Source organism: Saimiri boliviensis, chromosome 2 (genome assembly GCF_048565385.1).
Source record: "Saimiri boliviensis isolate mSaiBol1 chromosome 2, mSaiBol1.pri, whole genome shotgun sequence".
Taxonomy (NCBI): Eukaryota; Metazoa; Chordata; class Mammalia; order Primates; family Cebidae; genus Saimiri; species Saimiri boliviensis.
This window is the reverse complement of record NC_133450.1, coordinates 29102300-29386980: the sequence shown is the minus strand read 5'-3', so window position 1 is coordinate 29386980 and position 284681 is coordinate 29102300. Positions and strand designations below refer to the sequence as shown.

At 49.3% G+C, this 284681-nt stretch overlaps 5 protein-coding genes, 1 non-coding gene and 1 pseudogene across 12 annotated transcripts; 3 read left to right on the top strand and 4 right to left on the bottom strand.

The window, feature by feature from the left end:
• Positions 1–15880: 15880 nt before the first annotated feature.
• Positions 15881–26998, top strand: VRTN (vertebrae development associated). Its single transcript, XM_003924539.3, has 2 exons — positions 15881–16047; positions 23796–26998. Exon 2 carries the CDS (start codon positions 23797–23799, stop codon positions 25897–25899), a length of 2103 nt encoding a protein of 700 aa, XP_003924588.1. The 5' UTR covers positions 15881–16047; position 23796; the 3' UTR covers positions 25900–26998.
• Positions 26999–68291: 41293 nt separating this feature from the next.
• On the bottom strand, positions 68292–88649 carry SYNDIG1L (synapse differentiation inducing 1 like). The gene is made up of 4 exons (XM_003924540.3): positions 88498–88649; positions 71993–72469; positions 70225–70365; positions 68292–70069 (listed from the first exon to the last, which is right to left on the bottom strand). Exons 2-4 carry the CDS (start codon positions 72407–72409, stop codon positions 69911–69913), a joined length of 717 nt encoding a protein of 238 aa, XP_003924589.1. The 5' UTR covers positions 72410–72469; positions 88498–88649; the 3' UTR covers positions 68292–69910.
• Positions 88650–135293: 46644 nt separating this feature from the next.
• NPC2 (NPC intracellular cholesterol transporter 2) lies at positions 135294–149672 on the bottom strand. The gene is made up of 5 exons (XM_003924543.3): positions 149353–149672; positions 142457–142564; positions 140580–140752; positions 136042–136119; positions 135294–135633 (listed from the first exon to the last, which is right to left on the bottom strand). Exons 1-5 carry the CDS (start codon positions 149432–149434, stop codon positions 135610–135612), a joined length of 465 nt encoding a protein of 154 aa, XP_003924592.1. The 5' UTR covers positions 149435–149672; the 3' UTR covers positions 135294–135609.
• On the top strand, positions 138667–139297 carry LOC101039988 (ras-related protein Rap-1A pseudogene; annotated as a pseudogene).
• Positions 149673–149883: 211 nt separating the features above from the next.
• Positions 149884–156444, top strand: ISCA2 (iron-sulfur cluster assembly 2). Of its 3 annotated transcripts, none has more exons than XM_010335282.2 (4): positions 149886–150002; positions 150204–150306; positions 150429–150558; positions 150978–151129. In XM_010335282.2, exons 1-4 carry the CDS (start codon positions 149932–149934, stop codon positions 151034–151036), a joined length of 363 nt encoding a protein of 120 aa, XP_010333584.1. In that variant the 5' UTR covers positions 149886–149931; the 3' UTR covers positions 151037–151129. The 3 variants fall into 3 exon arrangements, with proteins under 3 accessions (XP_010333585.1, XP_010333584.1, XP_003924591.1); XM_003924542.4 differs by having other exon boundaries at positions 149888–150002; positions 150429–150544; positions 150978–156444; XM_010335283.3 differs by lacking the exon at positions 150429–150558 and having other exon boundaries at positions 149884–150002; positions 150978–156444.
• Positions 156283–273641, bottom strand: LTBP2 (latent transforming growth factor beta binding protein 2). Of its 5 annotated transcripts, none has more exons than XM_074392977.1 (35): positions 273461–273641; positions 262381–262451; positions 242880–243126; positions 212768–212958; positions 210137–210307; positions 209439–209645; positions 208330–208616; positions 207153–207255; positions 192787–192861; positions 189545–189667; positions 185965–186129; positions 185500–185715; positions 184357–184376; positions 183117–183156; positions 181882–181983; positions 179633–179761; positions 178742–178870; positions 173598–173717; positions 167833–167952; positions 166739–166861; positions 166375–166500; positions 165872–165997; positions 165472–165594; positions 165247–165372; positions 164682–164804; positions 163414–163539; positions 162770–162913; positions 161715–161906; positions 161511–161594; positions 160413–160541; positions 159964–160101; positions 159714–159881; positions 159149–159430; positions 157977–158126; positions 156283–157563 (listed from the first exon to the last, which is right to left on the bottom strand). In XM_074392977.1, exons 1-35 carry the CDS (start codon positions 273535–273537, stop codon positions 157418–157420), a joined length of 4899 nt encoding a protein of 1632 aa, XP_074249078.1. In that variant the 5' UTR covers positions 273538–273641; the 3' UTR covers positions 156283–157417. The 5 variants fall into 5 exon arrangements, with proteins under 5 accessions (XP_074249078.1, XP_039325390.2, XP_010333587.3 ...); XM_039469456.2 differs by lacking the exon at positions 273461–273641 and adding an exon at positions 270168–270717; XM_010335285.3 differs by lacking the exons at positions 164682–164804; positions 273461–273641 and adding an exon at positions 270168–270717.
• On the bottom strand, positions 160799–160933 carry LOC120364170 (small nucleolar RNA SNORA48). Its single transcript, XR_005579512.1, has one exon. It is a non-coding gene; the product is annotated as a small nucleolar RNA SNORA48 (small nucleolar RNA).
• Positions 273642–284681: the final 11040 nt, after the last annotated feature.

Here is a 284681-nt window from a genome sequence, read left to right as displayed (position 1 = left end):
AAAAGGCGCCCTGAGTCTGGGGCCCCTTCTCTGGACTCCTGCCAGCTCCAGGGAGTGCTAGACAGCTGGAGCCTTGCTCCACACCACACCATTTACATCTTTTACAGCCTTCCCACCCCATGCTCCTCTTTCTCCACTCATGGCCATGGCCACAGGCCCACGGGACCGGACCCCAGGACGCTCCTCCTGGTTCCCTGGAGGTTGAGGGGAGTTGCCGTGACACAGATAGGCACGGCTATGGGATATGGGTGTACAGTGCACATCCTAGAATCCAGGGCTGAGGTGTGGATCCTTTGACTAGGACAATACAGCCCACCCACCAAGCAGCAGCAACAGGAAGCTCTTTGCTTGTCACTTTGCGCTCCTGATTCCGGGCCCCACAGGTGGCTGTCCTGTAGGATTTGGGATCCTCTTTCCTAGGTGGTTCCCTATCACCTTGGATTAGCTATCCTGGTGGTTTTATCCACTGATAAATACAGTATTTATTGAGCACCTATTGTGTGCTTGGGACAATGCTAGGTGCTTTGCATCTGTTCCCTCATTTAATCCTCACAACAGCCCAAGGTGAAATATATATAGATCCAGAGGCTCACCCCAGGGGTCCTTGGGTCAGCTGGTCCACAGCAGTGACAGGATGTGAATCTGGGTCTTCCCCATCTGCCACCTTGAGTAGGAATCTGAGGACCAACTGGATAATTCTTTCTTTCTCTCTCCCCTCTCCTCTCTCTCTTTCTCTCTTTCTTTCTTTTGGTCTCTCTATGTTGCCCAGGCTGGAGTGTGGTGGCTATTCATGGGTACGATCCCACTACTGATCAGCACAGGAGTTTTGACCTGCTCCATTTCCGACCTGGGCAGGTTCACCCCTCCTTAGGCGACCTGGTCGTCCCCCGCTCCCGGAAGGTTACCATATTGATGCTGAACTTAGTGTGGACACCTGATCAGCATAGCACACTACAGCCCAGAGCTCCCAAACTCAAGCAATTTTCCCACCCCAACCTCCCCGTAGCTGGGACTACAGGCATGCACCACAGCGCCCGGCTTCTTCCCTCAAACTTTCTTGCACAATTCCGCGGTCTGTGCTATTTACCTGTTTACCGACTGTCTCCCAAATCATAGGAGCCATCAAATAGTCCTGCCCTTTCCTGATCCACAGGGATGGCCCCACCCAGGCTCCCCTTCCTCCCAGGCAGCCTCCTAGAGAAGTCCACATTTTGTTTCAAATGCCTGTTGGGCAGGGCAGGCCAGGAGAAGGGGTAGTTATGTCCTCGTTTGGTGAGAAGCCTTCTCGAGACACAGGCCTGGCTTTGGCTTGCTGTTCTGCAATTCCTTCTTCCTCTCTTGCAAGACTTGCCCTTGTGGACTGGGCCTAGTTTCAGACAACATGAGCACTGGTTGGTTTTTTCTCAAATTGTTTTTTGAGTCGTAATCTCTGTCACCTAGGTGCCAGGCTGGAGTGCCGTGAGCGCTATCTCAGCTCACTGCAACCTACGCCTCCTGGGTTCAAGCGATTCTCCTGCCTCAGCCTCCCAAGTAGCTGGGATTACAAGTGCTTGCCACCATGCCCAGCTAATTTTTTTTTTGTATTTTTAGTAGAGATGGGGTTGCACTATGTTGGCCAGGCTGGTTTTGAACTCCTGATCTCAAGTGATCCACCTGCCTCAGCCTCCCAAAGTGTGGGATTCCAGGTGTGAGCCACCGTGCCCAACCTGGAATGCATTTTTGAAATCTCCCCAGGTGTTTCCCATGGGCAGCCACGTTCAGAAACACTTTTCTTTTCTTTTCTTTCTTTTTTTTTTTTTTTTGAGACGGAGTTTCGCTCTTGTTACCCAGCCTGGAGTGCAATGGCACAATCTCAGCTCACCGCAACCTCCGCCTCCTGGGTTCAGGCAATTCTCCTGTCTCAGCCTCCTGAATACCTGGGATTACAGGCATGCACCACCATGCCCAGCTAATTTTTTGTATTTTTAGTAGAGACGGGGTTTCACCTTGTTGACCAAGGTTGGTCTCGATCTCTTGACCTTGTGATCCACCCGCCTCGGTCTCCCAAAGTGCTGGGATTACAGGCTTGAGCCACCGCGCCCGGCTCAGAAACACTTTTCTAAAGAAACAGAAGGAAGGAAAGGTGGATTCGGAAAGGAAAGTGAGGTGATATTCTGTTTGTTCTACATGAAAACTAAACAGATACTACTTGCCCTGTTCTTTCTGGGGGAAAAGAAAATAAAGGGCCCAGGATGGACTTGAATTACTACTAGACTTATATAAGCATTGAGTTAGTTGAAGTATAGCTCTTAGCCATATCAAACTTTCTGACTATACCTGAGGTGTTCTAGAAGTTGATCACTTGACTTTAGCAGATCAAGTCTGCAAGAGCAGAAAGAAGGGAAAGAGCCCATATTGTTGCTTCATTCTGCAGGGCAAGAACCATCTCCTCATTGGTAAGACAGGAGCATGAATCAGACACAAATCTGGGCCAGGTATAGTAGCTCAAGCCTGTAATCCCAGTACTTTGGGAGGCCGAGGCGGGCAGATCACCTGAGGTCAGTGGTTCGAGACCAGTCTGGCGAACATGGTGAAACCCTGTCTCTATTAAAAAACACAAAAAATTAGCCAGGCGTGGTAGTAGATGCCTGTAGTCCCAGCTACTCGGGAGGCTGAGGCAGAATTGCTTGAACCTGGGAGGTGGAGGTTGCAGTGAGCTGATATTGTGCCACTGCACTCTAGCCTGGTGACAAAGTGAGATTTCATCTCCAAAATAATAATAATAATAATAAGAAGAAGAAGAAAAGAAAAAAGACATTAGTTGGGTGTGGTGGCACATGCCTATAATCTCAAGTATTCAGGAGGCTGAGGTGGGAGGATCACTTGAACCCGGGAGATCAAGGCTGCAGTGAGCCAAGATCATGCCACTGTGTTCCAGCCTGCGACAGAGTGAGACCCTGTCTCTCAAAAAAGGAAAAAAGAAAAGCAAGGGTAAGGAAATCATTGAATAAGAGGGACTAACAACAGTAAAACAATAGAAATAACATTTGCGTGTTCACTATACGTTCACTGCATTGTTCTAGTTGCTTTACATGCATCACCTTATTTAATCTTTCATAATGATGCTAGGAGGTTTCAACAGTTACAATCGCCATTTCACAGATGAGGAAACTGAGGCACAGAGTGGTTAAGCAACTTGCCCAAATTCACACAAGTAGTAAGTAGCTCACCCAGGCAACGTGGTTCCAGAAGCTATGCTCTTTACCACAGACCTCACAATGTGAATGTTAGGTGTTCTATACATACATCTAGTTTGTGGTTTGGCTTTGAGGTTCCTAGAAGCCAAAGGCAAGAAGGAAAGGTATTAATGATAGAAGTTCATTAAAAACAATAAACTGCTGGGTGCAGTGGCTCATGCCTGTGATATCAGAACTTTGGGAGGTTGAGGCAGGCGGATTGCTTGAGCTCAAGAGTTCGAGACCAGCCTGGATAACACGGTAGAACTCTATCCCTAACAAAAATACAAAAATTAGCCAGGCATGGGGGTGCATGCTGGTAGTCCCAGCTACTCGGGAGGCTGAGGCAGGAGAATCACTTGAACCTGGGAGGTGGAGTTTGCAGTGAACTGACATCATGCTACTGCACTCCAGCCTGGCAACAGAGCAGGAAAAAAACAACTGTAAGCGGATAAATGGGAAGCCATGTAGCAGACATGTCCAATAACCCTCAGTAGAGGTCCAAAGCATGACACAGAAAAAGCAATTCAGTGACAGTAGGTCTAGAGGAGTCAACATCATGTGGTCCAGGTGCATACCTCTCTGATTGACTAGTTTGATCTAATCTCAATTTTAAAATATGACTAATATTAATTGAGCCTTTTGTGCATGATAGTCACTGTACTAAATGCCTGACTTGTATTTCTTCATTTAATACTCATCACAGTCCTGTAAGGAACTTATACCATTTTTTAATTTTATTTTTGAGACGGAGTCTCACTCTGTCACCCAACCTGGAGTGCAGTGGTGTGATCTCAGCTTACCACAACCTCCACCTCTCGGGTTCAACTGATTCTCCTGCCTCAGCTTCCTGAGTAGCTGGGATTACAGGCATGCACCACCACGGCCAGCTAATTTTTGCATTTTTAGTAGAGATGGGGTTTCACCATATTGGCCAGGTTGGTCTCAAACTCCTAAATTTGTGATTCGCCCTCTTAGCCTTCCCGAAGTGCTGCGATTACAGGCGTGAGCCATCTAGGCTGGCCCCCTCTTGGTAATTCTTTCTGCTAAGTTATTTTCCCCTAGATGACTCTAGAAGACTGACCTTTTTCTTTCTCTCCTCTCTTCTTACCCCTTTGGCTTTAGATCTTATCTAGATGCTAACAACTCCCACACTTACTTCACTCTTAGCTGGAACATTTTGTAATTTTCTGTATTTTGAATTCACTTTGAATTGGGTTTATGCCTATTTAGAACATACTGTCCTTGAAGAATGTATTTTTGTATTTGCTTATTATTATTTTTTCTTAATTTCATCTTGAATTGTATGTATTTGCTGGTATAATGAAAAGAAACTCTGGGTCGGGGCAGTGGCCCACGTTTGTCATCCCAGCACTTTAAGAGACTGAGGTGGGTGGATCACTTGAGGTCAGGAGTTTGAGACCAGCCTGGCCAACACTGTGAACACCCATCTCTACTAAAAATTAAAAAATTAGCTGGGCATGGCAGTGCATGCCTGTAGTCCCAGCTACTTGGGAGACTGAGGCAGGAGAATTGCTTGAGGGAGGCCAAGGTTACAGTGAGGCGAGATCATGCTACTTTACTCCAGCCTGGGTGACAGAGTGAGACCCTGTCTCAAAAAAAAAGGTAACAACAACAAAAAAGAAACCGGAAGGAGGCTGGGCGCGGTGGCTCACGCCTGTAATCCCAGTACTTTGGGAGGCCGAGGCGGGCGGATCACAAGGTCAAGAGATCGAGACCATCCTGGTCAACATGGTGAAACCCCGTCTCTACTAAAAATACAGAAAATGAGCTGGGCATGGTGGCACATGCCTGTAATCCCAGCTACTCAGGAGGCTGAGGCAGGAGAATTGCCTGAACCCAGGAGGCGGAGGTTGCGGTGAGCCGAGATCGTGCCATTGCACTCCAGCCTGGGTAACAAGAGCGAAACTCCGTCTCGGAAAAAAAAAAAAAAAAAAAAAAAGGCCGGGCGCGGTGGCTCAAGCCTGTAATCCCAGCACTTTGGGAGGCCGAGGCGGGTGGATCACAAGGTCGAGAGATCGAGACCAACCTGGTCAACATGGTGAAACCCCGTCTCTACTAAAAATACAAAAAATTAGCTGGGCATGGTGGCGCGTGCCTGTAATCCCAGCTACTCAGGAGGCTGAGGCAGGAGAATTGCCTGAACCCAGGAGGTGGAGGTTGCGGTGAGCCGAGATCGCGCCATTGCACTCCAGCCTGGGTAACAAGAGCGAAACTCCGTCTCAAAAAAAAAAAAAAAAAAAAAAAAAAAAAAGAAACCGGAAGGAAAGTAATAAGGGTGGTTGCCTGTGTGCTGTGTGTAGTAATAGGGGATGAAAGGAACTGGGAATAAACTAACCAAGACCAAAGATACCAGGCCTGAGAGGAAGAACAGGGCGATTGGGAGACCTTGAGTTTGACCTCGTGGTCTTGTTTCCTCTTCATGGATGATATAGAGAGGACCAAGGAAGGACAACAAACTTGGAGGGAGAGGACCACAAGCCCTCGAAACTGTTTCAGGGCCAGCTGTTCCCCTCGCCGGTACTTGTGCCTGTTTCCTAGGGGTGGGAGAAGGGCTGAGTTATTGACAGGCCTTCTTCCCTCACCAGGTAAGTTTCCTGAGGACAGCTGCTCTGTGAAGCCCATCGCCCCAAGGGCACCTATCAAAGACCCTGCAAACAAGCAGATGACAATCTACGTAGCCAATGACATTGCCCACCCCAGGTACAGGGGCTGCCTGCTTTTCCCCGAAGTGGGAGCCTGGCTTGCAGGTAAGTGTCCTTCCCACTTGCACCTCTAAAGTGATGCTTCACGCCTCAAAAAAAAAAATTTAATCCTTTTTATTGTAAAAGTTATTAAACACACCCAGAATGAAAAATGGTATAATGAACCACTCAGAATACACAGCATCATAAACTCCTGATCCGAAAATGATCACATTGTGCCATATATATTCTTTTTTTCTGATTAAAAAAAAAATCAAATCCCTGATATCATTTTATTCCTAAATTCTCAAATGTATATCTAAAAGTTTAGAACATTTTCATATGCAACCATCACACTGTTCTCACTCCTAACAAATTTAACATTAATTCCTTCTTATACTCGAATATCCAATCTATATTCACACTTACCACTAAGTGCAATGTCTTTAAATTCATGAATAATGTTAGATTGGAGTTGAAAATGAAACCAGAGAAGCCAGCACCAGCCTGACAGCCCCCTTAGCACAGAGCTCTGAGAAACGCCGGTACCCAAGAAATACGAAATACTTGTTCCTTTTTGATAGCAAGGCATGGCAGCTCTCACTATGAGCTCTTACCACTAAGAACTTGCTCTGCACCCTGCAGTGCCGAGCGGAACACTGCATTCACTCTTTGTGTGTCTTCCACAGAGCTGAGTATAATGCCTACACAGAGTAGATGTTTAACAAATTGTCATCTGTTTTTGTTTTAGAAACAGAATCTTGCTCTGTTGCCCAGGCTGGAGGGGAGTGACAGTCACAGCTCACTGAAGCCTCAAAATCCTGGGTGGTAGCCATCCTCCTGCTTCAGCCTCCAGAGTAGCTGGGACTAGAGCTGTTCAGCACCACATTCAGCTATTTATTTTTCTTTTTTTTTTGAGACGGAGTTTCGCTCTTGTTACCCAGGCTGGAGTGCAATGGCGTGATCTCGGCTCACCACAACCTCCGCCTCCTGGGTTCAAACAATTCTCCTGGCTCAGCCTCCTTAGTAGCTGGGACTACAGGCACGTGCCACCATGCCCAGCTATTTTTTTTTTTGTATTTTTAGTAGAGATGGGGTTTCACCATGTTGACCAGGATGGTCTCGATCTCTTGACCTTGTGATCCACCCGCCTTGGCCTCCCAAAGTGCTGGGATTATAGTGAGCCACTGCGCCTGGCCCTATTTTTTATTTTTGAGACCAAGTCTCACTGTTGCTCAGGCTGGAGTGCAGTGGCATGATGTCAGCTCACTGCAACCTCTGCTTCCTGGGTGCAAGCAATTCTCATGTCTCAGCCTGCCACCTAGCTGGGACTATAGGCATGAGCCATCACATCCAGCTAATTTTTGGATTTTTAGTAGAGATGAGGTTTCACCATGTTGGCCAGGCTGGTCTTGAACTTCTGACCTCAGGTGATCTGCCCGACTTGGCCTCCCAAAGTGCTGAGATTACAGGAGTAAGCCACCATGCCCGGCCATTATTTTTCTTTCTTTTTTTTTTTTTTGAGGCGGAGTTTCGCTCGTTACCCAGGCTGGAGTGCAATGGCGCGATCTTGGCTCGCTGCAACCTCCGCCTCCCGGGTTCAGGCAATTCTCCTGCCTCAGCCTCCTTAGTAGCTGGGATCACAGGCACGCGCCGCCACGCCCAGCTAATGTTTTGTATTTTTAGTAGAGATGGGGTTTCACCTTGTTGACCAGGATGGTCTCGATCTCTTGACCTCGTGATCCACCCACCTCGGCCTCCCAAAGTGCTGGGATTACAGGCTTGAGCCACCGCGCCCGGCCCTTTTCTTTTTTTTGAGACAAAGTCTTACTACGGTACCCAGGTTGACTTTGAACCTCTGGCCTCAAGTGATCGTCCTGCCTCAGCCTCCCAAGTAGCTAGGATTACTAGTCTGAGCAACTAATTGTAATTTGAATTGATAATCATATTTCCTTGATATTATCTCCTCAGGGCCAAGAAGTGATACGGCTGTTTTATCAGATCGTTTCATTGGCCTTGTAAAGTAGATATCACTCTCCCCATTTCACAGATGAGGAAACTAAGAGTCAAACTTGTTTAAAGTTCCAAAACTAGGAAATAGGGAAGCTAAGACTCAATTCTGCTTGCTGACTCCAGAATCTGAATGATCATCTATCTCTTGGTAATTACTAAGGAACTCTGGTAGGGGAGTAAAGGTCTCAGTCTTGGCTAGAGGCAAAGAGAGGCCAGAGGAGAAAGGTGGAAGAGGGGGATAGACAAAGGAAGGAGAAAGAAAGAACAAAGAAAAAGAAATCAGGGTGGGCATGATGGCTCATTTATGTAATCTTAACACTTTGGGGGCCAAGGCAGCCGGAGGATGGCTTGAACACAGTTCTAGACCAGCCTGGGAAAAACAGTGAGATACCGTATCTACAAAACATAAAAAAAAAGATTCACTGGTTATGGTGGTGTGTGCCTGTAGTCCCAGCTACTTGGGAGGCTGAGGTGGGAGGATCACTTGAGCCCAGGATTTTGAGGCTGCAGTGAGCTAAGATTGCACCACTGCATTCCAGCCTGGGTAATAGAGCAAGACCTGTCTTAACAAAAGAAAATAAAAGAAGCTGGGAGAGATGATGTCATGAAAGTAAGACTAGCAGCAATTAAATTTAAGGCCTTTGTGTATAGTGAATACAATAGGTATTTGTTGTGTTGTAGACTGAATGAGAAGTCTTTTTTTTTTATTTTGAGATGGAGTCTCACTCTGTTGCCCAGGCTGGAGTGCAGTGGTGTGATCTTGGCTCACTGCAACCTCTGCCTTTTGGGTTCAAGCAATTCTCCTGCCTCAGCCTTCCGAATAGCTGGGAATACAGGTGTGCGCCACCACACCTGGCTACTTTTTGTATTTTTAGTAGACACGAGGTTTCACCATATTGGTCAGGCTGGTCTTGAACTCCTGGCCTCAGGTGATCTGCCCAGCTTGGTCTCCCAAAGTGCTGGGATTACAGACGTGAGCCACCACACTTGGCCAATGAGAAGACTTTTGAGCTTTAGCCCTCATACTCTAAAGTCTAGAGTTCAGTCTGTAGACATCATTGTATTCCTGGGGCTAGCCTGCAACCTGGCACATAGTAAGAGCTCAAATATCTGTTGAATGAATGAATGAATAAATGCACAAGTGAATAAATAAATGATTGAATGAATGATGGGTTACATAACATTTTTTTTTTTTTTTTGAGATAGAGTCTCCTTCTGTCACCCAGGATGGAGTGCAGTGGCTCAATCTCAGCTCACTGCAGCCTCCGTCTCCCGCGTTCAAGCAATTCTCCTGCCTCAGCCTCCAGTGTAGCTGGGACTAGAGGTGCACATTGCCACACCAGGCTTCTATCTATCTATCTATCTATCTATTTTTTGTCCGCCCGCCCCCTATTTTTTATATTTTTAATAGAGACAGGGTTTCACCATGTCGGCCAGGATGGTCTTGATCTCCTGACCTCATGATCTGCCTGTCTTGCCTCCCAAAGTGCTGGGTAAGCCACTGAGCCCGGCCGAAACAACACATTTAATAAGTCATTAAGTGAATGAATTAATTGATGGGGCAGACGGATTAATTCTTTAAATCTCTGTAGAAACAACGTGAGTAGGGAAGAGAGTAACTTAATAGCAGCACTGTTTACTGAACATTTTATTATTAGACCTGTGCTAAGAATTTCACAAGCAGTTTTTCCATTTAATCCACACAGCAACCTCTCTGAGGTTGTTACCATCATTTTCTAAGTGGGAAATTAGATCTTGGGAGGCCAGGTAATTTGCTCCATGTCCCACAAGGCAGAGCTGGAATATTGACCCTATCGTACTCCAAAGTTTAGACTCTTCACCACCCAATCAATGCCCTACTCAACATAGGACTTGCTTTTGGTAGCTGATAAAGTTCAGGTAAACTACCACTTATACAACCCCTGAAAAGCTGTACATTTAAAAATAAACATGGTTAATTACTTCTCTCATTATTTAAAGGACGCTTTTCTGTTGCATGTCTCTTATTTACTATTACTATTTTTTTGAGACAGAGTTTTGCTCTTGTCGCTCAGGCTGGAGTGCAATGGCACCTTCTTGGCTCACTGCAATCTCCCCTCCTGGTTCAAGTGATTCTCCTGTCTCAGCCTTCCAAGTAGCTTGGATTACAGGCACCCAGCACCATGCCCAGCTAATTTTTATATTTTTAGTAGAGATGGGCTTTCACTGTGTTGGCCAGGCTGGTCTCGAACTCCTGACCTCAGGTGATCCACCTGCCTCAGCCTCCCAAAGTGCTGGGATTACAGGTGTGAGCCACTGCACCTGGCCGCATGACTTTTTATAAGTGAAGGATTAGCCTCAACTCCTCTGCTTCTGAAATCTGAATTTTGTTCAAAGCAAGGTGAATATTAACTAAAGATGTGTATTTGTGGAAGCTGGTTTAGTTATTTCTGGGAATCTGGGATTTTGGTGTTTGAACCTTAACAACCAAGCTCTTGATTTTATGACATCTCATCTTGACAGATGAAATAAAAGTAACTTAAAATTCACCAAATCCAAAATCCATTAAAGAAAAGACAGATACGTTATTCCAGGAGTTGGAAATCAGCCTGGGTGTGGTATGCTCCTCAGGAGGCAGAGGCAGAAGAATCCTTTAAGCTCAGGAGTTTGAGGCTGCAGTGAGCTGTGGTTACACTACTGTACTCCAGTCTGGGTGACAGAGCAAGGCCCCAATTCAAAAAAAAGACAAGACAGATTTGTACTACATCTGGTTAGGCTGTGGTTCAAAGTCCAACTATGGACCATAAATTCAGAAAAAATATTTCTAATTCCTGTCATAGACCAAGGGCTGTGTTAATATATCCTACATTTATTTCTGAGGGCTTGTGCAAAATAAAACTATTTATATATGTATGCACACATGTGTATGTACACGTGAATGTATATATGTATATGTGTGTGCATATATGTGTACATACATGCATACTGTACAAAGCTCTGACAAATCAATCAGAAAAAGGGCTACATGGTTGGGTGCAGTGGCTCATGCCTATACTTCCAGAACTTTGGGAGGCCAAGGTGGGTGGAATCACTTGAGGTCAGGAGTTCGAGGCCAGCCTGGCCAACATGGTGCAACCTCATCTCTAATAAAAATACAAAGAAAAAATTAGCTGGGCTTGGTGGCATTCACCTGTAATCCCAGCTACTTGGGAAGCTGAGGTGGGAGAATCCCTTGAACCTGAAGGTGGAGGTTGCAGTGAGTCGAGATCACACCACTGTACTCCAGCCTGGGTGACAGAGTAAGACTCTGTCTCAAAAAAAAAAAAGAGAAAGGGCTATAATCCAATATAAAAATGGGCAAAGTATATTCAGAGGAAAAAAACACAAATGGCTTTTTTTCTTTCCTTGAGACAGGGTCTCACTCTCACCCAGGCTGGACTGGTAGTATGTATGATCACAGCTCACTACAACCTCAAACTCCTGGGCTCAACAGATCCTCCTGCCTCAGCCTCCCAAGTAGCTGGGACTATCGGTACATGCCACCACACCTGGCTAATTTTTTCCTTTTTCCTTTTGTGGAGACAGGGTCTCACTGTGTTGTCCAGGCTGGTTTTGAACTCCTGGGCTCAAGTGATCCTCCTGCCTTGACCTCCCAAAGTTCTGGGATTACAGGTGTGAACCATTACGCCAGTCTAAAAGGCTCTTACATATATGAAAAATGCTCTTTTATCATAATTTTAAAATGTAAATTAAAACTATGCTGAGAAAAAAACAAAAAGAATTATAATGAGGGAATAATTTTTCACCTATTAGATTAGCAAAGATCATAAAACACTTTTTTTTTTTTTTTAGGCGGAGTTTCGCTCTTGTTACCCAGGCTGGAGTGCAATGGCGCGATCTCGGCTCACCGCAACCTCCGCCTCCTGGGCTCACGCAATTCTCCTGCCTCAGCCTCCGGAGTAGCTGGGATTACAGGCACGCGCCACCACGCCCAGCTAGTTTTTTGTATTTTCAGTAGAGACGGGGTTTCACCATGTTGACCAGGATGGTCTCGATCTCTCGACCTCGTGATCCACCCGCCTCGGCCTCCCAAAGTGCTGGGATTACAGGCTTGAGCCACCGCGCCCGGCCTATAAAACACTTTTTGATAACACATACTGACAGGGTGGGGAAATTGTAATCTCATACTGTTTTTGGGAAAGTAAGTTGGTACAAGTTTTTTTGGAGACAGAGTCTTGCTCTGTGGCCCAGGCTGGAGTGCAATGGTGTGACCTTGCCTTGCTGCAACCTCCACCTCCCAGGTTCAAGCGATTCTCCTGCCTCAGTCTCCTGAGTAGCTGGGATTACTTACAGGTGCCCACCACCACACTGAGCTAATTTATATATTTTTAGTAGAGACAGGATTTCACAATGTTGGCTAGCCTGATCCGAAACTCCTGACCTCAGGTGATCCACCTGCCTCAGCCTCTCAAAGTGCTGAGATTACAGAGTGAGCCACCACACCCAGCTGGCATAGTATAAATTCTAAGTATGGACATTTGCAAGATCTATATACTACTACACATGTAATTTGAAGGTACGGCTATACTTGTGTATGTGCAAAATTATGCATGTACAAGCTTACCCATCATAGCATGGTTTAATTAGTAAAAGATGGAAATTACCTTAGCATTCATCAGTAGAAGACTAGATCCATAAATCACGCCCATGCATAAAATGGAGTTCAAGCTGTGTCTAGATCCCTGCTAATATAGAAGCCACATGTGGCTGTGGAGTATTTGAAATATGGCTAATCCCAATTGAGATGTGCTTTAAGTGTAAAATACACACCAAATTTTGAAGACCTGGTATAAAATAGGAGTGTAAAACCTCATTAATAATTTTTTATTCCCGTCAAAATGATTTTTTTTTTTTTTTTTTTGAGACGGAGTTTTGCTCTCTTTGCCCAGGCTGGAGTGCCATAGCATGATCTCGGCTCACTACAACCTCCACCTCCCAGGTTTAAGTGATTCTCCTGCCTTAGCCTCCTGAGTACCTGGGATTACAGGCATGTACCACCATGCCCAGCTAATTTTGTATTTTTAGTAGAGACAGGGTTTCATCATGTTGGCCAGGCTGGTTTCAAACTCCTGACCTCAGGTGAGCCAAGATTGTGCCACTGCACTCCAGCATGGGTGACAAAGCGAGACTCTCTCTCTTAAAAAAAAAAAAAAAAAAAAAGATGGAAATGGGTTGAGCATGGTGGCTCATGCCTGTAATCCCAGCACTTTGGGAGGCCAAGGCAGGAGGACCACTTGAGCTCAGGAGTTCAAGACCAGTTTGGGCAACATAGGGAGACCCTGTTTCTACAAAAAAATATAAAAATATTATATGGGTGTGGTGGCATGTGCTTGGTCCCAGCTCCTCGGGAGGCTGAGGTGGCAGGATAACTTGAGCTCAGAGTTGAGGCTGAAATGAGCTATGATCTCGCCACTTCACCCCAGCCTGGGCAACAGAGTGAAATCCTGTGTCAAATAAAAGGAAGAAAAAAAAAAAAAGATGAAAATGCATAGCAAAAGGACTGGCAGATGGATGTAGTAAGGGAAATGTGTTAGGTACAGAAAAAGAACTTGCTTACCTACTCTTTTTTTTTTGAGAGGGAGTTTCGCTCTTGTTACCCAGGCTGGAGTGCAATGGCATGATCTCGGCTCACCGCAACCTCCGCCTCCTGGGCTCAGGCAATTCTCCTGCCTCAGCCTCCTGAGTAGCTGGGATTACAGGCACGTGCCACCATGCCCAGCTAATTTTTTGCACTTTTAGTAGAGACGGGGTTTCACCATGTTGACCAGGATGGTCTCGATCTCTTGACCTCGTGATCCATCCGCCTCGGCCTCCCAAAGTGCTGGGATTACAGGCTTGAGCCACCGCGCCCGGCTTTTTCTTTTTTTGATACAGGATCTCACTTTGTCACTCAGGCTGGAGTGTAGTGGTGTGATGGTGTGTTCATAGCTCACTGCAGCTTCCACCTTCTGGACACAAGCGATCCTCTGGCCCCAGCCTTTCGAGTAGCTGGGACTGTAGGCATGCACCACCACGCCTGGCCATTTTATTCCGTATTATTTGAATCTGTATTTATTCTGTATTATTTTGTAAAGGGAATGCTTAACTTATGTAAATCTAAGGTAAAAGAGCTGGATTAGAACAAAATACACTGAGATGTTAACAATAACTGTCTTTAGACAATGAGATTATAGGTAGTTTTCTACCTTTTACTTTACTTTCAAAAAATTTCCCAATTATTCTATAAATAACACTCTTACTTTTGTAATGGAAAAGCCTACAAATCTTTTTGTTTTTTCACTTTCTTTTAAAAAAACACTTCGAAAGATTCCATTAGCCTTTAAAAAATTTTAAAATTATCTTCATTGCTTTTTAAAACGATAGCAAGTAATGCAGGCTTTTTAAGTAAAATGTCAAACAGCACAGAAAGACCATAGTGTGGAAAAAAAAAGGTATTTCATAATTCCATCTCCTATGAGATAATCACTATCCTCCAAAATTTTAAAAATACAGCATATTTATATTAAGAATTTAAAAATAATTTCAAATTAACTGGAAAGGCCAAGAACTAGAATACACTTTCTTTGTCCCAAGCAAGAGTTCTAAATGTTTTAAATTTATCATTTAATGGAATTTACCTAATGACTCTCTGGGGTGGATGTTATACCCCATTAACCACAAAGTCAGGCTGGGAGGGCTTGAACAATTTGCCTAAGGTCACACTCAGTTAGGGGCAGGGTTGGCATTCAAACCCAAGTCCAAGACAGGGCATCAGGCCACTGCCATCACGGTGGTTGGGGCGGGTGTGATTAGGACCCAGGAATGGGACTTGGGTTCAAGTGTGGTGGCCCTTCTTCCAGTGCCCCTAGGAAAGGGTGTTTAGTGAAGGATTTTTGCCTTTGGTGGTAAGTGTGGAGCTGTGATTGAGAGAGAAGGTGATAATAGTGGAGCTGGGGCGTACGGATACTTGGGGGCATTTTACAGTCCCGTTGCCAGGGGAAAGGGCACGGAGGAGCAGTGGGTGAAATTGGAAAGCAGCAGCTAGCTACAGCACTCCAAAGGGTTAAAGCCAGGCTGGAAAGCCCCTGGGGGGAAGCTGCCACCAAGGCTGCAATCCTGAGGCCTTCACCTCCCCCATCAGCAGGAGCTGGACTGGTTCCTCCTGGGATTATTTGAGGCCCCTGGGCCCTAGGTAAACCGTGTCGGAGGAACGAAGAAGCTGCAGGTACTGCATGCCCCTACCTTTTTGTGGGGCTCAGTAAGTTAGGTGCCCTGGGATAGGCCCCCTGGCTCCTGACAGATGCAGCTCTGGCCCAGGCTTGCTTTGGGAACGAGAGGTGTTGAACCCCAACTCTGGGGGATGTACAGAGAATGCGGGGGTGGGGATGTAGCCTTTAGAGAAAGTGGGGCCTTCCTGGATGGGAAGAGTGCCTGCACCATGATGGGGTGGTGAGTAGCTCTCCAGCCTGCGTGGTTCTCCCTGTCTTCCAGGACCAGGGTTGGTGGGAGCTGACTCAGGAAGAGATGCATTTTGAGGGTTCACAGCGCCTCAAGGTATTTCTCTAGGTAATCATCCATAACTAGTTTCTGGGCCCCAGCCTTGCTCTCATCCACCTCCCCTGAAAGCCTGGCCAGACTTTCTTCCCCTCGGTCTTTCAATCCGAACCTTCTCCTCCCCTTCTCTCCCCTCCCCCCAAACTCTTTAGAAATCAACTTTCTTTCAAGTTTTCTCTGGGCAGTTTGGGGTCTGTTTCAGAGCTGCGTCAGTGCGCTTTAACACCCCCAGCTGGGGAGAGTGGATGACAATAGCTGCTATCACTTTACCATTGGAAGTGACCCCCGAATTTGCACTTCTTTCATCTTGGTACAGAGCACTTGAGGGTGGGCGATTTCCTGGGGGGAGTGGCTTAAGCCGCTTCCCCACCGGCCAGTTGGCTGTAGACGGTCCATGCTCAATGGTCCTCTACAGATATGAAACTGGTTCTGGAGTGAGACGAGCTCAGCTGGGGACGCTGCCCCGCAGGGTGACTTAAATGTCCCAGGCTGGAAGGTGGAGTGAGAAGTGGATGCCCCCAGGGCTCTGGGTCACCCTCCAGGTCAGTAAACCAGTGAGTTTCCTCGAAACTAGGAAGGGTGGGGGTACCCCGCACAGCATAGAGGCTCTAGCGGGGTCAGAGATGACCTTGGGATCCTACTGGGCCCAGGTCAAGGAGTGACCCCGTGAAGATGCTGTGTGATGTGTGTATGTATGTGTGTGTGTATGCAGAGGGAGAGGACGCATTGTTTCAAGTTCTCTTTCTCCCCACCCCCACCTCCACCTCCAGCCTGTCCCCACCCCCACCCGTCTGCCTATCTCCCTTCCCCACCCTACACAATAATCTGGCCTCTGTCCCACCCTAGGTTCCCGGAGCTTCTCAGGTTGGATCCCTCGTCCTTGTATCCCCGGACCTGCCAGCTCCCTCTTTTGCCACCCACTGCCTCCTGGCACCCCAAGGGGCAACTAGGAGTCTGTGCTGCTTCCCTCTGTGGGCTGCACTCTCCCTCCCTTCCAAACACGTGGTCCTGTAGAGCAACTGAACTGGGCTGGATTGACTTGGTGGCCTCAGGCCGACCCTTGTGACCTAAGGTGCCGCCGCTACCCTTGGTGGTGGGAATTTCCTTGGGAAGCCGCAGCCCAAAGGCTTGGCTGCCACCAGCCAACCCTGGCAGCCGCCCTTGCCCGGCTGGGCCTCTAGGCCACCGGGGAGGGAGCCAAGATGGCTGGCGCTCCCTTAAGCCCTGGCAGGGCGCAGGCTGTGCAGTTGGGCTGGTGTGGCCTGGGGCAGGGAGGGAAGGGCCGAGAGGCATGGAGTGAGGCCAGGTGAGGAGTCCGCCATCCAGGGGAGAATCAAACCCAGAGCCTTACTGCGGGCTGAGACCTGTGTGGCCCATGTGCGGGTTGACTGTAGAGAACACAGTGCTTGCTTTGGGAGGGAGAGGAAGAAAAGGGAGGGGTGAAAACACGGGATCCATGGTAAGCTAGAGCCCTGGATGAGGCTGGTGGGGAAGGAGTTTGTTCTGAAGACCAGGCCAGCATCGTAAGAGCAGATCTCTTGCCCTCCCATCCCTTGACCTACCCAAAGCCCTGACTCGCTCCTAAAACACAGGGAACAAGAGGCCAGGGCTGGGTTCTGACACCCTATCTGCTTGAAATAAAGAATGGGAGAGTGGGGAGGCTGACCTTGGTGAAGACGAGGCTGTGAGTGCCCTGCAGGGTAGCCTGTGGCCATTCATTCATTCCTTGACTCCAGAGACTTTCCTGGTGCTAAGATCCTGGCTGGATGCATTTACCCTCTCCCTTCCAATCTCAAGCAAGAGGAGAGGATCGCCTGTGCAATCCGAGGGCGCTTTGCCACCTTGGTTTCATACCTCTTCAGATCGCTTCCGAGAGTTGTGGAGGCCAGCTGGGCAAAGTCCATAGATTAGCTATCACTTTTTGCACCTCCTTCCCTGAATGCACCTGGCAACTGGCCTGTCTGCTTTGCATTGCACTTCGAGGAAGAGAGCCATTGCCAAAAAGACTGTTGCACCTGAACCCCATCGTCAATTGTCTACTTAAGAGTGATAGGCTTCCCCGTGCAGCCCCGGCCCTTTCCGCACGGCCTTGTTCTCTGTCGGGCCAATCCATCTGGGTTGGGGGTGAGTGTGGCGCTGCTTTTTCTTAAGCTTTTGTGGAAGCCAGAAGCCGGGTATCACCTACTTGTACCTCCTACCTCTTTGGCGAAGAGGCAGGAATGAGATTGGGTGGAGCCGGGTGGAACTGGGACTGGGACTGGGGCGGGTAGCTAGGGTGGGACGAGTAGGGTGGGGACGGGTGGGGACTGTGCAAGAGGAAGTGTGGCATATCTAGATGTTGTGTTGGAAGCTATCTGGACACTGCTCCATGAATTCAGGCAAGTCGACTTTACCTTTCTGGACCTCAATTTCCTTATCTGTAAAATGGCCAAGTTTATCTCAAAGTTCCCCAAATCCGTGTGTTTCTGGATCCACTGCATGATGAGAATTTTGGGTGATGGAATTATAGTGGTTAGAAGGGCAGTTTGAGAGTCAATCTGCTTAGACTTTGCAGTTTTTGAAAGCTGTGTGGTCTTGAGAACGTTGCTTAATTTAAACCCCGAGCCTCCAGGTGTGAACTGGACTAGGGATCCTGTAGATAGCAAAGGTGTGATGGAATTGTAGTTCACATGGAGGGAAGGTGAGAACCACATATAAACAAAATTACCTCTGAAAAGCTTGAAATCCAAATGCTTAAGGGTGAAAAGCTGGCAGATACTTGTTAACACTTGGGAGAACCTCATGCTTCGCTCAGGAAATTGGCTAATTATGTGTAAGGGTATTAAAAATCATCCACACATCTTAAATTTATTGTTCCCTCTTGTTTTTCCTGAGATTTTGGTTGAATTACCTAGTTAAATGCACATAGGAAGCAGTCAGTAAATGGTGGCTATTTTCCTAATTTTGTTTACAAAGTAGCTAGCAGAGCACTCATTTGTATGCAGCCGTAAAATAGCATTCAACAAGTAACATCATGCAAGAAAAACACAAACTCAACGTCTTGCTTGTTGACATGATTGTCTGCCAAAATGAAAAAGCTGGTCTTTGTGTACACAGTTTGTTCTTCAGGGTTCGTTTTTAATTTTATTTTTTTCAAGGCTCTGTATGCTCTGACAGGTTCATTTTTGGAAAATTGTATAATATAAGTGCTCTGTTTACTAAGGACTGATACGGTTTATCTCCTGAATCCAAAGAAAAGTAATAATTTTCTTTTTACAGTAAGTATAAAAGGCATAAAAGTCGACAGAGTAATAAAAGCCAACTTCTAGAGTTAAATAATATGGTACAAATAGTAATATGGTGAGAGATTATACCAGATTTATTATAATATACACATTTTTAAAGAGATTTACAGTGTAGACATTTTATCCAAAGGTGATTCTGATTACCAATTTTAATTTTTTTCATTTTAATTTTATCTTTTTTGGAGTGCAGTGGTGTAATCTCAGCCCTCCGAGGCTCAGACTATCTTCCTACCTCGGCCTTCTGAGTAGCTGGGACTACAGGCACGTGCTACTATGCCAGGCTAATTCTCCGCCACCCCCACAGAGATGGGGTTATGTTATGTTGCCCAGGCTGGTCTCAAACTCCTGGGGCTCAAGCTATCCACCCACCTCAGCTTCCCAAAGTTCTGGGATTACAGATGTGAGCCACCACGCCTGGCCTGATTCCCAATTTTTTTTTTTTTTTTTTTTTTTTTTTTTTGAGACAGTTTCGCACTTGTTACCCAGGCTGGAGTGCAATAGCGCGATCTTGGCTCACTGCAACCTCTGCCTCCTGGGTTCAAGCAATTCTCCTGCCTCAGCCTCCTAAGTAGCTGGGATTACAGGCACGTGCCACCATGCCCAGCTAATGTTTTGTTTTTTTGTTTTGTTTTTTTTTTTTTTTGAGACGGAGTTTTTGCTCTTGTTACCCAGGCTGGAGTGCAATGGCGCGATCTCGGCTCACCGCAACCTCCGCCTCCTGGGTTCAGGCAATTCTCCTGCCTCAGCCTCCTGAGTAGCTGGGATTACAGGCACGTGCCACCATGCCCAGCTAATTTTTTTGTATTTTTAGTAGAGACGGGGTTTCACCATGTTGACCAGGATGGTCTCGATCTCTTGACCTCGTGATCCACCCGCCTCGGCCTCCCAAAGTGCTGGGATTACAGGCTTGAGCCACCGCGCCCAGCCAATTTTTTGTATTTTTAGTAGAGACGGGGTTTCACCATGTTGACCAGGATGGTCTTGATCTCTTGACCTCGTGATCCATCCGCCCCGGCCTCCCACAGTGCTGGGATTACAGGCTTGAGCCACCGCGCCTGGCCCTGATTCCCAATTTTTAAACAACTTTCCTTCTTCGATTATCAAGTAAAATTCTGGCAGGTGTTCCTTCAGTAGTTTTACTTTTTTTTTTTTTTTAATTTTACTAAGGTACAATTTGCATTCATACGTTTCTTTCAATGTAGCTTTTTTTTTGGTTTTGTTTTTTTGGGGGGCAGTCTCCTCTGTTGCTCAGGCTGAGGTACAGTGGCGTGATCATAGCTCCCTGCAACCTCAAACTGCTCAAATGATTTTCCTGCCCCAGCCTCCCAAAGTGCTGGGATTACAGGTGTGTGCCACCATGCCTAGCCTTAAGAGTACAGTTTGATAAGCTGAAAAAAATGTATATGCCCAAACACCAGTTTTAAATCTAAGGCTTATCTAAAGCAATTGATTAAACTCTGAGAACAAGTTCAATCTGTGAACAAGATCTGAGAAACTAGAAAGGATAATGGTCTCTCTCCTAATTTAAAAACAGTGTCTATGAAGGAATACCACACTGCTTTGTAACTGAATAAAAATATAACAGTAACCAAGATGATTAGTTTTGTGTTAAAAGGTGGTTAAGGGTTTAAACAGGAGATGAATCTCAGACCCTAAAGAGCATCTGGGGCCAGGCATGGTGGCTCTTGCCTGTAATCCCAGCACTTTGGGAGGCAAAGGTGGGTGGATCACCTGAGGTCAGGAGTTTGAAACCATGAGACGACCCTGGTGGACATGGTAAAACCCTGTCTCTACTAAAAATACAAAAATTAACTGTTCATGGTGGCATGTGCCTACAGTTCTAGTTACTTGGGAGGCTGAGGCAGGAGAATCACTTGAACCCTGGGGGTGGAGGTTGCAGTGAGCAGCCCCTGCACTCCAGCCTGGGTGATAGAGTGAGACTAAGTCTCAAAAAAGTGAACAAAACAAAAGCATTTGGTTTCAACTAGCTTGTATTGTGACCTTGGGCAAATTAGGCTAACTTCAGTTGCTTCAGTTTCCTCACCTGTAAGTTGGGGATAATGGTAGTACTTACCTTAGAGTATTAGTGTCAAGATTAGGACAGTGCATGACAAATAGTAAATGCTTAGTAAATGCTCAGTAAATCCTAACTATTAGGTCTTTGTGAAGTGAATAGATAGTCGCTGCCCCTTTGAAAAGGCTGTCTTTGTTCTATCGCAGCACTTCTCCAACTTTCTGGTTTCAGGACTCCTGTATGCTCTGAAGATCCTGAACACCTTTTGTCCATATAGGTCATATCTACCAGTGTATATGGTATACAAATTTTTTTTTCTTTTTCTTTTTTAAATTGTATATACTTTCCTATCTCCAATATGACAGTATTGTATACAAGATTAAAACTGATATATATATTTTTAAAGCCTGTCATACAGTAACAAATAATCATTTTTGTGAAAGGTGACATTTCCAGAACAAAAAAACCTGCTTCTTTCTTTCTTTCCTTTCTTTCTTTCTCACTCTGTTGCCTAGACTGGAGTGCAGTGGTGCGATCTCAGCTCACGGCAACCTCCACCTCCTGGGTTCAAGTGATTCTCTTGCCTCCTCCTGAGTAGCTGGGATTACAGGTGTGCACCACCACACTCAGCTAATTTTTTGTATTTTTTTTTTTTTTTTTTTGAGACGGAGTTTCGCTCTTATTACCCAGGCTGGAGTGCAATGGCGCGATCTCGGCTTACCGCAACCTCCGCCTCCTGGGTTCAGGCAATTCTCCTGCCTCAGCCTCCTGAGTAGCTGGGATTACAGGCACGCACCACCACGCCCAGCTAGTTTTTTGTATTTTTAGTAGAGACGGGGTTTCACCATGTTGACCAGGATGGTCTTCATCTCTCGACCTCGTGATCCACCCGCCTCGGCCTCCCAAAGTGCTGGGATTACAGGCTTGAGCCACCGCGCCCGGCCTAATTTTTTGTATTTTTAGTAGAGATGGTATTTCATCATGTTGCCCAGGCTGGTCTGGAACTCTTGACCTCAGGTGATCCACCTGCCTCAGCCTCCCAAAGTGCAGGGATTACAGGCGTCGCCTGACTAGACTATCTTCTTTTAAACCAGATTCTATAGAGATGTGGAAAATGTTAAATAATGCCCTAGAGCATATTATTCTACCTTGTTACATTTTCCCACATCTCCAGAGTATCTGGTTTAAAAGAAGATCGGTATTTTCTCATATCTGTTTCTATGTTCAATTTGTTTTGGTGGAAGCATCTGAAGAAAATCTAACTTCATTGATACGTAGATGGAAAAAGGAGTATTTTGATCACTTTTTCAGTGGATTTTTTGGATACTACACCAAAACTTGACAAATAGTAGTTTCTCAAAGCTTAGGTATAATGTGGAATTTGAAACTGTATCCATGAACTTTTTGTACCTTGTTATATTAAAATCCATGGGTCTCTCTCGCTCTCTCTCTTTTTTTTTTTTTTTTTTTTTTTTTTGAGACAGAGTCTTGGGGCCGGGCGCGGTGGCTCAAGCCTGTAATCCCAGCACTTTGGGAGGCCGAGGCGGGTGGATCACGAGGTCAAGAGATCGAGACCATCCTGGTCCACATGGTGAAACCCCGTCTCTACTAAAACATACAAAAAATTAGCTGGGCATGGTGGCGCGTGCCTGTAATCCCAGCTACTCAGGAGGCTGAGGCAGGAGAATTGCCTGAACCCAGGAGGCGGAGGTTGTGGTGAGCCAAGATCGCGCCATTGCACTCCAGCCTGGGTAACAAGAGTGAAACTCTGTTTCACAAAAAAAAAAAAAAAAAAAAGAGAGTCTTGCTCTGCCAACCAGGCTGGAGTGCAGTGGTGCCATCTCAGCTCACTGCAACCTTCACCTCCCAAGTTCAAGCAATTACAGGCATGTTCCACCACACCCAGCTAATTTTTGTATTTTTAGTAGAGATGGGGTTTCACCATGTTGGCCAGGCTGGTCACAATCTCCTGACCTTGTGATCTGCCTGCCTCAGCCTCCCAAAGTGTTGGGATTACAGGCATGAGCCGTTGCACCTGGTCTTTTTATACTTTGAATGATTCTTCTACAGTGCATGATTTTGTAACAGCACCCATTGGTTATTTGGGATGATCTCTACTCACTGCAACCTCTGCCTCCCAGGTTCAAGTGATTCTCGTGCCTCAGCCTCCTGAGTAGCTGAGATTACAGGTGTGTGTCATCATTCCTGGCTAACTTTTTTTTTTTTTTGTATTTTTAGTAGTGATGGGGTTTCACCATGTTGGCCAGACTAGTCTCAAACCTCCTGACCTTAAATGATCTGCCCGCCTCAGCCTCCCAAAGTGTTGGGATTATAGGCAGGCATGAGCCACTGTACCTGGCCTCCTTTTTTTTTTTTTTTTTTTTTTGGAGATATAGTCTTATTCATATCACCCAGGCTGGAGTGCAGTGGTGGCAGTCATTGCTCACTGCAGCCTCAGATTCCCGGGCTCAGATGATCCTCCTGCCTTGGCCTCCCAAAGTAGCCGGGACTATAGGCACATGCCACCATGCCTGGCCACCACACCTGGCTAATTTTTGTATTTTTAGTAGAGACAGAGTTTTACCATGTTGGCCAGGCTGGTCTCAAACTTTTGACTTTAAGTTATCCGCCTGCCTCAGCCTCCCAAAGTGCTGGGATTACAGTGTGAGCCACCGTGCCCGACTTATAAAGCAGATTTTAAAACACCATGCCCATTCAATAGAAAATGAACAGAAGCATAGAGAAGTTAAGCGACTTGCCCAAGGTGACCAAGCTTATGTCGGAGCCAGGATTCAAAGCCAGGTTCCAGAGATCACACTTTTCCTCAGTACCATTCAGTGATGAACCTCCCATCTATTCTGGGAGGATAGAAGCAGATAAACATTACCTTTTGGGAGAAAGTGCAGGAGTGGGCAGGGCACTGTTGCCATTCGTCACGTGGGCACTTTGAGCTAACTTGTGCCCTCTACCCCTCTATCCTTTGCCCTGGCAGGATGACTTCTCGGAACCAGCTGGTACAGCGGGTGCTGCAGGAGCTGCAGGAGGCAGTGGAGTGCGAAGGCCTGGAGGGCCTGGTCGGTGCTGCCCTCGAGGCCAAGCGGGTCCTGTCTTCCTTTACTCTCCCCACCTACCGGGAGGCAGGCCCTAGCCCCCAGGTGCTAGAAGTGGACTCGGTGGCCCTGAGTCTGTATCCGGACGATGCTCCCCGGAACATGCTGCCGCTGGTGTGCAAGGGCGAGGGCAGCCTGCTGTTCGAGGCGGCCAGCATGCTGCTGTGGGGTGACGCGGGCCTCAGCCTGGAGCTGCGCGCCCGCACGGTGGTGGAGATGCTGCTGCACAGACACTACTACCTCCAGGGCATGATCGACTCCAAAGTCATGCTGCAGGCCGTGCGCTATTCCCTGTGCTCCGAGGAGTCCCCTGAGATGACCAGCCTGCCCCCCGCCACGCTGGAGGCCATCTTCGATGCTGACGTTAAGGCCTCCTGCTTTCCGAGCAGCTTCTCCAACGTGTGGCACTTGTACGCTCTCGCGTCCGTCCTCCAGCGCAACATCTACTCCATCTACCCCATGCGCAACCTCAAGATCCGGCCCTACTTCAACCGCGTCATCCGGCCCCGGCGCTGTGACCACGTGCCCTCCACGCTGCACATCATGTGGGCCGGCCAGCCGCTCACCAGCCACTTCTTCCGCCACCACTACTTTGCCCCGGTGGTGGGGCTGGAAGAGGTGGAGGCGGAAGGTGCTCCTGGCGTGGCCCCAGCTCTTCCAGCCCTGGCTCCTCTGCCATCGCCGGCCAAGACCCTGGAGCTCCTCAACCGTGAACCTGGCCTCAGCTACTCTCATCTCTGTGAGCGCTACAGCGTCACCAAGAGCACCTTCTACCGCTGGCGGCGCCAGTCGCAGGAGCACCGGCAGAAGGTGGCTGCCCGCTTCTCTGCCAAGCACTTCCTACAGGACAGCTTCCACCGCGGGGGCGTTGTGCCGCTCCAGCAGTTCCTCCAGCAGTTCCCCGAGATCTCCCGCTCCACTTACTATGCCTGGAAGCATGAGCTGCTGGGCTCTGGCACCTGCCCGGCCCTGCCCCCCAGCGAGGTGCTGGCCGTGGAGGAGCTAGAGAAGCCAGAGGAGCAGGTGGCCGAGGAGCTGGAGTGCTCCGCGCTGGCGGTGTCCAGCCCTGGAGTGGTCTTAATGCAGCGAGCCAAGTTGTACCTGGAGCATTGCATCTCCCTGAACACGCTGGTGCCCTATCGCTGCTTCAAACGCAGTTTCCCGGGCATCTCACGGTCCACCTATTACAATTGGCGGCGAAAGGCCCTCCGGAGGAACCCCAGCTTCAAGCCAGCACCAGCCCTCTCAGCTGCCGGAACTCCGCAGCCAGCATCTGTTGGGGATGGGGCTATAATCCCTTGGAAGGGTGAGGCAGAAGTGGGGGTAGGAAAAGCCACGGGTGAGGAGGCTCCCACCCCCAGGGAGCTCCTGCCACTAAGGATGCCCCTGTCCCGTTGGCAGAGGCGTCTGCGCAGGGCTGCCCGCAGGCAGGTGCTGAGTGGGCATCTCCCCTTTTGCCGCTTCCGCCTCCGCTACCCCAGCCTGTCACCTTCTGCCTTTTGGGTCTGGAAGAGTCTTGCCCGGGGTTGGCCCAGAGGCCTGTCCAAACTCCAGGTGCCAGCTCCCACCTTGGGCAAAGGAGGGCAGGAAGCTGAGGAGAAGCAGGAGAAAGAGGCTGGCAGGGATGTGACAGCTGTGATGGCCCCATCCGTGGGGGCTGCTTCTGAAGATGCAGAGGGAGGGCCTTCCAGAGAGGGGGCCCCACAAGAGGGGGCCCTAGCCCAAGGCCAGCCCCACAGTGGGCCCCTGTCGAGCCAAGCTGTGGTGGCAGCAGCGGATGGCAGGGATGGCCGGATGCTGGTGATGGACATGATTGCCACCACTAAGTTCAAAGCCCAGGCCAAGCTGTTCTTGCAGAAGCGCTTCCAGTCCAAGAGCTTCCCCTCCTACAAGGAGTTCAGCGCACTCTTCCCCTTCACTGCCCGTTCCACCTACTATATGTGGAAGCGAGCACTCTATGATGGCCTTACCCTGGTGGATGGCTGATGGGGAGGTACAAAAAGGGCTAGGGGGAAGGGGGACCAGTTTGGAGAGGGTCAGGGACCTGACCTGACCCCAGGTTTGACCAGGATGTCCTTTGCTCTGGGTCCCACAGTGTCTACTCTGAGTCCAAGGGCATATGTGTGTTATTTTCTGGCTCCAGGACAGAGAGAGTGCCAGAAATCAGCCATCTGGTCTCTGGTAGAAAGCTGTGGGACCAGAGATGTTCTCTTTTGTTTGCTGGTCATATTTTTATTGTTGTGATTTAGTTTTTGGTTTCATTTGAGTGGATTGGCTGGCCCCCGTGCTAGAGTTGGAAGCTGTATCATGTCAGGGGGTTCAGAGGGGGGTTGGCTAGCTAGAGCTGCTTTCAGCTTTACCTGGGGACAAAAGGAGCATTATAGTAGCATGGTCATTGGTCCCACTGGGTGGAAAGTGTATCTTCAGTTTCTTTTGGGGCTTGGCATCCTCTTTACTCAGATGTTTCCCAAAGGAACATTAAACTCAAATATGGGTCAGGTGTGGTGGCTTATGCCTGTAATCCTAGCACTTTGGGAGGCCAAGGCAGGAGGATCACTTGAGGCCCAGGAGTTTGACATCAGCCTGGGCAATGTATCAAGACCCCATCTCTTAAAAAAAATAGAAAATTAAATGTGGAGCTGATCAGCAGCTTGTGCCTGGCATCTCGGGGAGAAGGTGCCAGGTTCAACGTGAGCAGCAGCAGGGATGTACTGGAAGAATCATGGCGGGCCTCTAAGGGATGGCGCTGAGGCACTGGAGATCACTGAGGGAGGGGCTGCCTGTCCACTGCAAGGAGTGTGGTACCGGGTGGGGCAAAGCTGGGAGGAGATGCAGGCTCTGTGTGGGGGATATGGATGGCCCAGAGTCTCTGCTTGTGGGTGCTTGATCCACCTCTGGGATGCTGCAGTCCTCTGCCAGCCTGGCCGTCTCTTGGGGATTCCACCTTCTGCTGAGCCTCTCCTTGGAGCCTGAGCCCCATCTTCAATGAGGGATCACAAACCAGCCAGGCGGGTGGGAGACTAAATTTGCTACCTCCAAGAGTAAAGTTGGAAAACCGAAGAAATAAAGTGATGTATTGCCCACAGTGCTTGGTGTCTGGTATTTGTTTTCCCAGGATGTGATGGCCCATTCCCATGCTCCTCTTTGATTTAAGGGGACAAGAGTGACCTCTCTCTCTTGATGGGACACACTCTGGTCTAGGGCTTGGGGATGAAGAGAGTTATTCTGGGGACTGAATTGGATGTAGAAGTGACCTTGGGTGCTTTTCCAGCTGAGGGGTGGGGCTCTGGCTACCCGGAGAGGCCCTCCCTCCCATGGGAGAAACCTGGCATGCGAGATGTCTGCTGGGGAAGAGGCTACTTCCACCACAGATTGGCTTGACAGGGGCCCACTGTGGGGCTGGCTCTGGGCCATGGAGGCCAGAGGAGCACCTGGAGCCAAGTCTGTGCCAGGGATTTTTTTTTTTTTTTTTTTTTGAGATGGAGTTCCACTCTTGTTACCCAGGCTGGAGTGCAATGGCGCAATCTCGGCTCACCGCAACCTCCGCCTCCTGGGTTCAGGCAATTCTCCTGCCTCAGCCTCCTGAGTAGCTGGGATTACAGGCACACGCCACCATGCCCAGCTAATTTTTTGTATTTTTTTTAGTAGAGACGGGGTTTCACCATGTTGACCAGGATGGTCTCGATCTCTTGACCTCGTGATCCACCCGCCTCGGCCTCCCAAAGTGCTGGGATTACAGGCTTGAGCCACCGCGCCTGGCTGGTCTCGATCTTTTGACCTCGTGGTCTACCCGCCTCGGCCTCCCAAAGTGCTGGGATTACAGGGTTTTTTTTTTTTTTTTTTTTTTTTATGACAAAGTTTCGCTCTTGTTGCCCAGGCTGGAGCACAGTGGCAGAATCTCAGCTCACCTCAACCTCTGCCTCACAGGTTCAAGCGATTCTCCTGCCTTGGCCTCCCAAGTAGCTGGGATTATTTTTGTATTTTTAGCAGAGATGGGGTTTCCCCATATTGGTCAGGCTGGTCTTGAACTCCCGACCTCAGGTGAGCCACCCGCCTCAGCCTCCCAAAGTGCTGGCATTACAGGTGTGACCACCACGCCTGGCGTATGCCAGGGATTCTATTCAGCCCTTGCAATGTGCTCAGGCAGGTAGGCCCCGTCACAGATAAGGACAGAGCCTTAGCTGTGTGACTAATTAGCATGCTGCCTCTGTTTGCTGGGACAAGGGTGAGGGCACCTTGCTGTAACGGGAGCTTTAAGCCCAGGCCTTTGCCTGTTTGGGGAGGGAGTTCCCTTAGGCCCTTCTGTTTAGGCTTCCTGCAGTGGCTGTCCCTGTGCTCCTGGGGAGTCATTCTTGCCTCTGCTTTTTATTCACCCCTCATCCAGTCCATCAGCAAGTCCTATTGATGCTGACTCCAAATGATACCCAGAACCCTCTTTCCACTCTACTGCCATTGTCTCTCCTGGCCCACATGACAGCTTCCTACCCCATCTCCCTGCTTCCCTGCCTCCACTCTTGTCCCTATACAACCCATTGTTTTTATTTTTATTTTTATTTTATTTATTTATTTATTTTTTGAGATGGAGTTTCACTCTTGTTACCCAGGCTGGAGTGCAATGGCGCGATCTCGGCTCACTGCAACCTCCGCCTCCTGGGTTCAGGCAATTCTCCTGCCTCAGCCTCCTGAGTAGCTGGGATTACAGGCACGCGCCACCATGCCCAGCTAATTTTTAGTATTTTTAGTAGAGACGGGGTTTCACCATGTTGACCAGGATGGTCTCGATCTCTTGACCTCGTGATCCACCCACCTCGGCCTCCCAAAGTGCTGGGATTACAGGCTTGAGCCACCAAGCCCGGCTTTTATTTTTGTTTTTGAGACAGAATCTCATTCTGTCGCCCAGGCTGGAGTGCAGTGGCATGATCTCAGCTCACTGCATTGTACAACTGCTGGGTTCAAGCAATTCTCATGCCTCAGCCACCCAAGTAGGTGTGATTACAGGCACATGCCACCATACCCGGCTAATTTTTGTCTTAGACAAGACGGGGTTTCACTGTGTTGTCCAGGCTGGTCTCAAACTCCTGGCCTCAAGAGATCTGCCTGTCTCGACCTCTCAAAGTGCTGGGATTACAGATACGAGAGACCATGCCTGGCTCCCATACAACCCAGTTTCCATAGGACAACCAGATTATGAGATCAGATTTTCACTTTCCTACCTAAAATGTGTCTGTGGCTTCCCTTTGCTCCTAGCATTCCTTTTGCTGCTTTATAAAGCCCAGATAATCTGCCTCCTCAACCCTCTGCCTCATGCTCCATGCTGGCCCTAACCCATCACACTACAGCCGTACCAGCTGCCTCTGGTTTTGAACACTTGTTTCTCCTCTAAGGGCCCTTGCATTTGCTTCTATGGCCTAGAATGCTTTTCCCTGTCAACATTTACATGGCTGACTTCTCACCGTTCAGATCTCTGAGAGTCACCATCACACCACGCCACCCCTCTTTTTTTTTTGAGACGGAGTTTCACTCTTGTCTAGGCTGGAGTGCAATAGAGTGATCTTGTCTCACTGTAACCTCCGCCTCCCGGGTTCAAGCAATTCTCCTGCCTCGGCCTCCTGAGTAGCTGGGATTACAGGCATGTGCCACCATACCTGGCTAATTTTTGTATTTTTAGTAGAGATGGGGTTTCTCCATGTTGGTCAGGCTGGTCTCGTGACATCAGGTGATCCGCCCATCTTGGCCTCCCAAAGTTCTGGGATTACAGGCGCGAGCCCCTGTGCTCGGCCCCATACCATCCTTTTAATTCTCATGGTGTTTACTCCCATCTGATATTTCTCTTGTTTATTTGCTTATTTGATTATTGCCCATCTCTCCCAGCAGAACGTAAGCGCCTTGAAAATCGGGGCTTTGTCCTGACTTGCTCACACCACTATGGTCCCAGCAGGTAGATTTGTTCCTAGCATTATAGGTTCTAAAATGTGTGGAAAGAAGGAATGAGTGAAATAAGGTCTTTATCCCTTTCCTGCCACTCTCCTTTGGGATTTGGTTTTATCGAACCTAATCAATCCCACTTCCTATGTATTTCTCGTGGACCATTTTTCTGCATCCTCACAGCTATACCAGCATCTGTTCCTCATCTTTGATACTGGAACAGTTTTTTTTTTAAATTTATATTTTAATTTTTTGAGATGGAGTCTCGTATTGTTGCCGAGGCTGGAGTGCAGTGGCATGATCATGGCTCACTGCAACCTCCACCTCCCACGTAGCTGGGATTACAGGTGCCTGCCACAATGCCCAGCTAATTTTTTGTATTTTTAGTAGAGACAGGGTTTCACTATGTTGGACAGGCTGGTCTTGAAACCTGACTTTGTGATCCACCCACCTCGGCCTCCCAAAGTGCTGGAATTACAGGCATGAGCCACCGTGCCTGGTCACTTGAACAGTTTTCAAACTGACTCTGCCTCCACTCAGACTATCCTAGTTCTTCCTGACAGAGGCCAGGATGATCCTACTGAAGGTCTGACTCACTGCTGGTTTTTCCATTGCCCTCAGCACAAAATCCTAACTCTGTATTGAGGCCCACCTGATTCTGGCCCCTACTTTCCTCTCTGGCTTATTTCTCCCCACCAACCCCTCATTCAGACTGACCTTTTCCCTTGCATGCCTTCTCCCTCCCACAAGTGGCATTTTTGAGGCTCTGGATTGAGCCCTTGGGTCTTAACTGAAGCCCCACCACCAATGTAACCATTCAGCATTTATTTGGTGGAGGGGTTAGACCAGGCATGTTCCCATCTGGCCTGCAGTAGCCACGTATAGCCAGCAGATGGCAATCGGGCGCAGCAACAGACAAAAGCCTCTGCGTGGGTTCCCAATAGTCAGGCGGGTCTATCTGATTTCCTAACCCCCTGCATACCGCCTTACTGCTTTGGCAATCAGAGAGTGGCAGCAACTTCCTGAGAACTACCCCTGTTGGGGTTTTGGATTCTCCTGTTTCTTCTTTTGCCTGCACTCTCAAACCAGAGCAAATCCTCTGATGCGTGGAGCAATATCTCACAATGGGGTCTAAAAACCACCTGGATTGCAGTCTCTGTGGGAGCCTATTAGGAGTGTGGATTGCAGGGCCCCATTCAAACCTGCTGATTCCAACCTTAGACACTGGAGAGGCAGTATATGCACATGGATGAGTCACACAACCTTGCTGTGGCTCACTTTTTCCATCTGTAAGATGGGATTACAGTAATGGCTGTAAGATAGTACCCTGCACATAGTGAGTGTTAGAACGCCTGGGAGTCTGACTCCTGTATTCCAGGAGGGAGTCAGTACCCAAGCATACTCTTGCTCAAGGTTACCCTCCAGGTTAAAGACACTCCTGTCCCAGGACTGAAAGGTGTTTTTTGCAGAGGCCAGCACTGAGCCCTGAACTCACAGGCAGAAATTTTAGCTTCTGTTGAAAGAAAGATAAAAAATGACATATCAATACTTACTGATTTGAAAAGCTTTCACAAGTATGGATAAATTATTCTTGTGTAGAAAAGCCGTTTCCTTTCTATTCTGCTTTGAAAGGCAGGGATACCCAAATAGTGACTGTATTTGCTAAGAATACTTCATGCTGATTTTTGAAATCAACATCTCTTGAATTTGTTTGTATTTTTCTTCACCATTTTCTGTCTTTGATGCAGTGTAGAAATTCCAGCGAAACAAACAATGTGTGAATAAAGGAAGAAAACAATGTGAGGTTAACTTTGCCTCTTCTTTCAACATTCTGTGTAGCCATAATGTAACAGCTGCTTCTAACAATCTTCTTTTTTCTCTTTTTTTTTTGAGAAGAGTTTCGCTTTTGTTGCCCAGGCTGGAGCGCAGTGGCATGATCTTGGCTCACTGCAACCTGTTACTTCTGGGTTCAAGTGATTCTCCTGCCTCAGCCTCCTGGGTAGCTGGGATTACAGGTGTGCACCATCACACCTGGCTAATTTTGTATTTTTAGTAGAGTTGGGGTTTTACCTTGTTGGTCTGGCTGGCCTCAAACTCCTGACCTCAGGTGATCCACCTGCCTTGGCCTCCCAAAGTGCTGGGATTACAGGTGTGAGCCACTGTGCCCAGCCTGCTAACAATCTTTTTATTTATTTATTTATTAAAGATGGCCAGGCTGGTCTTGAACTTCTGACCTCAGGTGATCCACCCACCTCGGCCTCCCAAAGTGCTAGGATTACAGGCGTGAGCCACCGCGCCCAGCCAACAATCTTAAATATAAAAGTTTCACCCTCCTAAAAAATCCAGTGAAACACTGAATAATTTAAAAAAATTATCTCTACATTTATCCCCTGGAGGAAGAGGTCTCACATTTTGGTGGAGATCAACATAAAGCTACTCCCCAAATGTTTCTCTGAAGTCCAGCACTCAGGGCCCAGGACATTGCTGTTGGCTTCCGGGCTCTGAGCAGCCACCTCATATCCCATCTGTATGTCCCACCATTGCCTCAATCTCACTGCCTGCCAATCTGGGTTCATCCCCTGATTCCCCTCACACACTCTTGTCTGAGTATTTTTCACCCTGGTTTCTGCAGCATCAGGTTCTTAGTTGAACTGGCCAGAAAGCTGAACATTATCCTAGAATGTTCTCTCTCCCATACCTCCATCCCAGCAAGACCCTAGAAACGTCGTGGGTTTCTGCTGGGCGTGGTGGCTTACACTTGTAATCCCAGCACTTTGGGAGACCGAGGTGGGTGGATCATCTGAGGTCAGGAGTTCAAGACCAGCCTGACCAACATGGAGAAATCCTGTCTCTACTAAAAATACAAAATTAGCTAGGTGTAGTGGCACATGCCTGAAATCCCAGCTATTTGGGAGGCTGAAGCAAGAGAATCACTTGAACCCGGGAGGTGGAGGTTGTGGTGAGCCGAGAGCACTCTAGCCGGGGCGACAAGAGCGAAACTCAGTCTTTTTTTTTTTTTTTTTTTTTTTTGAGACGGAGTTTCACTCTTGTTACCCAGGCTGGAGTGCAATGGTACGATCTCAGCTCACCACAACCTCCGCCTCCTGGGTTCAGGCAATTCTCCTGCCTCAGCCTCCTGAGTAGCTGGGATTACAGGCACGCGCCACCACGCCCAGCTAATTTTTTTTGTATTTTTAGTAGAGACGGGGTTTCACCATGTTGACCAGGATGGTCTCGATCTCTCGACCTCGTGATCCACCCGCCTCGGCCTCCCAAAGTGCTGGGATTACAGGCTTGAGCCACCGCGCCCGGCCGAAACTCAGTCTTAAAAAAAAAAAAAAAAGAAAAGAAACATGGCACGTTTCACGAGGTTGCACACTGCTGGGTAATCATAGGGAAGAGAATTCCGTTGGTCCAGCCCATTCCTGTCCCATCCTTTCCCCTGAGTACAGCTTTCATCCCAGGCCATACTTGAAGCTCCTGGACAGCCCAAGTTTTGACCAAGGGCTGTGTTGGCCCTGCTCACAAGGGAACTGGCAGATGTAATAGATTCCTATCTAGCAGCCTCTGAGAGGCTGAGCTCTGTGCTGTGAGCTGAGGAGACAGGCCATTCGTATTCAACTCTTGTCTTCGCAAAGGCCTCAGTTTGCAACAGCTGTGATGTGACACAGAGTGATAGAGGCTTCCATATGGAATGGGCAAAAAGTGCAGCAGACTCACTGGAAGCCTGTGCTGGCTGAGCTGTGTCTGGTACCTCGTGGCCTGTTCTCTGAGAATGAACCAGTTCTTCTCTGAGAAGTGTCGGCTGCCTGGGAGTCTCTGGGAAATGCCTCAATTGCCCCTCTTGTGACCCTAGTCACTGATTGTAAAAGACTCGTTCCATTTTGGTGGCTGTCACAGGAGGATGGGAAGCTAGGGGACAGGATTTCTGCCACCAGGCAGTGGTCAGGATGGGGCTGCAAGGCTGAGCAGCAAAGCCCCAAGAGTGTGTGCAGGGGAGCCTGCTCCCGCCCCGGGGCTGTCTGTGCACTTTCATTGACCTGACGTCTCACCAGAACCTTCTAGTGTGGTTGCTCCTCCCCAACCCCAGCTAGCCACACCCAGGTTACCTGTAGGGTGTCACTTGTAGGTTCCTAAGTGTTCCCATTGCTAGTTTATCTCATGGAAGAAGAGGAGGGAAGGTTTTAGATGAGAAGCAGCAGAAAGTAGGTTTAATGGTATAAAAATTTTTCCACGTGGCTGGGCGCGGTGGCTCATACCTGTAATCTCAGCGCTTTGGGAGGCCAAGGCAGGTGGATCACAAGGTCAGGAGTTTGAGAGCACCCTGGCCAATATGGCAAAACCCTGTCTCTACTAAAAATACAAAAATTAGCCGGGCATGGTAGTGGACACCGGTAGTCCCAGCTGCTCGGGAGGCTGAGGGAGAAAAATCATTTTAACCCAGGAGGTGGAGGTTGCAGTGAGTTGAGATCTCGCCATTGTACTCCAGCCTGGGCGACAGAGCGAGACTTGGGTCTCAAAAAAAAAAAAAAAAAAAAAAAAAAAAAAAAGTGCCATGAAAAATGATTTTGAAAATAGCATGAAATCCACTTAATTCTAGGAGGTCCTCTTTGCCAGGCAGAGAGAGCTGGGGGGACAGAGATAGGAGGGCAGCCAGGAGGAGACTGGGCAAGCAGCTGCTCATCTATCACCCTCTGCCTGTGGAGACCACAGAGTTGGCAGAAGGCAGGAAGGCCACAGGGGTCCTCACCAATGCCTCACCCTGCTCCAGACTGCAGCTCCCAGGGCCAGGAGGAGGAGAGGTGCAGGCTGTGGGGCCAGGGAGGTATTTGGGAAGCATCCAGGCTGCTTGGCTTCAGGTTCCCTTTCCGTCACCTGCCTCCCCATCCCTCGAAACCCATCCTGGCTCAGAGGGGTGCCTCTGAAGTGTTACAGCCTACGGGTGTTGACAGTCAAGATCAGTTTTTAGGCTCCTTAACTGGGCAGAGTTCTCTATTGTCACTTACGTTAGAATTGGGAGGCTGGGCTGGGCACGGTGGCTCGTGCCTGTAATCCGAGCACGTTGGGAGGCTGAGGGGGGCAGATCACCTGAGGTTAGGAGTTTGAGACCAGCCCGGCCAATATGATGAGACCCCCCCCCCCCTACTAAAAATACAAAAATTAGTTGGGTGTGGTGGCGGGTGCCTGAAATCCCAGTTACTTGAGAGGCTGAGGCAGGAGAATCGTTTGAACCTGGGAGGCGGAGATTGCAGTGAGCCAAGACTGGACCACTGCACTCCAGACTGGACAACAGAGGGAGACTCCATCTCAAAAAAAAAAAAAAAAAAAAAAAAAAAATTGGGGCACAGTGGCTCATGCTTGTAATTTTAGTGCTGAGGCAGGCAGGAAGATCACTTAGTGCTGAGGCTGAGATAGGACGATTACGTGAGGCCAGGAGTTCAAGGCTGCAGTGAATTATATTTGAGCCACTGCACTCTAGCCTGTGTTACAGAATGAGATCTTGTGTCTAAAAAGAAGAAGAAGAAGGAAAAAAAAGCCCAGGCGTGGTGGCTCACACCTGTAATCCCAGCACTTTGGGAGGCCGAGGCGAGTGGATCATGAAGTCAGGAGTTCAAGACCAGCCTGGCCAATATGGTAAAATGCCATCTCTACTAAAAATACGAAAATTAGCTGGGAGTGGTGGTGCGCACCTGTAATCCCAGTTACTCGGGAGGCTGAGGCAGGAGAATCGCTTGAACCTGGGAGACAGAAGTTGCAGTGATCAGAGATCATGCCACTTCACTCCAGCTTGGGCCACAGAGCGAGATTCCATATCAAACAAAAACAAAAACAAAAAAGAAAGCAGCAACAAAAAAAGAAAAAGCAAAAAAGAATTGGGGCACAACAAAGGGGCCTAACTGGGTTGCATGGCAGTATCCAGGACAGGGGCCGATGGCTGCTGGGTCCACTGATCCTCAGAGCTCATCTTCATGGAGACGGAGGGAGCCAGGTATCTTTGACATGTTTGTTGTTTAAATAGAGACAGACAGAAAGAGCTAGGGGGACAGAGATAGGATGGCAGCCTCGCTGTGTTGCCCCGGGCTCCTCTCAAACCCCTGGGCCCAAGCAATCCTTCTGCCTCAGCCTCCCAAAGTGCTGGGATTACAGGCATTAGCCACCACGCCCAGACTCTTTGACATGTTTGATACTTTATTCATTCTATCCCCCACGTTTGTTGAGGTCTGGGGGTGAGGGAGAGGAAGGTTACAAAGCTTGGTAAGACCTAGGCCCCCTGGAATTGTTTATAAACATTTAACTACGTAGCTGGTTCTCAGTCCTAGGTTCAAGGACTCTTGGGGTCCAGTAAGTGTAGTTTGTAATTTGATGTCTTCATTCAGAATTTTAGGTGACAATCATAATTCACTTTATTAGAGATAAAGACAGACCCTTTTACAATGACACTTTGCCATTGCAAGACACATATGCAATAAGACTTTGATCTTTAAAGTCAGTTTTTCTCCAGCCGGATTCCTGGAGGAAGAGAGACCCTGTTATGGGAGGAAACAGGGAGACAATGGTGCTGTGGGGGAAAAAGTCTCAGTGCTGGCTGGGCGAGGTGGCTCACACCTGTAATCCCAGCACTTTGGGAGTCGAGGTGGGTGGATCACCTGAGGTCAGGATTTTGAGATCAGCCTAGCCAACATGGCAAAACCCTGTCTCTACTAAAAAATACAAAAATCAGCTGGGCGTGGTAGCGGGTGCCTGTAATCCCAGCTACTCGGGAGGCTTGCACCCAGGAGGCAGAGGTTGTGGTGAGCCAAGACCATGCTGTTGCACTCCAGCCTGGGCAATAAGAGCAAAACTCCATTTGAAAAAAAAAAAAGTCGCTGGGCACGGTGGCTCAAGCCTGTAATCCCAGCACTTTGGGAGGCCGAGGTGGGTGGATCACGAGGTCAAGAGATCGAGACCATCCTGGTCAACATGGTGAAACCCCGTCTCTACTAAAAATACAAAACATTAGCTGAGCATGGTGGCGCGTGCCTGTAATCCCGGCTACTCAGGAGGCTGAGGCAGGAGAATTGCCTGAACCCAGGAGGCGGAGGTTGCGGTGAGCCGAGATCGCGCCATTGCACTCCAGCCTGGGTAACAAGAGCGAAACTCCGTCTCAAAAAAAAAAAAAAAAAAAAAAAAAGTCTAATTACTTAGCTGGGTGTGTGGTGCATGCCTATAGTCCCAGCTACTTACTGGGAGGTGGGGGCTGAGGTGGGAGGATCACTTGAACCCTGGAGATCGCATTCCTGCTCTACAGTCTGGGCAACAGAGTGAGAACCTGTCACCAAAAAAAAAAAAAAAAGTAGCAGTGAATGACTGGAGAAGGTGGGGAGAAGAAACAGGCCTATATCCTGGAAAAACCCCATGAGAGTAGGATCTTGATACAGCCATTTGGCCCCTGCACTCTGAGGTCCAAAACCATTTAAAATGTTAGCATCTGGCCAAGCGTGGTGTCTCATGTCTGTAGTCCCAACAGTTTGGGAGGCCAAGGTAGGAGTATGTCTTGAGTCCAGGACTTTGAAACCAGCCTGAGCAACATGGTGAAACCCCATCTTCACAAAAAAAATTAGCCAGGTATGGTGGCATGCGCCTTTAGTACCAGCTACTCAGGAGGCTGAGGTGGAAGGATCACTCAAGCCTGGGAGGTTGAGGCTGCAGTCAGCCTTAATTGTGCCACTGTACTCCAGCCTGGGTGACAAAGTGAGAGTGAGACCTTAATTCAAAAAAGTAAATAAATAAACAAATGTTAGCTTTCTTTTTTTTTTTTTTTTTTGAGACGGAGTTTCGCTCTTGTTACCCAGGCTGGAGTGCAATGGCGCGATCTCGGCTCACCGCAACCTCCGCCTCCTGGGCTCAGGCAATTCTCCTGCCTCAGCCTCCTGAGTAGCTGGGATTACAGGCATGCGCCACCATGCCCAGCTAATTTTTTTTTTTTTATTTTTAGGAGAGACGGGGTTTCACCATGTTCACTAGGATGGTCTCGATCTCTTTTTTTTTTTTTTTTTTTTTTTTTTTTTGAGACGGAGTTTCGCTCTTGTTACCCAGGCTGGAGTGCAATGGCGTGATCTCGGCTCACCGCAACCTCCGCCTCCTGGGTTCAGGCAATTCTCCTGCCTCAGCCTCCTGAGTAGCTGGGATTACAGGCACACGCCACCATGCCCAGCTAATTTTTTGTATTTTTAGTAGAGACGGGGTTTCACCATGTTGACCAGGATAGTCTCAATCTCTTGACCTCGTGATCCACCTGCCTCGGCCTCCCAAAGTGCTGGGATTACAGGCTTGAGCCACCACGCCCAGCCTGTCTCGATCTCTTGACCTCGTGATCCACTCGCCTTGGCCTCCCAAAGTGCTGGGATTACAGGCTTGAGCCACCGCGCCTGGCCTTAATGTTAGCTTTCTTAAAATTGCCATGTCATGCTGGTAGCTTGGAATTGGCTAGGATGGAGTATTTATACCAACTGGCCAGACATACTGGAACCCGACCCTACTCCTCCTTATGTCTTTATGTAGTTGGCTCTTGCCAGTCCTTCAATTCAAAAAATGGTGGTACATGCCTGTAATCCCAGCTACTTGGAAGGCTGAGGCAGGAGAATCTCTTGAATCCAGGAGGCAGAGGTTGCAGTGAGCTCGGATCACACCATTGCACTCCAGCCTGGGCAGCAAGAGCTGGTCTTGAACTCCTGACCTCAGGCGATCCATCTGCCTAGCCCTCCCAAAGTACTGGGATTACAAGGGTGAACCACTGCGCTTGGCCACACCTAGCTACTTTAAAAAACTTTTTTTGTAGAGACAGGAGTCTCCATTTGTTGCCCAGGCTGCTCTTGAACTCTTGGGCCCATGCAGTCTTCCTGCCTCAGCCTCCCAAAGTGCTGGGATTACAGGTATGAGCCACCACACCTGGCCAAGATATTTCTAAACATCTCTAGACTCTGCCTACTTCTCTGCATTTCCACCATCACATGTTACACTGCAGTATACTCCCAGCCAATCTTCCCCACATACATTCTAGCCCCTTCTAATCTGTTCTTCACGTTGCAACCAGGGAGGCACTTTTGAAACATAAATCTAAAGTTACTTCCCTTGCTTCAAATCCTTCAATGCCATTCCTTTTTTCTTAGTAAAATAATGTCAAAATAGTCAGTTTGCAATGGGAAAACCTGGCAGATGCCAATGAAACGAAGTGATTGAGGTTAACAATGCCAGTATTAAGATAAATTCTGTGCAATTTTTACCAGAAATGTACAACCTTGATCTAATCCTGAGAAAATGTCAGAGAAGCAAAGAGCCCAAGATGATCTAAATCGTAACTGACCAGTACTCTTTTTTTTTTTTTTGAGACGGAGTTTCGCTCTTGTTGCCCAGGCTGGAGTGCAATGGCGCGATCTCGGCTCACTGCAACCTCCGCCTCCTGGGTTCAGGCAATTCTCCTGCCTCAGCCTCCTGAGTAGCTGGGATTACAGGCACATGCCACCATGCCCAGCTAATTTTTAGTATTTTTAGTAGAGACGGGGTTTCACCATGTTGACCAGGATGGTCTCGATCTCTTGACCTCGTGATCCACCCGCCTCGGCCTCCCAAAGTGCTGGGATTACAGGCTTGAGCCACCGCGCCCAGCCGACCAGTACTCTTAAAATATGCCAAGGCCATGAGGCAAACCTGAGGAACTGACATAGCTTGGAGGAGATGAGGGAGACAGCAGCTAAATGCAATGTGGACTCTGGATTGGATCCTGTACCAGGAAGAAGACATTGGGGAAAAGCCGGTGAAATGTGACTAAGCGCGGTAGTTCGGTTAGTAACGTTGTACTGTTATTTTCCTGGTTCTGATTATTTTATGATACTTCTGTGAGTTTTAACATGAGGAGAAGTTGTGTAAGGATACATGGGCATTCTCTACTGTTTTTGCAACTTTTCTATAGGTTTAAATGTTTTCAAAATTATTTTACTTTATTATTTTATTTATTTATTTTTTGAGATGGAGTCTTGCTCTGTTTTCCAGGCTGGAGCGCAGTTGTGTGATCTCAGTCTCCCAGGTTCCAGGGATTCTCCTGCCTCAGCCTCCTGAGCAGCTGGGATTACAGGTGTGTACCACCATGCTCAGCTAATGTTTTTGTATTTTTAGTGGAGACGGTTTTATCATATTGGCCAGGCTGGTCTCAAACTCCTGAACTCAGGTGATCCGCCTGCCTCAGCCTCCCAAAGTGCTGAGATTACAGGTGTGAGCCACTGTGCCTGGCCTTTTTTTTTTTTTTTTTTTGTATTTTTTGTAGAGATGAGGTTTCACCATATTGACCAGGCTGGTCTCTAACTCTTGACCTCAAGTGATCCACCTGCCTCAGCCTCCCAAAGTGCTGGGATTATAGGCATGAGCCACCGCACCTGGCCTTATTTCAAAATAAAAGGTTAAAAACATAATCCTTGACATGGCCTTGAAGACTTGGTATTTTCTAACCCCTGCCTGCCCCTCTGCCCCGCAGTCTCCAATCACTCCCCCTGTTCTGGAGCTGTACTACCCTTCCTTACAGTCTGGCCTCTCAGAGTGAACCCTCAGAGGTCAACCAAGCGCCTCTTCTAGGATGCCTGCCTGCCTGCCTTTCTTCCTTCCTTTCTTCTTTCTTTCCTTCCTTCCTTCCTTCCATCCCTCCCTCCCTCCTTCCTTCTGTCCTTTTTTTCCTTCTTCCTTCCAGGACTCCCTCCCTCCCTCCCTTCCTTCAGGACTCCCTTCCTTCCTTCCTTTCTTCCTTTCTTCATAGGTCAAGCCTTGTCATTACAGGTTCTCATAGTTCTCCATCAGAGCCCTCCATGAAGTTATCATCATCGCTGTAAGGCAGTGGTTCTTAGCCTTGGCTGAATATTAGAATCACCTGTAGAAGCCGGGCGCGGTGGCTCAAGCCTGTAATCCCAGCACTTTGGGAGGCTGAGGCGGGTGGATCACGAGGTTGAGAGATCGAGACCATCCTGGTCAACATGGTGAAACCCCGTCTCTACTAAAGATACAAAAAATTAGCTGGGCATGGTGGCGCGTGCCTGTAATCCCAGCTACTCAAGAGGCTGAGGCAGGAGAATTGCCTGAGCCCAGGAGGCGGAGGTTGCGGTGAGCCGAGATCGTGCCATTGCACTCCAGCCTGGGTAACAAGAGCGAAACTCCGTCTCAAAAAAAAAAAAAAAAAAAAAAAAAGAATCACCTGTAGAATGTTAAAAACTTCTGGTGCCAGCCAGGCACTTTGGGAGGCCAAGGTGGGCGGATCGCGAAGTCAGGAGTTTGAGACCAGCCTGGCCAACATAGGGAAACCCTATCTCTACTAAAAATACAAAAAATTAGCTAGGCATGGTGGCAGGTGCCGGTAATCCTAGCTACTTGGGAGGCTGAGGCAGTAGAATCACCTGAACCTGGGAGGCAAAGGTTGCAGTGAGCCAAGATTGTGCCATTGCACTCCAGCCTGGGCAACAGAGCAAGATTCTGTCTCAAAAACAAAACAAAACAAAACAAAATAGAACAAAACAAAATCTTCTGGTACCTCAGATGGGAGGGTGAATTGGTTACACTCACGCTGGAAAATTGTCTGGCAATATCTATTAAAGATATTTTAGTAGATGAACATATACATCCCCTATGACCTCAGAATCTATTCCTAAATACAGTTATGTGCCATGTAATGTTTCTATCAATGACAGCTCATTTACACAACAGTGACCCCATAACATTATAATTGAGCTGAAACATTCCTATCTTTTGGTGATGTGGCAGTGGTCTTAAAGTCCTTGTAGGCCAGGTGCGGTGGCTCATGCCTGTAATCCCAGCACTCTGGGAGGCTGAGGTGGGTGGATCACCTGAGGCCAGGAGTTCCAGATCAGACTGACCAACAGGGTGAAAGCCCATCTCTACTAAAAATACAAAAAATAAAAATAAAAATACAAAAAAAAATTAGCTGGGCATGGTGGCGGGCGCCTGTAATCCCAGGTACTTGGGAGACTGAGGCAGGTGGATCACGAGGTCAGGAGTTGGAGACTAGCCGGGCCAACACAGTGAAACCCCATCTCTACTAAAAATACAAAAAAAAATTAGCCAGGCATGGTGGTGGGTGTCTGTAATTCTAGTAACTCGGGAGGCTGAGGCAGGAGAATTGCTTGAATCCAGGAGGCAGTGGTTGCAGTGAGCCAAGATCATGCTACTGCACTCCAGCCGGGGCAACAGAGCGAGACTCCACTTAAAAAAAAAAAAAAGAAAGAAAGAAAGAAAAGAAAGAGAGAAAGAAAATGATGGTAACAGCCCCAGAGAGGTTCCTGTGAGGATTAAATGGAAACATTGCTTGTGAAATTCTTAGCACAGGTCTAATAATAAAATGCTCAGTAAACAGTGCTGCTATTCAGTTATTCTCTTCCCTACTTACCGTCTTTCTACAGAGATTTAAAGGATTCACCCATCTGTCCCATCAGTTAATTCATTCACTAAATGACTTGTTAAATAATTTTTTATTTCGGCTGGGTGTGGTGGCTCACGCCTGTAATCCCAGCACTTTGGGAGGCTGAGGTGGGTGGCTCATGAGGTCAGCAGATCAAGACCATCCTGGCCAACATGGTGAAACCCCATCTCTACTAAAAATATAAAAATTAGCCAGCATGGCAATGTGCGCCTGTAGTCCCAGCTACTTGGGAGGCTGAGGCAGGAGAACTGCTTGAACCCAGGAGGCGGAGGCTACAGGGAGGTGAGATTGTGCCACTGCACTCCAGCCTGGGCAACAGAGCAAGGCTCCGTCTCATTCGTTTACCAGATATTTGAGCTCTTACTGTGTGCGATGTTCCAGACTAGCCCCAGGAATACAATGATGTTTACAGACTGAACTCTAGATTTTAGCATGTGAGTGCTGAAGCTCAAAAGGCTTCTCATTGACTGGGTGTGGTGGCTTACGCCTGTAATTCCAGCACTTTGGGAGGCTGAGATGGGCAGACTGCCTGAGGTCAGGAGTTCAAGACCAGCCTGACCAATATGGCGAAACCCCGTGTCTACTAAAAATACAAAAATTAGCCAGGTGTGGTGGCTTACACCTGTATTTCCAGCTATTCAGAAAGCTGAGGCAAGAGAATTGATTGAACCTGAGAGGCAGAGGGTGCAGTGAGCCGAGATCGCATCACTGCACTCCAGCTTGGGCAGCAGAGTGAGACTCCACCCCCCAAAAAAAAAAAAAAAGCCTTCTCATTTATTCTACAATATAACAAACACCTGTTGTATTCATTATACACAAAGGCCTTAAATCTAATTGCTGCTAGTCTTACTTTCATGACATCATCTCTCCTAGCTTCTTTTATTTTCTCTTTTTGAGACAGGGTCTTGTTCTGTCACCCAGGCTGGAATGCAGTGGTGCAATCTTAGCTCACTGCAGCTTCAAAATCCTGAGTTTCAGTGATCTTCCCACCTCAACCTCCCAACTAGCTACAGGCACATGAGCCACCAAGCTCAGTGAACTTTTTTCTTTTTCTTTTTTTTGAGATGAAGTCTTGCTCTGTCGCCCAGGCTGGAATGCAATGGCGCAGTCGTGGCTCACTACAACCTCTGCCTCCTGGGTTCAACCGATTCTCTTGGCTCAGCTTCCCGAGTATCTGGGATTACAGGTGCTCGCCACCATGCCTGGCTAATTTTTGTATTTTTAGTAGAGACGGGGTTTCACCATGTTGGCCAGGCTGGTCTTGAACTCCTGACCTTGTGATCCACCCTCCTCAACCTCCCAAAGTGCTAGGATTATAGGCGTGAGCCACTGCGCCTGGCAGATATTTTTTTTCTTGTGTTTTTTTTTTTTTTTTTTTTTTTTTTTTTTTTGTGAGACGGACTTTCGCTCTTGTTACCCAGGCTGGAGTGCAATGGCGCGATCTCGGCTCACCACAACCTCTGCCCCCTGGGTTCAGGCAATTCTCCTGCCTCAGCCTCCTGAGTAGCTGGGATTACAGGCAAGCGCCGCCATGCCCAGCTAATTTTTTGTATTTTTAGTAGAGAAGGGGTTTCACCATGTTGACCAGGATGGTCTCGATCTCTTGACCTCGTGATCCACCCGCCTCGGCGTCCCAAAGTGCTGGAATTACAGGCTTGAGCCACCGCGCCCGGCTTTTCTTGTGTTTTATAGAGACGATGGCTCACTGTTTTTCCCAGGCTGGTCTTGAACTCCTGAGCTCAAGTGATCTGCCTGCCTTTGTCTCCCAAAGTGTTGGGATTACAGGTGTGAGCCACTGGCCCTGGCCTGATTTTTATTTTTAGATACAGTGTCTTGCTTTGTCTCCCAGGCTGGAGCACAGTGGTGCAATCATAGCTCACTGCAGCCTCGAACTCCTGGGCTCAAGTGATCCTCCTGCTTCAGCCTTCTTGTTATTTTAGAGTATACCCCACATACAGCTTGCGTTTACTGCATCTCCAGATTGCACAATTTTCTCTGTGTTTGATTTTATCTTGTATTGTTTTGATTGATAGCCCCTAAACATACAAAATTCATAGCTAATGTTGTCAAGAAGAGGCCCCATCGAATGATTGACCTAGAAGCAAAATTAAAAGTGAATGACTGGGTTCGGTAGCTCATGTCTGTAATCCCAGCACTTTGGGAGGCCGAGGCGGGCAGATCACAAGGTCAGGTGTTTGAGACCAGCCTGGCCAACATAGTGAAACCCCATCTCTACTAGAAGTACAAAAAATTAGCTGGGCGTGATGGCACCTGTAATCCCAGGTACTCCGGAGGCTGAGGCAGGAAAATTGCTTGAACCTGGAAGGTGGAGGTTGCAGTGAGCTGAGATTGCACCACTGCACCCCAGCCCAGGCAACTGTGCAAGACTCCATCTCAAAAACAAAAAGTGATTAAGGACTATGAAGGTGGCAAATTAGCGATGGCTATTGCTTGCCAGGCAAGCAGGTCCATTTCACCATAGCTGTGATTTTGAAGAACAAAGTGATGAAAACTGTTAAAGGATCTGCTTCATTGGAGGCAGTGAAAAGCACAAAACTGAGGGAAGGGTCTAAATCTGATCTGGATACATTTCTAGTGACCTGGATTGAAGACCAGACACAGAAGCATATCCCTCTCAGCCCCATGACAATTACTGACAAAGCGAAAAGTTTGTGATGTTGAAAGGAAAGACTGGATCCAACGACACTGTTGAATTTCCTGCCAGCTCAGGGTGGCTTAAACTATTCAGGAATCGTTATTCATTACATAATGTGAAAGTGAGTGGTGAGTCTGTAAGTGCTGATGTGAAGGCAGCTGAAGAATTTTTGGAAACTCTAGATAAGCTGATTGTGAGGAAAATTACTTGCAGGAGCAAATCTTTAATATGGATGAAACCTTCTATTCTGAAAATGGATGCCTGAAAGTACTTTCATTTATAAAGAGGCCAAGTTAATGCCAGGTTTCAAGGCTTTTAAGGACAGAGTAACAGTCTGGTTTGAGAGCAATGTTGCAGGTTACAAACTGAACCCGTTGTGATCTGGACCAGTGAGAACTCCAGGGCCTTACAGCTTATCAGTAAATGTATGCTGAGGCCTGGCAAGGTGGCCCACACTGTATGTAATCCCAGTACTTTGAAAGGCCAAGGCAGAAGGAGCTCTTGAGCCTAGGAGTTCAAGGCTGCAGTGAGCAATGATCAGGCCACTGAATTCCAGCCTGGGTGACAGAGTGAGATCCTGCCTTTTTTTTTTTTTTTTTTGAGACAGTCTTGATCTGTTGCCCAGGCTGGAGTGCAATGGCATAATCTTGGCTCACTGCAGCCTTTGCCTCCAGGGTTCAAGCAATTCTCCTGCCTCAGCTTCCCGAGTAGCTGGGATTACAGGTGCCTGCCACCACACCCAGCTGATTTTTGTTGTTGTATTTTTTTTCATTTCGTTGGTAGAAATGAGTTTTACCATTTCTGGCTAGGCTGGTCTCAAACTTCCAACATCAGGTGATCCGCCCACCTCGGTCTCCCAAAGTGCTGGGATTACAGGTGTGAGCCACCATGCCCAGCCCGAGATCCTGTCTTTTAAAAAACAAATGATTCTAAGCCTAACCCTCATCCTCACTCTCACCCACACCCTAACCCTAACTTCAACCCTAACCTTCACCCTCACCCTATCCCAAAAACAAAAACAAAAACAAAAACAAAAACAAAACCCAAAAACCCCAAACCAAAACAAACAAACAAAAAAGCACACACTGCCAGGAGCAATAAGAAGTCATGTGTGACCCAGTTCCGCTTCCAAGGTGTGCTCCTGAATTGCTGTGCCAGTACAATGGAGAAGTATTGTTTGGAGAAGAACATACCTTCCAAGATTTTGCTTATTGTTGCTAATGCTCCCACATATCTGCCTTTTATTGGTGATCTTCATCCCAGTATTAAAGTGGTGTTTCTGCCTCCTAATACCACTCTTTGATCCAACCAATGAATCAAGGAGCTGTAACAGCTTTTAATGTCTACTACTGTATTAGTCTGTTTTCACACTGCTGATAAAGACATACCTGAGTCTGGGTAATTTATAAAGAAAAATAGGTTTAATGGACTCACAGTTCCACGTGGCTGGGGAGGCCTCACAATCGTGGTGGAAGATGAAAATCACATTTTACATGACAAGAGACAAGTCTAAAATATATAAAAAAAAAAATATATATATATATATATATATATATATATATATATATATATATTTATTTTTGAGATGAAGTTTCACTCTGTTGCCCCAGCTGAAGTGTAGTGGCATAATCTCAGCTCACTACAGTCTCTACCTGGGTTCAAGCGGTTCTGCCTCAGCCTCCTGGTAGCTGGGATTACAAGTGCCTGCCACCACACCTGGCTAATTTTTGTATTTTTAGTAGAGACGGGGTTTCACTGTGTTGGCCAGGCTAGTCTTGAACTCCTGGCCTCAAGTGATCTGCTTGCCTTGGCCTCCCAAAGTGCTGGGATTACAGGCAGTGCGCCCAGTCCAAAAAATAATTTTAAATAGAAAAAAAAATGGCTGGGATGGTGGCTCACGCCTGTAATCCCAACACATTGGGAAGTCGAGGTGGGCAAATCATGAGGTCAGGAGTTTGAGACCAGCCTGGCCAATATAGTGAAACCCCATCTCTACTAAAAATACAAAAAATCAGCTGGGTGTAGTGGCGGGCACCTGTAATCCCAGCTACTGGTGAGGCTGAGGCAGAAGAATTGCTTGAACCTGGGAGGCGGAGGCTGCAGTGAGCCGAGATTGTGCTACTGCACTCCAGCCTGGGTGACAGAGCGAGACTCCGTCTCTATTAAGTGGAAGACATAATTAACAGCGCCTTGGCCGGGCGCGGTGGCTCAAGCCTGTAATCCCAGCACTTTGGGAGGCCGAGGCGGGTGGATCACGAGATCAAGAGATCGAGACCATCCTGGTCAACATGGTAAAACCCCGTCTCTACTAAAAAAAAAAAAAAAAAAAAAAAAAATACAAAAAATTAGCTGGGCATGGTGGCGCGTGCCTGTAATCCCAGCTACTCAGGAGGCTGAAGCAGGAGAATTGCCTGAACCCAGGAGGCGGAGGTTGCGGTGAGCAGAGATCGCGCCATTGCACTCCAGCCTGGGTAACGAGAGCGAAACTCCGTCTCAAAAAAAAAAAAACAACAAAAAACAAAAAACAAAACAGCGCCTGGAGGAGGGAGGCAGCTTCTGAATGAAGAGGAGGAGGAAGAATTCCTGAGAGGAAAATCCTGCTTAGAGTCAAAAACACCCAGAACAAAGGGAAGGAGATAACTGGCTCTTGGGTAACAGGGGTGAGCGGGCCAAGGATGAGGCCAGAGCGGGTGTGAAGGGCTGGTGAGGAATTTCGGCCACGTCCTGCAGGCCACAGTGAGCTGTGTGGTAGGTGTAACCTGGGGTGGCCCTCGGGGGCTCTGACCCACCCTGAAGTTGTGTATAACATTGTGCGTGCTGGCGTGCATTTTCCTCAGGGAGGGTCCTCCGCTGCCATCATTCTCAAAGGGGTTCGGGGCCCCAAGAGGGTAAGGGGTCAGTTGTTAGCTAAGCGGGTTATTGCTGCTCTCTCCAGGCCCCCTGGGCTCCCCTCCTCTTCACCACTCAGTTCTAGTGGGACTCGGCTCCGCTTCTCAGCATCGTGCTGCTTCCAGGCCATCTTTGCTCCCTGGGCCACCTGTCCTCCACCTGCCTTTATCCCACGCTCCCTGCCCAGGGCTTCCAGGAGCCGCCCTGCAGTCCTTACCACCCGGGCCACCTCTGCATCGGTCACGGGTTGTTTGGCTCCCATGTGAGAGTCTGTTGTTCTTTCCATGGCCTCCCCCTGGTAATTGGCTGCAGTCTTTTTTTTTTTGAGACGGAGTTTCGCTCTTGTTACCCAGGCTGGAGTGCAATGGCGCAATCTCGGCTCACCGCAACCTCCGCCTCCTGGGTTCAGGCAATTCTCCTACCTCAACCTCCTGAGTAGCTGGGATTACAGGCACGCACCACCATGCCCAGCTACTTTTTTGTATTTTTAGTAGAGACGGGGTTTCACCATGTTGACCAGGATGGTCTCGATCTCTTAACCTTGTGATCCACCTGCCTCGGCCTCCCAAAGTGCTGGGATTACAGGCTTGAGCCACCGCGCCCGGCTGGCTGCAGTCTTGTTCCACCCCTCCTCTCTCCTGAAGCAGCGATCAGATGTCACCATTGAGTGATGAGCAATGTCCCAAATGCCCAATCCGATGTCACTTCAGTATACCTCCACCTCCTCCTCGTTCTCTGAAAAGCTCCCCTCTCTTGGCCTCCATGACATTACACCTGCTTATCTGGAATCTCCTACCACTAACCCTGCTTTTCTGTTTCTCTTTCTGGCTTTTCTGTGCTTTTCCTTTCCTTTAAAATGGTGAGTTTTAAAAAAAAATAGGTGTCAAGCTACAAAGTCAAGAGAAATGTGGAAAGAAAGGAAAAGAGGTTTGAGATCCAAGATGGCTGATAACTAGCAGCTCGGGATTGTAGCTCCCACTGAAAGCGCAAAGAAGGAGAGGACGCCACACCTTCACATGAATTCTTGTTGCTTACGCACCAGGAGATTCCCAGCGGAGGAGCCCCACGGGTCGCCAGCGCGACTCTTGTGACCGGCGAGGCGGTTTTGCTGGCGCCTCGGAGCGTCGGTTCTCGGTGCAGAGTTGGAAAAGCACCCTCAATCTTAACGCCGCTGATTTAGTCGGTGCAGTGGGTTGCTCAGATTTCGGCGCTGAGAATCAGTAAGTCGGACGTCCACTCAGAAACCCAATTACAAAGACGGTGATTATAAAGACTACAGATGGATGAATCTACAACGAAGGGAAGAAAACGGTCAAAAAAGGCTGAGAATACCCAAGATCAGAACGCCTCTTCCTCAGCAGGGGATCCCAATTCCTCATCAGCAACGAAACAAGGCTTGATGGAGAACGAGTGGGTTCCAATTACAGAAGCAGGCTTCAAAACGTGGATAATAAGAAACTTCAGTGAATTAAAAGAACTTGTTATAACACAATCTAAAGAAACTAAGAACTTTGAAAAAAGGTTTGACGAAATGTCAACAAGAATACAAAATTTAGAGAGGAAAATAAGTGAATTGATGGAGCTGAAAAACACAATACGAGAACTACGTGAAGTATGCACAAGTTTTAACAGCCGAATTGATCAAGCAGAAGAAAGGATATCAGAGGTCGAAGATCAACTCATTGAAATAAAACAAGAAGACAAGACGAGAGAAAAAAGGATAAAAAGGAACGAGCAAAGTCTCCAAGAAATATGGGACTATGTGAAAAGACCTAATCTACGCTTGATAGGTGTACCTGAATGTGACGAAGAGAATGAATCCAAGCTTGAAAATACGCTTCAGGACATTATTCAGGAGAATTTTCCCAGCCTAGTAAGGCAGGATAATATTCAACTCCAGGTAATACAGAGAACACCACAGAGATATTCCTTAAGAAGAGCAACTCCAAGGCACATAATCGTCAGATTCACCAGGGTTGAAATGAAGGAGAAAATACTAAGGGCAGCCAGAGAGAAAGGTCAGGTTACCCACAAAGGGAAGCCTATCAGACTCACAGCAGATCTCTCGGCGGAAACCCTACAAGCCAGAAGAGAGTGGGGGCCAATATTCAACAACCTTAAAGAAAAGAACTTTCAACCCAGAATATCACATCCAGCCAAGCTAAGCTTCACATGCGAAGGAAAAATAAAGTTTTTTGTGAATAAGCAAGCACTCAGAGATTTCATCACCACCAGGCCTGCTTTGCAAGAGCTTCTGAAAGAACCACTACACATATGAAAGGAACAAACAGTATCAGCCTTTCTAAAAAAATTATCAAAAAGAGCATCAATATAATGAAGAATTTATATCAACTAATGGACAAAATAGCCAGCTAATGACAGTATTAAACTCACATATATTATTATTAATTCCAAATTTAAATTGACTAAATCCCCCAATCCAAAGACAGGCAATTTGAATAAAAAACTAAAACCCATCAGTATGCAGCATTCAGATCCATCTCACATTCAAGGATACACAAAGACTCTAAACAAGGGATGGAGAAAGATTTACCAACCAAACAGAGAGCTAAAATAAATAAATAAAAAATAGAAGTTACAATTAAGCAACAAAGATCAAAAGAAGCAAAGAAGGACATTACATAATGATAAAAGGATCAATGCAACAACAAGAAGAGCTAAAGATCCTAAATATATACGCACCCAATACAGGAATACCTAGACATACAGGACTTATAAAGAGACTTAGACTCCCACATAATAATAGTGGGAGACTTCAACATTAATATTAGACAGATCAATGAGACAGAAAATTAACAACGATATTCAGGTCTTGAACTCAGATCTGGAACAAGTAAATGTAATTAACATTTATAGAACTCTCCACTTTAAATATACAAAATATACACTCTCATCAGTACCACATCATATCAATTTAGAGGTTTAAATGAAATCTTGGTTGGCTCCTTGTTTGTTATTCTCTTCCCTCATTTTCTTTCATGTCACCATTATTGAGGACAATTGTAGGCATACCTATATTTAGACTGCATTCTAGCCTGGGCAATAAAGCAATACCCCCATCCTCTCTCCCTCTTCCTCTTTCTCTTTCTTCCTCTTCTTTATATATAAAAAAAAAAAAAAAAAAAAAAAAAAAAAAAAAAAAAAAAAAAAAAAGAATAGGCTCTAATAGAGGTCTCAGTTGGAAGGACACTGATGTAGTTTAGATATTTGTCCCCACCCAAATCTCATGCTGAGTTGTAATCCCCAATGCTGGAAGTCGGGTCTGGTGAAAGGTATTTGGATCATGGGGGTGGATCCCTCATGGCTTGGTGTTCTCTTCACAATAGTGAGTTCTTGGGAGATACAGTCATTTAAAAGTGTGTTGAACTTTCCCCCTCCCCCCAACACACTCTCTCTTTCTTGCTCCTGCTTGTGCTATGCAAAGTGCCTGCTCCTGCTTCACCTGCCATGAATAGAAGTTCCCTGAGGCCTCTCCAGAAGCAGATGCAAGAAAAAAAAAAAAAAAATAGATTACCTGGGCCAGCGCCTCACTTTGCAGATGTAGAAACTGGGGCTCAGGGAGGGGCCTAGGGCCACGAGGCCAGTCTGGGACACGGTGGGACAGGCAGCCTGGACACTTGGCCTATCAGCACTGCCCCCCCCCCCAACCTCTCCAGCCACCGCTGCTTCCCTGGGGTACCGTTTCTCCTACGCCATAAATCCCTTTCAGTATGCGCTGCGTCACCCTACAGTATGGTCCAGAGAGTAACTCTGGGAAAAAAAAAAAAAAGAAAGGAAAAGAAAAAAAAAAAGGATAATACATGCATATGGGAAAAAACAAAAGAACAGAACAAAAGAGCATATAGTGAAAGCCACTTCTTCCTTTCCTGATTTCCTCTCTCTCTCTCTCTCTCTCTCTTTCTCTCTCTCTCTCTTCCCCCCACCGCCCCCCACCCAGATGGAGTCTTGCTCTGTCTCCCAGGCTGGAGTGCTCAGCTCACTGCAACATTTGCCTCTTGGGTTCAAGTGATTCTCCTGCCTCAGCCTCCTGAGTAGTTGGGATGACAGATGTGTGCCACCACATCCAGCTAATTTCTGTATTTTTAATAGAGATAGGGTTTCTCCATGTTGGTCAGGCTGGTCTCGAACTCCTGACCTCGGGTGATCCGCCCTCCTCGGCCTCCCAGAGTGCTGGGATTACAGGCATGAGCCACCTTGCCCAGCCCCTTTCCTGATTTTCAGTGACCCGAAATCTCTGCCTGGGGTGGGCCACTGTTGTTACCATCCTCTGGAGTCCTTCCAGAACTGTACTGTCTAATATGGTGGATGTGACTACGCAGCACGTGAAATGTGGCGAGTTTGGATTGAGATGTGTCATAAGTGTAAAATATACACAGATTTCAAATACTTGGTACAAAAATATAGATACAATATTAATAATTTTAAAATATTGATTAAACGTTCAAACAATAATATTTTGGAAATATTAAGTAAAGTTAAGTAAAATATATTAATTTCCCTATTTTGTTTTATTCTTTAGTGAGAATACTGGAAAATTTAAAATGACATAATTACATACATAGCTTACATTTGTGGCTTACGTTATGATTTTATTGGACAGCACTGTTCTAGAGCTAGTATTTGCAGTTTTTTGTTTGTTTGTTTGTTTGTTTGTTTGTTTTTTGAGAGGGAGTCTCTGTTGCCAGGGCTGGAATGCAATGGCGCGATCTCGGCTCACTGTAACCTCTGCCTCCTGGGCTCAAGCAATTCTCCTACCTCAGCCTCCTGAGTAGTTGAGACTGTAGGCTCGTGCCATTACACCCGGCCAATTTTTGTGTTTTTAGTAGAGACGAGGTTTCACCATATTGGTCAGGCTGGTCTTAAACTCCTGACCTCGTGATCCACCCACCTCGGCCTCCCAAAGTGCTGGGATTACAGGCGTGACCACCATGGCTAGTGCATTCGTTAAGTGTATATATATGTATTCCTTGGACAAAAACCACACAAACAGGATAGCACACAGACTTCTGTAAATTTCTTTTTGCACTCAATTGTTTGTCTCAGAGATTGCATCATGTTTTGCATATTGAAGCCTGCTTCATTCTTTTTAATGTTTGCATAGCACTCCATTCCATGACTATACCAGCATTTATGTAGCCAGCCCTCTACTGATGAGCATGGCTGTTTCCAATCTTTTTTTTTTTAGACAGAGTCACCAAGGCTGGAGTGTAGTGATGTGATCTCGGTTCACTGCAGCCTCGACCTCCCAGGCGTGAGCAATCCTTTCATTTCACCCTCCTGAGTAGTTGGGATTACAGGCACACGCCACCATGCCTGGCTAATTTTTGTATTTGTTGTAGAGATGAGGTCTTGCTGTGTTGCCCAGGCTGGTCTCAAACTCCTGAGCTCAAGTGATCCTACCACCTTGGGTTCCTAAAACACTGGGTTTATAGGCATGTGCCATCTCGCCAGACCTGTTTCCAATCTTTCTTTTTTTTTTTTTTTGAGATGGAGTCTTGCTCTGTCACTAGACTGGAGTGCAGTGGCATGATCTTGGCTCATTGCAACTTCGCCTCCTGGGTTCAAGTGATTCTTGTGCCTCAGTCTCCCAAGTAGCTAGGATTATAGGCATGCACCACCACACCCAGCTAATTTTTGTATTTTTAGTAGAGACTGGGTTTTGTCATGTTGGTCAGGATGGTCTCGATCTCCTGACCTCATGATCCACCTGCTTCAGCCTCCTGAAGTGCTGGAATTACAGGTATGAGCCACAACACTCAGCCTCCAATCTTTGAATGCTGCCATAACACAAGGCTTCAGTGAGACTTTTTGAGCCTACATCTTTGGGCAAATGGACAAGGGTATCTATAGAATGACTTCCTAAAAATTGATTCATCACAAATACCTGTTCTTAGAATACTGTTGAAGGCTTATTGGCTTATCTCTTTGTGTCCTGCAGTGCCCAGGATAGTGAACCACGGATTGTTTATTGAACTAAAATCTCAGACTTAGAGAAGTTCTGAGCTGGAAAGGTCCTCAGAGTTCTCAGTTGTGTATTTCTCATTTTCTGAACTCTCATGGGTCTAGGTTGGGCATATGCTAGGCACAGGGATTCACAGATGAACAGATGGGATTCTGCCTTTGAGGAGCTCATAGTAGAATAAGGAGAGAGGCATGCAAACAAGTTATTGAAATCAGCAGGTACTTTAATGAGGGTATATATGAAACATAGTAGGGATATTTTATAGACAATGAAACTAAAGCTCATGTGCCAGTGACTGCTGTGTGGCTCTCTCTCTCTCTTTAGAATATACGCTTTTAGGACTTTTTTTTTTCATGAGACAGGGTCTTGCTCTTTCATCCAGGGTGGAGTGCAGTGGCGCAAACACAACGTGCTGCAGCCTCAACCTCCTCATCTCAAGGGATCCTCCCACCTCAGCCTCCCAAGTAGCTGGAACTACAGGCACACGCCACCACACCTGGCTATTTTTAAATTTTTTGTAGAGACAAGATCTCACCACATTGCCCAGGCTGGTCTCGAACTCCCAGGCTCAAGTGATCCTCCTGCCTCAGCCTCCCAAAGTGCTAGGATTACAGGTGTGAGTGACCATGCCCAGCTAGACTTTCAGGAAGTTAGGTTCTATCCTATCTGTTTTACATCCTTCATGAGCCTGAGCTCCCTTTCTTCTTCAGTCAGTATACAGTAGTTGTGGTGATGTCACCGGCACTGAGCTTTGCATTTTCACCTGATCTCATGTAAGCGTCCCAGCAACCCTGTGAAGCAGGTTGTTTTCACCTGAATCAGTGCATACTCCACCTTCGCCAACCACTGAGCTCTACTGCCTTTCCTCGGGGCTTTTGTCTGCTCCACCCACCTGGTCCCTGGTCAGCATGGCTGCTTGACAAGGTGTGACTAAGACACCAGCTGAGCACCAGGTGGTTACATTTCATTCTCTGAATCCCAGGCTGGGCTCAGTTGCGAAATCTACCACTTTACACCACGTGACCTCGAGCAGCTGCCGCATCTACAGAATGGTCATGACAGTCCCCATCTCAGAGGGCCTGAGGGTGAGGAATGAAGGAGATAAAGTGCTTACAAGGCTGAGAACGGTGGGCCACTCTGAGCCGCCCACAGAGGAAGCTGTGCTGGTGGGGCTGGCCACATTTATTTTATGCAGAGTCATAGAATCAGGTCCTGAGACCTACAAGCCCTTCTCTGCTTCTGTGATTCCTATTTTATAAGCTCTGATCTACCAAACACATCTTAGCCAAACAAAATGTAGTCAGGTTTTAGATGAACACATAGGGCATAGTCAGAACAAATTTTTCTTTTTTTTTTTTCTTTTTCTTTTTTTTTTTTTGAGACGGAGTTTCGCTCTTGTTACCCAGGCTGGAGTGCAATGGCACGATCTCGGCTCACCGCAACCTCCGCCTCCTGGGTTCAAGCAATTCTCCTGCCTCAGCCTCCTGAGTAGCTGGGATTACAGGCACGCGCCACCATGCCCAGCTAATTTTTTGTATTTTTAGTAGAGACGGGGTTTCACTATGGTGACCAGGATGGTCTCGATCTCTTGACCTCGTGATCCACCCGCCTCGGCCTCCCAAAGTGCTAGGATTACAGGCGTGAGCCACTGCGCCCGGCAGAACAAATTTTTCAAATTTGTTTAGACAAAATAAATTTTATGGTCTTATCACAGATTTGGGAAAAGCTTGTGAAAATAGCTCATGGCGTTCATGGATGAATGGATACACGAATAGTGGTTTATCCAGACCATGGAATATTGTTCAGCCATAAAAAGGAATGAAAGGCGGATGCATGCTACAACGTGGATGAACTTCAGAAACCTTATGCAAGGGGAAAGAAGCCAGACGTAAAAGGCCATGTATTGCATTTTTCCATTTATATGAAATATTCATAATAGGTAAATCCATAGAGACAGGACTCAGATTGGTGGTTTCCAAGGGCTTGGGCATGCGTGGGAATGGGGAGCACCTGCTTGCTGACTGCAGGGTTTTTTTGCGGGGGGGGGGGTAATGACAGTGTTTTGAAACTAGATGGAGGTGGTAGTTGCACTACACTGTATATGAACTAAACACCACTGAAGTATTCACTTTATGTTATGAAAATTTTACTTTAATTTAAAAAATAGTTCTAATGCAAGACACCTGAAAAAAAAAAAAAGTTCATGGACGCCCCTGCCCCCATTCTCCTTTTGATTACCCTTAGGGACCCTGATTAAGATCCTGGTTAGAAAGCACCAATCTTTTCACATTATGAGTGGGAGGCCAAAACCCTGGGAGGTGGATGGAGGGGCCCTCCAGGGGGTCACAGAGCTGCTTCCAGCGGGTCTCATTCATTGAAGAGATCTTTACTGGGAACCCATGTGCCCATCCCTGTTCTAGCCATGAATAAGACCCAGGAGCCTCTTTCTTGTGGAGTTTGCATTCCAAACAAGGGAAGGCTGACCCACAGACAGGTAAGCAAATGTCAAGAAGGAAGGGAGCCATGAATAAAATTGAAGCAGGTCAGGGGATAGGAGCAGGGCGGTTACTTAAGACAGGCCTGTCTGGGATGGCCTGGAAGAGGTGATGTTTGGGTGAGCAATGCAGATTTGGCAGATGCTGGGAGAAGGCTGTTTCTGGAGGAAGGACCAGGAGCAGCCAGAGCCGAAGCCCAGGCAGGAGCATGCTTGGTGTGCGCAAGGACCAGCAAGGAGGCTGTCCCCGCTTGCTTTACTTCTGCAGAAAAGAGATGCTTTGTTGGGAGTCTGGGCAGAGCCTGGGCAGGGCCTAGGAACTGGCTGGTGGAAGGGGGAGAGGGCAGCTCCCCATCCTACTCGGGCTGGTCCCTGGGTGGGGAGCTCTGAGGCATCCCAGGCAGACTCCTGGGAGCAGGGGTGAGTAGGGCAGGGAGTGTTCCAGCAGCGCCAGGTCCAGCAGCTCTGCCAGGATGAGGATCCTTAATTGGCTTCTCGGCATGTGGAATCCGTCACATGCCGCCCCTGGGACATGGTGCAGCTGGAGAAGGCTGCTCATCACCCCTCTACCTGCAGGCTGTGGGAGTGTGAAAAGGGGATTTGGAGCTGGCAAGGGGACTGGAGGGGGCTTTGAGTTAAGGGGGCAGCTGTGCTGGTGAGTAATGAGATGTTTCCCTGCTCACATAACCAGACACAGCTCCCGCCTAGGTTGAGGTAAAGAAGAAAGTGAGGAATTATTTCAGGTAGGAGTGGAAGCTGGTCCCTACACCCGAGTTTATTCCCCACTTTCAGACTCATCCTTGCTGGAAGATGGGGTTTAAGAAGCAGACTTAATTTATCTGGAGACTGAAGACCTCGCAATAAATTCTAAGGCTCTCCACTTCCTTGCTAGTTGGGCAATTTAACTTACCTTTCTAAGCCTCAGTTTTATGGTCTATAAAATGTGGGCTAATTGAAAAGGGAATGAGCACAGTAGTTGGCATCCGGTCATACGGTGGCACTTTAGAATCCAGGTCCAAAACTCTGGAGTCTCCTTTCATTGCCTGCTCGTGGTTTATCCACTGGGAACCTCTGGCTCCAACACATGTCCCACAGCTACCCTGAGCAGCACACAGTTCTCCTGCATGGGTAGGGTGGCAGGTGGCCTGTCTCAGAGATGCTCAATCGTGAGAACAGACCTGGCCAGGCTGGGAGAAGAGGGCTTCCCAGAGGAAGTGACTTTAGAACCAAGACAGGAAGGATGAAAGGAGCTAATTAGTCCAAGAAGAAAAGGAAAAGTATTTCAGGCAGAGAAAGTTGCATATGCAAAGACTCTGCAGGTGTGAATCCTGAAGGAAGGCAGACATGGTGGGGTGCAGAGAGCTGGGGGAGTGCGGTGTGAAGTTGCAGGGGCTCATAAGCAGATTAAAGAGTTTTTGTTTGTTTTATTTTTTCAGGCGGAGTTTTGCTCTTGTTGCCCAGGCTGGGAGTGCAATGGCAAGATCTCGGCTCACTGCAACCTCCGCCTCTCAGGTTCAAGTGATTCTCCTGCCTCAGCCTCCTGAGTAGTCGGGATTACAGGCATGCACCACCACGTTACAGGCATTTACCACCACATCTGGTTAATTTTGTATTTTTAATAGAGATGGGGTTTCTCCATGTTGGCCAAGCTGGTCTCAAACTCCCGATCTCAGGTGATCTGCCTGTCTTGACCTCCCAAAGTGCTGAGATTATAGGCGTGAGCCACCACGCCCAGCCAAGAGTTTGGTTTTTATCTAAGAGAAATAGATGTCCTTTGAAAGCTTTAATCAAGGGAGGATGACTTGACCAAATTTGCCTTCAGGAAAGTTCACTTTAGTTAAAAAGAGGCCAGGGAGAAGGCAGGGAGGACATTTCAGAGGCTTGCTTTTTTTTTTTCTCCCCGCATTAAAATCATCTTTGAAAAGAGACCGGACATATTTATAGTAGTATTAGAATATTCTAAAAATGTAAAAAGTTAAATGTGTGTAACTTCAAACACATTTCAGCATTCTCAACATACAAAAAATAACAAAGCATTACAAATGTTGTTTAAATACAGACGGTTCTTGAACTTTCATTAAGGCGACGGCTCTTGCTTTGCTGATAATGAACAGTTCTACATTTTGTTTAAAAACAGTTTTCTGCTGGGCGTGGTGGTTCATGCCTGTAATCCTAGCACTTTTAGATGCTGGGGTGAGCAGTTGAGCCCAGGAGTTTGAGACCAGCCTGGGCAACAAGATGAAACCCTGTCTTTACAAAAAATACAAAAATTAGCCTGGTGTGGTGGCAGGTGCCTCAAGAGACTGAGGCAGGAGGATCACCTGAGGCCAGGAGGCTGAGGCTGCAGTGAGGGGAGGTTGTGGCACTGTACTCCAGCCTGGGTGACAGAGTCAGACCCTGTCTCAAAAAACAAAAAAAGTTAAAAATTACCACACTTAACTAAAACAAACAAACAAACAAAACCCCCAAACACTTCTCATGTTGGCTGATCCCTCTTTGTCCATAGCTAAGAATGGCAGCAAAATGCTATGTCACTATACACAGAAACAAGACAACTTGAAGCTAAATGGGTGCCTTTCAGAGTCAACAGATCCAGCCTCACAGTGCACACCCTCTGGAACAGAGCACAGAACTCTTACCTGCCTCCTCCCCACTTTCACCTGGGATGCCATAAAGACCACCCTTGTGAGTCAGGCACAGTGGCTCACACCTGTAATCCCAGCACTTTGGGGGGCCGAGACGGGTAGATCACCTGAGGTCAGGAGTTCAAGACCAGCCTGATCAACATAGAGAAACCCCGTCTCTACTAAAAATACAAAATTAGCTGAGCATAGTGGTGCATGCCTGTAATCCCAGCTACTTGGGAGGCTGAGGCAGGAGAATTGCTTGAACCTGGGAGGCTGAGGTTGCGATGAGCCAGGATGGTGCAACAAGAATGAAACTCAGTCTCAAAAGAAAAAAAAGGGGAGGGGGGTTCTTCCCCTATAGCTTCAGTGCCAAGCAAGGAGCTGTTAACAGTCTGACTCGGTTGTTTTCTTCTTCTTCTTTTTTTTTTTTTTGAGACGGAGTTTCGCTCTTGTTACCCAGGCTGGAGTGCAATGGCACGATCTCGGCTCACCGCAGCCTCCGCTTCCTGGGTTCAGGCAATTCTCCTGCCTCAGCCTTCTGAGTAGCTGGGATTACAGGCACGTGCCACCATGCCCAGCTAATTTTTTGTATTTTTAGTAGAGACGGGGTTTCACCATGTTCACCAGGATGGTCTCGATCTCTCGACCTCGTGATCCACCCGCCTCGGCCTCCCAAAGTGCTGGGATTACAGGCTTGAGCCACCGCGCCCGGCCTGTTTTCTTCTTTTTACAAACCATAGATATATACAATTGATAACTCAGGATTTCTAGTCAATAACCAGATCATTAACACCACCTTACAAATAAAAAAAAAAAATTCCAGAAACATCTTTAAATGCCTTGTCACTCCGACAGCAAAGCACACAGAATGGGAACACAATAATGCCTTTTCAGTTTAAAAATGTTTGAAAATACATCTAACTTTGATAGCATTTCAGAGTGCTCCAGACACCATGGCTACGTCATGTATACCACCAACAATTTCTAGAACACTTTGAGAGGCTACAGTATGATTGTGCTCAAATTTTGTAATTAAATCTGATGAGGGAAACAGACACTATTTATAAGAGATGTGCCAATTACAGCACTCCCCTACTCTTAAGGTAGGGGTGTCCAATCTTTTGGCTTCCCTGGGCCAGGGTGGAAGAATTGCCTTGGGCCACACATGAAATACGCTAATACTAACGGTAGCTGATGAGCTAAACACACACATGCACACGTGTGCACACACACACACACACACACCTCTCATAATGTTTTTTTTTTTTTTTTTTTGAGACGGAGTTTCGCTCTTGTTACCCAGGCTGGAGTGCAATGGCGCGATCTCGGTTCACCGCAACCTCTGCCTCCTGGGTTTAGTCAAGTCTCCTGCCTCAGCCTCTTGAGTAGCTGGGATTACAGGCACTCACCACCATGCCCAGCTAACTTTTTGTATTTTTAGTAGAGACGGGGTTTCACCATGTTGACTGGGATGGTCTCGAACTCTCGACCTCGTGATCCACCCGCCTCGGCCTCCCAAAGTGCTGGGATTACAGGCTTGAGCCATGGCGCCCAGCGCCTCTCATAGTGTTTTAAGAAAGTTTATGAATTTGTGTTGGGCAGCATTCAAAGATGTCCTGGCCTGTGTAGGCCATGGGTTGGACAAGCTTACTCTAAGGTATTCACAAGGAAAAAGATAAACTTAAAAAAAAATTTCTCTCCAGGTGTGGTGGCTCACGCCTGTAATTCCAGCGCTTCAGGACTTTGGGAGGCTGAGGTGGGCAGATCACTTGAGATCAGGAATTTGAGACCAGCCTGGACAACATGGCAAAACCCCATCTTTACTGAAAATACAAAAATTAGCTGGGTGTGGTGACATGCTCCTTCAGTCCTAGCTACCTGGGAGGCTGAAGCATGAGAATTACTTGAACCCTGGAGGCAGAGGTTGCAGTCAGCAGAGATTGTGCCACTGTACTCCAGCCTGGAAGACAGCGATATTCTGTCTCAAAACAATCACATAGCATGCAATTTACCATCTTACCCCTTTTGAGTGTATGGTTCAGTACAATTAAGTACACGCATGTTGTTTTGCAACTGATCTCCAGAACTTTCTCACTTTTCAAAGCTGAAACTCTGTCCATTAAACAAATTCCAGTTTTTCCCTCCTCCAGTTCCTGGCAATCGCCATTCTTCTTTCCCTTTCTAGGAATGTGACTACTTGAGGTACCTCACATAAATGGAATCATCCAGTATTTGTTCTTTGGGGGGTGGCTTATTTCACTTAGCATGATGTCCTCAAAGTTCATCTATGTTGCATCATGTGACAGGTCATTTAGGAGGTTTCACAGGAGTCTGAGTAAGAGCTGATGGGGGCTTCAAGACAGAGAAATAGAGTCAGGGAGATGGGGGGGCACAGTAGAGTCATAGGACTTGGTAAAGGATGGGAAGATGCTCCTGCCTCTGGCCTTGGCCTTCAGGGAGAGCTGTGGTCAGGCCAGTGGTACCCAGATTTGTGGGCTCCTTTGGACAATGAGGTTGGGGGTGACCTAGGGGCTAAATTGGGTGCAGAGGAAACAAAGGAAGAATCTCTTCTCTATCCTTAGCCCACAGCCTTGGGGGAGACCAGAGGAGGAGCTGCTCTGGCTTCTTTGTTCCCCTTGATTATTCTTCCTACAGAGCACAGAGCTTGCAGCACTAGAAGAGTGGGTTTTTGTTTTTTTTTTTTAATTTTGAGATGGAGTCTTGCTCTGTCGCCAGGCTGGAGTGCAGTGGTGCAATCTCAGCTCACTGCAACCTCCGCCTCCCTGGTTCAAGCAATTCTCCTGCCTCAGCCTCCTGAGTAGCTGGGACTACAGGTGCATGCCACCATGCCTGGCTAATTTTTTGTAGTTTTAGTAAAGACAGGGTTTCACTATGTTGGCCAGGCTGATCTTGAACTCCTAATGATTCGCCCACCTTGGCCTCCCAAAGTGTTGGGATTACAGGTGTGAGCCACTGCGCCTGGCCCAGAAGGATGGTCTTTATGGCATCCCAGATGAAAGTGGGGAGGAGGTGGGTAAGAGTTTTGTGCTCTGTTCCTGTGTAGATACCACCAGGCTGGGCACCTCACAGGCCCATACTGCTGTATCTGGTCTCTTTGATCATCCTTGGAATTGTAAAGTCCTTGTCACATAGAGACTTCCTGCTCCCATCTCCCCTAAGATGTGGATGATTCTCCAGTTGAAGAGGAACGTAAAGTGGAAATAACCTTGCCTCGACTCCCTCCAGCTTAGAGGCAAGTCATTTCTTTCCCAGTGATGTTAACAGTGAACAGGAATCGAGTGTCTGTTGAAGGCAGGCCCCACGCCAGACCTAGGATGCCCAGAGCAAACACGAGCTCCACCCTCAGACAAGCAGACATGTAGATGTGGCCGCCATGTCCATCTGAGCAGGTGTACTGGGGCTCACGAAACGGGGTGGCTAGTTCTACCTGGTGTTGGGGCCAGGGTGAGCTGACGAGAAGATGAGGTTTTCCTGAGACATGTCTTGGAAAATTATTTTTATCAGTTTGGAGGAAAAGAATTTCAGGATGTGGAGGCAGATAAGAGAATTACAGGCAGGGGGAACAGCCTGAGCAAAGGCAGTGAGATAGGAAACAGGCCTGTGCCTTTAGCCTGCTGCCAGCAGACTTCTGCCCAGACACCAGCAGGGGCCGGGGCGATCCAGACTTTTTTTTTTGAGATGGAGTCCTGCTCTGTTGTCTGGCTGGACTGCAGTGGCACAATCTCGGCTCACTGCAACCTCCACCTCCCAGGTTCAAGCAATTCTCCTGCCTCAGCCTCCCAAGTAGCTGGCACTACAGTCGAGCGACACCATGCCCAGCTAAGTTTTATATTTTTGTAGAGATGGGGGTTTCATCATGTTGGCCAGGATGGTCTCGATCTTTCGACCTCGTAATCTGCCCTCCTCAGCTTCCCAAAGTGCTGGGCCACCGTGCCCGGCTGGACTTTGGATTTAATCTGTGGCTGTGGAAGAGATGGGGCTGAGGCAGGTGATGCACTTCCGGCAGGGAAGCCATTTAAGATGGTGGTCAGCTGGAGATAATTTTAAAGAAATTCCATATAGCATTTACAAGACAATGTTGCAGGAGCCGTACAAGTACGAATTCATGTAATATTCACAGTAATCCTAACGGGGTTGCTCACCATCGTGATCCCCATTTTCCAGATGGTAAAACACCAAAGAGCGGCTTACCCGAAGTTGCATGGAGGCTGGAGATGGGATGTGAACTGGGCGTTGGGCTCTCCTCTTCTCTGCTCTCAACCACTGGGCTGTGCTCTGGGCCAGCCAGCTCTGACTGCAAGTGTTAGGGACAGGGCTGGAGAAGGTTAAGGAGGGAAAATGGCTTCAGGGAAGGAGGCAGTGGGTGAGGGTGGAGCCACAACAGCCTCCCGGAGGCCACGACACCGTTCACTGATCTGTGGAACTGGGAAAGGCCTTGTGGTCCTCAGTCTTCCTGTCTGTGAAGTGGCGACAAGCCTCAGTGGCAGAAAGACTTGTGTAGGGTCCCTGGTGCACCCAGGGTGCTCTGTCAATGCAGCCTGGCCCGGCTGCCTCACTGGTGCAGACACACTCACTGCCCCCTTTGTCCTCTTCTGGCTGCCTCTGAAGGATCCTGCCCTCTGGGAGTTTCTTTCTTTGTCATTTCCTGGAGGAGCTAGAACCGGCTTTGGAACATGCCTGGCTCTTTAGTGGAAGAGAGGTAAAAGCAGTTCAAGGCATGTGGGTTGAAAGTATTTGGAAATGCAGATGGGCCGCACGAGCACCTTTTATTTTTGTTCAGAACATCTGAGTCTCCCCGTGGGGACTCCCCCGCCCAGAGTAGCGCCTCCCTGCATGGCAGAGAGGATGAGAGAGCACCCGGGGGCTGCCAGGCGCTCAGGGCAGGCAAAAGCAAGGCTGTCACTCTCCTGCCCCACCCCTACCAAGCCACCAAAAATAGAAGGGCCAAGGTGTCAGCCCCAGGGAGGGGCCAGCCGGGGAAGCCTTTGAAGCCGGGAAACAGCCGGGAAGGACGGCTGAGAGAAGCAAGTTTGTTAATATTCATTGGGCGGCAGCAGCAGTTGTCCCCGGGTTTTCTGTTTCCAAGGCGAGCAGACATCACCAGCCTAGCTCAGCAACACCAGAGCCTGCGAGTTAAGGCTTGGGCTTGGCTCGTGACTTGCTGTGTGACACTGGGCAACTGGAAACCCTCTCTGGGCCTCAGTTGTCTCATCTGTAGCATGAGGGATGGTGAGTAGGTCACCTCCCGGGTTCCCTCCTGCTGCAGCGTTCCAGGACTCAGACCTTTGGCCACTGACCCCTGCCCTACCTTCTGAGTGTGGCTCAGGCCTGGGGCTCACGGATTGTGCTCAGCCCTCACCTCTGGGAGGCAGCAGGGTGAAGGGGCACATTGATGAGTGGGGCATATGCCCAGGGGCAACATCAGAGCCATTTCACCACCAGGGCAGTCTGGCAGGGACAGATACATTAGGGGGAGGGGGCCCACTGTGTCAGCTGTTAACCCTTCAGTTCCTGGAGCAGGGAGGTCTGAAGTTCTGGGGAGGGGTCAGGGAGGCAGAAGAGGGAAACATTGGGAGGGTTTAGGGCTGGCCTGTTTATCAACTACTGTGGAAGTATTTCACCGTTCTCACAATCCCTGCGGCTGTGTCCGTGCACCTGCTGTCTATCAGCCCTGCGAATGGGGAGGGAGAGATGGAGAAGGCTGCTGGGGTTCTGCGAGTGGCTTTCTACTCCTTCCCACCCTCTGAAAAATTCCTTTCACTCAGAGTGGGGCCAGGTCACTGCTACCCCTTGGTCCAGGCCCCAGGGCCCCTGGCCTGACACGCTTAGGACGCCCCTTCTTCCCCAGAGCTGGGATACAGTGAAGGGAGGCTCTCCTCCCACTATTTTGCCCACAGATCCCATGGCTCCACCTGCCCAGCAGTTGCCCTGGACCACAGGCCACGTGGCCTCAGTTCCTGGCTCCTCTGCGGCTGCCCCCTCTGCCATCTGCCCATCCCCGAACAGGGCCCATTGAGCCAACTTCCCTTATATTCCAGGTCCCCTGGGTGAGGCCCTTTTCCATCCATTCCTACCTGGCCCGTAGGGGAGAAAGTTGAGATGGGGTTGGAGGTGGGGGCAGCCAGAGCAAGTCTAATATCAGGGCAGCTGCAGGGCGCGGGGCTGGGTTCTTGGTGCAGGCCCCCCACTCTGCCGGCTGCCCCGACATCCCTGTGCAGCAATTCCAGTTTCTATTTTGAACAGTTTGGGTTGGTTGCTTCTCTGCCTTCCTGCTGGGTGTTTATAGTGAGGAAAATAATTGGTAATATTTGCACAGATGTGCTGGCACTGCAGCTCGTCACAGGCACCTTTACCCAGGGGACCCTCCCTGCTCCCAGCCTGTCTCTGCCAGCCTGAGGAGCCAGCCTGAAGGGGAGTAGCTGAAGCCCCTATGCCTCCCAGGGGCCTCAGGCAGCCAGACGAAGGCAGAGCTGGGAAGCAGGAGGCCTCAAGTGCCCCAGGCGTGCCAGAGGCGGCCCTCAGCCAGAAGGGGGTGGGTGGGTGTCTGTGCTCCAGGGACTGATCAGGACGAGCCGAGGCCACATGAGGGAAGCCCCCAGGGCCTCATTTCTGATTCCATTTTCTCCTGCAGAGCCTGAATTTGCAAGTGAGGGTAGGGGTGGGGTGAAAAGGAGAGAGGCAGGTCCAGGGTTGAAAATAGAAAATTGTGGCCAGGCGCAGTGGCTCATGCCTGTAATCCCAGCACTTTGGGAGGCCAAGGCAGGTGGATCACTTGAGGTCAGGAGTTCGAGACCAGCCTGACCAACATGGTGAAACCCCGTCTCTACTCAAAATGCAAAATTAGCTGGGTATGGTGGCACACACCTATAATCCCAGCTACTCGGGAGGCTGAGGCAGGAGAATCACAGGAACCCGGGAGTCGGAGGTTGCGGTGAGCCAAGATCACACCATTGCACTCCAGCCTGGGTGACAAGAGCAAAACTCTGTCTCAAAAAAAAAAAAAGTAGAAAATTGTTTGGTTTCTCTTTCCCCTTCTAAAGTCCTGGAACAGCATTTCAGAGGGCTGGGAAGGAGGTGGGAATTGTATGGGCGGTGAGGCTGCCTGCTTGGCCCAAAGGCCTGGACCAGGGTGCATGCTGCCTAGTGCCCTTTCCGTGGTCCCAGCCAGGCAGGTGATGGGTGGGACCACAGCGCAGGCAGGACCAGGTGACACTCCTCAGCCACCATGCCTCTTCTTCCTCCTCCTTTTTAAAAAATTATATATATATATATATGTATATTTTAAGACAGGATCTCAGCAGGGGGCAGTGGCTAGCGCCTGTAATCCCAGCACTTTGGGAGGTCAAGGCAGGTGGATTGCCTGAGCTCAGGAGTTCGCGACCAGCCTAGGCAACACAGTAAAAACCCATCTCTTAAAAAAAAAAAAAATTAAAAGATAAATAAAAATAAAAAAGACAGGATCTCACTCTGTTGCCTAGGCAGGAGTGCAGTGGTGTGGTCATGGTTCACTGCAGCCTCGACCTCCCAGGCTCAAACAATCCTCCTACCTCAGCCTCCCATATAGTAGTGGGACCACAGGCATGCACCATCATTCCCATCACGCCTAGCTGGTTTTTAAATTTTTTTTTGTGGAGATGAGGGTCTCACTATGTTGCCCAGGCTGGTCTTGAACTGGACTCAAGCAACCCTCCTGCCTCAGCCTCCCAAAGTCCAGAGATTACAGGTGTGAGCTTCCTTCTTCATCTCTTGTATGTGCACATGGTGCATGTGTGGGTGTGTGTGTGTGTGCATACAGTTTTCGTGCATGTGTGGGTTGTGCCTGTGTATATGTCCATGTGTGTGCACGAAGGATGGCATGTTTGCGTGGCCGTGCCTATGTGTATGCATGTGTGTGGGGACATGCATATGCAAGTATGTGCACATATATGGAACATGTACATGTGCCTATGAATGTGCATGTTGTATGCCTGAAACAAGGGTTCGACTGTAGGCAGTTTATTGGGAGATGGTCCCAGGAAGCACAGCTGGGGAGAGAAGGAGGCAGGGTGAGGGAGTCAGCCAATGAAGGGCATGTATCAAGCAGAGTGCTGCTGCGGGAAACTGAGCTCAGTCCCACTGGGGAGCCCAGGGAAACCACGTAGAACACGACGGAAGCAGCCTTCAGTGTGAAGAGGTGAATGCAGAGGGGATCTAGGTGGCACCAGATCCCCTGCTGGGTAGGTGGGTGTGGTGGACATGGTGATAAGCCTCCCAGGGCCCCTTCAGGAAGGATGGACAGCTTTCCAGCTGCTGCAGTTCCTGGCAGCAAACAGTCTTGGGGGCAAATCTTTTCGGGTTGTCTCAGCTGAAGAACGGTGCCTTGCCTGAGGTCACATCCTCTTTCTGGGTGGCCCACATCTAATGACTGGTCAATGAGGGAGTAGAAAGGCCTCAGCCTTCACCCCAATTTGGGTCAAATCTGGCTCCCCTGTGGGTTCAGGACTGCATCGCAGCCTGACCACTCCCTCTGCCCAGATCTGCCCCCCTCTCCACCCTTCTACAAACGTTATCCCAAGAGAAGCCCCTCATAGCCATCCCACAAGCTCATCTCCTTCTTGGGTGCGCAGCCCATGCAGCATGTGTGTGTGCATACACGCACAGCTGTGTCCTAGAAGTAGGTGCACACATGGATATGGGATGTGCATAACCCGCCTCCCCCAAGGCCCTTCATGCAAGTGACCTAGAGTCCAGGCCAGTCCCTGTGCTGGCCCAGGCAGGCTCCTGGGGTCTCAGGTCCAAGAGGATATTGGAGATTTGGGCTGAGCTGGGGTGTGAGGCAAGCAGAGATGGCTTCCTCTCCACATTGCCTGGGAGCAGCTCCTGGGATGGAAGATATGGCAAACCCAAGAGCAGGCGGCAGGGGTGTGGACTCCTTGGCCCCTCATACCCTAGATCCACCTTTGGTAGCTCCAGGCAGCTCCATGGAGCCTCAGTCACTGTGGCTCACATCTCTTTCTCCCTGACCTCCAAGGCTCTTGAGCCTAGAATGGCTTTTTTTTTTTTTTTTTTTTTTTTTTTTTTTTCCAGCATAGATCTTGCTTTGGCTTGCCAAGAGCAAGCCAAATGCAGGCCATCACCCTATAGCCAGGATACTCCAAGCAAAGAAGTCCTGGGACGGTGCACTCTGGCCACTGCTCCTCCTAAGGCCCATACGTGGGCTTGTCCTCTCTGGAGGCTGCCAGGGGTCAGAGCAGCAGACAGTAATGAGGTCAGTCTTGGAGAAGAATGGGATTCAGGCAAAGGTGGGGCAGGTAGCACAGCAAGAGACCTCGAGGGCACCAGGTGTTACAGAAATGTTTATTACAAGGATAAATCAGTACAATAATGAGACCTTAAAACTGCTGTGATGCAGGAGTAGAGGGCTGGGCAGTGCCCAAGGCAGGGGAGGACAGCGGGGCAAGGGAGGGTCAGTGGTGGAGCCACAGCCCTGGGCTCTGGATGGGGCACGGGAATGACCAGGTTCTCACATCATGCACAGCAGGGGCCTGTAGCGAGTCCAGACCGGCCTGCCCTCCCAGTGCGCTGCCCCGCTGCCTGCCTGGATATCTCTAAAATTCTGGGTGTGCCCTAGTGCCTGAGGGTGTTGAGAGTGGCTCTGAACAGGGTTATCAGTGAAGATGCCCCGGGGTAACCAGTTACCCACCACTGATCCCCTAGCATTCAGAGATGGGAAAACATCATCGGTCTTTGAGAGGCAGGCCTGACGTTCCTCCTTGAATTGGCAGAACCCTTAGAATGGCTGCAGCTTGGCTCCAGCCCGGATGTTCCAGGAAGAATCCAAACAGCCTGGAAGCTCCCCATGGAAGGCTCCTACCACATCCCTGCCCACAAATACGAAGAGTTATATGAACAAATCCCTTAGATGAATTCTATTCATCCTAGGCTTTGTTCAAGGGACACCTCCTCCAGGAAGCTTTCCTAAGCACTGCTGACTACTCAGCAGGCCATTCCTTCCCTGAGCCCCTTCCCTTATCTATATTCACTACTCCCTAGGATCTCTCCTTGCTGCATTTTCTGCAGGGCTGGACCTAGGGCCCTGCATTCATGGCTGGTGAGCTGATGGCACTCTCTGGGTCTAGTCTATTTGTGATGGCACCAGCTCATGGCCCCCAGGCAAAGCCCAGAAAAGAATGATGGGGGCGGGAAGTGGGGGTACAGTAGGAAGACTCATGTAGTCCAGCAATATTGCGGGACCCTCTAGTCTCCATCATTGCAACTGCCTTTTGCACCCGCATAAAGAAGCTCCAAGAACCTGGCCTTGGTTCAGAGCTTATATACCGAGGCTCCTCTTCCCCATCTCGTCCGCAGTGCCTTACAAGCCCACAGGGCAGATCAGCACCCTCTAGAATCAGAAACAGCAAGAGGCCCCCTTGCCCCCATCTATTTCCTTCCTAGCCTGCTGAGGTCTGGGCATGATGGGGCCAAGTGGAGTCGGGGGAAGCTCAGGCTGTCCCCAGGCGAAGATCCCTATGGACCGAAAGGATTGGAACAAGTCCCTTTGTTCCCTGGGCACCCTTCTTCCTCCCTGTAACCTCCTGCTCTTGCTCTATGGGGAGGTTGGCAGGGTGGGCGGTGGGCTGGCTGCATGGCAGGAGATCCTCTAGGGAATGGGCAGAATGGACTGAGCAAGGCCCTGCTGGGATGGCCTGGTGGGCAGTCCTGCCTTCTGCTTCCCATCTGCAGCCTGGGTTAGACAGTGGTGCCCCGGGCCCTGCTCTGGGGCTGGGAGCACTGGGCAAGCAGAAGTGAAGACGGAGCTCTGCAGGCTGCAGAATGGGGGTGCCCCCCTCAGCAAGTCACTCTCACAGGATCATCTTCGGGGGCCGGGCCTTTCCACAGGGTCTGCAACCCCAAGCCCCACTGCTGCCTCAGGTGGGCAGGGGAGTCAGGATGCAGGCCCTACTGGCTACTAGCCATGGCCATTCTGGGACATGTAAGCTGCCAGAGCCACCACCACGGCCACGTAGAGACCAGCCCCCACGGCGATGGCGAGTGTGGCTAGGAAGAGGGCCCGGCGGGAGGTGGTGCTGGCCAGGCGGAAGTCCCCTTTGGAGATGGCCTTGCTGGTCTAGAGGAAGAGAGATGCTGATGAACAGAGTGTCCTCACACCCAGCAAAACAGCCCAGCCTGCCAGGCCCCTGACCCCATCCCGCAGCCAGGATGCCAAGCCCTCCAGTAGAGGGACGCGTCAGAGAAGAAACCCTGGGTCCCAGGTTCTCTTACCCCCTGGGAAAAGTAGAAGGCAGCAATGCCCAGTGGCCAGAAGCAGCAGAGCATGGAGAAGAGAGTAAGGCCCAGGTGGTCCCTGGGAGGCAGCGTGAGGAAGTTGTCTTCACTTTCACTCTCTGTTGAAGTGGCATCGCTCTGCAAAACAGTGGGGTTTGGTGACCAGGCCCAGGATCAGCCCAGCCCCATCAGGCTGGCAAGAGGTTTTAAAAAAGGCAATGTGCCGGGCGCAGTGGCTCAAGCCTGTGGTCCCAGCACTTTGGGAGGCCGAGGCGGGCGGATCACGAGGTCAAGAGATCGAGACCATCCTGGTCAACATGGTGAAACCCCGTCTCTACTAAAATACAAAAAATCAGCTGGGCTTGGTGGTGCGTGCCTGTAATCCCAGCTACTCAGGAGGCTGAGGCAGGAGAATTGCCTGAACCCAGGAGGCGGAGGTTGCAGTGAGCCGAGATCGTGCCATTGCACTCCAGCCTGGGTAAACAAGAGCGAAACTCCGTCTCAAAAAAAAAAAAAAAAAAAAAAAGGCAATGCCCAGTGGACAGTGACATGGAACAACAGGCAGTCTCTTCTGCTGCAGGTCGGGGTGTAGGCTGGCCTTGGCACTCTCTATGAAAAGCCTTGACAACAGCACAACAATTCCACTTTTAGGAATTTATCACAAGGAAAGAAGGCAAGTATTTATGTCCAGGGTTGTTCATCATAGGACAGCAACTGTGAAAGATTGGAAACACTCTCATCGGCCAGGAGCAGTGGCTCATGCCTGTAATCACAGCGCTTTGGGAAGCTGAGGTGGGTGGATCACCTGAGGTCAGGAGTTCGAGACCAGCCTGGCCAACATGATGAAAGCCCCTCTCTACTAAAAATGCAAAAATTAGTGGGGCGTGGTGGTGGGTGCCTATAATCCCAGCTACTTGGGAGGCTGAGGCAGGAGAAATCAAATGAACCTGGGAGGTGGAGGGTGCAGTGAGCCGAGATCGTGCCACTGCACTCCAGCTTAGGCAACAGAGTGAGACCCTGTCTCAAAAGAAAAAAAAAGAAACATTCTCAATGACCAATGACCAGGAAACTGTGTTAATAAATGATGGAAGAACTCACAACGGAAGACCATGTAAACATTAAAAATCACCTTGCGGGAAAACATTAAATTACGTGGAGCAATACTAAAATATGTTGCTTAGAGAAATACAATCAGATTATAAAACTGTACGGCAAGATTTCTTCTGGGGAGTGGGCTGGGGACAAAATGTGAATAAGAGACACAAGCATCTACCAAAATGTTATTTTTGAGTGCAATGAGTTTGAATTATTTATATAATTAAGAGAACAAGAACAACAAGTGCTATTGAACAACGAAATAGTCAACTCAAGCTACTGTTTCCTCAAAGCATGGGCTGCACGTGTATCCCAAGTCCTTTTCTTTGGTAGCATACAGATTCCTGGGCCCCAGCCCAGGGCTATTAAATCTCAGTATCTGGCGATGGGGCTCTGGGAACTTGCATTGTAGTTATTTATTTATTTTTATTTTTATTGTTTTGAGTCAGGGTCTTGCTCTATCACCCAGGCTAAAATGCAGTGGTGCAATCATGGCTCACTGCAGCCTCAATTTCCCGGGCTCAAGCCATCCTCCCACTTCAGCCTCCCACATAGCTGGGACCACAGGCACACGCCACCATGCCTGGCTAATTAAAAAAATTTTTTTGTAGAGTTGGGGTCTCCCTAAGTGACTCAGGCTGGAAGCTGCATTTTAACCTCATGCACTCACCTCCTCTTCGTCCTGGTCGTCCTCCTGGCCCCGCAGCTCCTCTTGTACCCCATAGGACACAGTCTGGATGGTGACATTCTCTGCAGCTTGACCAGGTCCGGTGGGCTGCTCTGTGGGCCCCTCCTGCGGTTCCCTGTCCTCTGTGAAGCTGGTCTCACAGCTGCCTGGCCTGGGCTCCTTGACCTTGTCTCTCCCCAGGAGGCAGCTGGGCCGATACCAGGCCTCCACAGCCAGCTGCAAGGACCCTGGGTCCAGGAGCTGATGGGCTCTAGCAGGGCCAGCGCCGCCTAGGAGGTAGGAGTAGAGCTTTTCCTGGCAGGACCAGCTGGGTGGGGCCTCTGGGTAGGGATAGGGGCCATGGAGGTGGGCAGGGTTCCTGGGCAGCAGCGGGTTCTGTAGTTCACTCAGACTCTCCATGGTTCTGGGGGCAGCTGCTGGGGACGGGAGCCTGGGCCAGCCGAGCAGTCCTCAGAGAGCCTGTCGGAAAGGCAAGACAGATAAGCACTGAGGCCAGGGCACTAGAGGCAGGACCTAAAGTGGTGAAGAGCATGGGCCCTGCTGTCTGACTTGGCTCAAACCCTGCCTTTGTCCTTTGCAAGATGCGGGACCTGGAACTGGCTACTTCACTTCTCACAGCCTCTGCTTCTTTGTTTGTGGATTGGGGCTGGCAGTGGTGCTTACCCCACACAATTGGCTTAGACACTTGTCTGTTCAACACATATTTATTGAGCATCAGCTATATGCCAGGCACTGTTCCGGATGTTTGGGATACCATGGTGAGAAAGATGAGAAGCAGGGAAGGGAGCAGATGCATGCTTTGTCTTCACAAAGCTTCCAGTGTGGTGGAGACAAGCGTAAAATCACGTCTCTGACCTGAAGAAGTACAGCAGGTCCATGTAAGCATGGACGGAGCTGACACAGAGACCCAGGGAAGGCCTTGGAGCTGAGATTGGAAGAGTGTGGGTCAACGAGGTGAAGGGGATAGGGACACGTTTCATGCAGAGGGAAGAATGTGTGCAAAGAGCTGGTGGTTGGATACAGGGTGGTAGGCATGAGAGCCTAGAAGAAGGCAGGTGTGGTGCAGGGCACAGGGAGGTGTGAGATGGGGTGTGAGGGCCAGACCGTGCAGCCCTACTGGAGTCTAAGCGGGGGTGATAGGGTGGGATCTGGGTCCTGAAGCCTTCCCCATGGCTGTGTGTGGGGAATGGGTGGAGAGGGCTAGACCGACTGACCCCGTTAGGGGGCCTTTGCTATGGCTGCAGGCAAGCAAAGATAACTGGGGCTCCATGGTGGTGTAGATGGAGGAAAGGGAACGGATCCTAGGAAATATTGACAGGACTCAGTGGCAGGTGGGATTTGGGGTTGAGAGAGGATTCATTCCAGGGTCGAATGGGGGTATGCTGAGCCCAGAGCTCGGCGCACGGCCTGTGCTCGCAGCTGTCAGCTCTTACTGAGGGAGGATGCTTGCCCCAGCAAGTCTTAGAGGAATGTACCTTGGTAACCTCCCCCTAAGGTGATCTGGGACTTTGAGAAGTTCCCACAGGATCTAAAGTGGGGCCTGCTGGGTGCTGAGGTCTGGACCCGCACATCCCAGCTGGGAGTATGGAAACACCCAGGACTTCCTGTAGCACCTGGGAAGCCACAGACCTCCACACATGCTGGGGTGTGGCAGGTGCAAGTGCAGTATGGAGAGCAGGGAGGGGCAGGCTAGGGGCTCTGGGGCCTCCTGCTGTCCCCTCCTTGGCCTGTCATGAAGCTGGTGATGGGGCTGTGTCTTGCCTGGATTTCTAATCTGAAGATTGCAGATTCAGTCCTGGCCTTGATGCCTTGGGCAGACGTTGGTGCCCTCTGAGTTTCCTTATCTGTAAAACGTGGATGGTAATAGGGATTACCATCCACACATCCCCACAAAGTTGTTTTGTGGAGCCAAAGAGATGGCTGGGATGAGAATGTGTTGTAGATTTTGAGGGCATGTGACCACTGTAAGCCGTATGGGTTTGGAAGTCAGGTACACTGGGATTCCATGCCTGGTCCACTCTCTATTAGCTTTCTGATGTGGCCCCTCAATTTCCCCAATGAGTGACTGCATGCAATGGCCACTGATGTCAATCAATTATAGCACTAACATTCCATGATCCTGTGCCCCTAAGGAGCTCCACAGAAGTGAAGTCTCACCCTCTTCCCCCTTTTGAGGGCTGGGGGTAGGTGAACACATGCAGAGCTTAGTGAGAGGCACAGTCATCTCCTTCCCTACCATAGTCCCCCTGAGCAAGTTGAGGAAGGCAAAGAAAAGCAAGACATCAGTTTTCCAGATGGGCAGCAGAGCCACGGATTCACCTCCAGATTCCTGACTGCCCTGGTACTGCCCCAGTCCCGGCCCTGCCCCTCCACCTCTGCCCATCTTGCCCACCCTCTGAGAGTGGAAGACATGAGCCCCAAAGGTCCTCCAGCCTCTTTCCCAGCTGACTGTAATGTATGTCCCTTCCACCTGCAGCCTCGAGTCAGGCACACTGTACTGTGCTGTCACCATCCAGGCAGGCTGAGGTATGCAGGGGCCTTGGGGTCCGCAGAGCAGATGACTAAATTCGACTCGCCCCTGCCCTTCACTTTGCCTCACCAGGAGGACTGCCCTCATGTCTGATCTCTCCAGGAGGGATGGGAAGATACCTGAAGACCATAGGGCCATTTGGAGGGCACTTGTTCAAAGCTGGCAAGGGCAGCTGAATCCCAGTTCATCCCCCTCTTCCCCCATCACTGCTCCTGTCAGACTCTTGTGGTCAAAGTACACCCAGCTGAGCCGCCACAATCCCAGCCACATCAGTCTTTCTCGGCTTTCCTCCTCCCTTGCACTCGGATGGTGCCTTTGAGCAGGGCTCCTCGGCACTTCCTGCACAAAGATATATGGTCCTGGCTTTACACAATCTGAAAAACTGGAAGCCACTTAAACGTCCAGCAATTGGAGACAAGTTAAATAAATTATGGTGCACAATATGGCGGTATGAGGCCTTTGAACAGATTTACAAAGAGTAATGACGTGAGAAAATGCTCATTGCAGATTCGATGAGAGAGAAGAAAAGAAAATGGTAAGTGCATGTAATCTCAACTCCGCCAAAATGTCAAGAGTGATTATCTCCAGGGGTGGGAGCACAGGTGCTTTTCATTTTCTTTCTTATACTCTGTTTTTTTTTCTGTTTTCCACATTTTTTTTTTTTTTTTTTTTTTACAATGAGCATGTACTACTTTTAAACCAGAAAAAAAATTAAGTGCATAGATTTCTTCTGAGCCAAATTATCTAAAATCAGTTCCAAACCTCCTTAGGCTGAGGGGTTCTTTCTAGGTTTGGAGGCTGAGCACAGCATTAAAGCCTGCTCCCACATACACTCACAAACACACACTCACACCCACACACACACCTCTGCTTCCATAAAGCAACCCGAGTTAGCAGCAGCTGCACCTGCTCACAGTCCAGCTGAGGGTCACGGTTCTCCATACAGCTCATGCTCACCCCATATCCTACTAGGCCCACATGGGGAGTTCAAAGACATGATCCTGGAGGTCCAGCACAGAGTTCTGACCAGGAGGAAGGAGTGGCAGGTCCCCAGACACAGCCTTCCTGCCCTTGGCTTGGCCTGGCCTTTCAGCCTGTTTGTTCCTTGGGTCTGTCTCTCCCTGTTCATTGGAGTAAGGGACCAGCACTCAGAGCAGAGCAATTATCATCGCCACTGTTGTGACTTGGTCTTCCTGGATGGTGCGTGCCTTCCAGACCCTGTGGTTACCGGAGTACCTGTGGGCGAGTGTGCCCGTGTGTGTGTGTATGCATGCGTGTGTGTACTCTGTTCCAGAGAAAAGATATGAGAGGGTCTGGAATTCTGAAGCTAAGATTGCTTCAAATTGTGCAATTGGGGCTGTGTGTCTGGGACCCACAAGAGGAGGGGGTAGAAGGTGACCCTGACACCACAGCACCCAGATTGTCCTTTTCTGAGCTGAGAACTTAGCTGGGCTGGAAAGTTTCCCACTCCCTGATTTGAGGATGGAGCGCACACTGCCACCTTCTAGGTCAGGGGCAGGAATCCGCTGGAGTCCAATTACAGCCTCCTGCTGAGTCCAATTGCACTAGAGTCCAATCATGCAGTGTGACATTGGTTCACTTATCTGTCAAATGTATGAGAGATTTAGGAGGAGTTGATTTTTAACAACTCAGCTCAATATGACCCTGGATTTTATTGGGAGAAGAAGAATAACTACACTTATTGAGCCTTTTACCGTGTGCCGGGAACTGTTCTAAATGCTCGTGTTGAATTGATATTCCTAGTGGGAGAATAAGAACAGGAGAGAGGGTTTCTTTTTTCAGCTGGGGCAAACTAAGTCATGTCATGCTAAACTACCAATAATAGCTAGAAAAGCAATGTGTGTGGGGTGGGGAATATGAAGGCTTCAAGGATTCACCAAGGGAGTAAGAACTGGAGGGTCAGAATGCCAAGATCCCAGAGGACAGAGAAACACAGGGAGGCCAGCCTGGCAGCTGGCACCGCATTCCCTTTGAGGCCTTTCCTGATTCCTAAGGAGCAGCTTAGAGGCTGCCCTTCCAGAAGCCTCAGGGCTGGGGGAGAAAAATGGGAAGTCAGGGCCTGTTAGGAGGAGAGCCCCCAGTAGACATCCTGGTTTTCAATTTGGACCTTGTTAAGGCTACACACCGGAAGTTGGAGAAAACCAGAAACAAACCAGCCCTCGCAGCACTGAAACCAGGCTTTGAATCAGCTCCACTCCTCTTTGGATGAAGGCTATCCGCACACAGCCCAGCTGCCTGCCAGAAGTGAAAGTTGTCTCAGGGCTGTGCTTCTCAAACTTCAGCATGTCTCGGCATCACAGGGAAGATTTGTTAAACCTGGACTGCTGGATTTTACCTTCATGGTTTATGATTCTGGGGTGGGGCCTAGGGATTTGCATTTCTAACAAGTTCCCAGGTAATATTGATGCTGCTGGTTGAGGGACCCACACTTGAAGAGCCACTGCTCTGATAGTCACTGAAAAATGAGTAAAAAAATGTATAACCACTATGGGGAATATTAAAGAATAAAAATATGGCCAGGCACGGTGGCTCACACCTGTAATCCAAGCACTTTGGAGGCCAAGGCGGGCGGATCACCTGAGGTAGGGAGTTCAAGACCAGCCTGACCAACATGGTGAAACTCCATCTTTAAAAAATAAATAAATAAAAATAAAAATACTTTTTTCTTTGAGACAGGGTCTTGCTCTGTTTCCCAGACTGGAGTGCAGTACCATGATCCCAGCTCACTGCAGCCTCGACTTCCTGGGCTCAAGTGATTCTCCTATCTCAACCTCCCAGGTAGCTGGGACTACAGGCATGTACCACCACGCCCAGCTAATTTTTTGTATTCTTTATAGAGACAGGGTTTTGCCATGTTTCCCAGGCTGTTCTCGAATTTCTGGGCTCAAGTAGCCCTCCCACCTTGGCCTTCCAAAGTAGAATTAGAGATGTGAGCCACTGCACCTGGCCGAAATAATAAAAACACTTGATTTATCCAAAAGAAGGCAAGAAAAAAATAGAAAAAGTAGCCAGGTGTGGTGGTTCATGCCTGTAATCTTAACACTTTGGAAGGCCGAGGTGGGTGGATCACCTGAGGTCCGGAGTTCAAGACCAGCCTGGCCATCATGGTGAAACCCCATCTTTAAAAAAGAAAAAAAATAGAAAAGGAATAGGTGAGACAAATAGGAAATAAATAGTTGAGATGTTAGGCTTATAACCAACTATATCAGCAATTACAATGAATGTAAATGGAATAAAATTGTCCATAAAAAGACAAAGACAGTCATATAGTGTTTTATTCTACTTACATGAAATACTAGGGGGAGAGAAGGGCATTGTTTGGGAAGGGGCCCGAGGACTTCTAGGAATGTCAGAATTGCCAGATATGATGGCTCACACCTGTAATCCCAGCACTTTGGGAGGCTGAGGTGGGTGGATCATGAGGTCAGGAGATTAAGACCATCCTGGCCAACATGGTGATACCACATCTCTACTAAAATACAAAAAAAGAATTAGCCAGGTGTAGTGGTACGAGCCTGTAGTCCCAGCTACCTGGGAGGCTGAGGCAGGGGAAACACTTGAACCTAGGAGATGGAGATTGCAGTGAGCCAAGATTGCGCCATTGCACTCCAGCCTGGGCTACTGAGACTCTGTCTCAGAAAAAAAAAAAAAAAAAAAAAAAAAAAAAAGGAATGTCAGAACTGTTGAACTGTTCTCTTTTTCACTGTATCTATTTTATTTTAGAATTTTTAATTTATCGATTCCTTTATATATTTTTTCCACATGTTCTAATGTTCTATCTTTTGGTTGTGGTAGTGATTATAAGATTGTATATATTTCACAAAACGAATTTAATTGAATTGTACACTTAAAATTTCGTAAATTTTGTCATGTATATTATATCTCAAGGGTGAATTTAAAAAGACAAAGAGTCTAGGTGTGGTAGCTTACACCTGTAATCTTAGCATTTTGGGAGGCCGAGGTAGGTGGATCACTCGAGCCTAGGAGTTCAAGACAAGCCGTTGCAACACAGTGAAACCCCATCTCTACAAAAAATTAAAAAACCAGTCAGGCATGGTGGTGCACACCTGTAGTCCCAGTTACTTGGGAGGCTAAGGTGGGAGGATTGCTTGAGGCCAGGAGGTTCAAGGCTGCAGTGAGCCATGATTGCGCCACTGTACTCCAGCCTGGGCAACAGAGCAAGACGTTGTCTCCTAACAAAACAAAACAAACAAAAAGGATAGACTGGATTTAAAAAAATATGCTGCAAATAAGCACTAATGAAACTGAAATGTGAAAATCCAAAAAGGTTAGAGTAAAAGAATGGAATAATAATAATAACACCCCATGCTTGCTAAGTTCTTACTGTGCTCCAGGCACCATTCTAAATGCCATGTATCATGTCATTTAATCCTTAGAGTAGCCCTTTGAAGTCTATGTCATCATCATCTCCATTTTACAGGTAAAGACACTGAGGCATAAGAAAGTTGTAGGTACCCACAGCACACAACTGGTGAGTGGGGAGCTGGATATGAACCTCAGAAGTCTGACATCAGAGTCATGGTACCCTAATGCCACTATGTATCAGCTACCACTATTGGGTGCTCGTTTTGTTCTGAACACCATACCAAGTGCTTCAAATGGGTTATCTCATTTAATCCATCCTCTTTTTTTTTTTTTGAGATGGAGTTTCGCTCTTGTTACCCAGGCTGGAGTACAATGGCGCGATCTTGGCTCACCGCAACCTCCGCCACCTGGGTTCAGGCAATTCTCCTGCCTCAGCCTCCTGAGTAGCTGGGATTACAGGCACGCGCCACCATGCCCAGCTAATGTTTTGTATTTTTAGTATAGACGGGGTTTCACCACGTTGACCAGGATGGTCTCGATCTCTCGACCTCGTGATCCGCCCGCCTCAGCCTCCCAAAGTGCTGGGATTACAGGCTTGAGCCACCGCGCCCGGCTAATCCATCCTCTTTTAACGTGTGGGAAAGCTGGGGCTTAGAGAAATTAAGTCGGTTTTCTGAGATCACACAGCTAGACAGTGGCAGAGCTCCGTTTGACCCAAGTCTATCTGACCAGAGTGTGTACTTCTAGCCACTAAACAGACGCGGGGATGGGAGGACAGAGGTCCTGGCAAATGAGATAAAAGGGCTGGCCTGAACGGGGCCATGTTCTGCAGGATTTGCTGTAGGGCTGAGACCTCGAGGGGGTTTGCTGTGTGCACTGCCTGGTGGGCTCTGACCTGATTGGAGGGAGGCATCGTGGACACTGTTAAGAGAGGCCGAAAGGACAGGGTGATGTGTGTGACCAGGAGTTAACTTACACCCTAGGATAGAGTCAGCTTTTATCAGAACCCTGTAAAATGGTAACAGCTGCTATTTATTGCATCCTCCCAAGAGGTGTTCCAGGTATTTTATCTCAAAACTTTACAACAACAAACCGGTTGAAGCCGGTTATTATTGTTTCCCATTGTTTAGATGAAGAAACCGAGGCTCAGAACTTGCCCAAGATTAAACAGTGACAGAGACTGGATTTGACCCAGGTTTGATTTAGTCCAAAGCCTGGGCTCTGACTTACCACTCCTTTCAGGCATATCTGTATATGGAGGGTTGTGATAAGTGGTAGGGGTGACAGTGGTGAGAGTTGATCTTGAATGGGTTAAAACCAGAGTCCTCAGTGACAGGAATGAGAAGTGGAAGCGTTAAAAAAAGATTAAGATTAAGCTATTGTTGCTGCCATGCAGGCAGTCAGTGGGGTACCTGGGGGTATGTGGCTCCTAGCGCTGCATTAAAAATCTTAAAAAAAAAAAAAAAAGATTAAGAGATTTAGGGTGATTTGGCAGCCCAGGGGTGCTACCTAGATAACCCCAAGGTCTGGATTCAAATAAATACCGAGACTTTGTGAAGAAGTTGAGATACTGACCACAATCTCTCCGTGCAACAAGAGAGATTGCTTTTAAACTGAGAGATAAAAGCCAGAACTTCCTAAGTGGGGAGAAGATTAAATGTAAATGATTAAAATCCAGGGAAAAGGTGAAATCTTTAAGAACAGGCGCTAGACCATCCTCTAATCAGATCATATATAAACTGTTCTGTAAACTGTGAAGTGTTGTGACTCTGGTGGCTGTTTGTTGATGGCTTGGCGCTGGATTTGAAGATTTCTGGCTGGTGATAAGCGAGAGAGCCACCAAGCCAGCTTGGAGTCATTAGCTGCAGCTTGCTGCATTTGAGAATAAAGGGAGAAAGAGCCAGGGGTGGGGAGGGGGGCAAGGTTGGCAGAGTCAAAGAAAATGGAGAACTTAGCTTTCTTTGTTTCAGTTTGCCTCCTCAGCAAGCCTAACACAATTGATTATCCTTTCTCTCGCCTCTGTCTCCAACTGCTCCTAATTCCTGATCCTTCCTAACAGCGCTTAAATGTATTGTAGTCTCCCTCGCTTAAAAAATAAAATCATTGCCGGGCACAGTAGCTCATGCCTGTAATCCCAGCACTTTGGGAGGCTGAGATGGGTGGATCACGAGGTCAGGAGATAGAGATCATTCTGGCCAACATGTTGAAACCCTGCCTTTACTAAAAATACAACAATTAGCTGGGTGTGGTGGCACGTGCCTATAATCCCAGCTACTCAGGAGGCTGAGGCAGGAAAATCACTTGAACCAGGGAGTCGGAGGTTGCAGCGAGATGAGAACGAGCCACTGCACTCCAGCCTGGCGATAGAGCTAGACTCTGTCTCAAAATACATACACACACGCACACATACATACATACATACATACAATCATTGTGATGATTGTAAAACCTGGCTGCAAATAATTTGACTCTCTTCCTAGGAAGAGTTAGAGGCCTATGCCCCTCCTCCATAATCTGGGTGGGCTTGCAACTGCTTCAACCACAGAGCACAGCAAAAGTGATGCTATGTGACTTCTGAGGCCAAGCCATAAAAGGCCATCTTTCACCTTGCTCACTGGAACACTCGTTCCTGGAATCTTCAGCCATTCTGTAAGTAGTTGGATGACTCTGAGCCCGCCATGCTGGAAAGGTGATATGTGTATAGATGCTCCTGTCCATGGAACCTGCTGAACCCAGCCTCCTCGTCATCCCCAAGATACCTGACATTGTGAATGAAGCCATTCTGGGTTCTTTAAACCAGCTCATCTGTCACCAGGTGACCTCTGTTAATGCCATACAGAGTGGAATGATCACATAGCTAAACCCTGCCGGCATTTCTGACCCTCCAACGTGGTGAAGTACAATAAAATGTCCGTTGTTTTAAGCCACTAGGTTTTGGGGTAGTTAGGCAGCAACAGATCACTGGCACATCCTTCCCCAGTGCCATTCCCCCTTTCAACTCCTGTCCCCGTCTCTCCTTCACTTCCCATCTCCGTTTCTCAGAAGCTCTACTCACTTCAGGATGCTCTAGCTCTCAGCTCAAAGGTCACTTCCTTAGAGAGGGATCCCAACATCCTCAGTCTAGATTTTGCCTCCCTGGTTATCTGCTCTTCACGGCTCCATGCTCCTTGCCTCAAAGTGCTTATCACAGTCCCTATTTATATATGTGTGATTCATTCATTAGTGTCTTTCTCCTTCACCAGACTGTGAGCTCCAGCGGGGTGGAAACGGTCTGTCTTGCTCATTCCTGCATCCCCTTGCGTGGCATATACTATGCACTCAATAGACAGTGGATCTCATGAATGAATGAGTGAATTAGTGAATGGGTGAGCTAGGTGTACTGAGACTCTCTGGGAATAAAATACTTTCCAGGATTTGGGTAGATGAAACACATCTGGCTGAGGCACATTTGGTTCTGCACAATAACCATTTCTCGAACAATTACTTCAGGCCAGTTATTGGGTTGCAAAAATAAACCAGGAGTGGCACCTGCTGTAAGGAAGGGTGGGAAACATAGACTAGCAAATACAAAGTTTCAGTAGATGGAGTAAGTTGTGTTAGCAGCACACAGAATGCTATGGGTGCATTGATAGGGGACCTCTACCTTGGGATGGCAGCGAAGTTGATGGTGAGAACTGGAAAATACAGTTTTCTCTACTAAAAATACAAAATTACCCAGGCATGGTGGCATGCGCCTGTAATCCAAGCTACTTGGAGGCTGAGAAAGGAGAATCACTTGAACCCAGGAGGCAGAGGTTACAGTGAGCTCATGCCACCCCACTCCAGCCTGTGTGACAGAGCAAGACGCTGTATCAAAAAAAAAAAAAAAAAAAAAAATCCTCTGAAACATCGGCAGAGGTTCACAAACAAACAAGCAAAAACAGAAATGAAGGCAGAAGAAGAGGATGAGGACCTGAAACTGATCTGTAGCAGAATTGAATAAGAGGAAGAGTCAGATCTAAAGGGTAGCTAGGAGGCTAAATGAACAGGAATCTGCAGTTCGCTAGAAGTGAGGAAGAGGAAAATGATAAAAGTGACTTCCAGGTTTCTGATTTTGTCAACAAAATAGAAGGCCATGCAACCACTTGAGACAGAAAACCTAGGGAGAGGCTGCTGGTAGCCTGAGCACAAATGACCACCTCTTTTGCTTCTTAAGTTTCTGTTTAAATGTCAGGATGTGTATATTTTAAAAGAATAAAATCATAATAAATGTGGAAAACAAGGATTACATCAGTAGGCCAGGAATTCCTGGAGATAAAGGGCAGATGAGATTCCTTGGTGAAGAAATCAGTGTAGAGAAACCTGTAGCCCCAAACACTGGAGGTAAGAACAACTTCTATTCAGAAGAAAGGCCTATTGGGGAAACAAACTTATCCAAGTTCAGAGGAAATTCATAGCAGCTGCCTGTTCTAGTCAATGCCTTCCTTCATTCCTAAGTATAAATGGACAACAAAAGATAATGAAAAAACAGCTACCGGAAAATGAAAGAGAAGGATTAAATAATTGAATAGAACAAGTGACTCAACAGATCCCAAATCATTCAAGTTACAGAAAAATACTTTGAAAAAACTGTTGAATTCATACCCTCAGGCAGATATAAGAGAACACTGCATCTATAAAACAAGAACATACTGCTATGAAAAAGGAGCAATTTAAGAACATGAGCATTTTGGAAATAATCGCCAAAATTTTCAAAAATTCAATGAAAAGACTGGATAATAGAATAGACATAGATAAAGTTAAAAAACCTTTCAATGTAAAGGAAAAAGTTAGTGAAATTCTCTAAGAAATAGAGCAAAAAGACAGAATGATGAAACATGTAAAAGACAGGTAAGAGACATGGAGAGCCCCAGGAGGTCTGATATCAATCTAATAGGAGTTTCAGAAAGATCCAACAGAAAGACTAGAAGAGAAAAATAATAATTAAAGAAGCAGAGGCCAGGAGCAGTGGCTCATGCCTATAGTCCCAGCACTTTGGGAGGCCAAGGTGAGTGGATCACCTGAGGTCAAGAATTCAAGACCAGCCTGCCCAACATGGTAAAACCTTGTCTCTACTAAAAATACAAAAAAAAATTAGGTGGGTGTGGTGGCGCACACCTGTAGTCCCAGCTACTTGGGGAGGCTGAGGCAGGAGAATCGCTTGAACCCGGGAGGCAGAGGTTGCAGTTGCAGTGAGCCAAGATGGCTCCACTGCACTCCAGCCTTGGAGACAGAGGGAGACTCCATCCCAGAGGGAACCCAGAAAAGACAATACAACGGGATGTATTCTTGGCTCCCATGGGAGGTTTCTTAGTTTCTGTATTCCAGGGAGAATCAATTGCCCCCTTTTTACCCCCTGCCACCCTGGGCTCCCATGGGCTGGACTGGCCTCTCCTTCAAAGCATAATCCACCTGCCTGGGAGATGGGCTTGTGGCTGACAAGGGTGAAAATTGCTGACAGGATTAGGATGGTAGCTCTGCTACTCAGATTAGTCCATTTTCAGGTGGAAATCAAAAATTTTTTTCTCACTGAAACAACCTGTCTCTCTACTGAAGCAGCTCATTCCCAACCATTTAGAAGCAAACAGCACATCTAATGGCGGAAGATAACACACCTAATGGAGTGTTTCAGCCTCGGGCCCCACTCCCTGCTTGGTTTGCTTGCCAGGTGATGGGGGCGGGGGGCAGCTGCAGGGAGGAAGGAGGAGAGAGAATAAGGGGGGAGTTAAGAGAAATGAGGGGGGTGAAGATTGGTCTTTAGTGTCACCTGGCTTGCAGCAGAGGGGACCTTGACCCATACGGGATGCCAGCTGAGTTCCTGAGAAGGGAAAAGAATTGGAAAATGCAGAACGTTTAGAGAACTGGGATGTTCTTTCTCCCAGAGTGAAGGCTGTTCCTCCTGCTTCTGTCTCCCTGGAGTGGTGTACTTTGGAGCTGGAAGCCCCTCTAGGGTGCACAGAAGAATTGGCTTTTGGACTTGAAGGTAACTAATGATTAGAAATATCTCTGAATATTCTCTGCTTTTGCCATTTTGTGTGTATCATGCAGGGGAAGAGACCTGTATGTGTGTATTTCAATGTTTTACTCTCTCTTCACACACAAACACACACACACACACACACACACACACACACACACACTTCTTTTTTTTCCTTTTTCTTCCTTTTTTTTTTAAGACAGAGTCTCCCTCTGTCACTCAGGCTGGAGTGCAATGGCATGGTCTCGGCTCACTGCAGCCTCCGCCTCCCAGGCTGAAGCGATTCGTGCCTCAGCCTCCCGAGTAGTTGGGATTACATGACTGGCTACTTTTTGTATTTTTAGTAGAGATGGGATTTCGCCATGTTGGTCAGGCTGGTCTCGAACTCTTGACCTCAAGTAATCCAGCCACCTTGGCCTCCCAAAGTGCTGGAATTACAGAGTGAGCCGCCGCACCGGGCCACACAATTTCTTTCTTTCTTTTTTTTTTTTTGAGACGGAGTTTCGCTCTTGTTACCCAGGCTGGAGTGCAATGGCACGATCTCGGCTCACTGCAACCTCCACCTCCTGGATTCAGGCAATTCTCCTGCCTCAGCCTCCTGAGTAGCTGGGATTATAGGCACGCACCACCATGCCCAACTAATTTTTTGTATTTTTAGTAGAGACAGGGTTTCACCATGTTGACCAGGATGATCTCAATCTCTTGACCTCGTGATCCACCCGCCTCGGCCTCCCAAAGTGCTGGCTTGAGCCACCGCGCCCGGCCCACACAATTTCTTAATGACCATGTTGCGTTTATTCTTCCTCTTTCTCAGTTCTGCCAACCCCTGCCCCCAAGATCACCCAATCATGTGCCATGTACCAGGGTTGATCCCTTCTTTCCTTTGAGATCTTGTAGAGGGGCCAGGAATAAAAGCCTCAGCAAGGAGGGAACGAGGGGAACACAAGAAGCAGCCAATGGGTCGTTTTCCCTGGTCAAGAGAGGAGCCAGATGTCATCTGCCTGGGTGACCAGAGATAACCCATGCCCTGACAGCTCTGGGAGTGGGGTGTCCACCCAAACAGCTGCAGAATGAATGTCAGTGTATTGTCCTCACCCCAGTAGCAGGCCAGCTCCCCCGCAGATCAGCCTTGCAGAAAAGAAAGCACCTCGCTAGCTTGCTGTTGCTGCTGCCGCCGCCACTTTATTATGAGGGTTAGTGACTGTCCATTAACTCCTGAGAGCTGATTCTTGCCAGTGCTGCACCAACAGCTGGGAGCCAGAAAGCGATGACGTGAGGAGGGGGGACTTGTCCCCCACCCTAGCTAGACACTCACAGAGTAATTCGGGGAGGTCACCGGCATGGCTTACTCAGCTCTACCAAAATGCCAATTAGCTAAGGTTTTTCTGAGCTTTGGCTGGGCCTGCCACAGTTGAGAGAAATTATTATCAGAGAAACTCATTTTGTTATGTATATGTATCACACATATAAATTCTCTGTAGGGATGGATCTTTCCTGCCTGTGCCCTCCTCTGGTCTTCCTAGGAGGGAGATCACAGCCAGGCAGGTCCGTGGTAGGAGATGGCCAAGGGTGGGGTCCCTGGTCCTTACTCACAAGAGATGGTGTTGGTGGTGGCGGCAGGGATGATGGGGTGGTGGTTCCCCGCCTCTTGGTTTGGAGGCAGGAGCCCCTCTCAGCTCAGTCACTCTGAGTCACACTCATGGCTTTCCCAGAGAAACAAAAAGAGAGGGGGTTCTTAAGGAAACATCAGAAATATAAATGGCTTTTTCTGGTTCCTATTGCTCCCTTTCACTTAATTCATAAAATCCAGTTCATTACTAAAAGGTTGTTAAGTTGTCAAACCATGTTGATAAAGCTGACATCCTGTATTCAAGCAGAACTGAGGGGTTTATGGGCTTAGGACAGCCTCAGAGAGCCCTACAGAATATCAGGGCTTGAAATCTTAAGTCATCTAGCCCAACTCTCTTCTTTTACAGATGAGAAAAATGAACCCCCAGAGGAGAATGGACCTGCCTTAGATAGAGGCAGATCTGTGACCAAAACACAGGGCTTCTGACCTCTGGTTAAGTGCTTTTATTCTGATACATTTTAACATTTCATTCCCTCATTTTACACCCGATTACTGAGTCCTTACTATCTTCCTAGTGCTGTTGGGGAGGGGGTTGTGGAGGGAGGCAAAGAGATGAAAACAACACAGTTCCTGCCTTCAAGAAGCTGTTTCCCTGGATCCGTGGTTCTTAGGGAGAAAAAATTAAAACCTGTGAGTCAGACTCTCACCTTGTATTATCTCCTATAGGTGATGGTGGAAGAGGAGAAGAAGGCAGGGCACACTTTTGTCTCCTAAAGATTTTTAAGTTAGGTTTCACTGATTCTGGGACCCCAGGGCAGCCAGGGACAAAGGGAGAAATGGCCAGGTTGGAAGAAGAGGGGGTAGGGGTGACAATAATCAGGTCATTGCCAGCAGGCCTGGCTAGGGGTTGGGAACAGTGACAGCAGTTCACACTGATATGGAGATGTACAGGTGGCAAGCCTCCAATCAGGTGCATTGTTTTTCAGTGGGTTCCAAGACAGTTCCCTGAGGTGGGCAGAGCAGTGACCTTATTCCCACTCTAGGGGTGAGGATAATGAGGTTGAGAGAGCTTCAGGAACTAGCCAAAGCCAGTAAACTGCCAGCATCCAGCCAGGAACTCCTACTCTAGTGCTCTTTCTATCCCTGGGGGTGGGGAAGTTGTGCTGGGTTACAGGGTGGGGGTAAAGCAGTAGAAAGCAGTGGTCAGCCACAAGTATAGGCCAAGTCTTTCTCCATGCAGTTTTATTTTGATCGATGCATTCTGCTAGTCATAGAGAACTCTGCTCTGAAGAACTAGAAGCACTTTGCAGGCCAGAATGAGCTCATTCAGCACACTCTTGCCAGAATGAGAGAGAACTCCAAATGGAGGCTCTGTCTAGGGTCGCCAGCACATAATAGAAAACAGGACCCAGGTTCCCCGACTCTTTGCCCTCATGCGCCAAGAGATGCGATGCAAATCTGGCCTGCTTCTCTGAGAGTCAAGAGTGTCAGAGGAAAAAAAAATACTGAGATATCTTCCAGGATCTTCTTCCTTCCCTGAAGAAATGGGTTAATCCATCCTAAGGGGCCTTGGCCCAAGAGCCATTTCCAGGGCAGAGAAATCTCAGAGCAGGGGGTACCACAGCCACTCCAGTCACCCTGGTGAACAGGTTTGGGTGCGAGAAAAGGGCAGCTTAGTGAAGCCTGCTCAGATTTTCTTGGTGTCGCAAAACCTTGGTGGGGACTGGGGTACCAGGGAGTCTGAGGCTCTAATCAGTATTTCTTGCGGCCAGTAGGCAGGGTGTCTAGGAGCTGCCTGAGGTCAGGGTCAAGGCCTGGTGTTGTGGGGTCATGGTGCCCAGGAACCTGTCTCAGGGCCCTCCTAGCACCCTCAGCCTGAGGGGTGAGGGGTAGGGATGGACGAGGTGGGAGACTCTGCGGAGCGCAAGGTGCGGCCAGCAGAGTCAGATCCCCCAGCCCTGAGAGGGCTCCCGTGCCCTCCCCAGCTCACTCCCGGCTCCGCGCCTAGCTCTGCGCTCCAGCTGCACCCCAAGACCGCCCCTTACCTGTCCCGCCGCGGACGGTTCCGCCTCCTCCGCGGGGCTCGGGGGCTCGGCATGGGCCAGTGAGCGACGGCGCCCCCGCCTCGCGGTCGCGGTCGCGGTTGCAGTGGAACTCCCGAGAGGGCTCCCCAGCTCCCGGCCCCGCGTCCCAGAGCCGCCGCCGCTTCAGCACCGCGGACAGCTCCCGCCGGCCGCCCGCCGCCGCCGCCCGCCCCGCCCCGCGCGGTCCCGGGAGCCCCACATCCTGGCCGGGCCCCGCCGCCGCCGCCGCCGCCGCCGCGCAGCCCTCCGCCCGGCCCGAGGCGGCTCTGCGCCGACTTGGGAGAGCAGCGAGGAGGATCCCCCTCCTCCCCGCTTCCCGCCGCCGCTGCCTCCCTCTAGCTTCTGTGCTCCGTGCTCGCTTCCACGATCCGGAATCAGCCCACCAGGCACTCCGGACCCGGCTCCGGGGCGGGGCGGGGCGGGAAGTCGGGGGAGCCCAGAGGAGGCGGCGAAGCGAGGGGCGCGCAGCTGGAACCCGCATACCCGCTTCCTGGAGCCGAGCCCTCTTTCCCAGCCTTCTCTTCCCTCCTCCCGCGCACCCCAGAGCGATGGGAGGCCCTTGGGCTTCTTGAAGCATTTTGGAGCTCCTAGGCTCCCAAGCCAGCCCTGAGTTTTTAACATTGATCTGTCCTAAAAAGAAAAACAAACAGCATTTATTGAGCACCTACTATATAGCAGACATCACGCCGGCTAATGTGTTTCATCAACATACGCTCATTTAATTTTCTTAACAACTCTATTAGGCAATATAATCCCCTCCCCTACTTTCCCCTTCCCTGCCCAGTCCCCACACCCAACCCCCTCCAATTTTGCAGACGAGGACGCTGGGCTCACAGGGATGAAATCTCTCATGATTTAGAGACACAGTGCTGTGCTGGGAAGTGCACAGGTTTTAAATCCCATGGACCTAAATTTTGGTCCTAATTTTGCACTTGCTGTATAACCTTGAACAAATTGCTTAACCTCTTAAAGCCTCAGGTTTCTCATGGATAAAATGAGGAGTCATATGAGGACAAAATGAAATGACACATGTGACACATTGGCACTCGGGCCCTCAGTGAGTGAGTGTTCCCCTGAGTTTTCCCAGCAAGAGTCCTGAGATCTGAATGCAGGCCTTTTGGCTGCTTTGTCTTCACCCCGTGCTGCTCTTTACCTCCACCTCAGTTTTCTTCTTTCTTTCTTTCTTTCTTTCTTTTTTTTTTTCTTTTAGCATGGGGATGCTCTATCTTGAGTGTTACCAGTAGATGAGCCTATTCTTCAAGCCTTCGCGAGGTCTTGAGTCTCACCAAAGTCCCAAGAGGTCAGGAGGAGAGAGTATTCTCATTTTCTGAAGGTAAGTGTAGGTCTGCAAAGTAAACCCTAGAGCAGGCTGCAGCTGGGGCTGGAAGGCACAAAGAACCAGGGTCGGGCAGCGGGATTCCATTAGCATCCATTAGCCTCCTAGCACCTAGCTGAGGATGCTACAGCACAAGGCATGGTGGGCTCCAGGACCGCCTCACTCCCACAGGATGTGGGCATCAGGCACAGTTCGGCATAGCTCCTGGAGTGCAGAGTAGGAGTCAGGAGGAAGTCCACATCGTGGGACTTGGTTCTTCTTCCCTTCAAGGCAGGACAGAGAACTCCCTCATCCTGTGGTCCGTCTCAGGGCTGGCATTGATGTTTAACTTGTTGGGTGCTAAATATATTATTGTTCTTCCTGCCCCTGCCTCATTAGTGGATAATGCATTAATAAGCCCCCTGAGGCCAGGAAGGCTTTCGGACCACTCCTCTGAGGCCCACACAGCATCTTCACGGACACCCTCCTCAACACACAAGACATACAGATACACACGAGACATTGTCTTTGGTGTCTGGGCACCCTCCTGTGTCTTTGCTGTCTCTGGCCTTCCTCTCACAGGGGCTTATGGCCCCCTACTCGGCCTTGGCCTCCCTCTGCTTCTCCCCTCCCTACCCTGGCTTTGCTCCATGCCTGGGCTGCATACCGAAATACTAATTGAAAGGATAATAAAAAAGCCAGTGAAGCAAAAGCCGCATATAAATTCTAAATACTAATGTTGATAATTATACACTGCTGCCTGGAGGGAAAATTCAAAGAGAGGCTGTTGGTGTTGTGTCAAGGGCCCTGGCCTGGTGCCAGGAGACCCAGGTTCTAGTCTTGCCTTTGTCATTAATTGGCTGTGTGACCTTAGGCAGTCACCTCATCTTCCTGGGCCTTTGCTTTCTTAGAATTCAGTAGCTTTGAAGAAACTGTAAGTGCAGTCAGTAATGTTTGATGCTTGTGACAGAGAACAGTGGGTAATGCAGTGATCAGAATTTCTTCAGGGAAATTCTTTACCTCTCACCAGGTATACGGGTGGCTCAGGGACTGAAGAATCTATAACCATGCAAAGTTTCCATTCTTTTTCCATTCCCTCTCTTAATCCCTCCCTTCCTTTTTCCATCAAGCATTTCCTGCTTTGTAATGAAAATCAACCCCTCTGTTAGACACCACGAATGGAAAGTATAAACTATTATCCAGGCTTTTGAAGGAGCTGCGGTGGAGGGTGATGAGATCAATAGACATGTCGGCCAGCAATTTCAACACATAAATGCTGTCATGGAGTAAGTGAAGAGTGCCAGAGAAGGAAACAGCTTGCCCTGCGTGGGAAAGTCCCAGGAGACTTCCTGGAGAAGGTCTGAGTTTTATTAAAGGAGGAGACAGTCACCAGGCAGGCCATGGGAGGAGGGGATTGTTGGTAGGAAGGCCGGAGTGAAGAGCAGAGCCTGGAGAACTGACGAGGAAGCTCCACTAGAGCCCAGGCAAGAGGTGGTGAGAACTTGAGCAACGCAGAGTCAGCAGGATGGGAGTAGGGAAGGGATTTAAGACACTGCTGGGTGAGAACAGAGAGGAGATTGGTTGTGGGGAAGAGAGCAAGGCCTCAAGGGTAACGCTGGGAACTCCTGCTTCTGGGAAGCTGATGCTTTTTACCAGAGGGCATCAGGAGGGGAGCTAACTGCTTATCCCGGGTAATGCTGCTGAGTGCTATAGCCCTTCAGTTTCTAGGTACTGTCGCTCTCTCTCTTTAAAGTTTTATTTTCCCTTTGGTTCCTAGAAATTTTTATTTATTTTTTATTTTTTTGAGATGGAGTCTTGCTCTGTTGCCTAGGTGGAGTGCAGTGGCGTGGTCTCGGCTCACCATAACCTCCGCTTCCTGGGTTCCAGTGATTCTCCCACTTCAGCCTTCGAATAGCTGGCATTACAGGGCCTACCACCATGCTTGGCTAATTTTTTTTTGTACTTTGAGTAGAGTCAGGGTTTCACCATGTTGGTCAGGCTGGTTTCGAACTCCTGACCATGTGATCCGCCAGCCTCAGCCTCCTAATGGGTTGGGATTACAGGCTTGAGCCACTGCACTCAGCCTTGGTTCCTAGAAAATTTTCTTAAGCCAAAAAGTCTCCTCCCATCTTACCTTGATTATCTTAATGGAAAAGGAAAAGGCTCAGGCTTGGGTCAGGAGAGCTGAGTGGGGCAGGGCAGCCCTGGAAGCTCACCCGGAGGCAGCAGGCATCCTTGCTGGGACCAGGGTGAGGACCACAGGTAAGGGACAGAGTAGGCACTGGCTGAAAACCTGGAAGGAGATGCCCTCGGGTCCTCTTCTCCTCCCACCTCTCTGACATTCCGCAAGTGAAATCCAACACAGGAGGGTTCTGTTTTAGTTGGAGTCAGCTCCAGATGCTAATCTCTTCCCACCTGGGGACTTCCCTTCGTTAGCTTTTTCATGCAGAATCTCTTAGTTCTTTTTACAAGGGGTTGATTGCCTCACAGTGTTCCCAGGGGAATGTAAATCAGCACCAAGCATAGAGAGATCTGCCCCACTACTACTTCAATAGGCCATGCATTGGAAGAGATGCTCCCTATAATAAGAGGACAGGCGAGCCCCACCCCTGGCCTAGTGACCCCTCTACCTCGGAGTTGAGCTCATGCCCAAGGCCATATGGCTGTGACCCACAAAGCCCTGGCTAAAGGAGGATTGTCCTGCAAAGGACAGGGACAGGTGGGCCTTTGGACTGCCCATTAGCCAAATCCTGCTCTCATGGATATGGCTCCAGAATGACATAGTTCCAAGGAAGGGTGCATATATGGCTGTAAGCAAATAGCAGAAATAAATTCTTGACTCTTAATGCAAGCGAGAACCCTGGAAACCCTCAATGCTTCTGAGTCAGGCCCTTTGGTTAGAGGCAGACCCCCAGCAGTGGAATCTAGAGTTGTCTGTCTTTTAAACTTCCCGTCTGGGGGGCTTTGGAAGTACATTACCACAGCTGCTCACTTCTCCCCATAGGAGATTGCAAAACTGAAGATCAAGCCATTTCTTTAGAAACACACTGATTCATGCCAAGGAAAGAAGATGATGAGAGTTCTAAGCACCAGTCCCGCTCAATTCTCTGCTCTCCTGCTAGGCACAAACTCACTTAAGCCTGGGGAGGAGAGTGGGTGAGTTACTGCAAATTTGAGAGGCAGGACCAGAGCATGAGGTGGAGGAACCCAGCCACCACAGACTACACAGCTCTGAACTCCGGCAGCTGTAACTCTGGCATCCACAGGCTGCTCGGGCATGGGAGCATTTGCACCCTGGCAGAGAAACCTGCACTCTTGGCACTTTCCCACTTTGCTGGAGCAAGGATGAGTGAGTGTGTATGTGTGAGAGGTTGGGAGTGCTGGGGTGGGGCTTATCAACAGTGGCAAGCAGATGGCAGGCAGCGTTTTTTCACCTAATATGGTGACAAAATGAAAATGAGTGGAAGAATAAGCATTCCTTTTTTTTTTTTTTTTTTTTTTTTTTGAGTCAGAGTCTCACTCTGTTACCTAGGCTGGAGTGCAATGGCGTGATCTCACTGCAACCTCTGCCCCCTGGGTTCAAGCAATTCTCCCGCCTCAGCCTCCTGAGTAGCTGGGATTATAGGTGCCTGCCACCATGTCCAGCTAAGTTTTGTGTTTTTAGTAGAGACAAGGTTTCATCAGGTTGGCCAGGCTGATCTCAAACTCCTGACCTCATGATCTACTTGCCTCGGCCTCCCAAAGTGTTGGGATTATAGGCGTGAACTGCCATGCCAGGCTATTTAATTTTATTCTTATAAACATGTATCATTCCCAGTTTATGCATGAGGAAAACTAGAAGCTAAGTAACCAGAGAAGCTAAGTAACTTCCAACTTGGAAAAAATAGAGATCAATACCAAGCCAAAAGAAAAAAACAAAATCGATGCATGATCTTGCCTTCTTCCTGGCCTTGAAGCAAGAGTCAGTGTGATGAGGCTGGTGGATTTGCAGGAGGAGGCTTTCTTTGCCTTCACCCTGAACTGGGGCAGTGCAGAATGGGCTCCAAGCTCCTACAAAGCCCTGACTGGAACCCTTTAAAGAGCTAAGGTCTAGGACTCAGGACTGCTCCCATCTTTGTGCATGTGTATATTTGTGTGTGTGTCTGTGTGTAAGGTAGGGTGTGTTTGCCCCAAGAATGGCTTTCTGAGCTAGGAAAGGAGAGCCTTTCTCTCTCTGTGTAAAGGGAAGAACTTTCCCTGTGTCTTCCTGAGGGTCTGGGGCAGCAGGGCACTGGAAGGCAAAAGGTTATTGGTATTAAGAAAACATCCCTGGAGAAGCCGGAGAACTTGTTATGCTCTTTGGTCCAGGACATGAAAAAAGAGTCCATTTTGAGTGCCTGTTTTGTATTAAACATTTTCATCTTTTAATCCTCAAAATAATTCAATAAAGTTGTTTTTAATCAAGGCTCATGGGAGTTAAATTAATATACTAGATTCATACACTCAACAAATGACTAGCAAGATTTACAGCCAGGTCTGTGTGACGCCAAAGCTGGTATTTTCCCCACTCTTTACCCCAGCAACCTTACTCATCTGCATCATTGTCCAAGGAATTGTGACATTTAATGAGACAGCAGAAAAAGAAACAAGAGGAAACAACCTGAAAACGTATAAGGAGACTCTCTGGACATGCGTGCCCCTCGGGTGGAATTGGAAAGAGGCAAAGCCCCGAATTCTCTGCTGGGTCAGGAACCTGTACTTGCCAAACTCAAAGGCTGAGCCCCTTACTATGCTTTGTTCATTTCTCTTTTGTTTGATTTTAATTTTTCTGATGTTCCCTTTGAAGATAGCAGCCTAATTCAGCTGGGTTAACAGGACCCAAAAGGAAATGGGTGAGGGAGGGAGAAGCACTGGGAATACCACCCTGGGGGCCAGCAGGGTCTGCAAGCAGAGGGGAAAGTGAAAAAAAATGCCCAGGGAGAGGGGAAAACACTCAGGCTACTGCCTCCCTTTTGCCAGAACAGCCGCTCCCAAGGATTCTCCTCTTCTTGTGCCTTGGAAGAGGTGTGTGTGTATGTGTGTGTGAGAGAGGCAGTACATTTAAAAAATGTACTATCTCAATGAATTATCTATTAAATCTATGATGTAAATATTTACTATAAAATATAGTTTATATTGATTCTTAAAAAATTTAATAGGTGCCATGTGCTGTTCAGATGCTCTATACATTGTTTCATTTTGTCTTAACAATACTTCATTTCGTTGGTGCTAGAAGAACAATCATTGCAGGAATCTCTAACCCCTGCCTGAGGAGATGCTGTGGAGGGCTGGTGGAATGAGCAGGATTCTTCGCATCGGCACATCTAGGTTCAAATTATGGTAGATTTGCCAATACATGTTTGCTCTTTTTTTGGAAAGCAATTTGGTACCATGTATCAAAGGACAGAGTAAGTTCACTACCGGGAAACCATCCTAAGGCAGTATTAACAGGTAACATTTTTTGAGTAACTACTACATGTGAGGCACTGCTTTAGGTAAATAGTCTGATTTAATTCTTTTTTGAGACAGACTCTCACTCTGTAGCCCAAGCTGGAGTGCAGTGGCATGACCTTGGCACACTGCAACCTCCGCCTTCCCAGGTTCAAGCAATTCTTGTGCTTCAGCCTCTCGAGTAGCTGGGACTACAGATGTGTGCCACCATGCCTGGCTAATTTTTTGTAATTTAGTAGAGATGGGGTTTCACCATGTTGCCCAGGGTGGTCTTGAACTCCTGAACTCAGGTGATCTGCCCACCTCGGCCTCTCAAAGTGCTGGGATTACAGGCATGAGACACTGTGCCTGGCAATCTGATTTAATTCTAACAACCTCATAAGGTAGGTACTATTATCATCCCTATACGCAGATGTGAAAACTGGGACACATAATTTACCCAAGGTTTTATGGCTTGTAAGGACAGAGTCCAGATTCCAATCCAGGCAGCCTGGCTTCAAGGCCTCACTCTTAATCTTAATACCATACTAACTGTGTAAGCTTTGCACACAAAACTAGCCATCATAATATTAATTATCTCTACAGAAAAGCTGGAACATACATAAATGTTCAAAAAAACAGAGCAATGAGTAAACAAATTTAAATAATATTTTAAAAGAGTTTGCAATATCATAGGAGAAATGCTTATGTTATAAAATGAAGTGGACAAAACCAGGTTACAAAATTGCACACATAATATAACCACAAGTATGCCAAAAAGCCCATAAAAATCCTAGGAGGAATTAAAACAAAATGCTATTAAGGGTTTTCCCTTGATGGAAGTAACTATGGTTCATTTAAACGTTCTTCTTTATTCTGCTTTTGTATTTTCTAACTCTCTGCAATATATATACACTACCTTAAAATTATGTTAGAGCTTAAATAAAAATAAATATCCATTTATTTGAGTGAATGATTGCTACACTGGGTACCCTTTGAAGACTCATCCTCTCTCTCAAAATCTTAACTCCCAGCAGGAACAGTGGTGGGGTTGGGGAGTGACCTCTACCCCTGGGCTGCCTTGGTGGGAGAATAATAGTAAATGAGGTCACATTTCTAAAGGATTACGTTCTCCTTACAGCCCTAGTGATCCTCACAGAAAAAAGGAAGGCAAATAAAAAGCAGCGGGGAAGACGCAGGGAGCAGGAAACACAATGGCAGTGGAGAGAGACGAGGCAGAGGAGACGACTTGGGGAGGAAAGGGGAAGAGATCAAGGAAAGCAGGAACATCCAGAAGGGTCAGGAAACTGGGAGGGGAAAGTGAATGAGTGATGAGGATGATAAAGAGGGTGCAGAGGGGGGCGGGGGAGAGAGAGAGAGAGAGCGAGCGAGCGAGAGAGAGAGAGAGAGAGAGAGAGAGAGAGAGAGAGATTGTGTGTGTGTGTGCGTGTGTGTGTCTACATAGCAAACTGGTAAGGGATTTAATTAATTTCATCCTGCTAAGCTGCAATGTTTTCCCCCCAATGTTACAGAAAACCTTTTATTCAGTTAAATGCTGAAAATCTAGGGGAAACCTTTAAACCTTTAACTGGGTTTGCAACTTGAATCTCTCTCCCTGCCTGGCCATCCCCCCCATCCTCTAGGCTCCAGCCAAGAGGACCTCTCTGGACCGTAGCCATTGCAATCTTCCAGGGACAATCAGGCCTATCCCTGCTTCAATTCAATCAGCCAATGCTGGGAGCTTTGGTACCAATAGACAAGCATCAGGACATAAACAGAATTAAAGCTCAGCTCTTCCAAAGAACAGTGTACAAAGGCTGCTTAAGGCTTCCAGTTTGCAAATGAAAGCATTAAAAAAAATCATGGAACAATGTAAGATCTTCAAGGATCATCTGTAGAATTCAACCAAAGAGAAAGAAATGAGTCCCAGAGAGGAGTTGGTCAGGGCCAACAGCTGGTCGGCAGGGGAGTCTGGGCTTTGTGATTCCTTACCCAGTAGAATGATAGCTTCTGATAGGAATGATGTTTTGTGTTTCTAAAGCACTTGCTGTGAATCTGACTACTTTTCTTTTTACCTTCACAATATGCATTGGGGTAGGTAACCCAGTCATAAGTCCTACTTTTGTAGGTAGAAAAGGAGCAGCTCAGACAAGTTATGGAATTCTCACAGCATCACTGAGCTGACGATGGCTGGAACTGGGGCTCAAACTAAATCTTCCTGGGAACATGTACAGGGGACTTTTTGCTGGGACACACCCTCCAGAGGAACTTTCAGCCATGGAAAGTCAGGGTCAATGTTGATTTCTGCAGTTTGCTAGAGCCCTCAGGTCAAGGTTCCTCCTTGGTGCAGCGCAGCAAGCGTTAGAGGTATAGAGTGAGGGTGTCCATGTTTCTACCATTATTTTCTGGTTTCTACTGTAAAATCCTCTACTTGGCTACCATTCTGATAGCGTGAGGCCTCAAACCCATTAGCACTGAGAACCACTGAGAGAGCATTTACTATATATAGAAAACAGGGTAGGTTCTGGGGATACAAAGAGATACGAGATTTGCTCTGGTCAGCAAAGACAGGATTATTTTAGCTGTGGAATAAGGACAAATACATACATGCACAAAGAGATGTCAAGTCTGGGTTCTCCACAGTGTACTGCCTTTACATGTGTCATTCTGCTTCCTTGAAATCCCTTACCCCACTCATTTTTTTTTTTGAGACAGTGTCTTGCTCTGTTACCCAAGCTGGAGTGCAGAGGCACGATCATAGCTCACTGCAGCCTTGACCTCCTGGCCTTAGGCAATCATCCTGCCTCAGCCTCTCAAAGTGCTGAAATTATAGGCATGTGCCACCATACCTGGCTAATTTATTTATTTATTATTTATTTTTTGTAGGGACAGGGTCTCACTTTGTTTCCCAGGCTGGTCTCCAACTCCTGGCTTCAAGTGATCCTCCTGTCTCAGCCTCCCAAAGTGCTGGGATTACAGGTATAAGCCACCACAACCCACCCACCATTAAAAGCTCAGCTCAGGGGTTTCCTCCTTGGTGTCTTTTCTCTGACTCCTCAGCCTGGGCTGGATGCCCCCTCTCTGGCTTCCTGGTAATAGCTTGTATTTTCCCTCCCATAGCACTCAGAGCACTGTATCTTTACATCTTACTTGTCCCTTCTTCACTTGACTCTGAGTTTCTGGGAGGCGGATGGGGCTGTATTTCTATCCCTTGTACCTAGCTTAGGGCTGATGTAAGTAAACACTTAATAGATATTTGCTGAATGAAGAAAAGCAACCATTCTGCTTCTAGTGCCTCCAGTATATAAACTCTAAGGCCCTTGTAGCTCTGATGTCCTGGGACCTCATGCTGGCCATTTGAAGCATGGATTTCAGTGACAGAGAACTCAATTCATTGAGGCAGGGCATGACTTGATCTAGTAGTAAACAACCTCGCAGTAGCCCCTCTTTTCCTCCTCAAGTACCTAATGATAAATCGATCATGAACAACAGTGGGGACTTGTGGCTTGCTTCACATCTCTTTTGTTAGAATGACCAGGGCCAGCCAGGCGCGGTGGCTCACGCCTGTAATCCCAGCACTTTGGGAGGCCGAGGCAAGAGGATCATGAGTTCAAGAGATCAAGATCATTCTAGCCAACATGGTGAAACCCTGTCTCTACTAAAAATACAAAAGTTAGCTGGGTGTGGTGGTGCGCACCCATAGTCCCAGCTACTCAGGAAGCTGAGGCAGGAAAATCACTTGAACCTGGGAGGTGGAGGTTGCAGTGAGCTGAGATCGCACCAGCCACTGCACTCTAGCCTGGTGACAGAGTGAGACTCCGTCTCAAAAAAAAAAAAAAAAAAAAAAAAGAATGACCAGAGCTGGGAGAAGTCCAGCAGAAATAGGCTGTCCATTTCTAACAAGGTCTTACTCATGTACCTGGTTGCTAAGCACGTGAGGCTGGGAAAAGTCAGTGGCTAGACAACATGGAACATGCAAGAAAGGAAACTAGCTAGAAGTATTTGCAGATTAGAATGGCAAGGAAACTTGATGGAAACAAACATTCAAAGTACCTGCCAGGCTTTTAATAATGTCAGAGAAGAGCCTGGAACCAGCTGGAGGATAAAGATAAGAAACACATTTATTTCCCCTGCCTGGACAACATTGACTATACCCCAACTCTCACCCCTATACCTTGTGTTTTACTATTAGAAAACAATTGGTCGCATTTCTCAGGAAAGCTTCGTGTGTCAATCTCTCTTAAATAAGGAAAACTGAGTCCAAGATGTTTTAGCAAATTTGTTGGGCAGCCGCTCACGGGCTGTTTTGCTGTCCATGGTGCTGACAGCCCGATAGGGCCTCAAAACTTCTGGGTCTTTAGCTGGGTTCTTCTGCCTGCACAGATGACCCTGTGATAAATGATAGAAAGAAGTTGGGATGTGGGCAAGGAAAACTCAAAGTCCTGTCTAGAAATATAGGTTCACAATCTATCATCTGAAACCCTCGGCCACAGATGTTTTCCTGAATTCAGATTTTTTCAGATTTTAGCAAGGAAATACTGTGCACCTATTGTATGTTATATCAAACCCTTAGTGAGGTCTGGGGCAGCACCGCATTACCAGGCACATCGATATCTCTCCAGTAAATTGTATGACTAGTCATCGTAAGTGTGATCAATAAAGATGTTAAATAATCTTATGGTGGTCCAGGTCAGGGTCTTCCTCTGAATGAGTTCTCTTTAGACTTACAACAACAACAACAACAACAACAACAACAAAAACAATAACTTTTGGTTTCAGAGTGTTTTGAATTTCAGAATTTGGGTTAAGGAATTGTGAGCTTACAGTGGCTCCAACCCCACCTTAAGTAAACTGACCTGTAAAATTTCTTGTGGTTGATCAAACTTTCTAAGCTTGTAAATTTCCCGGAAGGGGGTTGGAGGCAGGGGATGGATGGGAATGCAACTAAAGCTTGGACCATCTATTTCTCAAACTCACTGCATCCCCAGAGGCTCACAGGCATAACTTTCTCCTCAGGTCAAACAGCTAATAATTATTGAGGAATAGCTACAGATCCTGGAAGTCTCATGGCTGACACACAGACCGAAAAAATTAAAAGGCCATGAGCCCTTTTTTTCTAGCCAGAAGCCTGACTGTCCCTTGACCCTGGGCAATCTTACATTTCCTAACAGCCAACCATGAAGCATAATTGGAATTCCTGTAATGGGGGAAGAATGTTCTGTTATCAGTGCCTAAAAACGGCTGCTAGTGCTAGTACCGCTCACTACCTGCCACGTGCTATACAAAGTGCTTGACAGGCATTAGCTCCCTTATCCTTATCACTGCTTCATAAGGCAGTGTTATTCCATTTCACAGGTGAGGAAACTGAGGTTCAGAGGATAAACAACACACCTTAAGTCATAAAACTGGTAAATGGGAGAGATGGGGATTTGAACTCTGATCAGTCTGTCTGCAGCACCTGCATTGCTTCTCTCTTACCTTCACAGTCTCACTGTCAGGGCTGTTGGCCTGAGTGTGAACAGGGGATCCAATTGCTGCTAGTCCTGGGTCATTTTAGTTTGTGGTGGGTTTTTAGTTAAGTATGCTGTGAAATTATATATATATATATATATATATATATATATATATATATATATATATATATATTTATATTTACAATATATTTTTCAACTTAAAAAGTTATACAAGTCATAATTGCTTATTAGGTGGAGAAGTCAAGGCTATAAGGTGCTTCCCACTTATGGCCTCCCCAAGCCCACTTCCAGCTGATTAACTACATATCATATATCCTTCCAGAAGTTCATGTGTACTTTCAGTACAACAGGAGATTATACATAGTCTATCATGGCTTTAATTTTGGCCTTAATAATGTATCTCTTCATATCTAAACATACAGAATACCTCATGCTTGTTTTTATTATACTAAAATTTTTTTAAAAGACATGATAAATGCACCAGGCAAACAGCAGTGAAAGGGATGTATTTTTAATTACTACCTTACAGCATGCAGGCACAGCTGTTTGTTTTTGAGGAAGCACAGCACGGTGGTTAAGAGCCTAAAGCATTTGGAAATAAGTCCCCAGTCTGTCCCTCAGGGACTTTGTAATTTTGGATAAATATCCATCTCTCTGAACCTCAGTTTTTTGTCTGTAAAGTGGTGCCAATCATGGAACTTCCCTTATGGAGTTGTATAAACAAGAAAAGATAAAGCAGTTAATGGGTTTAGTACGGTGCCTGCCGTTCAAGGGAGGAGGGGGAGCAAAGCAAGTTATTATGGTCAAATCAGAAGCAGCCACATGCCTACTGCTAGAACAGATATATAAGAATCCTCCTAAATTTGCTTTTAAGATAGGATTTAGTTGATAACCTTGAGTTCTGTTTTAATTTTAGTCATGGAGGCTGGGCGCGGTGGCTCACGCCTGTAATCCCAGCACTTTGGGAGGCCGAGGCGGGTGGATCACAAGGTCAAGAGATCGAGACCATCCTGGTCAACATGGTGAAACCCCGTCTCTACTAAAAATACAAAAAATTAGCTGGGCATGGTGGCACGTGCCTGTAATCCCAGCTACTCAGGAGGCTGAGGCAGGAGAATTGCCTGAACCCAGGAGGCGGATGTTGCAGTGAGCCAAGATCACGCCATTGCACTTCAGCCTGGGTAACAAGAGCGAAACTCTGTCTCAAAAAAAAAAAAAAAAAAAAAAAAAAAAAAACTTTAGTCATGGAAAGTAGGAATAGGTGGATCCAGGGATCTCTTGCTCTCCTGCCCACCCTACTCACCAATTACAAATGAACCACCGCAAAAAAGTTTGGAAGCACTGCTCTCGGCAGATTGAACCTTGGACCTTGGACACTGAGCTCCTGTCCTGGGAGTGGAGGCAGGGTGGGTATATAGAATTCAGGGTGCAAAGCGTTGAGTTTGGAGCTAGAAGTTCTTTTTATTTTTCTTTTTGAGACAATGTTTCGCTCTTGTTGCCCAGGCTAGAATGTAATGGCACGATCTTGGCTCACTGCAATCTCTGCCTCCTAGATTCGATTGATTCTCCTGCCTCAGCCCCCCGAGTAGCTGGAATCACAGGTGTGCACCACTATGCCCAGGGAATTTTGTATTTTTAGGGGTTTCACCATGTTGGTCAGGCTGGTCTTGAACTCCTGACCTCATGTGATCCACCTGCCTCATCCTCCCAAAGTGCTGGGATGACAGGTGTGAGCCACCATGCTGGGCCCTCCCAAAATTAAACAAACACCTGTGGATTACACCACCTAGTTTAAATTGCCTTTTTTTTTTTTGAGACAGACTTTTGCTCTTACTGCCAGACTGGTGTGCAATGGCATGATTTCGGTTCACCTCCACCTCCCAGGTTCAAGTGGTTTTCCTGCTTTAGCCTCCCAAGTAGCTGGAACTACTGGCAGGCATCGTCATGTCCAGCTAGTTTTGTGTATATATATATATATATATATATATATATATATATATATATATATATTAGAGATGGGGTTTTTCCATGTTGGTCAGGTTGGTCTTGAATTCCCAACCTCAGATGATCCACCCTCCCCGGCCTCCCAAAGTTCTGGGATTACAGGCATGAGCCATCACGACTGGCCTGGAGCTAGAAGTTCTATTCCTAAATCTGTCACCACCTCACTGTGTGACTTGGATAGATAGTTTTTCACCAGAGCATTTCTAAATCCCGTCCAGCTCCAGGATTCTAGGATTTATTAAAATTTTTTTTTGATTTGTATATATATATACATGTACACACACACACACACACACACACACACACACACACACTTAGAGGCAGGGTTTTGCTTTGTTGCCCAGGCTGCAGTGCAGTGCCACCTTCTTAGCTCACTGTAGCCTCAAATTCCTGGGCTCAAGTGATCCTCCTGCCTCAGCCTTCCCAAGCAGCTAAGACTACAGGTGAGTGCCACCATGCTTGGCCAATTACTTTTTAAACTTTTTTTGTAGAGACGGGGTCTCAGTATGTTTCTCAGACTGGTCTTGAACTTCTGGCCTTAAGTAATCCTCTCTCCTCAGCCTCCTAAAGTACTGGGATTACAGGTGTGAGTCACTGTGCCTGGCTGATTCTAAGTTTTTTTCTGATTTTCAAGATTCTACTTTATAAAAAAAAATTTCCAAGACTAGGCAGATGTAGCTGCAGGGAACTGGTGTCCCTAGAAGTAGGTCTGGTTTTGGTGCTTGGTCCACTTGGAAAAGCAGAGTGCTGCTTAAGCATTGCAGGGTCTAGAATCAGAAAAGCAAGTTCAGATTTTGACTCAGTCACTTCTTAGCTGGGCAAATGACTTAACCTCTCTGAACCTTAATTTCCTCATGATGTAACATGGGGTTAATAATAGTACCTTTCTTTAAAATAGTCCTTTTTTTTTTTTTGATCCATTCATTCTACAAATATTTGTTGGATGTTCACCGTGAGCCAGGCACCGTGATAGGCATTGTCACACAATTATGAAAAAAACAAAATGAACTTAACAGCCTAGTGCAGAGCACAAACAATACCTGAATAATAATATTAACAAAATTAAGATGGGAACTGTGACAAGAGCTACCACGAATGGTAATATGGTCTTACAGGAACTATTTCGGAGGAGCCTGATATACTGTTTTCCTGGGAAGGTGACACTTGCCTTGAGCACTGAAGAATGAGGATAGCTAACTAGATAAAAGGAGAAACAGGATGTACAAAAATTCTGTAGTAAAAGATAAGAAAGAAGGCTGGTGAGATGGGAAGAGAATAACAGAAAACATGTGACAAAGTGATGGTGGAGAGATAAACAGGGTCTAGGCCATGTTTTGTTTTTATTCTAAAAGCAGGAGGCCACTGAGGGTTTAAGCAGGAGGCTGATATTATCAGATTTGCTTTTAGAAGAGATCTCTAGCTAACAATAGATTTTGGAAAAGGTGGTAAAATGAGTTTAGGCGCAATAGCTAGGAGACCACTAGCATGTTTCAGGTGAAATAAGATGGTAGTCTAGAATGGGTTAGGAATGGAAGAAGTTGGAGGTGGACAGATTAGGAGATAAAACTAACAGGACTTTGTAGGAGATTAGATGGGTTGGAGTGGGAGATTGTAAGAGAGGAAATTGTCCTGGAGGATGCCTAGGTTTCTGGTTTGAGTAATTGGATGGCTGATGGCCCCATTTGCTAAAAGAGGGACCCTCAGAGGAGCAGCAGGTATGGGGAATGAGCCTGAGTGACTTTGGACCTGTCGACTTACGGTGCCTCTGAGACATTCAGGTTGAGTTGTACAACAGGCAGCTGGATTGTGGGTTTGAACTGGAGATACAAATGTGGGGAAAATTAGCACAGACAGTAATCAATGCTATACATATGCATGAGGTGCCTCAGGAATTAAGCACAGTGTAAAGAGTGGGCAGGGCTTGAGTCTCAACCTCTGGGAAATACAACATTTAATTACTGGTTGAGAAGAATGAACCTGAAAAGAAGACAAGGGGAGGGAGAGCTAAAACCAAGCCAAGAAATGCTGGGTCACAGAAGTGAAGGAAAGAGTAATTCGTGAAAGAGGGAGTGCTCAGTGATGTGGAACTGTGATAAAAGGTCAAGTAAAATGAGGACTGAAAGACGCTCAGCACTTTTAACAACACAGAAATCACTGGTGACCTTAGCGAGAGCTGTGGATGAGGAGTGACAGGGCGGACGCCAAGGTTAAGGAGACAGTGAGAAGAGAGGAAATGACCACAGTATAGAGCTCCTCTCCACAACTGTGAAGGAGAAGAGAAAGACCAGGCAGTATCCAGAGAGCCTTGAGAGGCTTAAAGAACACATGTGCATAATATACTTAGGTTGGTGCTTTACCCAGAGGAAACTGGTACTGAGTGTGTTTGACTTAGAGAAAATAACATGAATTCTTTGTAAGACCTGAGTACCTGATTTTAGTGCTTCCATATGAGAAGCACTAAAGAGAAAATATATGAATTCTTTCAAAGACTCGGGTACCTGACTTTAGCGCTTCTCACTAAAGAGGAAATAATATGGATTATTTGATTCATTAAAATCAGACCAGGTATCTGATTTTAGTGAATTCATATGACATTAATGAGGCTTACCTTCTAGGAAGGGAGACCTGGAGGATGGCTGAGAAGGGACGAGTTTGAAGCTACTTTCTTCAGGAATCACATGGTCTTGGGGTAAAGAAGGATAGGCTGGCCAATAATTGTTGTTAGGTTAGGAGTGAGGGGTGGGGAGGGATGATTTCCCTAGGAAGATCCAAACCTCCAGGGAATCTCTGAGCATATTTCAGTTACAATTCATGAAGTATTCATCGATGACTTCAACTCACAGATCTCTCTCAACTCCTGTAGCTCTTAGAGCCCGTGTAATTTAGTAATTATTTATTTGAGACTTTAACTAATAAACAAAGCAGATAAAATGATATTTATCTGAAGGAATTTAATTTTATTATTATTTTTTTAAGATGGAGTCTCTCTTGTTTCCCAGGCTGGAGTGCAATGGCACAATCTCTGTTCACTGCAACCTCTACCTCCTAGCTTCAAGAGATTTTCCTGCCTCAGCCCCCCAGGTAGTTTGGATTACAGGCGTGCACCACCACACCTGGCTAATTTTGTATTTTTAGCAGAGACGGGGTTGCATCATGTTGGTCAGGCTGGTCTTGAACTCCCGACATTGTGATCTGCCTACCTTGGCCCCCAAAGTGCTGGGATTTTAGGCGTGAGCCACTGTGTCCAGCCCGTATGTTGTTTAAAGAGATACATTCAAAACATAAAATATGAGGCTAGGCACAGTGGCTCCTGCTTGTGATTCCAGCGCTTTGGGAGGCCAAGGCAGGAGGATAGCTTGAGCTAAGGAGTTTGGGACCAGCATGGGCAACATATTCAGACCCTGTCTCTATTAAAATTTTTTTTATACCTTAAAAAAAACAAAAACAAAAACATACACTAGGCAAATGCTAACCAAAAACATCTGTTACAACTGTATTAATAACAGTTAAAGTCAACTGTAAGGTACAAAATAAGCAAAATCATAGATAAAGGAAGTTTCTGCATAATGAAAAAGTTTAATTCACTAGTCAAACAATAATATCAAAGACTGGAAACTTACATGTTTCTAGCAACATAGCCTCAAAAAAATTACAAAATTGGCTGGATGAGGTAGCAGTTTGGGAGGCTGAGGTGGGTGGATCACTTGAGGTCAGGAGTTTGAGACCAGCCTGGCCAATATGGTGAAATCCCATCTCTAATAAAAATACAAAAACTAGCTGGGTGTGGTGGTGCAGGCCTATAATCCCAGCTACTTGAGAGGCTGAGGCAGGAGAATTGCTTGAACCTGGGAGGTGGAGGTTGTGGTGAGCTGCAATGACATTGATGAACTGAAACCTCATACACTATCGGTGGGAATATAAAGTGGCTGATATGGTTTGGCTGTATTCCCACCCAAATCTAATCTTGAATTGTAACTCCCACAATTCCCATGTGTCATGGGAGGAACCTCGTGGGAGATGATTGAATTATGGGAGTGAGTCTTTCCTTCGTGATAGTGTGTGAGTTCTCATGAGATCTGATGGTTTTATAAAGAGGGGTTCCCCTGCACTAGCTCTCTCTTTGCCCGCTGCCGTCCATGTAAGATGTGACTTGCTCCTCCTTGACTTCCATCATGATCGTGAGGCCTCCCCAGCCATGCAGAACTGAAGTTTATTAAAACTCTTTTGTAAATTGCCCAGTCTTGGGTATGTTTTTATTAACAGCGTGAAAACGGACTAATATTGTGGCACAAACACTTCGGAAAACAGTTTGTTCATTTCTCAAAAGTTAAACATAAACTTGCCACATAATCTAGCCATTCCACTCCTAAGTATTTACCCATGGGAAAAGAAAAGCACGAATCTGTACAAAGACTTGTATATGAATATTCAAAGCAGCTCTATTTCTCATGGCCAAAAACTAGAACAATCCAAATATTCATCAACTGATGAACAGATGAATAAAATATGATATATCCATAGAATGGAATACTACTCGCAACAAAATAGAACAAAATATTGATATATGTAACATGGATGAATTTCAGAATAATTGTTCTGAGTTCAAGAGCCAGACCAGAGAAATGTGCATACAGTGTTACTCCATTTCTATAAAATTCTAGAAAATGCAACTAATCTATAAGTGACACAAAAAAGACCAGTTGTTGGCCAGGCACACTGTAATCCCAGTGCTTTGGGAGGCCAAGGTGGGTGGATCACCTGAGGTCAGGAGTTCAAGATCAGCTTGACCAACATGGAGAAACCTCGTCTCTACTAAAAATATAAAAATGATCTGGGTGTGGTGGCGCATGCCTGTAATCCCAGCTACTTGGGAGGCTGAGGTAGGAGAATCACTTGAACCTAGGAGGCAGAGGTTGCAGTGAGCCAAGATTGTGCTGTTGTACTCCAACCTGGGCAATAGAGTGACTCCATCTCAAAAAAAAAAAAAAAAAAAAAAATCAATTAGTTGTTGTTTGGGCAGGGAGAGGAGTAAGGTGAGGAACAGGGAAAAACAGGAGGGAGAGTTTTCAAAGGAGCATGAGGAAATTTTTGTGAGTGATAAATGTCTTTGTTATTATGGTGATAGTATGGGTATATAGATACATAAGTCAAAACTTAGCACATTGTACACCTTAATATATGAAACTTATTGTATGTCAATGATACCTTAACAAAGCTGTTTTTAAAAAAAAAGTTAGGGAAAAAAAGAACTAAATAAAAATACAGGCTCGGGGCAGTGGCTCACGCCTGTAATCCTAGCGCTTTGGGAAGCCAAGGTGGGCAGATCACTTGTGGTCAGAAGTTCGGGACCAGCCAGGCCAACATGGTGAAACCCCATCTCTACAAACAAACAAACAAACAAAAAATAGAATTAGTCAGGCATAGTGGTGCATGCCTGTAATTCCAGCTACTTGGGAGGCTGATGCAGGAGAATTGCTTGAACCCGGGGAGGCAGAGGTTGCAGTGAACTGAGATTGTGCCACTGCACTCTAGCCTGGACGACAGAGTGAGGATCTGTCTCCAAAAAAAGAACTGAATAAAAATACAAAGAAAGAAGGAAATAAGAAAGATCAAGTCAGCAGAAGTTAATGAAATAAATGAAGTAGATTGTCCAAGGTCGCACCCATAGAGAATGGTAGAACTGGCCCAAATTCAGATTTTTCTGACCTTAAAACCTGTGTTCTTTACATAAGTTAAATATCTTCACAGTTTTCCAAATTTCAGTTGTCAGGTATTATCACCTTCATGATTTTTGTCCTCTCAAGTACTACCTACTACTGTTTACTTCATATGTTTCTTTAAATTAGCTCACTTTTAAAACTTAACCTCATCTTAGGCAATAACAGCTGTGAAATCAAGGATTTGGTAAGCAGTTAGAATGTTCTTAACACACATTAGGAAATAAATACATATCAATTCAAAGGAAAACAAATTCCCCCATTGTGAGGGTTAATTGTATGTGTCAACCTGGCTAGCTTATAGTTAATCAAACACTAATTGAGGTGTTGCCATGAAGATATTTGATAGATGTGGTTAGCAGTTGTCTGTGACTGTAAGTCTACAGTTGCCTTTCAGTGAAGGAGATTATTCTTGATAACGTGGGTGAGCCTTATCCAATCTGCTAGAAAGCCTTAAAAGCAAAACTGAGGTTTCCCTGAGAAAGAAGAAATTCCGCCTCGAGACTGCAGTGTTAGCTCCTGCCTGAGAGTTTCCAGCCTGCAGGCCTGTCCTGGAGATTTCAGTCCTGGAGATTTGAGACTTGCAGGCTTCACAGCTGTGTGAACGAATTCCTTGAGATAAATCTCTTTCCATTCTCATTATTTTTTGTGGTCTGCCTAGAAGGGCCTGAAGGAACCAGGGGAGGCCGGCCTGGCTGAGAACACCTTTCACATCCCACATCCCTGTACCGCCTTGGGTTCCGCAGGCCTCACCTGGCTCCACTGTTGCCTGGAGCTGTGCCTGGCTGGAGCAGAATATGCCAGTACACTTCTTTCTTCCCCAGTCTGTTTTATGAGACAGAGTCTTGCTCTGTTGCCCAGGCTAGAGTTCAGTGGCACAATCTTGGCTCACCGCAACCTCCTCCTCCTAAATTCAAGAGATTCTCACCTCCTGATTTCAAGGGATTCTCCTGCCTCATCCGCCTAAGTAGCTGGAACAGGTGCCCACCACCATGCCTGGCTAATTTTTGTATTTTTAGTAGACAAGATTTCACCATGTTGGCCACGTTGGTCTCAAACTCCTAACCTCAGGTGATCTGCCTGCCTTGGCTTCCCAAAGTGCTGGGATTAACAGGCATGAGCCACTGTGCTCTGCCCCTTCTTTGCCAATCCGACCTGGCTTCTAAGCTTTCCTGCTCACTCTTCAGGCTCTCATCCTTTCCCTTCCAGACTCCTAAGACCTTCTTATTTTTTTTTTTTTTTTTTTGAGAAGGAGTTTCACTCTTGTTACCCAGGCTGGAGTGCAATGGCACGAGCTCGGCTCACCGCAACCTCCGCCTCCTGGGTTCAGGCAATTCTCCTGCCTCAGCCTCCTGAGTAGCTAGGATTACAGGCACGCGCTACCATGCCCAGCTAATTTTTTTGTATTTTTAGTAGAGACGGGGTTTTACCATGATGACCAGGATAGTCTCGATCTCTTGAGCTCGTGATCCACCTGCCTCGGCCTCCCAAAGTGCTGGGATTACAGGCTTGAGCCACCGCGCCCTGCCTTCCTAAGACCTTCTTTACCTGCAGCTCTGACCCCACTCCTGGGGGCCCCTCCGTCCAACTGTGCTGTTTTCCCTCCAGGGTTGGTGGCTGAATGGTGTTCCTCTTTCTCCGGAGAGAGAGATGAGATTCCTTTCAGTGGATCCCCTGGCTGCCCCCAGCCACGGATGGACTTGCTCCCCAGATGTCCATCTCCTGCTAGGATCTGGGCTCTGTCCATTACTGTGAGTGTCAGGGAATTTAGGCTGCAAGAAGAGAGGGGACTGAGGCCACTGAGGCCAGGGGACAGCCTCATACCCTACAATACAGGCTGTGTCTCCTCTTCTCTTTCCTCTGTACCACCTGAGAAAATCCCGTATGATAAAACGGTGGCAACTGCCATGGAGACAAAAGACTGCTCTGTGATGCTCTCCCAGTATCTCAGAATCTTCTCTTGAGCCCCTGCTATGTGCAAGACACTGGAATTACAAAGGCAAATAAAGTATAGTCCTTTCCCTTAAGGAATTTCTAATCAAACAAAATGCTGAATTTCTTACAGAACCAAGGAGAAAGGAGGGCAAGAGTAGAGTAGGAAAAAAATCCCTTTTTTTTTTTTTTTTTTTTGAGATGGAGTATTGCTGCTCTATTGCCTAGGCTGGAATGCAGTGGTGTGATCTAGACTCGTGGCAGCCTCCTGGGTTCAAGTGATTTTTGTGCCTCAGCCTCCCAAGTAGTGAGACTACGGGGGTGTGCCACTATTACGCTGGCTAATTCTTATATCTTTTGTAGAGATGGAGTTTCGGCATGTTGGCCAGGCTGGTCTTGAGTTCCTGGCCTCAACTGATCCACCTGCCCCAGCCTCTCAAAGTATTGGGATTACAGGTGTGAGCCACTGTGCCTGGCCCCTGCTATTATTAATACCTATTATGTAGCAGGTAAGATGCCATCTTCTGCTTTTTTTTTTTTTCCAGAGACGGAGTTTCACCATGTTGGCCAGGATGGTTTTGATCTTTTGACCTCATGATCCACCCACCTTGGTCTCCCAAAGTGCTGGGATTACAGGTGTGAGCCACCACGCCCGGGCTTTTTTTTTTTTTTTTTTTTTTTTTTTTTTTTTAATTCACCTGGGTGCAGGTGGGCTAAGGCCGAAAAGACCATTAGCCAGCAAGATGCCACTTTCTAATCTGATTACAACACCGCATACGAGAGGCGCTGTTGTCTCCATTAGATAGATGTGGAAACCAAGACAAACAGGTTAAGTAACTTCCCCAAGGTTATCCAGGTATTAAGGGACAAAGTCAGGATTTGAGCCCAGGTCTTCAGACTCCAAATCCAATGCTCTCTCTGGGAGTGTAATGGTTATATCACCCAGCTCTCTTTACAAGACTGAGCCAAGGAAAGAGTGAGGGCCTGGCTTCTTGTCTTGCCCTTGCTGCCAGAAGCTGTGTGCCATCAGAGGGTCTCATCCCCTCTCTGGGTGTTGGTTTTCTTACATAAAAAGTGAAGGAGGTAGGTAGATCATAATAAAGATCCTTTGATGGGCACAGTGGCTCATGCCTATAATCCCAGCACTTTGGGAGGCTGAGGCAGGTGGATCACCTGAGGTCAGGAGTTTGACACCAGCCTAACTAACATGGTGAAACCCCATCTCTACTAAATACAAAAAGATTAACCAGGTGTGGTGGTGCATGCCTGTAATCTCAGCTACTTGGGAGGCTGGCCAAAACAGTGAAACCCGTCTTTATTAAAAATACAAAAAATTAGCCGGGCACAGTGGTGGGCACCTGTAATTCCAGCTACTTGGGAAGCTAAGGCAGGAGAATCACTTGAACCTAGGAGGTGGAGGTTGCAGTGGGCCGAGATTGTGCCATTGCACTCCAGTCTGGCAACAAGAGTGAAACTCCATCTAAGAAAGAAAATACATAAAATAAGGGGCCGGGCGTGGTGGCTCAAGCCTGTAATCCCAGCACTTTGGGAGGCCGAGGCGGGTGGATCATGAGGTCGAGAGATCGAGACCATCCTGGTCAACATGGTGAAACCCCGTCTCTACTAAAAACACAAAAAAGTAGCTGGGCATGGTGGCACTTGCCTGTAATCCCAGCTACTCAGGAGGCTGAGGCAGGAGAATTGCTTGAACCCAGGAGGCGGAGGTTGCGGTGAGCCGAGATCGCGCCATTGCACTCCAGCCTGGGTAACAAGAAGGAAACTCCGTCTCAAAAAAAAAAAAAAAGAAAATACATAAAAATAAAATAAAGACCCTTTTCAATTCTCTGACTTTTAAATTTCCATTTCCTTTTCCCAATGAGCTATAAATTCATTTTACTTCCATCTTATAAGAGGGGTCACTGGAGCTCGGGGTTGAGGGTCATGTAGCCAATTTCATGCCAAGTTGGGGCTGGAAACCACAGTCTAGGAGCCTGGTGTGTTGTCCATCAGTCAGGGCTGGGTGTATGCAATAGGACTTCCCAGTGGGGCCACCTTGGGTTTCAGCGGCAGGATTCTAGAAGCAAGAGCTGTGCCTCCGCAGGAGCCACGGAGGGAAGTAACTCAGTTCACGGAATCAGGGTACATGGGAGGAGGAGGCAGCCTAGAACTAGTCACAGTGAAGCCTTCCCAGGCAGTTCGCACTTTTGAAAATGGCCCTGAGAGAGATGCTATCAGGAGGCGTATTTAATGGGTTTTGGAAATTGGCTAATTTTGTCGCAACCGTCTGAGTGTTATCCGATGCATGCTAAGCATCTGGGGCCAGCATGTCCAAGGTCTTCAAAAAGATTTGACAACTGGGAAGGCTGGGCAGAGTAGCTAGTGGTTTCTAGCACCCAAGGGACCCCAGGCGACCTCAGAAAACCAGGCCAGGTGCTGGGTCGATGCCCTCTCCTGCTCCACAAGGAGTCACCCTGCCTGCTTCCTCCATCCCTCTCCGTCCCTCACCTGGGTCCTCGCTCCCTGGCCTCCTTTCCTGCAGCCCCTGCCTCCGTACTCCCCCAGCCAGCCCTGGGCTGAGCTCCCTCTCCCCTAGCAGGCACCCTCTCCCATGCGTTGGGTCAATATGCCATCAATATCCTGCACCAAGGAGAAACAACAGCTCCTTGCACGCCTGATTCACCAAGAACCACTCTCCCAGCCCCCCTCCCTGGGCCTCCTGCAACCCCCCTCTGTCCTCTGGGGCCACGTTTCCTCCTCCAGAGACGCTGCCATCCATCAGCTCTCTGCCTCACTGGTCACATTTACTTTGTCTGGCTGTCTTCAGCTTGGTTGTTTATTTTCTTCCTCTCCCTGCTTCCTACTCCCTTTTTCTCCACTAACTAGGGATTTCTGTAGGTTGCTTCTCAGGATTGTCCTATAGAAGGGGGGCAGCAAAGAGGCCCAAAGCCATATGCTCCATTTCCCCTCCCCAGGGGACTCTTGCCTCTCTCCAAAGCTTATTAGGATCATTGGAAAGGGGTCTGGTGTTTCCTGCAGAAGCAGGTGATGTAATTTAAAGGGCTGGAGATTTGGAATTAAAAGCCTTGAGTTTTGGAGCTGCAGAGGTTTGATCACAACTTACTACAGCCTCAATCTCGTGGACTCAAGTGATCCACGCACCCCAGCCTCCTGAGTAGCTGGGACTACAGCCACGTGCCACCATGCCCAGCTAATTTTTTAAATTTTTTGTACAGTTGAGGTTTCACTGTGTTGCCCAAGTTGCTCTCGAATGCCTGGGCTCAAGTGATCCTCCCACCTCGACCTCCCAAAGCGCTGGGATTGCAGGGGAGTCCCTGTGCTCGGCTTGGAACAATTTCTGAGAGAAACTTGGGTAGGTCTATTAACCCCTTTAAACCTCAGTTTTTTTTCATTTATAAGATGGAACTGTGAGGACTAAGAAAATCATAACTATTAGTTACTGAGTCTATTCTGCATGTCAGACTCAGTGCCAGGCCCTTTCAAATAGGATTACCCCTAAGCAACTTTGTGAGTGTGCTTTGCAGGTTAGAAAGTACTGTGCAGGTGGCTCACGCCTCTAATCCTAGCACTTTGGTCTGTAATCCCAGCACTTTGGGAGGCTGAGGTGGGTGGATCACCTGAGGTCAGGAGTTCAAAACCAGCCTAGTCAACATGGTGAAACCCTGTCTCTACTAAAAAAATACAAAAATTAGCTGGGTGTGGTGGCAGGCACCTGTAATCCCAGCTACTCGGGAGGCTGGGGCAGAAGAGTTGCTCGAACCTGGGAGGCAGAGGTTGCGGTGAGCCGAGATCGCACCATTGCACTCCAGCCTGGGTAACAAGAGCGAAACTCCGTCTCAAAAAAAAAAAAAAAAAAAAAAAACAAACCCAGGCTAACGCCTTCAGTTATATTAGGCCCTTTCCCTTTCCACCTGCCCGAAAACCTCATTCAATTGATTTTCCATGCCCTTCTCTTTAATTTTCTACTTTCCCGTCTACTGGCTTCTTCTCATTAGCATTTAAACATGTTTGAGATTCACTCTTTAAAAACAAACCAAAAATCCTCTCCCTTGTCCTCACATCCTTATCTCAGTCCCCCTGCCTTCATTCTCTCTATTGTTTGTGTAACAAATTACCCCAAAATTTAGCAGCTTAAAACAACATACATAAAACAATAAACAAGGCTGGGTGCAGTGGCTCACGCCTGTAATCTCAGCACTTTGGGAGGCTCAAATGGGCAAGATCGCTTGAGCTCAGGAGTTCAAGGCCAGCCTGGGCAATGTGGCAAAACCCTATCTCAACAAAAAATACAAAAAAAAATGTAGTTGGTCTTGGTGGCACATGCCTGTAGTCCAGCTCCCAGTCAGCATGCAAGTACAAAGGTAAACTTGGAAGGCTGAGACAGGAGGATTGCTGAGCCTGGAAGATCAAGGCTGCAGTGAGCCATAGTCAAATCACTGAGCTCCAGCCTGGGTAACAGAGTGAGACCATGTCTCAAAAGATAAAAATAAAAATAAAAAAATAAAAACCACACACAAAAATTCGGGGAGTCAGGTATCAGGGAGTAGCTAGGCAAGATGGCTCAGGTCTCTTTCATGAGCCCGCAGTTAAGATGGGACTGGAGTTTCCTGAAGGTTTGACTGGGGCTGGAAGATCTGTTTCCAACATGGTTCACTCATATGGCTATTGGCAGAAAGCCTCAATTCCTCGCCACCTGGGCCTTATCACATGCAGCAAGCTTCCTCCAGAGTGACGGATCAGACCGAACGAGGCTAAAATGGAAGCTACAATGTATTTTATACAGATGATCCCTGACTTACTATGGTTCTACTTAAGATTTTTCAACTTTACAATGGTGCAAAAATACTATACACTAAGTAGAAACCATACTTTGAATTGTAAATTTTGATATTTTCCTAGGCTGGCAATTCGGCATGATACTCTCTTGTGATGCGGGGTAGTGGCAGTAAGTGCCAGCTCCCAGTCAGCATGCAAGCACAAAGGTAAACAGTCAATACTTGGCCAGGCACAATGGCTCACACCTGTAATCCCAGCACTTTGGAAGGCTCAGGCTTGTGGATCACTTGAGGCCGGGAGTTTGAAAGCCGCCTGAGCAACATGGAAAAACCCTGTCTCTATTAAAAATACAAAAATTATCCAGGTGCGGTGGCACACGCCTGTAATCCCAGCTACTCAGGTGGCTGAGGCACCAGAATTGCTTGAACCTGGGAGGTGGAGGTTGCAGTGAGCCAAGTTTGCACCACTGCACTCCAGCCTGGGTGACAGAGCAAGACTCTGTCTCAAAAACAAAACAAAACAAAACAAAAAACAACCAATAGTCTGGTGTGGTGTGTTACAGGATGATTTTGTCCAACTGGAGGCTAACATAAGTGTTCTGAGTATGCTTAAAGCAGGCTAGTAGCCACCAGGTGCAGTGGCTTACTCCTTTAATCCCAACACTTTGGGAGGCTGAGGTGGGTGGATCACTTGAGGTCAGGAGTTTGAGACCAGCCTGGCCAACATAGTGAAACATTGTCTCTACTAAGATACAAAAATTAGCCAGTTGCAGTGGTGCATTTCTGTAGTCCCAACTATTTGGGAGGCTGGGGCATGAGAATCGCTTGAACTCAGGAGGCAGAGGTTGCAGTGAGTCATGATCACACCACCACATTCCAGCCTGAATGACAGAGTAAGATTCCATTAAAAAAAAAAAAAAATCAGCTGGGCTAAGCTATGTTGTTTGGTAAGTGAAGTTTGTTAAATGCTCAGGCTGGAGTGCAGTGGCATGATCAGGGCTCACTGTAGCCTCGAACTCCTGCCTCAGCTTCCCAAGTAGTTGGGACTATAGGTGTGTGCCACCATGCCTGGCTAATTTTTGCATTTTTAAAATAGAGACAGGGTCTTACTATGTTGCCCAGGCTAGTCTCAAACTCCTGAACTCAAGCAATCCTCCCACCTCAGCCTCCCAAAGTGCTGGGATTATAGGTATGAGCCATTATGCCCAATCTAAATACATTTTTAACTTATGGTATTTTCCCCTTACGATGGGTTAATTGGGATGTAACCCCCTCGTGAGTCAAGGAGCAACTGTACTTGAATCTTGGGAGTGACAGTCCATCCCTTCTGCTGTGTCCTACTGGGCACACAGACCAACTCCAATACGATGTGGGAGGGAACAGACAAGGCCGAGGATACCAAGATGTTGGATCACGGGGGGCATGTGGAGGCTGGTAACCATGTCTTCCTTCACAGCCAGACTTCTTGAGAAAGTCATGCACAGTGCCTGCCTCCACATTTTGCTCTCACCCCTTCACTCAGACTGCTCTCCCTGGGTCTCCAATGACTTCCTTGTTTTGAAATCCGATGGCCACTTCTCAGTCCTTATCGCATGTGGCTTCCCTGCAACGCTCCACATTGGGCACTCCCGCCCTAGCCAAACACTTCTCCCTTGGCTCCCGTGCTATCACGGGCTCCTGGGGTTCCTTTGCCTTTTGCCCCTCCATGGCTGTAGTCACAAGCTTCTCTTTACTATCTGTCCATCCCTGAGGGCTTGGAGCGTAGTCACAAGCTTCTTCTCTTTACATCTGTCCATCCCTGAAGGGGTGGAGCAGCTCAGGGTTCCGCAGAGTGTCCCTTTTTTGCCAAGGGTGGACAAGGCCGGCATGATCTGACCTCTGCGAACTTTGTCTCCTGCCACTCCTGCACACCAGATTCTCCATGCCAACCCCATGGACTGTCCCATGGTTCCTGCCCTTTTCCCACTGTCGTCAGGTCAGATGGGCACTTTGGGGCTACTCTTTGTCCAGTTTTGGATTCCTCAGCTAAAGGATGAGGGCAGAGGCCTTAAGAGGAAGTAAGGATACAGCTGTAATTAACAAGGAAAGCAACTGAGATCCATCAGCCTCAGATGGAGAAGCCTAAGGGGCGATTTGATTATGGCTTTCAAGCCTAAGGAGGCCCTTTGCCTGGAGAAATATGACCGACTGCCCTGTCTCCTCTAAAGACCAAATAGAAAAAGGTTAAGTTTTAGTCATGACAGAAATGACAGATCCAGGTTAGGGAAGAGAAACATTAAATGCCAGGAATTAGCTAGAGCAACGTGCAATCTGATCAGCCTACTTTAAAAAGTAGGCTAGGTTTTTGCACATCTGAGATGATTGTTGAGCAGACTGAACTAAGGGTAGGCTAGTGAATCAGGTAACTCACCAACCCCCAGAATCTACACTGCTGTATGAGCAGCAAGTCTGAGGTAGAGCTGGACTCAGAGTCCAATCCCTTGTCCATTTCCAGCCGTGGGGTCTGCAGGTTGGGTTTGTTCTGGCCTGTAGGGTCAGAGCAGTCTAGCTATTGCTGCTTGGTTATACCTGTCCTGAAAGAGTCCAGAGGGTAGGGTTGTGGGTAGGGAGTGAGAAAGGGTGTACATTGTTTTTGTTTGTTTGTTTTTTTGAGACAGAGTTTCACTCTTGTTGCCTAGGCTGGAGTATAATGGCATGATCTCGGATCACTGCACTCTCTGCCTCCCAGGTTCAAGTGATCCTCCTGCCTCAGCCTCCTGAGTAGCTGGGATTACAGGCTCACAGCACCACATCCAGCTTATTTTTTATTTTTTAGTAGAGCTGGAGTTTCTCCATGTTGGCCAGGCTGGTCTCGAACTCCTGACTTCAGGTGATCTACCTGCCTCAGCCTCCCAAAGTGCTGGGATTACAGGTGTGAGTCATCGTGCCCGGCCTGGTGTAGGCTGATATTTAGAAGAGTGGCATAATCAGGGAAAATAGCTTAGTTAAGGAACTGGTTGGCACATCACCTCCTTCGGGAAACCCTCTCTGATGCTTCCATGCTGTCTTAGGGATCCTCCTGTGTGCTCCCACAACACCCTGTGCTACCTTGGTCCCTACATGAATCCTATGGTATTGAGATGATCTAAGGATTTCAGTCTCTTCTCACCAAACCATGAGCTCTTTGATGGCAAGAACTAAGTTTTGTTGACGGCTGTGTGGGGTCTGACACAGGGTATAGACCAGGCGTCCCCAAACTATGGCCCGCGGGCTGCCATGTGGCCCCTGAGGCCATTTATCCGGCCCCCCGCTGCAGTTCAGGAAGGGGCACCTCTTTCATTGGTAGTCAGTGAGAGGAGCACAGTATGTGGCGGCCCTCCAACGGTCTGAGGGACAGTGAACTGGCCCCCTGTGTAAAAAGTTTGGGGATGCCTGGTATAGACTGTGGAAGTGCTGGGTAAATGGGTCTTGACTAACTGACCTAGGGAACAAATGCATTGGCCAGGGAGACTCTGTACTACATTGTCCCCAGAGGTAGCTTCAAAATAACCCAGCAGAAAGTTCTGGCTTTCTGGAACCACACATTTCAATGGGACGACCGAAGAGATGACCCCAGGAAATCTGGGCTCCAGTCCCCGCTCAGCCACTTATTAGCAGTATGGCCTTATTAGCATGTAACAATCCCCTCCCTGTGCCTCGGTATCCTCTGTTACCACATAGGGCCCATGGTCCCATGGACGCACAAAGTTGTCTTGAAAATGGAATGAGATCATGGGTGTGCAGGCGGTGAGACACATCTTGAGAAAGGTCTTTAAGACTTATACAGAGGTAAGGAGTTATTAATAGCCTCATTATTATTCTTACCCAGAATGCCCATGGCAAAGCAGCATGTGGCAGCCCCAGCCCCCGCACCCCACCCTTCCATACTATTTCTGTACCTGGAAAGCAGGTTCTTGGAGGGATCGTCCCTGCGTGGGGAAGAGGGTGAATGTCGGGCAGACCTGCCTCCACTGGCACTCCAGCCTGCTCCACCCTAGACAATCTCCCCAAACTCTGTGAGTCAGGAAGCATGGCCGACCCTGGCCCACCGCCCATCTGGAGGGCTTCAGGTGACATCTGTCTTTGTTACTTCATTTGGTGCGGTAGTGGTGCTGCTGAGGTGCTGAGCGGAGCCCCTAGAGCGATCAGCACACCTCTCATCACTTGGGCTAAATCCTGGGGCAGCCTGTCTTACCAGGGACCTCTGATCCACCTTCAGACCCACTTGATTCAGAGTTGAGTTAGGCCCAGGCACGAAAGGAAGCAGCTTTCATACCTGTTGCGTGTTTCTTTTCTTTTCTTTTTTTTTTTTTTGAGACGGAGTTTCGCTCTTGTTACCCAGGCTGGAGTGCAATGGCGCGATCTCGGCTCACCGCAACCTCTGCCTCCTGGGTTCAGGCAATTCTCCTGCCTCAGCCTCCTGAGTAGCTGGGATTACAGGCACGCACCACCACGCCCAGCTAATTTTTTTGTATGTTTAGTAGAGACGGGGTTTCACCTTGTTGACCAAGATGGTCTCGATCTCTTGACCTTGTGATCCACGCACCTCAGCCTCCCAAAGTGCTGGGATTACAGGCTCGAGCCACCGCGCCCGGCCCCTGTTGCGTGTTTCTAAGTGAGTGGCTCAAGTCGGCTTATCCTACCTCTCCTCCCACTTTTCTTCCAACGGCCCCTCCAGGCCTGGAGAGTGGAGAGCTCTGGGCAGGAGTCAGCACAGATCCAGGTGTTTCTCCTCCCCAACACCTCTCACTTCCTTGCCATGAGAGTGCGATGCTTGTGAACATCAGTTGGCACACAGCAGGGAGCAGCTATCAGAAAATCAGATAGGTGGGTGGGTGATGGGTGACCTCATCCTCCGTAAAGTCCTAAAGGCAACATCCAGGTTCTGACAGCCATCAGAATCCCCCAGGTATAAGCCCCAGGACTCCCAGGTGAGGGCCTGACTTCCACAATCCTAGGCCTCATCTTTTAGCTTCCCCTAGCCCTCACCCTAACCCATGAACATCAGCATAAGGGCAGAACAGATCCGTAGAAGTGGGGTCTTTACTGGCTTTGGGAATAATCAAAGCCCTAGGGTTAGCAGAGCAGTGGGTACAGAGAAGAAAAAGCCAGCAGAATCAATCCACGAGCCAGGGAAGGCTGGGCTTGGAGTGAGCTGTCAGACCAAGCTCCACCAGGCTGGTCCAGGGATCCCTCTCCACAGGAGGAAGGCCAGCAGCAACTATTGCCAGTCTCATGGGAATAGTCCATTATCAGAAAAAGGCAGCCTGACTGCTTTGAGGAGGTCTCCTACTCAGCTTAGCTCCCCCTCCCCACTCGGCCAGCCAGGTCTGTGCGCTGCTGACTTAAAACGCTGCCCTCAATTCTATCTTTAGCTCTGGCTGCTGGGAGCCTGAGTGACAGGCAGGGTGGGGGCTTGTGCTTGGGGTGGGAAAAATTTGCAGCTACCAGGTTTGCTGAGAAGGTGGCATTGACTGCAAGGAGCAGGGCTCATGTCATAATCACAGAATCATCTGCGGCCAGTGCAATGGAAAGCACAGAGCTCCACTGATACTGGTTGGTGGGTGGGTGGATGGATGGATGGATGGATGGGGGGATGGATAAATGGATGGACGGAGGGATGGATGGATGGATGAACGGAGGGATGGATGGATGGATGGAGGGATGGATGGATGGATGGATGGATAAATGGATGCATCAATGCATGGATGGAGCAGTGGCCCCCGGGAAAGAATGAGAACAGAGCCAATTGGTCCATTGACTAAGGCATGGACCCTGAAGGAACTCTGCATGATATTAGGTAAATAACTTCCCCTCCTGGCCTCAGTTTCTTCATTTGTAAGAGAGGACTAGGCTGGGCACGGTGGCTCAAGCCTGTAATCCCAGCACTTTGGGAGGCCGAGGCGGGTGGATCACGAGGTCGAGAGATCAAGACCATCCTGGTCAACATGGTGAAACCCCGTCTCTATTAAAAATACAAAAAAAAATTAGCTGGGCATGGTGGCTCGTGCCTGTAATCCCAGCTACTCAGGAGGCTGAGGCAGGATAATTGCCTGGACCCAGGAGGCGGAGATTGTGGTGAGCCGAGATCGCGCCATTGCTCTCCAGCCTGGGTAACAAGAGCGAAACTCCGCCTCAAAAAAAAAAAAAAAAGATGGATATGAAAATCCCTCATCTGAGCAATAAAACGCTGGCAGGCTCCCATCTAGCCAATAATTTTTTCCATAAGAAAAAGTGAAGGGCCCAAGAAAGGATGAGGAGGGGCTGGGGAAAGCCCTGGCAGGGCAACAGGAGCATGGATTGAAAGGAGCTGATGGTGGGTGTGGCCCAAATCCTCAGCCAGGCCCAGTGGGGAGGTGAACAGAACTGACTGGAGCTGGAGAGGAGACTCCAGGCAGACACAGTTCAGAGGAAAGTGCCAGGAGAGGGAAGTGGAGTCAGATCCACCCATCCCCTGTCCATCCTAAGGTGGCAGGACCCCACAGCACAGCAGGGCCTTTGTTTGAAGTCCCAAGGTCGGGGAGATCTAGTGGCCTAGCATCCTGGGGATCTGGATGCCAGCTTACAGTGCAGATCTGTGGAGCCAAGGGAAAGAGGCCATTGGCAAGGCGAGAAGGCCCAATGTGGAGAGGGAAGCCGGGCTCACCAGACTCCTTGTTCTTTCTCTTGGCCTGACCTATGAAAGGAATGGGGTGTGACTGGGCCTTGGGCAAGTCACTTTAGCTCCATGTGCCTCCATTCCCTTCCTTGTTAGATGGAGACTCTGCTTCCATCACAAAGAGCCAACCCTTGACTCTGCCTCCATCACAAAGATATTCTTATCCAATCCAATGACAGATGTGAAGGTTTTTCACTTGAAATAATAGAACTGCCTCACGGGTACTACTCATGGCCAGAAGGCTGGGGTCTAGCGGCCAGTTCTCTGCTACTTTTTTTTTTTTTTGACACAGAGTTTTGCTCTTGTCACCCAGGCTGGAGTGCAATGGCACAATCTTGGCTCACCACAACCTTTGCCGCCTCCCATGTTCGAGCAATTCTCCTGCCTCAAACTCCCGAGTAGCTTGGATTACAGGCATGCGCCACCATGCCCGGCTAATTTTGCATTTTTAGTAGAGATGGGGTTTCTCCATGTTGGTCAGGCTGGTCTCAAACTCCTGACCTCGGATAATCTGCCTGCCTTGGCCTCCCAAAGTGCTGGGATTACAGGTGTGAGCCACCGCGCCGGGCCAACTCTGCTAATTTTGAGCTCTGCTTCTAGCTCTTGTCTTTTGCTCTTGACTCACGCCTGGGAAGGGCAGGGCCTCTGTCTCTCCCTCCTTTGACCTTCCCCTCCACCTCCCTACCTTCCTTCTCAGGGACATTCTCCTCCCACTCCTTTTTTCCCTCGACCTTTATCCTGGCCACCCTCTGGCACTGAACTCTCAACAAGGCAAAAGTTCCCGTGCGGACCCTGTGCTGCAGCCTCTCAGGCCCAGCTCTTCCTCCACACACTGCGGTGGGATCATGATCACCCTACTTGGAAACCTGCCGCTGTGTGCTCAGGTATGCATCACACAGCATGCCCGAGTCCTCATCGAGGACTTGTGCGGGTCACTCACTTCCCACTGACCCAACCCCCCAACGCACCAGCACTGTAGGACATGGCCTTTCTGTAGATAGTCAGCTTTCTACCTCCTCCTGCTTCCAAACCATCACCTCACTCACCACCCTCAGTGTCCTCCCGTTCTCTCTGCTACATCAAGTAAATAGCCTTTGAATAATTGTCTTATCTCCTTCCCTCCAGGAAACTTTCCCCAAAACAACCTCACTGGTATTTTGTCTTTGCATGGGCACCTTCTAGACTATGTGACAGGATTGGTATCTCTGCAGTGTGAAGTGTGTGTCTGTGCGTGCTGTCAAGGCCCTTGGGGGTCATCCTTCCCAAAGGGGCCATACTCACTGGCTCCCTGTGGTGAGGCCAGTATGGGCAGCAGACCAACTGCAGCCTGATTTGTAGGAAGAGGACCAGGTCAGGTTTGGTGTCTAGAAGATGGCAGTACAGGACCCAGTGCCGAGGCTGCAGTAACCTTTATGACAGTGACACATCCCAGAGCCTTTTCATGAAAATGTGGCCACATGGCATTCTCCTCTAACCCTAGACTGCAGCACTCATCACCTGAAATTGCAGACGAGGTACAGACGTTGTCATCTGCCGCCTGAAGAGTGGTTTGGATTGTTTGTGTTCCCCGCTCATTGCCGAGAGATAAAAGCTCAGGGGCTACTTATGCTCACAGACTGGGCTCAGCACACAGTCCTGACCTATTTTGTGGCTTTAAATTCAGAGATGCCAAGAACACTGTGTTTTTGCTGCTAAGTCTGGCAACTTAACCCACAGTAACCTTTAGGTGCTTTCCAACCCTGCAATTTCTTTGCTTATTGTTCTGGGTGGAAAATGGAAAACCCTCTCTGCCAGCAATTAATTTACAGAAATAAACAAGATTTCTGCTTTTCGTGACAAAGACAGTCCCTGAATGCCAATCTTAGGGCTGCCAGATTGCAATTTCAAGTGGGTGCAGCCAACATGGTTAGAACTTGCAGGTGATTTATGGAGAAGGTGATGAGAGAAGGAGAAAACGCAGTCAGGAGGAGGCGGAGAAACGCAGCCAGGAGGAGGCGGAGAAAAGGGCTCCTACGAGGAGCCCCTGTACTCGTCTCTAACTTCTCTGGCAACAAGTCTCTGTGCCCTTTGACCTTCTACCTTCCCCGTTTTTTTTTAAATTGCCGATGATTCTTGTTTTTTCACTCAGTTCTATTTGGCTTTTTTCCAGCCCTTTCCTAACATGGTGCAGCCTAGTGGCCCCTGCTTCCAAGCCACATCCCTGCCTGATGGCATCTCAAAAGCATTTTTCAGGCCAGGCGCAGTGGCTCACGCCTGTAATCTCGGCACTTTGGGAGGCTGAGGCAGGCGGATCACCTGAGGTCTGGAGTTCAAGACCAGCCCGACCAACATGGAGAAACCCTGTCTCTACAAAACTACAAAATTAGCTGGGCATCATGGTGCATGCCTGTAATCCCAGCTACTCTGGAGGCTGAGGCAGGAGAATTGCTTGAACCTGGGAGGCGGAGGTTGCAGTGAGCCAAGATTGTGCCACTGCACTCCACCCTGGGTAAAAAGAGTAAAACTCTTTTTCAAAAAAACAAAAAAAAAAAAAAAAAAAAAAAAAAGGAAAAGAAAAGAGGAAAAAGAAAAAGCATTTGTTACTCAGAACCCTTGGCTTTCTACATTTCACTTGTGGGAGGGTCTGGTCCCTTCTTTAAGAACTGTTAAATTTAAGAGCTGCTACTGGGATAGTTGACTGGAAACTCTAGAAACGACATCCAGAATACAGAAGCAAACTCACTCCTTCTCCTTCCCTGGATACTGAATGAATAAGGACACGATGCATTGGAAATGAAGGGGGCAGGCATAGAGCTGAGACACAGAGTTGCTGAGAAGCTGGAAGGATTTGCTCAGGTGGGAAGAGTGGGGCGAGTTTGGGGGTGGAGATTCTGAGTGGCACCAGCCCAGTACCATTAGAGATTATGTTGGAGGAGTTAAAAGCAGTGATTAAGTCTGAGAACATTGTCTCCTCCATCTCCATCTCAGCCCCTGCTGAAAATCAATCCTTGTAATCACTACTCCTATCACCGCTGCTGCTCTCCAAGGCTCAGCTCAATAGTTTGTTAGGTGGATTCTGAGAGAAGAGAAAGGACCCAGTGGTCTTCCTCAGACACCTGCTTTTCAACATCCTGCTTCCTACTGCCTGCCTCTAAGAACTTCACTCTTTCAGGCTTTGCAATTTGGATGCTTATCTTTCCCAAGACTTTATCGGCTCTGATCTCAGGGATTCCCTGGGCTGGACAGTGAGCAAGTATTTGTTGTGCATGGTTTCAAGATGCCTAGTGTTAAAAACGGACACAGCCGCATCTTCAAGGAGCTCACAGTTGCTCCTGGAGTCAAGATAAACACAGATAACAATGGAAACCTGCAGAGGAACTAGAGAATAATTTCCTTTAGGCGATCGCTGGAAGCAAAATGTTTTTCATAGTTTCTGCTTTCATCTTCTCTGGGTACCTCCCCATTGCCCACTCTTGACTCCATCCTGGAGTAGTTTGGACACAACACCCTGCAGAGCTTGGTCCTCTTGATCCTCTGCAGAGAGAGGTGGAAGTGGTTCCATCTCTCTCTGGAGGAGTGGCTAGCAGAGGAATCTTGATAACAGGTCGGGTACGGTGGCTCATACCTGTAACCCAACACTTTGGGAGGCTGAAGGGGGTGGATCACTTGAGCCCAGGAGTTCAAGACCAGCCTGAGCAACACAGAAAAACTCCAGGGCTATAAAAAAATACAAAAATTTAGAGCCGGGCGCGGTGGCTCAAGCCTGTAATCCCAGCACTTTGGGAGGCTGAGGCAGGTGGATCACGAGGTCGAGAGATCGAGACCATCCCTGTCAACATGGTGAAACCCCGTCTCTACTAAAAATACAAAAAAGTAGCTGGGCATGGTGGCGCATGCCTGTAATCCCAGATACTCAGGAGGCTAAGGCAGGAGAATTGCCTGAACCCAGGAGGCGGAGGTTGCGGTGAGCCGAGATCGCGCCATTGCACTCCAGCCTGGGTGACAAGAGCGAAACTCCGTCTCAAAAAAAAAAAAAAAAAAAAAAAAAAAAAAAAAAAAAAAAATTATCTGGGTGTGGTGGCGCATGCTTGAAGTCTCAGCTACTTGGGGGACTGAGGCGGAGGATGGTTTTAGCCTGGGAAGTCGAGGCTGCAGTGAGCTGTGTTTGCACCACTGCACTCCAGCCTCAGTGACAACATGAGACCTTATCAAAAAAAAAAAAAAAAAAAAAAAATCACCTCACCATTTACATTTTTTTAGACCCTATCGAAAAAAACCAAACCAAACCAAAACAAAAACCCCTCACCATTTACCGACCAGACTAAGAACGAGTTGTTTGCTATGGATTCAATTCAGCACCTAATGTGCAACCATAGTGCAGCCAGGGCATTGTGCTAGGTCTTAGCAGGAGTGGTGGGTGGTACAAAAATGAGCAAGAAAAGTTCTGTGTCTAAAGAGCGTGTCCTCCATGCGTTTCTAATATTATTTGATTTCCAAAACTTCAATTAATACAGGATCTTTTGGAGGTACTCATGGTTCTGTGAATCTCTTCCTGACCTAGCACCGAAGTCATAGCATTAACGTCTTTAAAATCTCAGATGAATTTTTGCAATCATATGAAATGTATTATCTACTCTATATGGGTATTGGTTTCGATATAAAATGATCCTCCTCTTCCCTAACCTCACGCTCTTTAAGTTCTACTTATAACATAGAAGCAGCAGGAAAATGGACTAATTGTATCCCATCTTTTGTATCCCTGGCATACTGTCTTACACCCAAGGAATCCAAGTGCCCCTGAGAATCAGGATTATACTCAATACCTATTTATTGATTGCAAAACCCAGAGAGGTGTTTAGACAGCAGGGGCTTGGAATTCTCCTTCTCTCCCTCTACCCACCTCTTTCCCACCTTCCCCCTCTCCTCCTTGAAGCCTTCTGGTCTGGGACGCCTCTCTACTGGCTTTCTTCTTCCTGCGCATTTCATAGAGGGGCCTCCTGTGTGGTTCTGGTCCCTGTTTTTACATTTTTTTTTTTTTTGAGACGGAGTTTCGCTCTTGTTACCCAGGCTGGAGTGCAATGGCGCAATCTCGGCTCACCGCAACCTCCGCCTCCTGGGTTCAGGCAATTCTCCTGCCTCAGCCTCCTGAGTAGCTGGGATTACAGGCACGAGCCACCATGCCCAGCTAATTTTTTGTATTTTTAGTAGAGATGGGGTTTCACCGTGTTGACCAGGATGGTCTCGATCTCTTAACCTCGTGATCCACCCGCCTCGGCCTCCCAAAGTGCTGGGATTACAGGCTTGAGCCACCGCGCCCGGCCCCTGTTTTTGCATTTGACATTGTTTTGGTTTTGAACACAGAACCATTTAGGCGCAAGGCAAATGGTGGCCCAACAAAGATAATTAATCATTCCATTAATTAATTCTCTCAAAAACCACATATAGGTCATGTGCTCCTTGGATGAATAGCTGTGCTGGACAGTGGGAATACAGTAATGAACAAAATAGAAATGTTATCTCTCCCAGTGATCCCTTCAAGGGACTGGGAAAGCCAGACATGGGTTGAATAATTATGCCAGTATAATTTTGAATTATGCCATGAAGGGAGAGAATAGAGTGCTATGAAAATGTATAGCAAAGCGCTGAATCTGATCTGGAGGAGGTGGTCAGGAAGGCTTCCTGGAGGAAGAGACATTGCAGGAGAAATTAGGATGAGTAGGAATTAACTAAATGAAAAGGGATTGGGGGGCAGCGTTTCAGGCAGTGGAGCAGCATGTGTGAGAGTCCCGTGGCTGGAGGAAGGGATTTGAGGAACTGAAAGGAGACCGATGTTGCTGGAGCATAGAGAAAGAAGAAGTGGTGTAACATGGGCTGGAGAGTCAGAGGAAGGGGGCAGAATTCTAAAATCCAAATAGATCATGATAGCTAAGTATACAGTAGGGTCAGGACATAGCCAAGTATGCTAACTCAGTTTCAGGGTAAATTAAGTAGGAGGAACTTTAAATAAAACCAAATTCACCAAATTCACCATAAAAAATACTCCAGACTGGGCGTGGTGGCTCATATCTGTAATCTCAGCATTTGGGAGGCCAAGGCAGGTGGATCACTTGAGGTCAGGAGTTCGAGACCAGCCTGGCCAATATAATGATACCCTGTCTCTACTGAAATGCAAAAATTAGCCAGGCGTGGTGGCACGGGCTGCACACCTGTAATTTTAGCTCCTCTCGAGGCTGAGGCAGGAGAATTGCTTGAACTTGGAAGGCGGAGGTTGCAGTGAGACAAGATCACACCACTGCACTCCAGCCTGGGCGACAGAGTGAGACTCTCTTTTTTTTTTTTTTTTTTTTGAGACGGAGTTTCGCTCTTGTCACCCAGGCTGGAGTGCAATGGCGCGATCTCGGCTCACCGCAACCTCCGCCTCCCGGGTTCAGGCAATTCTCCTGCCTCAGCCTCCTGAGTAGCTGGGATTACAGGCACGTGCCACCATGCCCAGCTAATTTTTTTGTATTTTTAGTAGAGACGGGGTTTCACCATGTTGACCAGGATGGTCTCGATCTCTTGACCTCATGATCCACCCGCCTCAGCCTCCCAAAGTGCTGGGATTACAGGCTTGAGCCACCGCGCCCGGCGAGACTCTCTTGTCAAAAAAGAAATACTAAAAAAAAAATCTCAGAAGATATGTTTGCTGAATGAATGGTGAATAAATAAAGACCTAGTACATGGTTATATGTCTCCATTTCCAGCCACGTTCTAAGCAGAAGCCTGACCTGGCTCTGCCTCTTCCAAAGCAAATCACCCCAGTACTCTTCCTTTCTGTTGTCATGGCCTTCTGTACATGTGACTGTCATGAATTTGTCCCACTGGATTGAGGGATGGTTTGCTGCTACCTTCTCCCATTAGACTCTAAGCTCCTTGAAGGGAAGGACCATGCCTTACTCATTTCTTCATTCTCAGTGCCCAGTATAGTGCCTGGCACATAATAGGTATTGGTTGAAGGAATGCATACTGTTCTGCCCATATAAATTCAACTACACTTTGATCAGGATAATACAAGAGTACAGCTGCCCAAGCTGCCTATACCCTCAGAACTAGCAGCACATATTTCAGGAGAGCTAGCTGCATTGCAGGCATGTTTTATAGTCAAAGAAAGGCATTCACTGAGTCAGTCTCAACCTCGTTCTTCTGGTGACCAAATCCGGGACCTTGTTTTCCTTGTGAGATTTTCTGTGGGTGTGCCCAGACAGCTCATCAAGCCAATGGGATCTAAGTAGGAAAATCCACAGGATTAACTGCTAGTCCTCTGCACTAGCCTATGATATTAATATTCTTGGTACAAATAGCCTTTGTATTTCCAAGCTACACATGCACATCCATTTTCCTTTTGTCTATACAACACCTCTACAAGGTATTTAACTGAAAGAGGTTAAATGGTTGCTCCACGGTCCCATGGCAGGCCAGTCAGGCCTGGAGGCTTTTTCTCCTACATTTCCCTGCTTTACTCCTTACCCCAGAACTTTCTCTGTTACCCACCTTGAAAGGAGTTGGTTCTCAGTGGCCACTGTCTGGGAGGTACTCTGTGTACCTCTTTGGGCCTTGTTCCTGCTGAGTCAAGCCTTGGCAAACTCTGATGGGAAGCTGAGGGGGTCAGCCAGGGACTGCAGAGATTGGGTTATGGGGAGAGAGAGTTGCATAAGCCAGACTGCCTTCTCTTTCTCCCAGAGGCAACCTGATGCAACTTGCAGCTACAGAGCCACCTTTGTGGCTTCTTGCTTCAGCGGGAGTGATCAGGAGGGAGAGGCTGGCTAAACTAAAGACAGACAACAGCCAGAAGGGGAGGGGGAGCCATTTCCGACTGAGCCCAGGGCCAGGGAGCCTTCAGGCTGGAGGCAAGCTGGTGTTGTCAATGAGTCCTAGAGACAGATGACAGCTGGCTTCTGGATGTGAGCCCTGGCCCTGCTCTAGAGCTGCCCACTCAGGGTGGGGCAATGCTGTGGCGTTCTTCAGGAGAATGAAGTCTAGCCAACTGTTACTCTCCTCTCCCCTTTGGAGACAAGGCTGCTATAGTGTTAAATGGCCTCATCCAAAACCTACAGAAAAATGACATTTTTCCCTATTAAAAAAAATTCATTAAACTATTGCTGAGTTCTAGGCATTTATTGAAAGATGAAAGGGCAGTCTCTATTCTTTTTTTTTTTTTTTTTTTTTTTGAGACGGAGTTTCGCTCTTGTTACCCCAGGCTGGAGTGCAATGGCGCGATCTCGGCTCACCGCAACCTCCTCCTCCTGGGTTCAGGCAATTCTCCTGCCTCAGCCTCCTGAGTAGCTGGGATTACAGGCACACGCCACCATGCCCAGCTAATTTTTTGTATTTTTAGTAGAGACGGGGTTTCACCGTGTTGACCGGGATGGTCTCGATCTCTTGACCTCGTGATCCACCTGCCTCGGCCTCCCAAAGTGCTGGGATTACAGGCTGAGCCACCGCGCCCGGCCTGGCAGTCTCTATTCTTAAGATGTTTACAGTCTAGTAGGAAGGTAAGCAGACACACAAAAATCAGATGAAAAAGAAGGTGGTTAAGTGTCTTCAAAAGAGAGGGTTAGAATCTGACTCAATGAAGGGAAACAGGACTGTGGCATCAGTCTTAAAACGCACCTGGAATTAAATTTGGAAGACAAATGCGTGGCAAAAGCCTATGATTCTAGGCCACTGCACAGTTTCCATGGCTGCAACCTTCCTTTTTTATCTAGGATGGTAATAATAATACTAACGACCTTTCTCAGGTGCTTATTATGCATCAGGCACTGCACTGAGCATTTCGCATCCCCCACCTCATGTCATCATTAGAACCACCCGAGGTGGATATATTCTTATCATCCTATTTTACAGCTGAGGAAATTAAGGCCTTAAGAGGTTAAGAAACATATTCAAAGTCAAGCAGCTGGAAAAAGTTGGAGACGAGATATAAACTCAGCTTGTATTTAAAAATTTAAACGTCGTACAAATCTATAAACGATTACTGCTTCCAAAAGTGAAAACCTCCCCACAGATTCTGGGGAAATGCTCAATTGTCCTGTTGAGCAGTCCAAGTTCTGCTGGCATCTCTCTCTTTCTTTCTCTCTCTTTTTTCTCTGATGCCAGGCTATTAGACTCTGAAGCTCCTGGAAGGGGCTGAGACTAACAATTCCAAGCAGGAAAAAGGCAAGATTAGGATTAAAAAAAAAAAAAAAATCAGCATCACACATGTCAGAATTCTGGAGAACCGAGTGGAAGTCCCCTGGGCCAAACATATCCGAAATGGTCTCTAAATCAAATGTCTTGGCCTTCATCTCCAACCTAAGGCCTTCTGGAGTTCAGAGATTTTCCCCGCCCTCACAGTTATGAGTAACTAGAAAGCAATTAATTAGTCTGTGTCCATTTGCCAGTGGTTCTTCAACTTCCTTTCAGTGTCTCAATGCATCATAAGCTGTTAGTCCTGAGAGAGGCTTTAGCGATTAGTCCAATCCCTTCCATTTGTACATTACACATTAACAGTGGATGGAAGAGCTCCTAGGATGTTTTCTCTTGTTTTAGTAAAAAATCATCTTCCCACCAAACACTAATGTAAAAGTTACTTTGATTGCAAAACAGAAAAGAATCTTACAACCATTTTGTGTGTACACTGAGTATTTATGAAATCTCATCTTGCCTGTGTTGATCCATTTGCAGTATCCCCTTTTGTGGCAGAGGTATATGGATGGTTTAGGGTGTAGCGGGCAGAGCAATGCATTTCTCCAGTGCCGAGAAGAGAGTCTGCTGCCGCCGCTGCCGCCGGCCTGCTCTCTGCTTTTTGATCTGGCACACCCAGCGGCTCTGCCATGTTCAAGGCCAGCAGCCATCCATTTGTCTGCCAGGCTCCTTCTTGGCCTTACCCACTGGCAGTCAGAGCTAAGCTGATCTTTCTGCCTGCTGGCTGCTTATCTGGGACGTATGATTTGTGGAGGAGGGCCTGCCAGAGGGGAGCCAAGTCTTCCCTTCTCTGAGCCCCTACAGGTGAGGGGAGCAGCACTGACATGCCAGGTCTGCTCCAGAATCTCAGGCCCTTATTCTCCCTTTGGAACTGCAAACACCTGTGCTCTGTGGCTAGCATTGGGCAGTGAGCAGAGAACAGGCAGGGGAATGCCTGCAGAAAGTAGAAGAGGTCACTGTTCTTCTGTCCCCGTTGTGAGGAGCTGGCCAGACCCACTCACCCACATTGCCCACCCTCTTCCAGGACCCTCAAGCCACCTATTCAGGCCATGTCCTGGGCTCCACCTTCCCCTCCACCCCTTTTTAGGAACCAAACCCCTGGTTTAGAGAGCCTGGTAGGTTCCCATAGCAATGGGCCTTTTAGCTGTTTCCATGGCAACCAACACCCAGACCATTTAGTTGCTAGTCAACTGACAGCTGTAAGTGAATCCGATTCAGTTTAGAATCTAGGGATAGGCTGAGGGATTCTCTTCAGAAAAAGACACAACCACCCAAAATGACTCAAATCCTTTAAAGACTTTCAGGCAACATCTGTGGAGATCCAGAGCCTTGGGTCACACAACCCTGTCTCCCCGACAACCCTATTCCCAACACACACACACACACACACACACCCTCAACTGACTGTCCCAGGCCTTTAAATAATGTGTACCCCAACCTCTATTTCCTGTTCTGTCTCTTCCTTGGGAAAGACACTTGTTTAATGTGACTCTCACTTTGGGGACTTTCTTAGACATAACTGCTTTTTCTGTGTTAATGCTTTCCCTGTGTACTGTGACCCTGTCCTTGTACCGACCCAGTCATTTAACCCTTGCTTTTTGCATTATCTGAAGTGAATAGCTCATCCCAGATCATCTTCTCTTAGTTGACCTCACCTATTTCAAGTCACCCTTCCTATGTCTGGAGGGTGTTCTCAGAGAACGAGCTGTTCTTATCTACCTTTCCAAAGCATAATCAAGATCACTCTGTTTCTTTCTGAAAGATTTTGTGTTAAAAACAAAAAACATCCTATTCCTTTTTTAAAAAGTCAACTAAGATTTTAAAACTAAACATGCAGGATTTAAAATTACTCCATGCTTGTTGCTTTTTATTAGGACGAAGATTTGACTGAATACCAGTCTTCACATTTAACCTTCTCCTGAACTGGAGATATGAAGTGTTGGGTTCCCTCTATTCTATAAGCAGGGGTACCCCCTCATTATTTTAACGATTGAAGTCTGGGATTTATTTGTCCTGGAATTCATGTAAGAGCTGGGTCTGAGCCTCCAAGGCCTGCTCCATGGACTAGAAAAGCATGAGACTGTCATTGGAAAGAGGATGACCTTTTTGATATACCTAAGATTCAGTGCTTCTCATGTTTTAATGACTCAGGGGGGCGTCTGTGAACTGTCTGTAGAAGACGACCTTTCAAACTTAATCCCCCCGAGGGAGCCCTACCTAGCTCACGGCTGCAGGCTCCATGTAGCCTCGAGATGGCTGGCAAACAGTCACAACCTGTTTTCTTCCCCTTTTGCTCTGACAGAAGGATATATGCTAGCTGAAATGCTTTTTAATTTTGATTTCCAAAATATCTATGTATACTCTTTGTCTTTAGTGCTTCCCCACCCTTTTCATTATCATTCCTTAAAGGAGTTTTTGTAGACCTTTTAATACTAATCAACAACCACATCAAATTTTAATGCCACATATATAATATGTATCTGTTTATGTATTATGTCTACTCCTGCTTTACACATAAAAAGAGTAAGATTTTGTCCCTAAGAACAAATTTTCACAAATAATGCATGGTATAAATAATGAAAGATATGATATTAAAACATTGTTTTATATTTGAAGAATAAGTGGAGGAAAGAAAAATATATTTTAGATTTTTCTGTGACTTAGATATGTGAAGTATTTCCAAAGTAGTTTAACACTCAACTAGTCAGTTGTATCAAATTAATTTTCCCTGAAGTAGGCACTGTTCCTAGCTACAGGCAAGTACTCATTTTGCACGGTAGTGTGGGTCCTGTCTTCTTTTAACACGAGGGCAGAGGAGTGTACAGACAGGGCAGGTTGCTGTTAACTTCAAAGGAGCTACATGGCATGAGAAATCTTCTGGGAATAAGGAGATGGTGGACACATGATTAATTGAGCTTTTCTAGGACTCTCAGAAAGTTTCTGTGCACAGAGGATAGCCTCGTCCTTCTGAGGAGACATCACATTTCAGATGGAAGCTTCTGATTTTCCTGCTATTTCTAGACAAAGAACAATGTCTGTCTCCTAGAGTGACAGCTAACATTTAGAGTATATATTATATGCCAGGGTCATTCTAAGTGTGTTACATGCCTCATCTAATTTAGTCTTCACAGCCCTATTATTATTAGTCCTTTTTAACAGATAAGGAAACTGACACACAGAGAGATGAAGTGATTTCAAGATCACACTGGTAGTCCTGTTAATTGGTGGCATGAGGATTCAACCAAACGCAGTACGAGGACAGAGGCTGTACAACAGTTAACAGCCCAAGAATTTCCACAATTCTGAATCACCTAAAGTCTAGTATGGGAGACAGGGTGGACTGTCACTCTAGACTCACTGTGACGGGATATACAAGATCGTAGCTAAAAAGTACAGTGGTTGTTTGGCTCTTGGCATGAACTAGGAAAGCTTAGCTGTTGATAACCTTATTCCTGATCCATCACTGTCCCCTGGTGGTTTCCCTGGGAAACTCACAGGCCAAAGAAATACAAGGGTCTAGTAAAAATTAGTGGGATAAAAATAACTGGATCAAATCAATTATTTGCTCACAAGCACTTTGTATGAATGTTCCTTCCTTTTGCCCTGACCTAATAATAGATGACCTAAGATCCAAGTTATTCAACTCAATTGCAAATGGGGTTGTAATCCCTGGCTATCTAAGAGCTGACTGCTAGTATACCGACTCAAAATAGATGGAAAAATATATACCTATGATTGTACTTGTACTTTAAGGGTAGGAAACTCCAAGACTTAATGTAGCCACTACTTGCTACAACTTCATATTTCATCTTTAAGCTTGTATGCTTTCTTCATGGCAGAGGGTTCCCAAAAGATCACCATGCCTCATCCTAACCTGTAATCCCTAACCCCACTACTCTCCTACCTGCCCTCCCCACCAAATTCAGTTCCTTCAACCTTTCAGGCACTATTATTCAACCAGGTGATGTTTACGTTCACTGCTTCTTTCAAGCGCTTGGTAGTATAAGACTGTGTAAAATAAAGCAAAACAAGGCCATTTCATATAAAACAGATATGGTCTTACTGGGCAAAAAGGAGGGAAAAAAAGTTTCTGAAAAAGTCACATCTTCAGTGCACTCTGGGACCATGGAACTGGGAGACTGACTTCCATGGTTCTAGCAGGACGTACTCTGAAAGAGCAGAAGACCACAGCCCACATGCAGAAGACAAGACAAACGAGTTTTTATTTATTCAAGGGTACACTTCCAGGTGTAGAAAGAGGCCACATGTTAAAAAAAAGAAAATTAAACATCTGTTAACCAAGTGCTACATTTAATGAAAACCACCTAAGATAGAAAAAGAAACATAAGACAGCCCCTGACAACCAGCCATCCAGAGCTGAGTTTCTCCCACAGAGCACCTCCTCTTCAACGAAATCACTGGATACCATTGGAGAGCAGGTCACTGTTGTTGAAGCAGCAGAGCTGAAGGTGCTGTCAAGAGTCAGCAGACTCGTTGGCCAGATGCACTGAACTCAATGAGGCACTTGATGAGTAACCTGTGGATGTAATGTTCCAGCTCAATGGAAGCGTTTTGGAACCTTTCCTCCATTGTGAGGGCAATAACCCTAGGGCAAGTTATTAGACATCCCTAAGCAACCTCCCTCAGGTCCTGTCTGGCTGGACCTTCCTTATTCTAATAGCAAAAACCAACGAAGACAGTTAAATCAATCCCTATAGTCCCACTCTCTCTTCTTTCCTTCAACCTTTTTTACAAAGGATATTACAAAGGCAACAGTTCTGAGCTCTCAGGAAATAGGGTCTTTGACGCTTTTACAGGCTGAGAGACATAAAACAGCAGTCTTGAAATTCCTTTCACCTTAGGCACTGATTTAGTTTCAGGTGTGATTTATCCTCCAATTCTTTCCTCCCTCCACCCATGCCCTCTCAACCCCAGAGAGACATACGATCTGTACTGGGATTTCCCAGCAGAAGAGACTTTGGTTTGCATCATCCTGAAGTTGCCATTCCACCACCAGTTTTATCTGGAGAAAGAGAAAAATAATTGAGAAAAATGAAAATAGGACTTGACCTCTATCCATAATTGGCTTAACTATAAATCCTAGATGTAGTAGCAAACTTCCTAACTCCTCATACTTTTTTTCTTAAATCATGAAGGCTGCTTAGCATGGAGGCACAGCCTACGGCCTTAAGAGACTGAACGAAATTATACTTACAATTTGATGCTAGCAGTACCATATACTAACTCGGTTAATTTATCAAATGTAATTTCGAAAGCATTCTTTTCTTAGATCAATGGCACATAAATGAAGTGATATAGTTTGGATATTTGTCCCTTTGAAATTTCATGTTGAAATGTGACCTCCAATGTTGGAGGTGGGCCTAGTGGGAGGTATTGGATCATGGAGGCGAATCCCTCCATGAATGGCTTAGCACCATCCCCTTGGCGATGAGTGAGTTCTCACTTAGTTCACACGAGATCTAGCTGTTTAAAAGAATCTGGGACCTCCCTCTTTTCTTTGTTGCTCCAGTGCTGGCCATGCAACACGCTGGCTCCGCTTTGCCTTCTGTCATAACAGCAGGCTTCCTGAGGCCTCACCAGAAGCAGATGCTGGCACTATGCTTCATGTACAGCTTGCAGAACCACAAGCTGATCAAACCTCTTTTCTTTGTAAGTTACCCACTCTTAGGTATTCCTTGATAGCAGTGCAAATGAACTAACACATGAAGGCTTACATGAATAATTTTGCATTTAAGCAATTTCTCATTTTTTTTTTTCTTTTTTTTTTTTTTTTTTGGTGAGACGGAGTTTCCCTCTTGTTACCCAGGCTGGAGTGCAATGGCGCGATCTCGGCTCACTGCAGCCTCTGCCTCCTGGGTTCAGGCAATTCTCCTGCCTCAGCCTCCCGAGTAGTTGGGATTACAGGTACGCGCCACCATGCCCAGCTAATTTTTTTTTTTTTTTTAATTTTTAATAGAGACGGGGTTTCACCGTGTTGACCAGGATGGTCCCAATCTCTTGACCTCATGATCCACCCGCCTCGGCCTCCCAAAGTGCTGGGATTACAGGCTTGAGCCACTGCGCCCGGCCAATTTCTCATGTATTTGGCAATCTGATCCAGCTTTTCTCCAATGTACCCATGAAGAGCAGAGAGTAAAAAAAAAATTAGATTCTTAGGTATAAGGAAACTTTCTTGTTAGCTAGAAATGGGAATGTCAAAGCACAAAGGATGGCTCAGAGAAGTCTGTAGCTGTATGAATCGTTTTAAGGATGACAAACCTTTGTAGCAATATACTTTCAGTTAACGCCCTTAAACTGCTTTGAATAATGTACTCTATCAGAAATTCCTGCCTTGACTTGTTACATTCATACCATGTGAGCCGTCCCTTCCAATTCTTAATAACTCACTGACACTCTGCAGGTCCTTTCTTATGTGGACATTAGCTTACTTATCACTAGTTACTACTTCTCTTTTATACTGTAACGTTTCTTCACAATGGAACATTTGAGTGGCAATGATCCTCAAGTTCTTGAAACTTGTGAGTTTTTCCAGACTAGTATATATTAACTGCTGCTTCATTTAGTGCTTAAAGAGTTTGAACTGTTTTTCAGATTAAATGTAGTTCATTTAACAGACAATAATTACCATATATTAAGTATCTACTACATATCAGGCTCTGACTAGTCACTGCATACGTAACTGAGGTTCAAACATGCCCATGGTTATATGGGTACTCTGCAAATTCATCTATAAATCTGTCCCTCACCTCTAAGGCCTCCAACATCCCTTCAGCAGAGACACCCTATATTTGAGGCTCTTTAGAATGTCCTTTAATTACTTACCTTTCCTAGAAAATAAATGGCCAGATATTGCTCCTAACTTCTAGTTGATTTCCTTTCAAGAAATGTGGCTCTTTTTCTTCACGGAAAAAGGCTTTATTTCCTCTATTCTTACCAAAATTCATATCTTTAATACAGGTCCACTCCAGCAGGATCTACCTTACAAGTGCTTGGTAGAAAAAGAGGTAGATACAGCAGGGGTGGGTCGGAAGTGAAGGTGGGGATTGGAGGGGAGGAAGGAGGGTGGAAAAAGCTACCGCTCTGCCATGGAGCTACCAAACTGCTGCTCTGTTGTTTTGTTAAGAGATTAATGGAGAAACCAGGATTTTCTAATGACAATGTTAAGATAATTTGGATCTTTAACTGTTTGGTACCTGGCTAAAATCTTTTAACATTGTACAAGCTTTGGAGTTATAAGACCCAGCTCAAAACCTGGGCTGTACTACTTCTTTGTGGAGTGGACTCTGTTCATATTGCATGACCTCAGAGGCTCCAATTTCTTCAGCTGTAAAATAGAGATAAAATAATCTCTACATAGGATGGTCATGAGAACCAAATGAAATATGGTATATAAAAATGGCATCGGCTGTTACTGTAGAGCTGGAGCAGGAGCCACAGTGGAGAGCAGGGGAAGGAACATGGGGAGGAGGAGAAGGGGAAGGAGGAGGGGGAGGAGGAGGGGGAGAAGTGGGAGTGGGAGGGGAGGAGAAGGCGGCGGCGGCACCCAGACTGGGGGATCGTCATTATTTAAACAGACCACATCATGCATGAGTACAAGGTAGTGGTCCTTGGTTCAGGAGGCATTGGGAAGTCTGCTCTGATGGTTCAGTTTGTTCAGGGAATTTTTGTGGAAAAATATGACCCAACGATAGAAGATCCCTACAGAAAGCAAGTTGAAATTGATTGCCAACAGTGTACGCTTAAAATCCTAGATACTGCAGGGACAGAGCAATTCACGGTAATGAGGGATTTGTATATGAAGAATGCCCTAGGTTTTGCAGTATCATATTCTATTACAGCTCAGTCCACATTTAATGACTTACAGGGAACAGATTTTACTGGTTAGGGACACAGAAGATGTTCCAATGATTTTTGTTGGCAATAAATGTGACCTGGAAGATAAGCGAGTAGTTGGCAAAGAACAGGGTCAGAATTTAGCAAGACGGTGGTGTAACTGTGCCATTTTAGGATCTTCTGCAAAGTCAAAGATCAATGTTAATGAGATAGTTTATGACCTAGTCAGACAGATAAATAGAAAAACACCAATGGAAAAGAAGAAGCTTAAAAAGAAATCACGCCTGCTGCTCTAGGCCCATAGTCAGCAGCAGCTCTCAGCCAGGTTGCAGGAATGGAGAACTATTGCCTAACTGGAAAATGCCAGCACTCCAGACTTCAAAAAATACATCTGAAGAGGCTTCTCCTATTTTATATATTATGGGAAAAATTTAGATCTTATATTGGTTTGCACAAGTTCCCTGGAGAAAAAAAATTGCTCTGTGTACATCTCTTGGAAAATAAGACATGATAGATATGAAAATATACTTGGCTCTAATATGATTATGCAAAAGAGCATGGATGCATTTCAAATGTTAGATATTTGCTACTATAGTCAGATGATTTCATATTGACGTTTTTATCATGATTCCTCCCTATCAAGCATGATAATGTTGAACCATTATACTTTATATCTATAATGATATTGATTAGGATGTCCCCTCAAACTCATTGCAGCAGATAACTTTTTTGAGTCACTGACTTCATTTTATATTTTAAAAATTATGGAATGTCGGCCACGCGCAGTGGCTCACGCCTATAATCTCAGCACTTTGGGAGGCTGAGGTGGGCAAATCACGAGGTCAGGAGTTCAAGACCAGCCTGGCCAACATGGTGAAACCCCAACTCTACTAAAAATACAAAAATTAGCTGGGTATGGTGGCATGTGCCTGTAATCCCAGCTACTCCTAAGGCTGAGGCAGGAGAATTGCTTAAACCAGAACCAGAAAGGCAGAGACTGCAGTGAGCCGAGATTTCGCCACTGCACTCCAGCCTGGGATACAGAGTGAGACTCTGTTTCAAAAAAAAAAAAAAAAAAATTATGGAATATTATCTGTCATTATATTCTAATTAAAATTGTGCATAATGCTTTGGAGAAATGGGGTCTCTTACAGGGAAAAAAAAACCCTGAGATAACAGTTCTATGGCTTTCAAAGCTAAAATATACAATATACTAAACCAACTCTAATATTGCTTCTTGTGTTTTAATGACAGATTAAATTACAGCTGTTATGGATGATTAAATTTTAGTACATTTTTGAAAAAAAAAAATGGCATCATTATGCCCAGGCATAATGGGTCCCCATGGGAGAAGCCACCCTCCCTTCCACCTGGCTCGGAGCAGGATGAGGTGTGGGAGCAGCTGATGCATGGGAGGCCATCAGGTCATAGTGAAAGAATGAAGAGACACAGAGAAAAACATCTGCCCTACCTCCTGACACCTAACGCTCCCAGCTATTTCCTGTCTCTCAGGCTTCCGCTTCTTTATCATAGAGATAAGGAGCCCTTTACCCTGTCTCTGCTTCTTGCCCGCTGCCCTCTGATCTCTAACCCAAGCCCTCTCGTGTGCTCAACAATGGTATCACTTACAGAGGGATATTCACTTTTCACTGGTAGTTTATTCAGGTAGCTATAGGTCTTGTCTTTTTGGATGGGGCAGTTAATGCCACTCTTACAGCCATCAGACTCAGGAATGGGAAAGGGAACTGGGACGCCCATCAGGATGCCATGCACCACGGCCTTGCTGCTTTTAGATTGAGTATCTAAGAGAAAAAAGAGAGAATCAGATGCAAAGAAAACAACCTATTTTCAAACTCTAAATCGAAAATTCAGAAATAATCACAAGCAACAGATTCTTAGGGCCTATTTCTCTCTGTAGTTGTGCTTGGTATTAGCACAGTGCAAGCATTTACTCCAAACCTAATTATGCAAAAAAAAAAAAAAAAAAAAAAGCAATCAGCAGTTGTTTTCTTTGCTCTTAACCTTGTTTTTCATGGCCCTTCATAGTTTCTTAGGAGAATCAGAGATACCTGGATAAATAACCTTATCCAACGAGGCCACTGATTTTCGGCAGTAAACTTTGTTTGCTATTTATATCAGCTTCTGTCAAAGTATATTGTGTGTCTTGAATGTCATGGTCTGTAACAACAGTGAAAGAGGTAACCCTTTATAAATTGGGTTAGATTAGCCTGGGTGCAATAGCTCATGCCTGTAATCCCAGCATTTTGGGAGGCTGAGGTGGGTGGATCACATGAGGTCAGGAGTCTGAGACCAGCCTGGCCAACATGGAGAAACCCTGTCTCTACTAAAAATACAAAAATTAGCTGGGTGCTGCATGCCTATAATCCCAGCTGCTCAGGAGGCTGAGATGGGAGAATCACTTGAGCCCAGGAGGCAGAGGTTGCAGTGAGCCAAGATCGCACTACTGCACTAAAGCCTGGGTGACAGAGTGAGACTCCGTCTCAAAAAAAAAAAAGAAAGAAATTGGGTAAGATCAGAAAGACATGCATTTCTTCATAAACTTTACCGTCCACATCACAAGATGGCCAGGAGGAATAAAGGTATAAAATTAGGGCAATCAGATTTATGAGCTATTAGGGTATTTTGGAGATCCAGAAAATTGGTTCTGTGTCTTTCTGTCTGGGTTGGGGATGACTTGTTTAAAAGGCTTTTTTGTTTGTTTGTTTTGTTTATAGTCCAGAGAGAAAATAGGGAGCTAGTACTTAGAGCTGTCTTTAGGCTTATGAACAAATGATAACAGGAACTTTGAGGTTTCTTATTAGACTGTCTAGTCTAGTTTTACAGTACAGAAAATGAGGAAAGGATTAAAGGAAGATGCCCTCCTTAGGAATAAAGATTTTACATTTGTCTAGATTCTTACCAAGCTCAAAGTCATGTGGTACAAGAAAGCAACAAGTTCCAATAATATTTCTGGAATATTACTGAAGAAAGCTCAGATTTCTTGGCTGTTTCTTGGGTCCCCAGTGGGTTCCCTAAATCTTAAGGAGGCTGTTAAGTATTAATTGCACCTTTATTTTCAGGTGTAATGTAGACTTAATAGCTGAAAGATATTACTGCTTAAAATAACAATTTGGAGGAGTTCTAAAGCTTGCAGAATTAAGGTCCATACTAACACTCTGCAGTCTGTAGCTAAACAGAGCTGACATTTCCATCAAAGCCTGGTATACAATATGGGTCAAGACATGACAGATAAAAGCCAAGCTGTTTTCTCTAACCTGAGACACATGGACATCTCCCTGTTTGCTTAAAGGGAATCTGGGAGCCATCGACCCTGTATGAAAAGGTTGTCCAAGGGCACAATGAATCCCAGCTTTGCACGAGTTGCAAAAGAAGTCATAGAATTTGTGACTGCCAATCCCCCTCCCCTCCATTCTCACACTCATTCCAACATTTGATATTTAGGTTATGCTTTAACATGAATTTGAGGTAAGAGTCATTTTACGCACTGCTGGTGAAGGTGACATTGACACTGTATGACTGTCCTTTGCTTAGTTGGCACGGCTGAGTGGGGCATGGGCTCACATTCACTTCCTTTATAACTCCATCCACAGAACCTGCAAAAGAAAAATGAATTGAATAGGAGAATAGGAGGAGAAGTAAACCAGCTAGACTGTCCACTACCAAATGGGAAGGTGCTCTGCTCTCCCAGTTAGGGTGAACTCGTTCTCCTTGGACTGCTTCCCAGGATGGAACCTTTAAAAATAATGCCCAATTAGAAGTCATCTTGCTGCTGAAATCATAGCCTCTAATTCAGATGATAAAGAAGCTAGCTGGTGTTCTGACCAAGAGAAAGTTAATATTTGTCAAACTAAATAATATTGAGACTATATCCATAAATGATTATATTAAAGATCATATTATTTGGAGAAACTCCAAATGTTTCTAGAGTCTTGTCTTGCATTCTTAATGGTAAGGGTCACGGTTTTAACCTAAACCTTGAAAATGTTTGCTTCAACCTTCCTTTTGATTCAGATATTCCATTTTCCCTTTCTTTTTCTAGTACATAGATTAGAATGTAAATTTGATGAAAGTTGTTCACGACCGGAAAAACTGGACTTTTTTTTTTTTTTTTGAGACAAGGTCTCTGTCACCCAAGCTGGATGCAGTGGCACAATCTCAGTTCATTGCAGCTTCAACTTTCCCAGGATCAAGTGATCCTCCTGCCTCATCTTCCCAAGTAGCTGGAACAATAGGCACGCACCACCACACCTGGCTAATTTTTGTGTTTTACAGGGACAGGGTTTTACCACGTTGCCCAGACTGATCTCAAACTCCTGGGCTCAAGCAATTTGCCTGCCTCAGCTTCCCAAAGTGCTGGGATTACAGGTGTGAGCCACTGCACATGGCCAAAAGCCGTACTTTATGCAGAAATAGCTAGAAAGCAAACCTAGAACCTGAACCTCCGAGGAGGAAGACCAGAAATGACTTATACCATCTTTCTACCCCAAGTTCTACAGTGCAAACACTGATTTAGGGAGTCTGTTACTATTGGTTGGAAAGTCTGCCAGATCCCAGAACAGACTGAACCTTTCTTGAATGTGGCTTCAAGAGTTTTTAGTTTCTGAATCATTCATTTTTAGACCCTATGGAAATTGTACCTTGAGTAGCAAGGATGAAGGAAAACAGAGGCATCTGAAAGAAAACATCTCACAACAATGGGTTTTATCACCCTGGTTTTAGGGGTTAGAAGCCAGAAGAGCAAAGATTACTGAGACTTGTCCAAGGTCAAATTGCCTGGAAGGGGCAGATCCAGGACTCAATGGATGGGCCTGACTTGGAAGCCCTTGTCACTGGAACCTGAAGGAAGCTAGGAAGCTTTAAATACATAGCCATGGTGACGAATGGAAGATACCTCAAGGAAATTCCCATCTGATAACAACTTGAGGACTCTGGATAAAAATCCAGGCTCAAACTCAACTTTTCAGGTTTCTGAATTCAGCATCACCTCTTTGCCCCTCACCATGATTCTCTTTCTATCTTAGAGGTTCAACCCCTATATCCTCTGTGATTTTCAGTGATTAATATCTTCTATCCAGATTTTGTACCTTTTCCCTTAAACTTCTGGTAAATCCTTTGCCCAGTTTTTGCCTTCTTGAAATCTCTTCATTTTTTCACCCCAACCTGACTTCCTAGAGAAATAAGCAGTACTATTAAAGGGATGGATGAAACAATGCAAAGTATCAGAATATCCAGTCTTGGCTTTTAAAATTAGGCTGATTTGGCTGGGCACAGTGGCTCATGCCTGTAATCCCAGCACTTTGGGAGGTTGAGGCAGGTGGATCTCCTGAGGTCAGGAGTTCAAGACCAGCCTGGCCAACATGGCAAAACCCTGTCTCTACTAAAAATACAGAAATTAGCCGGGTGTGGTGGCACACGCCTGTCATCCCAGCAACAAAGGAGGCTGAGGCAGGAGAATCGCTTGAACTCAGGAGGCAGAGGCTGTAGTGAGTTGAGATTGCACCACTGCACTCCAGCCTGGGCAACAGAGCAGACACCATAACAAAAAATAAAATAAAATAAAATAAAAAACCAAAGAGGCTGATTCCAGAAGCCTACTTACTTCCAAGTAAGTGGACTATGGAATTTAAGAGGAACTACCACTTAACACTTAATAGAGGAATGACCCTAAACAGAAGAACTACCTCACCTCTGAACTAAGAATGACCCTTAAGAGAGGAACTACCTTCCACTTCTGAGCTGGGAACTGCACCATTTCCACTGCACTTCTGCAGTTTCTTCAATTATTTAGTCCTGTTCTTTAAGGCCCACTTATGAGTCATGAACTATTCTGGCTCCAAAAACAACATGAAGTGCCTTAAATCTTGACTACAGTTGTTAAGACTTGGATTTTTCCAAGAATCAAGGGGATTGAAGAGGACGACAGAGGTTAAGGTCTTTATAGTTTCAACACAAGCTTAGGGCACAAGTTAAACTTAACTCCAAACAGTGCTGACTCACACAGCCAAGATGGCAGAAGTGCCAGCTGTGTTAAAGAAGAATACTGCTACCTGAGTCTGGGTTTCATTTCCTCCGAAATATTTACTTGGCCAAGGTCTACATAGCTGCTGGAATGATATATCTGCAAATGCTGCATATGTTTAAAAAATAAGGGTAAGATGTAGGAAGGTACTAGAAAGAGTCAAAAACAGGATTTATCCCTGGGAAGTCTCAAAACAAATAAAGGTTTTTCTTTTTTCTTTTTTTTCCTCCAGACATCCACTGGGGAGAAAAAGTTTTTAAAAATTAAAAAACTTTTAAAAAAAGAAATAGGATTCATCTGCTTACCTGTTTTTTCCAAGCAGTTTCAAAGACTGATTTATGATTCATAAACTAGGTATAGCTCGAGAGTCTTTAATAGAAGAGAATAAAGCACTGAAGAGTAACGCTAGACACTCTCTATAAATCTCCGAACTAAAAACTCTTCATATTTGATAGGTAAAGGAGAACTGACCAAATGATGAAGTACACAGAGCCAGCTCCCCTGCTCTGTATCCTGGGCGGGGTGTATCAGGACAGTCATACCCTCACCCTTCCTCCCTTCTCAACACCAGATTTAAAGCAGCACACATGTGGCACAAGCCATCACTCAAATCATACAGCTACCATTTCCATGTGGAATCTTGAGGCTGGCTCTCCAAAACTGTTCCTACCTCTCCCCACCATCTTTCAGTCTCGTTCTAGTGTCTCTCCAATCTGTGGTCTCCAAACTGTGACTGTATACCACTATCAATGAGAACAATTTTAAGCACACATCTGCAATCTACAGATGTATACTCGATTTTAGGAACCTGTGTTCTCTAAAATAAGTGTGTGGGTTTTTTTTTTGGTTTAATCTCAGTCTAACCAAGGACAAAAGTACTATTTGTATATAATAAATGCTTGACCAAAAAAAGTTTAAATAAAGTCTTTAAAAATCCCATTTCCTCATCCAGGCCCCAGAGACTGGGCAGTTGAATGGGACAGAATAGAAGTGAACTACCTGGTAACAGTGCCTGTAACAGGGTAAGTTCAGTTTGGCCATTCAGCCATCATTGCTGAGAGGCAGACTCTGGTGCCTGATGCCTGGGTTTGAAATCTCACTATCTCTGCTACTTACTGTATAGTCTCAAGGCAAGATAATTAACCTCTCTGGGGACACTAGAGTAGCTGAGCTAAAATAAATACGGATCTTAGATAAGTGTTTGGAATACAGTGATATATATTTATTATTATTACCACATCATGAATTTAATCTAGAGGAGCTCCTCCTGGGTAGGTTAGCAAGTTCCCTTCTGACACAAAAGCTGGCCTTTTACTTCAAATATACTCCGTGGATAGACATTATGTTTCCAGCCAACAGGATGGACTTTTTGTCTCAAAAGTAGAATGCATGAAGACAGAGGCAAACTGCAGGTTGAGAGTACTTTATCTGCTATGCAGTCAGTCACCAGATTAGCTCAGTACTATAAAAGAATGAGATGAACTGAGAAATCCAAGTAGATGTTCTTTGCTGCCTGTGGCTGCCCTTGGGTAGAATAGTCTCTTTAACTCTATCATCACATTGACCAACACTGCTCCAGCTAGGTCGGTAAATAGTACCTTGCAATCCTTTACCCCTCAGCCTGCTTCTCCATCATAGCAAAGTTCTCACACTGTATACACTCTTAAGCATCCAAAACAGTCTGAGAAGCACTCTCTTCCACTCCAACCCATTTTTGGTGAATAGAAAAAAAAAAAAAAAAAAAAAATCCCAAACTTCAATCAACAATCTATTGAAAATCAGTACTAATGTTAAGGCTTTCAATGTCCAGCTTCTACCTGCTTCTTTCAAGGCTAGGTTACATAATCTAGTAGGAAGTAAGTAAAGGGTAGTACTTGTAACTCTTTCATCCAGTTTTCTGCTGACAAGAGGTTCTTAGACTTCCAGTGTCAATAGAACAAACTCCTCAGCTGTAACCTGCAAACATTATGAAACTAGTTTGCTTAGCCCCATTTCTCACTTGAAGAAATCCCACCCCAGGGAAGGTGGGTGTAGAGTGGAACACAAAAATCTTTTGATGTGGGCGCTGAAGTTTTTACATCATGTTTCCCAATTCAAAAGTAAATTAAAAATCTGCAGCTGAAACCCTCCTTCCCTTTAAAAACTTCTTCCCATGGGTGTACTCCTGCTTTTACAAATGGATAGAATAATTTCTGGATTTATTTTCCTTCTTTTTTTGGAAACCCAAAGTGGCTCACAAAGATCCACGTTTCCTACCACTTAGTGGGTGTGACAATGTGGGCAAGTTACTCTATGTGCTTCACTTTCTTCTTCTGTAAGGTAGCTTGTGAGGATGGAATGAGTTATTAAAATTAAGAGTTTCCTCATCCACATGCCGGCCACTAAGTTCAATGAAGGGAAAGCCAGTAATTGGAAGTGATAATAGCTTTCAAGTGCCAGTCTCCTGAATCAATGGCATTTAAGTGTTAGTAGGCCAGCAGTCTATTCCTTAATCAATCCTGTCCCCTAATCCCCAACTTTGCTTTTGCCTCAACATGAATTGTTATGACATAGGGGAAAAAGTAATTCCATCTAAAATAATTCCATCTATGTTTTCAACACATTTCATTGAGCAGTTACTATTACCTGGGCACTGGATATAAAGCAGCAAACTTATGAAATCGCCTTTGCAAAAATCATAACTGAGGAAATTATGTCAGGAAAAAAAAAATCAGATCTAACCTACCCCATCTTCCTTCTAACCGCAAAACTGTCTTTGTTCATTCCTGGGTGTAGGCTGAATTAGCTTTGGAGAGGAATTTATAGTTTCAACTCTGAAAGGAAATGGATAATAGCCCTTTCCTGAAAAAGGAAAAGGGGGGACAAGTCTTGCCTGGGGACAAGTCTACCTTTGCAGGACTAAGAGATTAGCTACAAGGATAGATATCATGATCTAGGGGCCGTGCAACCTCTGGCTGCAAAAGTCTGAACATCCCCAAACTGCTCCCGGTAATAGTATCACTATCGCAAAACCTAAGGTCAGTGCTTGAGATACTTTGCAGACCCTGCATTCCGATGCAGCAAATTACACCACCCAGAAGTCAGCAAGAAGAACTGACTTCGACCCCCTATAATTTTATCTGCAACCCGACCAATCAGCACTCCCCACTTTCCGAGCCCATACTGGCCAAATTATCCTTAAAAACTCTACTGAAAGTCATATTACAAAAGGTTTGCTTTCTTTGTTATTTATCGTAAATTATAATCGTTAAGTGTTTGGAAGATAATTTTTGAATCATAAAGTCAGCATAGCTTCATTTGACTTCTCAATAATCTTGATACTAGAAGCAATAAAAGAACCATTATAAAAAATAAAATAAAAAACTCTGGTCCCCGAATGCTCGGGGAGACTGATTTGAGTAACAATAAAACTCCGGTCTCCCTCACAGCCAGCTCTGCGTTTTCGCATTGCAAATCCCCTGTCTTGATAAATCGGCTCTGTCAAGGGCAGTGAGCAAGGTGAACCCATTGGGCAGTCACACTTACTCTGGTTTCCCATTCTGCTGCGTGACTTTAGGTAGGCTACCCAATATCCCTGGAATTCAATGATTCACTATATGATCTCCGTGCTTCCTTTCCACTCACAGATCTTACAAATCGGTTTCATGCCTCTTTCATTGATAGTTGCATTTCTCCACCTCCACCTCTGAACAAAATTGCTCGGGTTCTGTTCCGACAATTCTATAGACTCGACTCAATGAAGGCACTCAGAATTTCTACCACTGTTGTATATTCCAACAAAGATTCCAACCACAGCGGCGAGAGGGAGTTATGTGTCACAAGCTGTGATTAGAGACACAATGAAATTTATACAAGGAAAAACTGATTAAGAATCACAAGATTCCATAGCTAGCCCAAAGGAAGTGTTATTTATAACAATAAATGATGAAAAAGGGAAATTGACTTTTGACTTATCAGCAAAAGGGAAATTAAAAGAAAAGCAAAGGGAGTTAGAAGGGGGAGGTGGGATTCCAAAGCATAAATAAAAAGAAGTTCTGTGAGCCACTCCTCCACCGGCCCTGGATACAGCCCTTCTGTTGTCTGCCCTACAAACTTTAGGAAACTTCAGCAAAAGGCCCCCCTCCTGGAGTTTCAGAAACTCCAAAACACGTGTTCTAAGGAAAAAGACAAAAGTTGTGTGTGGTCCGGTTTCATGAAGCCCGGCGCCTTCTCCCCCCACCCAGCCCACTCCAGTTAGGGTCCAGGGCTGAGCCTGGCCGCCCGAGGGACCCGCCCAACCCAGCCCGGGGGGGTCTCAGCGCGAGGGTCCGACGGGGGCTTCCGCAGAGGGCGCGGGAACCTCGGGGCGGGCCCGGGGCTCACCGCAGTCCTTGAACTGCACTGGTTCGGCCTGAGCGGCTGCGCTGAACGCCAAGAGCAGGAATGCAGCGGCCGGGAAACTCATCGCGGATAACGAAGTTCCAAGCTCGGGGAAGAAGCGGCAGCCGCCCGCGGTCACAAGACAAACCTGTGAGGGCGGGCCCGGGGAGGAGCCTAGTCAGGCGACCTGTCACCAGTAACCGTGGCTGACGCCCGCCCGCGCCCCGCCTCCGGCTCGGGGGAGCCAGCTCCGGCCCAGTCGGGCCCAGAAGCCGGTAGTCTCCGCCCATGCCGTCCCCTCACAGGCCAGGCCCGCCGGGACCCACCTCCGCCTCACCCGCCTAGCTACTCCCCTGCCCGTTCCTTCCCTTTAGAGCTCCTCCCCGACTTTATGGGTGCGTCCCCGCTGCCGCCGTCGGGAGCATTTCTAACCAATCAGACCCCTTCTCCTCCTGCAGTATCCAATAGACATGTTGGGGGCGGGGCCTCCGTGAGGTCCCGGCCGCCTGTTCGTTCTCCCCGCCTCCCGAGGCCCCGGGTGAGAAACAGAGCAGACGCGAGGGGCGGAGCTTGTAGAGGAAGATGGCTGCTGCCCGGGGGTTGTCTCTAACGGCCGCGACGCAGAGAGCCGTCACTCACTGGCCGAAGGGCAGGTACGAAGACTAGAAAGGCACCTGGAAAGGGTGTTTGGTTCTGCACCTGTAAGACAAATGGGAAACTAAGGCCTGTGGGGGAGGTGAGGGTTTTGTGGGAGGCCGTCCAGGTTGGGGTCACCAGGCTTAGCGTTAGGCGCTCCAGGTCGAGGGTGGCTAGGTGTTCCTGCCCCCGGGCTCACCCTCCTCCCTTGCGCGCAGGCTCCTTGCGGCCTCCCTGGTACTCCCGGCGCGTCGGGAAGCGTCGTCCTCCAGCCCCGAGGCCGGCGAAGGGCAGATCCGCCTCACGGACAGCTGCGTCCAGGTGGGAGGCCGGGCGCGGGGCGGCGGTACCCAGGCGATTGGCCGGAGCAGCGGGAACTGCTCTTCACCCAGCCCTTTAACTCCCCTTGCCCGGCATTCTTGATCCCCCTTCCTACATTTCAGAGGCTTTTGGAAATCACCGAAGGGTCAGAATTCCTCAGGCTACAGGTGGAGGGAGGTGGATGCTCCGGATTCCAATACAAATTTTCACTGGATACAGTTATCAACCCCGACGACAGGCAAGCAGGAAGGGGTGGGTCCCCAGAGGAGGTACGGGAGGGATAAAAGTGTCTCCTATTTAAGGTGCACTTTTATTACAAATGTAAAGGGTTTACCTGGAATGGTTAACACCGCCTGTCTCGCAGTGAGGATGCAGTAAAGGTTTGTTGTCCTGAATCAAAATAACTAAGTTATAGGAGGAAAACTGGCCTGCCCAGGTCCACTGGGTAGTCGGTGGAAAGTCAGGCCAGGCTAGATTCTAGGCCTAAGTCCCTAAACGGTTCCCAGTATCTATTCCGTTGAATTATTTTGCCTCAAAGAAAATCAGCACCTATTAGAGATAATCGGGAAGCTCCCTCTGTATTTTAGAAAACAGATGATGTGCACCTCTGGTCTCGGGTGACTTTTGTGGTGTTTGTGATACTCATTAATGCTTTCCTCTTGTCTTTTCAGAGTATTTGAACAGGGTGGGGCAAGAGTGGTGGTTGACTCTGATAGCTTGGCCTTCGTGAAAGGGGCCCAGGTGGACTTCAGCCAAGAACTGATCCGAAGCTCATTTCAAGTGTTGAACAATCCTCAGGCACAGCAAGGCTGCTCCTGTGGGTCATCCTTCTCTGTCAAACTTTGATGCTATGACAGGTGACCCTGAGATTGTCACCAATTGTACCCATTTGAGGAACTTGGAATTAGTAGAATTCTAGAGGTTTCCTTCTAATCATGCCCCTCTCAATTTTATTTCCCCGCAGTCCAGGAATGTTGTGTTTTGCCACTGTTATTTTCAAAACGTGAAGATTTTACTCTTGACTTAATTTTCCCCTCCAACCCCTCTCAGTGCTAAGGCTGAGCCTCAGATGCTGTTACCTCAGATTTAATCACTGGTTGAAACTCCATGTAATCTGTAGAGCCTCTTCGGCTCTAAAATTTGGAATGAACTTCTCTGGCCTTAAGAGCTGCTTGTACATATGTGGATAGCTATGTATAAAAGCTTTATTTTAAAGAAAGTCCTTATTGTGTTGTGGATCAGTGTCACAGATTGGGTAGCTTGGACACCAGTTATTAGAGGATGAGAAAGGTAAATGTTCTCTTTTTCATTCCACCCTGCCAGAACGTGCCACTTGACTTATCTTTATTGTCTGTGCAGCCCATTCACCACTTCCTATTTGATAGGACAAATACATTTTACTGTCATACTCATGGATCTGCTAGGAGTCATAAAACCAAGAGCGCATTACCCAGAAAACTTGGACCAAACCTTCACTACTACTGAATTATTTCAAGAATAGCCTCCCTACTCATACAGACTTTTTAAGATTCTATGACAATTTAATGACTGGATCTTTTTAGGATATGTTGCTTCACCTGCCTTCTGTTGTAAAATGGCTCTGGTCTCATGCACAGCAAGAAGTGATCCCTTTATTGTTATAAGTAATAGATTCTTAGGGATTATTTTTTAGATTGGGTTACCAGATGAAATGTAGGATGCCCAGTTACATTTGAATTTCAGGTAAACAATTTCTAAGTATGAGTATGTCTCAAATATTGCATATATTAAAAATTATTTATTATTTGAAATTCAAATTCAGGCGTCCTGTATTTTTATTTGCTGACCTTGGCAACTCTACTTTAGGGTCACCAAACAGAAACCTTTTAAAATCGCAAATTCTCGTGAATTAAAGTACTTGTGTAGGTGTGGCACTTAAATAGACTTTGGAGCTTGAAATAATCCTATTAACAGTGTGTCGGAGCTGTGGGGACAGACAATGAAAGAAAAAGAATCCACTGCCATCACCACACCGAATGATTTATTAATACTGATATTGGAGAGACTACAACCAAGTTGATTCTGGAAGAGTTATTGGTTAAATCCAACTTTTGCTTGGAAGCCTAGAAATTTGTTATAGCAAAGACTTGCACTTCTGCACTGGTTTGGAATTAAGGTTATTTAGTAAGAATTTACTATGAAAAAATGGAAATAGAGTTTAGAAAATATGTGAGACAGAAACTTAGATACATTTCCAACATGGCAAAACCTCAGATTTAGAGAAAACAAACCTATCATGCCATTAGAGGAAAGAAGGGGACACTCAGAAACCTGAGCACATTTCTTAGTGCCCATGGAAGGAGGCAGAAAGCAGCATACCATGAGAGCATCTTTGTACACACATGACCAAGACGGTGCCGCCAATATCTGTGCCTGATAAGGTTTTCAGTTTGGACTACCTGTTTTTTTCATCCTGCTTTAAAAATTTTTGCTACATTTTAAACATTAGAACCTATTCTTTCAGAATATTTTTGTGGGTTATTGATTGATTTGGTGGTTTTGAAACTCTTGAGCACAAGCAGAACAGCTTCTGTTGCTGAATCAACCAAATTACAGTGGTCCACTAGACAGAAACAGGGTCCCTTAGGATACAGAAGCTTATATGTGAGTATCTACTGTTAATGGGAGAATTGGAATTTTATGTTTAGAAAAAGGCAGATTTGGGGACGGATGCAGTGGCTTGTGCCTGTAATCCCAGCACTTTGGGAGGCCAAGGTGGGCGTATATCCGAAGTCAGGAGTTCGAGACCAGCCTGGCCAACATGATGAAACCCCAACTCTACTAAAAATACAAAAATTAGCCAGGTGTCAGGCGCCGGTAATCCCAGCTACTCAGGAGACTGAGGCAGGAGAATCACTTAAACCTGGGAGGCAGAGGTTGCAGTGAGTCTAGATTGCACCACTGCACTTCAGCCTGGGCAGTAGAGTGAGACTCTGGCTTGAAAAAAAAAAAAAGGCAGATTTGGGAAAAATCATGTTAGTTCACACTGAGAAAGCTTCATGGGGAAACCAGAAGGAACAGCAAGAAGTTTCCATTGGAAGATGGTGACTTAAAAACAGGACATGGGGGAATGATAGCGTCAGGGGGCCATGGGCAGTTTGGAATAAATAGGACACGGTAAAATTAGTTAGGGATCTACTGCAGGCCCTTTCTGACCAGATGCCCTCTTCTTAGTGGCCTGTAAAAGCCAGTGGTCATTTTCACAAATTCTGCTCACTGCACATTCATTTAGGAAAACTTTGTACTCTTCCAGTTTCAATTGGGACATTTTATACCTTCCTGTTCTTTGGATGGGAGATTGTCAAGGCCTATTTGTTGCAGAATTGGCACTAACCTTTTACGCAAGCCAGTGCTGAGGCAAAAGAACCAGTCAAGGGAGCTCTGAATCTGCTTTATGTTGTGAATCATCTTTATGTCGTTTTTCAAAGAGATGGTCTCCTGGTCAATGTCCAAATCTTACTGTGGTATCATACTTCAGTTATGTGATGACAGTGACCAATGATGCATAAATTATGTGTCCCATCCACTCTTAGTTTCTTTTTTTTTTTTTGAGACAGGGTCTCACTCTGTCTCCCAGGTGGGAGTACAGAGGTGCAGCCTCTACCTCCCAGGCGCAAATGATCCTCCCACCTCAGCCCCCGAAAATAGCTGGGACTACAGGTACACACCACCAGTCAGGCTAATTTTTGTGTTTTTTGTAGAGATGGGGTTTTGCCATGTTGCACAGGAGTCTTGAACTCCTGCGCTCAAGCGATCCTCGCCCCTCAGCCTCCCAAAGTGCCAGGATTACAGGTGCGAGCCACCATGCCTGGCCCATCCGTAGTTTCTTTGTGTGGGAATGTTGACTGGTTACAAGGGATAGGAAAAGAAATTCAGAAGTTAGAGATTAGGAAGGACAACTAAAGTAGGTGTTCAGGAAGAGCTGCTTCTTTCTGTAACTTCTGAGAATTGAGCTCTGTTCTTTTGTCATTTGTTATGAAGCATTAGAGTATAGGGATGGCATTTTGCAGGATCAACCTGGTATAGGGAAGTGGGCAGCACTGATCCTGATGGTACAGCTCTCCCTGGAAATCTGGACATAAGCTAATGGTGTGCAGCCGGCCTTGGGCAGGGCCTAACACTGTTCACTGCATGTTTATCTGAAAGGAAGGAATCTCTTCCGTTTTTCTTCATATCTAGCACTGATGTGTATGATTGCTGTTTTAAAATCCCTATTTGCTGTTCTTCATAAAAATGCCACAGGACTGCCTAACAAATTTTCATTAAGGAATTTGGACATAATTAGCACCTGGCTTTAATTGTAAATTTTAGTCAGATAAATATAGAAAGAGAGGGAGCATTTAAGCAATCTGTGGCCAGCAACTGTATTTAAAAATATTTTATTTATTTTTGAATAGGTGATACATAGTACAAAATTCAAAAAAATACAAAAGGAGATACAGTGAAAAGTCTCCCAATCCTGAACCTGTCCACCCTGTCACCCTCCCCACAAACCACCGTTGTTTCTAAGAATTTATCCTGCAGATATAATCCCATAAATTAATGTGAAATATGCACACGAATATTCATTGCAGCATTATTTATAGCAAAATACAGGAAACAATGGAAATGTCTATTAGTGAGGGACTGATTAAATAAATTATGGTTTATCCATTCAGTAGAATAGTAGACGGCTATAAAATGGAATGAGGCAGCTCTACTTGCAAGTATAAAGCCAAAAAAACAAAACCAGCAAAGTGCAGAACAGCATGCATTGTAGGCTGTTTGTGTTTTAAACAAAGGAAATATGTATATATGCATGCAATATCTCAAGGTTGGGCAGGAAGGCGAAGCTTGGAGTGTTGCAGGGGCGGTGGGAACAGCAGTTAAGGTATAGTGCCAGCAGGATATATTTGGGGGATGGTAAGATGGTCTCTGAATGGTAAGGTATAAAGTGGAGTGGCAAGGATTAACAGACAACCACTTCTCTTTCCCCATTCTTTAGACAAATAGTGTTATATTACACGCTGTTATGTAGCCTCCCTTTTCCCTCAATTTGTTTTGGATATCTTAAGGCATTTAGAGACACCTTTTTAAAGGGTTTCATAGCAATTAATTGTTTCTAATCTTTTGCTATTACAAATGATGCAGTAATAAATTCTTACCTATGTCTTTTCATATCTGGTGAAAATAGATCTGAAGATCAAGTTTCTAGAAGTGGAATTACTGGATCAAAGAGTTAGTCTTTTATAATTTTGAAGGACATTGCCATACCGTCCTCTTCAATATGTACTTCTATCAGCTATTATGAGAGTGCCAATTTCCCCACATGCTTGCCAGCTAGCCATCTTAACAAGCTTTCTGATCTTTACCAATTTGACAATTTCAAAAAAGCATCTCAGTATGGTTTTAAGTTGCATTTCTTTTATTATGAGTGAAAGAATATTTTCACATGCATAAGAGTGATTTATTTTTGTCTGCTGGAAACACCTCAATTAATATAGGAACCTAGAGAAAATTAAGCTTTCTATGTCTCAGTTTCCTGTCCTGTAAATTGAGAATAAACAATGGTAAGTAGGATCATTGGATAATTAAATGAAATGTATGTATAGCACTCAGCACAGTGCCTGGCACATAGCAAGCATTCAATAAGTTATGTGAGACTAACAATCAGAAGAGCAGGTAGGACAAGGCAGATTAAATTAAGAAAGCAGCATTCACTTCTATGCTCCAGTCACATGGAGCCTTGTTTGTTTGCATTGCCATTCATCGGAGAAGTGCAAAGTCAGAGCTTTCCTTGTCTTTCAATAGTAAAGAGTCTTTTCCCATTGGAACCCATCATAGGCTATCAGCAGAGCTGGCCAGGGAGTAGGCACAGCCTCGTCTCTAATATTTAGACTTAGCCAACATGGTAAAGATATTTGGTCTGATATGAAATAAAAACAAGAACAGAAGAGACCATATGTACATTTCTTTATTCTACCATGGTTCTGAACTCCCAGCTTGCTTGGGTTGGAGTGAGTCTCTGCTTGTAAACTCAGAGGATTGCCTGCCGTCGTTTTCTGAAGGGAAAAGGGCAGGTGCTTCTGAGTAGAGGGGAAAAACAACATTGGAAATCTGGCTTCTTCTGAAGAAGACCATACCAAATAGTAGACTTTTAACTTTTAGAACATCAAACTGGTTTTCACAAAAGGAGGGTCTAGAAGAGGTTTGTTTCCTGTAAGAAGCACTGTTTATGTAATAGAGGTCATTGTAGATGGGTACGCGATCCCATGGCAGCCCTTGCTGCTGGTGCACACGGGCTATCACTGGGTGTATTTTGAATGTTAGCTACCGAATATTTTCTTTAGACATATGAAGGCTTGGCTCCCCTTTCTCATCAACTCCACAAACGTTTCATCATGTCCTCTTGCTGCTTTCTCAGGCTCTTTGTTCTTCTTTGTTTGTGTTTCTTACACTCAACAAGCTACTATCAGTCTTGCGTGTCTGAGTGAAGGGATCTTCTGCCACTCCTTGGGGCCAGAGAATGGGCTACAGGATGGAGGTGTGGCAAAATCAGGGCCCAGAACAGATTGGCTGAGTGGTGGTGATGGTTCTTGGGAGGGGACACTGGAGTCAGTCCCCAAGTTTTCCCAAATCCTTTCTTGCTCCACAGATTCTGAAGGACCTTCACAGAGCAGATGTAGCCTCTGTCCTAGTTGTGGGATCATCAGGATGATGGTGGATAGTGGCTGGAAAGGGGTGTCTGCAGTGTGAGGCCATGGGGCCTTTCATGCTTGCACATCTTGGGAGGGTGGATGAGGGCCATCCTTTGGTAAGCATCCCATAGCAAGGCCAGGACAGGTGGTGAACAGGGCCTCATGCAGTGGCTGAAGCATTAAAGCGATTGGTGGTGCTTGAGCCAAGCAAGGGCACAGAGGCAGTGACCGAAGCTCACAGCCAGAGGCTAAGCTGGGAGAGATGAAAGCAGGCAAGGCTGATTGGAAACCTCTGGCCTGACTACGCCTGTCTTCCCAGCTAGGAAATCAGCCTCAAGGCCCCTGCCTGTGACTGGAGGCCATTTCCAGATAGTTGCCACACTGACCCCTGACTGCTACTCCTTGGCAGTGCAGTGGGGGGGGCCTGCCTCGGCTACATAACCCGTGGAGCAGTGGCAGCGGTAGGAGCCCTCCGTGTTCTCGCAGTAACCGTGGGCACAGAGCACAGCAGGCCCATTCAGATCATCACACTCATTCACATCTAAGAGGAAGCAAAGGAGAGAGGAGATGTAGGGAGCCCAAGTTCCTCTGCTGGCTGCCTCCACCCCTCTGGTTACTAAGCCCTGGCCCCTGCCCTGGAGTGAAATCCTAGTGCGACAGCCAGACGCTGAAGTCACTTCCCAAAACCAAGCAACTCAAGGACAAAGCAGAGGGCCGCGAGCTCATACCGTGCCCAAGACCATGCTTTCTTGTCCTTGTCTTTTGTCTGGGAACCTGCATGGAAGGGGCTTTCTAAAGCACAGAATTGGACCTTGCTTTGGCGCTTTCTTCCCTCCCAGCCTGACGCAGACAGCCCCACTAGGAGGCAGCAGTGGCTCTTCCAGCCCTCCTGAGTTCAGACATCCCTGTGGGCAGTGGGCCAGCCTGACTCCTCCATCAGAATTCTCCACTCACCCACGCAGGCCATGTGGGCCGCATCCAGCTGGAAGCCCTCAAAACAGTCGCAGGTGTAGCCCTCCCGCACACGCACACAGCGGCCATTCTCACAGCCGTTCAGGATGCCACACTCCTCCGCCTGAAGCCCTTCGAAGCCGGCTGGGGGCTCTGGGAGGAAGGAATTGGAGAGAGAAGGAGGCTGAGGGCTGTGTCCAGACTCTGCCCTCCTGGACGAAGGGTGTCCCATGGGACTTTGGGGATGGGGGCAGAGAGGATCATAAAATTCTCATGGAAATATGTTAGAACAAAAGGCAGTGCTCTTGAAAAAAAAAAAAAGTGTGTGATTTTAGATGGGCAGAGGTGCTCTGGACTTTAAATGAGGGCTCCAGGGAGGGTGAGACTTGCTGCTTCCACAATGCTCAGCTCCTGACGGGGTTTGGGGGATGGGGGAGTGTTTTTGGGTTTGGGTGTGGGTGTGGGGTGAGGTATTTTGTTTAAATCTGCACGTCGTGTTTTTGGGAGTGGGGAACAATTGGTAGCAGAGGGGCCTCGCTCAACACAAAGCAAAACGTCTGCCAGATCTGCCTAACCCTCCTCTCTCTAAGCACCCCTCCACCCCATGGAAAAGGCCCCACCCTGCCTGGTAGTGGGGTCTTAGGCTGCTATGGTAGCTGTGCCTGTGGTGGGTACTGTGTGCATGGCACAGTGCTAGGCCTGACTTCCTCATTAGAATCCATGGCCTGAGTGCTGGGATGGCACCATTCACAAACAGAGTCATCACAGTGGGCCTTTAGAGTCCTTAGAAAACCTGAATCCACATTTCAGGTCACAAGTGTGAATGCGGGGTGTCCTTAGAGCAGGTTATTCTGCAGCCTGTAGGTGGCTTGGAGGGAGGAAAAGACTGCAGTGAACCGCTTTCTCTCGCTCTGTCCCCACAGGAAGCTTGTAGGTTAGGACAGGGGCAGTGTCCTGTACCTTTTGTGCCCCCATGCTAGTTTATGACGGAGTTGTTAGGGTCGGACCTGGACGTTTGTACTTGTCTTGATGAACCATGAACGGGGACCTCTGGCTTGGTGTGTCTTTCCCCTTCCCAGTCCTCATCCTGCTGGCAAAATGACTAGAAGGTGAAGGAGATGGAAGTGAAACAGCTTTGGTGCCCACCTCTTCCCCATTTTTGCAGCAACACAGACCTGGATGGTTGGCCACATAGTGGGGCTGGAGTTCTGAGGGCTGCAAGGGAGACTCAAGGATGGGCGTGTGGTCCCCTGGGTGGTCGGCTGTGTTGGGGAAGGGAGGTTCAGGCACGGTGTCCTCGGGACCCAGGTAGTTGTAGAAGGGGGCCCCATCTGGGCCATAGATGCTGTAGTGCAGGTCGTCAGGGCCAGGGCCATACTCATAGCCCGGCCGGAAGTGGACCCCAGCCTCCCGCTCCGCCTCGATGCGAGCCACATTGCACAGCTGAGCATAGACCTCTGTCAGGGAGGAGGGATAGAGGGAGCTGGGTTCCAGCTACTGCCAGCTAAAGCCTGGTTGGCTTTGTCTCTGGGAGCATGCAGGGACTGGTACCCTCTGGGAGATCCTGGCAGCATTCCTCTCCCCACCTCTCCCCTGCCCTACTTTGTCTCCAAACAGCAGGATGGAAGACAGGGTCTGATTGCTCTGCTCCTTTCTAGATCCCCCCTTCCAGGGTGAGGGCCTTCTCCTCCCTGGGGCCTGGCCCAAACCTGTAGGGGTCTCCCGTTTGCTCCCCCTCACCAGAGCTCCTGGGGGGACACAGGGCACACTGCTGGCTCCAGGCCTCGCCATCCTGGCAGCAGCATTCTGTGTAGGTGGTACGATGCCCATGCAGGGGTTCGCTGCATATGTCATTGGTGACTTTTTTCCAGCACACGTCCATGTGGATATCATGGTCAGGGAGGTCGTCTGGTGGCACAGGGCACGGAGGCACATGAGCCCCTCAACCCAGATCCCCTTCTCCTGCTGCCCCACGCTCAGGCTCACTCACCCGTGCTGCTGGAGCTGTTCATGCAGCGCTGCTGGCTGAGGTCCAGGGTGAGCGGGGGGCTGCAGAAGCAGTGGAAGGAGCCCTCCGTGTTGACGCACTCGCCATTCTCACAGGCCAGGTCCTGGCACTCATCGTGATCTGGAGTGGCAAGAAAGGGTGGGGCAATGCCAAGGTGGCCTTGTCTATTGACCATCCTCAGGGAAGGGGGATTTCCTGTCACTGATAATGAAGCGTTAGTGCCCTGCCTCCCTCTCCCCAACCCAGCCCAGCCTGGAAGGCCCCTCCCTGGGGACAATGTCTGACAGCCCAGAGCTCCTTCACCTGGGATTAGCCTGTGCAGTGGGTGGCCTCCCCAGAAAGGGGGACTCCCAGCAAGAATGGGACTGGCTGGGTTGGCCATTATTCAGTTGTGGGCCTGGGGTGTGGGCAGAGATCATGTGTGTCCTCACCCTCACACTTCCTGTGGGAAGCATCGTAGTGGAAGCCAGGATTGCACAGGCAGACGTAGCCAGGCACAGTGTTGAGGCACTGCCCGTTTGGGCAGAGACCAGGCCCAAAGATCACACACTCATCCGCATCTGTGGAAGGGCAGAGCTGAGGTGAGAGGGAGGTGAGAGGCAGTATGAGGGGTACCTAGAGCAGGGGATCCAAAGCGAGGCTGGGTTTCAATCCCAGCTCTGCCACTTACTAGCTGGGTGGCTTCAGGCAAGTTGCTTAAGTTCGCCTTGCCTCCGGTTCCTGTGTGCTCCTTTTTTTTTTTTTTTTTTTTTTTTAAATTTATTATTTTTATTTTTTTAAATTTATTTTTATTTTATTAAAAAAAATTTTTTTAGACCTATGTGTCCAAGGCATGAACCAGGCATAGGCACAGATCAAAAGCCAAGCTGGGATGAACAAGGGGTTGCTTTGTCCCTGGCTGATATGAGATGGGCACCACCAACCAGATGCCACTCTACCCAGGTCAGGGACACCTATGTGCTCCTTAGCCTCTTAGAGTTGTTACAACGATGAAAAGGTGCTAATATGTGTGAGGTGCTCAAAACTGTGTGGCACATAGCCAGCACCCAGCTAAAGTGACCTCTGTTTCTATGATTTCCTTCTCAGGACTAGCTTAAGGACTAGGGCTCTGAGGGGCGCAGTACCTAGACCATCCCACTATGAGTGTGGGTTCCCCAGTTTCCAGCCTCATCGGTGCAGCCAGGGAGATGAGCACAGCCTCTGGCCGATAGAGCTGCGCTCTCCACTCTCCCTGTGCCCACATGTGGCTAGGGGTGAGAGTTAGTCAAGGCATCTTAGTTTATTTCTGGAGGTGCAGCCTCGGGGGAGCAGGGAAACTGAGGTGAGGCTCATGTGGACATTCCACAAGGAGCTTGGGTCAGAACTTCCAGCTAACACTCTGTAGGGAGTCAGCCCTGGGACAGAAAAGTTGGAGGCCACCTGAGAAGCCAGGGCTGGATGCAGAACTTCCCGAGGGACCCCGTGGAGGAGCAGGCTGGGGCCCACTTCAGTGAATGAGGTTTGGGGCGGAGGATGGCGCAGAAGGTTACCTGTGTACATGGTCTGTCCGAACGTCCAGGCTCCTTCCACAGGAATGTAGCCTTTACCACTAGGGCAGATCTCGCTGAATTCAGCTATGTAGAGAGGCATTTCAGCTCAGAGTGGGAAGGGTCCTATCCCCTTCCTCTCTCCCCTCTTTCAGTGTCACCTTGCCTAGTTGACCCTTTGAGGATCTGGAACCCTTGGGGCCTTACCTGAGTCCTCAGACGGGCAGGGGTCACAGGCATCTCCCCAGCTGGCGCCCTGGGTGCAGCAGCATTCAGCCTGTGTGGTGTTCCGGCCCAGGACGATGGAGCAGGGTGCATGGCTGTTCTGCCCAGAGTAGCAGTCCATGCGGATGGGGGCCAGGGCATAGTTTCCTGTTGGGGCCTCAGGGATACTCTGGCCTGTGCATGACAGATGCTCATTAGTGTCTGTTCATGGTCCTCTGAAGGGATCAATAGCCCTTGACGTTCTTTCTCAGATTTAACATTTTTGTAGCACTTTACAGTGGGAAAATTGCTATTACCTGTATTACCTCACTGATGCTCTTGACAACCCTAAGAAGTGGCTTAATCATCATCTGCCTTTTACAGATGAAGAAATCGGGGCCTCGCCACCACTGTGCAGCTATGAAACAGTGCAGCAGGGATCCGACCCCAGTTCCTCCTCGCCAAAGCACTTGCTCTTTGTGGGACACCACCCTGCCTGCCTCCCTGTGATGGATGGCCTCCAGTCCCTGGCATGCCATATGGGCAGCCTGCTGGTCCGTTCTGCTCCACGTGTACCCCAGCCCCTTCCACCGTCCTTGTCTCCCTCATTTTCCCCCAAGGCGGGGAAGGCTGGCTGAGTCCTAGTCCAGTGAGAGGCTGAACCCAGCAGCTCTGGGGTGGAGCGGCAAGTGGGAAGGTGAGACTTCAGTTTAACTCAGCTTCAAGTCGCATGTCATCCAGAAGGTTCCCAGGGATTAGATGAATTCAGAGTCCCTCCAAGGCTCAATCTGTGGTCCCTGGGGCCGCCCTAAGTCAGTGTAAGAGTTTCCTTAGCCTCCTCTAGGGTTGTTGCCACCCTGTAGCTCCCGGTCTCACTGCTCACGGCACTCAGCCTCCTCACCCATCCGTGCGCCAGGCCCCACCTGCACCTTGCTACACTGCCCCAGGCCCTGGCCTGGCATCCCCCTCAGAAGCTAGAGGCTAGCAGTGGGATGCGGAGGGACACGCTCTCTGTAAACCTCTGAGTTGCCATGGATAATGAGTCTCCCAGGCCTCACCTCCAGCCCCCCGTGGGCGGCAGTGCCCCTCCTGGGCATCGTACTCCTCCAGGTCACTGGCGCAGAGGCACAGGAAGGAGCCCTCCACGTTCTCACAGAGCGCGGCCCCACATACCGCCAGCATGAGCTCACACTCGTTCACGTCTGCCGGGCATGAGGACAGGCTTGTGGGCAGAGAAGAGGCAGCCTGTGCCCCCTGCCCCCGACTCCAGCCCACTGCCCCCAGAGAAGCAGGCTAGGCCTTGGGGAAGAAGCAAGAGTATAGATTTGCAGGGAGGAGGAACCGATGGACAGAGGGCATGGGAAGGAAGAGAGAAGGAGAGGAGTAGCAACAGACGGTCACAGACGTGCACGAAGAGGAAGGGTTACCCCTCGGTGCACAGTCTCCAAACATTCCACCTCTGAAGGCTCTGAGGCTTGAGGACACCTGCTGCCCTGCTGGCAGAGTACGGCTGTGCTTCCCTTTACCCGCCTGGCCCAAGTGGCCCTGGGCAGGGAGTTGAAGTCTCCCTGTTCCTTGAAGCCTCCCTTGCCCATGTTCTGGGGACCCACTGTGGAGCCATGTGACCAGGACCAGTTTAGGAGGAGGACCCCAGGACTTCCCTTCCCTGGCCCAGACCATGCGTAGCCCACAGGCTCCTCACCCACACAGTCCCAGCCTGAGGCGGAGATCTCGAAGCCCTGGTCACAGAGGCAGCGGAAGGAGCCGTCGGTGTTGTCACAGAAGCCGTGGCTCCCACACATGGTGTCATTGGTGCACTCGTCTATGTCTGTGGGACAGTGGGAACCAGGGTGGGCATGTGTGTTTGTGTGCATGCACTGTCGCGCGCGCGCACACACACACACACACACACACACACACACACTCTTGTTCTCTGCTGAGAATACTTATTTGGCTTATTACCACCAATATCTGCAAAAAGCAGCCTCTCAACACAGGATAAGAAAACCCTAACGTTCACAGTCCTGTGCCATTTTTCACAGGCTCTGCTGGATGAAAAATATACAAACTACAATCAGCTGCAAAAAAATCATGTCTTCAGGACAAAATCATGTCTAGCTCAATACGTGAAACAGGTGTTCTCGGCCCTCTCTCCTCTCTCTCCTCCCTCCCTACTCACCAACGCAGTCTCTGTTTGGGGCCATGTGGAAGCCAGGCTGGCAGCCCAGGACACAGCGGTAGGAGCCAGGGCTATTTTCACACCTCCAGGCCCCACACACTGGGTCTCCATAGTCCTCGCACTCATTGATATCTGTCCCCAAAGCCATGCCATGAGAGGGGACAGAGGTGGCCAGGTCACTGCTCTGGTCCCACAGGGTCTGCCCCACAATCTCTGGGGTTCTTGATCTGTTCCAGATTACTGTGCTCCTCCCAACCCAGCACATCAAGGTCAGGATGATTTCCCCTGACCCTTCAGCGCTGAACATCTGGGAAGAAAACCGTCTGCTATTTAGGAAGCGGTGAGCCCCCAGCCTTCTGTGACACTCCTTTTCCTCCGCCACCCCATCTGCCTCTCATCCTTACCAGCAGAGCCCTGCACTTCTCTTTACAGGGGGCCTTCAGCATAGTGTATTACAGAGAGTTGTCTTCATATCTATATCCCTTGCTCAATTTCAAGATCGTCCATAACTGTCTATTTGTCCTAGCTAAAGATATTGAACATAGCAGGTATTTAATAAATGTCTATTGAATCAATTTGGGCTTTAAGACTAGATTGTGCATTCTGGCAGCACAAAGATGATGATTGTCTTCATTCTGCCATCCTTGGACAGCCCCTGAGCCCTGCGTCTTAATACATGCACTATCCGTTGGACGCTTTATCTGTGGAAAGTGCTCTGCTCCACAGGAGCTGAGGACCAAGCAGGGTAGAGGTGGGCAGAGCCCTGTTCCCACCCCCCCAAGGGCCCTTACCCATACACTCTCCACTCTCTGGGGCGGGCTGGAAGCCAGTGTCACACAGACAGTTGAAGGAGCCCTCAGTGTTGACACAGTGCCCTCCCAGACACAGGTCTGTGGTGGCACACTCGTCCACATCTAGAGTAGAGATGGCTGTCAGCTGACCCAGCCATGGGTCCCTTCCCTGTTAGTGCCCTATGTAGCTTCCCCTGGGCCCTGAGTAGCCCACAGGAGGGTCAGGGAGTAGCTCAGGTAGGGAAGGGCTGGAAGCCAGAGGCCAGGTTGTGGGAGGTGGAAGTTCCCTGGAACTGGAGCTCTGTAAAGGGGAGAAGTGACCCTCGGAGTCTGGAGTGGGTGCATGCCTGCTGTCAATGTTGTGAGGAGGCCCTGGGGAGAGACTGAGTTCCTCCCTCCCTGAGCACCAGGCTCCCTTGCATCATTCCTCGCTTCTATCTTCTCCTCCCGGGGTGGGGCCGTAAGCACTGGCTCTCAGTATTGGCATTAAAAGGGACACCCCTCTAGTCTTAGCCTCTAGCGCCCATGCTCCTGGTCAGTAGAGGTGGCTGTGCTGGCTTCTCACCCTGGCAGCGGGTGCCCCGCTCTGTGCTGACGAAGCCGGGTGCGCACAGACAGAAGAAAGACCCGTGGCTGTTGAGGCACTCGCCGTGGGGTGCACAGTGCTCCTCCCCCACACACTCGTTCACATCTGCAGGGAAAGATGGGCAGTAGGTGTCTGCTGGGGATGTACCTGCCTCCCCACACACTCATGCCCCCCATCCCCAGTAGGCTGACCTGGGCCACTCACCCTCACACACAGTGCCATTGGCCAGCTGAAAGCCCTGGGGACAGAGGCACTGGTAGGAGCCCACCATGTTCTTGCACTCGCCTCCCAGGCAGCTGCTCTGGGGGTCTTCACACTCATCCACATCTGCAGGGCCACACAGGGGAGGAAGGCGGCCAATGGCAGCACCTCCCAAGGACAGGAGCCAAGGGGGAGGTGTCCAGAGGACCTGTCACCTGCCTGCAGAGCTGGACCCACAGGGGCATCATGCGCTCATGAGGCAGCACAGCTGGGAGAAGCTCAGGATCGACCCTTGGGGAGCAGGATGATAGTAGCTCCTCCCATCTTTGCCCCAGCAGGTCCCCACCTGCGCCCCGGCAGAGGGGCATCTTATTTGTGTCCTCTCCCGCATAGAGGCCCATACCTTCACAGGAGTTACCCAGGGGGCTGGGCCGGTAGCCACCACCGCAGTCCTTGCAGGAGAAGGAGCCAGCTGTGTTGGTGCAGACTCCCGAGGGGCAGACTCCCGGGAAGGCACACTCATCTAGGTCTGCAGACAGACAGCGCTCACCCGGGGACCTAGCAGGGCTCCCACTCTGGGCAATGCAGGAACCTCACCATGGCCTTGGCCTCCCTCTCTGAGCCCCTGGGGGGTTTCCTAAAACCCCCTCCCTAGAACGCTCCAGGGGTGGCCCTGTCCTTAGCTTCCCTCTTGTCTCTGTGAGTCACTTTTCCTCCTGTCCTTATGCTGAACTTGGGGATTATGACAATAGATGCTCTTACTGGGGCCAAGTCCATTTCTCCAGTCCTCTAGCCTGGCCTGGAGCCCCTCAGCATCAGCCCCAAACTGGGGACAAATGGAGTGTTCTTCGGGAAGTAAGACAGCCTACATTCTGTCCCCTTCTGCCACCGCCTCTCCAGGGTTACCTTCACAGGCAGTGCCATCTTCATTCACCCAGTACCCGCTCTCGCAGGCGGAGCAGGTGAAGGAGCCCTCCGTGTTGAGGCAGAGGCCTGTGGGACATGAGGCCCGGCTGGCACACTCGTCCACATCTGAAACAGGGCATTGCCTTCTGTGTGGGACTCTGCAGGACAGACAGGCCAGGACAGCCAGAGACTGGCAGGTAGGCAGGGGTGGAGGAAGGGCAGGTCTAGGCAGGGATGTGTTGGGTCAGCGTGGATAGGGATGCGGGGCCAGGGGGGAATTTGGGGGCTGGGGGGCGGTGTGCAGAGGGGAGGGAGCCATAAGCTGGATTGGCCTGTGGAGAGGGGTGCTCTGGCATCTCTGTACCTTGGCAGCCCTTCTCATCTGAGGTGACCTCATAGCCCTGCTCACAAGAGCATCTGAAGGAGCCTTCCAGGTTGGTGCACTTTCCATGGGCACAGATCCCAGGGGTCAGACACTCATTCACATCTGTGACAGAGGAGTCCAAGATGGGGGGCTGGCCTCCTTGCCATCCCGCAGCCCCCACTAGCAGGCTCCAAGTGTCTCAGTTATGAGGCCAGGGAACCAGCTTTCAGAGGGGCCGCAGGCCACGCTGGGGAGGCTATGAGGCCATGCTCTCTCCTCCCACCTAGGCAGGGCAGGGCAGGGCATCCCCTCCCCCGGGCTCACTTTAGCCCCAGCACTCTGCATGTGTCCATGCAGGGGCCCGGTCCCCCAGCCCTGGGGCTGGTTTGGCTCCTCTGAGGACACTTGGAATAAAGTGTCCAAGATCCTTGAGTCCCCTCATTGCGGGTGCCAGGAACCCTACATGACCTCCTACCTGCCAACCAGACAACCCACGATCCCAACCCAACAAGCAGTTTCCGCGGGTGGGCGGGCCACGTGGAGAGAGGCCGGTCAGCTTCGAGGGCCTGGGAAAGGTCTGCCCTCTCCAGAGGCTCAAAGCGTCTATTCAACACTCAGTCCCTCCCGGCATTCTGAACTCTGAGGCCTTCTTCCTGAGGGGGCTGCAAGCTGCCCTTCTGAGGAAGAAGCGCCCCGCTGTGCAGTGGGCGTGCTGCTTAGACACTGCTTTTGAGATGCAGAAGAGCAGGAGGCCCCTCTTCCCTGGGAAATGCAGAACCGCCTGGCTCCATCCTAAGACCCTCAGGCTCCTCACTCCCACTATGGGATCCAGCTATAGAAGCTGCTGGGACTTTGGGCAGTCACTCCAGAATGGATACAGCCAAGGAGCAGAAAAGGGCCCCACCCTCGGTGATTCAGAGGGCAGAGCCCTGGCGACTCATGCCCAGTGTCATCTGGGAACCCAGCTGGATCACGGAGGACAACAGCCTCCAAGCCACCTCCCTCTGCCCACCTCTTTCCCTCTCTGTGTGTGGGCTCAACCAGAGGTCCCAAGGCCTAATGGCCTGCTCAGTGGCTTGGCCAGCAGCCCTCACCTACACAGCTCCCACTCTGGCCCCGGTAGCCCTCTTCACAGGCCAGACAAGCGTAGGAGCCTGGGGAATTGACGCATCTCCCATCAGGGCAGGTACCCGGGTGACGGCATTCGTTGATATCTGTAAAACAGCAGCCCCTCCCTTGGTCATCTCTGGGAACATAGCACATGGGTAGGTTTGTGACGCAGCAAATCTTCATCCCTGCCCTTGGTTGGGGAAAGGATGGACAGATGAAAACTGGGAAAGAATGAGAGCTGTCCTGTGTTCCCAACTCCACGTCCCACCCACTGTCCTGGACAAAAGAGGGAGATAAAAGAACTTAACACTTAGAAAGGGAGACTCCCTGGGTGGGTGCAATGGGCTGTGGTTACCACCCGCTGTGGGAGGGCCAGAGGCTCCACTTTGTGAGCTGGGCTGTTTGGGATGGGCGTTCATCTCTCCCCTGGCCTATTCCCAATCCTTTATAAGCAGTGACCATTGCAGGGACCTGCTTGGCATAGCAGCTAACTGGATTGCCAGAGGCTCCAGAATAGATCACCAGAGGGCAGTGAAGGCAGCTTGGGCCTCCTTGCACCAGGAAATGAGGACCACGGAGGAACCCCCAATCTTGGATATGGCCAAGACCAGCCCTGAGGCTGAGTGTAGATTGCAGGATAGAACTGGCAAAGCTTCTCTGCTGGAGAGCTGTCAGACACTTCTTCCAGCCAAGAACCGTATAGGGATCCTGGCACTCACTCTGGCAAGATCCAGGAAAGTTAGCCACAAGGGGTAAGCCTGGACATCAACTGGACACCCAGGCTGATGAGAGGACCCAGGAAGGGAGCGTGGCAACAGGAGGAAGAGAGAGCTTCTCCCGGGAGCTGAGGGAGGGCTATTCCCTATGTGACATGCCATGGGCTTCATCATCAAGGCACCTAGGGGACCTGGACTGAGTTAGGGAGGTCCTGTCACAGGGACTGAGCTCTGGGTCAGCGCTGCAGGAGGACATTCTGCTCCTCTGCCCAGTACCAAGGCTCTGGCTCACTCTTCACGACAGGTCCATTGGCCAGGGAAGGAGGAGGGGTGCTTCTTCCTAAATGGGTAATTGTCATACTCCTAGAGGAAGTCCACCAGCTTGTGCAGATTTAGAGGCCCTACTGGCTGAGAGGAAGAAGCCTGTGTTGGACCCTCGGCCTGCTTCCACATTTCCTCATCTGAGGTGACCTCATAACCCTGCTCACAAGAGCATCTGAAGGAGCCTTCCAGGTTGGTGCACTTTATATGGGCACAGACCGCAGGGGTCAGACACTCATTCACATCTGTGACAGAGAAGTCCAAGATGGGGGGCTGGCCATCTCGGAGCATCCACGGAGGAAATGTGGAAGGCAGGCCGAGGGTCCGACACAGGCTTTCTGCAGAGGGACTAATGCCAGCAGCTGTCGTTACAGGAGAGGACAAGGACCCTAAAGTGGAGGGTGAAAGTGAGTTCTCTCCGAGGTTGTTTGCTCTCTGGAAGTCAGGACACATCAAAGCCCTCTGTCCAGAAGACTGGGGCCCTCTCAAGCCTAAAGCTTCCTCCTGAAGGTCCAGAAGAGGGAGACATCACCACAGGGCAGGTCATCACCCACCACAGGTGGGTCTCTGCAAGGAGATTCCCACATCTCCCATGTAATCCTGAGGACACTGAGATAAGGCTCATCACTGGCAAGAGGGCAGCCACAAGGCCCTACTTGAGTTGTGGTGACACCAGCCTTAACTATTCTAAGGGCTTCTGTAAAGACAGAGATGGAGAAAATGAAGGATCTAAGACAACTAACTGGCCACCCAAGAGACACAGGCCAGCCCCATGGCCTGTTGGCCTTAGCCGCACTACCTGAAGGAAGATGAGCAAAGCCACTGGGAATGAGAAGCAATCCCTGCTTCAGGGATGCTGGATGATCTCTTCCAGGATGAAGAGAACGGGATTGAGGCAAAGCTTCTCCTAAATCCATGCCAGGAAAAATGAAGTCTTTGGACCTTTCCCTCAGGGATCAGGCAATGCGGGAAGAGGATAAGGTTTGCCAGGAGCAAAGGGCCCTGAAGTCTGTCCTGCCCCAAACATGCTGGGCACAGCTCTCAGAGGTGGTGTGTGTAGTGTCTTAATGCTGGGCACTTGGGACACAAGTGGTATTCCAGCTCTCCACTTTCTGCATCATGGGAAGCTGGTACCTCCTGGTCCCTTGTGGTTGGGTGGGGCCATGAGACTAGTGTGGGCCAGTGAACTGTGATTGGGTGTGATATGGGTAATTTATGGACCAAACCATTTAATTGCGTGCAACCCACCAGAGTGCTCTTTTGTTCTTCCATGGAGACTGGCTCTTCCTTTAGCCTACATCTCCAACGAGGAAACATGAGACAGAGCCCCCAGCTGATGCTTGATGGACATGTGGCACTGATGAGATAGAAACTTGGTGGCTGCTGAGCATTCTCACATCTGTAATCCCAGCACTTTGGGAGGCCAAGGCAGGTGGATCAGTCAGGAGTTCAAGACCAGCCTGGCCAACATGGTGAAACCCCATCTTTACTAAAAATACAAAAATTAGCTGGGTGTGGTGATGGGAGCCTGTAATCCCAGCTACTCGGGAGGCTGAGGCAGGAGAATCACTTGAACCCAGAGGGGAGAAGGTTGCAGTGAGCCAAGATCATGCTACTGCACTCCAGCCTGGGTGACAGAGCTAGACTCCATCTTAAAAGAAAAGAAATGAAATGAAATGAAACTTGGCTGCTATGTCACTAAGATGTGGGTTGTTTGTTAACACAGCATGTCGTCTATCTTGGCACACCGCTGCTGGCTTCCTTCCTCAACCCAGACCCCCAGCCAGCAGTGATCACATGTGAGCGGAGGGGGATAGCAGAAGATGAAAGCAGCCCCTCAGTCTCCATCCGAGCCAGGGAAGGGCTCTCCCAGATGGAAGTGAATATAACTGCACCATTAGCCAAGCCAATCCAAAGGAACCAGAGGAAGATTCTGAATGAAGCCGATTCTGTCACCAGCTACTCTGAGGCTATCCCACCAGCCTCTTGGTGCCTGGACTGGAGCCAGTCACTGGATCCAGAAATATTCCAGTTTTCCTGTCTGGCTTAGGGTATGAATGCTAATCTGAGATTACAGTGTGTTTTGGAGGGTTTTAATGCTCTGGTCTTCGAAGCGAGGAGTCATCTGTCTTATTGCTGTGTTCCTAGCCCATGGCTGACACACAGCTGGTGCTCCACAAACGTTTGCTGACCAAAGAGTGGGAGAGCGTGCCTCAAACCTCACCCTTCATCTTTTTGATATAAGGCTGCTGAAGAGACCCCAAAGGGCCCATGGAAACAGCCACTCCAGAGACCAGCTTGCCAAGCTGCCATCGGGAGGATCCTGGAGCTTCTCTAACCACGGATCAGCCTTTGGATGAGGAAACGTAAAAGTATTCACCTCTGCTGCTTGTGAGGGTATGGGGTGGGGGTGGTGAAGGCATTCAGGCAGGGGCCAGAAGCTCAGGTGACTTTGGTTGTGGCTGGGCAACACCAAAGGCCCTGGCAGTCTGCAGGGAAGTCTATCCCCCGTCCGTGGGAACCTGGAGTCTCGGTACGACGGAAATGCCATTGAGACTGCTGGACGGGCCTCTGTCCAGACCACTCAGCCTTTTACCAGAGACTTTCAGTTTCAGTGGAGAGAGTGGTTTTTGAGTTGGAGAGAGAAGAAAGAGGGAGAGGAAATTGACTGGGCTCCCAGGGTGATGAGCCGGGTTTGTGGTTACCGATGGAAACCTGGAGAAGTGTGCAGGCTACATCATTCTTTCTTTCAACAGACTCATAGTGTCTGCCCTGGGCCAGGAACTCTGCCTGACCTCCCAGATGAGGTGTGTGTCTAGAACCTTTCCTTGGGGAAGGGAAGGAGAGGGCTGGGGTGGGGGGAGCCTGGACGTAAAAAAGAACTTGGCTCTGACTGTAACATTTGACCCTACTTACTCAGGGTCTGTATGTGCCAGACAGTGCCTAGCACTTTGTACACATTAGCTTATCTGGTGCTCACAAAAATCTCTGAGATGGGCATCACAGTTTCCATTTCCAGACATCATGTCAAAAGCCAAACCCAAGCCTGTCTGCACCAGAGCCTGTGCCCTTAACACGGACTGGTTAACATAAATCTGATGGTTTTTTTTTGAAACAGAGTCTCACTCTATTGCTCAGGCTGGAGTCCAGTGGCATGGTCTTGGCTCACTGCAATCTCCACCTCCCGAGTTCAAGTGATTCTCCTGTCTCAGCCTACAGAGTAGCTGGAATTACAGGCATGTGCCACCATGCCTGGCTAATTTTTGTATTTTTGGTAGGTTTCACCATGTTGGCCAAGCTGGTCTTGAACTCCTTACCTCCAGTGACCTACCTGCCTTGGCCTCACAAAGTGCTGGGATTACAGGCGTGAGCTACAGCACTCAGCCTAAACCTGATGTTTTTAATGCTCTGGTATTTTTTTTGGTTTCCTCTCATCTTGTTTTCTTTTTGATAAAGTCTAACGTCAAATTCATAGCATCATTGTGACGCTAAATGAGTTAATCTATCGAGGACCTAGCCCAGCCACCTGGGACATAGAAGGCACTTGTCAGTGGTGGGTGCTAATCACTCTCTGTTCTCCTGAAAATGCCAGCTGTTTTGTCTCCATTGTGCTAAGGAGGACAAGGTGGGTGGGTTCTGGCTTTAGTCATGGGTAGGCCTGAGTTTTAAAGGGAGAGAACAAAGAGGGAGGCATTGGGAGGTGACATGCTGGAGCTGAAGGCAGAGCTGTCCGTCATGCACCTGCTGCCACCTCTCCCCTTTGCTTCTCTGGACTTTCTTCCACGGTAGTGGCATTGGGAAGGGAGACTCTCCTTTCACAAAGTACACAAGCTCTTCTCTGACTTCTAGGCTCTTTTGAAAGCTGGCAAATCTCGGCCAGAGAAACCTGGAGGCTGGGAGGAGTCTCAGCCTAAGCTTGGACCCAGGGCCGGGTTCTTCCCAGACAGTGCCTAGATTTACCCTCATTTCTCCCTGTCCCAGCCAGTCTGGAGAGCACATGCCCTGGGCCTCCTGCAAGCCTGTGACACCCCAGCCTGTCAGGGACATGGTGGTGGCAGAGCTGCCAGGGGTCTTCAGAGCTGGCACCAGACAGGAGAGGTCTGTGAGGCCAGTTAGAAATGTCACAGTGCCTTTTAGCTGGGTCTGGGAAAGACAGAAGGATCTGGGGTTTCTCCTTCTCATTCCTCTTCCCTCCCTCCCTCTCTCTTTCCCTCCTTCTCTCCTTCCCTCCTTCTCTCCTTTCCTCCTTCCCTTCCTCCCTTCCTTCCTCTAGCATTTGTTGGGTGCTTATCAGGTATCCATGTGTGGGCCATCTAAGGATATGGCCCAGCCCTCAGGAGCTCACAATCTAACAAGCTTAACAAGAAGGCTGACACTCCCAGACACACCGACTCCTTCTCTGCCCCATGAGGAGAGCATATTTTTCAAGGCAAGAAGGCGGAAGTGTACAGAGATGTTCCAAAGGTGTCATGTAGATGAAATTATTCATGCCTCCCTGCTGCAGGAGGCAGATAGGATGCCAGAGTATCACTGAGGGAATGGAAGGACTCAGGAATTCTCCGACGTGTCTCTGTCCATAGGTGTGGGCTCAGTATCAAGGGGCCGGGGAGGGGACAAGCTAGAAGGCGTGCTGGTGGTGGGCGGTGCATGGGGAAGGACAGGCGGGTGGTGGGGTGGGGTGGCAGGCGGCCTCCCTCCTTCCCGTTCCTTACCTTGGCAGTGTCCTTTCCTGACCATGATGTAGCCCTGATCACACTCGCAGTGGTAGGAGCCCTCGGTGTTGGTGCACTGCCCCCTGCTGCACACCCCTGGCTGCTCACACTCATTGATATCTATGAACACACAGAAAAGTCCTGAGTCACAGCCAGCCCCAGAGGATGGTGGAGGGGGCGGGGTCCTGGAGCATGCCTTCCAGAGGCCAAGGACAAAGGATGCCACGCTGAGGCCTGGGGGAGGAAGGCATCCTTGCTGCAGCCACAGTTGGCTGGAGAGGTTCCTGGGGCAGGTCTGGGACTGATCTATCTCAGGCCCCTGCTAGCCCTGAGTTCCTTTCTCTCAGGGGAGGCTACTCTGGGGGCCTGTGGGGATCCTTACAGCAGTTTCCTCACCCTCATGCAAGGGCTGGTCTGGAGGTGGGGCAGCAGTCCACATGGCATGACCTGCAGAGGCCGACAGGACTCCCACCCGCTCCTGGCCCCGCTACATCCCCCTTGGGTCTGCTCCTGGAGTCCTTCCTTTTTTATTTAATTTAATCAATTAATTTATTTTTTGAGACAGAGTTTTGCTCTTGTTGCCCTGGCTGGAGTGCAATGGCACAATCTTGGCTCACTGTAACCTCTGCTTCCCGGGTTCAAGTGATTCTCCTGCCTCAGCCTCCTGAGTAGCTGGGATTACAGGTGCCCACTAATTTTTTGTATTTTTAGTAGAGACAGGGTTTCACTATGTTGGCCAAGCTGGTCTTAAACTGCTGACCTCAAGTGATCCACCCGCCTTGACCTCCCAAAGTATTGGGATGATAGGTGTGAGCCACTGTGCCCGGCCTCCTGGAGTCCTTCCTAAGGATCTTCTTAAAGGTTAGGAACCAAGCAGCCAGTGAGGGATTGCATTTTAGGCAGCCACAGATCTGTAGGCTGTGGTTTCAGTCATTTTGGTGTCCCGTGATGCCTGTAACGCCCAACTGTGCTCAGGCCACTCCCATGCTTAAACTCCTGCCAGAGACCCCCGCTAACTCCAGTCCTGCTTGCAGCCTGGCTCACAAGTCCTTTGCCACCTGGCCCAGCTCTGCTGCGTTTGCTAATTCACACATGTCCCTTGGTATAGCATCAGCTATTACGGATTTCAGTGGTCCAGCCTCCAAGCCTTTGTTCACACAAATACTTCTACGTGATGTCTCTTTCCTCAAGATGGCCAGCAAATCCCTGCCTCCATTTCAAGGACTGATGAAATGCGTCACCTCTGGATCCTGTGGGTCCCCATTCCCTGTCCCCACAGTCAAATCAATCAAGGCCTCACCTTCCCACTCTCCCCCTTAAACTGGGACCGATATGGACACGTCACAGAGTCTTTGTGCAGATTAAATACGATAATCCAGGTGAGGGGCTGAGCACCGTGCCCGCCTGGCATGAGGTAACACTGCAGAAATTTTAGCTATTATTATCCTAGCGTTGAACCCCGTCAAATCCAAGCTCCTCAGCCTGGCATGTGAGATATTGCATGAGTGGCCCCAGCCTGCGTCTCATCTGTTTCCTGCCACCCACACCTCTCCTACCCTTGACACACAGGACCTGTTCCTCAGCCTCTGCCCACACTGTCCCCTTGCCTGGAGCAGCTTCCTACCCACCAGCGTGACTGCCTCCCACTCATCTCTAACCCAGCATTCCCTGAGGGCCCGGCTCTCAGTGTACCTGTAGCTCTCCTTGACTGCTGGGAACATGCCTTATTATCTCAGCGCCACCAGTGCCCAGCACAGAACCCCAATTAGTGCTTCCTGAAGGAATTGAATCAGAATCATTTGTTCATGGACAGTGCCTTCACTTGAGCAATGCTTCATAAAACTCCAGTGCACAGCAAAGTCACCGCCAGAAGGTGGGAAACGCACGTTCCTAGACCCACAGCCAGAGATTCTGACCCAGACATACTAGTGGGCCCTGGAACCCACGTTCTTATAACTCTTCAGGCAATTCTGGAATAAGTGGTGTTCACTGTGAGAAACTCTAATCCCAATGGAAGAGAAAAGGGAACTCATAGACAGGGCCATGTGTGGGAATGGATGAAGAACTCGTTAACCCCTGGGGCTGGGATGACTGTCTGATCGTTGGTTTGGAAAACTCTCTGGCTCCAGGGAGAAAAATGGAGATGTGAATAGCTAAAGACCGGGTTCTTAACAGCCATACAAAGACAGACTCCAGATGAATCAAAGCATATGATAAAAGGGAAAACTAGAACTCAAGGTATAGGAGAATATCTTTGTGACTTCAGGATATGGAAAGATTTCTTAAACAAAGCCCCCAAAACACACACAAAAAGGCAAAATTGTGGATCTCAATACATCAAAATTAAGAATTTCTGTTCCAAGAAATGTAGATAAGCTTAAAGGATAGAGGACAAAATGGGAGCATTGCAATTTCTAAATCCAGCCAAGAATCTACAATCTATAATGGACTCCTAAAGAGACCCAGGAAAAAGCAGCAACCACCATTGGAAGACTGAACAAAAATAGGACCCAGCAGTTTACAGATGAGGAAACCCACAGGCTAATGGATGAAGACATGCTTACATCTATTGGTAAACATTTACCTAGATATTTAATATGTACACAATGTATCTTACTTATATTAACTTATATAATATAAATTATAGTAGTTTATATTAATTATATAAATTATTTAAATAATCAATCAATATAAATATTAAATCATTGAAGTAATGAGATATTACTGTATGAGACTGGCAAACTTTAGAAAGTGGGAGTTATTTGGGACAAGGCCTCTTCAAGTGGCAGCCAAGCCCCACAAGTACTTACAGCCAACCTTGAGCCCCACCCCTTGTCCCCCAGCTGCTGGGGCTGGCAGAGACATCTTGGACACCCAGGCTGGCCCCTGGCAGAAACCCGCGTCTGGGCCAGTCCTGGTGATCCCATTCCCTGCAGCAGCTGCTGCTCATCCCAGTCCAGCTCCCCAGACTAGGTCTGCAAAGAACAATGCCTCTGGCCCACAACACCCACCTGGACCACTGGAGCCCAGAGAAGCCCCCTTCCCTCAGCCTCTGTCCTGGCTCCTCCTGCCTGTTCTGAGCCCTGCCGCTTGAGTCAGCTCCCTGGAAGTCAGCTGACCCAGTCACCACCGTTTTGCTCACAGACTTCTACTGGCTTCCCCTGCCTGTGAGACAGTATCCAAACACCTCAGCCTGGCACTCGAGACATTTCCCACACTGGCCTCTTCCTCCACGTAGCCCTGCTCCAGTCACACTGTATTCATCATTATTCCCAGAGCATGCCGGGAAACGTTCACTACTTAGGTCTCTACAGAGACACTTCCCTCTACCTGGAATACCTGCTGCTTCCTCCATTCCTATTCATGCTCCATGGTGGTGTCCAACACCCTGCGTGTAAGGGAATGTGTCTTTGGAAGCAAACCATGCTTTGGAGCTAGAGTGATTTGATTCTGTTTCTAGCTTTGTCACCACTAGGTTTGAGGCCCCTGGGTATTTCAATTCACCTCTGAGCCTCAGTTTGCTAAACTGTTAAATGGGGCTAAGGATTTCTACAACATGGAGTTGGGATGATGAACTTCATGTAACTAAGTGCTTGGAACAGTGCTGACATATAAGTGCTCATTAAATGGTAGCTATTCTTACTCTGCTCCAGCTCAAGCACCCAAATAACCTCATACAGAACCACTTGCCTCCTCATCTCCATCCCAGTGTGTCACCATTCATACTTCACTCATCTCAGCATCCTCAGAGCTTGGCACAGTGCCTGTCACATAGGTGCCCAACGCGTGAGAGCACAATGAATGCCACCCATGATTCTCCCGCTCTTCCGTTAAGGTAGGTGGTCTGCCCCTTCTACTTCCCTTCCCTCCATAATCAAGTGAGAGGACCTGGGTGGTTTTGGTTTCTGTACACTGGACCCCCGGGGCATTGGAACCCAAGGGGATCCTGGCAGCTGGAGGCTACACAGCTTCCCTGGCCTCCCTGGGGGTCTGGCCAGAACCAGGAATGTGAGCCCCAAGCACTCGCAGGGCCCCTCTTGAGGTGAAGGATTTACAACTGGGTTATGAATCTTAAGGTGCTGCTTAGAAAGCACTGCATTAGGCCGGGCGCGGTGGCTCATGCCTGTAAATCCCAGCACTTTGGGAGGCCGAGGTGGGCGAATCACAAGGTAGAGATGGAGACCATCCTGGCCAACATGGTGAAAACCCATCTCTACTCAAAATATAAAAATTAGCTGGGCGTGGTGGTGGGCATCTGTAGTGCCAGCTAGTTGGGAGGCTGAGGCAAGGGAATTACTTGAACCTGGGAGGTGGAGGTTGCAGTGAGCTGAGATGGCAACACTGCACTGTAACCTGGCAACAGAACGAGACTCCATCTCAAAAAGAAAGAAAGAAAGAAGGAAGGAAGGAAAGAGATAAGGAAAGAAGGAAAGAAAGAAAGAAGGAAAGAAAGAAGGAAAGAAGGAAAGAAAGGAAGAAAGAAAGAAAGGAAAGAAAGAAGGAAGGAAGGAAGGAAGGGGGCAGGCAAGCACTGCTGCATTATATTATTTGTGAACTTAATCATAAAAATATATGTAGAAAAAAAATGTATGGGGAGTGTTTTGCATCATTAAAGGGTTTGCGTTGGAAGCGTATTTATCAAGAGTCCCCTGGCAGTGGGCCACATCTTCCCAGGGAAGTTCAAAGCCCTGTGAGCGTCTCCAAGCTGCTGGGAACCCGTGCTCCTCATTCAAAGGCACACCTACTCCCTGGTTTGCCAATAGCCCCAGGCTGGCGTCCTCATGGGTCTCCCTCCTTCCCTAAAATGAAAGCAGCTCCTTGTCACTCAGAGTTCGGGTTGGGGGGGGGGCCTGGTGATTAGTCCTCATCTCCAGGCATGTCTCCTGACCCTGTGACACTCTTGGCTCCACCTACAATGCCTTAGGGCCTTTGCAGAGATTGCTGGCTTTTGGATTTCTACCCCTCCTTGCCACTGGCATAGGGTTAGCTTCCGCCCAGATCCAGGCCTGAGTTCTGTTCTCTCCTCCCTCAGCTGCCCACTCCCCATTCTGCAGCATGGGGTTTGGGGGTGTGAACCCCTGGCTCCTCTTCCATCCCCTTGAGACTGTGGGGCATGGCCAAGGGCAAGGGCGGGCTTGGCTTACCTTGACACTCCTGCGTGGCCCCCGAGGTGGCCAGCGTGTAGCCAGGGTGGCAGAAGCAGGAGTAGGAACCCACGCGGTTGATACAGCGCCCTTTCCCTTTGCAGGGGTCCCTCAGACACTCGTTGTCATCTGACCAGAAGGAGACAGGGAGGCAGGTCAAGGGGGCCAGTGGTGTCATTCTTTGGGCACCTGCCAGCAACCTGCCCACACTAAGGACAGGGCAGGGGGCGGTGCCATGTGGCAAGGAAGGGGTGAGGGAGTGGAAGAGGCTGAGGAGATGAAAATCCTAAGGCTGGAAGCCATAAAGTTAGCCCATAGAGCCCACTTAGGCACCAGAAGCCTGGGGTGACTGCTAGCCCCTCCTCTCTGCCCCTTGTCTCCTTCTTCCAGTAGCCTCATGATTCCTTTCTCCTCCGAAACCACAGTAGGTGTTTCTCCCTTATTTGAACATAGTGAGGGGAGGAAGAATGAGGTCCTCTCATCCACAGGGGATGATTTATCTTAGTCTCAGATCTGCCCCCAGGGATGACCCTGGTGGAGACATTTGCAAGTAGGGCAGAACTTGGTCCACTCTGCAGGCAGCAAAATGGCCAGTTTGAGGTGTGGGCTGATCTCAGTGCAGACAGCTGCCAGGCACAGGTCAGGGTGCATGCAGTGGGGTGGCTTCCATGCTCCTGGAGTCCTGGAGACTCATCGGATGGGGCTCACCGAGACTGGTCTTCCCCTGAAGGTTAACGTTAGCTTTGTCCATAGGAACCGCACTCCTAAACTCACTGACCACCCAGCACTGCTTGGACCTTCTGCTTCTTCCTGGACTCTCAACTCAGCCTCCTAGCCCCTGCTCCCATCTACCCAAGCCGCCAAGTAAGCCCAGGGCACCCAAGTGAATACCTGTGCAGTAGGCCTGGCTGGGGTGCAGCTGGTAGCCAGGGCTGCAGACACATCTGTATCCATCTGGGAGGTTCACGCAGGTTCCAGGGCCACAGATGTTGGTGTCTCCAGTAGCACATCTGTCAATGTCTGTGGGAGACAGAGCAAAGCAGAAGTTATGGCAGGGTAGGTGCTGGATAGTGGAGTGTGGTGCAGAGAGTTGGTGGCCAGGGTCTAGGGGCCTCAGAAGGCCAACCTTAGCCAGGCCCTCCCTCCCATACCCATGCACAGCTTAGCTTTGCATAAGACCCCAGAGGACCTCTGCCCGGGACCCCTACCCAGGATGGAGCTCAAGGTAGGGCATTCTCCTCACTGAGATCTAATAGGTCACCCATATGTCCAGCAAATTTCTGCAAAAACCCTCCAACCTGGCCCCACCCCAAAAATGGGCCCGACTCCTACTCAGTGCCCAGTGCCCAGTGCCATCCCTCCTTGTAACTCCTGCCCAGTTTTCCCTGGACAGATGGACGGATCTGGTGAATAAGGTGCATGGGGAAAACCACGGGCGAAATGGGAGAGGTGGGCTGGGGCCCACTGAGCAAGCCTTGAATGCCACATTGAGACTGGCCTGTAACAGGGTGTTGGTGAAAGGTGGGAGTGGGTCAGAGCAGTCCTAGAAAGGGCACTCAGGCAGTGAGATGATGGATGAACTGATATGGGAGAGGTAGTGGGCCCTTAAAACCTGTTGAATAATTTAAATGAGGGTCTGCCTTGGGTAGTGGTGATGAGGTGAAAAGTGGGGAGACAGGTGCAGAATTGAGAAACAATTTGGAGGCAGACTCACTGGCACTTAGAACATGCCAAATGAATGAATGAATGAATGATGCCTTCTGCCTTTGTGTCCAACCTGAAGTCTCTGCCTGAAGCCCACATGCTCAGGGCTCCCTGCCCTGCCCCGACAGCTCAGGAGAACCTGAAGGCCCAAGGGAATGAGTTGGGAAGCGGTCTGTATGTGGGTATACAGGGGGCTTAGTCTGCCAAATTGTACTGAATTGAATGTGTGCCCAAGTCTACCCTCTCCCTGGGCCTAGCTTCAAGTTTGTGTCCACCTGGAGGGCGGTAGGGGCCCTCAGCTTGGTCTTAAATGTCTGCCCAGAGGGATGGGGTTACAGAATGGCAGAGGAGAAGGGGGATAGGGCAAAAGGCTGAGGCTGGCGGTGATGGTAGAGACACTCACTCACACGTCAAGAGCTGCTGCTGAGCTTGGCCTGTCCCCTGCCCCCTGCCCCTGGCCCAGCTACCCATCCGTTCCTCCACACCCATTTTCCTTGTCAGAAACTCAGCACTCCTCCATGCACTCTGCCTGCTGAGCAGAGGACAGAAGAGGACGCTCCCTGGAGCAGCACCTTGAGCCCCGAGGAGAGAGGTCCTGAGAGAGGTCAGTGGGGTACACCTGGGAAGGCTGAACCCCTGCTCCCCACTCTCTGGACTTTCTCCCAGGCTGCAGGGGCTTTCCCTTTGCTGGAAGAAATTTAGAACCCCACCACTACCCTCACCCCCACCCAAGGTGACTTGGGTTTCTGGATCCAGTTGTGAGGTTAAGAGAGCAGGAGCCCCCAGAACGGGCACACATGTGTGCAGGGAACGGCGGCGACAACACCCGCCTTGCTTCTCTGGCACCAAGTCCCCAGACAATGAGCCTTTAAGGAGGGCACATTCCAGAGCAAGGTGGATTTGCCAGGATCGCCTCCACGCCCGCCCCTCACTCCCATCACTGTAGCTGACCAGAGGGAGAGGAATGCAGGCTTGTTTAACAATCTTGAGAAACAGAGCCATGTTCCTTCCCGAAAATCAGCCCTTCCCGTGGGCAGGCAGCTGCTCGCTGCCAGGGCACTCTGCTGACTTGGGGGAGGGGTGGCCTGGAAGAGCCAGGACCCCAGCGGACCACACTCTCCATGTTCCCCTTCTTCGAAAGGGACCCCAGATTCTCCTGGAAGACCCCTGGCTTCCCTCTCCCACGGCGTCCCTTCTCTTCCCCCTTCTGGGCTTGGACAGTGCTCCAGACAGGGCTCTCGCTTTCACTAGAGGGACCCTGTGCTCTTTGTAAGATGAGGCCGGGGTGCAGAGGGCGGCCAGGACCCTGCTGGAGACTTCACTTAGTTGGAAAGGCCAGGGGCATTCCACTCATGCCCCCACCCCGGAGTTGGCTCTGGACAGCCATGGCTCTCAGAGCAGGGCACAGGGAGCCCCAAAGGGCTGGCTGCAGCTACCTGGGGTGCTCAGGGTCACCAGCACAGTGGTGGAGGGGGTCACTTGTTCTTCCTGTATCTCTGGAATTCCCTGTTCAGGCATTGGTGGGGTTGTGGCATCCCCTGCGGAGGAGAGAGGAGAAGAGGTGGGTCAGCCCCTTGGCTGACCGTGGCCCCTCCCTTTTCCCTGCTGCTCAGACTCCCAAGACCGAAGGGTGAAGTCTGGGTGGGTCACTCCCATGCCTTCCAGTCTCTTGAAAGTTAATCTGGCCCCACTTAGAGAATCTCAGAGCTCTCACAGGCCTTGGAGGACATCTAGCCCAATCCTCCATTTCAGGCACAGGAGACTGAGGCTTGCAGAAATGGCTACTTGTCCAAGGCCAGCCAGACACCTGGGTCTCCTGATTTGCACTTCAACATTCTTTCCCTTCTGCTGACGAAGCGTTTCACAGCTTACAGAGCTCTGCCACAAATACCAACATCTTATTTGCCTTGAGATGCTGCAAGACAGGCATCAGTGTCTTCTGTTTTACAGGAACCATGAGCTCAGCCTTCCAATGTCTGAACCCAACACCAGTGGCAGGCAAGTAGCGGTTTTAGGAGGTAAGACAAAGCCTCCTGGGAGGAGTCTAGCAACCCAGCCGACCACCTCTTATAGCTAGTGCTGTCTCTTTGTTCTGATTTATGTGCCAAGTGGTGCCATGAAATTCACAAAGAGTTCTGTGGCTAGAAAACTATCTGTGATGGCCTGGCGTGGTGGCTCACACCTGTAATCCCAGCACTTTGGGAGGCTGAGGCAGGCGGATCACCTGAGGTCAGGAGTTCGAAACTAGCCCCACCAATATGGTAAAACCCCGTCTCTACTCAAAATACAAAAATTAGCCAGGCGTGGTGGTACACGCTTGTAGTCCCAGCTACTGGGGAGGCTGAAACAGGCTAAGAATTGCTTGAACCTGGGAAACAGGTTGCAATGAGTCAAGATCATACCACCACACTCCAGCCTAGGTGACAGAGTGAAACTCCATCTCAAAAAAAGAAGAAAACTATCTGTGAAGCATCATGGAGTCTCTCACTGACCTCACCTTAGGTGTATAGAGAGCTCCCAGAAACAGCACTCACAGGCCACATCCTTCTCACCCTCCTCTGATTTGTGTGAGTGTAGACCAGCTCATACATGATAACTCCACTCCTGATTAAGGACTCTCTTTCCCTCCCTTCTCTTTTGCCTGGGAGCCGCTAAGAAGAAGGACACTCACCTGGGACCCAGGCAGGTGCAGGAGTGACACTGGTTGTGACCTGTACAGAAACAGGAGAGGGTCACTTTTGGCTCCTCTGTTGTCCCTGCGACATGCAACCTTCCACCACGCTCACCCCCACTTCCGGGCTTCCTACCAGCTGGCTCATTCATGTTTTCATTCCTTCCTGATATTGATGAGTTCTTACTCTATGCTGGGTATTCTGCCAGGCGCTTTATACCACTCACTTCATTCGTCTTCTCAACTATCTTATGATGGGAAGTTGAAATGATGAAATGAGCTGATGTGCCAGCTCAGTGCTGGGTACATGGTGGAAAGTTAGCAAGTGTGATGTCAGCTATAACCCCCTAATCTCAACACAGTCACAGAAGCTCTGCAGGTTCACTAGAGTGCCTGGAGCCACAGGGCCAGTGTGGAGAAGCTGGGACTGCAGGCCATACCTGGTGTCCCTCAACACGGCTGGTGGACAGAGGTAGCTGAGAGGTGGGGACGCAACAGGAGAAGAGTGGGCAGAGGGTGAAAACGGCCTTGGAGCCTGGCTGCAGCCGTGGGGACCGGGGTTAGCGCTTTTGCCTGGGAGGACATCACATGGGAGCCCAGGGAGAGAACAAGACCCCTCGGAGAAACTGTATTTGGGGACAGTCAGCAATGCAATTTGGAGGGTTGGGGAACAGAGCAGGGACTAAGGCTGATGAAGGAAGAAACAGATCTCCTCTTCTGGAATGTTTTCCTAGGAGGACACCCAGTTTTTCCCAGGGGAATCTTGGGCACAGGGAAGGGAGTTGGATGTGCCTTTCTCAGTGAGGTGGTTTGAGGCTGTTCACAGCTGTGCCCGCACTTCCCCATGCAGAGGAGACCTGAGGTCCAACTAAACCAGGGCAGAAAGTGACAGACCCAGAATGAACTGGAACCAGCTCTACACCCCATCTGCAGTGCTTAAAGCTTGAGCGATGGCCAGGACTAACAGGACATGTTCCCACTTCCTTTCTGAAGGGGCCCCAGCCCATCCCAAATGGGAAACTGTTTGCACAGGGGCCACTCCGTCAACAGGAGCTGTTGCTGTCACTTCCTTTAGGGTAAAACTGGGTCTTTGGATCAATCCTCCCACTTGGTCATCTCTTCAAGTAAAATCTGAGAGACACTCCATCTTCCTCCCTCTCACTGTCCTGGGGCCTGAGCTGCTACCAGGTCCTCACCTCTACCATGCTTGCCCGACTTCCTAGTGAGAGGACCCACTCACCTGGCCAGCCTGAGAGTCACCTGGAAGGGAAAGGTGAGGGCGTTAGCTCAGGGAGGAGGGTCTGGCTGCCTTCTCCCCTCACTACCACTTGGGCGGCTTCACAGTCTGCACCCGGACCATGTCCCCGTCAGGGCCAGCAGCACAGAGAGCGTGGACTCTTCTACCTGCCTCTGCCTGTCACCCCTGCAGGGACTAGCCACCACAGAATCCCAGAACCCCAGGTCTGGAGGGCCTGAAGATAGCTCAGTGCAGGCTCTCACTTGGTAAGCGGAAGCCCCTGCTTTCCTGTAAGGCCTCCGGTGACAGGAGTCCCACCTGCTCCCGGGCCTGTCCACCGCAGCCATCCTGGAGCCACCTCTTTGCACTGCTACCTCCTCCCTCCCATGCCTCCCAGCCAGGCTGGGTAATGCTGCCCCCTGCCCTGGGCTCTGGGCCAGGGGAACAGTTTGAGGAAGGAGTGGAGTTGGTCCTGGCTTGGCCAGTGTCCTGTGTCCACAGCACTGGGACTCTGTCCTCACTTCCCTGTCTAGTCCAGATTCCCGGAGCAATATGAGCAATCACATAGTTTTCCTGGCCTTGTGATGCGCCAGGCCTCCTGAACTCAGTGTTACCAGTCACCTGGGCATGACTTCTCCAGAGCTTTCAGGGCGCTTGCAAGGAGAGCCTCATACTCAACCTCCCTCCAGCCCCGTGCCGCTGGAGTCCAACGTCGCTGGGCTGAGTTAGCACTCTGACTCTAAGACCAGGGCCAGGGGTCTAGCATGCAGGTCCCCAGGACCCACCTGCCAGCTGTTCAGGCCTGCAGCAAGCACCGGCCCCAGAAACTGCATGGCTAGTGGGCAGGAGACAGAGAGACCTGATTGCTGGGGTGGGGGCTGCGGCTGACCTTTCCCACCTCCACAAGCAACTCCCTGGGGCATGAGCGTCTCTTGACCTCATATGGAGAGGAAGTAGGTGGGGCCCTGCAGTTGTACCAGGCCATGAGAGAAGGCTGCCAGGGCTGGGTGCTGCTGCTCCAAACTCCCTTTCCTAATGCCCCAGAGGTGGGATGCCCAGGGACCCAAGATAAATGCCCACAGTTCTCTGAGGTGCTGGAAACAGGGGAAAGGGGAATCCCTCGGGCATCTCCCCCAGCTCAGATACCCTTGTCAGGGACGGTCCCAGCCTCGAGCCAGGTGTCTGTGACAAGCCGGAGCGGCTGTCTGTCTGCTGGGCCGGGCAGTGCTCCATTGCTCCTCTGCCCTTGCTCCCTTGGGGGCCTGGCCAGCTCCTCCTCCTCGGCTTTCCTCATGGACAGGCGGATGTCAGAGCTGGCGTAGGTGTAGCCGTGGCCGGCGGGGCAGATCTCTCTGAAGGCCTCTGCAAAGGCAACAGTCAGAGGACAAGCTGAGAGGTGCTGTTCCTGCAGGAAATCAGGGCCCTCCTTTCCCTCCTTTGGGAGACAGGGCAATTGTGGGAGCAAAGAGGAAGGGAGCCCCAAGTTGGAGTAAGCAAGTAAACAGGCAGGGAAGAATACTTCAGTCTTCCAGCTTCAGGGAGGTCTACCCAGGCTGGCAACATGGTTACTGGCCTTGAGGGAGTGAAAGCCCGGATGGAGACGGGGGTTACCTGTGCCAGGCAAAGGGCATTTCTCACAGTCGCCGCCCCATGCTTTGCCCACACGGCTGCAGCAGCATATCTGCTTGGTGATCCGCTGGGCCAAAGGCAGGGTGCAGGTGCCAGGCCCCAGTGACCGGTAGCACAGTCCCTGCAGCATGGAGATGGCCTTGTCCGCTGCAACAGACACAGCACATGAAGGTGGGCAGGTGGCCAGTGGGAGGGGAATGCAAAGCTGGGAGGGCAGTGGATGGAGGTGTGGCTGGCCTCATGCACTCAGACTGGCCTGGCCCGGCCCGTATCTCCGTCATGACGTTTAAAGCCCTGTAAATCCTCACAAGAACTTTAGGAGGAAGAGGCAGAGTAGAATGTCTCAGCACCTGCAAATATCATGTGCTGGGTGAGACCCGTGACTCCCCACCTGCATGAGGAGGAGTCACCTGAGAGCCGGGAATGAGGATGCAGCTGCTTGTCTAAGGTGCTGAGTTTAGAAATGTTTACTGAAGGCCCCAGGGGTGCCTGGGGTTGAGCAGGGAGCAGTACATCCTGAGGACCACAGCCTTCCGGAATATGAGACAAGGTAAGGAACGAAGGCTCAATGGGGAGCTCGAAGGACAGGGACTCTATCTTGGTCATCTCTGGCACCCAAGCACCTTCCATCGTGTCTGGTGCACGCAGATGCTCAGTAAAGCTTGTTGAATCTACGGATGGACAGCTAAATCAGTGAACCAATCAAAGACGGAATCAACCAGCCAATCAAAATACTGAGGGTAACTGTGAGTTTGAACTACACTGGGCTTAGGTCGTAGCAATGCCATCACCCTTATCTCCTTTCTTGTACTTTGATAATAAATATTAAAGAATAGTTTATTTATGTTATCTCAGTGGAAGACGAGGAGGCATGCCAAGTTGGAAAAGTCTGGAATCCATAGAGGGTGGACTGGATTCTAAGAGGAGGAGAGGTGGGGTGAAGAGGACATCAATCAAAGTTGAGGAATGAATTATTCTGGGGAAGTCCTGGTCAGGCCCAGGATGCAGCAGACCGATCCGCCATGAACTATGGGACCTCCCTGGGCCTTGGCTTCTTCACATGTAAAATGAAGATGAAAATGATCATTCCATGGCAGGGGACACCTGTATTTCTGCCTGCCCAGAGTCTATGTGCCATATTCTAGTGTAATCACCCTGGGTCTCCTATGGGAGCCACCAGTTTCCCACCCTTGGCCCATGTGACTGCAGTGGAGGCTGACACCTTTCTGGCTGAAGGCATGTGGTCCATACCCCAGGTTACAGTGATTGGATCAGTGATGGGCACCATACTAAGGAGGTCCAATGATAATCAGCATTGAGACTATTCCTGGGCATTAGGGAAAAGGGGCTCATTTTTTATTGAGTTTGCAAGGCTGAGAGGGTGTAGACCTAGAGCATCTGGTGACTACCTTTGAAGGAATCATGAAACGGACACAGAGGAAACAGCAGCACACCCTGCAACATGGTGGCTGCCTGGGTCAGCCAGCCTGGGGCCAAACCATGCCTGCACTGCTTAGTTGTGTGAACCAATGCTTTTTTTTTTTTTTTTTAGAAGTCTCGCTCTGTTGGCCAGGCTGCAGTATAGTGCCACAATCTCAGCTCACTGCGACCTCTGCCTCCTGGGCTCAAGCCATCCTCCCACCTCAGCCTCCCAAGTAGCCAGGACTACAGGCACGCACCACCATGCCTGGCTAATTTTTAATTTTTTTGTAAAGACAGGCATGTGTCTTTACAAAAGACACATGGAATGATCACTCTTGTCTTTATTTTACACAGGAAGAAGCTAAGGCCCAGGGAGGTCTTGTAGCTCATGGTGGAGCTGGGATTTGATTTAATTTTTGCAAAGTCTCACCATGTTGCCTAGGCTGGTCTTGAACTCCTGAGCTCAAGTGATGCACCTGCCTCAGCCTCCCAAACTGCTGGGATTATAGGTGTGAGCCACCGTGCCCAGCCCCAGTGAATTCTTTCTTTGCTTAAGGCAGTTTGAGTTTGGTTTCTGTCACTTGCAATCCAAAGACTCCTGATTAATAAACTTTCTTTGTGATATTGTCATAGAGATTAAATAGAGTGTAAGGTGTGTGAGAGTGGCTTGTCAAAGCTCACATGCTCACCACGGGTAAATCATCAGCCAGGCTGTGAGCCCTGGATCTCCAGGTACAATCTCTGCTTCTAGCAGCCACTTCCCTTGGGACACTGCAAGGAAGGTCTCTGTCCCTTTGAACCCCAGGGTGGAGATGACCCAGGAGGGAATATCAGGAGGCTGGGGTAGTCCTGTAGACTGCTCCACTGGACCCGGTCAGGTGGCAGGGAGGAAAGGAGGCAGAACTCAGAAACAAAGCACGCCACCCCTCCCACCTACAGGGAGGTGACTCATTGTGGGAGGCTGGAGGGAGTAACACCAGGGACAGAGAGGGAAAAAAGGACACTCAAGAGCCATCCCTGCTTTCCTGTGTTAAGGGTCTCTTTCTGGGACTAATAAATAAATGTCACCGTGGATGTCAAACACCCCTGTCTGGCGAAGGGATCGTAAGTGATATGGAGTAGAAGGAAGGGCTGCAAGCCTCTCAAGGCCTTGATCACCTGCCACTGCCACCACGAGGGTTTCTTGAGAGCAGCCTGACATGTTCTCCAGGTGCAATCTCTGGGCATCCCCTCCTATAGCTCTTGCTGCTTCTCTCCCTGGAGCCACTGGGTTCAGTCTCTCTGGGTGGCAGTGGAGTCTTGTTCAACCCCATGGCCCTCCCAGACCCAGTACCAGGAAGTTTGCAGACTGAGGGTTTGGCCGGTCGCAGGGAGCTCTGCTGAGCTGGGGGCGCCCATCCAACCTGGGCTGCTGCCTCCCAGAGGCCAGTTGGGACTGGTTTTATTCAGCTCTGGTCAGGCCGTCCTGCCCACAGAAAGCCCCATCTGGGCCATGGCATCAATTCCGCCATTGGAGGGTACGGCCAACCTTGGTCTCTCCCCCTGGAAACCACAGAGGTCACTGGAAACAGGCCTGCCTGACATGCATGCACGCATATACCTGGACACAATGCTAATGCTCACTATGTGTTCACGGATGAGGAGAAACTTCAGAACCACAAGGGACCACAGGATTGTGGAAAGGCCCTGGGGTGGGGCAGCAGCTCCATGAATGCTAGGGACAGCCCTTCTGGAAAGGTCACTCAGCAGCCAAGGCTCAGCAGACCTCACAGCAGAGGCCACGCCCCCTCCTCCCCCCACCCCACTGCCAAAGTAAACAAGGCTACATGTGGAGCAAAAATGATTAGAAAGGGAAAAAAAAAAAAAAAAAGGAAATAGAAAGGATGAATTCCAAAGTGCAAAGGTCTGGAAGAAATGCCTAGAGTAAAAAGTGAAGCAGTAACTGTCTCTGCTCCAGCAGGACGTGCTGATCCGGTTTTTCACATTGGGTCAAACTCCAGGTAGAGTAGCAGACACAGGCCCTGAGCATGGGATGATGATCAGGTCTGGGGAAATTTACTGCCCTGGGCCTGGCCTGCGGATCTGAAGGGTCCCATCTTGCCTCCTAGTGTCCTCCACCCGCGTCCCCGTCAGCACTCACACACACAGCGGCTCCGCGACGGATCCAGCATGAGGCCAGGTCTGCACGTGCACAGGTAGCTGCCCCTCGTGTTCACACACTCCGCGTCCTTGCACAGGCCCAGAGTCAAGCACTCGTTGATATCTGCAGGGTTGGAGGAGATGACCAGGTGCCCACCCCACTGAGGCCTGATGCAGGGGAGGGGCTGGGCGGAAATCTTCAAATACTCTCCAAATAAAACAACAACAAAAGACCTGCTATGCATTCAGTGTGATTCCTCTCCCCGTGCCTCAGTTTCATTTATAAAATGAGGATAGTGATAGTAACAGCTGGATGGTGTTGTTAGATGGACACAATAAGATAAAATTGCAAACCAGTGGTGTGATCTCAGCTCATTGCAGCCTCCATCTCCCTGGTTCAAGCAATTCTTGTGCCTCAGCCTCCTGAGTAGCTGGAGTTACGGGCGCTTACCACCACATCCAGCTAATTTTTGTATTTTTTGTAGACTCACATTTTCACCATGTTGCCCATGGCTGGTCTCAAACTCCTGGCCTCAAGCAATCAGCCCACCTGGGCCTCCCAAAGTACTGGGATTACAAGCGTGAGCTGCCTCGACCAGCCTCAAGCACTAGTGTTTATTGAGCACCTATTACATGCTACGAACTCTGTTGGGTATTAACATACAATACCCCATTAATCCTCATAAACAATTTTATCAAAGAGGCCCACATGTCCTCATTTTACAGGAGAAGAAACTGAGGTCCCAGGAATAACTTGCCGAGAGTCACTCAGCTAGAGAGTGGCATATTGAGATGCAGACAGGAAGCAGATGGAGGGGACTGTTTGGGTTGGAAGGTGGAGAAGGGGCAGCCAAGTCCTTCCTCTTCAGCCTTCCTCCAGAGGTCCCCGAATCACCTCCACAGAGCCCAAGACCCTGGGAGCATGTCTGCAGTGAACTAGAGGAGGGGACACCCTGGTAAGGAAAAGGAGGCAGAGGCTAGAGGAAGTCACTGAAGGGGAAGGGGACAGCAGGGGTCACACCAAGGGTGTGCAGAGGTCGAGGGTTAGGAGGATGCATCTCCGGGTCCTCCTGAATGCCCTGCCTTGCACAGGCTGCACACATCCCCTAAAAGACCAGTGGAGGCCATGCTGTTCTTCAAATAAGAGAGGTGCACTGGTTTCCTCTGTGACCTCAAAGAGGAACCCCCCTTTTCCTGCTGCAAGCTTCTCCCTGCCAAGGGGAAGTCCCAGCCCTCACAATCTAAGCTCCGAGGAGTCGGGGCCATCTTGATGATGGCACTTCTTTGATGATGGTGATGGCAGCAGAGGTGATGAGCATGAATTGCTTGTGAGGGGCACCTGCCTCCAGGGCAGGAGACAACACAGCCCTGTGTCTGCAGAGCTACCAGTTCACTCACTGGTTTGGGGAAATTGGCACTGGGCACAGGAACGAGGGGCTGAAAGGTGACCCAGCCTGGGCACCAAGGGGTACTACTCCTTGGTAGGATGGCCTATTGGGACAGGGTGCCAATAAGAGCTGGGAAGGTGCTGCTGAGAAATGGGAAGGGGCGGTGATCCCTATGCCTCCAGACTGTGGCCACAGTGGGATGTGGGCCTCCAAACCCAAATCTAACGTGCTTCCCTCTGCTTAGGAAGCTTCTGGGTTCCCTGTCACTTCTTAGAGGGAGCCCCTAAACCCTAACATAGTATCCAAGGCCCTCCACCATTTCCCCAAAGTCTGTGGGTAAACAGGTGGCTCTGATGAAATGCTGGCTGTGGCATCTCCCATGTGTACACAGGCCACGTACACAGAACTTTCTGGGACACTCCAGACAGCACAAACTGTTCCTTTGCTTCTGGTATTCACATTGCCTGGAGAGCTTGCATCCCCTTAGTTGGCCGATGTGTACTCATTTTTAAAGTCTTGGCTTAGGTATCACTTTTTCCAGGAAGCTTTTCCTGATCCTCCCAGTCTGGGAAGGGGCCCCCACCATGGGATCCTGTAGCACTCAGTGACTGCTGCTTCCTCTCAAGAACACTCCGCTTATTACATGTGATTGTTCATTCACCTGGGGCAGGACTGTGTCTTCTCCATCACTGTGGACTCAGCACCTGGCCCAGTGTTTGTAGCCCATATAACCTCCCCTCTAATACTCTGTGGAAGTAGGAGGGAAGGATGGAGAGAGAGGAGGGATGATGCGTGTGGATGCAGAGTAAGCAGGTCCCTTCGCAGACACGGAGACCACAGCCACAGACATGGGAAGGGGAGGTTTCAGGGGCAGGGCCTCCTGGGGGAAGGTCTTTTGGTGTCTTGAATCTTGGGGCTCAGAGGAGGAAAGGCAGAGAGCCCAGTTGAGATCCTTAGAATGAACTTAAAGCTCCAGACTGGGAAATCTACCAGGAGGAAAAGCAGCTGGTGACAGTTTAGATATGAACAGCCCTGCTGTGCCCTCCAAGGGCAAACATACGTACTTGTCCCCACATCCACTGTCTACTTGGCCCTCAGACCACTGCCTCCTGAGGGAGTGTGACCCTGGATGAGACTGGGCCAGAGGCCCGCCCTTTTGCTTCGCCCAAGCACCTTTGCTGATCCACAGGCTAGGAATTACTTCTGCAGCCTGGCACCCCCCCAGGGAGACAGCCCAGCCATGCAGGGCTTCTTCAGTCTTCTCTCTGAAGCAAGTTCTGGGGGAGGGTACCTTGGAGGCCATCTGGGTCAATCCCCTGTCTCTGACCCAGTGCCACCCAAGGCAAGCCATACAGACAATTATTTGTCCAGTTGTCAAAGATTCCCACAGGAAAGCCACTTTGTTCCCCGCTGGCCTCTGCCAGCCCCAGGAGCCTGTCCTTGGCAGGAAGCCCCCATGTTCCCTGTCCCTCTTCCTGGCTGTGTGTGGAAGCAGGTGGGAGGGAGGCCTGAGTAGCTAAAGCTTCTTAGTTGGGAAAAACTCACAGAGGCCCTCCCCAACTCGGACTGACTTGATTTCCCACCCTGGGGTTGAAATTCTTCCCAAGACAAGCTCAGGAGGAAAGTAGAAGCACAGGGACTGGGGTTGCCCCTTCAGACACAGCCCTGCAGAGCTCTCTGTCACTCTCAAGCAAGTCCCCGGATTTCCTTAGGCCCCTGGAACCAGCAGCTCCCCACCACTCCCCCAAGCTGGGCTTAGTGGAGACCACTTGGGCAGTGACAGACACTCCTCCTGTCTGGTGCTGGGAGTGTGCCCTGGCATCCCTGAGCCCAGCCCTGGCCCTGGGGGTCCTACCTTGGCAGTGAGTGAGGTTCAGTCTCTTGTACCCCTGAGGACACTCCAGCTGGCCATTCTCAATCACTGGGGAGGCTGAAGAATGGAGATACAAACAGGTTTAACTGGAGGGCCCTTGGGCTCCTCTATCACCTGTGCTAGGGAGCAGGTACAGTCTGGATGTCCAGCCCACCTGGCAGCAGAGAGCCCCAGCCCTGAAGTTGGGATTACAGGCATGCACCACCACACCCAGCAAATTTTTATATTTTTAGTAGAGATGGGGTTTCACCATGTTGGCCAGGCTGGTCTTGAACTCCTGACCTTGTGATCCACCCGCCTCGGCCTCCCAAAGTGCTGAGATTACAGGCATGAGCCACTGCATCTGGCCTCCACCTCACTTTTATTAAAAGCAGTACTAAGTGAAATAAGCCAGGCACAGAAAGACAAATGCCACATGACCTTACTTTCATATGAGAACTAAGAAAAGCAAATCCACAGAAGCAGAGTAGAATGGTGGTTACCGGGGCCTGGGAAAGAGGGGAGATACTGATCAAGGGGTACAACATTTTGACTAGACATGGGAGGAATAAGTTCAAAAGATCTGTATAACATAGTGAATATGGTTAATAAGAGTTTCTTGTATTCTCAAAAATTGCTGAGAGTAGAGTTTAAGTGTTCTCATCACAGAAAATAAGTACGTGAGGTAATACACATGTTAACTAGACACTTTACAATGTATACCTATTTCAGAACAACAGTTGTGCAACGGCTGGGCATAGTGACTCACACTTATAATCTCAGGGCTTTGGGAGGCCAAGGCGGGAGGATCACCTCGGGTCAGGGTTTCAAGACCAGCCTGGCTAACATGGTGAAACCCCATCTCTACTAAAAACATGAAAATTAGCTGGGCATGGTGGCACATGCCTGTATTCCCAGCTACTTGGGAGGCTGAGGCAGGGGAATCGCTTGAACCCAGGAAGGGGAGGTTGCAGTGAGCTGAGGTTGTGCCACTGCACTCCAGCCTGGGCGACAGAGTGAGACTCCATCTCAAAACAAACAAACCAGTTATGCACCACAAATATATACAATTTTTGTCAATTAAAATTTTTTAATACTAAGAAAAATGATATTATATACTTCACATATATAGTTATAACATTACATATAGTATATACTATACTATATGTAATGTTATAAAATATGGATTTTATTACTTTTTGCTTTTTATTTTGAAATAATAAAAAGACACAGAAGATGTCTGCAGATTGACCAACAAGGAAATGATTCTTAGTATTTTACGCTGATATGCATCCTGCCTTGATATCACATTTCCCCTTACTTTACAGAGAGAAAAAAAAAAACCCCAAATAGTTGACATCAAATAAAAACAAGGAAAAGATCTCTATTACTTCGCAGGAACAGACTAGTGTGCCAACCCTCTTGAAAAGCTCTAGCAGGAGGCATACTACTGATCGCCACCTCTCATCAGAGGAAAAGGCAGGGGAATACCATCTTTTGTAAAACAAAAGAAAACTCGGCTATAAGTTTCACAATTTTTTTTTTTTTTTTTTTTTTTTTTTTTTAAGATGGAGCCTCACTCTGTCACCCAGGCTGGAATGCAGTGACACGATCTTGGCTCACTGCAACCTCCACCTCCCAGGTTTAAGCAATTCTTCTGCCTCAGCTTCCCAAGTAGCTGGGACTACAGGTGCGTGCCACCACCCCCAGCTAATTTTTATATTTTTAGTAGAGACAGGGTTTCACCATATTGGCCAGCCTGGTCGCAAACTTCTGACCTTGTGATCTGCCCGCCTCAGCCTCCCAAAGTGCTGCGATTACAGGCATGAGCCACTGTGCCTGGCCAAGTTTCACAATTTTATTGCTTGTAGATAGTCAGCAATTCTAAGCAGGTATGAGCAATTGCCACAGATCTTATTCCATATAAAGTTCCATAAAGATACCATGATGGCTGGGCGCGGTGGCTCAAGCCTGTAATTCCAGCACTTTGGGAGGCCGAGGCGGGTGGATCACGAGGTCAAGAGATCGAGACCATCCTGGTCAACATGGTGAAACCCCGTCTCTACTAAAAATACAAAAAATTAGCTGGGCATGGTGGCACGTGCCTGTAATCCCAGCTACTCGGGAGGCTGAGGCAGGAGAATTGCCTGAACCCAGGAGGCGGAGGTTGCGGTGAGCCGAGATCGCGCCATTGCACTCCAGCCTGGGTAACAAGAGCGAAACTCCGTCTCAAAAAAAAGAAAAAAAAGATACCATGATATTTCAAAGGTCTTGCTCTATAAAGCTAGCTGCATGATAGTTTCCTATAGCAATTTGCCTTCTTCTAGCTTTAACTCCTTTGTGGCAATAGCTTGTCTCTGAATGCTGCACAGACAGCACCCTCTATCTCTGTTACCTTATCCCAATTCCTTTTTCTCCCAGTCATAACACCCGCAGCTACACTGTCAGAGTTATTTGCTAAAGCTTATTGTCATCCAGGAAGTCATTTACTATTGAGAATATATGTTCACTGGTTCATCCTTTAGTGGTTTACTAAAAGAATTATATATATATTTTTGAGACAGAGTCTTGCTGTCACACAGGCTGGAGTGCAGTGGCATGATCTCGGCTCACTGCAACCTCCACCTCCTGGGTTCAAGTGATTTTCCTGCCTCAGCCTCCCGAGTAGCTGGGATTACAGGCACCTGCCACCATGCTTTTGTATATTTACTAGAGACGGGGTTTTACCATGTTGGCCAGGCTGGTTTCAAACTCCTGACCTCACGTGATCTGCCTGCCTCGGTCTCCCAGAGTGCTGAGATTATAGGTGTGAGCCACAGCACCCAGTTCTTCATACATTTTTATTGTTGAAATGAATTCTTGCAAATACCAAGAGGCATGTTAGAGATACCTATACTCTTGTCCAATTGTACAGCAAAGTTTGAGTGTCTTGGTTGTTTAAAATGTTTTCCTAATCAAGATAGCTTTTATTTCACCATTAGCTGCTCTCTCTGGGCACTTACACACTTAGTGTAAGATTTGTTATTAGTAATGGTGATATCAATCTATATTTCATAGAATCTTCTTGATCATTTGGATCCTGGAGTACTTGGGGGTCACATCTGATAGGCTGTCACTCTTTTTACCTTGTAACATGGCTGATGGCACAGTGAACCCCCCTGACAAGTGTCAGCATTGCAGTTTTTAATGATTGCTTATGATCAATGGACTAGTATTATTTTGTATACACAGTTTCTTTGCAGGAACTTGTAAGAGTCACCTCTCCATTTAGTGTGGTTTAGTTAACACCAGACCACATAACTAAAACAACCAGTAAACAGAGCACTGTAAACCGCACTGTGCTGTAATACGCCAAAGACAAGTAGAAGGAGGTGCCACATTTTCTTGGAAGCCCCACTCTTCCCTGAGGACACACTGTGTGCCAAGCATGACATGTGACAGTCTGACAGAGGGAAAGACCAAGTAAGGACATAAATTAGTAATGCTTAACTTTTTTAAGATTAAAAAATGTAAACCACAGTTCAAAAATGTTTTCCTGCCAGGACTGGCCCGCTCCGGGTTTGCACGTTCCATGGAGGAGCCAGGGTCCAGCCTAGAAGGCCGCTCCTGTGGGGACACAAGGGGATTCTGAACACGCTGAGAAGGAAATGGAAAGATGGGAGTGAGGCTGGGAAATGTGCACATCCCTGGTGTGGGGCCTGGTAGGATAAACTGAGGACAGAGGAGGAGGGAAGAAAGAGAAGTCACCTGGAGAAATTCAGAAGGCAGGCTGATTAGACGTTGCCCGTGAACATTAGGAGGAGCAGAAGGTGGGAAAAAATGCTGCTAGGCTGCTGCCAGAAGGCCGAGGAAAGAGACCAAGTACACGTTTTTCCAGGGCTTTAGAGCTTCAAGGCCATGCCTGCATAGGGTCCTGTCTGTTTCTCACAATGATTACTCCCTACGGCAGGGACCGTCACCCCCATTTTACAGATTAGGAAAGCAAGACTCAGTGAGTGGTAACTGATCCAGGTAACAAAGTTGCTAGAGCAGAGGCAGGGTTAAAAGCGGGCCTCTGGCTGTGAAGGCCACATCCTTTCCCCTGCCTTCCACTGGCATCTCTAAGAGAGACCGAGAGATCAAGAAGAGCTGGGTGAGCCAGCAGGCCAGGAGGGAAGGAGGGAGGGAGGGAGGGAGAGAGAGAGAGATCAGGAAGAGCTGAGTGAGCCAGCAGGCCAGGAGGGAGGGAGGGAGAGACAGATGAGGAAGAGCTAGTGAGCCAGCAGGCCAGGATGATATCACCTCTCTAGATGTCAGAGGGGAGAAATGTTGCTGGGCATGGTGGCTCACACCTGTAATCCCAACACTTTGGGAGACCGAGGCAGGAGTATTGCTTGAGTCCAGGAGTTCGAGACCAGCCTGGGCAACATGGCAAAACCCTATCTCTAAAAAAAAAAAAAAAAAATACAAATATTAACCAGGCATGGTTTTGTGCCTGTGGTCCCATCTACTCTGGGGGCTGAGGCAGGAGGATCTCTTGTGCCTGGGAGGTTAGGACTGCAGTAAGCTGTGATCGTCTTTGAGACAATCCTGTCTCAAAGAGAGACAGACAGAGAGAGAGAGAGAGAGAGAGAGAGAGAGAGAGAGAGAGAGGGAGAGAGAAATTAACCAGAGGCCCCTGCTTCTTTAATGATCAGAAGGAGAGCAGCAGAAAGCTTGGATTAGAGCAGGAAGCAAGAGTGGAACCAGCTGCTGGCACCTGTGGAAAACTGAGAACTGGAGGAATGAGTCAAGCTGAGCAGAGCTGGGTCCGCCCATTATTCTGGATACACGTATGTGCTTTTTACATAAAGTGGTCTCTTCCTTAATAAGGGGGACCTGGCCCCTCGCTGGCCTGAAGGGAGTGTTGCGTGGGCAGCTCTTCATGAAGGCAGGTTTCTAGAGAGAAACAAATGCCAAGCCACTGTCTCTGGGGAAACTCCCATTTTTGTCAGCATCCTCCACCCCTAAACCAGGGCCCTCAGTGCCCCTCCTCATGGCTCCCAGAGGCAGTCTACAAGCGGCTAGTTCTCAGTTTCTCTAAGACCAAGTACAGCATTGAATCCAAAAAATCAGGTTAAGGCCAGGCACAGTGGTTCATGCCTATAATCCCAGCACTTTGGGAGGCTGAGGCGAGTGAATTGCCTGAGCTCTGGAACTCAAGATCAGCCTGGGCAACATGGCAAAATCCTGTCTCTACCAAAAATACAAAAAGTCGGCTGGGTGCAGTGGCATCAGCCTGTGGTCCCAGCTACTCAGGAGGCTGAGGTGGGAGAAATTCTTTGAGCCTGGGAGGTGGAGGTTGCAGTGGGTCAAGGTCATGCCTCTGCATTCCATGCTGGGTAACAGAGTGAGACCCTGTCTTAAAAATACATAAGTAATTCAGGTTAAACCTCCTTGGGAGAAAGTGGAAGTTTAGATGGCCATGTGGCTCACGGTGAGCATTCCGCAGCCAGTGAGCTTTGTGACAGGTGAAGGCAGGTGGTACCTGTCACTGTCCCTGTCACCCACACCAGGTGTCCTTCTTGCCATGCTCCCAACACACGTAGGCCTGCCTGAGTCACAGCACTAGCTTTTGAGCTGAAAAACTCAGTTCACGGTGTGTCGTGGCTGCCTGCTGACTTTGCCATCTCTCCACAAAGTGTCAGCTACGTGAAGACAAGGACCTTGCCTTCTTCATCACTGCTAGGTCTCTAGTGCCAAGCATGACAATTAGAGCTGTGTGGACACTCAGCCAAAAGAGGAACAAATAAAGAGCAAACACTCAAATGGCACTTACTATGGGCCAGGCCCTATTTTAAAGGCTTTACATGAATTCACTTAGCTAATCCTCATAACAGCCCATGGAGAGTCTTACTAATATTATTCCCATTTTAGGGATGAGCAAACAGAGGTTCATCCATAAGATGGATGAGGACATGAAACAAACCCAAGGTCACCCAGCTGGTGGATAGAGCTGGGATTATGAACTCAGGCAGTCTGGCTCCAGAGGAGAAATTCTGAACCATTCTCCCTACTGCCTCCAAATAAATAAATAAATTCATGAAAAGCCTTTGAGGTGTCCAGTCAGACATCCCTAGGGTGCAGCGGAGGTACCTGCCTAGCAGAAAACCTAACACCCTTCCTAGGAAACCTCTACCCTGTTTTTAATGATGGGATCAGGAGAGGGAATAAGAAAAAAACAAAAAAGTAGGGTTACTCAGAAGGAGGTCCGAAGAACCAGTCAGATGCCTGATGAGTGCCGGGCAGGATTGACAAAGGAGATGGCATAGAGCCCGTCCTACCCCTCATAGCTCCTCAGCCAGATCAAGGCTATCACAAGGGGTAAGAGGTCAGAGAGTAGAAAGAAGAGAATGTGTGAGCTCTGAGGAGAGAGAGTGGCTAAGCCACGAGTCCCACGGATGCTTCAAGGAGACCTCACAGGGCTGTGGTGTCCTTAGACTTGGGAAAGCCAAAGCAGCTGCCGAGGGTCAGTGGAGACTGACCTGAACTCCAGGAGTTCCCATCACAAATGCCCATGAAGCATGCAGGGCGGACGTGGGGAACCTTCCTGGTAAGGACATTGGGACACATGGTCTACTGGTCATTGGCCTTGGCCCTGTCCACCCTCTGCTGGGCCTCAGTTGCTCACAGACTGGAGAAAGCAGCAGATGGGCCTCTGGCTGCATAATGGACATCATGAGAATTCCAAAAATGGAACAAGCATTGTGCTCAGAGTTGTGCATGCTTATTTTGTGTTCATAGTAACCCCACAGCCTGCTCCTGCCCTGCTAATTCTCCCCGTCGGCTGCTGGGACTCCCAAGGAGGCCTCAGTAAAGGCAAACTAATTTCTCGAGACAGTTTTGGCACTGACTCCACAAGTAGAGCTGTGGAAAAGGTGAAGACATGTCTGGCCACAGGGCTGTGGACAAGCTGTGCCGATCTCAGTCTGTGATGACAGGTGCCTGCAGCAGGGGATGTGAGGGGTCCCCACTGCACGGCCCTTCTGCCCAGGAACAGATACATGCACACCTGGTGAGGCCAAGCTCAGTGCCACAGGGACGTGGGAGCAAGCGGGAGCCTTGGCCCACTGATTTGCAAACCTCAGATGGATACATGTATACCTGGGCACATTTCTTAACCTTCTTCAGCCTGAATTTTTCCATCTGTAGAAGTGGGGACAAAAATTCAGTTTGTGGAGTCAATGTGAGGATTAGGTTTGCTGAAACAATGAATGTCAGACTGAACCTCACAAGATGCCTGACATAGTCCCTATGGAGCGTGCCTGCCTGCCCTCCTTCCCTCCTCCCTCCTTCCCTCCTCCCTCCTTCCCTCCTCCCTCCTTCCCTTCCTCCCTCCTCCCTCCTCCCTCCTTCCCTCCTCCCTCCTTCCCTCCTCCCTCCTTCCCTCCTCCCTCCTTCCCTTCCTCCCTCCTCCCTCCTCCCTCCTTCCCTCCTCCCTCCTTCCCTTCCTCCCTCCTTCCCTCCTCCCTCCTTCCCTCCTCCCTCCTTCCCTTCCTCCCTCCTTCCCTCCTCCCTCCTTCCCTCCTCCCTCCTTCCCTTCCTCCCTCCTTCCCTCCTCCCTCCTTCCCTCCTCCCTCCTTCCCTCCTCCCTCCTCCCTCCTTCCCTCCTCCCTCCTTCCCTTCCTCCCTCCTTCCCTTCCTCCCTCCTCCCTCCTCCCTCCTTCCCTCCTCCCTCCTTCCCTTCCTCCCTCCTTCCCTTCCTCCCTCCTTCCCTTCCTCCCTCCTTCCCTCCTCCCTCCTTCCCTCCTCCCTCCTCCCTCCTTCCCTTCCTCCTTCCACACAATCTCAAGGATAGCATGCTGGCCCGTTGGCTCTAACTAGCTGGGTGAATTTGGACAAGTTACACAACCTCTCTGAGCCTGGGTTTTCTTTTCAGTAAAATGGAGATGGCAAGTCCCTTTTCATGGGGTTACTATGAACACAAAATAAGCATGTACAACTCTGAGCACAATGCTTTTCCCATTTTCAGAATTCTCATGATGTCCATTATTCAGATTTCCCTCCTTGGTGAAGGACCAGTGGGACCCCCAGTGATTATGGATATTCTGCCCAAAGATGGCTTCTGACTGCCTCCTCAGAGCGAGACAGAACCAGAGTTACCACATAGTGAGGTGGAAAGGGTCTGGTCGGACCCTTGGCTCAGGCAGGTGCCACCTAGCCACCCCACCCCAGCCCTTCCTCTGCTCTCCAGGCCAGAAATGCCACATGTCAGTGACACTCACCCCTGCTGGGTAGGGAGGGGGCTCACTTAAGCCCAAGGCACAATTCCCAGCAGGATTCAAGTGCCTTGGAAGAAGCTCTCAGGACCTCTCTGAGCCAAAGAGACACTGCCTTTTCAGCCGACAACTGGAATACTGAAAATCCCATTTCTTTAGGGTAGGGGACTGGGCATTTCATCCAGAATCCCAGAGAACAGGAGCCCCACCCCAGAACAGCTGTTCCCCAAGCCAGGGTCCTCTAGTTCAGCAAATGCTTGTGCCCCGCGCAAGAAGCAACGCAGAGAGGCTGTTAACAGAGTGGCTGGAAGTAGGGGTCTGGAGTCAGATAGGCCCGGGGTTTCAGGCCCAATTTTCTCTTCCGTAAAATGGAGATAATGGCATCCAACATCTAGAAATGTTAGGATGCAAGAAAATGAGAAAGCACTTAGCACGGTGCCTGGCACTTATAAGCGCTCTGAATAAATGGTTGCGAATGATGACGAGGATGATAATAATGGTGTTGCTGCTGTGACCTGCCCTAAGGCTCTCTGCCCCTCATGCCCCCAGCACCCTCACATACCCACCCTCCCCAGGCGCTGGCATCACAAAGCTGCACCTATAACACGCGTCATGGGCCAGTGTCAGGACTGAAGCAAAGCCTTCTTTCTGTTGAGGGTTTCAAATAAACTTTCAAAGATTTCTAAAAACCCCCATTCCCTCAAAAAATCAATTTTCTTTGTCAACTCCTATGAAAAACCTGCTCTTGGTTGACATTCTCCCTGTGACCTGGAGCCCACTACTTCTAGGCACAACCCATTTTATTGCTGGGCACCTGCAGTTTTTAATAGTCTGTCCTTCATGATGAGTGTCAAGTCAAGCTCTGCTTACCAGAAACATCACACACTGGATATTTCTCTCGACAACCACACGAGGTTCCCACACTCTCCTCCCTAGGGCAGCTCTTCCTCTTAACTCAGGCTGGGGCTCCGTGCTGAGAACCTGCCCCTCTATCCAACCCGAACCTTCTTGACAGACATCTCGCAAGTAACTCACTAAACCCAGTCCTGATGCGCATCCTCTTTACTGTGGAATTCCAGTCTCGCACCCTCATCTTTATTTCCTTCAGGGAGGCTCAGATCTCTCCAGAATGATTAGGGAGATCTCGCTCAGCTGAGAATCAGACACACTGTGGTTGGATTCTCGGCTCTACTTGCCCCAGATGTGTGACCTTGGACAAGTTCCCCAGCCTTCTTGGAGCTCCATTTGCCTCATCCATCAAATGGGGTTAAAAATCTTGGGCTTGCAGCTGGTTGTAAAAATTCAGTGGGACAGAACAGGTGAAGGGCCCAGTGCAGTGTGAACGTTCAGGAACCAGCGGCTATTCTTGGCTTGAGAAAGGTGCAGAATTCCTTGAAAAGGCAGAGCAAGAGAATCCGCTCTCCCTGGAGATACCGGGGGCCCTGGGTTCAGAGGTGAACTCATCCCACCCCAGGCAAATGGGAAGACAATCTCGTGGCCAACAGCTGGAGCTCACCACCGCAGGCCCCGAGCCATGTGCCAGCCCCGCCTGTCCCAGCAAAGGGGCCTTGGGGTTGACACAGCCAGTGCCAAGCCAGATGGGGCAGTGGCCAACTTTCCAGTCAACCCAGATGTCTGCCTTTCTCAGATGAAAACTCAAAAATGTGGCCTCAATCAAAGTGGTTTTTGAGAGCCATGTGTTCTCCAGACTCTGGCAGGAGGATTGAAGAGGCTGTGAGCTGGGACCCTTTGATAAATCACAAGGGGTCAGGAAGACATGGCTCAGGCTAAGTCCTGGGAGCTCAGCGGGGTACACATGGCCTCTAGTATTCTGAGTGAAGGGAGCAGAGGGGAACTGTGGGCCAGTCGAGACTGACTCCTGGGCCAGCTCTCCATGGACAAGCTCTGTGGCATTCTGGAAAAAAAAAGGGATTTGCCTATGCCTTGCAACTAAGACTTTAAGGCGTCCTTTTCCACGTCAGGAATAGCAGCATTCTGCTGGGAACTTCTTCGACAGTCCAGCACAGAGCCTCAAAGCCAAAAGGTGACTGAAGGGAAACCATTAAGCCACCTCCAGGCTGCTCACCCTATCACTCCCATCGCCACCTGATTCGCTAGAATACCTCATTGCAGATGACAAAGGCTTCCCTCAATAAGCAGAATCCTATTTTACCAGAGGAGAAATAGGGGCTCAGAGAGGCAAAGCCACTGAGGCTGGGATGATCTAGGACCCAGAAGTCCCACCTGTCTTGCCAACCTTTCCCCAACCTGCCCTGGCAGTTTGTCTTTTCCTCCTCTGCTTCTTGTACAGAAGCTTCCTTGTCATGCCCACTTAAAGAAACATGCCCACCCCAGCCCCAGGCTCAGGCATGAAGCAAGGTGCCTGGCACTCTATCAATGCAAACAAGGCTCCCCAACATCTTGTCCCTTCTCTATACAATGCCCAGCTGCACTTTCATGTATTTTCAGTGTTTATGTTGCCCCGGTCTTTGTTATTTCTTGCTCAGTGTGCTGGGATGCTTGACATTCCAGGGACTGTGCCCTGGTGCCCAGCGTGCTGAGATGTTCTGAACACAGTGGGGAGGCCACCATCTGGGACGGGTCAGAGTGAGGGCAAGGGCTGAGCGTTGGGTGTGTTGGGGGAGGGGTATGATTCGTGTTCTATACCCACCTGATCCACAGAGCTCTGCCCTCATGCCCACCGCCACTGGGCTCCAGCCCTGTTCGAACCAAGCTCATCAGCTGTATTTGGAGCACGGTCCTTCGGCATCAGGCGGGCTGAGCTCTCGAGGCTGGCACACAGGTGGGACCAGGAGTGGAGCAAGTGGGCCCGCAGGTGGCCGCTTCAGTACAGACCCTGGCCTTTTCTTCTCCCCACCCTTCCAGCGGAGGGCTCCCCTACTCTCAGAAGTGCTTCCAAGATCTGGGGATGTGGTTGTTGTGCCTGTCAGCCCTGATTGAGGGGGACAGGCCCAGAATCCTCCAATGGCAGCAGCCAGCCCTGTCATGGACCTACATCCTACATCTCTGCATCCCTGATGGGTTCCAGAGCTCAGGACAGGCAGGCCCTGTGCTCCCACTCTCTGCTCCAATCCTATAAGCGGCAGATGTGACATATAAAGGAAGAATCCAGAGTGGCTCTATTTTCATTTTCACTATCATCACTGTCAGATTGGCTTAGTGAATTAGAGAGGAGATACTGACCCCAGGACCCTGTAGTGCCCTGACTGCTGACACCCCACCCAGGGGGCTACATCTCAAGAGCTCAGGATCATGCTTGGTGGCCTAATCGAGGACACCTTAGGCCTGAAGCCTTGCCCAGGTTCCAGGAGGGGCGTAGACCTCAGCCGTGAGGAGGATCCCAGCGATTAAGCGGGATTCTGGGAAAGGGCCTTCTGAAAGCCTGTTCCTCAGCTGCGCCACTCCACTCCTTACACCCCAGCTGTTGGCAGCTCAGCCTGCCCTTCCCCTTCATTATTTCTCAGACCCCAGGGGCAACACTGTGACAGCTTCTGAGCCCCGAGACAAGGAGGAGAAACTTCTTATTATTATTATTATTTGAGACAGAGTCTTGCTCTGTTGCCTAGGCTGGAGAGCAGTGGCATGATCTAGGCTCACTGCAACCTCCATCTCCTGGGTTCACCTGCCTCAGCCTCCTGAGTAGCTGGGACTACAGGTGCAAGCCACCATGCCTGGCTAATTTTTGTATTTTTCAGTAGAGCTGGGGTTTCACCATCTTGGCCAGGCTGGTCTTGAACTTGTGACTTTGTGATCCGCTCACCTTGGCATCCCAAAGTACTGGGATTACAGGCGTGAGCCACCACACCGAGCTGGAGAAGAAAATTCTAAGGCTGTTAATTGCCACTTGGATGAAACCTCACTGCTCCCACAACCTAGAAAAGCCAGCTCCTTCATAGGACAGCCCCACTGGGTCAGGAGGTCCCAGGGCAGGTCAGCACCTCGGTCAGTGGTGGGTACTGCATGCCTCTCAGAGGGCTGATGGAGTAAAGGGGGAGAGACCCCCACCCACTTGTCAGAATGAGCCAGCTCTTGGGAATCAGAACCTGCCCAGACCAGGGACTTGGAAGCCCTGGCCCCTAACCCTTCTGACATGCCTGCCTTTCTACAGGAGGGCCAGGGCCGAGCAGGGCTCAGCAAGAGTCACACTGTGCTCCAGGAAACGTTGCTCACTCTCTTGGTCTTAACCTGCATATGCAATTTGCTTGAGTTGTTAAACTCTTCCCCGCTCTTTAACTTGTCCTACCCCTAATTATTCTTCAAAGCTCATCCTGGATGTCATCTCCTCTGAGAAGCTTTCCCTGATCCACCGGCTTTAGCTAGGGCCCCCATCCCATAGTGTACAGATGTGCAGGTTGTGCACTGCACAAAAGCACCACCTCTAAGGGAATCATTGGCATCCTAGATTGGCATATTTATGAAGATGATTCTGAATAAATGGAAGGGCAGGTTCTTCTAATTTGCACAAAGGTGCTACTGGACCTATGAGGGGCCTGGGTTCCACTGCCTGTGTTTGCACAGCACTCAGCACTTGACCAGACACTGCTCAAATCTCTTCATTTCTGATGCCCACCAGCCATCTGTGACTCCCCATTAAATTTTAAGCTTGGATAGGACAGTGTGGTTTTTACTGCCTTCTCCACTGTCTGTCCAGGGCTTGCACACTATGGCCACCTCACATGGGTGCTTGGTCAATGTAAATATTTGTCAACTGATTAGAATGTGGACTACAGAAGTTTCAAGGGTTCAACGCCTGATGAGAAAGAGAAAAGAAAACAAGGAAAGAAGAAAAGTGGCAAAAACATCTCCAGTCTACAGGGGAGACCTGGACAGTTTGACGCACATCTCCTGGTAGGGCAGTGGGTCCATTCTATTTTCCCTTTCTTGAGGGATACTTTCTAATAACAATAATGATAATGACAGTAATAGCCAGTTTATTGACCTAATACTAAGCACGTGCATCATTTCATTTAATCTCTACAGCAGCCTACAAGGCTGGCACAATTACTATCTTCATTTTACAGATCAGGACACTGACACGGAGAGAGGTTATCAGGAAGAGCTGGGATTGGTTACCTACATGTGTTAGACATTTGAGCCTGGGAGCTGAATGCTACCCTTGGCTACTTTGCCAAAAATTCTACCACACTGTGAAACTGTCTACACTTATTTTTAGTTTGGAAAATATAGTCACTGCTTCACAGCTGAGTTTGATGCGAGGAACAGCCCTGCCCCTCCCACCTTTGGGCTCCTGTCCAGCCCCCTGACAAAGCTGATGGACCTTCCACAGAAAACTGAAGTAGAAAAACAAAACAAAACAAAACAACAAGACAAAGCTAACTGCTGACAGGCAAAAGAAATACACACCAGGCTCAAGCCCAGGCCCAGGAAGAGGCCTGAGGGGAGAAGACAGACCAAGTGAGCAGAAGCCACACTCAGGCGCAGGCATCTGGTCACCCTCCTCCCAACTGTATGACTAAGACTCGGGAGAGCATCATGAACAGGCATTCGCTCACTCCTGAAATCTCAGGTCTTGGCACATACAAGGCACCCAGTGAGTATTTTTTGAATGAAGGAAGGAATGAATGAGTGAACACGTTAGGTTTTTCCCATCATCCAACAGAGGGCAAGGAACTAGGGTTCCCATATCCCAAGGATGAGGACATCTAGGATAGACGTTGAACCCTAATTCAAAGAGAGGGAGGCTAGAACGGGAGCTAAGGAGGTAAAGAGGAGGCCTGGGGCCCCACCCGGGAGAGAATGAGGAAAACACTGGGTCACCGAATCAAGAACTCTGGGGCCCTGGTATCTGGGCAGGGGTATGTAGAGGAGCACTGAATAAAATCCCTCAAATCTGAGCAAGAATCTCTGCAAGAGGGAGCAGGCCCCTGCAGCAATCAGATGGAGCAGGCAGGCCGGGCTGTACCAGCAGAGGGCTGCCAGGAGGCTCAGTGCCAGCCAGAAACACCTGCAATGCAGGTCTGGGAAGTCTGCAGTTTACAGCCTGTTCTACTGGCCTGGACTCTGATACCCTGGAGGGGAAACTCTGGCAGCAGAGGCCAGGCCTTGAGAGGGCTTCCCCCACAATTCTTGACCTTGGCCCCCAGCACTCACCTGGTCTGGGTGGGCATGGGGCACACAAAGTCACTCCCCAGAAGGCTCCCACACTGCCACAGCAGTCCTCTTGGGTAGTCAGCTCCAGCAGAGGGTTGGCACACTGGAAGAGAGGCCATGGCCACCTGTGAATACCTGACCACCCCCTGTTCCCTCCCAGGCTGTGCACAGATGTCCCGGGAAAGCCTAGGACACAGAACTCACTCCCCACATTCTGTTTGAGGATGTCCCCAGCCAAAGAAGGGGAGAAGGGAGTCAGCCCATATCCCAGAAGGAGGCAGGGAAGACTACTGTGCACTCTGGCAGACCCGAACCTGTGTGTGGATGGGATATCCCTAGACACAAGATATATAGGGCTGCAAACCACCACCCTCCATGGCCCCAACCACAGAGGTCCTAAAGGAAGAGCTTCCTTTCTTGACCTCCAGGGAACCCCAGGGTCACTCACAGTGTGGGCCTTCCTTGTGAGCAGAGCCCCAGGCTCAGGGACACCCCAAGCTGAGAGGCTAGAGATGATCTGAGAATTCAGGGTGTTTGCCCCTTGGCTGTCTCTCCTCCTCCAGTTCCCTAACCTCAGAAGGGGTTTCTGGAAACTAAGGAGTTTCCTGGCAACTCCAAGAAAAACCATACTGGGTCTGGTCTAACCCCTATTCTTGGGTGGCTGGCCTCAGAGAAGCTTTCCCGATTTCCCATTATGAGCTGAGGATCGCTCTGGGGGGAATATGGCATCTCTCATCTTTGTACCACCAGGGCTTTGGGGTTAACCCCCATTTGCTAATTTCACACCTCTGTGACCCCAACTGTGTTCTCAACTGGTTACAAAGCTCCTGGCCAGATCCTAATAGCCCACTGGTCCATGTGCCAGGGATCATAGAATCAAAATTCTAGGCTGCCTTCACCTGAGGATGCTGGTGACAGCTCCTCCAGAGGGGAACTTCCTTGGGTCCTCTTCTGTGTGCCTGGTATTGACAGGCACCAAGTGGAGCCCAGGAAGGAGGCCCAGCTTCTCCATACATCGGCAATTTCATGCCTTGGGTTTTCCCAACTGCGAAATGGGAGACTGTGCAGACACTCACATTCCATAGGAACAAAGACGACAGAGAGGAAGGAAAGGACAGATTGGGGACAGTTGCTGTCTTGGAAGCATCCAGGGCTGTGGCCAGAGCTGTGTCCTCACCTGTCCGTTCACAGCGTTCAGGTAACACCGGCCCAGTAGTCCTCGAGGCCTGGGTGCTGCTGGGGGTCGTGGCCGAGGGGGCTCTCCAGACCGCACAGGGATGCTGTTGCTGTCCCAGAGGCTGTGGCCAGGGCTGGCAGGCAGCCGGGGCGGGGGTCTGGTCTCCACGCTGTTCTCCTCTAGGGCCTCCTCTGCCCCGCCCCGCACCCGGGCCACCTGGTGGATCTGCACTGAAGCCTCGGGCGGGTGGTGAATGTGCACCTTCACCAGGGAGGGGTTCACGGAGGCTGGGCACAGGGGCTGGGGTCAGAGCCAGGGAAGCAGGGCCCCACTCTTGTTTTCCAACCCTCTGAAGGGCCTCCACCAGCCCTGGGCCAGGCAGGCCACTGGTTATGTGTCACCCCAAAACTCTCCATTTCTTTGTTCGCAAGTTAGAGCCCCAGAATGATCCCTTGTGGGGACGGGATGAAGTGCAAACTCCATCACCGAAGGAGCATCAGCACGTTCCCAGCTACCTTTCTGATTCCACCTCCCCTAGGGCCCTGGCTAACCCTGGAGTTTCAGGCCCTGGCTCCTGCAGTGGCCACCTACATGGCTTTGCTCATGCCAGTCCCTCCTTCACCAGACGCTACCCATTGTTTAAGGCCTAACTGCGGTCTGTCCCCTCCATGCAACTGTCCCAGGCACTCTGGGCTTAGGAGCCTCTCCATCCCCTGATCTCTTAAAGCATTCTGTAGTTTTTTTGGCCCCTAATAATGGAAGGCAGGGGAAATGAAATGTTTTATGCTGATATTCTATTTCCCATCCATTCTCCCTCTATTACCCAAGTCCATGGGTTCCTTGAGGACAGCTCCCTGCCCTTACACTGTTTTGCCTTCCCCAAGGTACCCAGCATAGGGAGAGGGCAAAAACAAGTGGACGAATTTCAGTGGGAGAGGGCTGAGTTTAGGGAATGAAACTCAGCACCGAGGGCCAGGAGAAAGACGGGGGTTTGATAGTAAAGGAAGGACTGCAGGCGGTTTCCCTGTCCTTGCACAGCAACTGTGACAGCCTCCACCCAACTGGCACTCCTCCCAGGGTCCCGCTGGCCCGGCGGTGCTGGTACTCACCCAGCTGGTTGGAGAGCGGCAGTGTGAAGGTGGACTGCTTCAAGGGGGCTTCCAGCAGGGCTCTGGGGCGGGAGCCCCTCCCTGGAGGCTCCCTGTCTGGCTGCGGGAGAGGCAGGTGGCAGAACTTCCCGGTGGAGTTGGTGGGGCACCAGCACTCGTCCCTGCCGATGCAGCGGCCTCCGTTCAGGCAGGGGATCTGGCAGAAATCTGCAACGTCAAGGTGACCAGTGGTGGAACAACAACAGCACCCACTCTGCGGCTCATGACCACCACAGAGACACAGGCAGCAGAACCCGGATCCTAGGTGGCTTCTGTAGCCCAGAGGCCCCTGAAATGCAGGGACTTTCCACTGCATTTATGTAGAGTGAAGAAGGGTAGATAGTAACCAGCTCCTGCCTTCCTGAAAAGCTCGTTTAGGCCTTTCCCTGCACCCCACAATAACCTGGGAGATGGGGCAGTGGTATTATCATGAACTCCGTCTCTTCTCTGTTGAGGAAACTTGGACTCAGAGAGGTTATGTGACTCCAAGAGTCACACAGCTAGGCTGCCAAGTGAGGACTCAGCTCCCCATGTGATTTCGGACAACTTGAGGAGCCACAGTTTGGGAGCAGCAGGCTCCAGTCCAAGACAGGCCTGGCTCTCTGGCCATCCACCCTCCAGGGCCAGCTGGGAACCATCTGAGCAGGAAAGGTACTCACAGATGCGGAAGCCAGACTTGGGGTCGTGCCCATGGCCGCCCTGGCTGTATAGGGTGGTGGTGTCACCCCTCTCGCAGCTGTTGGCACAGTGTCCGTGGGCACAGGTCTGCTTGCAGATGGTGGGAGTGAAGACAATCTTGATCTTTTTTATTTTCTCCGTGAGGTTCAGCCCTGCAGAGAGAGGGCTTGGGTCCAGGGGGCAGGGCTGAGAGGCACAGCTACGACTTCCAGAGGCTGGTTAGAAAGGCCCATGGGACTCGGGCTGCATTCATCCCAAGAGAGTTTGCAGCGTCCCATCGTAGGGGCAGGGTGATACCTTTGAGACTGAGAAGCTTGTAGATGTGCCAGCCACCAAGCTCACACTTCACGCACATCAACCCTTTGAATAGTAGTATGTTAGGCTGAACCATTAGAAATTGCCATTTTTGTAGGTTCCTATGGCTGAGTGTTGGCATTTTTCATATATCCAACCTACTATGCCCATTTTACAGCTAAGAAAACTGAGGCCCAGAGAAGTTTAGGTGCCCAAGTGACACAGCTAGCAAGTGATGCAGTTGGACTTTGAACCCGAAGTCAGGGAATGGAATGCGGCTCAGGCTTGCCAGAGAGGAGAGTTCTCTAAGAGAAGAGAAGAAGATAAAGCCTGAAAGAAGGATTAGAGTCAGGTTTGAAGGGGACCTGATTACCAGGACAAGGATCAGGCACTTTATTTGGTGGGTGACTTTTCAGTAAGACATCATCCTGGCTGTGACATGCAGGGGTGTCTGGAGGCAGGGTGACCATTTGGGAGGTCATGGCAGCAGTGCAAACTGAGGTCCCTTCATTTACTAAGGGTGGTGGCAATGGAATTGGGGTATTCAGTATGGGGAGCCTGGGGACGGAAGCCAGAGGCAGAGGGGTGAGGGAGAAGTGGGAGGGGGGTAATTGAAAAATATGTGTTGACCATGGGTTCGAGAAGCTGGACTATAAACGGAGGAGATGGAGGGGGAGCCAGAAGGAAGCAGAGAAATGAGAGACTGTGTGTGTGTGTGTGTGTGTGTGTGTGTGTGTGCGAATGAGAGAGCTGGAAGCAATTGTACATGCTGAAGGGAAAGGGCAGAGAGGGAGGGACAGGGTGAAGATACAGAAGTAGGGGGACAAGTGATGCCAGCATTCCAGAGGAAATGAGAAAGGGTGCCAGGGTGTGCCTTAGACAAGAGAGACACCTCCCCCTCAAGATGGCATGAAAGGAATCATCAACCACAAAAAGGAATGAAGCACGGATACACGCTGCAGCAAGGATAAACCTCAGAAATGTTATGCTAAGCCAGGCACGGGGACTCACGCCTACAATCCCAGTACTTTGGGAGGCTGAGGCAGGAGGATCACTTGAGGCCAGGAGTTTGAGACCAGCCTGGGCAACGTGGCAAGACTCCATCTCTACAAAAAATTTAAAAATTAGCCAGGCATAGTGGTGCATGCCTGTAGTTCCAGCTACTCTGGAGCCTGAGGTAGGAGGATCACTTGAGCTCAGGAGTTTGAGGTTACAGTGAGCCGTGATCATGCCACCATACTCCAGCCTGGGCGACAGAGCAAGACTCTGCAGAAAAGAGAACAGAGAAGAGGATGGGAGGGGAGGGGAGGGGAGGGGAGAGGAAATGTAATGCTAAGTAAAAGAAGACAGACACAAAAGATGATGGCACACTATATGACTCCATTCAAGTGAAATGTTGAGAATATGCAAATCTATAGAGACTGGAAGTCGATGAGTGGTTGCCAGGGAGAGGAGGGGGAGATGAGTGACTCCTGCTTTAATGGGTGCAAGGTCTCTATGTGGCGTGATAAAAACGTTGTGGAATCAAATAGTGGTGATGGTTGCATAAAATTATGAATATACTAAGAGCCACTGAAATGTAGCCTTTAAAATGGTTAATTTTATATAAATTCCACTTCAATTTTTAAAATGGAAAAAAAGGAAGGAGGTGAGCTCAGGCACAGACGTAGACAAGGAAGTGGTGGGGGTGAGTGTGGCGGATGGACAGACGGGTAGTTGGGGAGCTCTCTGGGAGGTGGGGGCATGTCTCTGGGCTGATGGATGGGGCCTCAGGAAAGGAGGGGAGGGAAGGGGAGACCTGGAGTAGCTGCTCTGAGAAATGGAGGGAGAAAATGTCCAAGCACACAGGGAGGGGTTGTCAGGCAACAACAGAGAATGAGTCATGGCGTGAATCCACAGAGATTCTGTTTTCTGCTGTGGGAAGCAGAGGCGCAGCTGGAGGTGCGAAGGAAACAGCTGGTTGGGTTGAGCCAGGAGGGTTGGGGTTTGCAGGAAGGATAAGGTAGAAGGACAGGGACCCAGGAGTGGTTCATGGTGGAGTATGAGGGAAGCAAAGGCAGGAGGGGATGGCGGATTGGGCAGAAATAGAGCAGTCCAGGTCTAAGGGTTGCAACAGGGGCAAAGTCCAGGTCTGCTGATTCAGGACCCCAGGAGTCTGGGACAGAGCAGGTGCTCAACAAGTGTTTGTTGATTGGTTGAAAGAATGAGGGGCAAGGTGACAACTCAGCCACTCTGTGAGAGGGGAGGGGAAAGCTGAGGTGGGAGACGAGAGATCTAGAGGTCCTGCTCTTCTAGGACCCAAGGCAGGGCATCCTTACCCCAGGGGGATGAGGGGTGCTCCGGAGGGACCGCCTGCCGGGTGCCATCCCTCTGCTCCAGGCCTGGTCCCAAGGGCAGGGTGTTGGAAGAGAGCTGGCCATTGGCTGTGGCAGTTGGGTGAAGTCGGACACTGCGGGACAACCCCAAGTGGTGATGGGAAGGGCGGGTCTGGCTGAGGTTACTGAGGGTCCTGTGGAGACAACCCCAGCCCGGGGGTTTACATCCCGGGAACAGTGTGTGCCACCCCTCATAAAGCCACCCACCCTGCCTTGGCACAAGAAGAATGCTCTCTGGCCGCCTTCTCACCCATGTGTGGCTGACTCCCAGACATGAAGGTGCCCTGAGGCAGAAGGACTGATCTAAGGCCCGCCGGCTAGTTTTGTAGAAATACCAACCTCTATGTGGAACCACCAGGCTTTTACTGGGTTATTCCAGGCAAGTCACTTAGCCTCTCTGAGCCTCAGGACCCTTGACTGCAAAATGGGGGTGTTAGATGGTCCTCACGTAGCTCTGACATTCCAGGAGTCTTTGAGAACCCGCTATGGAGCAGCCCCTGCCCTAAAACCAAATCCTGGCCCCACCCCCTACCACTTCTTAATATATCCCTTAATATGAATGACCTGCAGAACACCATCTGACAAATACACCTTCACAGATCCAGGGCAGAGCCTAGAATCTCCCTCTCATTTATTTTTATTGTAAGAATAATATAACATTATTCAAGGAGAAAACATGACTTCGTCATCTCACATCCCAACACAGCAAATACTTTTGCGTATTTTTTTTTTTTTTTTTTTTTTTTTTTGAGACGGAGTTTCGCTCTTGTTACCCAGGCTGGAGTGCAATGGCGCGATCTCGGCTCACCGCAACCTCCGCTTCCTGGGCTCAGGCAATTCTCCTGCCTCAGCCTCCTGAGTAGCTGGGATTACAGGCACGCGCCACCACGCCCAGCTAATGTTTTGTATTTTTAGTAGAGATGGGGTTTCACCATATTGACCAGGATGGTCTTGATCTCTCGACCTCGTGATCCACCCGCCTCGGCCTCCCAAAGTGCTGGGATTACAGGCTTGAGCCACCGCGCCCGGCCACTTTTGCATATTTTTTTAACCTGTGTTCATGTACATGATTTTACACTATTGTCATCACCTAGAGATACAATTTTAAATGCTGGTTTTTCACTTAACATTAGATCACTTGTTGCACAATTCAACTTTTCATATCTGTCATGTTCATCGCTACATGATAGTCCATCTGAAGATGAATCACAACTTATTCAGATATTCACCTGTTACATATTTAGACTTTTTAAAAAAGTTTTTTGTTTATTTTTGTTTTTGAGATGGACTTTTGCTCTTGTTGCCCAGGCTGGAGCACAGTGGCGCGATCTCAGCTCACTGCAGCCTCCACCTCCTGGGTTCAAGCAATTCTCCTGCATCAGCCTCCCAAGTAGCTGGGATTACAGGAGCCTACCACCACTCCTGGCTAATTTGTTTGTATTTTTAGTAGAGACAGCGTTTTTCCATGTTGGCCAGGCTGGTCTCAAACTCCTGGCCTCAGGTGATCCATTCACCTTGGCCTCCCAAAGTGCTGGACTTACAGGTGTGAGCCATTGCACCTGGCCTGTGCCTAAGTTTCAAATGTATACATCCTTACCTACATGACTCTGTCTTCTGTCAATATTTCTTTAGTAGAAGGGGATTTGTTATGCTATTCTATTTTTTATGTTTGAAAAAATGTTATAGGAAACATTTTGAAAGGATTAAAACTTTAGAATGAGGCTGGGTGAGGTGGCCCATGCCTGTAATCCCAGTACTTTGGGAGGCTGTGGCAGGCAGGTCGCTTTAGTCCAGGAGTTTGAAATAAGCCTGGTCAACATGGTGAAACTTCATCACTACTAAAAACACAAAAATTAGCCAAGTGTGGTAGTGCATGCCTGTATTCCCAGCTACTTGGGAGGCTGAGAATCGTTTGAACCTAGGAAGTGGAAGATGCAGTGGCCGAGATCACACCACTGCACTCCAGCCTGGGCAACAGAGTGAGACTCCTTCTCAAAAAAGCAAAACAAAACAAAAACTTCAAAATGAATTCCTGGGGCTAGAATGATTGTATCAAAGGTTACAAACATTTATGTCTGGATGCACACATTGGTGTATTGCTTTCTGAAAGGCTTGCATCCTAATGTATAAACGAACCACTTAGACCATGACCTTGCCAGTATAGCATATTATTAAATTTTAATACTTTGCTCACTTTGAAAAAGCATAAAGTGGTACTTCAATGTTCCTTTCACCTCACCCCTCTCCTTTAAAAATTATTTTTGAGGTTGAAGTATTTCAGGTATTTATTTACCACTTGTGAAAATCCTCCGCTCATGTCCTTTGACATTTTAACTGTTTGAATTGTCTCACACATTTGAGCACATTCTCTTTATGTTTATTATTGGGCAGGCTGTTCTAAAAGGCAGCCTCTGTTGTAAATACTCTGTCATTGTCACAATGTCTATGAACCACTGTGTATATGACAGCGTCTGGACTGTGGTGAGTGTAAGTGCATTGCAGACATCAAAGCTGAGAGAGGCTCAGTCCTGCCCAAGGTTACACAAGAGCTAAATCGGGACACCAGGATGCCATCTCAGGGCAGCCTGATCCACAGCCTGTGTTCTGTGCCACTCAATAACCAGCCCAGACCCCAGTGGGAGCTCAGCCTGGAGGCCTCTGCTCAGGTCTCGGGGGCATCCCTTCCCCCAGTAGGTCCTATGCCTGGCCTTCCCACTAGATTCCTGGCCAAGTGGGATAAGGTCCTGGGATTCTCTTCCTCTTCCGTCTCCACCCCTGTTCTGTCAGCCCTCAGGGCCAGGCCATGAGCAAACTCCTTATGCTTTCCTGGCAGAAGGCAAACTAGGATTGGCCTGGCATGGTGATTCACACCTGTTATCCCAGCACTTTGGAAGGCCAAGATGGATAGATCAGCTGAGGTCAGGAGTTCGAGACCAGCCTCACCAACAGAATGAAACCCCATCAAAAAATATAAAGATTAGATGGGCTTGGTGGCACATGCCTGTAATCCCAGCTACAGGGGAGGCTGAGGCACTAGAATTACTTGAACTTGGGAGGTGGAGGTTGCAGTGAGCCAAGATCATGCCACTGCACTCCAGCCTAGATGATAGAGACTCAGTCTCAAAAAAATAATAAAATAAAAAAAGAAAGCACACTCCCTCCAAGGGCTTCCAGGAAAGCACCTGGGAGAGTGAGGTGGCTGAGCGGTGAGCTCACTGGGAGCCTCGTCCTGGCTACCAGGCTGGTGCCATGCTCAGGTTAGTGCCAGGGCCACAGAGCATCCCAGAGAGGTGAAAGGAGCAGCTCATGTTCTACCCAGACCACTACCACTTTTCTGAACTTGACCCTGACTAAGGGTCTGGTCCGGATGGAAACTCAAAGGGTTCTTTCTTGGTGATTTGTTGTCATTGTTATGTTATTGCTGCTGTCAGTTTTTTCTCTAATTGGTGCTCAGTGTTCATGGCACCAAGATCTCAGGGTTCATATCCCTTAAGGGCCAGTTGGGTAGTTTTGCAGAGAAGAAAACCAAATAAACAAACCATGTGTTCCCCAGTGATAGACAGGATCTGGCTGTGCAGAGAAGAGAGGCTGGGATCTAGGCCAGTTAGATGTCAGTTCTGCCTCTTACTAGCAGCATGACCTTAAGCAAGTCACTTAGCTCCCTCAAGCCTCAGAATCCTCATCACTGAAACAAGAAGAGCAATGCCCACCTCTTATGGCTGTTGTGAGGACGAAGAGAACAGTAAGACTGTGCAATTATTTTACAAATACAAGTACATGGTCAAAGTAGAAAAACATGCCAGAATTTTTAAATTGCAGGAACAAGGAGGAAAAAAGGAGTTAGCTACGGTTTGGACGAAATGCATCTCCCGAAGCAAATAAGAAAACGTGACTGCACCACTTAAAATTCTTCTTCATTTAAGGGAAATAAAAAGACTCCAGAAAAAAAGTGTTACTGCTGTCCAAGTGTCTTTATAGAGGGCCGAGTGCCTAATCTGATGCTAAACACATTTTTAACAATTGGAGTCTTCTGAGCCCAATTCATTGTCATCTACTGCTGTAATGGGGATTTGGGGTTAAATGACAGAAATCAAAAAGCCCTGTGTTCTGAGAGGCTTGTACTGGAGTAAAGGAGGAAGTTTCCAGTTCTTTGATAGGTCCTGCCTTTTATTCCTAAAGCACCCATATAAGGAGGTTCATATCTTCTTTTATAAATCCCAGCCTAGTCCTCAGAGGTGAGCAGCAGAGAGGCTCTCCCTGTGTGGAGAGGGCTGCAGGCTCTTGGCTCAGCTCTGGCTCCCTAATGGTCTCCAGCTGGTTGCCACTGCTATCACCACGTAGAAGGGCACAGGCAGCTAGGATGGGGTGGAGACTGTGAGCTGTAGAGTTTGCAAACCCCACTGTCTAGCCTTGTGTTATCTTTGCACTCATTTCGTTCAAGCAAATCACAAGCCTTTGGCCAAATCCTGTTTGCATGTCCCTTCCTAGCCTCAGTTAGGTTGTGGGACATCAAGAGAAGGGTCTGGTGCCATGTTTGCCCCAGGCTGGTCCAAAGAAGCAGTATCCCCTGATTAAGGGCAGTAGAGGTAGGTGGGAACAGAAGAAGGCAAGAGCCTTAATGAGAAGGTGACCTCAGCCCCCAGGAGAGGCTCCATCACTATCAGCCTTGGAAGAACTGCTGCAGTTTCATCAAAGAACAGTTTATCAAACTCACCCAGCACAAGAATGGAACTTACTATTTTTCTGAGATTGTTTCAGGGAAGTCCTGGCCAAGCCTCCACAATGGACCAAAACAGCCATCTCTAGACTTCAGGATTTCACAAATCAGTAAAATTTTGGAACAGATTTGGGGGAACAACATAAAGTTGCTAACCTTTTATTTAGGTTGCTTAGACTTTAAGACACACACACACACACACACACCTGCCAATCATTACCACCATAATTTCATGAAAGAAAAGACATTTCAGAGCCAAAAGGAAATGTTTGAATAAGCCTAAATTTATGGAAATCTCACCGAATGACTTTATTTTCTTCATTTCTTTATGGACCATGAGACCCCCATCACAGGCCAGCACAGAGCCAAGAGGCAGCCACCAGGTCCATCACGTTCTGCTCTCACTGTGGACTCCGGGCTCTTTCAACCAAGATGAGGAAGAATTCCCATCCCAGTGGCCGGGGTCTTCAGACCCACGTGAAAACTGCCTGGGTAGTTTGCACCCATAATGATGCCACTTAGTTAAATGTTCAAGGTGTGCCCACACCCTGCCCGACACCTAAGGTTTGCAAACAGCAATGAAAAGACAAGTGGGCGAGGAGCTCTGTGCCCTCCACCCCATTTGCCCTCAGCCTAGCATGGCAACTCTCCTCTATTAACTTCATAAATTGGGCTTCCAAAAACAGCTGGCCCTTCGGACCCACGGGTTCTGCATCCGCAGATTCAACCAAGTGTGGGTGGGGAATATTTGAGGGAAAAATAAAAAATAACAATTAACAATGAAAACTATTCAAATAAAAATGATACAATATGACGACTATTTACTTAGCATTTGACGTATTATAAGTAACCTAGAGATGATTTAAAGTATATGGGAGCATGAATATAGGTTATCTGCAAACATTATACCATTTTATACCAGGGACTTGAACATCCATGAATTTTGCTATTCACAGGGGTCCTGGAACAAATCCCCTGTGGATAACAAGGGATGACTGTACTATTTTGTTTGAAAAGGGTCTTGCTGCTAAAAGAAAGTTTGAGAGTGTTGCTAAAGATATGGAGAATACACTTGTAATTCCAGCACTTTGGGAGGCTGAGGCAGGCAGATCAACTTGAGGTCAGGAGTTTGAGACCAGCCTGGCCAATATGGTGAAACCCCATCTCTACTGAAAATACAAAAGGTATCTGAGTATGATGGCAAGCACCTGTAATCCCAGCTACTTAGGAGGCTGAGGCAGGAGAATTGCTTGAACCTGGGAGGTGGAGGCTGCAGTGAACCAAGATCACACCACTGCACTCCACCCAGCCTGGGTGACAAAAGTGAGACTCCATCTCAAAAAGAAAAGAAAAATAACATAATAAATGCATGGAGGTGGGAAGCACAGGCCATGTTTAAAGATGAGTAAGAAGCACCATTCGGATAAAGCACAGATTAGAGGGGAGAGTGGGGAAGGAAATCATTCCCATTCAGTGCCTATCAGGTGGCAGGCATCATGCTAAGTGTTTTAGCTAATATATCATTTACTTGTCCAAACAACTCCGTAATCAAAAACCCCCGCTTGGCCAAAACCACCTTAAACAAAGTAAAAAGACAAATGACATGGTAGGAAAAATATGTGCAACTCGTATCATAGACAAAAGATGAATCTCCATAATATCAGAGTTCCTAGAAACAGAAATGACAGACACCAACAGCCTTAAAAGAAAAATCAGCAAAGAATATGAATAGGTCACAGAAAAAAAGATACGAACATTTCTTGAACACAGAAAAATATGCATAATCTTTCTCCTGGTAAGGGATGTGTAAATGAAAACTCTGAGAGAGTATTTTTTAATCCATCAGATCAGGAAAAAGCTTAATAACATACTCATTTGTGAGATGATGCAGAAACAGATACCCTCGGATGCCACTGGCAGGAATGTAAATTGATACAGACCTTCTGGAAAGCAATTTGGCAATGTCTACCTACATCCCAAGGCATCCATGCTTTGACCCTGAAGCTCCAACTCCAAGATTATTCTGCAGATAAACCTTCTGTGGTAGGTGTTGCTGCTCCGCCCAGGTCCCCTTTCTGGCTCGTGTATCTGCAAGTGTAGTGGCTAAAGGCTTACACCTGTGACTTCTTCTGAGCCATGCTCTTGGCTGAGGGAAACCACCTGAGAAGCTCCTCCCACCACCATGACCACACAGCCTATGACTTCCTGAAAGAGAAGTTCAAAAGCCTGGGCCCCCACGCCTCAAAGAGGAACAACTTTGTAAGCTCTATCCTTAATCAGGCCAAAGCTTGATTTACTTGGGACCACATCTTTACCTGGCTCTCCCCTTTCCCACATTGCTTCCTTCTCTTCTTTAGCATTCCCCACCAAAATCACACACACCCAAATCCCACCCAAAATCACACACACCCAAATCCCCACGAAAATCACACACACCCAAATCCCCACCAAAATCACACACACCCAAATCCCACCAAAATATCACACACCCAAATCCCCACCAAAATCACACACACCCAAATCCCACCAAAATCACACACACCCAAATCCCCACCAAAATCACACATACCCAAATCCCCACCGAAATCACACACACCCAAATCCCCACCAAAATCACACACACCCAAATCCCACCCAAAATCACACACACCCAAATCCCCACCAAAATCATACACACCCAAATCCCACCCAAAATCACACACACCTGAATTACCCCAATCACACACACCCGAATCCCACCCCAAATCACACACACCCGAATCCCACCCAAAATCACACACACCTGAATCACCTCAAATCACACACACTTGAATTCCACCCAAAATCAAACACACCTGAATCCCACCCAAAATTACACATGCCCCAATTCCACCCAAAATGAAACACACCCAAATCCCACCTCTGGGGGACCCGACCTAAGACACTTGCAAATGTCCAAAATGATAGATGAACAAGACTATAGCAGCATTATTTTGTAATAGCAAAATATATTGTATAGAATCAAAACAACTTAAATGTCCTTCAAAAGGGGACTGGTTAAACAAGGATCAGCCCACAGAATGGGGTAATAGGCCCTGGAAACACAGCAGTGGCTCCTTTGCATCAGTAAGTTAAGGTTTCCAAGATATACTGAAAAATGAAAATGCAATAGCCCCATCCCACCGCTGACTGTTTTTGTACAGACTGTGACCTAACAACGGTTTTCACATGTTAAAATGGCTGAAAAAAAATCAAAAGAAGAATAGTACCTCATGACATGAGAAAATGATATGAAATTCAAATGTAAGCATCTATAAAGTTTAACTGGAACACAGCTGATCTCCTTGTCTGTGACTGGTTTTGCTCTCCAGTGGCATCTCTGAGTAGTTGCAGAAACCGTATGTCATAGAAACTCTATTTACTGTCTGGCCATTTATGGAAGAAGTGTGCTGGCTCCTGGTATAGGGCATGTGAACTTCTGTGTAACATACAGAAAATAAGGACATACATTGCAGTTATTTGCATATTCATAAACCCTGGGAGGATACCCTGGAATATTAACAGTGGTTACCTATTATTCCACCCAAAATCATGAACAAACCATGCTTCAGAGTGCCACTGCCTGACTGAGGTGTGCGGCAGAGGGGAGAACAGGGATTGGGAAGTGGGTGGGTAGGGATACACTGGTGCTGGCACTACAATTTAATGACCACTTTCTCTGTACCACATTTTGCGCCAATAATGCCCATCATGTGCATCCTTTCACATAGGCCTCTCCATAACCCAAGAGTTAGATACTCATTATCCCCATTTTATAGTCAAGAAGACAGAGGCTGTGGGGGTTCTATGCCTTGCAGAAGGTGGCTGAACTCCTAAGTGCAGAGGCCAGGTTACCAAACCAGGTAACTTTATCCTAAGTCCACCTACCATTAATCGTTTCTTTATCGCCATTTTACAAATGAGGACATTGAGGCTTCGAGGGATTAAAGAACAGGTCTGGGCCCTTATGGTGGAGCGCTTGAAATATTGGGGGAGGAGTCTGGGCTGTACTGAGTGGGTGGGGGGAGTGCCCTGAGATTTCGAAGCAGGGCAATGACCTGGTCCAAGGAACAGCTACACATTTTCACCCATTCAAAGAGCAAGTACTGAGTGCCTGTCACAGACCATGCACTGACACCCAGGGATGGCAAAGACAACCTTGGGTGGAGTCTTCTGCCTCCTAAGCTCCAGTGGGGACTGGATGAAAGGACTAGCACCCTAGCAAAGGTGAGAGGGCACAGGGGAAGCCATGTGTAAGCCTCAAGTCACTCGTGGTCTTCAAGCAGGTCTAGGACATGTTGGGATGAACATTCTTTTTTATTCCTGCCCTGAGATGCAGTTTCACTGTTGTTGCCCAGGTTGGAGTGCAATGGTGCAATCTTGGCTCACTACAACCTCTGCCTCCCGGGTTCAAGCAATTCTCCTGCCTCAGCCTCCCGAGTAGCTGGGACTACAGGCGCACACCACCGCCCGGCTAATTTTTTGTATTTTTAGTAGAGATGGGGTTTCACCGTGTTTGCCAGGATGGTCTCAATCTCCTGACCTCATGATTTACTCGCCTTCGTCTCCCAAAGTGCTGAGATTACAGGTGTGACCATCACGCCCGGCCAAGGGACGGGCATTCCTAAATGATGACTGTGGTGAAAGACCACCTGGTAGAGAATGGACTAAAGACAGGAGGACTGAGGCCAGCTGGAAGGCTTTGGCTGTGCTCTAGGCTGTCAATGGCCGAGGAAATAACGAAGAAGAAGCCATGGATGCACGGGCTATTTCAGATGTAGAGACAGATAATTCCCAGCTATCGCTTGGACAAATGGGTGGAGGGAGTTCCAAGAGCCAAGATCTCAACATGAGAAATCCAAGAAGTCAATGCTATTGGATATAATGAGTGCTTGGTACCTCGAGATGGATCTCAAGATGGAAACACCCAGGAGGCAGAAGTTGGGAGAGAGTTCTGGGGCTGTAGACACAGTTGGGGCTGGGAGGAGGTCGTAAGAGTAGGGGTGGTGTCTGTAGAGTTAAGAGGGAAGGATGATATCACTCGGGGAAAGCAGGCAGAACAAACCATGCTTCAGAGTGCCACTGCCTGACTGAGGCATTAATTCTGCCAATGTTTCCCAATTTAAAAGAGGAAAATGTATTAATGAACAGAATGGTGTCAGTTCTAAGTCTTGCTCCCATAAATTCTTCTCCAACCTCTGGCGCCTGCTACCACTTGTCTGCTAGCACACGATTAAACAAACGAACAAGCCGTAAATTAATATTAATGGAAAAATGTGGCAACAGCCTATCATACTTCATTCCACAGTTTGCTCTTTTCACGGACATGTGTGTGTGCCTATAGCTGGTTTTTTTTTTTTTTTCCCCCACACATAGACGATCGTCATAGTTTCTGCTAATAAAACTGTTCCCAGCTCTAATCATGGAATTAAGCATATTGATATTTCACAGTATTCCTTACGACTTCCAGGTGTTCTGACACCTAAACAGTTTGAGAAATGTAAGAGTAAAGAGAGAACAAAGAAGGGCAGAGGGATCTGGGGAACACCAATGCTTAAAGGGCAGACGGAGAAAGAGGCTCTGAAGGGAAGGGAAGGGAGCAGCCAGAGGAGTGGAAAGGATCAAGGAGAAAGCTCCAAGAAAGGAAGGCATTCCCAGACCTCTCTCTGCTGCTGGCCAAAGCGCAGAGGCTGCGCCTTCCCGCGGCTGCAGGTGCAGCTCACTGCAGCTTAACGTGCCCTGGTATTTCTCTGGTGGCTCGGTCTCCTCTGAGGATCTAGGTGCTGGCAAGGCAGGGAAAGCCCTTGCAGAGCTCTGCCCCCTTCTCCTCCTGGCTCGTCAGGCAGGCCCTTGGCTGCCAAGCCCCGGGGAACCTAAGATAGAGAGACAAGTGGGGACAGCATGTCCAACAGACCCAGTGCCTGGATGGGAACCTGTGCCTTCCTGTTGCCTGGCACACTGATGGGGCATCGTCAACATTCCCTGGTGCCTATCCTAAAGGGTTGAGAGCCAGCTCTCTCCCCAGCGTCCCCAAGCTGTCTCAAGATCATCCCTGCTGCTGCGTCTGCTGGCCATCCACCCAACCTCTTTGCTCTCACCAGTTTCAGCTCCAGGCACCCCACCTGGCTGCCATGAGTCACATTCCCACTGCTCTGAGGCTCTGGGCCTCTGGCTCTTCCTACGGCCATACCTAGGTCTGAAAGGACTGGATTCTCCCAGCACACAGACCCCAGGGGATGCCCCTGCCAGGCTTTGGGTGGGGAGGAGGTAGAGCCTGGGGGAGACTCTCCTGTCCAGATTGCACCCTGCCCTGCTTCCCAGCCAGCTCAAGGGAACACACTATTCCTGTTTCAGGCAGGGAGATGAGGGAGGTGTGAGCTCTGCGTATCATGAGGAATGTCAAGGAGAGGCACCCCGCCCTTGCTTGCAGCCCCCTCCTCCCTCAAGGGCAGCTCTGAAGTAGGTGCTGCCTCCATTTCTAAAGGGTCCAGAGACTCCTAGGAGCCTCATCCTCACCTCCACCTTCCAGTCCCCCATGTGTTGGTCCAACTGTGAACACTTTTCCACTGAGCAGCCAGCCTTTAGGCTGCCAGCCTGCCAAGCCCTGGCTCCCTGAGATCCTGTGTGGCCCTTGTTCCCTCCTGGCAGGGTAAGGGAGGCGGGCAAGAGAGCCAGAGTGGGCTGCCTGGGCACTGGGCTCACACCCAGGCCACCTCAGGGGCAGAGGTGTAGGGGGGTGGGGGGTGCCCAAGGGGTTCTCAGGACTCCAGGAAATGCCCATTATTTTCTACCTAGCTTGCCCATGCATCCAACTACTGGGGCAATAGCCTTCTTCTTCCCACCAGAAAAAAGAGCCCCTCTAAGTGCTCCCCTGCCTCCTTCTGGGCCCAACTGGACCACTGGAAGGGTGGAAGCTTGGCCGGGGACACAGACCCCCAGGAGGGAAGGGACTGGGCCTTACCCTCTTCATATCTTCTGTGAATCAACACAGCGCTGGGCACACAGCTGCTGCCCTGCAAATATTTATCACACTCACTTCAGACCTCTCCATGGCTTCTCCCAGATCTCCTGGCTCTCTGGAGCCATCTCCGCAGCCCTGGCTGGGCCCCATTCCTCAGCCAGCCAGGGCCAGCAGGCAGTCTGAGGTCTCTGGCTCCGAGTTCCCTCGGGAAGACTCGTCAGCACACAGTGAACCTGGATTTCATGAATTCGTCGTTCAACCACTGCCAAGGTGCACAGTCCCATCAGGAACTATGCGAAAGGCATCTTGCCTACCAAGAGCTTATCACCCAGACTGGGAGGCAGGGGGCACGGAGAGGCCTGGCATACCTGGTGCCTTCATACAAATCAGAAGAGGCCCCTCTGGGCAGCCAGTTTACAGAAGTCACCATACTTCCTTCAGGCTGATGTAGCATGGTCCCCAGGCTGGGTGAGCAGAACACAGGCTGGATTTTAGCCCCAGGGTTCATCCCCTGCCCGATGCCCTCATGCACCCTTGTGCAGGACGCAGCTGGTACACTCTACGCAGCAGCCCCAGGCCAACCCTGCACTTGAGCATTTCATAATAATCCAAGTGTGCAGAAGGAGGGGAGGGGCAGGAGCCAGGAGTCTCATGGCCAGGTAAGCTGTCCAGCCAGCATGTTCTGGCACAGCCCTGGGGCTAAATCACCAGGAAAGGCTTTCCAGAGGTCGCGAGACATGAGCCTGAGCCGGAGGAAGGGATGGGGAGTGCAGAGAGAGCCACAAGCATAAAGGGACACATTCAGGAATGTGCTGGCGTGGTGTTCAAGGCTAACCAGGCCTGTCTGGTTAAAGAGAATTAGGACGAGTCAAGGATGAGAATAATAATAGCCAACAGTTACATAGTGCTAATCACGGGCCAGGTACTGTGCTAAGCACTTTACATATATTAATCCAGTTAATCACCATTAAAATTAGGAAGTAGGTATTATTATTATCCTCTTGTTCCAGATGAGACATAAAGAAGCTAGGTAACTTATTAAGGTCACATCGTCAATGACTAGTACTCAAACACAAGCATTCTGCAGATATTCTAATTCCAGAGCCTAAACAACAAACCTCTGCACCATATCGCTGCTTAAGAACTATACTTTGGGGCTGAGTATAAAAGGCCAAAAGTCTGGGCCTCATCCTATGAACCTCACACATGAAAAGGAAGCCTTGAAAAAAGTGTTTGCACTGGGAAGTAACAAGGTTTAAAAAATGATCTTGACACTCAATACTAACAACAACAACAAAAAACGGTCATGGAAAACTCCCCCTGGAGTCCCCCTGCCACCCTTATTACCCACACTGCCCAGGGATACTCCCCTCCCTGCCTCCTAGAGCACTTGCAAAAGCCTTCTCAAGGGCCAGGTGTGCTACAGCTGCTTGAGCATATCAAATCGCTGGATGGGAGCTCTTAGAGGCAAGGCATGAATACGAGTCATCTAGTCTTGTGCCTGGAATGAAGATAGAGATGGGAAGGAGGCGAGGGGAGAAGGGGGGAAGAGGGGAAGGGGGGAAGGGGGGAAGGAGGGAAGGAAGGAAAGGAGGGAAGGAAGAAAGGAAGGAAGGAAGGAAAGGAGGGAAGGAAGGAAGAAAGGAAGGAAGGAGGAAGGGAAGGAAGAAAGGAAGGAAGGAGGGAAGGAGGGAAGAAAGGAGAGAGGGAGGGAGGGAAAGAGAGAAGGAAGAAAGAAAGGAACGAGGGAAGGAAGGAAGAACGGAAGGAGGGAGGGAAGGGAAGGAAGAAAGGAAGGAGGGAAGGAAGGAAGGCCAAGTCTGAACAAAATCCTTGTCAGTTACCCGACTCAGAGAACATTCCTCCTTTGTGCATCCTTTCTTCCAACTGGCCTGAAAAATCCATCCCGGACATACATAGAATGAATGGAAGAATGATTAATAATAGGGAGTATGAGACTCACACAGGAAAAGGTTATTTATTCCTGGCTTACCACTGGGAATGTGTTATGGGGGTTAATTGCATGAGACCTCCTCTTAGCACAGGTTCCTTGAGTGGGCAGATGCTGGGAATGTTGAACTGAAGGATTAAAGTCGTGTACAGATGTGCTGCCGGAGCCCAGATCAAGGCCTAGGTCTCCCTGGCTGAGAACAGGGCATCTGCTCATGCCAAAGTGGGGTTATGCCTCCCAGGTCCAACGACAGAAGCCAGCTGTGCTGAGCGGCAGAGATGAGACTGAAATGAAATTTGTCCAGTGGCATCTCCTCCTCTGGGTACCTGCTGGGGGCCACAGTCCTCCCCACACAACCCACCTTGATAAAATAATTGCTATACTTATGAAACGCGGTCTAAGCACAAGGCAGCAGACACGCATGACCTTATAAAGGCCCCCCCAACAAGAACCTGAAACATAAGTGTCTCTACCCCAGTATGACCTATGAGAAACTTGCGGCATGGAGGAAGAAGGTAGCTGGCTCAAGCTCACGTGTCTCATGAATGGCAAAATCCACCAACCTAAAGCTCAGGACTGCCAGGCTCTGAAGCCCATCCCACCCCTCCCATCGCTGGGGTCAGACTTCCTCCACAAGCTGCCATGGTGTTGCTGCATGAACTACAAAGAAGCACATGAAGACCAGAAGTGGCTGGAGAGCTGCAGCCATGAAAAGGGAATGAAAATGCAAGGCAGGGGCCAAGGGACCTGGCAAGAGCTACGGGAGACTGGAGGAGGGGTTGGAGGAAGGGGAGGAGAGACATCTAGGCTGAGGCGATTGAGCTAGGACCGTTTCCCAAAGCCACAGCAAACCTGGTATACAGACATCTTGCCACCGCTAACTTGGCCATGAGATGCTCACCTCCTGAACCCTTGGGTTCCCAGCTCATGGCCTTGAGGACCCTTGAAACCTCCATGATGCATCCGCGCACATGCACATGCACAGGCTTAGCAGGCCTGGCTTACTGAACAGCAAACGCAGGCCTGACTTGAGATGTGTTTACCCCACTCCTGAGCCTGCCCCAACAAGCCCATTGTAGATTAAGGCATATAGGAATGTGGGTCAAAGATACACTTTCAGGAGCTGGCCAAAGTCCCAGTCTGCCCTTTCTGTTCTCAAAGGAGCTGGAAATCTACCCCAGGGCTATAAACAAAAGGAAATTTCTATGAGAACTAGGGCCCCAACCTGGGAAGTTTTCATCCAGCAATCCAGCAGCCCAAACCTGTCAACCTATGATGTGCCAGACTTCTGCTAAGGTATTTTATTTATTTATTTATTTATTTGATTAGGACAGCAACCCTATGATACAGGAACTAGTGTCCCCATTTTATGGAAGAGAAAACTGAAGCACAGGGAGCCTGTTAACCTGCCTAGGGTCATCCCTAGCAGGGAAGTGCTGGGGCAGGGTCTCCAGGCTGAAGTCTGTCTGCCTCTGTGGGTTGAGATTGCCTTCCCCACCCTGCTGCTCACCCTTGGCTGTGACCGGAAACCTCGCCAGGTCTGGAAACACTTTCAAGTGCTCTGGGAAAACTCTCAAAGTTTCTGATGACTGCTGCTGCATTTGCAAAAGGCTCAGATAACCCCTGAAGCAGGGGACAAGTAAGAGTGGATGACGGCTGGGGGCAGTGGCTCATGCCTGTAATCCCAGCACTTTGGGAGGCTGAGGCGGGCGGATCACTTGAGGTCAGGAGTTTGATACCAGCTTAGCCAACATAGTGAAACCCTGTCTCTACTAAAAATACAAAAATTAGCTGGGCATGGTGGCACGTGCCTGTAATCCCAGTTACTCAGGAGGCCGAGGCAGGAGAATCACTTGAACCTGAGAGGCAGAGGTTGCAGTGAGCCGTGATCATGCCACTGCACTCCAGCCTGGACAACAGAGCAAAACTCCGTCCCCTGCCCCACCAAAAAAAAAAAGAGTGGGTTTCATTTACAGAGGACCAAAAAGGTGCCAGATGCACTTACATGGATTAGTCAATCCTCTGACAATTCCATAAGGTAGTGATGATCGTCCCCAGCCTACAGATGAGAATACTGAGGCTCAGAAGGTTAAATCACTCGTTCTAGGCTGCATAGCTAAGTGATGGAGCTGAGATTCAAACCCAGGTTCATTGAAGACATAAATTATTTCACAATTCTGCCCTCACTGCGCTATTGTGTTTTGTGGAGCCTCTGACCTTGCACCAAGAACATCAAAAAAGAAAGAAATGTGGAATCAATTTTTCTCCACAAGGAAGAGATCCTGGAAGGGCGTGGCCTGGCTGGGGTCTTGAGAGGATACCGCCAGCCCCCTGCAGATGCAGACTCCCTCAAGCGGCCCCTGCTGTGGGCACTCGAGGGTGGACATGTCAGGTCATGGGCAGGGCTGAGGCTCCGGGAGGAAAATGCAGTGTAGGCGACATCTGGAAGCAGAAATGTGGTAGCTCCAGAAGTTTTCATCTGTAATCTTTGTTTTGTAAGGAACAGGGATTTTTTTTTCTCTTTAAAAAGTACTCTACTTCCTTTTAGACCTTTCACAAATATTTTTTTAGGAGAAATAAGGAGAAAAGAAAAAAAAAAAAACCACAGAATGCCTGTCGCAGCTACTCACTTCCATCATGAATCACGGACACAAAACCACAGCTATGTGGCTAGCAAAGGAACTATGTGTTTTCACATTTCATTATTGGGAATCATTTAGCAATCTTCCCTGTGTCATCTGCAGACAGACAGACACAGACAGACAGACACACCCCTCTGGGTCCCAAGCAGCCTCGTACAGCACAGTCATCAGATGACTTTGCATTTAATCCATTTTCCCTTTTTATCCTTTTCTGAGAAATTATCCTGCCAGGTTTAAATCTTCCCCTTTAGCCCTTCTGCAGAGGTGGGGTGTGTGTATATGTGTGTGTGAGTGTGCAGGGGTGTGTGTGTGTGTGCGCACGTGTGCACCATGACGAGGGAGGAGGAGGAGGAGTGCTGAGACACTGATTCAGTTAATTCCAAAAGTGGAAACAAGTGTATGTTTCAGAGTCCTTCCCTTTTTTTTTTTTTTAAACTGTTATCATAATACCACTTTACTTTGCTAAAGTTATTTTCACCTGGGAAGCTCACAGTGCCTTTTCTAACAGTGGCAAATTAATCAACTGATGGCAGATTTAAAGATGGAATAACTGGAAAAACTACTGGACCCATAAATCAGAAACTTCCTTTACGTCCTGGACAAGGGGTGAAACCTGATACGTCTTTGAAAACCTTGAGCTCAAAAGGAGAATTCATGGAGCCTGAAAAAAATCCTCATTATGAATTTTGAGGCATGTTCCCTCCGAAGCTTCCACCCACGCCCCACCTCACACACACACACACACACACACAAACACACACACCCTCAGAGGGTGACCCTCACTGAGCGAGCAGCCAGTTCTGTAAAAAGCAGCAGGACGGGGAGAACCTTCCCTGGGCCATCTGAAAAAGAGCTTTGCCAGCCTTTCTTTTCTTGCTTCATTGCTCCCAACCTCTTCCTTTCAAACAAAAATCCTACAGGATTTCAGTCAGTTAGATGCTATGAGCACAGCTTCAAGCTTGAAATGTTTATTGTTACTATTTTTTTAAGTCCAGTGCTGAAAACTGCATACATTAGCATTTTAATGAGGCTGAATGCTGCTCCAGGTTCCCACTGACTTCTGTAGTTTTCTGAAAAGACACTGGATACCTTGCCTGACTCAGTCCTCTGCAGTTTCCAAGCCAAGCTGGGTGTTCCCACACGGGCCTAGACTCACATGCCCTGGAAGCTGGTTAGCACAATGACTACAAATGCAAGTTCTGAAGTCAAGCAGAACCGGGCTGGAATTACCCTTACCCTCAGTGTCCTCATTGCAAAGGGGGAGTTCATGGGAATACCCTCCTCACAGGGTCACAGCAAGAACTGGCAAATGTGCTGAGGATCTTCCACTCACCCCTGGATCCCCCTCCATCCCCTCTCTGGGACCTGGGAGGTTCCTTTGCCCTCGGTCTTCTGGTCCAGTTCAGTTAATGGGGAACTCCAGCAGGAGGTCAGAGGGCAGGAGAAGGTGAGTGGAGGTGCGGATCCTCCCAGCTCCCTTGCGACAGGCACTGAAATAGGCAGTGGCTGCATTCCTCCACCAGCGGCCACAGCCCTGTCCAAGGCCCTCTCCTACAGCCTGAGCTACCCTGGGTTCTTACGACTTCTGGTCCCTTGCCCCTTTAGACCTGGAGGGTAAGGACTTGCCTATGTAGCTACCCTGGGATACTCCACCATCCTTCATTGTTTTCTCCTGACCCTGTTGGTGCCCTTGTAAATAAAAACATCAAGTGTGCCATCTCTTTCCTGCTGGAACTCTAACTGACCCAGACAAGAAAAAGTATTTGCTTTCGAGTGCTGAACCCTTACCTATGTGACCCAGCACTTGAGCCACATTCCCTTGTGTTATTTTGACCACAGCCCTGCGGAGCCAGTATGGGTATCAACAGTCTTTCACACCAAGACTTGGGGGTGTGAAAAAACACACTTGACAGCATGGCCAGGGAGCAACCGAGTCAGATGGAACCGGGGCCTATCTCACTTGCGGCCCATGCTCTTAGCCACTGTGCCAAGCTGCCCCCAGGATTAAATTAGGTGGTGCCCGTAAACTGCCGGCTTACTCAATAAGGCTCCATCAACGGCAGGTTAGAACGGCAATCACATGCAATCAAAAAAACCCCACAGTCCTAAATCTTACGTTAGCAGAACCCTAACCCAACCCTGACCACAACCCTGAGATTGAAACCTCACTCTAATGCTGCACTACTAAAGTTAGCCCTTTAATCTGACCCTAACCACTACCGTCATGTTAAATAGAATGTCACCCTAACCACAACCTTAGTGCTAGCCAGTCTTAACCCAAACTTTCACCGCGGTCACCATAATTCTAAGCATACCACCAAGGCCGTGATGAGCTCTGGGGAACCTCCACACCCCTCTGCTTCTGAGTGCGGGTCCCCGTGCTATGCCATTTGTACTCCACTACTTAGACACAACACAATTGACCAAAAGACATGTGTGCATCATCCATGTCCTGCATGTCACTGAGCTGGTGACTCTGAAGTGGGGACAGCAAGGAGGAAAAGAAAAGGGTAGGAACCTAGCACAGTGCCTGAAACACCGTAGGATGCAATAAATCCTACTGATGATGATGATGATGATGGTGATGATGATGATGAACTGGAAGAGGTAGCTTTCCCCATCACCCAGCTTCAGGCTGTGGGAGGACAGAAGGCGAATAGCTCGTACCTCAGAGATGTATTAAGGGCTGGACCTGGGACTGGGCTGGGAGGAGTCCTCTCCTGAAACCAAACCTAGGATGTGGCCCATATAATCCTCAGCTCTTGGAGAATCCTTAAAAAAGGAGTCACTAGGTCGTCATCAGAGATTTTGAGATCTTCTTGGGCCAGATGCCTTCAGGCTCCAATGGGAGAAGGGAGAAGGTAGGAGGAAGTGTGTAGAAAGCAGACACCATTTCCCTTGAATCAGGGGAGCAGGAGAGGCCTCTTCCCCTGAGCACTCAGACGCCTGAGCTCGGCATCCTCACCAACCCAGGGGTGTCCGCCCTGCGCCAAGCATGACAAAAGGAAGAGGTTGCTGGCTTTACCACGCAGAGGAAGGAAGGCATATGGGCCCCCACCTTCCTCACCACCTCTCCTGGGGTCTCCAGGCTCCTGATCAAAGCATAGCTAGACCATGTGCCCTGGGCTACATCCACCCAGAGCCGGAGTCTTTTTTTTTTTTTTTTTTTTTTTTTTGTATTTTTAGTAGAGACGGGGTTTCACCATGTTTACCAGGATGGTCTCGATCTCTTGACCTCCTGATCCACCTGCCTCAGCCTCCCAAAGTGCTGGGATTACAGGCGTGAGCCACCGCGCCCGGCGAGCCGGAGTCTTTTTATCATCCCACACCTGTGCCCCTAAGGCCAGCCGTGGCCTGCTCAGGGCCTGACCTCCGTGGGTCTCAGGTGTTTGTGTGGGTTAGAGAGGTGCACGTTAACACTACAAAGCCCCTGAGATCCATCCCTCCTAAAAGGGACCTCCACAGCCAAACCCAGCTGGAGAGGACTGCCCTGAAGCAACCCACTTTGTAAGGGAAATTGGAGACATCTCTCTTCATCCTGGAAAGAAGCCAGGTCTAGAATCACCACATACAGCTGCACAGTTTGGGTACCGCACAACTCTTGGGGTACCTGTCACAGAGCTGGTGACTCTGAAGTGGGGATAGCAAGGAGGAAAAGAAAAGGGTAGTGTGGTATGAGAGAAGGACATCCCCTGTCGTATTAAGCTGTATACGACAGGGGATGTCCTTCCCTAAGCTTAAAATTAAAAGATTTCTGGCCGGGCGCGCTGGCTCATGCCTGTAATCCCAGCACTTTGAGAGGCCAAGGCACGCAGATCACAAGTTCAGGAGATTGAGACCATCCTGGCCAACATGGTAAAGCCCCATCTGTACTAAAATTAAAAAAAAAAATTAGCTGGGTGTGGTGGCACACGCCTGTAGTCTCAACTACTTGGGAGGCTGAGGCAGGGGAATCGCTTGAACCTGGGAGGCAGAGTTGCAGTGAGCTAAGATCATGCCACTGCACTCCAGCCTGGTGACAGAGTGAGACTCCACCTCAAAAAAAAAAAAAAAAAAAAAAAAAAAAAATTAAAAGATTTACTTTAAAACACTTCCTCAAGGGCCTCACTGAGGAGCTTCTTCCTAAAAGTGGCTTCTGTACATATATCAGTCATGAGCAAATACCTCAGCCCACTGTAAGGACAGCCAAAAGGTAGTAACAAGCATTTGCAAGGCATGTTAAAACTCACAAAGCAATCTTTCACACACATCTGAGTTAATTCTTACAACATCCCAATGAGGGAAGAATTAACTCTCTTGTTTTACAGATAGGGACACGAATTCTTAGTGATGTTAAATGGCTTGGCCAAGGTCACAAGGGCAGGTAGTAGCTAAGAGACCCAAATTGGGTTTACGGATTCTGAGTCTATTCAAAATAGTTTTCAAGGTCCTAAGTGTTGCGGGAATTCCAGAAAAACCCAAGGGGCAATTTTGGGAATCAGAGTTATAAAAACAGGTCAAGAAAAAGAAACAAAAAAGGCTAAAAAAATAAAAGAGAGAGAGAGGGGCTCAACCCTCGGAGGCCACCAAAAATTTGTAGGGTTGAGTTAACCCCACAGAGAAAGAGCACTCAGTGGCCATAAGGAAGCGGGTGACATAGCACAGAAGATGCAGGCTGCTTAGCCCCCCATCAGGGACAGTGACAATGGTCTGTGCTGGTAAGAGGCTCACATGTTCTTGTCACAACCTTGGAAACAGGCCAAGGGGAGAATAAGCACATTTCACCATCAGGGATGGGAAGTGGCCAGGCTGGCGGCCAGAGTCCTAGACCATTCACTCTTTTTTTTTCTTTTTTTTCCTGGAAACCGTGTCTGGCTCTGTCGCCCAGGCTGGAGTGCACTGGTGTGATCTCGGCTTACTGCAACCTCCGCCTCCCAGGTTCAAGCCATTCTCCCACCTCAGCCTCCTGAGTAGCTGGGATTACAGGTGCGCACCACCACACCCAGCTAATTTTCGTATCTCTAGGAGAGATGAGGTTTCACCATGTTGTCCAAGCTGGTCTTGAACTCCTGACTTCTAGTGATCCACCCGCCTCAGTCTCTCAAAGTGCTGGGATTACAGGCATGAGCCACTGTGCCCAGCTGACCATTAGCTCTTGAGCTTAGAGGAGATCCACACTAGCCCTCTGATTTACAAATGTGGGAACAGGTCCAGGAAGGGGAGAGGATTTTCCCAAAGTCTCTGAGCACACGTTGGTCTCCCAGCATGTCCCAGCTGAATCAGAAAACAGTCTTGGCTCCAAGGGACTTGAATGAGGAGGAAGAAGGACAAACAGGGGGCTGCGTAGCCCAAAGGAACAAGCAGAAGGCACGCAGCAGCATGCAGAAGCCCAGAGAGGACGGTGGCAGCGGTGGGAGGGGCTGGAGCAGGGGCCAGGCTCAGAAGGTCAGGGCAGGCCTTCAGGCTGACCTACAACCTAATGGCCAACCTGCATCCTGCCTCAGTTTCCCCAGCTGTAAGCCCAGACAGTGGGATGCAGAAAAACTCATCCTAGCAAATGAGGTGTTCTACACTGATTTGTCATAAGCACATGGAGTAGGCAGGTAGGCCAAGGGATTTCATGTTTATTGGACTGACTGTGTGGCAGACACCCCACAAATCAGGTTACAGTATTTCAGTAAATTCTCCCAACCATCCTAAGAGATGGGCATTTGTTTTCCCACATCAAAGTCAAAGAAATTGAGTTTCAGAGAGGTAAACGGGCTTGCAAAGTTTGCGAGGGCATTGGAATTTAAATTCTACCTAAAACCAAATTTAAGCCCCTGCCCCGGGCTCCCCTGACACACGCACTGGGCCACTGGGCACCCTTCTCATGTCGCCTTCTCCAACCAGCAGAGTCTAAAGCTCAGGGCACACAGCACTGCCCCAGCCAGGGACCAGTCTGCACTCACTCTTAACAGTGCCACACAGTTCCTTCCTGCCAGCCAAGCCTCAACATCTGTTTCTAGGTTCATAATATCATCAGGAAACCTGTCCACAGCAGCCATGCAGGGAGCCTTGTCCTGTGTCCTCCCTGCCTCCCCCCCTTTGCTGCTGGCACTGGAGGAAGGGGACACAATTTACAAGCTGCCACACTGAGTTCCCCATGCTGGGTGTCTGTTCCCAGCCACTCTCTTCCCGGCACCTAGTTTTTTTTGAGATGGCATTTTGGTCTTGTTGCCTAGGCTGGAGTGCAGTGGCGTGACCTCAGCTCACTGCAACCTCCGCCTCCCAGGTTCAAGTGATTCTCCTGCCTCAGCCTCCCAAGTAGCTGGGATTACAGATGCCTGCTACCATGCCTACAAAGACACCCACCCAGCTAATTTTTTGTGTTTTTAGTAGAGATGGGTTTCGCCATGTTGGCCAGGCTGATCTCAAATTCCTGACTTCAGGTGATCTGCCCACCTCAGCCTCTCAAAGTGCTGGGATTACAGGGGTGAACCACCTCACCCAGCCCTGGCACCTAGTTTCTGATTCTGCCTCATCACTGGGCAAACCCCCTGCCATTCTCTCATCCAGGGGATGCTGCCTTCCCGGCACCTTTGCCCTGGGGAAGGGATGCCTGGGTCTCCCCACAGTGGCTCCAGGGCAACAGTCTATTGCAAGGTCCCTCTGTTCCCTCAGACTTAGAGAGACCACCCACTTGGGAGTGGAGTCCCTGTGCTCCCAACAGGAAAGTTAGTCAAAGGTCTTGGGTGGAGGGGCAGCGCTCCCACGGGAAACCCGAGGGCTCATTCTCAGCAGCAGTAGGTTAAAGGTCATGCCAAAAAGTGCCAACAGGGCCCCTGTGGAGCTGGGAGGCTGAGGTAAGTTGGGGTTTTCTCTGGGATAGGGAGCCTCTGCCAGGTGACCACCCCCACACAGGCACACGCTGCCACATACGCCCAGTAGTCCCGGCACTCACCACCCGAGGTTGGACCTCCAGCAAGAGCTGCCTGGTGCCCCGGCCCTTCCCTGTCTCCCTACAGACAAAAGCTCAGAGAGATTAGTGCAGGCAGAGAACAGGTGCTGGAGATACCAGGCTGGGAAAGTGTAGGGACGGGCTACCTCCCCTCTCTGAGCCTCTTCTCACCAACAGAATGGCAACATCTGTTGCAAACAGGGCCACCTGTTGCAAGGAGCTGTGACACATAAAACAAAATGTGTGCAGACAGCTAATCGACTCAGCCCTACTCAGCTCTACAATGGGCTGAGTCATGCTCAAGGTGCTGGAGAGATATCAACCAATGAAAGAGAGAAAACCCCCTGTCCTCCCTCACCTGACAGTTTCTTGGGGTAAGAAAAACATTAATTCAAATACACAGGTAAAATACCTGAGATCTTAGTGCTGCAGAGAAAAACAGCCAGGTGGGAGGCGGGAGGGTGTGGAGGGCTTTAGATGTAATGGGCAGAGAGGGCCCCACCAAGAAGGAAAGGGGAGAAGCAGCCATGGGAGTGTCGGGGGAAGAGTGTTTTCACGTGGGTTGAATTGTGTCCCCACGAAAAGACACGAAGTCTTAACCCCGGACCTATGAATGTGACCTTATTTGGAAATAGCCTTTGCAGATGTAATTAGTTAGGTTTAGATGAGGTCAAACTGGATTAGGGAGGACCCTAAATCCAATGACTGGCACCCTTATAAGAAGATGACAAACAGAGACACACAGACACACGTAAGGAAGAAGGCCCTGTGATAAGTGAGGCAGAGGTCAAGGTCGTGCAGCTACAAGCCAAGGAAGGCCAAGGATTGCCACCAGCTATGCTGCAGAGAGGCACGGAACCTTCTCCCTCAGATCTCAGAGGAAACCAATCCTGCCACCTTGATTTTTGGGTTTCCAGCTTCTGAGCTGTAAGAGCATAAATGTCTGCTGTTTTAAGCCACTCAGTTTGTTATGGAAGCCTTAGAAAACTAATACAGGGGCCAGGTGCAGTGACTCAGCTTGCCCTGAGCTCACACCTGTAATCCCAGCACTTAGGCCAAGGCAGGAAGATCGCTTGAACCCAGGAGTTGGAGACCAGCCTGGGCAACGTGGTGAAACCACATCTCTAAAAGCCAATACGGTGAAATCTCATCTCTACTAAAAATACACACAAAAAAAATTAGCCAGGTATGGTGCACGTCTGTAGTCCCAGCTACTTGGGAGGCTGAGGCAGAATTGTTTGAACCCGGGAGGCCAAGGTTGCCGTGAGCCGAGATCACGCCACTGCACTCCAGCCTGGGCGACAGAGTAAGATTCCATCTCAAAAAAAATAATAATAATAATAAAAGAGCCAGGTGTAGTGGTGCACATCTGTAGTCTCAGCTACTTGGGAGGCTGAGATAGGAGGATCGCTCAAGCCCAGGAGGTCGAGGCTGCAGTGAGCTGTGACAGTACACTCCAGCCTGGGTGACAGAGTGAGACCCTGGCTCAAAAACAAACAAACAAAAAAATTTCAGGGCTCCAGGGAGGGAGACAGCAAGTACCGAGGCCCTGAGGTAGGATTGTCTCCAGCATGTTTGAGGAAGATACGGTCAGCCGGCAGGGCAGAAGGAGGATGAACACGGGCTGAGAGGTGAGGGTGGACAGCAGTGATGTCAGAGAGGTTTTGAGGCCAGATCATGTAGGGCCACCCTTGTGGCAAGCCCTTGATAAGAGGGAGCTCTTCCACTTTAGACAAGGGTCCCAACTGGAATGTGCTGCAGTGAGTGGGTGTGGTTGGCCCCCATGATCTCCATCCCTGGGGTTACACCTTTGAATATGCTATATCAAATGGCAAAAGAAAATTCAGGTTATGGATGGAATTAAAATTGCTAATCAGTTGACCGATGGAATTAAGGTTGCTCATCAGTTGACCTTAAAATAGAGAGATGGTCCTGGATTATCTGGGTGGGCCCCGGGTCATGACATGGGCCCCTAAAAGTAGAAGAAGGAGGCAAGGGAGCGAGTCAGGGACAGAGACAGCCAAAGACACAGGCAGAGGGAAGCTGCAAACACGGAGTCCAGCTGCTGCTGCTGGGTCTGAAGATGGAGGAAGGAGGCCACAAGCCAAGGAATGAGGGCAGCTCCTGATGCTAGGAACAGCCCTTGAGTGACAGCCAGCAAGGAAATGGGGACTCAGTCCTACAACTGCAAGGGACTGAATTCTGTAGATAACCTGAATGAGCGAGGAAATGGAGCCCCTAGAGTCCCAGGAGCCTGCTCACACCTTGATTTCAGCCTGCTGAGACCGGTTTCAGATGTGTGACCTATAGAACTGTACAGAAATAAATGTGTGTTGTTTTAACCTGCTAATTTTGTGATCGTATGTCATGGCAGCCATACACAATGAACACAGTGCACAGAGGATAAAGAGGTGGGGTGTGCAGAGAGGAGGCAATCCAGAGGAGAGGGAGCAGTCAGGCAGGAGCAGCCTGCTGGGAGCCACCACCATGGGGCCACAGCTCCCCAGACACCACCTGACACCCCACTCAGGGCTCAGTACTGCCCTTCAGGCCCCTTGTTGCCCATGTCATGTCCGAGCTTGCTTAGTTTCTTTTTTTCTTTTTCTTTTTGAGACGGAGTTTCACTCTTGTCACCCCGGCTGGAGTACGAAGGTGTGATCTCAGCTCACTGCAACCTCCGACTCCTGGGTTCAAGTGATCCTCCTCAAGCCTGTGTAGATGTCCCCAGGGCTCAGCCTCTAGGTCCTCAGGTCTAGGCAAGGAGCAAACCCAGCAGAGGTCCTCCCATGCTTGACATCTCCCATTAACCTCCTCTCTCCTAGGGCTGGTGACAATGGTCCTGGTGGAATAACCCTACCCCAGCCAAAGCCACTGCTGGATCTGCTGACCCCTGAGGCTGGGTCTGGGCTCTGATTTCTTCTCAGAATAGGTCTACACATACGTACATGTGCACACACACATGCACACGCACACGTGCGCGCGCACACACACACACACACACACACACTCCAGTTTCCTCTGTCTGCTCTTTGCAACCTCCTCCCATCCACCCAAGTGCTCAAGGCAGAGAGATCCTGCCCATTGACACTGAATGTGTGTTGAACACTAACTCACATCAGGCACCATGCTAAGTGTTCTACTAACATGATCTCATTTAATCTTTCCTATCATCCTATCAGGTGGACACTACTGGCTTAGAGAGGTTAGGAGGAGTACCTATTGTCACATAGCTGGTGAGTGGTAAATCCAGAATTAGAGCACACCAAAGCCCAGGCTCTAACCCTCACTAACTCAAAATACGGTCCATGGTCCAGTAGTATCAGCATCCCTGGAGATCACGTTAGAGCTGCTCATCCTAGACCTGCTGAATCAGAACCTGCATGTTGACAAGTCCCCAGGTGACTCACCTACTAGTTTCTGTTTGGGAAGCACTGGTCTAAACCACTGCTTTCCAAAGCCTGCACGTTGCCCTCTCTCCATCTTTCAGTCCCTTCCCGGCTGCCTGGCTTTTGCTCTCCAGGTGAGGCAGGCCCTCTGCCCAGCCTTGGGGAAGAATTCATGGCATGGGGCTCAGAGGGAGTCTCCAGGCCCTTACAGCCAGCCCAGACAACAGCTGGACATCAGTCTGGTCCTTTTTAGGGTACCCTGCCTGCCGCCTGAGACACTCTCGTCCTCTCCCTCTGGTCTTCCTCCTAGACGTGAGTCTCTTGGTTTCTGCCTGCTCTCCTCCAGGGGGCATCTGGCCATCTCCAATCCATGTAGTGGTCCCCTCCCCAGACATTTCCCTCCACAACTCCTAGAATGCCCCCTGCGTCATGTCACCGCCTCTATCTGGACACACAGGGCCTGTCCAAGTTGCTGTCAGGAGAGAGGCCAGGGACTGCTTGGGAAACCTGGCCAAGGTCACAGGAAATGTCTGACACCACCAGGCAAGCAGGATTTGGTCTCCTAAAACAAAACACAGCTGGGCCAGTAGCTGGGCCAACAACAGGGCGCTCCCAGATTTCATAGCATTGAGGCCCCAGGGCACAGAGAAACTGGCTGGCCTAGAGGCTGCAGCTCATTAAGAACATCACAGTAGCCCCTGGCCAGGGAGCCTGTGAAAGTCAAAGAGGACAGACCTGCTGTGGGCCAGAGACCTCACCCAGGACCTCGGCCCTCCACTGCCTGTCACATACAGGAAACCTTCACTGGGGGATGGAAGGCTCACATGGCATCCTCCTTGCCTCGCAGCCTCCCCTCTCCCCATCATTTATTTATCCTCATTTATGTATCCATTTAACTTACACTGATTGAGCACAGAAGTGTGTCAGGCATGCTGTTAGGTACCAGGGACACATTCGTGAACGAGGGTCCCACCTGGACCCTCGGCCTGGACAGATCAGAACAAGGCATCACTGGCACTGCCTACCTGCTCACGGCCAATCCCAGGCCCTCACTGTTACCAATCTGGGGCCCCTTAGCTCTGCTCCTTGTTTCTGCCCCCAGCACCCCTGGGCCTTGGCTGCAGGGTTTGGCCCTTCTGCTCTTGACCTTGGAGCTCCGTAGGCCCTTGACCTGAGTCCGTCGTGTGAGCCCCGGGGTAGCTCCTGGTCCAGTGAGCATATGAACAGACCATCCAAAGGCAGGGTGAAAAGCACTGTGCTAGGGAAAGATGGAACTCCTGCCTTGGGAACTGGCGGGGGTCTCACCTCCTCCTGCCCTCTGAGCAGCACATGGGGTAGTGCCCTTGGCTGCAGGTATGGGCTGAGGGTTCAATGCCAAGTGGGCTCTTTTGTTAGGCTGACTCTAGTTTGTACCCAGTGTCAGAACAAATAGGGACTGAACACTTTCAATGGGCGAGGCACTGTTGGGGGAGCTGTAGGGAAATCCAGAGTGTAGGCCCCTGGGTCTACGAGCTCTGCGGGTGCAGGGCGCAGATGCACAGTTTGCATGCTGGAGAGCAAGTGCTGCAGGGGCCAGTAGCCAGGGAAATGTGATTCACCTTGAAGAATGGGGAGGAGTCAGCTGGGAGGAAAGATGTGGCAGGGAACTTCAAAGGGCTCTGACTCAAGACAGACAGAGTGACTTGCCCAGCAACCCCCGCTCCCGAACAATGCATCATAAATGGATGAATCCCACACCCCAAAAGAGACAGGGAAAGCTCTGCTGAGAGGACTCTGTGCCCACCCTTGCCCTTGAGCTGGCACCTCTAGTATTCCTCCAAGTGCCTTACACCAGGCTTACCACCTGGGACCGATGAGAACAAGGCACCGGCACTGCCCACCTGCTCACGCCCAATCCCAGGCCCTCACTCTTATCCATCTGGGGCTCCTTAGCTCTGCTCTTTGTTTCTGCCCCAGCATCCCTGGGCCTTGGCTGCAGGGTTTGGCTCTTTCGCTCTTGATCTTGGAGCTCCCTAGGCCCTTGACCTGAATCCACCCTTTCTTTCTCCCTGCTCCTAGCTGCCCTTGGAAAACATTTGCTTGGGTGCCCGGGGCCTGGAACCCAGCTCACCAAGACCCTGGTCTGCCTGACCTCACCTGTTCCCAGAGTTCCTGAATACCCTCAACCTCCTTTCTTTGCTCTCTCTCCTACTCAACCAGTCTCTCCTGACCTTTCCTGCTGAGACCTAACATCAAGGTCAGCCTCCTCTGCCTGCTTCTCCTGGCCTCTGAGAGGGCAAATCCTCCTCCCCTTTATTTCAGCAAGGCAAGGTTGCAACATTTCAGAAAGAACTTCTTAAGTAGGAAGCAAATGGAAAAACTAACCTGAAAAATGAAAAGGAAAACACAGTCCCCTAGAAATGGACTGATTTGTAAAGTTCAGATTTCCTGTCCTGAGCTAGAAAAAGTCTAGCCAGATTGGCTGGCAAGCGGGCCAAGGAATCCTGCCCGGAACACTCCCCGTGTTCACTTTTCTTTCTACTCCCGTCCCCCACACGTTCCTTCTCCTCCCTTGTAAGAAGAGAGGCCGAAGCTGGGTGCTGAGGAAACGGCAGGGGCTTCTCTGGCAGAGGAGTCCTTCCTACGTCACAGGGACCGCAGGTGGAGGGCGAGGAGGCCAGGGATGGGGTAGGGGAGAACATGCATAAATAGCTTCCATATGTGCCAGGCACTGCTCTAAGCACTTTCCTTAATCTTTATTTGTTTTTGACGCAGAGTCTTGCTCTATTGCCCAGGCTAGAGTGCAGTGGTGTGATCTCGGCTCACTGCAACGTCCACCTCCTGAGTTCAAGCGATTCTCCTGCCTCAGCCTCCCAAGTAGCTGGGATTATGGGCGCCCGCCACCACGTCTGGCTAATTTTTATATTTTTAGTAGAGATGGGGTTTGACCATCTTGGCCAGGCTGGTGTCGAACTCCTGACCTCATGATCCACCCATGTCAGCCTCCCAAAGTGCTGGGATTACAGGCGTGAGCCATTGTGCCCAGATGATTAATTTAATCTTCACGACAATTCATGACACAGGTATCATCATTGTTCCCACCTTACTGATGCAGAATCCGAGACAGAGAGGTAAGTGACTCACCTGGGGTGGCCCACCTGGGAAATGGCAAAGCTAGGCTGTGAGCCAAGAGGCTGTGGTCCCAGGTACACGCCCTCCTCAGCTTTCTTTCAGGGACTCAAGGGCAAAGACTTCACTTCCCTCCTCTTTCCACCCTAGCCTGGCAACACCCCTGCCAGCCTCAACACCTACTCTGCCGCTCATATCTCTGGATGTGTGAGGGAGAGCCGAGGAGGGTGGGGAGGGGGGAAGGTGACTCTGAGGCCTTCTCCACCAGCCTTTACCAAATGGTCTAAAAGAAGAAGCCCCTCCAGAAAGATTCTGAGCCCTGGACCCCAAGCCCCACAGAGAAGGGGACTCACCCGGCTGGCGGTGACTGTGGTGCAGGCGGCTGTGCTCTGGCTACGGTGCCCTCTCCGGCCGCGCTGCTCCTGCGCTGGTTGGGTGAACGCTCGGCCCAGCGTCGAGGTGCCAGCCTGGAGTTCTGGGGGTCAAATTCCTCATCAGGAATGACCTCCTCGCAGCGGGCTCCACGGAAGCCGGAGCGGCAGACGCAGAGCTGAGGGCGGCTGCAGGAGCCCCGGTTCTGGCACGGTGGCTGGCACACGGCTGAGGACACAGGGAGAAAGGTGACAGCAGTGGCCATGGGGTGCTGAGACCCAGCTGCCCATACCTGCCTGTTAGAAGGGCCTGCTGAGTGCTGCTGATCCCATCATTCAAGCAGGAAGCCACTCTCCTGGCCTCAGAGGGCTCCCTGACCCACGTCTCTCCCGCTTTCATCCACAGACCCCCAGGACGAGTTCACTTCTAATCTTTGGACAACCAAAGACTGCATGGCCAGCTGCAGAGTGGCTGATGCCACCACAGCCCACATAACACCCTGAAGAGGAAGTGCATGCCTGACACTGTGTTTACACTGAAACATTCACTCCCTCCAGACTGGAAGTCCCATGAGGACAGCCCCAGAACTTAGAATAGGGACAGTCACAGAGTAGATTCTCAGTAAATATGGAGGGAATGAATGAATGAATGGGTCCCTTTTATGGAAAAGGGCCCAACACTGGCCTGAAATTCAAGCAGTTTGAGTTGCTGGGGTTTTCCTGTCACTCATGAGCTGTGTGGTCTTGACTTCACTGAACCTCTGTTTGCTCCTAGATCATGGGAGCGGTGAACTAAGGAGGTTGGAGAACTCTAAGGTTCCTTCAAAGGCATCTTCAACTTGACAGTCTCACCTCTCCTTCCATTGCTCTCCATCTCCCGCCCTCCTTAAGGGAACATCCCACACAGAGGCACACACTGGGATGCAGAGTCCTGCCCCTCCCCCACCAGGACCTCCACCAGGGAACACGTGTGAGCGGGGCAGCATGGTCTGGCTCACACTGGACCCTCAAAACCCAGCGCCTCATTCATCTGTCACTCATTCATTCAACAAATAGTTGTTGAGCCCTAGTCAGTGCCAGGCACTGGGACAAAGTCCTTGCCTGCCTGGGGCTTGCAGTCAAGTGAAGGACACCAACAGGAAGCAAGGAAACATTAACATGATGTGGCGTCAGGCAGTTTCAAGGGCTGTGAAGACAATTAACCCGGGTAATGCAGGGGTCCAGGCCCAACCAGGAGACTCAGATGGGGCGGCCAGGGCACCTCTCTGAAGAGAGAGATGGGAGTATGCAAAGGAAGTGGACCCCCAAAGATCTGGGCAGTCTCCCAGGCAGAGGGCGAGGTGCAGACCAGGCGCTGGATCCTGGAAGGAACGTGGCATGCTTGAGGAGCCACCGGAGACCCAGGGAGGCCAGGGTCTGGCGGCAGATCGGGCGTAGGCAAGGTCAGTGAGGAAGCAGAGGCAGACACACAGACCCTGTCATCCCAGGGATCCTAAGTGCACCTGTGAAACTTCCAGGCATCGCTACCCAGACCAGGTGCCTGGGTTTCGTGAGCTGAACTCTCCTTTCAGAGAATAATACCAGAAACCAAACCGGGGGCTGGCCTGGATAAACACCTCCAAAATTCCACATGGCCCATGTCACAGAGACCTTCAATGGCTCCCTAGTATCTTCAAGATTCAAGTCCATAGACTAGCACTGAAGACTATCCCGGTCTGATCCCCTCTAACATTCCTCTAAGTCAGCCTGCTCCAGCTGAGCTGGCCTGCTGGCTGTGGCCCCAGATAGCCTCTGCTCTGTCTTCTCTCTGTCTTTGCATGTGCTATGTCCTCTCTTCTTCTTCTTTTCCTTTTTTTTTTTTTTTTTGAGACAGAGTCTCCCTCTGTCACTCAGGCTGGAGTGCAGTGGCACCGTCTCAGCTCACTGCAACTTCCGCCTACCAGGTTCAAGTGATTCTCCTGCTTCAGCCTCCCAAGCAGCTGAAACTACAGGTGCCTGCCACCATGCCCAGCTAATTTTTTGTATTTTTAGTAAAAATGGGGTTTCACTATGTTGGCCAGGATGGTCTCAAACTCCTGACCTTGTGATCCATCCACCTCGGCCTCCCAAAGTGCTGGGATTACAGGTGTGAGCCACTGCACCAGGCCCGTCCTCTCTTCTTTCCCACTTCCTCTCCATTTACATGACTCCTACTGATCCCTCAAGGCCCACTTCCCCATCCTGGACACCCACCTCTCAGCAGCTGCTCCCTCCTTTGACCAACAGGAAAAAACCTGCCATGTTCACCCTCCACGGGGCATGCCTGCACCCTGCCACGAGTTCTTTATGCATGTGTCTCAATTTCCTAACTCATATAGCCAGCTTGTTGAAGTGCAGTGACTGTCTCTTACACCTCTTTGTATGTTTAGCTCCTAACATACGCCTCACAATAACACGATTATTATCATTTTTATTATGGCAGCTGCTATCTGATGAGTGTTGACAACAGGCCTGGCACTGCATCCTGCATACAAGCTGTCACCAAAGCCTCTCAACAATCCTATGCAGCAGGTGTGACTATAATTCCCATTTTACAGATAATGCTGCTGAAGCTCAGAGCGGGTAAGAGAACTGCCTGAGGTTACCCAGCTAATTAAAGGAGGAACCAGGATTCAAATCCAGTTCTGTGTGATTGAGAAGCCCAGGCTCTTTCCACCCCACTGACTCCCAGCTGGGTGGGGATGGTTCTTCCTCTTCCCCTCTACCCTCTCTGAGCCTTGGCCCAGAACTGATAAGAAACCAAAGGGGATCTGTTGGCTTCAAATCAGCCACCAAATGCACCCTTGAGAACTTTGCCCTGAGAAAATGCACATCCCAATTCGCCTTGACAGTGGAGACCCCAGGACCCCACTCCCTTCCAAAGCCCACACAGAATTTTAAAGTAATGATGGAGGATGTACATTAGCTCATGGGTTTATCCAGTGAACTTTCATAGAGCGCGCACTGGGTGCAAAGTTTGTGATAGAGTCTCTAGCACACTGTTTGACACAGAAAGCAGAACACACAGGTTATAGGACAAGTGCTATGTCAACTGGACCCTCTAACCGAGACTGAGGCACGGAGTAGGGAAAATCAGGGAAGGCTTCTTGAAGGAGGTGATCAAAGGATGAGTGAATCGGACATTGTGCACCAAGGGCACTCAAAGACCAGTCTATCCTCAGAGAGTTAGGGAAGTAACCGGTTTACAGATTTCTTTTCTTTTCTTTTCTTTTTTGAGATGGAGTCTCACCCTGTCGCCCAGGCTGGAGGGCAGTGGCATGATTTCAGCTCACTACAACCTCTGCCTCCTGGGTTCAAGTGACTCTCCTGCCTCAGCTTCCTGAGTAGCTGGGATTACAGGCACACACCACCATGTCTGGCTAATTTTTGCATTTTTAGTAGAGACGGGGTTTCACCATGTTGCTCAGGCTCATCTTGAACTCCTGACCTCATAATCTGCCTGCCTTGGCCTCCCAAAGTGCTGGAATTACAGGCATGAGCCACCGCACCTGGCCAGTAACAGATTTCAATAGCATTCCAACCACAAGTTGGGCTCCAAGGCCAGAGCCTATTTCTCTGTGCCCAGGCACCTCTTCCTGGCAGGCCCCAGGCCTCTAGGTAAGCAGACTATGTCAAAGAATTGGAACCCAGAGCACTTCCCCAAACACAAACTGCCACTACGGCAGGATTTTGGCCTGGCCACCCCTCCATCTGCCCAGGCAGACTTAGCCCCTACCTGACCACCTGCCAGGCCCCTGTCACCACCACAACTGGAAACATGGTCAGCTGGAGCCAGACCAGCAGCCACACCAGTGCTAGCAAACATGGAGGAAGCAGACATGCCCAGGGCAGGTCTCGGCCTTGGTTTTTTTTTAGGGAGGGAATAAAAAGGGAAGGCCTGAGTGATTCCCAACATGGACCCACACCTCTCTGCCACAGAGACCCACAGCCTGGCTTGGGTGACAGGAAGGTCATGCTGCTTCCACCTCTGAGTGTGTGGTCCTTGCCTGGAGGATGGCCTTTGGAAAACAGTCTAGCTTCCATTCTTCCCCTCCTGAGCCCTGAGAACACGCCATCCTTCACGTTCACAGTATGATCTTTCATACATATGGCCAACAAGTCAGTGAAAAAATGTTCAACATCACTCATCATCAGGGAAACGCAAATTAAAACCACTATGAGATACCACCCTATCACAGCCATAATGGCCATTACTAAAAAGTCACAAAACAATCAATGTTGGCATGGTCATGGTGAAAGGGAACACTTATACAGTGCTGGTGGGAATGTAAATTTCCACCCTATGCAAAACAGTATGGAGATTTCTCAAAGAACCATTCAATCCAGCAATCCCACTACTGAGTAAAGGCAAAAAAATCATTCTATCAAAAAGATACCCGCATGTGTATGTTTATCGAAGCACAATTCACGATTGCAAAGATAAGGAACCAACTTAAGTGCCAATCAACCAATGAGTGGATAAAGAAAATGTGGTGAAATCCTGTCTCCACTAAAAATACAAAAAATTAGCTGGGCATGGTGGCAGGTGCCTATAATCCCAACTACTCAGGAGGCTGAGGCAGGAGAATCACTTGAACCCAGGAGTGAGCCAAGACCACATCACTGCACTCCAGCCGGACAGAGTGAGACTCCACCTCCAAAAAAAATAGAAACGTGAAATATATACACCATGAAATATTACTCAGCCATAGAAAAGAATGAAATTATGTCTTTTTGCAGCAACTTGGATGGAGCTGGAGGCCATTATTGTAAGTGAAGTAGCTCAGGAATGGAAAACCAAATACCTCATGTCATCACTTCCAAGTGGGAGCTAAGCTATGGGTATGAAAAGGCATGGCCAGGTGCGGTGGCTCACGCCTGTAATTCCAGCACTTTGGGAGGCCGAGGCAGGTGGATCACCTGAGTTCAGGAGTTCAAGACCAGCCTGGACAACATGTTGAAATCCCATCTCTACTTAAAATAGAAAAAAAAAAATTAGCCGGGCGTGGTAGTGGGCACCTGTAATCCCAGCTATTCAGGAGGCTAAGGCAGGAGAATCGTTTGAACCCAGGAGATGGAGGTTGCAGTGAGCTGAAATCGTGCCATTGCACTCCAGCCTGGGCAACAAGAGCGAGACTCCATCTTTAAAAAAACAAAAGGCATACAGAGTGGTATAATGGACTTTGGAGACTCAGTAGGGAAAGAGTGAAAAGGGGTGTGGAATAAAAAACTACATATTGGGTAAAATGCACACTACTCAGGTGACGGGTGCACTAAAACCTTAGACTTCACCACTAAAGAATGTATCCCTGTAACCAAAAACCATTTGTACTCCCAAAGCTATTGAAATTAAATATATACATATGCATATATATATTTATATTATATATATAAATTATATATATAATTATATATATAATTATATAAAATATATATAATTATATATATAAATTATATATATAATTATATATATAATTATATAAAATATATATAATTATATATAAATTATATATATTTATATTATACATATAAATATATATATTATATATATATATTTGTAAAATAAGATCTTTCACTCTCTAGCAATGCAAGACCCCAAACCCTGCAAGCCAAGACCCTGAGGCTGGCCATAACTCACTTAGCTCCAGCTCTGCCCTGCTTACTAATAATACCTCCCGAAAACATTTAGCAAGCACCTTATCTTTATCAGACTGAGGGCGGAGGGCAGAAAGGTAAACAAGCCTGGGCCCTGCATGGGGGAGCTCTGACCAGTGGGGGTTCGCACACTCCTAGAAGCCACTTTCCAAGCAGGGAATTCGATCCTTAGTGAGGGTTAGGGCTGGCAAGCTTTGGTTGGTGCAATGAACCAACAGCTCATGGGAAGTGAGTGGTTAGTGGAAACGGTGGAAATGGCATTTAATATATAATATCATCGTAAATAAAGTTCTAAAAGGCTTCCACACCAGCCAGACGTGTTGATGGGGAAAATGCCCTCAGGAAGCTAACCCTTCTGAATTAACCATGTAGGAGACGGTGCGGAGGCCCTATCTGCTGAGACAGAGCCTCCAAATTTCAGGTTTTTGGAGGTTTAGAACCAGCTCTCGCCGGCTTCACTCGCATCCTCTCTTGTTTTCACAAGTCTCAGCAAGATGCCTGGAACTACTTGACTTCTTCACGGAAATGTAAGCATCATGATCTAAGCCAAGTGTCCGCATTATGGGATTGGAGCATGTAGACTCCTCTCCTCTCTCTCCAATCCCCTAAACGTTACCCCTAAATGGCCCATGATGGTGGCATCGAGTGCCTTTCTATGAATGAGAACATTCTGACAGTTTTTACCTGTCTGCCTTAAAGTCAGAAAAATAAACACTTTCCTGAGTTGTTTCTTTTTCATAATGCTATTGTTTTTCTAAAGAGCGTCTTTTGAGATGATGTCTTTTCTACATTTTTGGAGTTAAAACGTTCTTTTTAATTAAAGGTGTTGGCAAGTGGTAATTGGTTTTGTTTCTCCTTTTTTTCCTACTGGGAAAAATGAAAAGCTGGCCACTGTATGTTGGTACTTAAGATATTTTTGGAAACATTACTGGTGCATGGAGTCCAGTGACTCTCTGGGAGGGAGAGGCAATCGTGGTTGTGTGTCCCTTGTTTAAAGGAGACTAAAGTGAAACATTCCTAGGCCAAATGAGCATGATTTCAAAACTTAAATATCCAAAAGGAAATCAGCCACCTCAGAAGCTCCAGTGGCAGAGGCTGTTGCTTAAAGCAAAGAAGGAAATGCTGAGGTCCCCGGAGAAGCAGTTCCATGCAGTGCTGCAGGAATTTTAAGAGAGAAAACCTCCAACCACAGTGGACCAGGGAGTCTTCATGTTTTGCCTTTGGAGTTTCACGCCTCTAATTTTTCCTCAATAGTAGAGATCGTAAAGGCGGGTGCTGTGGCTCACGCCTGTAATCCCTGCACTTTAGGAGGCTGAGGCTGGAGGATTGCCTGAGTCCAAGAGCTTGCCCAGCCTGGGAAACATAGTGGGACCCCACCTCCACAAAAAAATTTTTTTTTAATTAGCTGGGTGTGATGGTGCACACCCCTAGGCTTAGCTACTCTGGAGTCTGAAGCGGGAGGCATCACTTGAGCTCAGGAGTTTGAGGTTGCAGTGAGCCATGACGGCGCCACTGCACTCCAGTCTGGACAACAGAGCAAGACTTTGTCTCTAAAAACACATATAAATAAATTTAAATGAGTAGAGATCATGCCTTATACTTGAGAAATCAACCCAGTATGGGTTATGTGGCTCTAACAAATCTCCATTTGATGACTGGTCCAGTTATCAAGCATGATACCACAATGTCCATGTTTAGCCTGTGGGAGTTAATCTACACAAGACGGAGTACCTCCCAGCCTCGGGGCAGTGCCCTCGGACAACCAGAGTTAACCCCCGAGCCCCGGGACAGTGCCCTCGGACAACTGGGCGCCTACGCTGTCCCGTGGCCTCCTCCAGCTCGCTTGCCGATGCCAGTCTTCAGCCATTCACCATTTGGGCTCTTTGGAACCCTTTCTTTTCCACATTCCCCAGACCTGCTCTTCTTCACTGAGCATCAGAGAGGTGGAAAGTTCCAGCTGTGGGTGTTCCACTCTGTAGAGTGAGCAGGGACGCCAAAAGAGGGGGAAATAAAACTTCTGAAATTGCTTTAAAAACAAGAAATAAAAGGCATCGTTCCCCAAATCCCCCCATCTTCCTAGCTGAGCCCTTTCTCCCCTCACTCCACCCCAAAACAGTCATCAGAGATTCACTCAGATTTTCCACACAAAACCCCTACTTTTGGGAAGGGACCAAACTTAGAATGGGCAGACCTGGGAGAGATTCTAGAAACAGCACCCCCACCACCACCCCACGCAGGCTGCTCCTACTGTCTGCTCGGAGCCCCTGCGGATTAGCTACTGGGTAGCAACAAGAACTGGGTAGTGCCCAGTAGTCCTTGCTACTACTGGTTTGCTTTGACCCCAGCTCAGCGACATCTCAGCTGCACGACCCTGGACACATCTCATCTCACTGAGATGCCTCCACCAGTGTGCCAGCGGCCTTGTCCACGAAATGGGGCTGATAATTCCTGCTTCAAAGAGCTGTCATGAGTCTCAGCTGAGCACCTGGACGTGGACGTACTTGGTACCCTCTAAGGCTGTGCTGTAGCTGCAAACTGTCTGTGGTTATTTAAGTTTAAATGGATTCAGATTAAATAAAATTTAAAATGCAGTTCCTTCAGTCTCACAAGACATATTTCAAGTGCTCGACAGCCACACGTGGCTCACGGCTACCACATTGGACAGCAAGAGCTAGAACGAGTCCATCATCACAGGAAGTTCCACTGGCCAGTGAGGCCAAGCTTAAAACAGCGACACAAAACCACTACCCCAGAGGCAAGATGGCTTCTGAGCTTCTCTGCTATGGCCCTTTCCCCAGGAAAGGGCAATGTCAGCTCAGGCCCCAGTTACAGAGATGAACAACCAAGGACCGTGGTGCAGGGTGGGGACCCCAGTACAAGGTGGGGACTGCTTTCCAGGTGTCAAATATAGCCCAGCCCCTCCCCACCCTACACCCTGCCCCTCGCACCCAGGCAGGGCGTTTGTCATCGGCTCTATCTCCTGGGCCCAAAGACACCGTCTCCCTCCATCTATGACCCATTAGACAGAGGAGGCACCAACTTCCGGGTGGGTCCCTCCAGCCCTTCCCTTCCTTGCTGGCTTCCAGTGCCACCCCCTCTCTGGTCTGGGAGAGGAATCTCAGCTCCAGACTCTCAGCCCAGCCCCCAACTCCTAAAGCTCAGCTGCTCCCCAGGTTAAACCTCCATTATCCCTAAAATCTCCGAAATCTGTGTCCGTGGGATGCTAAGACCCTATCCACTGAGCCACCTGATCCCCTCCTCAGGATGGGGCCCTGTCCCCTTTCACCGCTAGAGGCCTTTGCATGTGGGGCAGTTTGTACTTCATTCACAGTATTTACCTCAGACCTCCCTGGGCACCTGATGTGGGACCCCCATCTGAAGACCTCAGTTTGTCCCTGGAATCTGCTTACTGGGGGGTCCACCTGAGGCCCGGAGCTGTTCTCCACAACTTTGACCTTCGGTTTCCACCGGAAGGGGAGGGACCCTGATGTCAGAGCTCCCCCAGCCAGGGGAATCCCTGTCTGGCTCACATACACCCCCGGAATCCTCCTCAGCATCTCTCTCTCTACTTGTAAGCTCTGCCCTGCCGTGTCTCCCCGGCCGTGACGGAGCCCCCAGGCTGTGGGAGAAGCCAGGGCCTCCAGGGCTCGCCCAGCTCCCACACAGCTGTGCCGGGGCCATGGCTCAGGACGGCTGGAAGCCGCACCGGGGCTCTGGGGCCGGCCAAGTGCCCAGCTCGAAAATAGCAGTTGTGTTCACATAAAAGCTTCTAATGAGAGAAAGATGCCGTTCTTGGCCCCTCATGCGCTCTCTGCAGACGCTGTCTGGCAGGCCAAGCGGGCCTCTACCGTTTGGCGGCTGGAGGGGAGGAAGGGGAGGTGTGAGTCAGACCTTGGCCCCCAGCCCTTCAGCACAGACCGCCCTGTTAATTGCATTAACAAATGCTAAGAGGCTGGGCCAGGTGGGGGCCAGGGAGCCACGGGGCCAGGGGCTGGGGCAGAGAGCAGCCCCAATCCCACCGGCTCCAGCGGGCATGAGGGGGAAGACTCTGGGCCCAGCTCACCGCCCGGGGCTGAGAGGCCTGGGCTCCTCTTCAGCCGCTGCCCCAAAGCAGAGGAGAGTCCTCCATCCATCTCCACAGTCCCAAGAGCTGGTCTGGGAGGAGGCCTCAGTGCCAGAGGAGCCCTAGAGGTGAGACAGGCTGGGAGGGGTCCCTGGGGATGAGTCTTTTCCAGAGAAGTGGCTTCCAGGGGAGACAGTTCTGGGCTGGAGTGGAGCCAGCCACCCTCCCACAGCAGCACCAGCTCCACGCTCAGGCCCAGGATGGTCTGGAGGGACGAGCCACCACCCCAAACACTGACAACTCAGAGAGGCTAGGGCAGGGGCAGGAAGGACACTGTGGCCCTGTTGTCGGAGACATACATTTGAGATCTGACTGCGGGACCTCACCTGGGGCCAGTTTCGTCACCTCTGTGAGTCTCAGTGTTCTTCTCCAGGAAATGGTCATGCAGCCAAGCGCGGTGGCTCACGCCTGTAATCCCAGCACTTTGGGAGGCCGAGGCAGGTGGATCACGAGGTCAGGAGTTCGAGACCGCCTGGCCAATATGGTGAAACCCCGTCTCTACTAAAAATACAAAAATAGCCAGGCGTGGTGGCACTCACCTGTAGTCCCGGCTACTCAGGAGGCTGAGGCAGGAGAACTGCTTGAACCCGGGAGGCAGAGGTTGCAATGAAAATGGTCATGTATTCAAGCGCACAACCTGCCAGGATGGCAAACAAGAGACTGTCCTCTTGGGGCTTCCAATTTAGGCAGAGGGACTGTCACTCAATAGGTAAACAAAGAAGTCCAGCAGGCTGGGCATGGTGGCTCATGCCTGTAATCCCAGCACTTTGGGAGGCTAAGGCCGGCAGATCACCTGAGGTCAGGAGTTCAAGACCAGTCTAGCAAACATGGTGAAACCCCATCTCTACAAAAAATGTAAAAATTAATCAGGCATGGTAGCACACAACTGTAATCCCAGCTACTTGAGAGCTTGAGGCAGGAGAACCGCTTGAACCTGGGAGGCAGAGATTGCAGTGAGCTGAGACTACACCACTGCACTCCAGCCTGGTTGACAGAGCGAGACTCCATCTCAAAAATAAAAATAAAAATAAAAAACAAAGAAGTGGAGCAGAACTTGGGACGTGAGGGATGGAGGAGATTGTCGAGGGCCCGAGATCCTGAAGAACAAGGCTGGTGGGGGCCGCTCAAGCCAGAGTGTCCAGGGTACCCCTCTGAGGAGGGCGCCTCAAAACAGAGACTGGGAAGATGACAAGGGCCAGAGATGATAGGGCGCAGACTCGGAGGCAGCGGAGTGTGCCTCGACTGAGAGGCCAGCAGTCCAGGCCGCCCTTGGGGAGCTGGGTGACTGCAGGGACACTGCGGCAGGAAGGTTTAGGCGGGATGTGTTGAGGGCAGCAGGGAGAGCAGGCAGCAGGCTATGGTGTCACCCAGGAGAGCTGTGACAGGGCCCTGGCCCAGAGAGGCGGCAGGGAAGCAGGCAGGTCCATGAGGGAGTGAAACAAACAGGGCTTGGTAATGGGTGGCGTCAAAGCCTGAGTGAGAGGAAGGCATCCCTGGGGCCACGGGGTGGCCGGCTCCAGCAGGCAGGTCGATCGGGGTGCCAGTCAACAAAGTGGGTAAGACCTGCACCAGGGAGTTAGCTCAGAGGGAGGGAAATCACGAGTTCTCTTTCGACAAGTTGGGATGGAGAGGTCTGGGAGGCATCAAGCACAGATGTGGAGCAGGCAGCAGACGCACAAGACTGGAGGTCAGACAAGAGGCCTGCTGAGAATTCGTGTAAATCTGGGCGGCCTCAGCCCAGAGACGGTGTTTACATCCACGAGAAGGCAGCCGATGTTTCCAGGACCAATGCAAAGATAAAGAAAAGAAGACAACCAGACTAAGTCCTGGGAAACACACAGTTTTGTAGTGGGTGGAAGAGAAGCAGCAGCCCGGGAAACAGGAGGGGACGAGACCGAGAACATCATGAGGGTTTGAAGGAAGACGGCAGCGTTTGGCACATCCAGGCAGAGTGAGCACTGGGCATTACCGTTAGTATTGCATGTAAACGGTCGGGCACAGTGCCTGCTGGCACTCAATAACCAGGGGCGGTTCATGTTCCGCTTGGCTCCTATGGCCCTGCTCTGTGGGGTGAGGGACTTGGAAGGTCTGGGGAAGTCCAACATTATTAAGACGTCAGGTCAAGAGGGAGAAGCCAGCAAAAGAGACCAAGAAGAGGCAGCTGGGGATGGAGGGAGGAACCTGCCGAGCCACCCATGCCAGCATTTGCTCACTTAGCTCTTTGACAAACAGATCCCAAGCACGTACCAAGGCCATAGGTGTGGAGAGAGGGCCGGGTCTTCACTGGTGTCAGCAGGACACAGGGCCTGGCTTCAGGAAGCTCCCAGCCAAGCACATCTCTTAATCATCTCATTGGACAAAGAGCCTCAGGGTAACCTGCTCCCTAGGAAGATCTAGGGTACCCCCACGCAGCGGGAAGAAATGGACAGGGTCTTTTTTTTTTTTTTTTTTTTTTTTTTTTGAGATGGAGTTTCGCTCTTGTTGCCCAGGCTGGAGTGCAATGGTGCAATCTCGGCTCTCTGCAACCTCCTCCTCCCGAGTTCAAGCAATTTTCCTGACTCACTCTCCCAAGTACCTGAGATTACAGGTACCTACCACCACACCCGGCTATTTTTTCTTATTTTTACTAGAGACAAGGTTTCACTATTTTGGCCAAGGTGGTCTCAAACTCCTAACCTCAGGTGATCCACCTGCCTCGGCCTCCCAAAGTGTTGGGATTACAGGCATGAGCCAACACACCTGGCCAACGGGGTCTCTTGATGGGACTGTGCCCTTCATATCAGCTGGGTTCCACTGAGGTCATATACTTTTTTTTTTTTTTTTTTTTTTTTGAGACGGAGTTTCACTCTCGTTACCCAGGCTGGAGTGCAATGGCGCAATCTCGGCTCACCGCAACCTCCGCCTCCTGGGCTCAGGCAATTCTCCTGCCTCAGCCTCCTAAGTAGCTGGGATTACAGGCACGTGCCACCATGCCCAGCTAACTTTTTGTATTTTTAGTAGAGACGGGGTTTCACCTTGTTGACCAGGATGGTCTCGATCTCTCGACCTCGTGATCCACCCGCCCCGGCCTCCCAAAGTGCTGGGATTACAGGCTTGAGCCACCGTGCCCGGCCCTGAGGTCATATACTTATTCCCCTTTGCCACCTCCCACCTTTGTTTCCACCACTCCCTGCCAACTTCAGAGTCCCCATTGGATGGTTCATCCAGTGGCAGGTGCTAACCAGCCAGTAAAGATGGAAATCCACCCTTGCCCTGACCCTTTTACCTAAAGTTTGTTAAGCATTTCCCACAACACGGTCCTGGGCTCTGCTTTACATGTATTACCTCATGTAATCATCTCGTTCTTACAACTACAATAGGTTCTCCTCTCATCCCCATCTGACATATGGGGAAACTGAGGCAGAACAGTCAACAGCTTCCCCAAGATCACCGTGCTAGTAAGTCATGGAGCAAGGGTCTGAACTCAGGAGTCTAAGTCCGCAGCTGGGGCTCTTAGCCACCCGGCCACAGTCTTCTGCTTCGGGATGCGGTTGGCATGAATGGGGCAAACAGGCTCCCTCAGGGAAGTCAAGGAGGAGCTCCGATCAGGAGAGACAGGGTTCTTGTAGGACTGGGATGGAGACTAGAGGAAATGCCATTCCATTGCCTACGTGATACATGCACAGAAATGCCAGGCCCACTCCAGTGTCTCCATCCCAGAATCCCCTGAACACCGTGGGGAGTTTCTGGAAGAGCTGATGGAATCTGGGCAGCAGAAAAGGATCTCTCAGCACAAGGTGGGGATAGGCCCTGTATTAGTCAGTAGACACTTATGGAACCTTTACCTTGTACCCAGTGTGCTGCCTGCTGGGGGCAGTGAGATACAGTCCCTACCCTCAAAATAAGGACAAACATGTATAGCGTGCATGGAACATGCCAGGCTTTGAACTAAACATCTGACCTAAGTTACCTCATTTGTTCCTTACCACTTGTGGAGGCAGGGCCCAATGCTGATCCCAGTTTACAGAAGAGGAAACCGAGACACAGAGACTTTAAGCAACCTGTCCACGGTCCCGCAGCCACTACGTGTAGAGCTGAGAGTTGACATTTAAACCCAGGCAGTCCAGCACGGTCTCCTGATCTAGCATTAAAATACCAGCTAAACTTAGCCTGGGCCAGGCTGTCTACATGCATTTACTCATTGATCAGAAAGCACAGAGCTAAGCCCTTGCCCTCTGGAGCCAGGCTACCTGGATTCATGTCTGGGCTCTGCTGAGTCTCGGCAGCAAGACTTGGACAAATAGCCAAACTCATTTGTAAATGGGGATTAAAAACCAAATCTAGCTTATAGGGTTGTTGTGAGAATTAAAAATTAACAATACAAGTGTTTAGAATCATACCTGATGCACAGTAAGAGCTATCGAGTTCATTGTCATTCATCCCCAAAACTAACTTTATATAGATCGTTATGCCCATTTTATGGATGAGGCACTGTGGCTAGAAAAGGGCCAGTTGCTTGTCCCAGGACACAGAGCTGGGACTCAAACATGTCTCCAGGGATCTGGTGCCAGAATCCAAAGTACATGCTCTTGATCTTGAGCCTTGCTTTTGGGGGCAGGAGTGGCAGAGTAACTTGCCTGCCCACTCCTCGACAGATACAGGGATTCTCTTCCGCCCTCCCCAAAGCAGCCCCAGCCCCTGCGCATCCAGGCTGAGATAAAATGAGAAATCTAAGGAGTATTCAAATCCCCTTCCCCAGTTGGGTTGGTGTTGGGCGTGAGCCAGTCTGGGAAGAATGGACAGTCTTCCAAAAGCTGCAGCTATAAACAGGACACTGTCACTCCACACCCTCCAGTTCTTCCCCTCCGCTGGGCAGGGCCCGGCAGGCCCCAGTCAGCTGCCTCCACAAATACATAAACACATAAATCCCCAGAGAGAGAGAGCTGGCAAAGACACAGAAGGAAAGGCAGATACCAAGACTAGAGGAGGAGACGGCGGCGCAGCTCTAGCCCCCACCGAGTTGGAAGGAGGGGCTGGGTTTCCAGCAGTGGGCACCTGCAGAGCAGGGCGGAAGGAAGGCAGGCCCCGAGAGGGACTGGTGTATGACATTGACCTGGAATTGATTCTGCCAGAGGCAAGAGATGGCAAGTGAGCAGGAGCCAGTACTCTCTGCGCATGGGCAGTGGGTTGGGCCCGCAGATATCCGGGAGAGACTGAGTCTCCACGTGGTTCTGGCACTCGACTTTACTCTTGGCAGTGGGAGACTGTCAGCCCCCATCTCTCGCCAGCCCAGGAAGGCATCCCCTCATGAAACTGCTAGGACAGAATCCTGAACATTCCCCAACACTGGCCTTCTCCGCCCCAGCCAGGAGGGCAGCTGTTGGGAGGGGAGAAGGAGAAGCAGAGTTGTGGGAGTTGGGGAGAGCCAGCTGACGGGGTGTGGCACCAAGAGCCCCCCTTCTGTGGCGCTCTGGATGAAAGCATCCAGTGCCAACACCCCACCGCCTGCCTCTGTGGTTCTCATTAGGCTATTAGCAGCCAAATAGCAACAAGCAAACAGCACAGGAACCAGTTAATGAGCACACAGCCCTTCAGTGGGCAAGCCAACTGCACGTGGGAGAGGCTGTTGCCCACCAGCCACCACCCCCCCCTCTAGGAGAGCTGCTGGCCTGCGTGCCTGGGTCAGGGTGGGCAACCAGGGGGTAGCGGTGAGAGGGCCAGGGAGAGAAATACCAGGGGAGAAGGTACTGGCAGCCCCCTACCTCAGCTTCCTGGTGCAGCACCTGCTGGGGCACAAGGGTGCCCCCCACACAGGCGCTGGTACTGTAACAGTCTGCAAACTCACTCAACCTTGAGTTCCTAGGGTTGAAACTTCAGTCTATCACAGAGTAACACTGGACCATCACTAGCAAGTTAGGAAACCAAGAACCTCCAGGGCTGGAGGGCCCAAGTGAGACCTATGCCCAGACCCTTCAGGCAGCTGGGGAGAAGCCCACCCGCTGTGAAGCCACCCGCTCCAGCTTCAGCTCAAACCTCAGCAACACTCTCCATCAGCCAACGCTGCCTTCCAGCAAAGGCTAAGCTCTCTCGAACATACCAACGCTCTTCCCCGCCTCCAAGTCCCAATCACTGCCCAGGCCTCCTGAGTTCTGGAACGCACTGCTACTCAAAGTGTGGTCCCTGGGCCAGCAGCGTCAGCATCCCTGGGAGCTGGGTAGAAACACAGGATATCCGCCCCACCTCAGATCTGCTGAATCAGAATCTTCCCTTTGATGTGATTCCCAGAGGATTTGGGGGAACATTCAAATTTGAGGAGGGCCCCCAGGGCAGATCTTCCTGTGACTGACCCCCAACTCTGCTCAGTGATTTTTGGCCACACCTAGAATCACCTAGGGTGCTCTTAAAAAATAACAGTGCCAGGTCCTAGCCCAGAGCTTCTGCTTAGCCTAAAGCCACCTGGCCACCCACGTCCCTGGCTTCTCTACCCGGAGGAGTTGCTCAGAGCTGATTATGAGTCTCGGGTTCTTTTCCAATCAGCTGTGTGGCTCTGAGCAAGTCACCACCTCTCTGAGGCTCACTTTCTTCTTCTTTACAGGTGTGGTGGCTCACACCTGTAATCCCAGCACTTTGGGAGGCTGAGGCAGGTGGAACACTTGAAGCCAAGTGTTTGAGACCAGCCTGGCCAACATGGCAAAACCTTGTCTCTACCGAAAAAAAAAAAAAAAACCACAAAAATTAGCCAGGCACGGTGATGGGTGCCTGTAATACCAGCTACTTGGGAGGCTGAGGTAAGAGAATCACTTGAACCCAGTAGGCAGAGGTTGCAGTGAGCCGAGATCATGCCACTGAACTCCAGGCTGTGCGACAGAACTAGACTCTGTCTCAAAAAATAAATACATTTTTTTTTTTTTTTTTTTGAGATGGAGTCTAGCTCTGTCATCCAGGCTAGAGTGTAGTGGCATTATCTCGGCTTACTGTAACCTACACCTCCCTGGTTCAAGCAATTCTCCTGCCTCAGTCCCCCAAGTAGCTGGCATTACAGGTGCCTGCCACCACCCCAGCTAATTTTTGTATTATTAGTAGAGACAGGATTTCACCATGTTGGTCAGGCTGCTCTCGAACTCCTGACCTCATGATCTGCCTGCATCGACCTCCCAATGCGCTGGGATTACAAGCGTGAGCACCACACGCAGCCTAAAAAAATTTTTTTTAATAAAAATAAAATAAAATATTGAGGGACAAGTGTTTCTCGCCCACCTGTCTGTACCTGAACACAGAGGGCCTGACTTCTGAGAGCCCCCACGCATCCAGGTTCCCTGAAAAGGAAAGGGTATACAAGCAGATCTACTTCATTGTTCGTTTTTGAGTTTTTGGCTCTGGTTCTGTTATCTGGAGATCCTAGGAGGGATTTTGCCTGAGCTGCGTCTTCAGACAGGCAGAGGGTCAGGGCCACGAGGCCTGAGACAGAAGCCAAGAGCTTGGTGAACCCGCATCTCCAGCCTCGCGGGAATGAGAGCAGCAGCGTCACATCCCATCATGCGGGGTGTCAGGACAACCACAGATGAGGGCATCCATGGTGCTGGGAACATTACATGTTTTGTCACATACCCAGACTGTTAACTGTGAAGCCCTCCTATGGAGAAGGGCCTGGGGCTGGTCCTTGAAGGAAGGGAGCTGGTGAGACTGAGGCTTTGCAGCCAGCCTTGGGACTGGCAGAGGCAGGGGCAGCCACCTGCAGGATAGTCAGGCAGAGTTCCTGGGGAGCTGATGTGGACCCAAGAGGAGCCTGTGGGAGGAAGGAGAAAGATCCAAGGGGCACCCTCAAACTCCCCTATCTGCTGTGATCTGTGGGGACTCTACACTTTGGAATGCCCAGCACCCACTGGTGTCAGGAGGGAATGGAGCCCTGGAGATTGGAGGCTGGAGTTCTGGAATCAGTTGGCCTGGGTCCAGCCTGAGCTCAGCACTTGCAGCAGCATAGCCTTGGCTGTGTTTCCTAAGCAACCCAAGCCTCAGCTTCCTCATCTGTAAACCATGATGATAAGTGTACACATACTTCATAAGATGATTGACAAGTCAAACTAAGATAATGCATGTAAAGAGCTTAACGCACTGCTGGGCACTAGTACATACTCAGTTATTAGATAATAGTATCGGGAGTGAGAGCAGTGACAGCAATAGTACCATCACTTCCAGATCACAGATACAGAAAGCGAGGCCCAGAAATTAAGGTAAGATAGCCGGGAGCAGGGTATAGGTATTAAGAAGACTGACCTTGGAGTCAGGTTGTCTGGATTGAAATCCTAGCTCTGCTTTTTCTGACATGTGACCTTGGGCAAGTTTCCAGACTGTACTCCACTTTCCTCATCCACCGCCACAGAAGATTTTTAAAGTGCACCATGCACGAAGTGAGCGCTATAAAGGTCCCAGCTCTTGCTGTTGCGAATGCCCCTGATACCATCAGTGGAAAAGGCTTGGGCATGGAGGCTCTAGCTCTTCCCAACTCACTCCTTGGTTTCCACAAAATAAGATGACTTTTCTCTCCTTTGAGCCAGCCTGCCAGGCGTCAGAGCAGTCCAAGGGGAGACAGCTACAGGCTATGTCATCTGACCATCCTGGTAGAGTGCCTAACAGAGGTCAGGGCCATTGGGCCAGCCTCCAGGGGAGAGGTGGATACTCATCACACGCTACATGAACGGTGACCCTGGAAATGTGGGAGGCAGAGGCTCTGAGCCAAGCATTTTCTGCAGAACACAGGTGCATGCAGGCTCCTGAGACCCTGCCGGGACGGTGAGTGGGTCACAGTAGGGCAGCAGGAGGGAATGCAGGAAGCTTTGAAAACACGAGCAGTGATTTTACTGGAGAAACTGTTTCCAGCTGGAGGTTTTTTTTTTTTTTCTTTTTTCTTTTTTTCCAAGACAGAGTCTCGATTTCTCACCCAGGCTGGAGTGCAGTGGCGCAATCTCAGCTCACTGCAACCTCCACCTCCCGGGTTCACACAGTTCTCTTTCTCAGCCTCCGAAGTAGCTGGGATTACAGGCGTTTGCCACCATGCCCAGCTAATTTTTTGTATTTTTAATAGAGACAGGGGTTTCACCATGTTGGCCAGGCTTGTCTTGAACTGCTGACCTCATAATCTGCCTGCCTTGGCCTCCCAAAGTGCTGGGATTACAGGTGTGAGCCACTGTGCCCAGACCTCTTTTTTTTTTTTTTTTCCTCTTTAAGGAGTCTCACTCTGTCGCCCAGACTGGAGTGCAGTGGCACGATCTCAGCTCACTACAACCTCCACCTCCTAGGTTCAAGCAATTCTCCTGCCTCAGCCTCCGAGTAGCTGAGATTGCAGGCACCCACCACCACGCCCGGCTAATTTTTGTACTTTTAGTAGAGACAGGGTTTCACCGTCTTGGCCAGGCTGGTCTCCAACACCCAACCTCAAGTGAGTCACCCACCTTGGCCTCCCAAAGTGCTGGGATTACAGGCATGAGCCACCGCTCCCAGCCCCAGCTGGAGGCATTTTTAAACCCCCCTCTCTGCCACTGGATATTGCCTCCACTCCAAAGAGGGGCTGCATCTTCAGGACGCAGACTAGGAAAGACACTTCTGCTTCAGGTTCTGGAGTCCCTAAGCTTGACCTGCCTGGGGAGTAGGGTGGGGAATGGCACACCACATTTGATACAGCGGTGTGTCTGCACCCGGGGAGGCACTCACGTTTTATACAGTGGTTGGTGCTGTTCGCTGTTGTCCATCCTGGGCAGCACTGTCCCCCGCAGACGTTCCTCCTGTGGGGTCACCAGAACAGTCAACCCAAGGATGCTCAGAGCTGGGGACTATTCCTACAGCCCCTCTGACAGTCCCACCTTCTACAGGAGGGGCCTGGGGAACAGGGAGCGGCTGGGAAGGCTGTCCCCATTCTACATGCAAATCTAAGACTGAACCCTGACTCTGTCATTCTCCACATGTCCTGGGAAAACCTCACTCTCTCCATCTGTGCAATGGAGACAACAATAGCTGCTTCATTGGGTTGTTACGATGGTTAAGTGAGGTGGGGAATTTTAACATCTGACATAAAGCAGGCAGTCTGCTCAGGCAATGATGACAGCAATCCTAAAGCTAATAAGCCGGTTCAGAGAGGTTCAGTGACTTCCGAATTCCACACAGCAGGTAAGTGCTGGAGGCTGATTCAAACCTGGGTTGGCCCAACTCTAAGCCATGCTCCAACTCTACCTCTCATAAAACACACACACACACACACACACACACACACCATGGTTCTTGTCCTTTTTTTTTTTGAGACAGAGTCTCATTCTGTCACCAAGCTGGAGTACAGTAGCATGATCTTGGCTCACTGCAACCTCCACTTCCTGGGTTCAAGAGATTCTCTTGCCTCAGCCTCCTGAGTAGCTGGGACTACAGGCGTGCGCCACCACACCCAGCTAATTTTTGTATTTTTAGTAGAGACAGGGTTTCACCATGTTGGCCAGGATGGTCTCCATCCCCTGACCTCATGATCTGCCCACCTCAGCCTCCCAACATCCATGCCAGGGATTACAGGCGTGAGCCACACGCCTGGCCTTGTTCTTATCCTACCAATGCTGACCATCCAAGGAAAGCTGAAAGACACACATAAAACAGTCTCAAGTTTATACGAGATGTCACCTGCCAACAAATGCACACTGAGGAGTTTCAGCCCCTGGCAGTCTGGTGCATGGTAAGGCTGAGCCCTGAGTGGACACTGAAGGAACAGGACTCTAGAATCCCTGTTTAAAAGGGGCTTACGAGGTAGCAAGGTGGTAGGAGGATGGGGCTGGGGTGTGGGTTAAGCTGCCTCTGCATAATTTTTATTTGCAGACACAATTTTTATTTGAGAGGCAAACAGGACTAACTGTATAGGGAAACAGAGTTCTTCCCTCGGCTACTCCTTTGGTTTTTTATTGCTCAGGCTGGAGTGCAATGGCGAGATCTAGCTTCAATGCAACCTCAGTCTCCCACAGCCTCAGTCCCCCAGGCTCAAGCAATTCTCCTGCTTCAACCTCCCAAGTAACTGGGATTACAGGTGCCTGCACCGCACCCGGCTAGTTTTTTGTTGTTGTTGTTTGTTTGTTTGTTTGTTTTTTAAGACGGAGTGCTAGTTTTTAAAATATTTTAGTAGAGACAGGATTTCACCATGTTGGCCAGGCTGGTCTTGAACTTCTGACCTCAGGTGATCCATCCACCTCAGCCTCCCAAAGTGCTGGGATTACAGGTGTGAGCCACCATGTCCGGCCCTTCAGCTACTCCTTGATGCTGGCTCTGAGGGCACCCCCATGAGACACTGACCTGCAGTTTCGGGCACTCACCCAGCTCCCCAAACTTTGCCTCCAGGTATCTGCTGTGCTCTGGCAACACCAGCAGTTTCCACCCAGCCCTGACTCTGCAGCTAAAGACCCACACGCCTAGACCAGGGTGACTCCCTAGAAGGGCTTCTCCTGGACACTTCTAGGGAGCGACTAGAGGCCCAAGCTGGGCTGGGCTCTGGCTTACATCCTTCTCACCAGAAATCGTCACTGGGCACTGGAACTGGAGGGTGAGAGGGGAGGGAGATGTGCAGAGGCTGGACAGGCGAAGGACAGAGCAGGGCGGCCATTCTTGTGATCTCTGCGGCCAGCATGGCGACATCTGGTCCCACTTAGGAGTTTGTTTGACATTTGAGTGGACCCCAAAGCTTATGTGGTTTTTGGAGTCTTATGAAGAATTCAAAATAAATTCCTGCAGCTTGAAAACACTGAGGCCCATTCCTGGCCCTTTGGCCCAAAGTTGTGGGGCGCTGCCTCCCTCCCAGGGAGCTCCCAGAATGTCCTGCCAGCCAAGAGTTGTGCCACTCAGCCCACCTCAAAGCCTCTCTGGGCGACCGCCTTCAGCAGCTTCCTGGCTACCTCAGGGCCCATGTCACTGGGGGCGGGGAAAGTGCTGCTTGTCAGACCCAGAGTTTCTGGGGGTGCGCCCCAGTGGAAGGGGAAACTATTCACCCATTTGTGCGTCACTACCTCTTGTGGTGGTGACAAGTCCTCTCGTGGGGCTAGGAGGTCTTTGAGAGGAAACAGATGCCATGCCCTGGGAATTTTCTAAGACATAGGGCCTGTGGGAACCCAGACAGCATGGACGCAGGAGCCCGCCTGGTTGGGAAGTCATGGCATGGAGCCCAGCCCAAGGAGGCCCCCTGAGCCAGCCATCACCCCAGCTGCCCTCAGGATGCCTTTGCAGGGGACTGTGGGAGGGTAAGGGCCAGCCCTACTTTGCCTGCACAGAGTAGAGCCCTAAGGGATGTAGCAGCCACAGTGAGGATTGGCCAGAATCAAAGGTTGCCAGGCAGAGGGGCCAGGCTAGGGCTGGTAGGGCTCTCAAAAGAGATTCAGGTCCCCAAGGAGAGACTCTGAGGATCCCTACAGGCCAATATTAAAGTCTTGGGTGCAGGGCCAGGGAGGTGACCAGCTGGGAATTGTCCATTCAGTGGGCTCTGGCTAGCAGAGAGAACAAATGAGCCTGAATAGCCAGGATATACAATTCAATCACTCTGACACCCTAGAAGGTGCCTCTCAGAGATCCTTGGAGTCACATCTTCCAGTGGACACCACTCAGCACACATTCACCCAGTATCCAGATCACTGTAGGGAACACGTCTGGCTAGCAGCCTGGGAGAGCTGCCGTTCCACCTGGGCCAAACCCAAGATCATACTAGTCCTCTGTTAAAAACCTCCCAAAGCCCTCCACTGGCCTCTACAAAGCCCCCTGGCACCCATGTGCCTACTTGCCTGTGCAGTCTAATTGCCCCCATCATCTGCACTTAGTCTCCACGATCATCCACAACCAAGGCTTTGTTCCTCCAAGGATACAAGGTCTGTGGCTCCCCAGTTGCCCTGCGGATTTCACTTTGATGCCTTTGCCTGGGCTACTTTCTCTGCCTACAATTCCTTTACTCTCTGGTCTACTAATTGAAATCCTTTTCATACTCCAAGACTTCCAGATCAGATGTTACTTTCTTTGTATAAAACCTCCCCTGGGCCAGGCACAGTGGCTCATGTCTGTAATCCCAGCACTTTGGGAGGCACGGCAGGTGGATCACGATATCAGGAGATCGAGATCACCCTGCCCTACACAGTGAAACTCCATCTCTACTAAAAATACAAAAAAATTAGCCAAGGTGAGTGGCACGGGCTGAGGCAGGAGAATCATTTGAACTTGGGAGGCAGAGGTTGCAATGGCCAAGATTGAGCCACTGCACTCCAGCCTGAGTGAGATTCTGTCAAAAAACAAAAACAAAAACAAAAACCCTCCTCTGACATCTCCCCAGCCTTCTTTCATTCTCTATCTACTAGGATCATTTAGTACGACCTGTCTCAGGTCATTGGTTGTATCTTGGTCTTGGGTATCTCAAGGTTTCTTTCTTATTTCTCTTTGTGCCTCTATAGTCTAACACAGTGCCCAACACATAGTATACAATCAATACTTCTTTGCCTCATTTACTCCGGAGTATCACAAAAAGTGGGATGAGCCACACTGAGGATAGGAAAGGCATTTTAGGTTCACAGATCACAACATTCGACAATCTGAGTTACACGATGAGAAAGTGATCCTCTTTTTAGTGGTCCTTATAACCTAATTAGGTCAGTGAAAAATGCCGGGTCCTCCCCTCAATACCTGCGAGTCCCCCTTTCCAATAGAGAGAACTTGTCACAGGGTTGAGCTTCCAAAGATAATGAATGATGTCTGGACTAGAACGTAAGAACATTTTGTTTTCCTTTCAATTTTCCTACATTTGCCTTCTCTTTATAACAAGCAGTACTGCTTTCAACTTACAAAAATGATACAAAGTTTCCTTTCAGTTATGAATTTATTTATAGAGAAAAGTGAGTGGAGCACTGCCTGTAATAGCAAAAAAATGTAATTCATCTAAATGTCCAAAAACAGGAAGATGAATAACTGTGGTAATATTCAGACAAAGGAATAATATGCAACAGTTAAAACTTGGGCTAATTATATTAACATGTTTAAATCTCAAAAATCTAATGAAGAGGAGAAAAATAAATTGCAGAAGAATAATGAAATGTGGCATCACTTATCTAAGTATAAAATATGCAAAACAACATTTTATATTTTGTGGATACATGTATCTATAGTAATACTGTAAAAAATCTATTGGAATTAATTAAATTCAGGGTAGTGGTTAACTTTGGGGAGGGAGGGGGGCAAATTTATAGAGGAAACGTCAACTAAAAAGCTGGAAGCAAAATATGCCAAAATATTAAGATTTGATAAAGCTAGACTGTAAGTTATATTATGTCCAATACCTTTTAGTGCATTTGTAAAACTTCATAATATACTTTAAAACAGATAAAACACAAAATCCCGTTATTTTAACAGAATATAAAGTTAAAGAAAAATAATAACAGAACAAGAGTGAAAGGTAGGGAAAAATACTCTACAGGTGGGATGCTGTGAGGCTAGTTCAAGAACCCCTGTAGAGTCCGGGCATGGTGACTCATACCTGTAATCCTAGCACTTTGGGAGGCCAAGGTGGGTATTGTGCTTAAGGTCAGGAGTTTGAAACCAGCCTGGCCAACATGGGAAACCCCATCTCTACTAAAAACACAAAAAATTAGCTGGGTGCAGTGGCATTCGCCTGTAATCCCAGTTATTCGGGAGGCTGAGGCACCAGAATCACTTGAGCCTGGGGGGTGGGAGTGAACTGAGATGGTGCCATTGCACTCCAGCCTAGGTGACAAAGCAAGAAATCCCATTTCAAAAAAAAAAAAAAAAAGAAAGAAAGATAGAAAGAAAGAAAAAAGGAAACCCTATAAACTGTAAATTTCATTAATGTGGGAACTGTGTCCACTCTGGTCACTGCTGTATGCCAGATACCTAGCATCAAGCCTGGCACAAACTTAACAAGTCTTTATTATGTGCAATAAATCCTCACTACATTGAAAGTTCCGTGAGGACAGAATCTGCCTGTCTTGGTCACTGCTGTATCCTCAGGATCCAGTATAGGGCCTGGGTATAAAAGTCCTTCCAAAGTATTGAATGAATGAAGCAGCGCCAGTAGTAGTGATGCAGTTCCAAGATTCATCAGCAGGTGGCACTTGGTCCCTGGTTGTCTGCGGCTCACAAGGCAGCGAATGGCCAGCTTGATCAGCCTGACTCAAAGCCATTAGCCAGAAGGAACCAGGGTGGAGGAAGTGAATAAACAAGATGACCACTCAGGTCCTCCCCAGCTGACACGGAGCGGTTGACTGGAGTATCAGGGAACCCACTTTATATCAAGGCTGCAGAAGACAATCTGGAGGAGGAGCCTGACCAGCATGTCATGTGATGGGTGCACCTGTGTACAGCAGGTAGCACCCAGCCCATGTCCTCACACGCCTGTTCACATCGACCAGCCCTGTTGTGGTGACAATTTACTTTGCTCATCACCACATCATTCCATGACTTCTAATAGTGCACCCTCCAGCCCTGACCACTTCCCCACCTCCCCCACAACTCACCTGCACCTGAATGCCTGCAGTACAAACTTCTCCCTGCTCCAGCCCAAGCTATGTCTCTGGGTTCCCCTACACCAGAGCTGCAGTGCTACTACCTTCTCCTGGGCCAGTGCCAACAGTAATAAGCCCTTGTCCTTGGGCAGCGCTACACCTGCACGCCACCCTCACCTCCAGGCCTCCTCCTGCCACCTCCCCTCTGCCTCCCCACATGCTGCCCATAGAGCCCCAGGGACCCCAGGTAACAGGTCCCTCTACTCAGCTCTTCAGCCACAACGGCCCCAGTCCTTTGCACTTAACGGGAAGCTTCCAGTACTAGAAAGCATCTGTTCACTTCTTCAACGTGATTCTAAGTAAGTGGGTTGCTCTCCCAGCAGGAACAATGCCTTGGACTCTGAACCTCCATCCCCTTTCCCATGCTCTGCACACAGAATCCTTGGAAGCATGCATTCACTTGCACAGATCAGGAAAGGAAAAAGCTGCAACACAGCAGGTGCTTTCCACTAATGCTTGTTGGATAATCCTATGTGTAAGCGACTTGGCAATGTATGGGTCTACTCTCCGCCTGCTTGAAGCTGGGCCTTCTGCTGGCAGCAGGGAGTTCATTCACTCATTCAACAGATACCGAGAGAATACCAACTAGTGTACGCACTATTCTAGGCACAAGTGACAAAGAAATGGACACAACGAAGTCCCTGTTTGCATAGAGCTTGCATTAGCGTGGGCTGGGAGGCCAGGCCAGAAACACATCAGTAGAAATGGAACATGTCAGACAGAGTAAATGCTATGAAGAAACATAAAGCAGGGTGAAGGGAGAAAGAGGAAGGGGCATGAGTGGCCAAAGAAGGCCACTCTGAGCAGAAATCTGAAAGAAACAGAGCGTGAATCCTGCTGAAATACGAGAAGAGCGCTCCAGCCAAGAAAAACCAAGAGCACCAAGGCTGTGAAGCGGAAGGTCCTTGGAGGAGGACTTGGGGTACAAGTGTCTTTCGTGCTGTTCCCCAGGACTAAACCCAACTGGCAAATCGGGCCCAGGCAAAGAGAGGCTGCCAAAGCCCTTCCCAGACTTCCCGATGGTGTCCCCATCCAGCCCCTCACTGCCCAGGGCTCAGTGCCCTTCATTCCAGAGACAACTGTCATACTCAGGCAAGGTGGAGCACACCCCCAGCCATGAAGATACGATTGGGGGTGGGGCTGCTGGGGCGTCTTCTCACTCTGCGGCGCCCGCGGAGGGCAGGGAGTGGTGCCCAAGGAGAGCAAAAAAAGAAATTGCGGGGTTGTGGGGAGGCTTAGCCCTGCAACGAGCGCAAGCCGCGCTTACACCTAAGGCACACCCATCCAATTCTGCACGCGCCCACTGTCCCGCAGCCACATCAGGGACAGGCTTCCTGTCCAAAGTGCCCAGAGCTCACGCCCACGTCCACATCCAGCCCCGGCGTGCGCGGGCCGACCCACGCCACAATGTACACATTTGTCCCGGCGCACCAGCTTCACTGCCAGCACTCTTCCCCGGAGACGCGTCTACCTTCTCTCCATGGGGCCCCCTACGCCTCCGCCCACCCGTGCCCTAAGCCGGCTCAACTTCCCCTGCGCCTCAAGAGCCTGGAGCGCCCACCCCACTGTCCTGTTCCCGCTGCCTCTCGGGTCCCGGTAGCGCTGCCGGCGTCTACAAGAGCTGGTTAGTCGCAGGCAGGAGGAGCGGGGGCGAGTGGAGAGGCGCCTTGCGAAAGGATTTAACGTCGGGGCTCCGGGCGAGTTGGTAGGAAAGGCTGAGGACGATGATCTATCTTTGCCTTCAACTCTTCAAAAGCGGATCAAATCTTCCAGTCCCGGCTTTGGAACCTCGGGGCTGTTTCCCCGAAGTACTAAAGACAGAGGGACGAGGGCTTGAGTGAGGCGCCCTCTCCTCTCGCCTGCACGCCCCTACACAAATGAGCCCTGGCTCCCCTCTGCACCCTCCAAACCTCCCTTTCCCGTGCTCACCCCGTGAGCCGCCCTCGCGGCGGGGTTGGGGGCGCAGTCCCGGATCGCTGCGGGGTCCCCAGGCGCGGGAGAGCCGGCGCGGCCCGGGCCCGGGGTGCAGGCTGCTGCTGGCCTAGGGGAGTGCTTCTCCGGGTCTGCGCAGGTGGCTGGATTCGCCGCGACTGCTGCGCGCGGGACGGCCTCCTGGCCTCCGCCTCGGTGGGCCTCCTGGGGCTCCCCCAGCCCTGCTGGGCCCGCTCCATGGGCGGCAAGCCAGCGACAGGCGCGTCCTGCTCCCGGAACAGACTGTACACCTTGGCTGCAGCCGCTGCAGGGTAGCTGCCCCCCGGGCGCCGAAGTCGATTCGCGTCTCCGCCAGCCGGCTCGTATCTCCCCACCGGGTCCCTTTGGGCATGACCCGCGCCCACGAAGAGAGCCAGGGTGAGCGGCAGGAAGCCCCTCCAGGGGTTCCTCAGGGCGCGCCCGGGGCTGCGGGCTTCGGTCCGCAGCATGGCGCAGAGGCGGCTGGAGAGCGGGGCGCGCGGACACCGCGAAGAGCTTTGCGGTCGGCGCGCGGGACGCCCCGGGCTGCTCTCCCGGCTTCTCCGAGTCTAGGGGGCCCCGAAGAGGCTGACTGGGAGTCCGGCTCTCCGCGGAGCGAGGGTTGTGCGCCCCAAACCTCCTGTCCGCGCTCCGACTCCAGCAGGGCTCGCACCGCCGCGGCACCTTCGCGCCTCCTCCCAGTGCCTGCAGCCGTCTGAAGGGGACTCGGACGGTTTTATTTTTGGAAACCTCCCCCTGCTTTTTCGTCTCTTTTATCCACGCCAGGCCCCCTCCTCGGAGGGACAGCTCAGCCCCCTCATTACCGGAGAGGGAGCGAGGCATTCCAGCAACACCCACTTTGGCACCGGGAAGCGAGCGGGCGGCGAGGGGGATTAACCCGTGCGGAGCAGGGGGCGGCGCGGGACTGACCCGGGCGCTGGTCGGGCAGATGGCGCCTGCCACGCCCGGGACACCGGGCCGCCTTTCTCCTGCCCCGGGCGAGTTCGAACTGCAGACCTGCCCCGAGTCGTTCTCCCGCCCCTCGCCTCAGGGACCGGCTCCCTGTCGGGTGACCCAGGCTGCAGCCTCGCAGGTCTGAAGGAGGCCGGGAAGAGCGCCGAGGCCAGCGTAGGGGGACAGGGCCGCCGGCCCCTCCGCTTGCGCCCTGACCGCCGGGGGCGCCCTCCGCGGGGCGGGCGGGAGCGGGGGCAGCGAGGGCGGCGGGCGCAGGGAGGTCCCGGGAGCGCCCCCTGGCGGAAATGGCGGCCCCGGCGCTCCGGTGGCTGCAGAGTCCTGGCGCCGCCGCCGCCTTCGCTCTGGATCGCAATCCCCTTCCCCTGGCGTCAGGGTCGCGTCTAGGCCTGGCACGGCGATGGCGGCTGCTAGAAGAGGGGTCCTCTCTTTCTTTTCTTTCTTTTTCCTTCCTTCCTTTCTTCCATCTTTCTTTCTGTCGTTCTTTCTTTTCTTTTTTTGACGGAGCCTTGCTCTGTCGCCCGGCTGGAGTGCAGTGGCATGGGTTCACCACAACCTCCGCCTCCTGGGTTCAAGCGATTCTCCTGCCTCAGCCTCCTGAGTAGCCTCCTGGGATTACAGGCGCCTGCCACCACTCCCAGCTAATTTTTTTCTTTTTTCTTTTCTTTTTTTTTTTTTTTTTTTTTTTTTTTTTTGGTAGAAACAGGGTTTCTCCGTGTTGGTCAGGCTGGTCTCGAACTCCAGACCTCAGGTGATCCAACCGCCTTGGCCTCCCAAAGTGCTGGGATTACAGGTGTGAGCCACTGCACCTGGCCAAGGAGTCCTCTTTTTCACAGAGGCAAAGACATGGAGCCTCTTGAGTAAGTCACTCAAGGAGACCGCCCATGTGAAAGAGGGGAATGGAACCCAGGCCTCCTGCCTCCGGCTGAGTCCATTCCTGGACTCCCACTCCAGCCCCTCACTCTCAGAAATTGCCCAGAGGGGGATTCAGTGATCCCTGATTAACCCAGTGTGTGCACTCACATCTTCTAATGTTGGCAGGGAGGCAGGGAGACAGGCAGGGGTGTGGGAATGCTGATCGCCACTGACTGTGTCTCCAATAATCAGCACACCATTCTCACCCATTCCCCCTCCCTACAGCCTAAAGGCCTGGGTCAATAGGGCTGCCCTTGGCACATGTGTACAGCCTATTTCCCAAAGAGGCAGAGCGAAGGAGCTGGCAGGCGGGCACCAGTTCACAACCTCCCACGCCACACAAAGGACAGCCCCAGGTAATAGCTACTGTTGGAATAAAGCCCCGACCCCTGACCTTGGCCTAGAAAGCCCTGGCCGGCTACCCCGCTCTGATCTCATCTGGCCTCTTGCTCTCCCTCACCCAGCACACTGCGCTGCCTTGGCCCTCTCTCTGCTCCTTGAACAAGCCAAGTGAATGCCCCCTTCCCTCTACCTGGAAGCTTCCTCTCCAAGATGTTAAGAGGATAGTTTCTCATCACTGCTCCTCTCAAATTAAATATCAGCTCCTGGTTTGGCCATCCCTGATCCCCAATCCAGAGCAGCCCTCCCTCACCCCAGTCATCACTCTAACACACCACCCTGTCTCATCTTCATAAAACAGTTCACATCATCTTGTTACTGAATTGTTTGTTCGTGTAACTGAGTTTTTAAATGGGCTGAACCTGAGGAGGGATTATCCAGAAAGTACTCCATGACTACCTTCAACCATGTTATGATAAATTTCCCTTCCCCACCCTTAATGACATCTCAGACAGAATCCTTGGCTCAAGAGGTCATCCCTACCAGACACGAGAACTGTTCTATTTCTATAATGAAGAACAATTTTCAGGCACAAAATGTTTGCTCCTGTCCAGATCAAAACCTCATCCAAGTTAATTGATACAATGTTCCATTTAATAGTCCTCCTCTCCCCTCACTGGCCTGTCCCTTAGCTAGAGATCCTGCAGTGGCGAAAGTGGGGTGTGGTCTGTTTTTCTGACCTTCCTTTTCTGCTGTGGCTCCTCTTTGTCGAGGCTGGCTAGAGGAGAGGTGTTAGAGGAAAAGTAGCAAAGTCTTATGCGACAGGTACCCTTGGGTGGCAGGTGCCGAGTGCTGGCTTTTTCATGGGCATGTATGTGGGTTCTTGGGTGGTTCTCTACAGGACCTCCACTCTGAGTTGTCATAGCAAAGCACTCTCTGGCCAACCTCTCACAGACCCCTGCATCCTCTGTCACTCATAGGACTGTCTCCCCTATGCCAGGCAAAACAATGGTGAGTTGGCTGCTCCTCACCCTGCCCCTTCTCACCTTGCCCACACAGGCCACTCCATCCAGGATCCACGATCAGAATTCTCCAGACGGGAAGTGCACACAAGTCTCTTCATTTACATACGTCCTCAATTCCCAAAGACATAGGCTGGGTTCTCCCATGAACTATCTTGCTGTACTTTACTGTACCGAGGTGCCTGCAATGCCCAGTAACATAGGCAGCATCAGTGGGGGGACAGGCATAGGGACACAGCCTCCAGATGACTGGTTCTCACTCGGAGCTCCCTTCACGTGTTTGCCCTCAGCCCTGCCCACAAATGCAACAATGTTATGCTTCAGTGACTTTCTTCAGTCCCTTTCATTTGTAGACTGGAATAGAGGGATGTGGTTTGATTGTTGTTGAACCTGTTCTGCCTTGGTAAGGTGTCTAGTACTTCTCTTCAGAATGCAAGAATATTTAGCCCTCATTGTTCTATCTTTGTGGCTTCAGCAGATATTCTAAGAACAGAGGAAAAGTCCTGTTCAACAACCTATAAAATCATTTATTGTCTGACTTCCCAAACCACAAGGGTAGCTCTAAAGCAAAAGATATCTTGTCTGCATTGCTCATTACTGTTTCTGCAGAACCTAGGACAGCCAAGAAATATGTGTGAAATGGATGGCTAACTGAATAAAGGACACAATAATCCCATCAGGTGGGGAGGGCTGGTATCATTAGACCCATTTTAAGAGAGAGAAACTAGGCCAGGCTAGATGGCTCACACCTGTAATCCCAGCACTTTGGGAGGCTGAGGTGGGCAGATCACCTGAGACTGGGAGCTTGAGACCAGCCTGACCAATAGGGAGAAACCCTGTCTCTACTAAAAATACAAAATTAGGCAGGTGTAGTGGTGCATGCCTGTAATCCCAACTACCTGGGAGGCTGAGGCAGAATTGCCTGAACCCGGGAGGTGGAGGTTGCAGTGAGCCGAGATCGTGCTATTGTATTGCAGCCTGGGCAACAAGAGCGAAAACTTGTCTCAAAAAAAAAAAAGAGAGAGAGAGAGAGAGAGGAACTGAGTTCTGGGTGGTAGCTCCTGATCCAGGTTCATGTGCTTGCTGTCTCTGAGGCTGGCTCTAAAGATCTCCTTGAACCCTACCCCTTGCATTTGGCCATGAGCGCCCCTCAGTTCCCAGAATGCTGTGTTCTGTTCCTGGGACGCGACTCCTTCACAGCTGTGGAAGCCCCAGGTCCACACTTACCTCTCCTTGCCCAGATATCCACCCAACTCTGGAGTTCCGGGCTCCGTTCCTCTCCCCGGAACCCATCCCGTTCTCTCAGAAGCTCCCCTCTAGACCCCTCAAGACCCACCTCCAATCCCATGAGCCTCCCAAAGCCAGAAACCTTGGCCTCATCTTCGTCCCTGAGCTATTTTTTCCTCCTGTGTGTCCAAGTCATTATTACCGCTCCGTCTCCTCCGCCTGCATTTCTGGAAGTCTGCCGCCCATTCATCCCTCACCCTTCGCCTCCGCCAAAATCCTCACGCAGACACTTTCCCTCACCACCGGGTGCCCCTCCCACTCCTCCATGAGTATAAGTGGCCCTTGGACGTTCCCATCCTGTTCACCCGGGGGCCCCCAAACCAGCTGATCTACTCCAAAGACTGGCATCTTCTCCCCTACCCCAGTGCCATGCTCTGCCCTGCCATCTACTTACTGCCCATGACTCCCTTATCCTCTGCTTGCTGGGGCCTGTTGCAGCTCTTCAGAATCTCCAATCGCGCAAACACTCGAGTTTTGCTTTTTTTTTTTAGCCTGCCAAAATTGATAAAGCCTACCTTAGTCCAAACACCAGGCTAAGCATATAACATCAATTGGCTGATTTAACCAACCAAAAGAGGCATTGATTTCCACGCATACAAAGGAGGAAACTGGGGCTGGGAATGGGCGGGCTTGTCCAAGATGACACAGCTGATAAATAGAGGCAGGATTGAAACCTGGATCGTTTTCCACCTGAGCCCAAGCTTTTAAGGTGACACCACCTTGCCTCCACCCCAGGCTTGTAAACCTGGAGCCCTCTTCACAATTGAATCATGACCTTCCTAACCACCCCACCGCCATCACCACCAAAGTCGCTCTAGAACATCTTCCCAAACACCCTCTTCTCTGCCTACTAGCCCACTGTTTAATTCCCTGGAAGTGTGGGGTTACCAGAACTTTCTGTCCCCGTCGATCCTCTTGGCCCAGTGAAAGAAGGGAAGCTGTTTCCAGCACAGCCCCTGATTCACGGTGTGTCACTTCCCTACCCTACAATCAAAGCTCTCTCCCTCCTGAGAACACTGCTAAGCCTACTCACCCATCTCTTGGGTCTGGGGAGGAAAATCATCTATGGAAAACCCTGCAGAGAGAGTCCAAAGAGATTCCGGCAGGGAAAGGTTTGCCCAGACACAGGCCCCATGCAAGGGGCGGCAGTCTGCGGGACTCCCAGGGCAAATGCATTGCTTTCCCATGTCTTGCTGGAATAATGTTGGCACCCAGAGGTCTACAAGAACCTGAGCTGGTTTGGTAAATAAGGACCAAAAACAAGGGCCTCATTTCGGCCCCCTTTGCTGAGACCCGACTCCTGACAGAATTCCAGGGATTTTTCTTCCTTGGAAGTAACTGGACCTCCAGCCCTGAATTCCTCTCCCTAGGAGAGCTTGTTCCCCTGCTCAGAATAAATAACACATTTCCTGGTTAAACAGAGGGCAGAATCACTGAAGGGAGGTTTGGTTGGGCCCCCAGCCTTCCAGACGGGAGCCGCTCATGGGCTCAGATGTTCTGCTCCAGACACTGGGCAGCTGGGACTCCTGCACTGCGAAGCCTCAGCCTCCAGTTTGGAAGGTGGAGGCCGTACAGAGAGGTGCCGACTTCCTCCTGTGTGAGGTTGTTAAGGCCCGCAAAGGCCGCCAGAATCAGTCCACCTTAGGCACCACGACCTGGCATCCTCTCGAGAATTCACTTTGCCTTGGTCTGCCGGTACCTATCTCCTCTGAGTGAGATGACATGCTGGCTGGTGCCGGTAGCCATGGTACCATGGATGCCCCTGCAGAGGTAAGGTGAGCTGGCCTGGATTACAAGAAAAGACCCCTCTCCCAGCTGTGTGGTGAACATTTGTGTCTTCTGTGAATGGAGCACAGTCCTGAGATTCACTTGGCTTCTACTTTCTTACCTGAAAATGGAGATAATGATGCTCTTTTTGCCATTTCCTCTTCAGGACAAATTAAATAGCCAGCCCTATTTACCCTATCATGGGGTAGGGCCTGGTGTCAATTACTACTGCTCCATTTACCAGCTGATATTTCATTTTTTGTTTGAGACAAGGTCTTACCCTGTCACCCAGGCTGGGGTGCAGTGGCATGATCTCAGCTCACTGCAGCCTTCACCTCCTGGGTTCAAGCAATCCTCCAGCTTCAGCCCCTCAAGTAGCTGGGACTACAGGTGCACGCCACCATGCCTGGCTAATTTGTATTTTTCATAGAGACATGGCTTTGCCAAGTTGCCCAGGATGGTCTTGAACTCCTAGACTCAAATGATCCACCCACCATGGCCTCCTAAAGTGCTAGGATTACAAGCGTGAGCCACCATGTCCAGCCTTGATATTTCTTGAGAACTCAAAAGGCACCAGGCACTGTGCCAAGTCATCTTGTCACTTTCTCATTTAATGAGAAGTGCTATTGACGAAGTACTATTATTTCCCCACATCGCAGATGAAGAAATGAAGGCTCAGGGAGGTAACTGGCTCATCTACAGTCACAAGCAAGAAGGTGGCCGCACTGGGATTCACTCCTGGTTTGTCTGGTCCCAGATGCTAAACCAGGGCCAGCTTCCCGGGGAAGGGAGACCACCTACAGCTGTGTTTTTCTCAAAGCTGGAAGGATTCGCAGCTGTTTGAGGTGTGGTGGGGGTGCTAATGGCTGCACGGAATTGCGGTCACGGGTCAGCCCCCACCAAGCACCCCCGCCCCCGTTCTCCTCAGGCCTGTTTACCAGCTAGGGGTCCACTTTGAGTAGCGGCCATGAATCTGATTCCCGCCCACCGAGGAGAGGAGGGAAGTCACAGTCACGCTCACCCAGCCTCCATCAAGTAGTCTGCAATTGCTGAATAGGGCTCATCTCAACTCATAGCTTTTCTCTTTGGAAAAGAGAAATGACATACATAGAATGTCTATGTAGCGCTGTGTGGTAGAGGTGTTGCCTGCCATTCCCATTTCATAGGCCCAGAGGGGAAAAATCGCTTGTTCAAGGTCACCCAGCCAGGAGTTGAGGCAGGATTCAACTAAAAAGTCTGAATGACTCCAAAGTCCTTGCTGTCTTCCATGCGGCACACGGCACTCGACGCCAGGGTGTCCTTCAATGATGGGAAACGGGCAGCTCTTCCAAATCACTTACTTCACTTCTCTTCCCTCCCTTTCCAGTCTCTGGTGCACAGGTGGGCTGATCCAAAAGCTCTGTGCCTTTCACTCTAAGCTGAGATGTCATTTCCTATTTACCTGCATAAAATTCCTTTAGTCCCTGGATGGTGGTGGTTTAGGAGAATCCCCTAAGCTCCTAAAGCAGTGTCTCTGAAGACCTGAGCAGGACAACGGTGTGAGCCGCTGGAGGGCCTCCTCCCTTTCATTCCTCCCAGTAAAACCACAGGGACCTCAGACGCTCTGCGGGGGGTGGAGAGAGCTACCCAGATACGGAGAGCTCATGTAACTGGACGAGTCTTTCAAAATCCCCAGGAAGAAAACCCTGTGGGCTGGGGGGATTGTGCAGGTCTCTCCAGGCTTCTAGAATGGCTGTGCAGGAATCTGAGGATAATATGGACAAGATGCAAATTCCCTTGGCTGTTGCTGGGGTCTTCCAGTCTATGGCCACCTTGGCTTTGAGCTGGGTCATAGTAACACTCCTCACACCCTAAAGAATGAGGCTTGCAGGGGCAGAGAGGAAGGGCTACATGGTGGCGCAGGTGTCTTTCCTAAAGCTCTTCCCAGGGAGGCCTGCAAGCCAGCTCCCTCCCGCTCTCCATTGTCAGGGCAAAGAGAGGAAGAGGAGGCCCTCTGCCATTTTCCCTGGATCATCTGTGGAGAGTGGGGGCTCAATGAGGTTTGCCCTGGTGCTCCCAATCTCCTCTCTAGGGCCCCGATCCCTCGGGGGCAGACCCAGACCTGGCAAATCCCCAGGAAAGGGCACAGCACCAGGCAGAGGGGGGCAGCGAGGGGCAGCCCATCCCAGTGGGCCCCGGCGAGTCCTAGGCCGCGTGACTCATTCCTTGTTTCCGTCCACTGTGGTCTGAGCGCCTTGGCCCAGGGGCCCCCAGGAGGCTGTAACACAGGCTGGCCTCTCGCCCACTGGGGCTCAGCAGACAAAAATTAAAGATCTCACTCCTCAGGAACTCACACAGACAGCGCAGGCATGCTCTGTACTCTGCCTCACCAGACCAGACCTCAAGCCAGAGGAGGCTGATGGCCAAGGGAGGAAGGAAAGGCGTCTCCAGCTCCTCCTCCTTCTCCTCTACACCGCCCACATCCCGGCATGAAGGCTTGGCCCCTGCCCACTCTCGTCGTCCTCCCGCTCCGGCCCTCCGCCTAACGGAGGTGGAGCCAGCATCTCCTCCGCTCTGCTCCTTTCCTCCCATCTCTGACTGAAGGAACAGCCACGGTGCAACAGCCCGCGCCTCTCAGGAGGAACAGACTTAGAGTGAACTAACAATACGTTTTCTGGCAGCCCAATTCTGATCAAGTCACTCACCTGCTCCACAACTTTTAATGGATCTCCACTACTTCACAAATCAATCCCAAACTTCTTACTGGGCTTGACACACAAGCTTGCCTCAGAACCCTCCCGGTCACGCATGCTGACACGCTGCACAGTCTCACCCTCTCAGAATCCCCCTGCTCCCCTACCCAGTTTCCTCTCCCCCATCCCCTCACCCAAATACTTTGACTGACATTATTTCCTTGATCTGGAATGTTCTTCACCATCCCTGACTGTTTGTTTAAACTCCCATTTTAAAGGCCGCCTCTTCCATGAAGACTTCCTGGTGACCTCCCTCCATCTGGAAAGTCTGCTGCTTCCACCAAATCCCTGTAGCTCTCAACATACTGCACTCCATTCCGCACAACTAGTCCATAGCTATTGGTCCTGGACTAGTGGGAAGAACATGGAGCTTTGAGGTTCTAACCTCAGCACCATCATTTACCAGTTACATGGCCTGGGCTAAGTGGCTTATTGAGCCAGTTTCCTCACCAATAAAATAGAGATCCAATAGATACCTTTCTACACACAGTGCCTAGAAAGAGCAACTGTATTTATCAGTGGCATGACACTCCAGGCCACAATGAATTGAACCAAAGGTGAGCACCCAACCCATGGGCAGCCCTTTCACTGGCCAGTCAGTGAGCTAAAGCTTCTGTGGGCTGACTTAAATACAGACATCACTGGTTGCTGGACATATGACATTCTCCCTGAAATTTCAACTAAGAAACTTTACTTTGACTGACCAGTAGCGGTGTCTTATGCCTGTAATCCCAGCACTCTGGGGGGCTGAGGCAGGCAGATCACCTGAGGTCAGGGGTTCGAGACCAGCCCGGCCAACATGATGAAACCCCCATCTCTACTAAAAATACAAAAATTAGCCATGTGTGGTGGCAGGCACCTGTAATCCCAGCTGCTCGGCAGGCTGAGACAGGAGAATTACTTGAACCCGGGAGACAGAGGTTGCAGTGAGCCGTGAGCCAAGATCAAGCCATTGCACTCCAGCCTGGGGGACAAGAGCGAGACTCGTCTCAAAAAAAAAAAAAGAAACTTTGCAAGCCAAGCCCTGGGATTAAAACAGAACAGGCAAGTCCACATTCCCTAGAGCTTCCAGCCCAGTGCAGTTCATATAACCGCGAAGCAATAAAGCCAGAGAGGTGGAATGACTTGCCCAGGGTCACACAGCTAGTCAGTTACACAGAGAAGGCTAGAGCTCAGGTCTTCCCACGAGGGCTTGGTCTAGGTTGGTTGGGCTCCTGCTACAGGCTCAAAAGGTATGGGACACTGAGCTGATTGCCTATAGAAGGCTGAAGAGGCACCAGCCACACCCTATGTCAATCTATGCTAGGCACATGGGCAGCTTTGGAGCAAAGTATTCTTTCATTCAAAGCAGTCATTGAAACCAAAGTCAGATCTTGTCTGGGAGCACAGACTCCAGTTGAAATTCTGCGTCTGCCCCTAGTACGTCTTCCTGATCACACCCCTTCCCCTCCCTGGGCCTCAAATTCCTCATCTATAAAAAGAAGATTTTACAAATTCCCTGTCAACACTAAGATCTTGATTTGAGGAGCAGACAGATAAGGAAAGTGTATAGATCCAAGGAAGTGCAGGGTCCACAGAACGTGCGTGCAGACGGGACTCCTCGAGAGCGGCCATCCCATCTCTTCAATTTACAGCTGGGGAAACTGAGGCCCAAAGAGGGAGAGATGCTGTCCCAAGGTCAAGTGGCTTGAGCCAGCACTTGAGCCACTGTGTCTCCTGACACCCAGCCTTTCAACTCTTTCAGCTCCTGCAAGAAGCTGGGAGCTGTTTGGCCGTCTGGGCCAGGGAAACCAAGAGTCCCTGTGCCTGTCAGAGCAGGGCCTCGGGGCTTGGGAACATTTCTGATGGTGACTGCAAGTGCCAAAGCCACTGGTGGAGAGGGGTGGCTCGAGAGCCACGAGGGTGGACAGGAGATGAGCTGTCAGCGGCTTCCCTTCTCTGGCTGACAAAAGAAACAGGGACGGGTCCATGATGGTTAACAGTTCCCATTCCTGATGGAGCCACTGCTCCATGGAGTGTCCCCTGCAACTCACACACACACTACCTACCCCTGCCTAACTGCTGAGACCTCCCACGTGCAACTTCCTCTCAGGATGTGTCTTGGTATCCCCAGGCACACTATTTTATGAAGCCTGGAATTCCTTTCATTGCCTGAGATGCTTCCAAGCACCCGCTTCTAAACTTCGGCCTCTTTGGCTGGGTTCATGATGTCCTCCCATTCCACAGACATTTTTTGAGCACCTAATATGTGTCAGGCATTGGGCTAGGCACGGGGACGACTTCGCTCCCTTCACGATATTAAGTGCTTCCTTAGGGGAATTGACAGTCTTTCAGACTCACTGAAAAACTGCTCATAGTGCAGGGAGGGGCTTGGTTGGGGAACATTTCTCAGAAAGTCATGACTGTGATTTAAATCTTTTTTGAGACAGGATTTCACTCTGTCATCCAGGCTGGAGTGCAGTGGCACATCACGGTTCACTGCAGCCTCCAACTCCAAGGCTCGAGTGATCCTTTCACCTCAGCCTCCCAAGTAGCTGGGATTACTGGCATGCGCCACCACACTCAGCTAATTTTTGGTTTTTTTGTAGAGACAAGAGTTTCACCATGTTGCTCAGGCTGGTCCCAAACTCCTGAACTCAGGTAATCTGCCCTCTTTGGCTTCTCAAAGTGCTAGGATTAGGCGTGAGACACCATGCCCAGCCTCTGACTTATATCCTTTTTTTTTAAAGACAGGATCTTAATCTGTCACCCTGGCTGGAGTCCAGTGCAATCTCGGCTCACTGCAACCTCCGCCTCCTGGGGTCAAGTGATCCTCCCACCTCAGCCTCCTGAGTAGCCGGAACCACAGGCACACATCACCACAGCTGGCTACTTTTTGTCTTGTGTGTAGAGATGGGGTTTCACCATGTTATCCACACTTGTCTTGAACTCCTGAGCTCAAATGATCTGTCCGTCTTGGCCTCCCAAAGTGCTGGGAATACAAACATGAACCACTGCGCCAGGCCTCTGACTTAAATCCTAAAGTCTAAGAAGCAGTTTAGTATATGGGGAAGGGCAGGCACGCCACGGAGAAGGCAGTGCACATGCAAAGCCTGACACAACTGGAAGGATTGCAAGAAGCTTGTACGGCTGAAGCTTTGATAGAAAAAAGGTTATGAAAGGGACGGGGCTGGAGGAGAAGGCTGGGGTCAGTGCTTGCGGAGTTTAGCTCTAGCGATCTCCTTCACTCAGAAAATGGAATCTGGCCGGGCACAGTGGCTCACACCTGTAATCCCAGCACTTTGGGGGGCCGAGGCAGGAGGATTACCTGAGGTCAGGAGTTTGAGACCAGCCTGGCCAACATGGCGAAACACTGTCTCTACTAAAAACATAAAAATTAGCTGGGCATGGTGGCATGTGCCTGGAATCCCAGCTACTCAGGAGGCTGACGCAGAAGAATCGCTTGAACCCAGGAGGCAGAGGTTGCAGTGAGCTGAGATGGTGCCACTGCACTCCAGTCTGGGCCAGCATCTGTAGTCCCAGCATGGTGCCCAGCACCTGGAGTCCCAGCTACATGGGAGACTGAGGCAGGAGATTCGCTTGAACCCGAGAGGCGGAAGTTGCAGTGTGCTGAGATCACACCACTGCAATCCAGCCTGATGACAGAGTAAGATTCTGTCTCTAAAAAAAAAAAAAAAAAGAAGAAGAAGAAGGAGGAGGAAAGCGTGGCGGACTCTAGTCAAAGCTACTGAGGTGTCACATAAAATAGAAACTTAATAGTAGTGTTATCAGGCCAGCCACGGTGGCTCACACCTGTAATCTCAACAGTTTGGGAGGCCGAGACAGGCTGATGCTTGACCCCCAGGAATTCAAGACTAGCCTGGGCCACGTGGCAAAACCCCATCTCTACTAAAAACACAAAAATGATCTAGGCATGGCAGTGTATACCTGCAATCCCAACTACTTAGAAGGTTGAGGCAAAAGAATCACTTGAACCTCAGAAGTGGAGGTTACAGTGAGCTGAGATTGCACCACTGTATTCCAGCCTGGGCAACAAAGCAAGACTCTATCTCAAAATAAAATAAAATAAAATAGTACTTTATCTATCACAGCGGAGTTCACAACAGAGCTTCAGCTTCAGGATCAGGAACAACAAAACACATGGAAATACAGATTTCCGCTATAGTTAATGCAGCATTGCTCTCCAACAGCAGGACAGATCCCCTGCTGAGTAATGAATGAGCTCTCTGACACTGGTAGTGTTGAGAACCAGCCAACGCTGTACGTGGGTGCCCCGAGTCCCGGTGGTGATGAGGGAGTGAGAAAAGAAATAAGACAGAGACAGAAGTAGAAGTTCACAGTATGGGTCCAGGGGTCCAACACACGCTCAAGCAGGGTAAATCATCTGGGCAGCGTTGAGCTCTGGGCTCCATCCACTTTTATTGGGTGCATTATCTTGTTAATCTTGCAGGCTGTGGGGCGGGGGAGGTGAGGTAAGATGGAAGATGGGCGGGGAAGACCATGCGTCTGCAGCATTCAGTAGCAAAAGTGATTCTTCTAAGAAATGCTAACAACTAAGGACACGGAGTTTTTACCACCCATTGTCTATCCAGGTGTATTTGCAAAAGAGGTACAGCGGATAAGGTGGCGCCACTAAGGTCTGACCACACGCACTGCATCAAGGGGTTTTTATCTCCCGAGCATTGTGGACACAGAGTAATCAGAATTACTCCATATTCTGAGAACACAGGCAGAGCCTGTGGCGGTCTGGTTATCTCTGCCCTGTAAGACTTTCCTGTCCTGCAAGCTCCCATCTGCAAAGACCCTCCTGAGTTTTGTGAGCAGAGGTTGCGCTTGTTCCCAGAGTTCTTGCACAAGCCCTCTTTACGAGACCCTCACGCAGGCTCTACATTGGGAAGAGATGTGGGACCAAAGCAGTCTTTGCTGCCTTGCAACCACACCGCAGTGTTCCACAGTTTAAAGCGCTCTCAGATGCCCTTTACCCTAGGCCTCCTGTTACCGCTTGATCTCTGCTTTTATTTTACTGCCCCATAGTTTGGAGTTTTCTTAATTCAATATTTGATCCATGGCACAAATCTCAGTGTATAAAAAACAAAGCAAGCTTTTATTCATTTAACTATAAGTAACACAGGTCTGCCCCTGGCCATCTTTTCTTAGGTAGTATTCGGAGAGAGCCTGGATGAGGTATTGTAGAAGAGATTTCTACACGGAATGAAGATCTTTAAGGAGTGTGAGTCTGTGAAAGGCCCAGGGTTTTCCTAAGATTTCATGACCTCTCTTTGCCCAAGATCTCTTTTCCACCCTTGGCCTTGGGCCCCTCATCTCAGGCGCTGAGAGCTTGACCTGTAGGAGGACACAATGGTCCAGCCTCAAGCCCCAGGGACCTCACTGCTGTTGGCTAGGAGCCCTTCACCATCTGCTGGCTCCCTTGAGTAATGAGCTAGCTCAGGGGTCGGTGA

Coding starts and splice junctions, on each gene's coding strand:
- LTBP2 (XM_039469456.2), bottom strand. CDS start 270,658: ATGCTGCGGACCGAAGCCCGCAGCCCCGGGCGCGCCCTGAGGAACCCC. Junction 209,646..210,136: donor CAAGTCTGGCTTCCGCATCT/GTGAGTACCTTT, acceptor TTGACGTTGCAG/ATTTCTGCCAGATCCCCTGC. Junction 165,373..165,471: donor CAATGGCACTGTGTGTGAGG/GTGAGTGGCCCA, acceptor CTTTCCCTGCAG/ATGTGAACGAGTGTGTGGGG.
- ISCA2 (XM_003924542.4), top strand. CDS start 149,932: ATGGCTGCTGCCCGGGGGTTGTCTCTAACGGCCGCGACGCAGAGAGCC. Junction 150,307..150,428: donor TCACGGACAGCTGCGTCCAG/GTGGGAGGCCGG, acceptor CCTACATTTCAG/AGGCTTTTGGAAATCACCGA. Junction 150,545..150,977: donor GTTATCAACCCCGACGACAG/GCAAGCAGGAAG, acceptor TTGTCTTTTCAG/AGTATTTGAACAGGGTGGGG.
- VRTN (XM_003924539.3), top strand. CDS start 23,797: ATGACTTCTCGGAACCAGCTGGTACAGCGGGTGCTGCAGGAGCTGCAG.
- SYNDIG1L (XM_003924540.3), bottom strand. CDS start 72,409: ATGGAGAGTCTGAGTGAACTACAGAACCCGCTGCTGCCCAGGAACCCT. Junction 70,366..71,992: donor ACGACCAGGACGAAGAGGAG/GTGAGTGCATGA, acceptor ACTGTTTTGCAG/AGCGATGCCACTTCAACAGA. Junction 70,070..70,224: donor CCTTCTACTTTTCCCAGGGG/GTAAGAGAACCT, acceptor CTCTTCCTCTAG/ACCAGCAAGGCCATCTCCAA.
- NPC2 (XM_003924543.3), bottom strand. CDS start 149,434: ATGAGTTTCCCGGCCGCTGCATTCCTGCTCTTGGCGTTCAGCGCAGCC. Junction 142,565..149,352: donor AGTGCAGTTCAAGGACTGCG/GTGAGCCCCGGG, acceptor TTTCTTTTGCAG/GTTCTGTGGATGGAGTTATA. Junction 135,634..136,041: donor GGGAAATCCCAGTACAGATC/GTATGTCTCTCT, acceptor TTACATCCACAG/GTTACTCATCAAGTGCCTCA.